This window comes from Accipiter gentilis, chromosome 16 (genome assembly GCF_929443795.1).
Source record: "Accipiter gentilis chromosome 16, bAccGen1.1, whole genome shotgun sequence".
Lineage (NCBI taxonomy): Eukaryota > Metazoa > Chordata > Aves > Accipitriformes > Accipitridae > Astur > Astur gentilis.
The window spans coordinates 4,580,270-4,848,747 of NC_064895.1; the positions used below are offsets into that span (position 1 = coordinate 4,580,270).

General features: G+C 43.3%; 9 protein-coding genes and 1 long non-coding RNA gene across 34 annotated transcripts; 8 read left to right on the forward strand and 2 right to left on the reverse strand.

Annotated features, from left to right (window-relative positions):
* Window positions 1-16,155: 16,155 nt before the first annotated feature.
* Window positions 16,156-54,946, forward strand: ELOVL5 (ELOVL fatty acid elongase 5). Of its 3 annotated transcripts, none has more exons than XM_049819410.1 (8): window positions 16,156-16,216; window positions 37,654-37,722; window positions 39,653-39,840; window positions 46,904-46,981; window positions 47,625-47,796; window positions 49,381-49,505; window positions 51,415-51,549; window positions 53,026-54,946. In XM_049819410.1, exons 2-8 carry the CDS (start codon window positions 37,665-37,667, stop codon window positions 53,155-53,157), a joined length of 888 nt encoding a protein of 295 aa, XP_049675367.1. In that variant the 5' UTR covers window positions 16,156-16,216; window positions 37,654-37,664; the 3' UTR covers window positions 53,158-54,946. The 3 variants fall into 3 exon arrangements, with proteins under 3 accessions (XP_049675367.1, XP_049675368.1, XP_049675369.1); XM_049819411.1 differs by having other exon boundaries at window positions 16,194-16,216; window positions 37,657-37,722; XM_049819412.1 differs by lacking the exon at window positions 16,156-16,216 and adding an exon at window positions 19,423-19,519.
* Window positions 54,947-55,888: 942 nt separating this feature from the next.
* LOC126046686 (glutathione S-transferase 3-like) lies at window positions 55,889-166,083 on the forward strand. Of its 7 annotated transcripts, none has more exons than XM_049819418.1 (7): window positions 55,889-55,894; window positions 157,715-157,821; window positions 159,652-159,703; window positions 160,452-160,584; window positions 162,339-162,480; window positions 164,605-164,736; window positions 165,291-166,083. In XM_049819418.1, exons 2-7 carry the CDS (start codon window positions 157,735-157,737, stop codon window positions 165,432-165,434), a joined length of 690 nt encoding a protein of 229 aa, XP_049675375.1. In that variant the 5' UTR covers window positions 55,889-55,894; window positions 157,715-157,734; the 3' UTR covers window positions 165,435-166,083. The 7 variants fall into 7 exon arrangements, with proteins under 7 accessions (XP_049675375.1, XP_049675371.1, XP_049675376.1 ...); XM_049819414.1 differs by lacking the exon at window positions 55,889-55,894 and adding an exon at window positions 155,107-155,120; XM_049819419.1 differs by lacking the exon at window positions 55,889-55,894 and adding an exon at window positions 155,154-155,279 and having other exon boundaries at window positions 157,722-157,821.
* On the forward strand, window positions 76,176-84,766 carry GCM1 (glial cells missing transcription factor 1). Its single transcript, XM_049819436.1, has 5 exons — window positions 76,176-76,277; window positions 78,103-78,355; window positions 79,271-79,383; window positions 80,390-80,518; window positions 84,167-84,766. Exons 1-5 carry the CDS (start codon window positions 76,176-76,178, stop codon window positions 84,764-84,766), a joined length of 1,197 nt encoding a protein of 398 aa, XP_049675393.1.
* Window positions 100,750-126,167, reverse strand: FBXO9 (F-box protein 9). Of its 2 annotated transcripts, XM_049819406.1 has the most exons (14): window positions 125,887-126,167; window positions 121,267-121,344; window positions 120,144-120,302; window positions 119,647-119,704; window positions 113,445-113,544; window positions 110,484-110,614; window positions 107,523-107,637; window positions 106,719-106,837; window positions 106,341-106,431; window positions 105,232-105,327; window positions 104,375-104,468; window positions 103,474-103,628; window positions 101,999-102,147; window positions 100,750-101,552 (listed from the first exon to the last, which is right to left on the reverse strand). In XM_049819406.1, exons 1-13 carry the CDS (start codon window positions 125,887-125,889, stop codon window positions 102,039-102,041), a joined length of 1,308 nt encoding a protein of 435 aa, XP_049675363.1. In that variant the 5' UTR covers window positions 125,890-126,167; the 3' UTR covers window positions 100,750-101,552; window positions 101,999-102,038. The 2 variants fall into 2 exon arrangements, with proteins under 2 accessions (XP_049675363.1, XP_049675362.1); XM_049819405.1 differs by having other exon boundaries at window positions 100,750-102,147.
* On the forward strand, window positions 126,361-153,736 carry CILK1 (ciliogenesis associated kinase 1). 10 transcript variants are annotated; one of them, XR_007508388.1, is made up of 15 exons: window positions 126,361-127,006; window positions 132,046-132,294; window positions 134,174-134,228; window positions 135,770-135,891; window positions 137,873-137,952; window positions 140,373-140,505; window positions 140,958-141,129; window positions 141,690-141,857; window positions 144,137-144,433; window positions 145,524-145,714; window positions 146,344-146,495; window positions 147,915-148,043; window positions 148,603-148,627; window positions 149,812-149,925; window positions 150,062-150,177. XR_007508388.1 is itself a non-coding variant. In XM_049819391.1 (15 exons), the coding sequence occupies exons 3-15, from the start codon at window positions 132,194-132,196 to the stop codon at window positions 150,214-150,216; spliced, it is 1,869 nt and encodes a 622-aa protein (XP_049675348.1). In that variant the 5' UTR covers window positions 126,363-126,649; window positions 126,893-127,006; window positions 132,046-132,193; the 3' UTR covers window positions 150,217-153,736. The 10 variants fall into 10 exon arrangements, 9 of the variants coding, with proteins under 9 accessions (XP_049675348.1, XP_049675349.1, XP_049675346.1 ...); XM_049819391.1 differs by lacking the exon at window positions 148,603-148,627 and having other exon boundaries at window positions 126,363-126,649; window positions 126,893-127,006; window positions 150,062-153,736; XM_049819392.1 differs by lacking the exon at window positions 148,603-148,627 and having other exon boundaries at window positions 126,363-126,646; window positions 126,893-127,006; window positions 150,062-153,736.
* Window positions 166,084-167,944: 1,861 nt separating the features above from the next.
* On the forward strand, window positions 167,945-175,581 carry LOC126046693 (uncharacterized). 2 transcript variants are annotated; one of them, XR_007508391.1, is made up of 4 exons: window positions 167,945-168,106; window positions 169,787-169,905; window positions 171,939-172,076; window positions 175,292-175,581. It is a non-coding gene; the product is annotated as an uncharacterized LOC126046693 (long non-coding RNA). The 2 variants fall into 2 exon arrangements; XR_007508390.1 differs by lacking the exon at window positions 175,292-175,581 and adding an exon at window positions 172,949-174,211.
* A 3,609-nt stretch (window positions 175,582-179,190) lies between these two features.
* On the forward strand, window positions 179,191-192,193 carry LOC126046691 (glutathione S-transferase 3-like). Its single transcript, XM_049819429.1, has 7 exons — window positions 179,191-179,258; window positions 183,293-183,399; window positions 184,106-184,157; window positions 187,841-187,973; window positions 188,324-188,465; window positions 189,517-189,648; window positions 191,891-192,193. Exons 2-7 carry the CDS (start codon window positions 183,313-183,315, stop codon window positions 192,011-192,013), a joined length of 669 nt encoding a protein of 222 aa, XP_049675386.1. The 5' UTR covers window positions 179,191-179,258; window positions 183,293-183,312; the 3' UTR covers window positions 192,014-192,193.
* A 6,061-nt stretch (window positions 192,194-198,254) lies between these two features.
* LOC126046689 (glutathione S-transferase-like) lies at window positions 198,255-205,176 on the forward strand. Its single transcript, XM_049819424.1, has 7 exons — window positions 198,255-198,325; window positions 199,402-199,511; window positions 200,468-200,519; window positions 202,286-202,418; window positions 203,299-203,440; window positions 204,321-204,452; window positions 204,780-205,176. Exons 2-7 carry the CDS (start codon window positions 199,425-199,427, stop codon window positions 204,897-204,899), a joined length of 666 nt encoding a protein of 221 aa, XP_049675381.1. The 5' UTR covers window positions 198,255-198,325; window positions 199,402-199,424; the 3' UTR covers window positions 204,900-205,176.
* A 2,594-nt stretch (window positions 205,177-207,770) lies between these two features.
* On the forward strand, window positions 207,771-218,002 carry LOC126046688 (glutathione S-transferase). 3 transcript variants are annotated; one of them, XM_049819422.1, is made up of 7 exons: window positions 207,771-207,794; window positions 210,961-211,067; window positions 212,181-212,232; window positions 212,477-212,609; window positions 213,717-213,858; window positions 216,396-216,527; window positions 217,363-218,002. In XM_049819422.1, the coding sequence occupies exons 2-7, from the start codon at window positions 210,981-210,983 to the stop codon at window positions 217,483-217,485; spliced, it is 669 nt and encodes a 222-aa protein (XP_049675379.1). In that variant the 5' UTR covers window positions 207,771-207,794; window positions 210,961-210,980; the 3' UTR covers window positions 217,486-218,002. The 3 variants fall into 3 exon arrangements, with proteins under 3 accessions (XP_049675379.1, XP_049675378.1, XP_049675377.1); XM_049819421.1 differs by lacking the exon at window positions 207,771-207,794 and adding an exon at window positions 208,193-208,305; XM_049819420.1 differs by lacking the exon at window positions 207,771-207,794 and adding an exon at window positions 208,565-208,684.
* Window positions 218,003-219,910: 1,908 nt separating this feature from the next.
* TMEM14A (transmembrane protein 14A) lies at window positions 219,911-229,177 on the reverse strand. 4 transcript variants are annotated; one of them, XM_049819425.1, is made up of 6 exons: window positions 228,773-228,875; window positions 227,805-227,881; window positions 227,335-227,420; window positions 225,470-225,571; window positions 221,526-221,613; window positions 219,911-220,521 (listed from the first exon to the last, which is right to left on the reverse strand). In XM_049819425.1, exons 3-6 carry the CDS (start codon window positions 227,408-227,410, stop codon window positions 220,482-220,484), a joined length of 306 nt encoding a protein of 101 aa, XP_049675382.1. In that variant the 5' UTR covers window positions 227,411-227,420; window positions 227,805-227,881; window positions 228,773-228,875; the 3' UTR covers window positions 219,911-220,481. The 4 variants fall into 4 exon arrangements, with proteins under 4 accessions (XP_049675382.1, XP_049675385.1, XP_049675383.1 ...); XM_049819428.1 differs by lacking the exon at window positions 227,805-227,881 and having other exon boundaries at window positions 228,773-229,177; XM_049819426.1 differs by lacking the exon at window positions 228,773-228,875 and having other exon boundaries at window positions 227,335-227,468.
* Window positions 229,178-268,478: the final 39,301 nt, after the last annotated feature.

The window sequence follows — 268,478 nt, forward strand, 5'->3', positions numbered from 1 at the left end:
ATAAGCAGGGGTCTCTTCTGACTGGAAGCACACAGCCCCTAATAAGGCTGGGGCCATATTTTGGACCTTGAGAGCAATTTTCAGGTGCGTGCCCTGAAACCATTGCAAAATTATTAACCGCCTTGCTCTAAGACAGGAAAGAAATGACGGAGGCAGAGGGAGCAGGGCATCACCTACGCCCCGTCAGTCGGGAGCTGCAGCCACGACATGGCACAAACACGTCTCCCGGGCGCTCCTAGCACCGAGGATGTGCAGCAAGATACTAAATTCGGTTCAAACTGCGGAAAGTAATTTCAGCAGGCAGTATGCAATCACATGGGCTGGAAAACAGCCAAGCTGCTGATTAGCACCCTACAAAAAATCACCAGGGATCAGTAACGATGAGGGCTATTTGATTAGCTGCTGCTGGGCTCTGAGTGTAGGGTGCTGCATTTTCCACCGTGCTCAGCGGCTCTCCCACCAATTTGCTCTTTGCACCATGACCAGCCGGAGAGCTGAGCAGAAGCGGTGACAGTCCTCATTATCTTTTCCTTCTGGTCTTTGCCTTTCTTTGGGAAAAGGAGGGTTTGGGTGCTTGGTGAAGCCAGGGAGACCATTTGCCTTCAGCTGGCTGGACTGCTGGTGCTAGCAAGTGTTTCCAAGAAAGCCAAGCTTACAGCTTCCATTACTGTTTTAAAATAAGAAATTTATGCTTCTGCATTTTGCTGCTGGTATTTCAAAAAGAGAATGTTAAAATAGATTTGATATGAATGGCTGTATTCTTTACGGTTTTACAGTTTAGTTAGCTTGTTCAAAATGTCACCTTCTTTTCCAGGCAGCATTTCCTTGTTAGTATCTCTTCAAACCTTATCTGATTTCTTTCTGCTTCTCAGTTTTGTCCTTAAGATAACTTTCCTTTGTTTTCTTTCCAGTGTTCTGCACCATTCCACCAGCTTTCAGTCTTACTTTCTGAGCTTTTTTGATTCTTTTACTCAGCTAATGAGAATGAACAGCCAACACCATAAATATTTGTGATTTTAGTGATTCTATATAATGTAAAAAGGAGGGAGGCACAGAAAGGAAGTACATATTTTTAGAAGAAAAAGAGGATGTCCTGAAAGTACCTGCAGAGAGAGGCCAGCGATGCTGGTAATGGTGTTGAAAAATTGTGTATGAAGTGGGTGAATGCTTTTATGATCTGGATTTATCTGAGGGATGAATCCTGGCCTGATGGAGGAACTTCAGTCCTGACCACAAGGATCAGTCTGTTCTTAATTTAAGATGACAACATGACCACACAAATTTAGTGTGAAGAAAGAGACTTCTGTGTTCCCCTGGTGAAAGAGGCCCAAACACCCCCGTGCTGGGCTGTGAGGTTGCACTCAACAGCCCTGGTTAAAGAGTACAGTCTGACAACCTGGAAGAGACATTAGTCGGTGGGACAGCCAGTGGGTGTAGAAAATCCCAAGTGGAGGTTCATGTTACTAACACAAAACCACCCTGCAAATGGGTGAGACCAACAGATCAGATACTAGACAAAGGTGGAGGCAGTGTGGGTCCCAAAATTCTGTTTAGCTCATATCCATTTAGCCCCAGCCCACTACCTTTCCTGACAGGTAAGAGCAAGTCTCCGTAACGATGCAGGCTGCGATGTTGCACCCATGTCTACCACTGGTTGCTAGAATTAAAATAATTAAATTTAATTTTTAATAAAAAATCTGGACTGTTTAAACCCAAGAAGAGCCTTGTATCTCTCTAACCAACCAAAGTTTCTGCTAATGATACCTACTGTATGAATACCGTGCTCAGCAAAGGGGAGGCTCTGAATAACACCGGCTGATTCCCTTCCTTGAGGTCCATGGTTTGCAGCCTCATCAGATACCTGCTTTCCAGTCCTTATTTTCCTTTGCAAAACCACGTTCAGGACTTCACCCTTCCGGCCTCTGCCACCCACCCCAGGGAGACACTTGCCGTGGCCTGGTGCCGCTCGCCCTGAGGCAGGGCAGGACACGGCACATTTGCACTTCAGCTAAGGCTAAAGCAATGTAAAAAGGACATGACACAAATCATTAGTCCCTACAGATCTGCTGTAACCTCCGCCCTGACGTTATCAGCAGCTCAAGCTGCCTCCTGGGCACCTCCCCAGACGCTCCCAGGAGAGGAGGGAGCTTGAACCAAGCCAAGCCCAGCTTGGCCCTGGATTTAACCAAAACCTCTTGGCCTCACAGGCAAAAAAACATGCCTTGAAGTACCTCAGGGAGTGGCCCGCAACGGCACATCCTGAGGCAAGAGGCCAAGAGGCAGCGCTGACTAAGGCCACAGAAAAACAAAACACGGAACTTCCCGGCAAGGGCTAGGCCGAAGGCCCGCACCTGAGGCCCCGCGGACCCCGCGTCGCCGGCATTTCTTGTAACCGTAATTTCAATCCTCCGCTTACGGTTTTTACAGAATGCAGAAGTGTTGTCCGGTAGAAAAAAACTGAACTGAATACAGAATTTGGTTTTTTCCCCTTCACAGGAGATGTTTTTTCAGATAAAATGGCATTTAAAGGGGGAACATGATAAATACAGGGGTTTTAATAGCTTTTACCCAAAGTGATATAATTAGTCATGATCCCAGAACGGTTTGCCACATGAAATCCAATTTTTAGTTGTTGCCTAAATCAATGCGAGGCTCATTGCTTCTGCTGTTAAAATCAATGGCAATTTACTTTTAAGAAGAAGCTGGGCCCTGGTTCTGTGAAAATGTAAACCAGACCTTTCCCTCTTGGCCCTGCTTTTTTTTTAAAAAAGAAGCCCAGCAAACCTACACCATGTTAAGGTTCCCTCTCTTCTAAATACATGTTTCTAAAGAGGTTTCAAAAATATTTCACTCATTTGACTGAAATGTTTCCTTTATATCATATTACTAAGAGAGCTGGAGCTGTGGCATTTCAGCAACCATATGTGAATTTCCCAAAGGACTGGACAGCTTTTCTGGAGGTGATGGGTTTTTGTAGCTGTGTGACTTTGGAGGCTCTAACCCTGTGCATCCTGACAAGCCTCGGGGACATTCCTGAGACCCTGGGAAGCAGAGCCATCGCTCCAGCCACCTATGGACAATTTGCAGGGACCAGTCACGGCACTAATTTGCTCTAAGGCTTCACTGACAGATAGAAAAGCAACTGAACTGAGAGAGGTTTAGTCAATACATGCTATTTATTGTAGAGCTGCTTTCTTTTAGTTCTAGTTGTACAAGATCTGACAGCGTGTTTTGATTCCTCCTTGCAAATTCATCCAAAGAAAGAGGAGCTAATGCAGGGAAATAAACTTTGGGGCAGGGGCGGGAAGAATACAAAAGAGTAAAATCAGAAAATTTATTGAGTGTCTGTTTTCAAGAGATTGCAAGCAATTAAAGCAGAAAGGAAGTCAGTATTCTCAAACATCTGCTTGAAACAAGAGGTGGAAATGAGAGGTCTAATCCTAGGTACTTTCTAGAAAAGGAGACCACCGGCAGGAGCAAATTGCAGTAAGCACATAGCACCCACACCTGTGTCTGCAGTGCCAACTGCCACTGTAGTTCCATGATCCCTTAATCCCACGCAAGTGCTCACTCAAGCGGGAAGGGGGAGTCCTGTCTCCCCCCTGCTCTCAGCTCTCATTCCCATCCTCTCCCTTGCACCCGCACCAATGCTCATGCAGTCTTCCAGAGCCTAATACTCTGAACAGGTTCTTTCTGATATCCCATATGAGCAGGGTTTAATGTTTTAACACTAAATTACTTATTTGAGGATATTTGATGTTACAGAGGACTTTGATTTAGCAGACCGATACGGCAATATACTGAAATCACAACAGGAGCATAATATAGCAATTGCAATATACACCTGAATCACAATACAAACACAAATGCCATTACCATTTGTTATACGCTCACCGTTATGACGCTGGGCATCTCCAGTCGCTGGGAAGAAAGCCAGCTCAAGGCCATTGTCCTCTTCACAGTTAATTTTGCTGGTTCTTCGATTTTTACATTCTGTGTTGGGCTGAGGCATATACACACTTCCCTCAAGCTGGTCTGGCTGGCTCAGGAAGATAGTTTCTACTGATTATTTTAGGGCAGGCCAGCTACACAACCAGTTGACACACTCGACTGATACAGTGGTCTAACTACAGCAAAGGTCACTCTCTGGTCCCCACTGAGATAAGTTCAGCTTCCTTCATGGCAGCTGTGGTCACTTCCTACGTTCTTTCCTGAGCTTCATGACCACACCATCCTTGTCTACCTCCTCTGAGCCTTTTTCCACAGCAGGGGGTTGATTGGTCACACAGCCATATGGACCATGCCTATTCATTTAATTAAGCATGCCAGGAAATGTGGCCAGATACTGGAGCTCAGGCATCCATGCATAAATAAGAAGAGCAATGCTTTCTGGCCATCTCCCAGCTGAGCTCCCGAGTTCCCGGGCATGACCCAGAGGTTAGCACAAGGAGGCATCGCTCTCCACCAAGAGGCTGTGTGTGGACACCCCGCTGTCGGTGGTCACTCTACAGTGAGCCTGGCAGCGTGGGCACAGGCATCCTCGGTGCCAGAGAACAGCCTGGGGCAAGTCTGATCCCCTCGTGTTGATGTAGCTTTCTGCAAATCTTCCTTGCTTGTGCTGGGTTAGATTCCAGCCAAGGTTCAGCCCCAAGATCAGGTGAATAGCAACGAGGGACATCTGGAACAACCGGCTGCAGAAAGCGATGGGTGAAGTAGCGGACCAGGCCTTTGACGGCAGCCAGGCTAAGCTGACTGTGGAACTACAGCCTGGAAAAAGAGGTCACAGGCACTGCTGAGGTAAGTGCAAGGCTCTCCAAAGAAAGACCCCATCTTCTTGGGGAGAAAGGGCTCAGTGGAAAGGAAAAGAGAAATGCAGAGAGATCAGATAGGCCAAGATACTGCAGGGATCTACTCCACAGCTATAAGCATACAGTTGCTTATTCCAGCCGCTCCTTAGACTTTCAGTTACCAGGACATCCATGTAAGTTGTTAGTTTTCAAGGGAAGGGACCCATCTTACTGACCTATGGTCTGCTTGATGCATTCTGGGGTTTACCAGGAATGAAAATCATGCACATACAGCCCATTAGGTGAAAACTGAGTTTAAATAGCCAAGTCTTTACCCCCTGTTTAAGCTAAAACAGGCTCTGGACAACAGGTGAACGTCTTTACTGCGCCCTACCCAGGCAGGTTGCTGGCACAGTTCTGCACGTGTGCTATCAGGTGCAGGATGCTGTACTGCGATCATGAACTAGGGATGCATATTTTATAAAGCTAATGTTATGCACATAATCCGTTTGGGGAGCGTAAGCTTCCCCTGCTGATTCATGACAAAATACACGCTACATCTTGTAGAGTATAACGGTGCAGTAAGAAACACTGATTAATGTACCTATTAAACACAGGAACTAGTCCGTGGTGCTAATATACAGAACAGAGTGGAGTTCAAAGACTGTCAGTGCCTGTGTGGCCCATCCTGCCACCCCTGGGGACAGACATCCTTTAAAGCCCAGGCGCTGGGAACGCTAAGCCTCATCGTCAGAGCGATGCTCCAGCTGAAATTAGACGACCGCGGCTTTTGAGTCGGTCTGGCAGAGGCTAGGGTTGAGGAAAGGGCAGGGGAAAGGCAAGCACCGTATCTTGAAATAAAATGCAGGATCCAAGCGTAACAAAGCTATCTGCTGGAAGCAGGAGGGGCAGTTAATAATCCTGCCCTGGGTCACAGCCCATGGGAGCTCCTCGCCGATGGGGCAGGACCTCGCTGCAGCAGGCACGGCGCAAACGCGGCTGAGGAAGAGACGCGCCGCGTCAGCCCGCCTTAGCGTTCAGGCACTCGCAGGGCCAACGCACATTCCTGCTTCAGTGTCAGAAACCAGCCAGCTATTATTAACTGAAACCCACTTTCCCGCTTTCCTTTAAAGAAGACAACTCCCCACGATCAAAAGGGGCAGTTAGGCTCCGTTAGTCTGCAGTTCTGATCTTAATGGGCTTCACGCTGTTGCCGTTACTAGACAAGCCTTTACCATGTGGGTGGAAGCAGAAAGCCTGCCAAGAACTAGGAGACAAATAAGAAACTATGTGAAGAATGGAGGTTTCTGATGAGAGCCTCCGACGATGAATCCCCTGCTACTATGCTCATGAGAATGGGGCCAGAAGTCTCAGCTCTGAGCTGCCTTTCCTCTGCCATCAGCGCTGTCGCTGCAGGGTTGGAGCGAAAATGTGATGGTGATAAAAAGCGACATGGTCAATGATCCATACAAGGGATGTAACAAGGCAACTACCTTGTCAAAATGATATGAGGAGGAGCAGTTATAGCAAAAAGCAAATAGGCCTCGGTGATGCTTTTTTATTTCCTCATTAAAGTAGGTTGAAGAAACCAAGATACATCGAAGATGACAGTTTATTGAATTTGGCAGCAGTTCCAAGCCAGAACCTCATGTCCATGCTGTGCAAAGCTCGCACCTGCTATCTGCAAGAGGTAAGGGATGAGGAGCACAGACACCTCACACAGAATAAAGGAGTGAACTGATCATTCTTCCTGAGTTTCAGAGGATGTTCTATGCAGCCCCCAACACAGAAAATAAACATATTCAGTGAAAAACTGCTGTAAAAAAATAACAAAACCTTGACACTTAAGGCTGGCAGGTGGCATAAAGGTATTATTTTTATTGAGCCTCTACTGCTTCTCCTGGTATGTAATAAAAAGACAAGAAGAGCTGTTTACAAAGACCATCCATGTATGTTCAGTCCACACAAACAGCTCCGTTCAAGCGAAAGGTGAGGAGGGTGTGAGGATACCGCCTATGCTGAGGCTAAAAGCTTCAAAGCACTTCTCAGCAACAACTGCATCCGGAATTTAGCACATTTCAGCAATAAGTAGGAGCTCAGACAATTTTAACTTGTCTAATTATAGCAAGTTGGTAGCTATACTATAATTATGAGAACACACGCACTCTCATACATATGCCTAGAAGAGCTTCTGGTGCCAAGGAGAGCTGTTAGCAACCTAAGCGTCCCCGCTATACACTGAGCTAATTTAGTTCTTGTTGTAAACATATGGGGCTCAGACACCTAAGCAGTCCCTGCAGCTGAACAAGTCCCTGTGCAGAAGCAGCAGCTAAAAGCCCTCAGTCCCCAGCAAAAAGCAAAGCGTGCTAGCTTTGGTCTGCAATGATTTAGGCTGATGTGCTTCATTTCTCATTTTGAACAGGAAGTAAGAGCACAAACAACTTATTTCTGCGGTTGAAGTGATGTGGTAACTCGTTAAACAGCAGTAACTTGGCATTTCTGAGTTCCAGCTGTTTTGTCCTGTCACAGAGAAGCCATCCCAGAGATGAAAGGGTCCAGGGACATCCCACAGCAGCCATTCCCACACGGAGGCTGGAGGCAGCAGTGAATGAGCCCCAGCGACTGCTCAGAAGTTTTTGGTCCTTACCGAGTTTTAATGAAATACGTGATGACGAGGGGGCCTTAAGGAAGCAACTTTACAAGGCTGACATGAGCTGAAGGTTCAGAAAGTCTGGGATCATCCAGCTGAAGTGAAGTAGACCTTAAGATACTTAATATCCTTCTTATTTTAATAGACAACCCGAAACGGGAGAGAAAGAAACTCCTGTGAGTCTTCACCTTTGTCACATTGCAGGGGATAATGACACTAAATACAAGCTATTTGCCCTGCACTACTGCAAAATTCAAATAAATTGCCAATTTTGATATATTTGGGGTTCTTTAGTCAATTTTTCGGAGCACAAAAAACCCACTTCTGGTTTCTGTTTGAAAACACAAGAAAAACCTCAGGGTGGATAGATGTTGCTACTGCTTTCAATTTTAGAAAAATTCAGTGCATAAAATCAATCCAACAGTAAAATAAAACCAGCTACTAGTCCAACCAAACTAAATCTCTTCCTTTTAAATGAGAAAAAGACAATTACAAGAATACAGAATTCCTTTAAATTTGATTACATAAAAACTTGGTATTTAAGGTTATCAAATAATAATGGTACAGCTATTAGACATGGAAACAGCCAAACCAGAAGATGAGATCAAGTTCAGAAACAGAATCTTTTACCACAGAAATCACTGAAGAGATAAACCTTAAATGCAAGAGACAAAACTGTAACAGGACTCAGAAAGAGGAAACCTGCCTCATTTAAAATGGAGTTGTGTGGGAGAAATAAGGACAGACAAAAAAACAAGGACTGGGTCTCATAATTCCAATATTTTCATAAAAGCGGCTGCTCACAGGTGTAGATGTACTAGATGCCTACTCAGGCAAGCAGTCAACACAACCCACATCACGTCATCAGCACGCTGCAGCAAAGTAGGATGGATATTGGTGTGAGAGGCTAGCACATAGTTTCTGATTATAGTGTAATCATGCCATCCTCCTATAGCTTTTCAAATAAACCAATAAATGCCAGAAACCCTAATAATTGTTAGTGGGACTGTTCAAGTACTAAAGTGAAAGTTTGTGTCAAAAGACTGGAACCAAAGATTGCGGCAGACAAATGAACAGGTTTAGCAGACTACAGCTTGGAAATGTTATAAATGCAAAAAAATTAAGAAAGCAGGAAGTTGGAATTAAGATTATAAATCAAATTCTGTACCAGAGGCACAGGAGAAATGGTAGGTGTCATCAAAATAAGTGTAAGGCTTAATGAAAAACCATAAAACTAAAAAGGACTGAAATCTCAAATGCATTTGTTCATAAAAGAAGTCTTTGGAGAAATGTCACCTCAGCAGTATGAAGAAAAATACTTTTGGAAGCAAACCCAAGTATATTAAAGTACTGCTTTCATGCTGAAGTCATAAGTAGTCACTAGTTATTTTTAATTGTTATTATTGGTATTTCTTTGGTTAAAAGACTTCTGAGGAAGGCAGTGGGTTCAAGAAGAAATTATTGAGGCTGACCAGGGCATTGTTTTTAATACAATTTATTTTCAAAAGTGTACATGAGGCTTGTTTCGTTGAACAACAGCAGTACTGTGCTCCCAGAGACAGCAGCCTCCTCTTGAAGCGAGAACTCTTCTTCTTTCCCAGGACCCCACCACGACCTCCTGTGGACTTGAACACAACGCCTTGGTTGGCAGTCGCAATCTCAACCGATACACTTGGGACATGGTGATCTGTGTGGCTGGGGATGTTCGGTTTGGCTGCTTAACCTTGCACAGCAGGAATAGTTTAGTATCTTTGGCTATGCTCAGCAAAATCTCACTGTGCCTAAAGGTGAGGGACTGGATTCGATCACCTCTAAGACCTTTGCTTACTTACAACCTCATGATGAGCCTGTGAGGCCTCTCTGGAGGGCTACCAAGACTGTACCGTCTTCCCTTAGAGCTCCTTGGGTCATTATCAAAATGACTCCAGAGGGTGCAGCATTTCTATGCCCTTCTCCCATCTCCTAAATATTTGAGGTCTACTCTGCACGCACATAGTGGGAAAGAGTCCCTGCCCTGAGTTTACAGTGTAAGTAGTCAAAACAAGCAAAGAGTGAGGGAGGAAGAGATGAAAATCCACCTTTATTTATCTCAGTGTCTACCTATATCCTGTATTGTTCACAGCTGGGAAAAAAATGCATTTCTAGGAGAATAAAAGCCAAATCACCCCTCCTTCCCAGGGAAAACCAAACTACTTCTCATCTAACAAGAAGCAAGCTTATGCTAAAATACCCCCTACACAAAAACTGACCCAGATTGGTGGCTATATGACTTGCCAGAGATTATTCCCAATAGCTGGCAGGGTGCTGCTGGTAGTTTGCAGCTGGGGAAGCCACCCAGGGTCCCCCCCCAATTCTCCTGAGGTTAGCAGCAGGGCTGGAAACATCAACAGCAGCCATAGGTTTGGGCATCTCAATTTTCAGCTGCACATCTTCAGAAGGCCCCCTGAAGATGGTCAGTGAGAAGGTAAAAAACCCTCAAACAATGGTTATTTTGAATGCTTAACTTGGCTTTTTTTTTCCAATTGCCCGTAAAATACATTCCCAGCCTTCTTTCTTCCCAGGCCGTGCACGCAGAAGTCCCAAGAAGGCAGCAGAGACCGCAGGGCAAAGGCAGGTTCTGCCCTCCCAGCTGAGAGCTGGAACAATCCTTAGAAGTGAGAAAGGATATATCTGAACACTTCATATCAGGCAGAAAGATTACTCTTGCCTTGGGACACGGGCTGAGCAAGCAACAGAGAGAGCCCACTGGATTTGCAGTTAACTGATCTCCTGGGAAGATAGGCAGGAGACAGCTCAGGGTTGTGTACTGAGGCTTTAGGATCCTGCAGCCAGGAAGGGAGGCTTTGGGCTGGTCTGCATACAATAAAAGAGACTATTAAAATCATATGCAATAGTTTTAACGCAGGACAAATGCCCGGCTATAATGGTTTTCTCAAAATGCAGAAAAGAGCTTCTGTGAACACTTAAGACTGAAAGAGAAAAGGAGCTATAGCAGGGTCTGAGTGCTCTGTAGGGAAACAGCCTCCTCAAAACCACGACTGCAGTAATGACTTAATAACTATCCTGACTACCAGGTCAGAGCTGGCGCTGCAAAGTTCGGCAACAAGGCATTTTGAACGGACTTAATAATTGAAAAATTCCAATGCAGAATGACAACCATTCAGATTAGTGGATGTGTTTTCAGATAGATCGGAGCATTTACAAAAATACTTTCCCTCATCTCTTCTTTTGCATTAAGACAGCACGATTTACTGTTTGCTCTAAGCAGTGAGACAATGTTTTCTCTCAACAACAGGATTATCTCAGTTTACACTGGCTGTGATTAAAGAGAAAGGGATAGGGAACATGGCACGTGAAAAGGGAACGCAAATGCTGCCCTTAACTGCTCCTCCAAACCAGAACATCTAATGCTCTTAATGGAAATACAGTGTTGTACTCCTCCCAGCTCCATTATACTGAGTAACAGGTCCAAATCCCAGTCCCACTACTTTTGAGATAAAGCAGAAAAATTGGTGACAGGCTGCAGTGGACAATGATGGGTTTATGATGTTGTTTTGGAAGAACGAACATTGCTTTGAAGGATTAGATGTTGTAATCCATACGCTAAGTCAACAAAAAGGCACCATAACAGGAACAGGCAAGGAGCAGGCATCCAATTACTAATGCAAAATAATGCAGTTTATCCTTTATTCACCTTACCGTGATTACCATTAGCTCTTATAAAATCACTCTACAGCAGCAGAGGCTGCTCGCTAGATGAAGTGACAACTCACTTTCCCCCTTGAAGAGCTTCTACTCTCAGCTGCAGATGTGCCCGAATCGTGAGGGGAATACCGAAAAGCAGTCAGGGAAAGAGAGCGCAGGGCTGGGGTCCCGGCGCTGGCTGGGGTCACAGCAGAGCCAGGGGGACAGAGGAGTACCAGGGCGATCCTTTCATCCCGCTCCCTCCCTCGCACACTGCAACCATCAGCAAAAGCCCCGTATGGGCTAAGGTGGGTCGTGCCGTACCAGAGACTGGGTTTGCCCCAGAGGGAGAGGCACGGTTTGAGTACAGGGCCGTAAACGAGACGCTCCCGATTGCTACTTCTACTGTAGACACTGACAGAGAAGAGACAGAGTGGGGAGGACCTGTGGGCATTACCCACGTGGGTTAGCTGAGTACCCGTGCCTCTGGGTTAAGCGACCGCTTTCTTCATGCCCATTTTTAAACTACCTGCTCCTTTACTACTACTTTTAATTCTCCACGTGTCTCCTATTAGCAGCCCCAGCAGCTGCCAAGTGACAGCTGTCTAGCAGTGCCATAGGTGCAAACCAGCTAGTATATAGCGGCAAGATTCCCGGGGCTTGCTATTTTCTCAGCTCGGGGCAATTAAATCTTTAGTAGCCAATTGACGACACCAAATAAAAATGCACATATCCCAACTAAGGTAAGCAGCATTGACAAGGGTGGACTTTAATCAAATTTTCTCTCTGAGATGATGAGCAGCATGGTGAGAAAGAAAAACATACTAACACCAATGGCAGAGAAGACTTCCTAATTATTTGACCTATTTGGCAAGAAATAAAATAGTTTGCTCTTGTGGGACACTATTTGGGGTAAACCTGGCTCTTAAAACACACTGCAAGTTTGGTGAGTCGGTGCAGGTCTTCAGTCCTATTTAATCATTTGCCTACAGCACTGCATACTGCAGGGAGATATAAGAAGAGGAAGAGAAAATGCAGAAAAGTAACTGCTGTTAATGTAAAATGCGTGAAATTGGATTAGGAACACAGTTAGGGCCAAAAACCTGCCGCCACTCTAGCTTGTGAGAATTTTGCCCTCGATGGCAGAGCGCAAAAAGCACCCTCAAAAGTTAATGCCAGTTTGTAACACAATCATACCTCAGAACAGAGTGTTAGTGTGTTCACACCAGTTTTGTGTTGGAATCTCAAAATAGCAGCTTCATCCAGCCACTTGCTTACGAGACCTGCCAAGTACAAAATTGTGAAGAAAACCTCGATTGGAAGCTTTTTCGATTGGAAGCTTTTTCTATGAAGATCAAGTACTTAAAAGTTAGACAAAGTTGTACAAACAGCATGAAGCATTTGTGGTTTGCACAATAGAAGAAAATGCCGTATTCAGGAGAGAGAGATGCTGAAATTTCAAGCCTGATACTTTAGTCCAGTGCCTGATTTAAAGACAACAGTAATCGCATCCCACTTATCTCACTGATAAAGAATATGGAGCTGCCACAGTCAGCCTGGAGGGAAGCCAAGGCAAACCCAGGAAGAACTGAAAATTCCCATTAAGATGACTGAGTGGCAAAAAATGGTTATTTATTCTAATCAGTTTGTTAATTTATTTCTGGAAAAAATGTATTAATTTGTTTCTAATCAAAACAAGGACCTATTCATTACAGTGTGTATGATGAACTAAATAGGCATAGCCAGGATTTGTAATAGATTTTTTTAAGACGACGACAGATTTGGTAGCTCAGCCCTCCAAAAAGAAGACCATTCAGGCTCGTTTCCCTGCAACGCACACTTTATCCAGGGTAATTTCAAACACCACGTTGATGGACCCTCTACTCCAAACTCTTTCATCTCCCCAGTGCTGCAGCCCTCGCTGACTCTTCGCTCTGCTTTCCGTTGTTCCAGCTGTTCTCCTCCTACCCGTACTCTCAAACGCTAGCATCTATTTAACCTCTTCCTTTTGCTCACCATCGATTTAGTGAGGATAAGCAGATCTGCGGAGGCCTCTTCACACCTCTGCTGCTGCAACCTAGGCTGCGTCACTTAGGACTTGGCTTTCCGCAGTGCTTAGATTCTGCCTCTTCTCTCCCCAAAAGCAGCATTACAAGAGTCATGAGACACAGGTAAAAAGTAAATGCAAGGTATAACTTATTTTAAATCTGCCCTGACAATCTTTCTGTCTAAATCCCTAATAATATTTAATTGGCCCTTCTCTGAACTCCAGCCTCATTGATCCCACTCTGATAATGAGGTCTTTGAAGCCCATCCTGAGCAAACAGATGAGCAGTAATTTCATCAGTGCTTGGTGGAGAGGCCAACGGCAATGTCTTCACTCCTGACAAACTTGCAGCTGCTCTAAGAGGACAGGTACAACGCCGAGACTCAGTACATCTGCAGCCCAGAACGACACTGGCCAGCCCCTACCCCTCGTTAAATGCCAAACTTTTAGTGCCGAAACATTTGGCATTGTTTGCTTCGTTCTCTCAAATGGGTAATTCCGAAATCGCATTTCCCATGCCGTGACCTTGCTCTTGTTCTCTGACTGATAATGGCACGAGCGCTTTGGAGAGGCCAGGAGAGGGAAGAACCGGCAGCTCCGTGGGTGAGCAGGGAGTCTCACGCTGGAGCCAGGCTGGCAAACCCAAAGTCCGTCCGTCTGTCCCCCAGCTTCATCCTTTCCCCCATCAGCAGCTGCGTCCCCCCTCTCCAGTGCCAGCTTCTCGACTCCCTGGGGCATACAGAGCCCCATTAAAACCCCACCATCAAGCGAGAAGAGCAAGCTCCGTGGCGGAGGGAGTCGAAGCAGGTGCGTGCCAGCCTTTGGCAGAATCGGGCGAAACACGGCGCGGGGACCGGGCAGCGGCACGTCCCTCCCCTGGCCGGGGTGCCGCTCGCTTCCCGGCCACCACCCACCTCTCTGCCTACATCCCTACGCCCCGCTCCGTCCCTTTTTGCATCTAAAGTTGCAAATGGTTCTTATTTTTAAACCACCAGATTGAATCTTAATTATTTAAGCACCTTCCAGATTTAGAAAGCTGTTTTGGCTGTGAAAGGAACAGTTGGTGCAATCATCTCTCATCAATAAACCATGGAAACAAATGTGTACGCCCGTTGGGAAGCAACTTTATTTAAAGCACATTGAAAAGTCAAGTTCAGATTTACAGATGTGAAAAGACCTAATGCTGGTCACGTTTCAATGAGCTCAGGACATTTTAGCTCAAGTGAGAAAAAATGGGACTTGTGCCTTCTTCCATTAATTTTGCTAAAAATTGCTTGACTCCCCTCAAACAAGAAGGGATGCCTTGGAAACATCCAAAACACAAAGTCGGGCAAAGGGCCTTCAGAAAGGCGTACTCGCACGAGAGTTGTGCTGGCTTTCGTTTGTTTTTCCAAAGTGTTAAAACACGTAGGCGAGGACAGTTGTGAGTGCTCACACCTTACTGAAAACTGCTACAAAGCCTCAAATCACACACACAAGAATCATACAGGGTTTTGGTCCTTCAAAGAGAAAGGGAAATGGAGACTTGGGCTTTAAAACAAAAAGGAAAAAAACCCCTCAACCCAACCCAAAAAGCGTCCCTATTAACACCTTACTCTAGCAAGCAATAAATAAGATTAAACAAAAACCTATGGCACAGCCTCGATGTCTACTTTGGAGAGAGATTTTTTTTCTTGTCCCAGTAAGAGCTTAGGGAAGATCATTTCTGATCCCACCGGGCAAACACGCTGCATTACTGCGCTGCCTGTTTGCAGCCCGGCATCACCTCTGGGAGCTGTTTGCACGCCGAGCTTCAGCCACGGTAGGTGAGGTTGCAACACACGTTTACCTTCAGCTAAATGACCGTGGACACGGGACCGGCGCGTTACTGCCCAGGAGAAGGCGCTAGACGTTGGGTTGGCATGAACCTTGATGGCTTCACCTGTACGGCCGCCTTCTACAGCCGCAGAGGAAGCTCCAGGAAACCCTTTTTCCTCCAGCTTTCTCAAATTGCTGACTGCTTCATGGAAGGGCAGATACTTGATCTTGAATAAAACCCATGCAAATTGCTGCTCGACACCTCTCCTTTGCAAAGCAAAGCTGCTCTTTATTTATGTAACATTTTCATTTAATTAGCAAAGAGATGGAACAAACTCTCGGGGGGGGGGGGGGGGAGGGAAGAAATTCAAAGGTTGTCTTCCAGCACGAGGGAGTACGTGAGAGACGGAAAGAAACAAACCGCTTTCTTCCCGTTGGCCATACTAAAGCCAAGGCTGCCTCGCTACGGCCCCGTTAGGACCTCGTGGAGGTAACGAAGCGTCTGGAGCAGGTAGCGGGGACTTTTCACCCTCCGTTAAGCGTCCCGGCCGTTGGAGAGGAGCCGAAGAGGATGCTTCAAGATTCCTTCCGCCGACATCCGACACGGTGGGGACGGGCTTGGTATGTGCATCCAAATCACCCGACAAAACCAGGGTGTTTATCGTACGGCCGGGTTAAAATCCTGCATATTAATTGCACCCCGAGCTTCTCTTTAAGACCGCTATAATGTCGCAAAGCCCGCTACTCAAAACACAGGGGAACAGATCACCGATGTTTGCTCCGACCTTTAATCTAGGCGTGCGGCTCATCTCATCGTGACAGTCTTTAATGACGTGACCCCGTACTGGTTTTCACTGGGGCCTCCTGCTCCCACCGCCCGGCCCCCGGGAAAACCCCGACTTCACCGAGACCCGCTCAACATTTCCTTTAATCCTCACGAGTGGGCGCCGGGCCCAGCGCCAGCCCCGCGCGGACCCAGCCCCATTCCCCCGCCTCGCTCCCGAACCTTCCGCGGCCGTGACGTCATAGCCCCCCCCCCCCGCCGCCGCCGCCGCCGCCGCCGCCGCCCGTTAGCCCCCCGCACCACTCTTACGTCACGGTCAGCCCACGGCCGGCTGGGGGGAGGGGGCGGGGCTTCCCTCATCCCGCGCCCGCCCCCGGCCCCGCCCCCGCGGCGCCGCAGCGTGACAGAACCGGCCGGTGCCCGCCCGCCGCCCCCAGCGCCGCCGCCGCCGCCGCCGCCGCCGTGAGGTAGGGCCGCGTCCCCCGGGCGGGGGTGAGGGAGGGCGGGCAGGCAGCGCCGGGGCTCCTCGCCCGGCGGCGGGATGCGGCGCGGCCGCCCGGGCCCGGAGGAGGAGGAGGAGGAGGAGGAGGGGTGCGGGTACGGGATGGGATGGGGGCCGCGGGGGGCGCCGCTCCGCGGGGAGCGCAACAAGTGCGGCGGGCGAAGGCGGGCTGAGCGCCGGGGGCCGCGGCCGGGGCCCGGGCCGGGGCCGGCGGCGGCGGAGCGGGCGGGCCGGGGGAGGGAGGGAGGGAAGGGACGGGGCGGCGGAAGGGCCGGGGTTTTTGGCCGGGAGCGTCTTTCCCCGGTGCAGTTAGTCAAGAGCATGATGCAATCTCGCATTGCCATGGCTACTGCATCCCCGGGCGGCGGCGGCGGAGGGGCCTTCCGCCGTGGCGGGGCACAGAGTCGAGAGAAATAATACGGGCGGAAAGGGGGGAAACACGCTCCCCCCCCCCCCCCCCGGCTGCCTTGGACGGCGAGGAAACGGCCCTCGGCCGTACGCTGCCTGCCCGGGGAGCTGGGGAGGAGCTGAGCGCTGCTACGGCTCCAAACAAAAAACCCTGACCCGTCTTTTCCCCTGGGGTGTGCGTGTGCATCCTCTTCTTCATCCTCTTCTTCATCCTCTTCTTCATCCTCTTCTTCATCCTCTTCTTCATCCTCTTCTTCATCCTCTTCTTCTCACCTGAGCCCACCGTCTTGCTTACCGCCCCCGACCACGTTACTGGTTTAGAAATGGAGCCGCTGTACAGTCATTCCCGGGTTTGTCTGTGGGACAGGGCAAATGCCACATTAAACTAGCGCCATGGAGATGTGCAGTGCTTCTAAAGGGTGCCTACCCGTTTTAAAACCTATATCATTAAAGAGTACAAGCATTAGGAAGTAAGTAGAAAAGTGCATGCGATGGAAATGTGTCAGTATGTCAGCTGCGTCTGCAGGGACTTTCTTAAAAACTTTATGACTTTGCTTTTATCTCTTCCTTCACCTGGAAACCCTCGGGCATCAGCAGCATTGGAAGTTGGCAATGCTCAGGTTATGCGGAGGTCTTGGGCAATTTAAGTGTTTCTCCTTCCCTGCCTGCGCTGGCTGCTTTTCTGCCTTCCTCCTCCTCCCGCCTCCCAGGGACGCAGCAGCTGAGGATCCGATCCGGAGAGCTTTCCGGCACTGATCCATCCTCTGAATCTGCAGACAAAAGGCCAGTTTTGCAGACCCGGGCAGGAATAGTAACATCTTGGCTTTCTCAGCAGTGGCAAGAGGTGTTTCTCCCTCCGCAGCTGGGTGTGCTGCCTACTCAGCGTCCCAGCCACGGTTGAACGGCAGTGCCCCGTATGCCTAATTTGTATTCTCAATGCTTTGGGTGATCGCTGGTGCTGGGGATTCGGTACCGCAGCAGAGTACTCGGGGCTGCAGCGAAAAATGCAAGCAAAGAGCTCGGCCGGCTGCTAGCGATGACGAGGGAAAACAAGGCAGGGGCACAGCTGCAGTTAGGATGCTTCCGATCAGGAAGTCTCCAAAACTGCTCTGTGTAAATGGAAACACACCCTGCAGCTGAAACCAGAGGAGGGCAAGCGGGCAGGCAGGCAGGCGTCTCCAGCGGCGCAGCACAGCTTTTTGCCCAAGGTTTGGGCCAGGTTGCTTCCAGCCTGAGGTTATCTCTGCAGGAGCAGCTCTCCCCCAGGACCTGGCAGCTGTGGGCCTGCCATAAGTGGTCGGCGTAAGTTGTCGCTGTGGCCCTGGCTGGCTGGAGGGTTTTGCAGCTGTGAAGTTTTTGTAGATGTGGGCTAACGGTGTTGCTGCATCAGTTTTTAGCTGCTAGCATAGAGGGAGGGGGGGTTATTTATTTTTAATATGAACTTGTGAATAACGCTGAAGAGTTTTGCAATATAACTCTGATATTTCACTCTAAGCCTTCCTCGTTCCTTCAGTGCAGTCGCAGCCTGAGGTTTTCCTCTGCTCTTAGAAAACTCCATGGCTAGAGATAAATACTGGTGTATCCTCACCACTGCTAACAGAAGTTGAAGCTGCGTCACGGAGAGTAAGCCTGTGGCACGCATGGTCATCTGATGCTGTTTGGCAATGAAAGCTGGAGTTTCTTATAGAAGTATTCATGTATTTGGGGTGCACTAGACATAATCTGTTTTGAGAGCAACGAGTAGCCAAGGCATGTACTCTGCCTGGGGGTAACCTGTCCTTGCACGCATAGAGTGAGGATTTCCCTTGAAAACCTGTGGTGCCTGGAGGTGGCTGGGGTCAGCTGGGTGGAGATCCCATTCCAGCTTCACATGAACTGAGGAGCAGATGAAAGGGACCACTGTGCTGAGTTTGCTGAAGTTAAGAGTGGGTTTGCCCTCGAAGATGCTGTTGCCAACTGACATGGGTCAAGGACACTAAAAGACGTGCCAGAATTTTGCTGGATTTTACTGAATTTCTTACGAGATACACTTTACACCTGTAATGCACGCTGGAAGCCCTTAGGAACTTTGTGTTTTTATCCATAGGTGGCTAAGTGAATTTATCCTAAGTGATCTAAGTTAAGTCTCCTGTATTTTAATGCAGGAGAGAGCAGTGCAACCAGAGAGAGCAGCAGTGAAATTAATATGCCATGGAGCTTTATCTTGCAAGCTGGGGAAGAGTCTGGCTGCTGGTCTGTTTGCCTCACTGTGCTTTTTAAAAAGCAATTGCACTGTGTGTAGTTTAGAATCTTTTACATACCAGCAGCTGATCACATGAAGTGTCTTTGACTAAAACTGGTGCATATTTGGTACATAAATATAGCATCATTGAGGATACTTAGTCTGACCAGTCTCTGGGTATATTTACTGCAGTATTTTTAGTAAGTTGATGTTGTCTTTACATTTCTCAGTAAGAATTCCTCTTGTTGCATTCCTTGCCTTTAGTACAGCCAGAGTTGAAATAAAATATTTTGAATTCTCTGGTCTAATCTCTTCTTTCCCTGCTCACCTTCATTTTGTGTTGTTTACAAGAGGAATTAACTTAGAGAAGATACGATTAATGGGGAAAAAAAAGTAAATTGGAAATAATACCGTAAATACATCAGGCCTCTGGGCAGCACCTTTGATTGCTCGTTCTTTTGTGACTTGCTAGGAGCAGATTTTTGGAAATATGTTTGAAGATTCAGATTTTTGGAACGATGGTGGAACTGACCATATTCTAGGATTTCAGGTTGACCTGGTGCTCAAGTCCGGCAGCTGCAGGTGGAAAGCCTGGCACTGAGAGCAATCCAGAGCTGTCCTTTGGGGAGCATATTCCTTGTAAGTGACATTCAGTTGGTAATTGGTTAAACGCTCTCAAGTACTGGGCTGACCTCGTTCCTTTACCTTCCTCATTTCTGGGGCAGCAAACATTGCAACATCAAACGCTTCTGTTTCTGCTGAGCTCAGAAAAAAACCCACCTGTACAGATCAAGGTGGTGCTGCTTTCAAGGTTAAAATGCTCATCTTCTGCCTGTCTTCTAGTGGTCTCCGCAGTCCTCGCTCTTTGGTGGATGAAGCGAGTTTCCCAGTTAACACTGTCTGCATCCCACCCGAGACAAATCTTTGAGAGAAACAGCAATTGCATACAGTCCCATGTTAAAACAGCCTTGTGCCTCTGTGTCCCATTGTCCCCTCTGTCCCTCTTGGATCTAGCACTAGAAGGGTGTCACTAATGAGTGTTCATCCTTGCTCCTGCCTGCTTCTGCCCACTGGGCTGGGCAGGAGCGGTATGGGGGGCAGCCATCAGGCAGGAGGGTGGGCTCGGCGGAATTTGGGTGTCACCTTGCTGCCAGCACAGGAGATGGCTTAGGCACTGCTCTGCTTGCTGCCTGGCTGGGGGTTTCTGCTGCGGTGGCAAGAAGCCAGAGCTCCCGTGCCGGGCACAGGGTTGACTCCTGGGATGGGTCGTGCTGGAGAGGCTTCTTTGGACTGGGAAAGCCTTGCGGAGCAAATGGGCTCTTGGTGGTGTGGGGTGTTTTTTTTTATTCCAGACATTGAGGGTTTGCTCTCTGTCTGCTCACAAACGGAGGCAGGGATGCTCTTTCATTGTTGAGGAGCAGAGCCACAAATACTTCCACTTATTATTTCTTGGGGTTTTGTTTTTTATCTCTCATGGGTGGTATGCTGTCTTGAGGGGGGTCACAATCAAATTCTGTGGCCTGTTCAAAGCTACTAAAGCTCCACATAGATTTGGCAGCTCTATGTATAGGTCGTGGAGGCATGTATAGGTGATGGTGCTGTTTGCTATAACCTCCCCTGCATAACTGAAAAACATGCTTATTTTGTCCTCTTAATCTCAGTCCACTTTTGCTACCTTTTTTCATTGCTGTGTCCGAAATTAGTCTTATGGGGTGAGATCTATAAAGCTGTTTAAGCACAGGAATACTTTTAGGGATGTTGGCCTAAGCTATTTAGAGGAATGCTCTTGTTTTCCTCTCTTTACAGTGTACAAAATGATGTTCTTCCAGGTTGCAACACATGCTTTTGAAGGCTGTTTGACTACGTAATAGACTTAAGAAATTGATGCTTACTGCATGCCAGTCAGAGCACGCTTCCCTGTGTGCATCTAAATGCTTCACAAAACTGACAATAATCCTTGTAATCTGTAGCTGTTTTGTCATACGCAATATAGTTGCTAATTTGTTTTGTGATTTTTAAATGTGTTAAAAATGCAGAAGATTCCCACAATCCAAGTGGCTTATGCATGCTAGCATCAGAAACACTTTTCCCTTAGATGGAAGATCACACACAAGGACAAATGAAAAGGATAATCAATTAATTACACAGAAGTTAGTCTGTTTAAAAACTCAGTGTTCAAATTGCTTTACTATGGCCTTTCCTAAGGCTGCTTAAATTCAGTATTGCAGCAATACAGTTAAGAGGGCATTGCTTTGGCTGACATCTCTGGAGTTCCTAAGTGCTGATGGGTAAAGTCGTTCGTATCTGGGTTCCCGAGGGTGCTGAAGCTTGTTCCCTGTGTCCAGCAGCAGTTATATCTCTGTTTGATAAAGGTATTGCAAACAGTGACCTGGATAGATTTTTTTTTTTTTTTGATTGACAGGTCAAATAAGTGCTCCCTCCAGTCTTCCTGTGGAGGTAACTTGTAGAGTTGCTGTGGACTGTGTACTCAGTGGCTCTCCCTAGATCTGTTTAATGAAATTAATCTCCTAAATTTATTGCCTTGGTTTCTCTATTTGTGTTTTTGCATTTAGGACACATAACATCTTACAGGGTAAACAAGAGCACAAGAGCAAACTTGTCCAAAGTATGTGGTCGGTAAATACTTTCCTGGTGTGTTTGATGCGTTGGAGGATTATTTAGTTTCCTTGATGAAATGGTTGATTCGTATGAAAAACAAAGTGTCAAGCATTTAGAAAGCACAATGGCAGTGTAATAAATCCCTTTGCCAGGTGTAGAGATTTTAGATGCATGCTGCTAAGTGTAATTGTCACTTCTCCAAGAACAAATGAATCATGCTACTTCTGCTGAACTCAGTGCTGTGAATTAAGAGTTGGTCTTAGCATCCCTTTGCATCTGGGTATTTTGCATGCTCTTATTTAAGCATTATTAGCTGTAGAGGTTATGCTTTGTTAATGATAGCTTTGTTGATGACCAACAGCATATTGAGCAGATAGAAATATAAAAACCTTCCATGAACTTGTGTTTATGCTAAAGTTGTCTGGATTTAATTGACCTCCGTGTCAAAGCTTCATACCAAGCATTTGCCTGCCAAGTGAGATGCTTTGGGTGATGACTAAATGCACTGAGTTGCTCTAACATTTACAGGAGACAAAACTTGCTTTTGCAAAGCTACAACAAATGTGGAGGAAACTTGTTTTTTTCCCTGCATTTTCAAATTCTGCCCTACTCTTTGATCCCTAGGTAATCCTACCTTTTGAGACACCAGGTCAGTGATTTGAACAAAGTGACTATTCCTCTTCTGTTATCGCTTAGGAAGCACTCCTCTCTCTCCTGCTTGTGACCTTGAGAAAACTGTTTGTCTTCTTGCTAGCTGGCTTTGCTGTGACTGGAGGGCAATTGCTTTCTTCCAATGCACAGGTTCAGGCTCTCTGCTCTAAAACAAAGGACATAGACTTGACGTCGAATAACACTCCAGTTTTTAAGGTATATGCATGCTGATGGACACTTCTATTGGTGTCACGGTTCTTAAGGATGTTACCAGTGTTAGACGAAAACTAACAGGTAGTAAGTTGCAGAATAATGTGTTTTAGCTTATTAAACATAATATACCTCTCAGTGTCTTAAGGTTTAGGCCATGTATTTAGCTAATTTATTCATAAGCATGCAAGTTTGCATTGGTGCCTATTTTGTTCTTTTTTCTTTCTTCCCCCCCCCCCCCCCCCCCAACCCCCCCCAATGCTGTTACAAACTTGCTGGGAAGCATTAGCAAGTGCTAGTTATGGGAAGATGTCTTCTTCCCTTAGATGCTGTATGGTTGTGTTTTTGGAGCAGACCACAGCTTGGTGGAGGAGCTTCTCTGCATCTACTGAGTTAAAACCATGGTATCCGTATTCAGATAGAGGTCTTGAAGATCAAATCAGGTCTTGAAGCTCTTAGAAATGAGCAAAAGAAATCTGCTGGTACGTTTGCCACTACTTTATCAATTGTCAGCACAGGGATCTGAACATAGGGGTCTAGTTCTTGAGCTGGTCCTGTGTCCACAGGTTTGGTTTCACTCGAGTTGATGAAGTCTTGGGGAACTATAGACCTTTATGCCTTAATCTTTATAGGCTTCCCCTTAGACATGCTGTTTCTGTGCATGTAATTTAATCAGAAAGCTTCTGTTAACCTTTTCCTAAAGGATTATCTCCTGCTCCTGGGTGCCTTTTAGAAATGCTGATGTTTTGAATCATCGTTTTGAGAATCATCTCCTAGCCAAACAGTAGGGAGAACCTTTGACTTAAATAACAATAATTAAAACTTTAACTGGTTAGGAGGATGACATTCTCTGATGTTTAACATTGCCCTGCCCTTTAGAAAAAGAAACTGGAGAAACCTTTTTGCATGCTGAAGTTCAAAGGGCATGCTAGTTTGGGTGCATGGCACGTGTGCTTACCAGAAAGCATCTACATGTTCAGTTCACTCATGTGGCTGCTCGCATGCTTTTGAGCAAGACCTCACGTGGTGGCTGCGGGACAATGTTGGTAGAGGCACAGGAATCTGGATTTGTTTTTGAAGGACACAATGATAGTTAGTTGTGCTTGCATTTTTATGTATACAGTTAATGTGGATTGCAGGGTAGCAGATGCTTATGGTGAATGTCTGATTCCGGTTTGGTGGTTCATTTATCTTTTCCAGTACTGGCATGGAGAAGTTGCTCTTAGCTGATCACAGACCCTGTGAACTGGTGCAACCTCTCAGCTGTTTGTCCTAAATTAGGCTCATGCATTTATCCCTTGCATCATGTATTTCTCCCTCAGTTCACTCACGTACAGTGGCCTTTTGGAGTGTTGTTAAGCTTTACGTTAGTCTTGTGAGCTTGACTTATTGCACACGTGAAGCCTCATTAATGGGGAAAATACCTGCACTTGTAATGTGGTTCAGAATCTTCTGGGTTTTATTAACGTATGTGAGATAGTGACAGAAAATAAGCTGCTAGTCCAGCAGGCCTGGTTACTTACAGATTTTTCTCTGCTTCCTTAACAGGCCTAAGCAGAAAAGCCTCTTGCAAAAGATTTGAGCCAGTTTTTTCATATTTTATTGAATTCTGACTTGTGTGCCACCCAGAAGGTGCAGCTTACACCACAGTCGCCTCTGCAGCCTCTCGTTTGCTCCAGCTAGAGCAGAGGTGGCTGGGCTTGCGTGGCCCCAGCCGGTGGACTCGACCATGGGCTGGGAAATTTTGGGTGGGTGTCCCCATCACCTTCTGCAAGAGGTTAAAATGCAGTGTGAGAGCTAGAGGGAAAACACAAGTGCGAGGGACACCAGCAATATATAGGGTGGCAGACCCATTACATAGAGATGGAGAGAGATAGCACTAAGCAAGTCAGTAAGGAGTACTGCATTTGGCAAGCCTTGCCTGTTCAGTTAAAAATGAGGAGAAAAAAATATAATACAGGTAGTCACAGGAGGGCCACTGTGTTTCAGTGTAGATCATTGCCCTGCTAATGCATGAGCTGCTGCTGCTGCCTCTACTTGCTTATAGATAAAAATTGTGCATGGGCATAAGCCATTTTTAGAGCCAATGATGATGTCGGACCACTTGTCATGAGAGTTTAAATGGTTGTAGTCTTGTCCTCTGGTTTTGCAGCCTTCATCATGTTCCCGAGTAGTTCTTCAGAGGCCATACTTGGTCCTTCATTTTACTTGACAGGTTCCTGGAACCTCTAACTTCACTACCCTTTCTTCTGCCCTTTCAAAACCATAGTCATCTCCCTTTGAAGCAAGAAAAAACAGGCTGCAAGTCTGGTTATGCCTTGCAGAACAAAAATAACATCCATTGGTACTTCTTTATATTGATTTTTTGTTCTATCACCACTGCTAAGTGGTTGCATTAAGGTACAGGAAGGGACCACTAATGTTGTTTTCAAAGGTTTTTCTCTCATTTTTTTAAGTTCCTCTAATTGGCTCATTCCTTCTACATTCAGTGCAAAGCTCCTTTAGATAAGATACTTGACTCTAAACTCCAGTTGAGCAATTGCCAAGCTATCCTGAATTTCCACCAACACGGGTATCAGTTGCATATAGCACAGTTTAGTTTTCTAAGCATTTGTGGGGATTGACTTTGTGTCTTAAAATACACATTTAGGAAGCTGCTAAAATACAGATTTGAGTCCTGTAGGACACACTTGGTGAGAACACAGGGATGTCGCCAGATTTTAACCATTTACAGTGTGTGAAAAACGATCGTCTTGGAGTGAGTGCTTTACATCCTTTAGTGCTGTGTTGCCTCTGAAGGAGAGATGTGTGTCCTTGGGAGGAGATGACCATCTGCACCTACAGTGGCGGGGACTGTAAGTGAGTTGCCAATTGCACGCTGTGAAGGAGCTTAGCGATGAAGTTAAGGGCTTTTCCAGCCCTCTTCCCCCTTCGTTTTTCCTTGCTGCTCCTCTTCTCACTTTCATGTTTCTCTCTGTATCTGTTTTTCAGGCTTTGCCTTTTAAAAGCTTATTCACCCAACGCCCTGGGAACTTGTTTTGCGGAACAGAGGAGCAGGGCTGGGTTTTGGGCTGAACCAATGAAGGAACATCAGCCATTGGCAGCTCTGACATGTCCCTCCTTACAGCAGCATCACTTTGCCGAGACCCCTACCAAATTCCCACCTAAGCTGTCGGTCATTAATGTGAGAACAGAATGTTAACCAAATCTGGTTGGTTGGTTTTTGGTTTTTTTCCTTTCTCTGTCCTCGACCATGTACCAGTTCCTGCATGAGGCCATGAACTTGAGCATTTAGTTTCCCAGGTTCAGACTAACAGGTCTATTTAAATGAAGAGTCCCTCTGTTGCTGTTTATTTTAGAGATGACACATCTGTGTGGAGGACTTGTATTCCAGAGAGATAAAAACTTTGTGGAAAAATAACCTCCAACCACTGGAACTGTCTTTTGATATTTGAAAAATTGGTTCATGAGGTTTTTTGCACAAAAGCATTTTTTGCTTTTAGCATGCAGTAAAAATAGAGTCATGGTGGTGGTGAGATGCCAGAGGGGGAAACTTCAGAGAGCTGCCAACATGAATAAGCGATTTCATTGCCTGAAGCATTGTTCTGTATCCTACACAGTCTGTACAAACCATATATGAAATAGACACACTCACAATGTAAAAGTTTGGTTTTGCCTGCTAAGCAATTTTTAATATATTGCCATTCGTATCGTAGATGCGCACAGAGTTTTACTGTAGAGACTAAAAAACTTGTCTTTTGCCCAGAATTTAAAGAGTTGCTTTGCAAGTGTGGCAAATGAAACACAAATTAATTCTTTCCTACCTTTCACTCCCAGCAAAATATAAGCGCTTATAAAATACACAGTAAGTTAGGTTTTCACTTTGCTGCAAGCAGTGTAGTAAAGCAGAAAGATTTTATTTTCAGCATGTAAATCATTTTCTAATTATCTGGTAGTTAGTTTTTCTCATATAATTAGTTTTAAGCTCTGGGTGTAAAAAATGTTTGGTATTATCAGAAAATCAAAATTCTCATTGAAATTTAGTCTTGGGCTACTGCACTCGACTTGCGTCTCATATCACTGGTAAGGTTGTTGATCATCGTTTCTTATTGCATAACATTCTTTAAGGCTGAGAATTAAAGGAGGTACTTCCCCTCTGTCTTCAGGGTCCTCAGCTTCAGGCTGAGCAGTGTGTAGTAAGAGTTTTCAGTCATATTCACTATCTGCTTAGCTTTTTATTTCAATCTTTTTCTGTGTATTTCTTTTTATAAGCTGTGTTTCTATTGGAATACTTTTGCTGTGTTTAGATTGAATAAAGGATTCAAGGTGCCTTTTTTGGGGAGAAATCTGGTTTTGGTCTCCATCTGTTGGGTCTCTCAGTGGTTACCGTTCTCCCCCTTCCCCTTGAGTCTTGCCCTCTCACATCTGACCGGCCTTGAGACCATCCTTAGTCCTGCAGGTTTTCAAGACAGAAGCATAGTAATGCATCTTAAAACCTGTCTCCTCTGTATTCTGAACATTTCAGGGTTGGACCTGGCTGAAAGCTGTTCTTCTTGCTTGGCTGTTTTTTTGGGGCTACTTCAATTTTTCCCTGCCTCCCTCCACCCAGGCAGGGTGGAGGATGGGGAAGGAATGAAAGCTCGCCTTGCAGCAGCGTCAAATCTGTTCTTGGTTGCTTCTGGTTATGCCACACGCCCTGGATATGGTTTTATAGCTATGGACTTGGCTGAATGGAGAAGTTAGAGCAAGGCTGAGGTGATGCGATGGCTGTCAGCCTGAGGGTTACCCGTGGGCATGAGCCGTTACAGGCGTGAGCAGGAAAAAATGCCTGTATGGAGGGGAGCTTCTCATCTTTAGGAGCAAGCAAGTTGCCGAAGACATTGTTGGAGAGACTTTCTGCAAGCGGTGAGGCAGAGGCGGCATATCTGGTAACCCCTTGCCTTCCTGGTACTTGTCTGGTACCCTTCTTGTCTGCTGCTTGTGGGGGTATTGGTTTGTCCTGTATTTAAAGCAGATATGTTATAGCAAATTACAGTACTGACCCTGCCTTTGCTCAGGTGCTTTTGAAAGTATGAAGCAAATGTAGTAAAACATTCTGCACGCTGGCACCAAAGCGGGGGTTCAGTCTAGCTGGGTCCTTCGTTGGAACAGGTGTTAATGGCAGTGATGTTTCCACTGCATCAGGAATTTGTTGCCTCTTAATGAAAGAAGAGAGTGGCTAAATTTTGGAGGAAACAGACTTGTTTTGCTGGAATTCCCTGCCTGACTTCTGCAGGTGCCTGTATTTTTTGTGTTATGAAACAGCTTGGCAGTTGCCAGATGTGTGGACAGTGTGGTTTTTTTTCCTCCAGTAGTCTTTTTAAAGCTCATAGAAAGAGTCAGTGATAAGATCACACCGAACTTTACCACTACAGTATTTGCTTTTAATTGGTTGGTTGGTCTTTCTCCCCTTAAAACAAAGAATAAAATACAAGAAACTGCAGTAGTTAGATCCTGGAGCAGGGTCTTCTGATGAAGTAACATTTAGGAAAACGCTGCCAACGTCAAACCAAGGAAATGTACAGGTAGAAATGCTTTCTTTTCTAACCACTCTAGGAGTCAGTCATTGTTTTCAGGGACCCTTGTTGCAGCGATGATTTGGTACCCCAAAACTTGCTGATCCTCAGCAGCTGTGGGTTTGGCATGGGTCTGGCACAGGTAAGGACATTCAGCTGCTCAGGACCCACCAGGCTTTTCAGCCCTGAGCTTCTGTAACATAAATGCCATCAGCTGGCTGTGTGGGTTTTTGCAACACTTTGTTTACAGATGTGCTAGGGGCCTGTGTTGTACAAGAAGGGAAAGGGGAGAAATGATCTGACTGATGCATCTGTAAGAAATCTTCTGTCTCCTCTTCTGCTCTTTTATGAGGACGTGTAGGCTTCATTCTCAGTACTGCTTGTCAGTCCTGGGCAGGAAGAAAAAAAGGATCAAAATCTTGCCTTACATAGTGTTAACTCCTTTATCCTTTGGAAAGGAGATTAGATCTTCAAAGGCAGTTGCGTTTCTGAATGATGAACATATTATTTTTGTACTGTTTTGAAGGCAGAGGGTTTAACAGAGCACCTAGCAGCAGGGTTTTGTCCTGAGCAGCACAATGCCATGGCATAACAGTTGTACCTGGAGTCATTTTTCTTCATTTCTCTCAGTTTTCTGAATGGTGGGAAAAGTAACGTTTTTGGTACTTTCTTCTATTTAAAGCTAGCTGTCATTTGTACTTGCCTGACTTTTTTTTTTTTTTTTTGTTAGTACAACTGTACACAGTGAACAGTACTGTCTGGCATGATGTCTAGCATCTTAAAATGAAGGCACCAAGTATTGATGCAGCTGCAGCTGTACATGATTAACTTGCGTCTCATGGGGGTACAGCAGGAAAATAGAAAAGTTTTAAGACTGACTTCTTGTAGGGTGGCTGGCTGTATGAAGAAACAGCAGAAAGGCAAGCTCTGGTGTGCATTTACAGTGTCAGTATGCATCTTTTCTTCCTTTAGGTAGAAGGGTAAAAATTCACTTTTATTGAGGAATGTAACTAATTCAGTGTATTACATGTTGAGGTTTTTTGTGTGTTATGGCCCACCAGGGAATCTCACTTTTCCCATAGCATTCCAGGTACTACCCCATGCTCACTGGAAATTAAAGTAAACATGCAAATAAATACTTAACATACTGTAACTTGCCTAAGGGTAGCTTGTGTGTGTGCTTTTTCAGTGTGATCTGTTTCCCAAACTCAAGTGATCCTCCAAAAGGTATCGTTTACCCGTCTGAAAACAGGGGTTGTAGCTACACATTGCAGCAGCGCATCTCAATCCAGGTTTTGTATGTGCTGTTATCCCTGTACTAGTCAGATTTGCACGGTGTAGCATAACCTTCATGACTGTCACCCTCAGCTTTCATGATCTTCCTTTAGTTTCTCAGCTTTTTATTGGGTTGCTGTATCTAGTCAGCATGTGAACCCCAGATAACACTATTATAGCTAAACCTTGTTTACTGGATAACTGCACACATCCATTTCTTGCTTTGTATGGTGTTTCACATGTGCAGGAGATTTGCAGGTGCTTTTATGGGTCGGATAGCAAGCTTTTGTACGTCAAGCTAATAAATGCAAAGAAGATAACCAAGAATCATAGATGTGTCCTATACTTTCAGTTTTATTCTTGAGATGTCCCCTGGGCTCAGACCTTGGCACAGCAACGTTTTGGCAGGGGGAAGGGACAGGCTGGTGGCGGATGCTCACTCGGTGCCACTGCTGTGGGGTTTTGGAGGAAATGAGGGTTCACGTGGGAGGATGGCCCCACTTGTAACTCTTTTTTTTTTTTTTTTTTACCTACTTCTTGCTTCTTAAATTTTAATATGAAATTATGAGATGTGGATGTTTAAAAAAATAATAAATTGAAGCTTACTGTCTTGAAGCTATACAGTATTCTTGAACTCTGCTGTTAGGAACGGTCATGCAAGACGGGGCTTCTCTCTCCTTTGGCTGTGGTCTCATCAGCTCTGTTGTTGGAGAACGCAGCCTTTTGACCAAGAAGACTCATTAAAATAGGCTTTGGGGACTGTACCTTTATCTTTCTCTTGTGGAAATGAAAAGGTGGTTTGAGTGAAGTGCACAAACAGAGATTGAAGGGGAGAGGAGGAGTTTTTCGGACCCTCTTGCAGGTGGCACTTGGATAAGAGAAAGGAGACCCAAAATGAAAGCTGCAGTTCTTATGGCATTCTGGCCTTAGCTTTTGACTCCTTTATCTTCTCAGGTCTCTCTCTTTAGCGTCTCAGGCTTCCTCTGGCTAATTTGCCATTGTGAGCTACAGCTGGCAACGTTTTCCCAATTGCATGATCAGCACAGCCTTTGAAAAAAGGCAGAGCTTCAGATTAAAACAGTAGCTGCTAATAAAAACTCATACATTGCGTGGGGAGGAGGGCTTTGGAGCAAAGCTATATAACAAATGCTGTGCTTTGGCTTTCCTTCCAAAAAAGTCAACTTGTAGCTCTTGTGCCATGTACATATTCTCCCTGTTTCCATCTAACCTAGTTTGCTACAGATCCTCTCTTCTGTTTCCCGTTAAGAAACAAAAAACAACCCAAAAACCCAAACCAGTTCTTTAAGCTCCAGCCAGGAGTTGTCTGTGCAGTGTCCTTGCACATTTTATAATTGCCTGCTATTCTAAACACTGCAGTTGAATAAACCTGCGTGCTTTGCCTTTTCTTCCTCCCTGTTTTATTTCTGTAAATACTTTTGCAATCTGCACTTTATTACTCTAACAGCACCGTGCTGTAAGCTGGCAGCAGTGAGGAAGTTTCCAGTATTGCGGTGCTGGGGTATCAGCGTGGTGGCTGGGCACAGGGTACCCCCTCAAATGTTTTATTCCAGGAAAATGCATGCTGTTGCAAAAAGTATTTTACCATAGCGCTGAGGGATGCCAGATCTACTGCTGCTAAGGGGGGCTTTGTAGCTCAAGAGATCCTTATTTGTAGCTCAGTGCATCTTTCTGGGATGGAGAGGCGGTGGTGTAGCATTTTCCTCCGATTCCTAGTACTTCCGTGGGTGCATTTGTGTGGTTGCTTCCAACTAGCTCTTCCTGCTTGGCCTTCTCCCTCTGTGTTTTCCCTCTGGCTAAAGTTATCCTGTGGTGCAGCCAGAGCTGTTGACTACGAGGGGATGAAATGCATGTGAATGTCCTAATCCTAGGATGCTCAGATCCTAATTTGAGCTAGGTTAGAGCTGCTCAAAATGTGCATGAAACTGCAAGGACCTATGATTCGTCTTAACTTGCCTATCTAAAGATTATTAGATTCTGGTTTAATGAGGTATTGGGTATTGAGCACAATTGGTTACTCCATTTTGCAGTATCCTTTCTTGTATTTGTTTCTGTTCTGTAAAATACTTTAATTACCACAACCGTATTTAGGTATGAAGGTAGTCATTACTGAAGGATTTGGAGAAGGTGGAATGACAGGAAAAAGTAATGGCATGAAATCATCCCCCTAGTTAACTGGCCAAAGTCTTCCTTTACCCCCTGCATTTTCGAACATTTTGAAGTGCTGTTGAGGTTAAACTGTTTGAGACTAGCTTCTCCTTTGTCCTGCATTTTTTATGCTTCCCTGAGTTTTATACAAATCATTTATTTCTAAACTTCCTTACGCTGGTGCTGCTGGTAAGCGTGAAAGCTCAGCACTGTAGGTCCCGATGAGTCAGCAGCAGGCTGGAGGGTTTGCCACTGATGCAAGGTGGGCCAAAGATCTCCATTGCTTTGCTAGACATACAGTTGCAAAATAAAGTTTAAAAATAGTTTCTTGCATTTTAACAAAACTAAAGTGCAGAATCTGCAGCACTCATTCTTCACCTGTTTTCCCATAAAATAGATGTACTTGCACTTTCAGATCAGTATGGTCTATGATTTATTCTAAACTTTTTAATGCTATCGTTAAGCATGCTTGGGACCTAAGAAGGTATTCAAAAAGGGCAAAAAAAGGGAATCTGGGGTTGGCAGCAAGTTGAAAGGCAAAGGAAATACATGCAAGGAGCAGTTAAGACCTTGGGAATAGAAAGGAGAAACTGGGCAGCTTTGGAAAGTGGACAGAAAATGGTTGACAGCTTTGATTATCGGTGCTGTCTTCCAGTTCTCAAGCAGCTGAGCATTTTCAATTCCAGTACATTTACAAAAGCAAACAGCAGCTTGATCATTGTGTTTTTGGAGGAGGGATAGTTTGTACTTTTGGAGGAGGGAAAAGAGGAGTCACCTCTGCAGTGGCAGGGACTGGGAAACATCATTTTAACGAGAAAAGACAATTAGAGATTTCCAAAATCAAGTGTCTAAAATTAGGCTTCGAAGCCCTAATTTAAGAACAGAGGAAGTGGCTCTTTTCCAAGAAGGCTGAGCAGCCAGGCCTGACGGCGTGTTGCTCTCAGAGAAGCCACCATGATTATTTAGATGCCTATTTTGGGGATTTTTTTGGGGACTCAAATTCAGGCACTTAAATGTGGAAACTGGGATCTGTTGTTTCAGGGAGTTCTTGAGCAGCAGGGTGAGAGCTGGAGGATCCTGCTGAAAGGGAGCAGGCTCCTAATGCTTTGAGCTTTCAGCCCAAAATGTTTTGTTGCTGCTGTTCAGTTTGCGTAAAGAGGGTGGCATTGGACGGGGGCCAAACCTTTATATTTTCGTGCTTTATCTTTGCACTTGGAAACTGAAGTTACTCCAAGAAGAAACTCAAGAAACAACGTTTAAGAATTCTTGGTCACATTTTAATCACTTTTTGGCATAAACGCCCCAGAACATGTTTTCTGTGGAAAGCGTGGGAGAGAATTTCCTTTGAAGGACAGGAGCTGGTGAAATACTTCAGTATTTAGTAGCCCTTTCCTCAGAGAGTAGTGATGTACATTAGAAGAGCAGGTTATCGCTGCTGGTAGCCTGTATGAAAAATTAATAGAAATTAATTTTAAAAAAATACATACTGCAAGAAAAGCACATTTCTGTGTAGCTTTTGGCCTGTCTTTTCAGTTGCCCTGCACCAGGGCCATCCATGCCTGGACTGAGTGGCCAAGCAGAGCTCACCTCTTCTGCCCAAACACATGGGTGGCCACTGGAGCATAGTGCATGTCCCAGCTTATAGCACCAGAAGTGGACCAAGGATGCAAAATATTCTGTGGATGTCCAAAAAAACCCTGTCTATCTAAATCCAGAGGATTTTTGAAAAAGTAATAGTTTAATGGTGGGGCTCAATCTTGTTGGGGCAAGGTGCGCCTCTAGCCTTAATTATGTTTGTGTTGCAGAATTGGAAGTCCGGTGATTTTGTTTTGTTTAAAACATCAGATATGCTTTTCCCTGGATTAAATATTTGGACTTGAAGGAGTAAAGTGTCTTTCAGGTTGTAAGCCTGAGTGCTTCTAGACTCTGATCCAGCTTGCCCTGGTGTTCAGGGACTTTACTGCACTGGTAAAATTTGGTGGCAGAGAGGATGATTTCTTTACTGTCCATTGTAGAAAGGCAGGTTAGGAAAAAATAACTAGTGTATATAGAGGTGCAGTGTGTGGCATAATTGTGTCTTTTTTTTTTTGTCTTTTTTTTTTTTTCCTGACCATAGGTAATGAATAAGGCTACGGATGTTGTCTGTCTGGACTTCTGTAAGGCCTTTGACATGGTCCCCCACAACATCCTTCTCTCTAAATTGGAGAGATATGGATTAGGTGGGTGGAGTGTTCAGTGGATGAGAAACTGGTTGGATGATCGTATCCAGAGTGTAGTGGTAAACAGCTCAATGTCCAGGTGGAGATCAATGATGAGTCCCTCAGGGGTCTGTACTGGGACCAGTACTGTTTAATATCTTCATCAGTTACATAGACAGTGGGATTGAGTGCAACCTCAGCAAGTTTGCAGATGACTCCAAGCTGAGTGGTGAGGTTGACATGCCTGAGGGAAGGGATGCCATCCAGAGGGACCTGGACAAGCTCGGGAAGTGGGCCCATGTGAACCTCATAACATACAACAAGGCCAAGTGCAAGGTCCTGCACATGGGTTGGAGCAACCCCCAGTACCAATACAGGCTGGGGGTGAAGGGATTGAGAGCAGCCCTGAGGAGGACTTGGGGGCACTGGTGGGTGAAAAGCTGGACACAAGCCAGCAACGTGCGCTCGCAGCCCAGAAAGCCAACCGTGTCCTGGGCTGCATCCAAAGCAGCATGGCCAGCGGGTCGGGGGAGGGGATTCTGCCCCACTACCCCGCTCTGGTGAGAGCCCACCTGGGGTCCTGCGTCCAGCTCTGGAGCCCTCAGCCCAGGAAAGACATGGACCTACTGGAGCGGGTCCAGAGAAGGCCACAAAAATGATCAGAGGGCTGGAAAACCTCTCCTGTTAAGACAGGCCAAGAGAGTTGGGGTTGTTCGGCCTGGAGAAGAGAAGGCTCTGGGGAGACCTTATTGCAGACTTTCAGTACTTAAAGGAGGTTTATAAGAAAGATAGGGACAAACACTTTAGTAGTGCCTGTTGTGATAGGACGAGGGGTAATGGTTTTAAACCAAAAGAGGGTAGATTTAGACTAGACATAAGGAAGAAATCTTTTACAATGAGGGTGGTGAAACCCTGGCATAGGTTGCCCAGAGAGGTGGTAGATGCCCCATCCTTGGAAACGTTCAAGGTCAGGCTGGACGGGGCTCTGAGCAACCTGATCTAGTTGAAGATGTCCCTGCTCATGGCAGAGGGGTTGGACTAGATGACCTGTAAAGGTCCCTGCCAACCCGAACTATTCCATGACTCTATGAATAGCGTGCCTTGCTGTGGGATGGCTTCCAGGTAAGGGAGCATTGCTAGCGATCTGCTCATGTATGTGGTCAGCCACAGAATTTGCTTACTTTCAGTATTAGGAAACATGCCGATTACAGTGTTTCGAATGGCCACTGGTTTAATTTTTCTGGGAGTCGATGTTCCTCTGAATTGGGAAACTATTCTAATTAAAAAAGAACCCTTGTAGTTGCTGCTGTTGAAGCAGTGTTTAATGTTGTGTGGCTGTTGGCAGGCGACTTGATGCATTTTCACATGACCCCCTCTGGAACAAAAGCAGATTGTTTCCCTCTGTTTTTCTGTTACACAAATGAGTTCCTTTTGAAACAATTTCTTTTTCTGCAAATTCTGGAAATCGACACCAGGAGTAGTTCTTCCTTCGCTATGCCTTTTACAATCTGCTGTCTGATAATGCTGGCACAAAAAGCTGCTTGGGAGTAGCAACCCAAAAGAGCGGAGACCTCTGCAGAAAGCCTTCTCCTCTTGGGGAATGAGTTTTTCTTCCAATTTTATGGAAGGGTTGAACATTGAGTATCATTTCTTGCTGTCTTTGCTATAGTTAGGTGGAGTTTGTTTCTGCTTTCTTAGCTGTTTCATTTACATATCTGCATTTTCAGTGACCAGCAAACAACAGTATAGAGCAAGTCAGTTCTGAATTGAGCTTTTTTGTATATTTTCGTACAACGAACCTTTGTTTTTGAAAAAAAACCTCTCCGATCTGAAGTCTTCCTCTGCAAAAAGGGGAGTTGAAGTCAGGTGCAGATGCTGGGTTATTGGATGATGCAGTGCTGCTTAACTAAATGAATTGGTACTGGATCAAAGGAGCAACAGACAAATTGAGTAAATGGGGATTTCAAGCAACAAAAGGAATTATCCGCTGGGGAGTGCTTTTCCTGGTGATACTTAATAGCTGACAGATTTAAAAAAAAAAAAGAAAAAAAAAAAGTGGGGGGCGAAGAAGAGCTTGCTCTGAATAACTTTCTAGTCCTTGGAAATTATGTACTCATTTCTCGCAGTATTCCTGATGTTCATACTTCTGGTAGCATAGCATAGCCTTCCCAGTTAAATTTCTTTATTCCTAGGACACCAGCATGCCAGTGCTGTGGCCGTTCATGCAAGTGCTTGCAGATTGTGTGTCGTAGCTGGTTAGATGACGTAATCCCCAAAATGCACCTTCTTGTGAAGTGTGGCCTTATTTGGGCCAGGCTTCTTCAGTCAGAAAATAAAACCGGTCTGAATCGGGACTGCAAAAGACTTTTAACGTTCCCGGTTGTTTTAATCGAGCTCTTCTGTTTGTGCCTGCTGACCAGATTCCCGGGACATTTCTGTGCCCTGGCGTAGTCCAGCGCGGTACAAAGACTTCATGCATGCGGAGGGGAGAGTCCTCTTCTGCGCGTGTCCCCGAGAGCCCTGCGGGAAACAATGGGTTGGGGCTGCAGCCAGAAATCCTCGGTGAGCGCGTCAGCCTCCTGCCTGGATCCCTGCGGTGGAAGGGATGTGGGCTTACACAGATGACCGCGCGATGGAAATGCATGGATCCAAACCCGTTGTATTTGCTTGGTCCCGTGGGAAGTCGCAGCCCCTGCGGGGGCCAGGCGGCAGGACTGGGGAGGGGATGTCATTTGCATCCTGCCTGGCTTTTCTTGCTGGACTCAAAAGAAATGGAGGTGTCAGTCCCAGCTGACTAAAACCAGAAGACCTACTGTTCATTTTACTTGCATAAGTCAGAAATCCCCTAGAGGCAGGGTTTTCACAGGTGGAAAGGACATGTTTCTTTAGCTACAACCAAAAAAATAGAGATGAACTTTTTTGTTGTTAGCAACTATGTGTAAACTTGCGTAGTCATTTCAGTTTGTGCTGTGGATATGTTGACAGCTTATGTGTTACTTACATTATTTCCCTGTAACTAAAAATTGCCGTTAATCTTAGTACTTCGGGGGGGGGGAGAAACATGAAGAAGTGAAAACTATCCTATTAAAAAAGGATAAAATAATTTTAGTGAAGGTTCAGTACAGTTCTGGATAGAAAAGAAGAAATTGGGAGGGTGTTGGGTTTGGGTTTTTTGGTTGGGTTTTTTTGTTGGTGGTGGTTTTTTAATCAGGAAGAAAATGACCCGCCTCTCTTGAGAATGTCTTCATGTGCAATTGTCCCTGCTTGTGGAAAGTGTCGCTCCTTCTTTCCTGCTTTAGCCTTAGGGAGGTACAGCGGCTTATGTACCTCGCAGTATATACCAGGTGCTACTAATAAGTACTGGCCATGCGAGGAGCTGACAGATAACATTTGAATCATTCTACTGTACTGATGTTGGATGAGTTTTATCTGGTAATGCCTTGCCAGTAAGCAGTTTCTGGAACTGGAGATGTTCATGTCACGAACTGCAATGTTTTCTCCCTTGCCTCTGCAGCTCTCTCTGTCATTTCGTGACTGTTGATCTCTTGGTTTTATGGGCTGTTAATCAGAGGTGTAATCAGTCACCTGGCCGCAAAAGTGATAGCAGAGCCAGTTTTCCCTTTTTTTATCCTTCCCTCCTCCTTCCCAGCTAGCGTTGCCAGCTATTCAAGGCTCTTTGTTAAAAGAGCTTCATAGTATTTATTTGAGAATTTCAATGTTGCTGGCTTTCTCAAGGTCCAATTCTTTTCCTCCTCCTCTTACTCCTTGCAGAGGGATCTTGCAAGATGTTATCCCGTATTTGCACTTAAAAATACAGAATTAAAAAGAACTTCGGGTTAATCTGAACTCATTATTTTAAGCTTCTCTGTATCTAGATTCATGATTAAATACTAAAGTGGGAAACAGTGCTCTTACGCCAGTGGCTGTCTGAGACTAAAATAAACTTTACGAACTTTATATATGCTGGTAATGTCTAGTGTATCTGCTGCAATTTTTGCACATTAGTATTTTCATTGTTAACCCTAACAGATGGTATTCAGATGATTAAACTATTTCTGTGAGCTGAAGAACTAACTTTCTCCTCTTCTTTCCATTTCAGTAGGTTGTAGAATGGAACTTCTGGATAAAACAATCAATAGCTACCTTGATGTTTGGCTTGGACCCAGAGGTAAGATCTTTCAAAAATTAAATACATAAATAAAACTGATATTTAAATGCAGATACTAGAGCATAAGAAACAGCTTCCCTCTAACATCCTGACTTTGACAGGTGAGTGCTTTCTTTAGTGTCTGCAAAGCATCAAAATGTGTGATTCTGTAATAAATAAAAAAGTCTACTCAATGCTTCTGATCTTTTCACTTGAAGAGCTATTTATTTTTCACCTATGACAATCATAGGTGCTATTCTTACTATCAGTTAAGCTCGTGTTGTTAGTCTTAGTGAATGACATCTCACTCAGATCTTTGCCGTCTTTTTTTTTTTTTTTAGAATTTAATAATAGCTTTGATTTAAAAAAAAATCTTTTTTTAATTTCCATTTGATGAAATAAAAATACTCTTGCCTTCATACCTAGAGCTGCTAAGAAATCTTTCACTGAAAAAATCTGTAGTTTTTGGAAACAATTGCTTCTTTGAAACCATTCTTTTTAAAGAAACAATGGTTTTGGTAGGTTTTTCACTGGGAAAAAGACTACAGGTGTAGAACAGCAATCCTGGTCAGCGTGAGGAAGGGAGAGGCAGTGGGACTGGGACAGGTAGTGGCCTCATGGTGAGGGTTTCCAGCTAGGGTAGGGATGGCCCTGTTCTACCTGCTCCTGACCAGGAGCGATTAAATGTAATCATCCCGTACGTAGTGTGCTTAGCAGAGCTGCTCAGTGGCACCTGCTTTTTTCCTCCGATTACTTCAGTAGCATCTTTTCTACCTCTTTCTTTGTCCCAGTGAAACACAGGTGGTGGTGCTGCTTCCTTGCAGGACAGAGTCCACAGGAGGTGAAACAAGCCTCTGATCCTTCAAAGTGTGTTTTCTGTTTGCTTTTAGTAGGTTGGTGCCCTTGTTGCCCCGCTATTCATACTAAGCCCATTTAAATTGGTCTAGATGTTCTGAGATAACATATTGCATGTGCTGGTATATAGTCCATATTTGCCATGTCTTCAAAATAATGAGCCAAAAAGGTAGCAAATCCAAATGATTTCCCGGCTTTCTTAGCTACTTCCCAACTTATATTTTAATGCCTCAATACTCACATTCACGATCCGCATATGACTACTTTAAAATTACGTCAGGGCTGTGAATTCCAGCAATACTCAAATTGTTCATATATTGTTTGGTAAACTTGGTTTCAATCTTTTGGGTCGACTTTAGTGAGAGGAGTGAAATACCGTGCTGTTGCTGGGTATGGATAACCCAGTTGTGGTTCAAAAGGATCACACGCTTGTCCCAAATGTTCCCCTGAGATCCTCTTATTCGGGGTGGTTTATGTGCTTTACGACATGTTGCCAACCAGACTGGTTAGTCAGACTGGACTGACTGCTCTGTGTTTCATTGCTCATACAAGGACTCCAAAATTTAATCCTTTTGAGTAGCACATACGTAAGTCTAATTGGGTTAGTATTGATTAGAAAATAATCATCAGGATCATCCACCAAAAACCACGAAGGTATCTGCTTCACTCTTAGCTTTGCTGGCTTTGTGAGGAAATAAGGTGCGTACTATTGGGAAAGGCTGGTTTCAGAGAATAAGGGGGAGATAGTTGTTGAAGCTTTTCTTTAGAACTTAAGCTCATCTGTGGTATTCAAGATGGACAACGATTCTGAATGGTAATGAGTATTTAAAAATAATAGCGGTAACAATTTAAGAATATTTTTGCCTCAGGAAGGTAATTATTTCTGCTTTCTTTAACAACCGTGTAACTAAAATCTTGGTGTTTGCAAAGATTGTTTGTAATTAGCAATGTGGCCCTTAATAAAAGGGCTTGCTGCTCTTCCTTCATCTTTCTCCAGTATTCTGGTGCTAGAAGCATTTTGGGTACAGCTTTTTCTGGATGCATTGAACTCTTCCCTTACAAAATCTAAGTGTTTGTATGTTTTTGTTTGTTTCAGACCCCAGAGTAAAAGGATGGCTTCTTCTGGAGAACTATACACCTACCTTTATCTTCTCAGTCTTGTACTTACTAATCGTATGGCTAGGACCAAAGTACATGCGGAATAAGCAACCATTCTCATGCAGGGGTATTCTAGTGGTCTACAACCTTGGACTTACACTGCTTTCTCTGTATATGTTTTATGAGGTAGGAGAAAAGGGGTTGGGTCGGGGTTATTTTGCAGTATCTGTTTTACTTATATTGGCTTATGTTGAAAATGATCTCCAAGGACAGTCCTCCTAAACCTGGGGAAACATCTGCAGAAGTGTTGCACCCATTCTTCAATGTCACTTCTCAGGGGAGAAAACCATAGCTGTAATGTTACCACTAAGGATGGTATGAAACAAATCTTGCCTTAAACGTCTATGCTGACCTTGGTTAGCAATGTTTCAAATGCCCTTCTTTTGCTCAGTGCAAGTGAAGGACTGATCTTTCAGCATGAACCTGGCTACTCCTTCAGTAACTCCTCCTTGCGTAGAAGTCACGCTCAACGTGATTGTGCTGGTGTATTGTACAAAGTACTTTGTAGCAAAACTATGGCTTGATTTGGAGTGCAAAATGTGTTTTATTTAAATGTCTTTAATCATGCATGCACTTTTCACATCTGTTTCTGTAAGCTTGCAATAGCTTCTTTTATGTCCTCTTAGTTTTGCTGAAACAATTGCACTGATGCTGTTGTGATTCATCTGTTTCTTGGAAGTTAAAATCTGAACATACAAATATATTTCAAACTGAATTGGACTTTCTGGGAACTTATTTTCTTTCCTAACAAAACAAAGATTTAGGCAGTATCAAGTTTTCCACTTCCCAGAGAGCAATTTAGTTGCTTTTACGCATAATTGTATGGCTTTTATTAAAGTGAAAATGAAGAAGTATGGCAGTGTAAATAAGAATGTGGTCAGAAAATGATTGAGTGTGTGGCTTTAATGTACAGAATACTCTGGCTTGCTTTTAACCAAAAGTGTTTCTCCTTTCTGTAAGGAGAGATTTCATTTTCAACATGTGATTACAAGCTAGAGCTAAAACTACTAATTTCTTTTCTTTTGGGTTATTTTTTTCTTTCTTTTTTTTCCTTTTGGCATTTGCTTAGAAGTATATGCAAGCTGTAATCCTCCTTTAAGTTTGTAGTTAATTCCATAGTGTTTTACAAGGTGAGTGTTTAGATAGGAAGTGATTTAAAATTTAAAGTTATTTCTCTTGCATAGTGAATTGTCTAGTCAAAGGTTACTGAGTTGGGTTATTAAGAACTTTGATACTTAATTCTTCAGGGGGAGCAGTTTTGCATTCAGTAGGTACTCGGAACAATTCGTAATCTTGATGGGTTTACATTTCTAACCTCCCTGTCAGGATGTTATAATCCAGAAAAAATTGTGTGTTGATCTGTTTAATTTGTCTAAAAGTAGTGTTGCTGTGGACTTCATGTACAACATGTGCATTATTTTATGCAGCTATTATTTATAATTATATAATAATCTATTGTTTTAACCTCCAATTATGTTATTGAGGGTTTACAAGTGCAGACTTTTCTTCACTTGTACTAAGTGTGGATAAAACTCTCAGGATAGCCAGTCTTTTTTCCCTGAATACTTGGAATAATACTCATAGTTTCCAAATGAAAATTACTGTAACATTCTGCATGTTGCAGAACCTGCTGATAAATTTAAACAATAGAAAAGATCTGAACTGTTGATCTTATAAATGCCTTTTTCTTGCTAACAATGACCTGGTTACCAAGAAAGGACTATTTATTGTATGATGAAGAAGTCCTCATACTTGTAACCAGCTGAATAGCTTTTATATTGTGAAGGAATGAGACAACTAAAATACAGTGAATATTAAGGTTCTTCCTTCCTATGTAGTCAAACACTTGACATCAAAGTGAATATTGCTCTTAACGTAACATTATCTATATGGAAGTGTTCATTGGTATTGTTGTAAATATACCTTCTCTTTATAAATGGGAATACACAATACTACAGTGCTATGAAGACTATTAAACTCATGGTGGTTGCAATAGAATGCGTTTGACAGCACTTACAAGCTAGACATGAGGGCAAGCGATGTTCTGCAACAAAGGACTGATCCCATAGAAGTGCTGCCAAGTAGAGAACTGTGCTGACATAATGCCGTGCTGCTTGATGTTTGCAGGGAGAGAGCTGAAGGGCCAGGTGATAGGGAAAAAAAAAAATCAGCTTCCTGCACCTCCAGGTACGATCTCTAGCTGTAGTACCTCCGCAATTACCTGTGTCAGTGCAAAGCAGGCGAGACTCTCACTTGGATCACGTCAGTCGTGGAAATTTGGCTTTGAAGGGTTAGCCATACATCAGTAGCACTTTATAGTACACATACTCACTTTTAAAATAGAATGGTGAAGAGCAGCATTCAAAAAATAAATGTAACTCCCTGTGCTCTTCCTTGTTGTCACTTCAAGTTTCAGCTGGATTAAACTTCCTTCAGTCCTGGTTTGAGGAAAGTCATAAAACATCACCACTTATGAACTTGTTTAGTAGCCTGTCTGAAAATAAGCTGCTTTAATAGCTTGCATATGATATACCTGAAACACTGCTTTGGAGTTTTTCCTGAGTTACGGCTGTGGTGGTTCAGGTCATGATTCATAGCATCACAGCTCAATTTAAATATTATGCGACCAAACCAGGATGTTAAGGTGAGGCATCCTCCCAACTAGGATGAGAAAGATGACCTACTTGGTTTTCTGGCCTTTACATCTGCATGTTTGTATGCAATAATGTGGGGGGAAAAGATGTTGCATTGTAGGGTTTCTATAATTCTAGTTATTATGTACTTGCACCATTTGGTCTACTAATGTAATATAATATAACCTTATCTTAAAATCACTAGAAATCTTATACTTCTTATTTGGAATTCCTAAGATAGTAGTTTCTGTGTGTACTTCCTCTAAATTATTTATTTAGACATTTAGTGACCGGGCTGCGTTCTGGTACTAGCAGAACAGAGTAGTGGCCCGTGCTTGTCCCAGACGATATAAAAGGCAAGGCAGATCTAGGGGAGCAGGACAGGTTTCTCCAGGCTGACCTGTCACTCCCCTACTTCACGAACAGGGGATGCTCATTAGGGGCAAATAATGTTTTATTCTGTATAAATCTACGGGGCTTGGACTTTGAGGGGAAATCACACTCCTGCCTTGGGCAAGGGCAGGAAGGGGTGGCCTCCTGCGTGGTGGAGAAGGTGCGTAGCGGGACGGCTGGCAGAGGGCGATAGGACAGGGGTTAATGGCCCGCTGGCTGGCACGGCTGTGTCTGAAAGAGCCGCAGAGGCAGCACTGCTTCCACCCGTCTCACGGCTCTACGCGGGCATCACAAGCCGAGCTGTCTCGCAACGCTGCGAGGAGGTTCCGTGACTCTCTGCTCGAGTCTCGGCTGGGTAATTTGGCGAAGTAGGGAGAGTGCCAGGTACCCAGTCGTATGACCCGCAGACCTATTTTATTTCGGGAGTGTTTGTTAGCAAAACTATCCAAGTGATCTGGACCACCCAGACTTACATTCGAGAAAACTGGTCAGTGATGAAGGCTCACTTTAAGTCACCTCTTTACTGTCTTTTTTCTTCATCTAAAAAACGAATTCCCTACTGAACCTGCCCGAGAAAAGCCTCAGATTTTCCTGAGGAGGGGTGTTGCGTATGCTGAAGGAAGGGCATCCTAAGAGCCGCACCCTGTTTTAGGAAGGAGGGGACTTGGTGAAGGGGAGCCGTGGCACCTGAGCCGCGGGTGGTAGCTCGCTGCCAGGCTGCTCTTTCCTCTCCCTTTTCTTTGTCTACAGGTCCCGAAGCCCTTATCTCTGTCCTGAGGTGACTGCATTCATGTAAAGACAAAATTTCCTATCTCTGCAGGCATTTGCTTTCTTTGCTTGGACACATGAACTTCGGTTTCTTTTCACTCTCATCTAGCTGTATTTTGAAGCTCTTAAACCCATCACGCCTTGACAGTGTGATGCAGTGCTGGGTCCCTTATCTGCCCCTCTCCAGTGAGTCTCAGACTTTGGTTTTATCACGAGAAGACAAAATCCTCCCCAGTAACACTTCTCCTACAGCCCAGTCAGACTGGTGTTAGTGTGCTGCTTTATTTTGGTAGCAGAGTTGATTAAAAAAGCACATGCCACAGCATTTTAAAGAACTCAGCAATGGAATTACAAAATGAAAGCAATATAAAAAAGAAGATTTCAGTGCAGGGGAAGGAAGTATGAGTTGCTTGAGCACAACAGCAGCTTTGAGCTGCAGGGTTTTTCCCTGAGCTGAGGGACTTAACATTGACTTTGAGTACCGTTTTAATCAGCCTATGAAGGAGCTGTCTCTTTTTGTGTCGTTTAAAAAATCATGTACTCTGGTGAAAATTATTGTAGTCAGACCTTTCTGGACAGGTTAATTTCTCAAGAGAAGATGTGCCTGTGGTTGTGCATCAGCAGTGCCATTAGCAAGCCTGGGCTCCTGCCAACCTGAAGATGAAGGACTTTCTTGGGACAGCGGGCAGGGAAAGGTTGTCTCAAGCCTGGGGTGGCCGAGGAGCCACCAGCCTGTTGCTGGGCAAGTTGACGTCTGCTGTACAGTAGCTGTAGGGAGAGGTTAGAAACTCTGGCCGTCCTGGAAGCCTTTTATGACACCTCTGTTTATTGCCTTCCAGGTGGCACGTAAGCAGCTCCCCGGTGCCGTACAGCCAGCCCCGTGCATAAGAGAGCCATTTGGGAACCACTCGTGGTCAGGTCTCGGAGTGGCCCATTGGTTTTGTTTTCTGAAGCCTTCCAGCATGTGCTGAAAGTATTGTGGGTGCAAGAAATAGTGGTGTCAGGCAAAGAAGCAGCTGGCTAACTCAGGAAAAGGATTATCTATGAGCTGTACGTTGCACCGAGCAAGGTTTGTGGGCAGCAGCGGCAGTTTGCGTGCAGTGGTAGCAGCTTTTCACCATTTAGTTCCTTCTGTGAAGGGAGGGATTAAATTATTTAATAATGATTAACTTATTAATTGTTATTTATAATAATAACTATAGTAACTGTTTATATTATAAAAGATGTTACCCTTTCCTACAAACATTGCTTTGTTTCTATCATTTAAACCCCTGTGGCTGTGAGAGTATTGCAGCTCCTAGCATATTATTACATGCTCTTCTGGAAACAAGGGAGCACTCGAGTTTAGCTGAAGCTACCTATAGCTACACTGATGCCTTTGCCCTTCAGAGAGCTGAGATCCATCCAGACACCTTTGGTTGCGTTACGCGTTAGGTAGTGAACCTGTATTGTTTGCAGGGAAAGCTCTTTGGGTTTCACTATGCTAGCCTTTCCTTGGAAGAAGTTTATGGGCTGCAGCGTTAGTGATGGATGCTATTTGGATTAATTACAATATAAACATTGTGATTATCCCTCTATTCCTAACACTTCCTTGAACTATGAGAACTGTATGAAAACATCTGTAAGCTCTTAACAACATGATCACAGCACAATGTGGTCTTCTGTCTGAGGGACTGGCGGGCACTCGCAAAGCCGCACAGGCTTTCCCTCGGTGCCCAAAGAGCGGTTTGGTGCAAGGCTTGCTCCAGTCCTTTAGTGGGGTACCACTTTTAAACTGGTGTGCTTTGCACAGCCGTGCCCGCCTTATGGGCGGGAGAAGAGTTCTCCCAAGGCTGTGTTCCCTTTGCTGCTTGGATAGAGAAATTGCTTGGGTCTGCAATTGATGTGCACGGCTGCCCTGCTCTCACTCTGGCAGGGTGGTATTGATTTATCTCTAATACATGAGATAATTCCAGGTCTATATGTTATGATGTAACTAGATGTCTTTTTTTTTTTTCCTAAATAGTGGCAATAATTCTGTCTCAGAAGGTCAAAAATAATGACCTAGGCTGACTGGGTATTTTAAAAGCTAATTTAGGGGGAAAATGAGGCATGAAAGAAATAATATTAGGAAGAGGTAGATCATTTAAGCGATAATCTGTATTGTACCTTTCAGAATTAGCTTTCCATTCACGGTTCTGAGCAACATTTAATCGTACTAGTTACTGTAGTCCTTCAATCAAGTGATGATTTTAAATGACTTATGGTACAAAGAGTGTTCCACCGTGGCTTTGCAAAACTCTTTTTTATCCTGCATGAGCATAGTTAAGGCCAAAAAGGGACAACTTGCTTGTGCAGGACTCTGTCTGTCCCTTTAAAATGTTTTTTTGGGGATAGCTGAGAATTCTTTTTTTCACTTGGGAATTGTCTAAATTTGTTACTCGTCTCCTCACGCTATTCCCAAGAGGAAAAACACCTTTATAAACAACATCCAGTGATCCCTTCTATTGCGATATTAAAGGGGAGCTCGCTCCTGTCCTTGCACCCGCTCCCTCCTCCCATCCCACCCTCGTCCTGCCCCTCCATCTCCCCTGTCCCTCAGCCTCCTCCAGAGCCCGTTTCAGCCTCTCCCTCTGCTCTGGAGGAAGAGGTGGGACGTGGACATCCAGTTGGCCTCCTGCTTCTTCGGAGGTTTCAGCCAGCCCCTCAGCAATGGGCTCCCCGACATCCTCTCGTGACTAATAGCAGGTTGTTACTCTTAAAAGTAATTCCGTCATGTTTGGGGTGTTATTTTTTATGCCAGGAAGTCAGGCAAGCAACGGTGTATCCTGCCGAGGAAGTCACTTGTACTGGGAAGAATGTAATGTACTCAGGATGAGTGAATTATTTAAAAAGATCTTGAAGAATTTCAATAGGTAAACCATCAGTTGTTAGCTGGTAAGGATAGCAAAGCTGACGATTTGCTCGGTTACACAGTTGAAAAAATTGTAGTCAGATCTCTGTGTATAAAATTTCTTTAAAATTCTTTAAAATGTAACTTTTTCTTTCCAAAAATAATCAGAAGAAAAATATATTTACTTTACTTTGGTTGTTCACTTTCTCCAACAATGAGATCATCAGCCAAAAAGGAAGGATATTTCTTGATTATCTGTCTGGAATATAACTGTGCAAAACACACACACCCTATGTGGGATAAGATGCTACCTCCTATTTTTATTCTGGTATACCCCAACTGGAAGAATTTGTTAATTCACCCTCCACTATGATTCGATCACTGCTTGGAGCTTGAACTCAACCTAATGCCACACTTGGGTGCCCATGAGTCCCTTGACACCAGATGTCTCGGCAGACCTGCTGTGGAGGTTTGCATGTGCAGCCTTCTCCCCAAATAACACTTTATTCTTTGATCTTCTCAGCTGGTGACAGGAGTATGGGAAGGAGGATACAATTTCTTCTGTCAGGATACACACAGTGGAGGAGAAGCTGATATGAAGGTAACGTACAATGAGACTTGTAGCTAATAACATTTCAGATTGTCTGCTTGTGTGTAAGTGGAGAGCAGAACACTTGATTATGGGGATTTTGTTCAAACTATATGCTTTTTTTTTCCTCCTTTTACAATACAATGGGCAATGTATTGTCAAACATAATAGTTAATCTACAATATATTCGTAGTTGGTATTTTGGTGAGTAATTATCTGTAAATTTTCAAGTGTTCCCAGGTCAAAAAAACAAGGGCTTGGTCTTCAGGCTGTATCCAACCACTGTGTTGTGACTCCCCTTCTCCATCTGGGATGTGGTGATGATTTCTTCTGGTCACTGTTTGGACCTCTCCTTTACAGAGAGCACTGCAGGACCAACTCTGGTTAAATATTTTCTTGTCTCTCCCAGGACACCTCAGGTGCACAGCAATAGATTCATAAAACAGTCTTTGTTATCCTGTTTTCAGCTGTAGCTATGGGTTTGTACCTAGATGTCCTATGGAGAGGCCTGAGGCAGAAGCATTACAGAAGATCTCAACAGTGTCTTCAATCCAAGTAGTGCAGGACAGAATCTGGATTTTAATTACTTAGATAGCAAAAGGCTTGAAAGCCCCCCAATGTGCAATGCTTCTAAAACTTGTTTCCTCCTTTCTAGATCATACGTGTCCTCTGGTGGTACTATTTCTCCAAACTCATTGAGTTCATGGATACCTTCTTTTTCATTTTGCGGAAAAATAATCATCAGATCACTGTTCTGCATGTCTACCACCATGCAACGATGCTGAACATTTGGTGGTTTGTTATGAACTGGGTGCCTTGTGGTCACTGTAAGTACGGGGTTACAGTGGGGAACACTTGCAACAAGGCCTTGTTTTGGTTTTCTTTTGGTCAAACCAAACATCTCCGGTACCTTCAGCTGCTGGTTTTGTTCTGTCCCATATTAAGCTGCTTTGCTGAATTGCAACTATTGCAGATAGTTGCAGGAACTAAGCTGCCTGCAGAGCCTCTAGAAAAGGCACGCCTACGCAGTTTGAAGAATTTTTGTGGCAGCGTGACATTTGTCAGCTGCCGTAGTCCAGGTCTGATACCTGTCAACCTTGCTTTCTCTTTTTTGCAGTGGTTGCGGACCCTCTAATGAAACAATACTCTTTTCCAGGTCAGGACTAGAAGCTTGTTTCAGCTGCAAGATGGCTAATAGTGACTCTTGTCCTTGTATCTGTCAAGTTCACTTGAGATGTTACTTTCTTAATTTAATCTCATTATACCACTAGCCATAACAAATGATTTCAATTAAAGTCTTGTCCCGTGAGCACTAATGAACTTGACTAAATGCATCTTAAGTGGAAGATTTCCATGTCTCTCTTGTCTAAATCCTGCTAACGTCTGGCAATCTCACTTTGATTCTTTAATTTCATTGCTTTTAGCTGGCATCTAGTTTCCTAACTGCATTAGCATGGCTTAGTTGTGGTTCAGATGTGCAGCTTACAGATAACTGGCTTTGTTGAACACTCATCCAAGAGAAACCATTTCAAATCCAGTGGATGTGAACTACAGGCAGCGCAGACCAAGAGGCTGCGTTGCTCAGGAAGGCTGGGTTGCTCAGGAGTCTGCTTTCTGAGCCAAACAACATAGAAACTCGTATTTGTTTCATGTTGTTGGCACAACAGTGAGTAACACTGAACTTATAAAAAGTGTGCATCTGGAACCACATTCTTCTCCAGGGAAGTCAATCCCTGTTTATACAACAGTCAAAAGCGCAGATACTTAGAGTCTATCTTGTGTTTGTGTGGTCTTCAAAATACTTTTGTGCTATTTCTTGTGATGTGTTTTTCTTCTTCCGTTCCAAGCTTTATGTTCTGCTTGGTCATCACAGTTCTGTGCAGTTTGGTGTTAAGCTAAAAGTTCCTTTAATGACTAAAGGTGCTGTAAACAAGGACAAATAAAATGGCTAACTGGCAGTTTCTGAAGATACCTGTTGCTTTTGGTTATAAATGACAAAATAGGCTCTTGCCTGGAAGGAAGTGAAATAAGCCTAGAATGAGATGGGTAAAGCTATTGATTGTTGGGCATGTTTACGTGCCTCCTTTTTATCAGCTTCCTCAGTTTCCCTGAGAAGCTGTAATGTAGATGTGAAAAAGAAGAAATTGAGGAAACAAACCCAAAAGGTTGGTATAAAGTGCACAGCTGCAAAGCAGCTCAGCCACTCTGTTGGGTGAGCAGAAATAAAATCCGGGGGCGGGGGGGGGGGGAGGAGGGGGCAATCTCTTGCCTTTCTTCTAAGAGAAATCATATTTTAAATAGTAACATATTTTAAATAGTAACATTTTGAACTTGTTATTTTTGTAGGTTCCATGTAACAGCGTGTTCCTGGTAATGCAGTGTAGTTTTTTTTTCCTTTGCCCTTTTTTTAGCTTACTTTGGTGCCACACTGAACAGCTTTATCCATGTCCTCATGTACTCCTACTATGGATTGTCTGCTGTTCCAGCAATGCGTCCTTATCTGTGGTGGAAGAAGTACATCACTCAGGGGCAGCTGGTGAGTGATTAGCTCTTCAGTGCTTCAGCAGGCTCTTGTATTTGTGATGAGGTCCTCTTGTGTTTACTGAGTTAGAAAATTTTGGCAGGGGGTAGAAGAAGGAAGAATGAAGGCTAGTACCTTCTACATCTTCAAGTGCCTAAACCACCTTAGAAATCCAGCTTCTGCACCTCCGTTTGCTCTGTTTTCAGGACAATGGGGAGCTGGGGATTGATGGTGAACACAAATCAGTGCTGAGATCAGTGGGAGCTTTCTCCACCCCCCCATGTTGTATGGCTAGATGCATTTGGGAGTCGCAGTGCTGGGTTTCCTGGGACTCGCTAGCCAGGGAGGAGGGAGAAGCTTTTCTTCCAAGCCTGCTTGAGCTAGCACACTCTTCTCTGTCCTTGATTGCTCAGGCTGATGTTGAGATGACAGACCAGAAACCACTGCAACACAATCCACAGCTAACAAGGCTCTTCATTCTAGTCCTGCGGGACAATGGCTTTTCTGTCTCACTTTTGCATGCAGTTGTAAATGGTTTATTAAAAACTGTTCAATATTTCTGGTCTCCTGCACTTTAAATGGGCAGATTTTTTTCTCTTGTAATTCTGTGTTGGACTCCTTGTGTCCATTTGCATTGTTTCCTGTGTGTACAGTGATAAAGCCCGAATGCTGTGTGCTGGAGGTGAAAAGAGCAATGAAATTAAGCATTATGGCAGATGCTGTAGTGATACTGCACAAGAACCAAGTTTCAATGTGTATAACAAGCCAGAATACCACAAGGAAACGTGCATGGGTGTTCTCTCTTCCCCATTTTGTGGGTGGGGAAGCTGAAGCCTAGAGATAGACTTTTTTGTTATCTTTCCCCCACCTGCCCCCGTTAGCACCCTCTCAGAGCTCTCAGTAGGTTTATTAACATTTGCTGGTGATGATTAATAACGTTTGCTGCCAGCAATTTAGTGTGTTGATTCTCAAAATGTTTTGGTTTGGTTGGTTTGTTTGTTTTTTAGCACCCTTCCTTCCTGAAGGATAGCAAAGTATTGTAGCAGTGGGCATCATTGTTTGGGGTAGGGGGAGGTTGCTTTGTGAGTTTGGGTTTTTTGTTTTGTTTTTTTTCCTTCCAGATTTAGGCTCTATTCTTCATCCTGGTTGTTTGAGTGCTACAGTGTGCAAGTGTCTTGGTGCTTCGGTTGTTCCCCTGGTGATTGTCATAGCTGCTTTCACTTCCCTGCCTGCTCTGCATGCATAGCTGTTAGGGCAGCAAAATAGAAAAGCAGAACACAACAGTCTTTCCCTTTTAAAATAAACATTCCCTAATCTGGTAGCCTTCGTGTAAGGATGAATTTTGCCTAAGGCCCTCTGCAGCACTTAAGCCCAAACTCTGTTTTTCCAAAAGAGTTAATTGAAAGTAATTAAAGCCTGGTCCTCCTCCCTGCCTCCCCAGCTTCCCTGCAGCCTTTACCCCGAAAATTCTTCCCCTGGAGCCATATGTCAGGCAGTCCCTGTCTGTGGGAGGGAATCGTAGGATCTGCGTGTAGACCCAGTGACCTCAAATCTTTTGTTGCAACTGAAGCAGTGAGATGTACATCTACTCTGTTAGGATGGTAGAGTCAAACCCCAATGAGCTCTCACTAGGGAGAAGGTGGTCTTTGTTCCTTAGTATATTTATAAATCAATTCTACATAAGATGCTCTAAAATGGAACAATATTAATCAAATAAAAACACTTAAACAACAGACTACCACAACCTGAATGTCTGCTAACTTAGGTTTACACTGTTAGTAAGACAGAGAAGACAAACTTTTCAAACACAAAGTATTACATATTTTGTAATTGTTTCGGAAATAACTAATGAGATTTTGGTCACTAATGGCTTTTTTCCTTCTTGCATTAATGTGCTTCATTTTTCTTTTTTCTCTCTCCCCAGACTCAGTTTGTCCTGACAATCTTCCAGACCAGCTGTGGTGTTGTTTGGCCATGTGCATTTCCTCAGGGGTGGCTGTATTTCCAGATTTCTTATATGATTTCTTTGATTATCCTCTTCACAAATTTCTATATTCAGGTAAAAGTAATATTCATTGACTCTGTAGCATTCTGCTAGCTGTATCTCGTTGGAAAGCTGTTTACAGAAATATATGCTTGAAATAACCTTTTGCTATTTTCCAGTAACGTGCATACGTTCTTAAAGTACTATACTTGTTGGTCTGCCCTCCAGTGTCGAATCTTCTTATGTTTTGTATCCGTTCTGTAATGAAAACGATTAGTAATTTCAGCAAGTGGAGTGGCACAGAAAGGCATTTTACTAATGCAGATAAGGGAGAGGAAAAGCTTTATGTAAGAAACAGCTTTCCAGTCTGAAAAAAACCAGCAGCCTGTGAACCTGTGAGGCACCTGAAGGAATTGTTCATTACTGCTCTTACAAGGGCAAATGCTGCTTTTATATCCAGGGAAACTTCCCAAACTCCCAACGTACAGAAAACTGGTTTTGGCTCACCTTTACAGGCATTTGTTTGTATTTCCATATGGAAAGTTAGCATTTTGAGTTGTGTTTCTACAGAATTCATTTCATGTCTGAACAGATCCAGACTTGGTATATGTTCTGAGGTGTTCATAATCAGGCTCGGTGCAAAGATATACCCATCTTCAGGAAATCAAACCAACACAGCCTACTGCCCCCAAACAAGCAAACTCTGTTTTATTATTTTAAATGTCTCTTGAAAGATTTGAGCATTGCAGGTCTGGTAAGAGTGATTCATGGGGGGAAACATAGCAGGCTTCCCTATCTGATCTTCCAGTACTACTTAAAATCAGTTCTGTGGTTCATATCACTTGCTGCATATGGACGTGCTAATTAAACATGATAGTATAATCCAAAAATTACTTGACTTTCTTCATCAATTTTACTCATATTTTAACTTTTAACCATTTAACTTTCTTTCACGCACACATTTTGGGAAACACACTCTTGTCAGGCGACTGAGCCCCTTTGACAAACACTAATCCGTGTATATTTTTTCAGTCTGTAATTTATTTTTTTTTGGTGTCCTGCGCCTCCCTGATCCTGTTAGTTTTTGCTTCCCATGTTGGCCAGTGCAAATTCCTTTGACATTTCTGTCTCTGAACTTCGCTCACTGTTCTCATTTACCCACTTCTTGTTCTGGCTTTGTTTGAGATAGTCACCTGCAGTGAATCAAACCTCCTTCCTCACTTGTCATTTTGAGTATATTCTTCTGCCATAGTCTGTTCATAAAATTGCTTCCCTGGTTTCTAATTTACTGTTAACTTAACACTACCAATGCTACCATCATACTACCAAGCCCTATTCTTTTCTGGTGAACTATTTCTCTTGCTGTGATGAATGAAGGGCATAGTATAGCCTCATATACAAAAAATGCTCGAGCTTGTTAGACTTTGCCACTGGCACGAGGTCTTTAAAAGTGATGGATGCAAGTTTACTTTTGGATTTCTTGAGTTATTGTGAGTAAGTGGTTATTTATATCTATTTAATCAAAACCATGTGTCTTTCCATATATTCTAGACTTACAACAAGAAGGCATCCTCGAGGAGGAAAGAGTATCAGAATGGCTCTACGGCCACTGTGAACGGGTACACAAACAGCTTTTCTTCCCTTGAGAACAATGTGAAACAAAGGAAACAAAGGAAGGATTGAAGACCAAACTGAAAAACCATTTTGATAACCCCAACAACAAAATCATCTGATTGTAAGCACAATGAGTTGTGCACTAATACTAACGGCTACTGTAACTATTCCTGCCTAGAATAGTGTGATTTATGTAGGACTTAACCAGTGCAAACACCCTAGAAACTGTATACAGAACATAAAAGTAGGTTAAAGTTTAAAAATAATTCTGGGCTGTCACTGACCCCGCTATAGACTGTGGAAGGGAGTATTATCATAGTATCCGACACTGCTGTTGCCTTACTAGTCAATATGATAGGTGCTGAATTATGATTCACAATTTGAGAACACTGTAATCTAAACCTCCATTTTTTTTACTGTAGATCATGCATGTGATTGTAGAGGTAATTTGTACGATGCTGGTTTCAGTAGATAAACACACATGCCTTAAATTAAAAAGCAGGGCCCAAAGCTTATTACTGGTTTAAAAATTAGGGTATGTTTCAACTTTTCAGTTGACTGACTTTTTATTAAAAGGTCATTTAGAAGAATCCATTGATCATTTTACTGTTCTGTATGTGATACATGATGTTATGTATCTCTTACGTGATACAGTGAAATTGGAAATCGCGCATTTACTTTTGTGTATTTGGCTTTAACTGACTAAACAGTCACAAACCAGATGGAAAAGTTATTTTACCTTTTTAATAGATCTTATTTTTTTATTTGAAGTATGTCACTAATGTAAAATTAATTGGCGCTTACACAGTCCAGTAAGACTTAAATATTGTCTCTAAGGTTTAGAGTATATACAGGGTGGACCCATCTTTTTTTTCTCTTTGTTTTTTTTTTCTTTTCTTATTTCTGAGAATTCTTAAATGCTAAATGAAGAGTGGTTTTTAATATGGAAACTGGCAGAATTTCAAGTGTTATTACCATAGCCATATCCACATATTAGGAGCTACTGTTTTAAGTCTGTGACATATCTGAAAGCGTATTTAAATATGAAGATGGAAAGATGCTTTTCTGATGGAATTGTCTGCATTTGAGTTGGTATTTGTAATTTTCTTCATGTAGCATATGTTCATTTTTAAAATGTGCCTAACACAAACGTGTTTTTTCCCCAAACAAGCAAAATTAAACAGTCTGTCATACCTGATGTTTTTTAAACGTTACTGAAATGTGCTGGAAATGTGTGTTTCTGTAATGTGAGTTGTGTATATCACCGGTAATGTCTTGGCTTGTTATCTGAGGATTTGGTTTGAGTGCGTGTTAAAGTTACTCCTTCTTGTAAAATCTTGCCTTGCACGTATGAGGAGTCAGTTGCAAAGCCAATATCTATTGCTGGTATTCTGGTATCTGCTGTGGTGGAGTTTGGCTTATGAATATTTTATTCATTAAGATCTGAAAAATTGAACTGTGCAAGACATTCTGCTGGTTGTTGCTCACGTTTAACTATTTGTTTTTTGATATTTATATAAATGCCAGTTTTAACATGTTTAATTTTTTTTTTTAAATTAAATCTTTTTAAAAAATTTTGCACATCTCTTAGGGAATTAATACGTTCTCTTACTAGCCTTGTGGGTTTTCATTCCTTGTTTTGAAGGAGACAGTGTCTGTTATGTTTACATTATCAAAGCTTGTGCGTGTGTCTTCATTTCTAGGTACTGGTTTGCAGAGTCTTTACATAGCTCAGTACAGCAGCTATAATGTTCAGAATAGGCTGTCTAAATGTGCTAGAAATAAACCCTTGGCTCATCTGAATATACCTACATTGTTAATGTTTGACATGGTTTAATCATTAAAACACTTTTGATGATCTCTGCCTGAATTCTGGTGGGTTTGTACAGGTACAATGCATTGCCCCATCCTGTGTCAGGCCAAGGAGGAGCCGTTGTGATGGAAGGACAGCTGCAGATATTTGGAGAAGTTAGCGTACCAGAGATTTGGTAACAAATTCTTTACAAAAACCTTTAGCTGTTACTAAACACTGTTCCCTTGCCTGGCTGTAGAAATACTTGTCCGTGTGATGGATTAAACCTCCCGCTGGGATTTCTGACTCACTGGATGCAGAACAGCCCGAATGGCTCCAAGACGATGAGCGTCAGCAGCAAAGCTTAACGTGGCCGAGAGGGACTTTCCACCTCAGATATCCTGTCTATAAAATGGGACTAATACCTCTCTCCAGAATGGGAGCATTTTTGCAATTTCCTTGTAGCTCCCCTTGCTGTTAAGTGATTGTTTCTGAGCCCTCTCCAATTTGAGTGTTTAATCAATGTGTTGCAACAAGCCCAGATAGCCTGGTGATGGCCTTGGTAAAAACAGAACTACTTACATAGCCGTCTTCTCACTTGCAGGGTTTTAAGATATGGAATGTAGATGAGGGAAATGGGTTTTGCACTTTGTGTGAAAGGCTCAGTGGCTTCATGCTGTGCTGGTCTCCTCTGGGAGGGAGCTCCAAATACCTGAGATGGTTGCTAAGACAGTTTTGTCTCCTGCACATTCAAAATCAGCTTTGAAATTGAGTGTTTTTCTAAGCTGGGCTTAGTAAGGTGCAGCAGTTTGATAAGCCAAATCTACAGGCAGTACCTAGAAGGCAGAAGCCACAGCAGCAACCTGGCCTTCCCCAGTGAGCCTGCAGAGACCGGGCTGCTGCGCTCCAAACCCAGCCTTCAAGGTCAGTAGCATACGGTGACAAAATGTGGTGGCTTTATCATTGTTTGGCACCATGTAGATCCAGTGACTTTGTCCAAAACTGGCAGGAGATGTGGTCTTGGGAAGAGGTATAGCATCAGTAGCGTTCATACCTGCAGGTAGAAGACTGTGGCTCCTGGGTACTCATACAGTCTCAGCAGCAACTCAAAAATGTCTGAGAGTTGTAGGGGTTAGATCAGACATCGCTTTACCATAACTGACAACCAGACTGATGGACCGAGGCAGGAGCCTTGGGTCTGCCTACCTGGGTCGGCTTCCAACGTGCTACCTGGCCTGGGGCAAGTAACAGCCTTTGGATTGCCTCAATTCCCCAAGCACCTGCAGTTTTCCTCATAGACAGAACTGTGATTGGTGCTTGGGATTATAAAAGAGTCCTCCAAAAGGACTTTTTGAGTTGTAAAGGCTGGAGAGATGGAAAAAAGACCAATTGCTGCCAAGGGGATGGAGAGGTTTCATGTAAAGTCGGCTGAGGAAAACGAAACACTTCAGTACCTACTTGCAGAGTGAATGACCTTCAAAGCTTCAAACTGTTAAGATCTTGCACAGCTCGTGAGTTGACCAAGTCCCTTCCTGTACTCGGGGCCCTACAGCCTGAGTGATGGAGAGGGAGGTGAATACTTCTGTTAAGCTGTGAAGGCGATAGGTAAGCTCAAGTGCCCAGAACGTAGCTTTTCTTATAGCGGTCCTGGTGTGAAGACCCTGAGTGCTGTGTCATGGATGTGCAAAGCCACCCCTGGGGCTGGGGTCACTCGGGTGCTGGGATTCCTGAGTTGGCAGAGGGTAGTGGAAAAGCAGAGAACAGTTCTGGACATCCAGGAAATCTTTGTGGTTGATTGTGTATTTTACTTAATGCAAGGCAGGTATTAAGTAAGTGCTGGAGCTTCTGATAGGACTTCTGCCACCAAAACTGGGGCAAAGAAACCCCCAAAGCCCCAAACCTAATGGAGAACTCTTCTGGGGGTTGATTCTACCTTTGATTATTTGGTAGCTGTCTTGAGGTGTAATTTGATAGAAATGTATGAGACTGGAATATATGTTGTTAAAAGGTACACATTATTCAAAAAAGAGATGTAAAAGTAAGCTAGATGCAGAAGAAAAGTATAAATAAAATCAGAGGCCAAATTACTTTAACAGTGTGGGTACTGCTGGGAATCCCCTTGAAGTGATGCAGGGGGTGATTAAAATATGGATAGAGATCTCGCGTTAGAGAAATGTTGCTGAGAGTTACGTTGGTACAAAAGATTAACCTTACATTGTCACTGTTATCTTCGTGCCAAGAATTACTGAACCAACAAAGGTGATTGTTGTAATCATCAGGATGTTGCAAGAACTGGTTTAAGAAGCAAACCTGGATTCAATTTTCAACTTTCAATCCATTTAATTTAAATAGATGGATATACAAAACAAGATCTGTATGTTTCTCAACTTTGGTAGAGCAAATTGGGATGAGAGTCCCTGGGGGCTCCAGTGACATGACTGAAGCAGAGGTGTTATATTTTAAGTCAAATGTGCTAAAATCATCTCAAACAGAAAGGGGGAAAATGAGTAACAAAGGTCCAGGTAAAAAAAAAAAAAAAAGTGTGTTTTGTTTAAGTCAGTCAAGCTGGGATGTGGAGAAGGAGGAAAAAGAATTATGCATCTTGTGTTTCAAGGATATATAATGTAGATACTATATTTTCTATAGGAAAAATGTAAAAAGTAGTCCCTGGTAGGCTTGATAGTCTGATTTCATTATGATGAAAGGTTTCAGAATAAATTAGAAGAATGGCTGAGTACAAAGTAGCAAACAGAAAATGGAAGAAAATGTAACAGCTTTTCTGGAAGTGATCATACCTGACTTACCCAAATTGTTGTTTAATAAAAAAATACTGTGTAGACGAAGGAAGTACATCTTCCATCCATCTGGAATAGGTACTAATTTTCATCTTGGAAATTATTATCTAAACTAGAGGGTGTGGTGACCAGCAACAGGTTCTATGGACAAGCAAGGGTCAAACTGATGAGAAGATGGTTTGTCTCAATGCTTTCAGCCTGAACAGAGCCCATTAATAATGTTACTTGATATAAAAAGTAGAAATATTTGCAGTGATGTTTGCAGATGACAGCATTAGGAAGCACTGTCAGTGCCAAGAAAGATTATATATCCTACAGCAACAACCAGATGACCTTGATGGCTGGAGTGAGAGAGATGGGATTAGTGTAAATCCCCCTTAGGGGCCAGTAACAGAATTTCAGCTCTTTCCATGGGTATTTTAGTTGAAATGACTGAAGAGGAGAGAAGAAAAGATATTTGAGAATCATCTGTTCAAGAGCTTGGAGTCGCTACTATGAGAAAAGAGGGGGAAACCCCTCTATTTTTGACTAGTTTGCTAATCAATCTGGTTTTAGTAGCAAGAGGAATGTGCAGGAGGGTGAGGCTGAGGTGCTGGTGGGACTTCCTTTTGATGAATACGTGTTTTTCCCCCACTGTGGTCACCAGCTCTCAAGAGAACTGATTTGAGAAGATCAGCCATACAGAAGTTACTGGGATGGTCAGAGAAATGGAGAAATCTTGCAAAATGGGAGTGGAGCAAGACCAAGGTTGAGAAGCAATGTAATCGCAGCCTACACAGATATCATGACAGTAGACAGCATGAAGGAAAACAAGCTATTTTAATTGTGTTGACACAAAACAGATGAGTATAAGCTAGCCAAGAGTAAACTTCGGCTAGAAATTGGAAGCGGGCCTTCGTTAGCGGAATATGGCTCTGGAGCAGTTTTCCTGTAAGAGCAGCGTGAAGGTCAGAGGGATTGCTTGAAGACGGGGCACTGGCTACTTCTACAGTTTGTAGGACCAGGGGATGGGACTCCCTGGTGTCCCGCTCTGTGTTCTGGCAAAAAAAAAAAAAGCAGCTGGTGGTGCCTCTGTGAAAGTATATTTAAGATGGGGCAAAACACTGCCCAGCAGAGAGAGGGGTGAGGATGAAGCATGAGAAATGACCCTGCAGACGCCAAGGCGAGAGGAGGAGGAGGAGGAGGAGGAGGAGGAGGAGAAGGTGTTCCACATGCCAGAGCGTGTGGAGAGGACCACAGTGGAGCAGAAATCCACCCTGCAGCCTGTGGAGGACCACATGGTGGAGCAAGTGGCCCTGAAGGAACTGCAGCTTGTGGAGAGCCCACGCTGGAGCAGGTTTATCCTGAGGGACCGCAGCCCATGGGAAGGACCCACGCTGGAGCGGCAGAGAGGAGCTGCTATGGACTGACCACAACCCCCCCACCGCTTGGGGCAGGGAGGAGGTAGAGGGATCAGGAATGATGGAGGGAAGCTGAGCCTTGGAAGAAGGGGGTAGGGGAAAGGTGGTTTACTTTTTGTCCTTGTTTCTCACCATTCAGCTTTATTTTAGTTGGTAATAAATTCTTTTTTCCCCAAATCTGTTTTCCTGTGACAATTATTGGCGAGTGACCTCCTTGTCTTTATCTCAGCCCACAAGCTTTTCATCTTATTCACACCCCCCCCACACCATCCCAATCCTGTTGAGGAGGGGGAGAGTAGCTGGGTGGGCGTCTGGCAGCTGGTCAAGGTCACCCCACCCCACCTGGGCACTTTTTCTTCTTACAAATCCAACCGTTTGGGCAGAAGGCAGCTTCCTCCATTGTAAGGAAGATCTATCAAAGGCCAGGAGGTAGCAGAAAGCACAGCCTAAAGGGAATCGGCCGTTGTGGTACAGCTGGAGCTCTTGGAGTCTGGGAAAACGTGTTCCCTGGAGTGAAGCACTTGCTTTTTTTTCTTTTACCTTGTGTCTTCCAAGTATAATTCATGTTAAAGCAAGACCTTTTGCAGGAATCTGGCCCATAATTCTTGGAAAGTTTTTAAAGGCAGAGGAGGAATATCCTGTTCGCTGAGGGAAGGTGCCGCAGTGGCACCGTGTGTGGAGGAAGCCCGTGGTCAGCAGAAAGGTCCTAAATTTCCTCACGAGAGGAATTGCCTCACATCCTTCAGAGGCAGCTGGAGCTCCAGCTTTTCAAACAGGGATGGTCTGGCTGTGTGACAGCAAGAAATGCAAAATCGTTCATTTTCACTTGGGAATCGTGCATTTCACTTGGGAACAGGTAAAACTTCAAGGGAACTGAATCTGTTGACATAAAAATGTCATCCTATATGAGTTGTCTCCACCTGCGCATCTGCTGCTCCTGAGCTGGTGTAATGGAGGAAGCACAACCCCTATGGCACAACTGCACTATTACTGCCTTAGACTTGTTGAAGTGGATATTCACAGCGTTCCCTCTAGGATTAGCCAGCACCAAAGATAATGCTACGTGGTGATAAATTACCTGGTAAAAGTATTTAAAGTGAAACCAAGTGGAATTTCTTCCATGCGTACTGAAGCAAGGTATTGTGGTATTTCTGTAGCTGATTAGACATATGCTGTCTCATCCCATCTAGCAAGTGGGAAACATGCCTTCATGAACTGTTCTGTCAGCCACTAGATGCCAAATGTTTACTAAATGCTACTAATTGACTTTTACCAGCTGTTACAGGAAATCAGAATCTCAGCTCACATCATAGCAGAAATAGGAGCTTTTTGAAAAGAAAAAAATCTGTAGCCTATGCAGTTACCCAAGTACCTTGCTTCCTTTAAAATCAGTAGGATCTCGGTGCTTCGGGGTCTTTCTAGGTCTAAGTTCCTAACGTGTTTCTGTACCTTTAGAAAAGATTGCCTTTCTGAAAAATCTTCTGTTGATTTATCAGTTTGCTTTGCTTTCCACAGTGCTCGGGGTTGGGAGAGAGAGTGAGAGCAGCTCTCAGTGTGCTGAGCTGTTAGGGACTTGAGACATCTTGGATGCAAACGCACTTTTGCTCAGTAGAATAGTGATGAGTTTGCAGAAAAGACCAGGAAATACCTCCCCTGCATACAGATGGCATAACTATTATCGGCTAACTATTATCAGCTTTGTTTTCTTTTTAAATTTTTTGCACAGATTTTTGCAAATCATCATGAAGAAGACCCCTCTGTCCTCAGAGGTTTAAATAAAGAGCTAAGAAGTCATCGTTACATCTGACTCTTGTTTCAATGCGAAGTAAATGGGAAGAATCGCTGCCCGTTGCTGCTGTTACAGAGCTGTACAGGAAGATTTTGAAATGATGGGAGCTCTTGAAACCAGACCAGACAATTTGGTGATGGATGCTCTGCGTGGTTTGTCATCATTTTTCCAATATGCAATATTTACCTAAAGTTCCTTTGCAACACAGGAAAATCAGAATAATTAACAACCAACTCTCGTTTGGTCAGAAAGGAGTGAGATGCAAGGTTTTCAGAAATCTCCAGTAGCGTGGGGCCAACTACCTGGCTCCAGCTGGCCAGAGCACTTCGAAAAAACGATAGTCAATGTGAGATTTTACTTTATGAAGTAGAAGTAAAAACTAGGCCCAAACCCAACCAAAAACTACGCCCCCCCACCCTCTCACAACCAAACCCCATCCATCCCACCCTCCCCAAACAAACGAACAAAAATCCCCCGAACACAACTATGTTAAATTTTGCCTTCTGGCCTCAAATGTGGAGCGAGCAGCTCTAAGCAGCATCTGTAGAGGTGTTTTGTCTGTCACGCAGACGATTTTAAGGAGGTTAAGGGGGGGTACCCGAGGGGATGTGCTATGGACCGATGTCTTCTCCTGGCAGCACCTCTGAGGTGACACCTGGGGACAGGCTGGTGCCTGCCTGCACGGTGGGAGCAGAAGGATTTCATGAAAAGCTGGACCTGACACCAGTGACAAATATGCCAGCATTTAGTACCGGCAAGGATGGCGTATAAATATTTACATTGTGATACAAGTTTCACAGCCAGCGACTTTTTCCTCGCAGTTGCATGGTAGTATGTTCTTCAAAGACCACGTTTAGCCCCTTTTAAAAAGAGGAGGACCGGACAAAAAGGTAAGTATTAGGTAAGCAGAGCTCCTGTCCTATATTGGAAACATCTGCACAGTAGTTCCTAGGAGTACGGATGATCAGAGTATAATTAATTTTGCATAACGGAGACAAAAATAAAATAGCATGTTGCCCTTTATTTCACCGCTGCAAAGACTTTGTAATCAAGAGCATTTCCTAGTGTGGAAACAGGGGTCGTAAAGGAAGAGGAGATTAAAAGCAAGCGTATCCTATGTAATGGCTTTCAAAATGCATCTGACCTTGATTACACAAATAACCTTGGAAGCACTGGCTTTCGGGGAAAAACAGGAGCTGTTTTGATTAAAATGATCAGAATGCAGATCTGTGTGTCCTGATACACAGGACTATTTCAGAGCATTTTATAGGTAGAGGTGAATGAATGCGTTTAAGCAGGGAAGAAAAAAAGAACGCACTCATTAAACTCAGCCCAAATCTCAAATCGAGTGTATTTTTACATTAAAGCTTAACCTGTGATGGTTATTAACATCATACATCACCAGCTGTCCAGCAGAGACAAATGGCTGGTAATTATTTAATAGCATTCAGTATTTATCATGCTTTATACTAGATGAAGTTGGGTGAGCAAAACTGAAAATGCCTGGCCTTGGAAGAGGCCCAGGAAGGATGGTGTAAGGGCAGCAGCTCCTCTCTATTCTAGAAAAAAGCATCCTCCCAGCTCTGACACCTCAGAGTTGTGTGGATCAGACTGACTCACCTGTGAGCAAACATGAAAATGTACAGAATTATGGGAGTATGGCAAGAGTGCGCTTCTAAAACAGCATGGTGAGCGACGGGTGGAGCGATTTGGTTATGTTAATTCAAATTAACGATAATCAAGGTCCTGCACTTGTCCAGAGATCACAGCTGGAGCACTGGGGAAAGACACTGCTGGCTCCTTCTGTTGAGCAAAGCAGGAGGCTATTTAGGAAGGAATGGGGGGAACACGGTTCCATGCAAAACGCTTAGAGAAAGCAGAAGACAGATAAACTGCCAGAAGAAAAAGCTAATGAGGGGAGAGGCACCAGCAGACAAGAAAGAAGGATGCCCTGGTGGCAGTTTTGAGAAGAGGGACAGGAAGAGAAACTGGAGACTATGAACTGAATTGCTCTCATTTTCAGCAAGGTGAAAAAGATTCTGCATAGATGTGAACGCGACACCAGATCAGTATTCTGATCAGCTGCATTTACTGTCTCTCTCAGCAGTAGGTGCTTAATGAACACCCAAAACCGTCCCTGCCGAGCAGCTGCCGCTTAGGCTTGATGCAGGAGGAGGTTTCCTTCGAGCAGCACTAAGACACGTGCTCTCTGCCTTTACTCCTTTCTTCCTTTGACCTTATGTCAACCCTCTAGGCATGGTTTTGCTTCTCGGGGTGTTAGGCAGGGTCAAATGATTACCAGGTCAGCTGGCAATCATGCTGCCTCTCTTCTTCTTCTGTACAGAAACCTGGTGCTGGGCTTCAGCTGCGTATACTGATGTTGCTCTTTGCTGGTAGCACCTTCTGGAGTAGGCTACCTGGCAATGGTTTGCTTACTGAAAGCTCTTCTGCATCTTGTAACTCTTGGCTCCAGTCTTGATGGCTCTTGCTGAGTAGAATGATTTAAAATATTTATAAGCTGACATTCAGAGTAGCATGAATAGCATCCCAGTACTGATGTCGAAACAACTGCCACAACTCTTGGTGGTCAAGGGTTTCTTGACACCTTTCAGACAGAGCAGTTTGGCGAGCTGGGGGCTGGGGGGGAACACCTCTCTCCTGGGCAATGGGAGCTCAGCATGAGCTGAGACCCATCCTGGGGGAAAACTGAAATACAGTGCAATATGGGGCAATGGGAGAGGAAGGAAAATGGTTGCTGGTCTTTCTCCTCTCCCCGGGCCCATCCTCAGCACCATGCTTTACTGGAGCAGCCCCAGCGGCTGGGAGCGAGTTTTCCTTCTCTCCTCCCCGTGATGCTCCTGCATCAAAATACTGTCCCTTCAGATGCACTCGCTGCCGTGGTCCGGCAAGTGCCTGGGAACCCTCCCCTGGGGAATACTGTGTCCACTACCTGAACACTAGGTGCCAGTGAGGTCCTTTGACAACATTTCCTTGCTATTTATTTCAGCTGATATTTTTCAGTTATTTTGTTGAAAATATCATGGGGGTTTTCCCTATGGAAAAAAACCCGCATGTCTCCATTTCTGTTGAAGTGATCTATGGAGAAACACAACACAAAAATACACTCTTATAAGCAGTACTAAAACATAAACTGAAAGAGGACATACTGTGTTAGGTGCCCAGGAGCCTGCTTGATGTTTACCATACCAAAGCAGCCACCTGTAAAGCAAGCTTTGTCCCATCAGCTGCTGAAAGATCAATTTGCTTCAGTGCAGCAACTTTCTCTCAAAATAATAATAACAAACATATTTGGTGATTGGACCAGAAGTGTGCTTGAGTTGCAGAACTGTAATAACTTCGCTGGCTGTTGAGATGCGAGCTCCTCCTGACGGAAAGGTTATACGTTAATCACTCATCGTATAATGTGAAGAAACCACGTTATAAGGAGACTGAACACCTTGTAAAAATAATGTAATCATCTGGTGGGGAAATGAAGAGGTCTGCAAGATGCAAACTTAGAGGACACTCTGGCTTGACTCTTTTGTCCTTTGAAACTGAAGATCCCAGATCAAATCCTACCTGGGCCTTTAGCAGCATAAGAACTGAACAAGTAGAGGCAGCATCCCATGTTTAACTCCTAATTGAGTGAGGTTGGATACCCAGCCCACTAATGTTCACTTTTCCCCTGACTACACTGGGCTTTTAGGCAACTTGAGATATTTTGAAGTGGTTTGTCTGTACTTAAGATGGCTGATTGTCCTCACTTTTCGAGGATGCCTATTGGCAAAGCATCTGTGTTTCCAGGTCCTCTGTCTACCAGAGAGCACTGACGTTCAGGGAGCTGCAGAGTAAAGGGGGGGACACCTCACCGCTGTCCTCAGCTGCCTGGAGGGTGATACAGAGGAGGAAGAGTGGGCTCTTCTTTGAGGGGCACAGCAGAAGATCAAGAGGTACAATGAAAGGACAAAGGCGTAAGTTGCAGCAAGGGAGAGTCATATTAAGCATAAGGAAAAGTCCTTCATGGCGAGAGAGGTCGAAGACTGGCACGGGCTTCCCCGAGAGGCTGTGGGATCTCCATCCTTGGAGATGTTCAGATTTCAACCGGGCCCTGAGCAGCCTGCTGCACCTCTGAAGTTATCCTTGCTTTGAGGTGGGTGATCTCCAGAGGGCCCCTCTAAACCCAAATTATTCTGTGATTGTGGCAGTGCAGACAGCAAGAGGAGACAGACAGTTGAGATCTTGTTTACAGGGGGAAGCAACTGCGATAGCTTCGCTCCTCCGAAAAAGCGGAGCGAAGTACCTTGGGCTCAGCCCAAGCCAAGGATGCCTGCACAGGAGTTGCTGCAGTGGAAAACCGGTGACAAGTTTGTTTCATAGATGAACTCTAAGAGTGATTAAGAGATGGATGTAAATGTCAGCCTAAAGCAAACAGTTTGAAACCTGAACTTTTAAAAAAGAGCTTTGCAATAATAGGACAAATTGCACAACCTTGTCCTCGTCCTCCCCCCCCACCCCAACTGAGCAGCACTGAAACACAAAGGTTGGCACCAGAAGGTTCCTGCTTTTCTTTTCTCTGGAGTTAATGCTCCGTGGGCTGTCCTGCTCCAGGACCACCAACTCTTCTCCAGAACTAGGCCTTCTCTTCCCGAATGTTTCAGCGGACTACAGTCCAGGAGGGCTAAATCACAATTTTCAAAATAGCTGAAGCTTACCTTGATTTTTACTAGCCTAAGTGGGTGTTCTGTAGTTTTGGGGGTTTCTACCCTGGGTCTTCCCCACTGGACACAGCATAACTTTCACCTTTTCTCTGGAACTCAGGAAAGATGCTATCAGGAAAATATGATGGTCATAGCTCATGCTTTGCATTCATCTGTTTTGAGTGGTTTGTTTATGTCAGGCTCCGCCACTCACACTTCCACATTTCTTGCACAGGCATTGCTAAATTAACTTGGTTTTCATCTGTCTTATTAAACAGCAAGTAAACAAATAATTAAAACTCAACTTCCTGGACAAGCAGACCATATTCATTTTGAGATGTTATATGTTCCATATTTTTTAATATCTATTGTTAGAAAAATTCACCCCCAATTCCTAAGTCCTTTCCTCTTTGTCCTGTCTCTGTTCAGCTACCTTAACATTTTACCAAAGTTTCAGGTCTTTAGTCTGTTTGCTCCTTTGTTCCTTTTTTTCTGCACTCTGCTTCCTACAAGTAAGGAAACACTTCCCCATTCAAAGCCACTTTGCCTCCCAAGGACCACATCAAGCTCATCTATGCTATAATGCATAGAAGAAAAAAAGTGACAGTGGCCTGGTTTGTAACCAGTGCTACTGAACTACCCTATTAGTAGCAGTGGGCTGCTTCCTTGTACCTGACTTCTGCAAGGATTCGGTCAAATAGGGAACTGCGCTTTAAAGAGAAGATGAAACGGAAAACAAAGCTGGAGGAGAAACGTCTTGCACACTTGGGGATAAGGAGACAAACTATTACTGAGCTCTCGCAGGTGATGTTTTTGGAATTTGTTTCACCAAGGGAACAGCCTGTTACCTCCTCTCAAGGGAAATAAGGGCATTTGTCAAGGATAACTTGGTTTGCTTCATCCACACTCTGCTGGATCACAGCGTGGAGATGCCGCCGCCCTCGGTGCCAGAGTCGTGGCTGATGGGACCTGCTACTCCTTCTGTTACTGATTACACGGTGTGCCAAACCATGCGTGTCACCTACTCTTAAACAGGCACGCCTTTCAAGGTCCTGACTGTCAATACTTGCGACGGTCTCCCAGCTTCAAGCGGTGCGGAAGGCAGCTTTGTTCCTGCCCCAGGACACTTTGTCCTCCTGCTCTGTCAGGGCCCCGCGGGAACATCGCTGACTCTTTCCTCTAATTGCCGACAAGTGGCAAAGCCGAAGACTCCCAAGAGCAGGGAGGCTGAATCATGCTTGGTGGGGTTTTGCCTTTTTTTTTTTTTTTTTTTTTTTTAATCTCTATTCTCATTCTGTCCACAGACTGTAAACACTACAAATCTCTATTGGTTTAATGCTGTTAGGAAAGTAAAAGAACACGAAGGACGACAAAGAAAACAACACGGAGGGGGCAGTGGGCAGGTTGGGTGCGGTGCATTCTCACCCATGAGCGCAGGGATTAAAGTGACTCAACACCGAGGCACGGGAGCCTCTCCAACATTTCCAGCTAGCGAGTTCATTTGTTGTAGTGAAATGATTCAGTGACCTTAAGAAGCAGCCAGAGGCGCTCTCTGGAGACTGCTAGAGAGGCAAAGTACTCTAATAGATGGGAAACTGCGCTGAGTACATCTTTTCTTGGTCTTGTTAATGATCTCAGCACGCACAGCTCATTTCAGCTCTCTGAAAATAGTTGGCAAGTTGTTCTTGAGATTTTCAAATCGTTTTAGGGTTGGCACTCAGTTACCACTGAAAAGTATAAAGCATGTTTTAGCTGCGTAGTGTTTACTTTCCAATGTAATTTTTGAGATCTTTCATAATATAGGTGTCCATTTCTTATTTATTAAGATCATGACAGAGCACTTCCCCCTAAAAAAAATTAACCCTAAGGCACAATTGGAAAAACGTTGAGCTTTAGGCACAAACTGCACACAGCTTGGGGCAGAAAGAAGCAATTCAGCCAAGCAGTGGGTTTAGGTGACTGTCAAATTTTGTTACTCCCAGTTTTTACAATTCTGGAACATTTTTTAAATTTCATGTAGCTGCACTAAATTTGAAGGCACGGAAATGGGAGCTATTACTACCCAGAACAAGCAGATAATGTCTGCCCCCAGAACAGCTTGAGCACCTTATAAATGTCCCTTTCAAACTTGTACTTGGAAATTGCTGCTTCCAGTTCCCACCCGAGTGAAATGGGAATTTGCGCATTGCACAGGTGACATGGTGATTCCTGAAGTCATGCTGGAGCACCTGCAGCACTGTTGGGGCCCTCCGTGCCATCTCTGTGGTTACTGCTGATTTCTCAAGATCCTGAAAGTCAGGCCAGGTCTTCTCTTGCCTGTAGACGATGGCAAAGCTCTGGTTTGCATACTAACAAAGAGCTGGTATCAAGGAAGAAAGGGAAGCAGAACTGAAGCCGGCAGCTGACTGCGCCACAGCATTTTAACCGGAGGTACTTACCGGGCCTGTTTAGCCAAGGAAGGGTTTGAAGGTGGTTGGAAGTCATTTTACCTTGTGAACTTTCTCCATACATTGTCAAAGGCAGTGACAGAAAATGGACCAGAGCAATGTGTAGTGGCATATTGTGCATCCTGTAACCTGCACAAAGCCCTTTCCCATCATGTCCTCTGTTTTCCCTCCATGCTGCATAACATGGTGGGTACAATCTTAACTGTAGATGTTTATCCCAAATCCAGCCATTGATTTGATTATTTTCCCTGAGATGTTTGTTCTGAATGACTGATTCAACATTTTTTTTTCCTTTTGAAGAATTTGCTGAATGTGAGTGAAAGAGACAGCTTTCCCTGAATGAGTAACCACTTAAACTTTGTATTGCAAGTAGTTTAATGTCTCTGCTTTTTTTTTTTTTCACTGTCATGTGACTAATAGATTTTGTAGTGGTTGCTATAGTCATGGCTGAAAATTCCCCTTGCACAAGTCCTTTATATACAAATACGTGAGTTTTATGGCTTAAAAAAAAAGCCCTGGTGAGCTCAGCTGTTGCCTGACAGCAGCAATCTCCACCTTTGGGGTTGTTACTCATTAAAGTCCTGATAACCCAACCCCAATCATCACTTTCCACGTGCCCCTCTGAAAAGCTGCAGGAGTAGGTCTTCATGCCAGTAGACAGTATTGCCCCTTTTCTTGATGTTGCTTTTCTCTTTTTCCGTACAAAAACTTCTAGGGATTCATTTCAGTGATTCGACTGCCTTAAGGGACAATACATATTAGAAATCTTGGGTGCTCCAAATATGCACAGTTACAGCAAGATTAGACGTCATCTTTATATGCAAGGTAATTTATAAGAGCATCTCTTGCTTACACCTATTTAAAACTTAGATATTTAAAGGATTTTACATTTTAAATGAGGAGGAGGAGGAGGATCAGCAAAATGAAGTGGGCGAACAACAGCTAAGAACGGATTCATCACTTGCAAAGCCATAGGACTTAGTGATGGCCAGTCCACGTGGAAAGGGGAGAGGGCTCCTGTGGTGGGAATTTGTGTCTGACCAGGGTGCAGGCAGCATGCTTTCAAAGAAGGTAGGAAAACTGCTGCCAGCTAGAAGCGCTAGGACACCACTATCTTAGCAGCCCTCCTGAAGATGTAATTCCTCATATGGAGCTTTCCAGATCAATTTGCTGCCTTTGCCAAGGTGAACTGGAGTCATGCACATACTGTGGAAGGAATAGACGAGAACATCCTGACTTTCTCTGTCTTTCTCATTTTGCAAGAACTTCTGCTTAGCAGCCTTGAAGTTATTCAGGAAGGGGTGGTGGTGCTAAAAGCAATTTTCACTGGTTTATCAGCAACAATCAAAAAGGCATTTTTGCCACAAAATTAGACTATCATCTCCAAAGAAGCAACTAGCTAAAATGCAGCTAGAAGAAAGGTAATTGAGAAACAGGCAGTAAAATTATTTTGGTCTCAGTGCTTTGGAGCGAGCTGTACGGCACTGCAGGTACAGTTTCCGTAAGGTGAAGATGTATAAATAACACCACGCAGTCAGCTGGAGTTCCTGCCGTCCGCAGGCTGGGGGTGTCCCTGCAGGCTCCTGCCCAAACAAACACGCAGGTTCCCTGTCCGCTGCCGCTCCTCATTCATCATCCCCGCTCCTGGTGGCCCCACAGAGGGAAACTGGTGTCATGGTCTGAGGTTTCAGGACAGTCAGTGCTCTGCTTTCCCGTGTCAATGCCGACAGCAAGGTCCCCAGATGTGTGGGGCCAGGACTGTGCTGCACGGTGCCCTCCCTCGCTGCTGTCACAGCTACAAGTCTGGAGGCTTTAGTTCGGTAACAGCCTGTGCGGGAAAAGCTGTTGGGATTCGTCTTTGTGAAGGACAAACGGACAAGTGAAATGCAGAGAAAACAAAAAGACAGGCTTGTCCTTCTGTGCTGATAGGAGCACCAGGTGTAAGGCAAGCCGGTGATACTGAACTCCCACTGCCGTTCGTGCTGCAGCGTGAGCGCGGAGAGGTAGGCAGTCACTGGAGTGTCATCAGATTACCAGAAAATTGCTGCACCATGTTATTAGATATGCTGAAGAGTGTACTGTATTTGGTTTCAGACGCAGGGCCCATCTTCTGAAAGGGCAGTGGTTTGTTCGGAGCAGACTCGGAACAACCTGCAGTACCATGCCACTCGTGGACGGACTTCTATAGCCAGGCTGGTCTGACATCCATTGAACTGAGCAGAAAGGCAGAAGGAAATTCTCCATGTCATGATGTAGTGCAAGACAGAAAAAGTACAGCCAGCAGAGCTAAGTAAGCTTGGCAGAGCAACCTGGTAATCCAGGTGTACAACTTCCAGTACCTAACCAACTACATTGCTTTATAGAGACGTACCCAGCTTTCAGTGAACTTGGGGTTCAGGTTGCATGAGTGCTTGACAAGGTATTCAATCATTCTGCAAACATGACTCAATCAAGGCAAAATAGAGGAGGTCAGCCTGAGAGCTAAAGAACAAACCAGGCATGCTGGGCTACTAGTTTTGCTGCCTATTATTCTATAAGGAAAAACAATCTGGAAAAGCTGTAGGTATTGTAGACACCGTATTGTGCACTCTTCAGTTAGCTGGGGGATAGGTGAGTGTGCGTGGAGAAAGCAAGCAGGGCAAGGGACGTGACATGGGGAGCAATGCTGCTGTCATCACTTTGGGGAAATTCATCTGTTAGCATGTGAGGAGTTTAGCTGCAGTAGAGTCCATTGGATTTTTAGAGTACACGGGACCTCCCGAGCGGACTGACACGGCCACCCTGAGAGTCTGTCCTGAGCAGTCACCTAACCCCATGAGGGCAAAAGGAATGCAAACTACATATTTGTAGCCTGACAAAAAAAAAAGAGTCCAAGACATTCATCAGTGTTGGAGCTCTGAGGTGAATTCCAGGCTAATCTGCCTGGTTTATAATCTATGATGTAGCCGTGTCTGTCTTATATGATGTGACCATCAGAGAACCTTGCAGAATATCTCATTTCAGGCAGCACTTCTAGAAAGAGGATGTCTGGACAAGGGTAGGAAATCAAACTTTTAAATTTAAAAAAAAATTAAGTGTTCAATGAATGTGACTGAAGCAGCAAAGCTAGAACTACACTACCAACAATTGACTTCTTATCCAGAGTGGTCCAGAATTCAGAAATACGGTAACTGAACAAAAATATAAGATCATCAGCTGGTTCTAATATCGAGGGCATTAACAAGATCAGTTTCAAGACAAGTATTGAAGAGAAACAAAGGACAAAAAAATCAACCAAGGATTTAAAAATATTTCCATCTCAAAATGCATCCATCTTTCTTTCAAAGAGCTGGACCACAGGGGAGAAGCTTTCACTTTTGGATACTGGGCAGTGAAGATAGTGTAAGCATTTCAAGTGACATTGAATATAAAGGCAGCCAACTTGAGGATATGTCAGGGCCATCTGGGAACAAATAGTTGTCTCCAGAAAATGAGCAGCATCCCCAGTGCACTTTTGAAACAGTCTTCTCATTACAAATGACATGTCTATTTGTAGTGAGTTTATGCTCTGCCTCTGGGAGTTAATCATAGAATAGAATCATAGAATCATTTAGGTTGGAAAAGACCTTCAAGATCATCAAGTCCAACCATCAAGCATGCCCACTAAACCATGTCCTGAAGCACCTTGTCTAATCATATTACTTCATCCTGCTGCCACAGTGGATCAAATAGCAAGGCTGAACTGGAAGATAAAATTGTTATTTTTAAGTCTATAGAATGTATCTGGTAAAAAAACTTGTCGGGCCAATCCAGAGAAATATTCCACAAGGAGTACCAGAAGCACCTTGGTGTAACAGAGCTGTCATCCAAACATGCGTGTTCCTTGGTTCCTGCGGTGCAGCGCCATGAACCTCTGCAGTAATAAAAGGGGACCGAAGAAGGACAAGAGGCATGCAAAGGCCAATGCCGGCAGTAGAGGAGAGGCAGGAGAGGTCCCATCAGCAGGGAGAACCTTTCGGTGCCGGGGGAAATCAGGCGCTTGAAGGCAAGGCACAAGGGCAGCCACGGAGGACGGTGAAACACAGGCTGCTGGCAGGACGGGTAACTCAGCCGATGCAAAGGGCCACTGACCGCACCTGGGATCAGTTCAAGGTTGTCGTTGCTGAAAGGTGACACCAAACAGAGAAAATGTAAGACTGATGGGAGAACTGACAAAAGCACCTTCTTCGTGTGGGGTAAAACAAGGCAAGAAACGAGCCTGATGGGGTGACCACTATGTGATCCCCAACCTGATGGGGTGACCGCTGTGTGATCCCCCCAACCTGATGGGATGACCACTCTGTGATCCCCCCAACCTGATGGGGTGACCACTGTGATCCCCAACCTGATGGGGTGACCACTGTGTGATCCCCCCAACCTGATGGGGTGACCGCCTACACCCATGCGTTCCTGCCACCAGCTACCGTCCTTCAGCAGAGCCTGGCAGGCATAGACAGCGGTGGGCAACCTCTGCAGCGACGGCTGCTTTCCCCAGGCGCCGCTCTGCAGGGTTGCACAGCCCTCTGAGCCTGAAAGCAAGAAGTTTTTTAGGGCTCCAGGGCTTTTTCCAGTCCTTGATCTCTTGTAGTAGGTGACTGCTGAAGAACTGACATCTGTCTGCGGTTATGGTCCGCGAGGCTGTCCTTCCAAATCAGAGCTGGCAGATTATATTGAATTAATTTAACCTGTAGGCTCATGTAAATTGGGAATATCCATAATCCTCTTAAAAAATTCATAATACTTTTCCTAAGTGGTCAGCACCAAGTACTTCTAAGCAAAACAGAAGAAACCTTTCTAATCCTTGCTAGCTAAAAATTTCCATAAGTCATAAAATATGAGGCTTAATATCTCTTTCTAAATGTACTATATTTCAGATGTTACACAGCTGTAAGTATTAAATAGCAGATCTTCAAATATTATTTCTTTCCTATGTTTTTGATCTCTTTTTCAGTCTTGCCTAGTGATCAATCTTCATGACATACTACACCAATACTAGTAGTAATGCTGTAGCACAAGAGTCTAAAGAAATAAGTGGGGCAAGGCTTGTAGGGAGAGGAAATAGCTTTCATTAGACAAACTCATACTAATTATATAGTGAATGAAAAATGCATTTCTTTGCCTCACTTTTGAATTTGCCAGTTGTTTTCACTCTGTGTCCCTGGGCTCTTGGGCACTTAAATGAGAAGCACCCCCTGCTTCCCCTACACACTTCTGTATTTTAGGTCATTTTTATAGTGCCTTTGCTTATATGTCTTTTTTCTAGAGTGAACAATCCCAGATTTTACGGATTTCCGATGCCCTGAGCCTTTTCTTTTTCTGGGAAGGACTGGTCTTTTTGCACAGAATCGTAAGTGAAAAATCAGTGATGGTCTGTGAATTGGCAATACCACAGTTTATTGTATGGCTCTTCACTAGAGTGTTTTTCTATTCCAACAGCCTGGTCATTTTTTGTCTGACACCTTGTGTTTGTGGAACTGCCCATATGGATCCCTCAGTCACTTCCATGAGTTGATTGAGAGCAGTTCTGTAAGATAAATAAATACTTCAAATATTACCCTTCTAAACACGGATTCTTTTGTCAGGGTGAAATATAAGTAAATTCTTCTAAAGGATTAATTCAGATACATTTTCATAATCTGTGCATTTTTTTTCTCCCTTTCTGTTTTCTTCACTTCCAGATCATCAACAGACACATTAAACATTGGACTAAAACCAGAACCTTGATACACCCTGCTGTTTACCTTCTGTATTGATGAGCATTTACGAGAAATAAGTAAACAAAAATAAACCAAAGGGCAGGAGAACTTCACTACTTTCAGTGTTTCTCGAGCACAATGAATCGCACCACATTCCAGTGCCAAACAGAGGTGCTACTTACATCGTTCCTTCTTAATAAAAGAATACCCATTTTTCTTACATGTATTTTTCCAAATCAAAATAATTCAGTGTCGACATCTAAATTTTCACTTTTTTTTTCTAAGAGGAGCAAAACAGTTTGTTCTGGGGAAGGGAAGGGAAGGGAAGGGAAGGGAAGGGAAGGGAAGGGAAGGGAAGGGAAGGGAAGGGAAAGAGAGGAGAGGAGAGGAGAGGAGAGGAGAGGAGAGGAGAGGAGAGGAGAGGAGAGGAGAGGAGAGGAGAGGAGAGGAGAGGAGAGGAGAGAGAAAAGAAAGAAAAAATATTTCAGAACTTACAATTTATAAAGCTGCTACACTTTAGTAATAATTAAAGCTATACAAACAACAATCAGAAATATGCCACATCATCCTGTAATTATCGCTCAAAGTTTTTGCTACTATTGCAGCCTTTGCCTGCAAGTAGCTAAATATGTATGATTCTCTGTAACTTCATTTTTTTGTGTGTATTATCATGAAATTGCCTGTGTCTTTCATTAAACTTGAAGGTAATATTTAATTATTGGTTTATCTCTATCAGTGTAACATAAAAGAAGAAATATTCCACTTTCTGTAAGAAGAAGGAAATTAAAAATCGATTTCTAAGCCATGCCATTTTGAAAAGTAATTTTAAAAGCAATGAGACAAATATTTTGAATTATATAACAAAACATTTCATGTTTTAGAGCACACAATAGTCAAAGGTCATGTGTTTAGTAAATTCCACTTAGTTTTCCAACGCAGCTCATATTTTGTTTGTCCTGCCTTTACTACCTCCACCTTCAGGGTAGTGCAATATGAATATATATGAAGATCTGACGTTTCTTACAGCTGCTTGTATTTCTGAGCAGTGACGTTCCCTTCTTCTCTGGTCTAATATCTTATTTGAACCTGTGATGGGTTAGTTGCCCTCCAAGAACCAGCCTCTGTTCAAATTCCTGAGCACACTGGTGCTGACTACCAGGCGTCCTTCCGTGGGGTCTTTGTCCACAGGGGATGCTCCGCCGTAGCCTTCTTTCTCCTTCCCCCCTCCCCGAGCCTGAGCCACAGAGTGGGGCAGTGGGGCTCCGACTACACTGCCAGAGCACCATACCGCCAAACGTCTCAAGTGCTCTGCAAATATCCACAAACTCTTGCTTTAGAGGTGATAATATAACGTGAGAAATTAAGATCACAGGTATTTTATAAATGGGTAAACTAAGGACATGAAGGCTAAGTCACTTTCCAAGGGCTGTGCATATGCAGGGCCAAAAATAACAATAAAATCAATTATGCTTAATGACGTCTATGAAATAGAATCTCATCAAGTAGATTTTACTTCTCCCACTACTCAGTAGTCTTTAACAAATCCTTAATTGGCATAAATTACAGTGACTTTCCTGAAACCATTGAAGCTTTTCCACTTCCCAGAAAGAGAAAACTGGCCTGTCAGTTTTCTGAATTGCCTTTTCTCTCCTTGCTGGAGGAAACAAACCCCAAAACTTTTTCATCCCTGGGATCCCTGAGGATATGGTATTAAGCTTGGCTGGAACTGAAATTTGGAGTAGGGCAACCACCTGCTTTACAAGATTTCAGGCAAAACCTGTTGGTTTTAACAACCATACCTTGGTGGGATTTTTTACTTCAGTCTGCTGTTGAGATAGGAAAATGCAAGTAGCCCAACATCTTTTTCTACACTTCCCTCATGCAGTTGGTGAGCTCTCAGAGATGCCAACGATATTTGAAATGGTTGAGAGCCATTTCATCTGAAATGATGTAGCAGTCCCCTCTCGCCTTGCTCGCCTTCGTCATGTGCAGCATGTGAAATATCTACTGGGTAAGCAGCGATTCAAAGACCCCTTAGCAGCCGCTGAGTTGCTCATTTGGTTTGGCTCTGGAAATATTGAGCCAGAGTCAGATCAGATGTACAAAGAGCCTGTGAGCAGAGTTACGTGACTATAAACTTGTTACGAGAGGAGACCGAGCAAAACAAAACAGATGACAAAGGCACGATTTGCTTGCTGTTAACGATGCCTCTGTAACATCACAGGCTATCTTTAAGCTATATTTTCCACTGCATTGCCGGCTTGCAAAACTTTTAATGGAACAAGTTTTTCTGGCAGAAGAACACTGATTTTTATCTTTAATGAGCAGCCTCTCTATCATTTAGCTTCAGGAAACAGCTTCCTGGTTGTAAACTGCTTGAGAGTACTGACAGTCAACTTCAAAAGCAGCCAGGAGAAACTTCTTTCTCGCTAACTTTGGGAGGGAATTAAAAAATGCTGAAAGGTGCAGATGATGTTGTGTTGGAGCAGGAGGACTCTGCTTTCCGACATGGAGAAATGACAAGTTGGGATATCAATGACATCAAACTTCCCCAGGTATGTGTCTATGTCTTAGAAATTTATCCAGTTCTGACCAGTCGTCACCATTTCACCGCTGATCTCACACTTTCTCAGTCGTCTATGCCTCATTGCCTTTATTCTCTTTGCACCTCGGGGTATGGGACAGTGTTTTACTGAAAAGCTAGAAAATATTAAGCAAATTCTGAAGTTTCCAAGTATTTTTCCTTAATCGTATTTTTGAAAGACCTGCTGATACATGAAAAATAGCAATGCTGCAGATGCGTTGCCTTTGTAGTCTACTGGTGGATGAGGTGCAAAGAAAAAGAGAGAGAAAAAATTATCTCCTGCTGTGGGTGCTCAATTAGAGATGTCCAGGACCTGCTTTTTGCCCCGAGTAGTGTTTTATGAGGAGTGAGCACAGCATCCATGACTGCCTTGCAACTCTGGCTGCTCAGCCTAGTTGCAGATCAGGCTCCAGGCAAGTGGGCTGGCTTTCCACACAGAGGCAACACTCCTTTCAGGAGCAGCTAGGAAAAGCTTGCTTCGCGTTTGCGGAGATTTGCTGAGAAGCAGAATAATGATCTTTCCCTCCCGCGGTCCTTTTCGAGTCCTCTTACCTAAAAATTTCCACCGTGCTCTCCACTGAAAGCCCACAGCACCCCGTACGCCAGTGTCATCTCCCTGTCCCTCACCTCAGCATATTTGTGCCAGGTTCCTCCTGCTGCAGTCCTTCAGCATCCAGCTCTGCCTTTCACCTCCCAACCCTGTCTTCTTACCGGATCCCAGTCTCTTCCCTACTATGCCACTGCTCTTCGCCCAAAGCCTCCATGTCCCAGGCTGCCTCCTTTCCTACCCTCCACCCCAAGGTCACCTTCACCTGCATTTCAGCCCCGAGGCTTCCTGCACACCCTTCCCTACGCTATCCGACGGCTCTGGGGGAGCGCAGGACTCTTCCTCGACTCAGCTGATGTTCTTGCTGCTGTAATGGCTCTCAGTGTCTGGGATCAGCAGTTTCAAGGCAATTCCTACTAAGTTTTTGTAGCCCTACAAGACATTTTCCCTCAAAACCTTCAGCGGGTATGCTAGATGCTTTACGCTCACTGCAATTTACTCTGTTGACTGTACCCACTGAGGTGATGGGTGTTTGGTCCTTTGTTGTTTTTTTTTTCATTGAGTTTTATTTTTATTGTTCCTTACAGTGTTGGCCTGTTTTGTTTTGGGGTGTTTTTTTTGCTTAGTCCGTAGCAGTGAAAAAAAAAAACCTGATGAGGATGTCAGGTTTCTTTGTTTTGGACTTCAGAAAAATCACTGTGGAAGTATTTCACGGTGGTTAGACCAAAACGAACTAAAGCCCAGAACTAAAGGTCTACAAACATGGGCATAGTCTCAGTGTGATGCAGTATTTGCCCTTTTTCCAGTAAGTTGAGCCAAATCGAGCTAAATGATTCAGTGTAACGCTGCTGTGAATAGCCTGAAAGGCAAAGCAGGATCTCTGCCATGAAAGCTAACAGAAGTTAGTCAGGCGGTGACTGCTGCCTGCAAGGAAAATATCTGCTATTTTATGTCAGGCGCCCTATCTTCCTCTCCTGGGAGGTCCTGCACTAGAGCTGGACCCATGAGTGAGTGAGAAGAACCTCCTGGCCAGGCTTTCCTGATGCTTTGGGGCTTGTAGGGACCCACTGGGAGCTGCGGGTTTGCTGCCTTCTCTCCACTGGTCCCTCCTGCCAACCAGCATCACCGGCCAGGGTGCTGGAGTCACCCAGGCTAGAGAACACCCAGCAGAGAACCAGGTCTTCTGGGCTCTTGCACAAGCTTTTCTCTTCCCCAGCCTAAAACATGGCTTGCTTTGGTCTCTCCACAGGACGTAAGACAGATAGACTGGTTTCAAGAATGGCCAGATTCCTATGTAAAACATATCTATAGCTCAGAGGATAAAAATGCACAGAGGCATCACAGCAGCTGGGCCATGAGAAACACCAACAACCACAACTCTCGCATCTTAAAAAAGTCCTGCCTCGGGGTGGTGGTCTGCGGCAACGACTGCTCGACTTTGGATGGGAAGAAGATCTACCTAAGGCCAGCCATATGTGATAAAGCTAGGCAGAAACAACAGCGTGAGTATGAACATGGCTGTTTATTAAATGGCAATTCAGGAGTGAACACAACATAAAAGAAATCAAAGTAGAGGATACCCTCTGGATTATCCAACCTTCCTGCTGCCATTCCTTATATTCAAATGCAAGTCGATTTTGCAACAATGCGTTTTCTTACTGTTTGGGGAGGAGTTGTTTGTTTTGTTTTGTTTTGTTCTTTTTTAATCCCTATTTCTCATGGTTAGAGATTGATTCCCAGCCTTCTCGGGCCCATGAGTGAGGCTACTGAGAAAGCTGTGCAGTGCTGTGCCTGCTGACCTGAGTGTTGGCTTCATTATTACATGGGCCCAAGAGTAACTTGGGAGGCAAGCCCTGAAGGAAAGAAGTTGCTCATAAACTATGATGACTGGAAAATAGGCCTCATAGTCATGTCACCGGAGCAAAACAATGCAAATAGAGAATGCACGCACATTTTTTACGAGACCATTCCGAACAACTGTTCATTGCTCAGGAGAGCTAGCACATGCTGATTTCTGGATCTGATGAACATTTTGGCTAAAGAAAGGTATTACTCAAGCACTCAGTGAAGACAGAATGATGTCCTCCAGAAAAATTGGACAGGAACATGTATGATATTCCAGACACTGCCAAGTTAAAAACAACTAAAACTGATGATGATAATAAATGATAAAATAATAAAACTATAATAGAAATAATTTTTGTCAGTTATATTTAATAATTTAATAATGGGACAGAATAAAGGCAATTATAGTTTTATTTTTGCTTACATTTGAAAGTTTTTTGCATAGTTTTTCTCAGTGTAGTTTCTGGGCCCCAAACAAGAAGTGGCAATCCACCACCAGTGAACCATTGTATCACATGGGATTCATCTGCTTACTGTTGTACAGAAAATATTTCTCACCGTCTTTGCTCCAGGGAAATGCTGTCCAAACTGCAGTGGACCCCTGCGGCTCCTTTCCTGCCGAGGCCATGGTGGTTACCCAGTTACCAACTTCTGGAGGCACGAAGGCCAATTCATATTTTTTCAGGTTGGTATAAAATTACCTTACATTATGCAAGGTAATTTTAAAGACTGTTTTTTAAGATTGTTTAAGGACACTTTTGGTTCCAATAAATAAGGGTCATTAAATATGAAAAGGTCAAATGACTGTAAGGAGAAAAGTTTTCACAATGAGTGGGCAAGGCCCTACGCAACCTGATCTAGCTCTGAAGTTAGTCTTGCCTGAGCAGGAGGTTGAGCTAGACACCCAGAGGTCCCTTCCAACCTAAATTAGCCTATGTTACTATGATTTTGTATTTTTCATATTGTATTTTTCATTTAGAATCCCATGAAAACCTGTTGATTTTGAAGCCGTTTGCCTCAGATACATAGGAACCAATGAATCTTCAAAAAGTCAGAAATGTTACGTTATCTCAGCCTCTTCTCCAAGGCATCACGCGTAAGCATGAGGCTATCTTAGAGCAGAAAATGGTTGTACCCAAGGGACTGTCTATGGAAAATGCCGTGCTGTGCATCATATGTAACTTATATCTGGAAAATAGTGTGTGCAAGTGTTTAAATAATGGGCAGTAGTTCTGGAAGCTGTAGACCTAGTTTAGTACCATAACCACTGGCCTGTCTCCTATTTTCCGGTCTTTCACTTATATGCAGGTTAAAATTAATTCTCTGTGAAAGTTAATGGAAATTAATGTTCTGATACACATGTCTAAAGTGTGAGAAGAATGGAAATAACTGCAGGGACACTGTAGCCAGGCTGCAGAAGACCTTGTTGCTTCAACTGGGACTCTAGTGTAGGGAGGCTCTTCTGCACATAAATGTGGTGCACTGGTTTCATGATTTCAGAGAATTTCTACCCTGTCACACTTCATCTGAGATATGTTTGTTACTTGAGCTCACATTAAATAAGCCTTATTAAATACAAAGCATTAAATCAGGCCATATGTGTGGTTTTGGCCTGTGCTATAAATTCTGGTCCCTTAAGATTAATAACAAGGTTGTTTCTAACTTTAACATATCATAATTCCTTTCTAAAGTCCAAAGGAGCTCATGACCATCCACGTCCAGAAACAAAACTAGAAGCAGAAGCAAGAAGATCAATCCAAAAAGCACAGATGGCTTTTTCTCCATCTTCTCCAAGATTAAAAAGAATCCGGGAGATTGAGGTAACTCTTATCATCAATCAATGAAATGGTGGGCTCAGTGATCCATGGTTCAAGGCACAGTGGAAGCTATCTGGGCTTTGGGTCTGGGTGGGAGCAGGCTTTACATCTCCACATTCTGCCTTCCCGTGATCAGGCCAAGAAGAAGCAGGGCTGTCCTGAGCATCCTGCTCTGCTCAGCACTGTCATCCACTGCCAGCACCCCCCATCTGGAGCCTCTCAGGGCCTGGTGGCAGCAGGGGATTACATCTATACGGGTAAACAAAGCAGGGCTGGACGGCAGGCTCAGTTATGTCACTATTCACATGGTCCCTGCCATGGATTTGACCAGTGCTAGCTCGTGCTCAAAGACAAAATACCCTGGCACGGGTCAGGGGGACAGCACGTGCCAGGGACCGTTCCCTAGCAGGATTTTGGGCAAGGTTGCATCACATTTGGGTCCCCTTCACTGTACACAGCTGCCTTTGAACCTACCTGTGCCCCTATGTGCCACCATGCTACAAGCCATAGGCAATAAGAATCTTAAGCTGATGCTGCCAAAATTAGCCCTTGGTGGGCTGCAACACAGCCCTTGCATCATTTCACTTCAGGTCCAGAGGTTGTCCAAGGCCAGGATGCAGTGCGGACACCGCCAGGCCATGCCTTTTGGTCCCTGTTACCAACGACGGTCTTTGGCCTCATTTTATTTAGCAGCATGGACGTAGCTTTAGAGCCCCAGTACTCTCCTTTTTTAAATGCAGCAAGTGTCTTTAGAAAAAATTCCTGCAAGTTCTTTGCGAGCGCTTCTCCAGAAATTAAATTATTTACAAAGAAATCTGGGAATAAAGTAATTAGATATTTAGTCTAATCAGTATTGACATTGAAAGAGAATATTAGAAGGTTTAAATTGGATTTAACTTATAGTATTGATTGCACCACCCCATGAGAAAATTGTGACAAATGAACACTTGAAAACTGGGAAATACTTTTGGCAATAACTGAACTCAGGAGGAAGATTCGTGTATGTGTGTACACGTACACACACACACTGTATACTATTTTACTATAGAATACAATATATTACATTACCTCTATGATATGTCTATTATATATTGTGTATGGTATCTTGACAAAACAAACTTGTCATTAACAAGGCAAATCCAGAAATCCTTACTCCTTTTTCCTCCAGTCCCCCAACCTTTACTTAAGAAAACCCAGTTACTTCAGTAGCAGGCCTGGATTGCTTTATTCACAGACTTAATGCCCACCAGGGAGAGAGATGCTCTCCTGCAGGGCAGCTGCCCCTGAGCAGGATTTGGCCACCTGCAGACCCTCAAGGGCTGTACGGGCACCTTCACATGCAGGAGGCACTGCCTCGCCTTTGGAAAGACAGGGGCAGGTCATGTTTTTCTCCACATTGACGTGTGTCTGGAGGTCCTCCCCTGACATGGAGGAGGTGCCACAGAAAAACGAAGGCACCCTCCACCTCTGCTTGTCCCTCCTGGGTTTTGCCAGGGTTGATAAGGGGAAGGTGCCTCACCTCTGCCTGGCATGCCCTGCTTGCTCTCCAGATCTCCAGGAGGGCTTTGAAGGTAGAAGAATGCTTTGAAGGACTTACAGAAGCACTGGCATTAACACATCAGCTGTGCTGGGTGCGCAAACAGTTGTGAAAACATTTGCAGAGATGCCATGGACTGCCACGTGCTTGATGGAGGGAACCAGGCAGAGCAGTGAGGCTGTCTCCAGTGGCCTTCCTTGCGAAGGCTGTGTTATACACGACTGTACACCACCCGTCTTCTCATGCAGTTTGTCTTTTGAAGTGCTAGAGGTAGTGCATCCTCCCCAGCCTGGTGTTGGGGATAGCAACCAGTGCCCCTTCAGCTACAGACAAGAGGGATAATTGGTCTGGCTGGGGACAGACTTCTTAAATGGATGACGTGGGGAAGCAGAGGCATCCAGGAGGCCAAGAAGTAGATTGAAAGAGTGAACAGAGGAAGTTAAACCCATTTCAGTGGAATATGAATTTAGGAGCTGCAGCTATTTGTACTGGAAATACTCAGGAGGATACTAAAAACCAGAGATCAGGAGTGGCTCTCATGGAGACACACGGACTTGGGATGGGACAGTCAGAGAGTACAGGACAAACTGGTGGTGGCCTCTTGACACAAGCGCCTGGGAACATGAGCATAAGAAAAAGCAGCTGAGCCACTGTGTAAATCTCTAACAAATACAGAAACAACAATTTTCATATCACTGGTTTAACTCTGTCCCTGTGAGCGCTAAAATAGTCCTCACCTAGGAAATGTTACTGAGCCACGTGGCTTTTTTTCTTTTATACCTGAGCCTACTGGTCTTACTGAGGTCAAGTTCCCTCTAGACATGTCTTCGTCTTTCCCTTCCTACAACATCTTCCTGGTGTTTTCACTTTGAATTGTGTGGGAGTAGGAACAGACCAAAAATGTCATAAATATCTAATTGTAGATCCAGCTCTTCAGCTGGTCTGACTCTGTGCCGTCGCAGTGATACCATTTACCCTCATCAGGCTTTCCAGTTCATGGCTTTCCAGCAGGTTTTTCTTGGGAATAACCCATCATATTTGTGTTCCGCCAAGACTGGCTGCGATACAACTAACTCAGGAGTCTGATCTGACACACAGAACCTGTGCCACTGAATCTGCAAAAAGTCTTCTGAAAAGATTCAATTTAATATGCTTACAAGAGACCAGGGAGGAGAACTTGAGAAAAATGTATGAGCCCAAAATAGAACAAGGGATAGATAGGATGTTTTCTCTACGGTGTCAGCGGGTCTTTAGTTGAAGGTGGGCTGGGTTCTGCATCAGGTTGTTGGAGTTTCTTCTCACAGTGAGTGGAAAACAGCTGAAAGGAGCTTTGCTACTCTGGCAGTCGGCAAAATCACTATAATTAAATGGATGCAAAAGCAGAATTTCAAAGAAGACAGACCTGTAAGTAGTCATCAGAAATGATAGCACAAAATTAGTATCCTGAAAGGAATTCTGAAAGTTTGCAAAATTATAATCCAATAATGAGGGCAATTGAAGAAGTTGTGAAATATCCAGAACAAAAGACCCAGAAGAATAATTCTTGTGTGCAACTCCCTCCCTGAATTAAATTTCTGTTTGTGGGGTAAAAAAAAATATGCAAAGATAGGAAAATCTATGAGCCAGAAATAGAAGTAGAGTCTTGAAAAGCTGAAGCACTTTATTACTGTAGTGAACAGATCACTTCAAAACAATCAGTTTTAAAAAATCGTACTTAGCTTTTCCAAATGCCATAGAAAAAAACCCAACAGCTGGTGTGTTAAATGTATTAGCATAATTTCATTTTCAGGTGCTTCTTCAGGGGCAGTGAGGTCAAGGCAGTGGACCTCAAGGGCTGTGAATGTGAGGTTTAACAATTCTTTCAGTGCAAGACTGAAAGAATTGTTAAATTTGGGCAAAATCCAGTGAAACAAACCCGGACCCATGATCTGGGAGCCCTGTTTGGTTTGCCCCTAAAGCCCACTGGCACTACCCTGCAAGGAGGCTCTGCTACAGCATCTGCTTCTTTACCTGTATTGATCGAATGCATTGGTGAGGGTCTCATACGGGACAGCTTTTACTTCGTGCTGCTGGACTACACCTTGTTTTACTAAACCACCCCTTGCTTTCCCAAGTCTCTGACAGGTGCAATGCCGACGCGGGAGGCTTTGCCTTCGCTTCTTTCCGAGCCGGATGCTTCCATACCGCCTGCTCATTTCGGGAGACATTTAAGCAAAAACTCCCAGGAGCTGACACTGGGCAGCCGCTCTGGGCAGCCGCCGTACCCAAGAGCATGTGGGGAGGACGGGGGCTGCGGAGAGGCGCCCACCTGGAGCAGGATCCCAGCCCTCAGGAGGACCCCCGGCCCCAGGAGGCCTGGCGGTGGCCCTGCCGTCCCCACGGCCCACCCGCCTTGCGCAGCCCCTTCCCGCACCGGCACCCAGCACGTCCTGCCCGTGACAGAGGGCGGCCATGATGACGGCTTCAGGCCTAACGCTGGCCCTTTGGGGGATGACTCCTGTGAGGAGAAACCCCCGCTGGCCTACAGCGGCCGCTGCCTCCCTCCGCCACCCTACCCTGCACCTCAGGGCGGGCCCTGCCCCACAGCGAGCGGGGCACACCACCTCCGCCAGCTTTGGGCTCCTCCGGAGGGGAGCGAAGGAGACGGAGGGCGCCATATGGGTCTCGGCTGCTGCAGTGACGACATGGTTTTTAACCCGTACCCCTTACGGTGACCAGGTTTAAATGTCCTCTCTCCCCACTCCTCTGGCAATGGGCTGAATGCTCCGTCTCTGTTGCGATGCAGATGTGGAAGTGCTACCACGCCAATTCCTCTTTAGCTCCTCTTGCAGGCCTCAGGAGGGGCTTTCATACCTAAAGACTTGTCTTTGTTCTTTTTTTTTTTTTAACTGTTATATTTTCCCCCACTATTTCATTGATGTAATAAAAGGTATCAGCTCTCCTTACAGACTACCTCGCTGCCATTCTGGTTTGGTTGCAATCCCTCTTGAAACACAGTTTGTTCAAGCCTGTGGGACTTGTGGAAGGTGCAGATGGATGACCTCAAGGACCACAACTCTCCTGTGCGACCCTCTGCGCTCTTCCAACTTCTGGCAAGAATCTGGGATCTAAGTCCCTCCACTGCACCAGCCCTATGAACACATTGTATAGAATCATCACAGAACAGTTTGGGTTGGAGAGGACTGTCAAAAATCATCTAGTCCAACCCCCCTGCCATGGGCAGGGACATCCTTCACCAGATCGGGTTGCTCAAAGACCTATCCAACCTGACCTTGAACATTTCCAGGGATGGAGCATCCACAACTTCTCTGGGCAACCTATTCCAGTACCTCACTACCCGTGTAAAAAAATTTCCTCCGTAAGTCCGATCTAAACTTACCCTCATTCAGTTTAAAACCATTGCACCATTGTCACTACAGGCCTTGGTAAAAAGTCTTTCTCTGACTTTCTTATAATCCTCTTTCATATATTGAAAGGCCGCAATATGGTCTCCCCAGAGCCTTGTCTTCTCCAGGCTGAAAAAGCCCAACTCTCTCAGCCTTTCTTCACCAGAGAGGTCCTCCAGCCCCCTGATCATCTTCATGTCCCTCCGCTGGACCTGCTCGAGCAGGTCCATGCCTTTCTTGTGCTGGGGGCCCCAGAGCTGGATGCGGTACTCCAGGTGGGGTCTCACCAAGCGGAGCAGAATCCCTTCCTTTGTCCTACTGGCCATGCTTCTTTTCATGCAGCCCAGGATTCAATGGACTTTCTGGGCTGCAGGTGCACACTGTTGGATCATGTCCAGTTTTTCATCCACCAGTATCCCTAAGTCCTTCTCTGCAGGGCTTAACCCAGCTTCATACATGTATATATTCAAGGTGCCTTGCTGCTTTTTCCAGCCATGTTTCATTTCTTTCATTGCAGACTGTAACAAATCCTTCAGCACCCTTTCCATACATCACCCCCCTTTCTGACCACTACTGTAAGCTCTGTTTCAGCGGGAGCTACCAGTTCCTGACATTTGTTAAAAAAGTAGGGTGCCAAATATGAATTTTCTTGCCTGAACTTAGCGGCCAGCTCAGAGACCTTTGGCAAAGATTCCTTTCTCTTTTCCCACAATTCACATCCGCATGATTTTCCTGCGTGACTAGCCTCTGCTGCTCTCTGGACAGGGTTTCAGGGGCCGCTGGCCCTCACCCTGCAGAGGGAGGCACTGACACACGTCCCCGCTGCCACCTCTGCAAGGAAGAGCTGAGGGGTGTCATGTCTGGAGCCACATTTCATGGCTGGTTCCTTTAACCACCAAGAAGGTAGAAAGCCTCGGCTCCACGGGCTGTCCAGCTGGCGGTCCTAATCCTAAGCCTGCCCTGCCTGCGGAGCAAGCTGTGCCCCGGCGATCTGAGGCAAAATAAACCTTTTATTGGGATGAGTCTGAGAGAACAGTATTACGAAACAAGTAGCAATAAAAACTTCACACTACCTCAGACTGTGGTGTATCTTGTGTCCATCAAACAGGTTCAGTCTTATCATTTGTCTTTTTTTTTGTTTGTTTTCATCTTTTTAGATTCCCTCTTTTTTTAAAAAAGACTTTGGAATGTATTAGTTGCTAAGGAAACCACTTTCATTGCAAAGGGTGGAGTTCAGAGACATTTACAAGACAAGAACAAATTATATTTATAGAGTGCTTCAAAATGTTTATTGCCATTTGTAAAAGAGGGGACGCGGAGTGATTTGTTTTATGTGGAAAAAATCTAAATGTAGATCACAAAATGACAGTCTGCTGTTGTATGTAAAGGTCAGTTCATCAAACTTTTATTTTAGTCTGTGAGTTACTCCCACATTAATACCAAACTTTGTGTGTTTTATGACGATTCTTCAGATCAGTAACTTGGAGAAGGAAACTTTGATCACGGATAATAACAAGCTCCACCTCTAAGACAGAAAAAGGGAAATCAATAGGACCCGTAAACACCTGTGCTTCAGGAGGTGAGCTGCAGGACGAGGGACAGACAAGGTCCCCCAGGACTGCATGTCCCATAGCCAAGATTCCTTTGCGACTGCCAAACCAGTCGCACCAGCGAGGGACAGCGCAGGGCATGGACCCTGCCCGCTGCCATGCTGCTCTGCCTCGTCTCGCCTCTCCCCTGAATTCCTTACCTCTCTGCTGCACCGCTGCCAGCACCACCTTTCATACAGACGTGTGGCTGGAAGGCTCCTCAGACATTGTTCCTGCACTGCTGTACCCTCAGTTCCCTTTACACACACCACCCCCTTCCTCTGTTTTTAAAAACTTTCAGCAAAGGGGATTTGATAACCCATCCCGTAACCTGTTCCATGGCTTCACTGTCCCAGTCCCTACTGTTAGTATTTTTTTTCTTCATGTCCGATATTCTTTCCTGCAGATCAACCATTTCTTCAAGTCTTTGAAGATGGACAGTGTCCAGTTACTGAGTTTCTCAGGTTTCCTACAGGACTATTACTACCAAACCTCTCTAAAAGACATTTAGTACCAAACCTGTCTTCCTGCCTGAGAAGCAGGAAGCTTTTTGTTGGTTTGCCTTTAAGTCTGAACCAAAAGGTTTCCAGAACGAAACCTATTCCCGTGAGCACAGCTCCACTCAGCAGCTACCTGCCACAGCAGGGCCGTGCCTTCTTGCAGCTCCCATGCTCGTAATTCTGTGCACCCAGGACTATCCCACGGTTTGGGGGGACCCCCAGTCCCCGTTCATGCAGTGTTCATCACACTCAGTACGTTTCCGAGTGGAACACATTTCGTGCTCAAGGAGAACAGGTTATTCCTTTTTAAAAAGGAAGAAACTGAGACTTCATGATTTTTCTAAGGTTAAATGCAGAAAGGCTTTCTAGATTTACAAGCTGCCAGGGTCAGTTTGACCTTTCCACGTTCTTGCAGTGACTTCTGTGCTGGCAGCAACTCCCTCCATTTTTGGTACAATCAGCACAGTGGGTCAATATAGCACCAAATTTATATCCGTTTGGCTCAAAAGTTGAAGATACCAATGCCAGCTCTGACCTTCACAAAAATGATTTTTTGCAACATATTTGGGATATGTGAAAAGAAACATATATATGTTGCTGCTTTAAGCCTCTTTTAACCAGCTCTAAGGTATTGTGCCCAATTGGGTGGTGATAAGAATCAGAGGTCAAAGATGGCACTAGATGCATTATCCTCTGCAATTTTAAGAAAATATACTGAACACTGAGGTTATTCAGGGTAGCTTCATGAAGAAACACTAATTGATATGTGAGAATCCACCCATAGGTAACTCTGTAACCTTACTTTCTGCTGCAGAAAATGATTTTCTGTAAGGCACAGCTGCGGTAAAATGTTAGGAAGGCAGCAGAATGCAAGGAGGTCAGGATGTGGATGATTACACAGGCAAAATGTTTTGTTCTGGCTTATCGGTGTTTCAGATGGCTGTAGCTACTGCCAAAGCTTATGCAAATATCCCTGCATGGCATACATGGTCTACACTTGCTGCTTTCCCTAGGTCTTAGCTCTGAAAGCACTGGCCTCAATATTTAAGGGGTAATTCTTTGGGAGTAATCCGTGCACTTGCTCCGAAGCAAATATTTTTATATATAAGGGCTCTTCTGAGGCCATCAGAGAACCACAGCAATGTTGCTCAGAATGATACATTAGCCAGACTGTATCTTACAGAAACTCTGCTCTTTTTTTTTTTGGGGGGGGTGGGGGGGGAGGGAGGGCGACTCATACAACATTTAAAGATGAAATCTAGACATATAATCAGAAGGAGTTATCTTAATAATACAAGGCAGCAGCTGGACACCTCGATTTTTTAGTGTATTTATCCTCAGAATATCTTCGTGAGAAAGGGAAATGCCTCTGTATCAGTCATACCAATGGGGAGATGAGAAGGCAGAAAAGGGATTTGACTCGCATCTCTCCAGCCTGGGCATGTACCCTGCTTTTCTTCTGGCCTCCCTCTCCCCGGGGCCTCTACCTTTGCAAGTGAAAAGAATTGCAGGTCAGACTGAGCACAGCCAGGTGTTTTCATTTTCAACCCTTTGTACGAAGCCCCTGCCCTTTGGCAGATTGAGGCTACAAACCGTTTTATATAAACTGCAAGGTTATGGACTATTTTCTAAAATATGGTTCTAAATGCATTCTCTATATTTTTAAATGAAACAAGTGTGTCAAACTGCTGGTGGTAGAAAGGACTCCAGCTGAGGAAGCTTTAGTGGATACACTCCAGGTAATTGTATAAAGCTTTTCTTTCCTCATGGCCTTTAGGAGGTTTACTAATCCATGTGTCTGGTACTCCTGGAAATTTTGCTCTGCTTCCCCTCAATGTAGTCATTTGGGGCTTTTTAAGTAATTATGGTCAAAGAGTTAGAATGTGACCATCTAATGTGTTTTGCTTTATTGCAAGCAAAATGTAGAAGTGATCCCTGTGGTGGATCTCAGCAGGGATATGGCCTGTGTGTGCCAGGAACGGGATTTACGTGGCAGGGCAGCGACTGGCGTGGGGACCCAAGGGGGGCAGAGGAGGATGGGAAGGTGGCGTAGTTTATTTAAGAAGAAAAAATGAAGGAAGTCTGCTGGTGTCAGAGTAAAAATAGATGCAATCACTAATCAAAGCAGAGCGTGAATAGGGTATTAACATTGCGCATCTGAACACCCTAAGCAGTTTGGACCTGGCTCTTGTGCAAGCTCTGCAGGCTGGCCCTGATTCAATACAGTGCGCCTTTCTCCCTGAGCTGCTGCAGTTCCCAGGCACTATGGGGTTTTTGACTTTCACAAGGTAAACTTCACCAACACTGCTCACCTCCTGGAGCAAGGAGGATTCAACATCCATGCAGGAGAACCAGGTTAGGGAGCACTTAAACAAACTTGACACAGGTAAGTTCATGGGCTGTTGAAAGGTCATGGTGGTATGGAGAATTTCCTGAAGACTGGAAGAAAGCAATGTCACTCCTGTCTTCAAGGAGAACAAGAAGGAAGACCTGGGGAACTACAGCCCGGCCAGCCCCACCTCAAAAATCTGCGAAGGTGATGGAGAAAATCCTCCTGGAAACTGTTTGCAAACACATGAAAGGCTAAAAAGTGATCGGGAGCAGTCAGCATGGATTTATGAAGGGGAAATTGTGCTTAGCCAACCCGATAGCCTTCTACAACGAAATGAATGGCGTCGTGGATGAGGGGAGAGCAGTGGGTGTTTTTTTTTATCTTGACTTTAGCCAGGCTTTCAGCACTGTCTTCTATAACATCCTCACAGACAGGCTGATGAAGTATGGGCTTGCTAAGTGGACAAGGCTGAAATCTCAGCTATTCCGTGATTCTGGGAACATTTTGGATCAGCCATAGCTGTTCTCATACCAGACAGTTGCAGTCTCCAGATGCTTCTGCTTGAATTAGCTGTGTACTGTGTGGCACATCCAGAAAGTCATCCGGAGGCCTGACATACTGGGAACACCCTGGGGCAGCAGGACATGGCTTTTGTGGCCCTGCAGACAGCAGCATCAGCAATCTGAATGCCACAAGCATCCTTTGCTCTCCTTGTTGGATTATTTGATTTGTGAGCAATGCGAGATGATCTCCTGTACGGCAAGTAGTTCCTGAGGCACAGATAGCCTCTTCAGAGGACAGGGCAAGTCAGGAAGGTCTTTGGCCAGCTTTTCACTCTGAGCTCATTCCTTCTGTTTCCAGTTAGTAACTGAGGAAGTAAAACCGCCTTGGAGGGCTTGTCTCAGATGAGTGTTTTTCATTTCTCAAAACCAGTTATGCCAAGATTCAAACTTCACATCATTTGGCAATTGTATCATCAGTATGTGGTTTAAGTCTTCTGTTACCAAGGGTTGCCCAATCTATTTGCTCTTCTAAAGACAGATAGTCATGAGTAATACAAACCACAGCACGAGAGTGTCCTTTTTGCTCATTGCTTTCTGTGCCTAGTGGAAGCTGTTGAGCAAAGGACAAAGCCATACAGCAACTGGGCATCCATCTCCTTTTTGCTTCCAGAGGAGACAGCAAATGCCTGTGGCAGGATCAGGTCTCTCGCCCCTTTGCCCCCAGCAGAATGTCCCCACCAGGGCACAGTGGGGACCGGCTGGTGAGGCCTTCTCCTGCCCCAAACACCAGGTGAGGAGTGGGGGGGGGCAACGACATGCTGCTCTCCCCATGTCTGCAGCCTCTCCCCTGGCACCTGAGGGTGGCAAAAAGAGCTGGTGGCAGCCCAAACTTACACTGGACTCGGGCACCTAAAGCAGCGAGTAACGGCTGCCACGTGAACAGCTGTGGCCAACCTAATGTCTGTGGATAGTGTAAACATTGGGTGTTGTGAAAAGCTGTTTGCCAAACATCTGGATTTCCTCTGCTCAAGTCACAGCAAAGACGGGAGGAAACCATCATCTTCAGCCCAGCCAGCAATGGTCCTGAGCAGAGCAGGATCCCTGGAAGCAAGGCCCTCCAAGCTGACAGCAAAAGCAGCAATACGTTTCGGGGGGAGAAGGCATAGTTTGCGTTCATTGCCTCTGGACTTCCCTGATTCCCCACAAAGAGCAATGGGATTCCCTGTCTGAGAGGCTGGGGATGGTAGGACAAGGTGGAACTTGTGTAAATGGCATGACTGGAGACCCACTCACCCCTGCACTCAGAGGACAGTCTGGGGGCAGGAGGAGGGCAGGAGAAAAAAGAACAAGTGTCCAGCCTTGGGGTGGGTGAAATACAGGATGAACAAACAGACCTTGGCCAAAGTGAGTTAAAATAAAAAACAAATTGCTGTTGTCTTGTGGGTTTGCTCCACTGGAGTCAGTGATCCTTACTGGTCTTTATGTGTGCTTAGGAGAAAACTTCAGGCCAGACTGTAATGCCGCCCCGACCTTACCGCACTTTCATGCACTAAATCACCCCACCAAGAAGGACTGAACTTCCCAGAGGCCCCACTTAAGAGCCACCCCTGGAGAAATGAAAACCCAAAGCTGTTCCTCTTCATACAGATGGGTTAGGGAACGCACCAGCCCCGTCCAGGCAGGGGGATGCTGTCTGCATCGGGGGCTGCTGCTCACTTTCCTTTGTGAAACACACAAAGCTCACCTGAAGAGCATCACCCAGCAGGCTACCGAGCTGCCGGGAACCTGCTCTCCTCCCCTCCTCTTGGCCAACAGGACAATCCACCACTGGGAATGGGCAGAGGGAGGGGTCTTCCCTCCAGTTCAAGTGAGGTATGTTCTGGTTTTATTTCTATTTTATAGCTCATTAGTTAAGAACAGTTGTACAGCTAATTTAACAGGGGGTTCTGGCGTGACTTGACAAGCTCTAACTTAACTGAAGCACTCGGACAAGGCACTCACCGAGTACTTCATAGCAATGATACTAAAACTCTTGCCATGCACCAGCCTCCTATCACAAACTTCCAGAAAAATGCTCCTTCAAAGATACTATCTCATGTACAGCTTAACACTGCTCCCTCCCAGTGCCTTGTGGAGCCCTTCTTTTGGGAGCAGAGGAGGTTTGCCTGACTTTGTTAAATTACCACGTTCACTGTTAACTCCTTTATACACAGCAGTACTGCCGAATGTAAGGAAGAAAGGCTTATCTTCAGCCAGATCAAACTAACGTCCATAACCATGATTTGCATGAGGAGCCCGCTCAAAAACGTGTCTGTGGCCCTCCTGCAGTGTGGTTGTGAGCTCCAGCGCTCAGGGTGCCCGGTCCCAGAGCTGGGCTGCTCCGTGGCACGCAGCGACTGGGCTGCGGTGGCTTCAGCTGCTGGGTGAAGCTGCAGACTCTCCGTACAGCGGAGATGAGGCATCTTGCTGTCAATAGACAGCACTCAGCCTCCCCACTGGGTTGTCCTTCTGTGTTCCCTGATCTCGCCCAACCCCGTGATAAAGCGTGGGACTTGCTCTTTGCTTTCTCAAACGGTCCCTCACAGGCACCAAGGGAGTGCTTCAGTATTTTTAAATGGTTGGGCTCTCGGAAGCCCTATTCCAGTAAATGAAGAAAACCTCATTAGGCAGCAAGAAGCTTAAAGTTTTTCTGAGTAGATCCTTTTAACACTGTCAATGGGTTTTTCTTGGCCACCCCCCCCACCCCTCCCAGGCAGCATATGGCTACTCTCCTCCAAGCCTGATCACCCCTTCATCCTGGGAATATGGTGTCCCAAACTCCAGCCAGCCTCCTCCCTCCCTCCTGTCATTGCAGACTGGATTTACATTTTTCCACACTTACTCTTGGAGGTTAATTTCACTTAAAGAACTCATTCAGAACTTCTACCTACTTGATTAAAACCATGGTCTTACAAGGCAGAAATTGTGAAGCTGGGGCTTGGCTGTCTCTGCCACTCTCCCTCACGAATTCTTTGAGGTCTAATAAAGGAACAGTATAAAAAAACTATTAAAGTAGTATAAAGATCATGTGTGATGATATAAAAACAGAAAATAGACATCATATGGCAGGCTTTCTCTCCATGGAGATACTAGCAGTGTCTCTTCCCACCCATCGCCTACTTTCACCAAACCCGTCGGAACTTGGTGTAATTGAATCTTTGGTCCCTCTATCGAATTTATTTGGAAACTGGTCAGTGAGTTCAAAAGTTATTGGTGGAAACTGTTAGGCTGACAAGATGACTGCTTAATACTTCATTTCGTTAGGGAACTGGCTGAAAATCAACCTGCAGCAGTCATAAGACTTGGAATCCAGGCAGGCGTTGATGACAGTTCACTGGAGGGTGAGGGCAGCACAGGCGTATTTGCTGCTGCAGGTAACTGTTATTATCCAGGTAAGCCATATAATGTGGACTTTTTTTCATCAAAATAGTCTCTTCGTCTTCATGATGACTGTAACTTTACCAGCTGTTACCCATCCTAGTCCTGGTGATAAATGCAGATTTATAGCAAGGGAGTAAAAGTCCTGTTTTACCTTATCCTAACCATGCAGGCTGGCTGTGCGTATCTAGTAGATGCAGACTTGTGGGAACTTGGAACTACCTCCACGAAGCTCAGTTCCTACACGTGATCGGCTCTACCTGTGTAACCACAACACAACTCTTCCTCCAATTCGGGAACAAAAGTCTTTCTCTCTGTCTGGTTCTTCCCGTTCAAGGAATCAAGCCGCCAGGCCTGGGCTTCAGGAAAGCTTCAGAGCAAAATGAGGGAAAGCTTAAGCTCATACACAGTTTCGTGCAGGCCAAGATCACTCCTATGTGAAATGTAGGTGGTTTGGGCATAGCTACAGTTAGGATTGTCTGGCCAGGTTCTCCATCATTAACCCCAAATGCCTCATGATGAAGGCATACCGCCAGTGTCCTCCCAAGAACGGCCCAGACTCTTGCACAGCAAGAGTGAGCCCCACCATTTGGGCTGTCCTCACAACTGCACAGCCCCTCTGTCCCCAGGGCAAGCGACGGAGAAAGATGGAGTTTGCGTCACCACGCTTCAGCCCACCCTGCATTTAGCCATACAGATGCTGTCAAACCAGTTGGCATGCTCTGCACTTTTCTGAAACACAAGCGTCCTGAAAAACTTGCAGACTCCCACTTTTATCCACATTTTCTCTAATACATCTGTATTTTAGTAGTCCTGAAGTACTACAGCAGGGCAAAAAGCACAAAACTGAAGGACAGCACAGCGACTAGTTCTCTTAGATCTTTTGGAAAACTTTAACTCAGGCTTGACCGTAAAACTGGGGTAACTGATCTTTTCTCTGTTCATATGCCACAAGTTTAAACTTTGTTTAGGTTACAATTATTCTACAGCAAACCATCTTCCAGGACTGATGAGAAGCAGAAATGCAACTTTAGCATAAGATGATCAGGTACACTGCTGTGCTGAAGCTCAGTGATCACCAGCTGATAAACAGTGCGCCCCATCGTTATTTTTTTTTATTCCTGTGAACAACAGTAACCACATGCTGATGATACACCGTATGATTTTGGTCTCATAAAAGACTCTAAATTAGTGTCCTTCAAGAGGAAAGAAGAAAAACTTGATTCACTGCGTTGCACATACCCGGACAATTATTTTTCTTATCATCAGATTACTTTTTGTGGTAGTTTTTCAGGTTCTACAGACTTTGGTGGGTTTTTATGTGAAATGTTTAAAAAGACACACTTCTTAAAGAGGGAACAGTTTCCAAACAAAACTGCTGGCAACTGTATTGTCGGCTGCTATGAAAGTTAACTGCCCCCAATCTTCCCACTTTATTACCACTGGGAAATGCAGCTGACTTTAATATCTGTAAGTGTATTTTTCCCAGACTTTACTTTCCAGATCACCATCTGTCTAGACACTGTCAATTACTAATATGTGTACTCAAGGTGAGTTTAAGGGTACTCAATATTTTCTTCTCCATGTGATTAAACTCCCAGGCAGCACTGAACCAACCCACTATATTCACGTTTGTCATTTAAGGCAGATGCCACATTATCCAAAACAAATTAAAGACCTTTTCACTGATTTTTACTGAAACCAAAGTACAGAAGTTGTGGAACATACCCTAATTTCAGAGCTCTTCTTGAAAGTTTTGTAATAGGAACAATCTTTTCCTTGTGTATCCCCCACATACCCCAAAAAAACCAGCAAGGTGTGGGAAGGATTCAGCTGAAATAAGTTCTGAGTTAACATTGCTGTGCTGCTTTTAGCTGGGATAGAGTTAATTTTCTTCATGGTAGCTAGTATGGGGCTATATTTTGGATTTGTGACCAAACCAGTGTTGATAACACAGGGATGTTTTAGTTACCCCTGAGCAGCGCTTACCCAGAGCCAAGACCTTTTCTGCTCCTCACCCCACCCCACCAGCGAGGAGGCTGGGGGGGCACAAGGAGTTGGGAGGGGACACAGCCGGGACAGCTGACCCCGACTGACCCAAGGGATATTCCAGACCATAGGGCAGCATGCCTAGCATGTAAAGCTGCGAGGAGGAGGAAGGGGGGGCCGTTCAGAGTGATAGCATTTCTCCTCCCAAGTCCCTGTTAGGCGTGATGGAGCCCTGCTTTCCCGGAGATGGCTGAACACCTGCCTGCCCGTGGGAAGTGGTGAATGAATTCCTTGTTTTGCTTTGCTTGCGTGCGCAGCTTCTGCTTTACCTATTAAACTGTCTTTATCTCAGCCCACGAGCTTTCTCATTTTTACTCTTCCAATTCTCTCCTCCATCCCACCAGAGGGGAGTGAGCGAGCGGCTGCGTGGGGCTTAATTGCCAGCTGTGGTTAAACCACAACACACTGCTTACTAGAAAGAGAAAATGGGAAAGCTTTTGAGTAGCAATCAGATTGATGACACCCATGCCTGTATTAATCTGTACAGAGAATGATTTGGCTGTGCCTGCAAAAGAACAATTACATTTAGCTTAAATACAGTTTCCCCTAAGTAGCTTTCAGTGCAGCTGGCCCTTTCTGTACATGCCAGTTACAGAGCACAGGTCAGCAATTGCCAGCAGGTGCAGAGCCAGCTCTGCGTGCGTTGGTGCAGACGTCAGGTAGCCCAGGACTGAGCATTTTCGTTCTGCACATTGTGACAGGCACGGTGGCCAAAAGATTAAGCTCTGTCGATGTTTTGATCTTCAGCACTGCTGCCCTTGGAGAAGATGCCAGAGCCATTGGGATAGATCAGCTAGAAAAACAAACCCTAAAACCCCTGATACATATACCCTTAATGAAAACTGATTGTAACTGATTATTACTTTCATACATGTTTAACAAATTTCCTTTACAATATGAAGAGATATGTGCCTTTTCCTCTACTGAATCCCATTCTCCACCAGCCCCAAGGTGTCTGCTCCCCCAGTTGCCTTAAAAACAAAGTCAGCTGTTTGTGTGACCACAGTTCAAGTCAGGAGACGAGGACAGTGGGCTTTAGGGGGAAAGAGGAGAAAAAGGACCAGTATTTTGTACTTTTATATCTTCTTCAAATGTGCAACTGTGAGCTGATAAAAATTAATGTCCCTATAAACATATCTGAGTTGGCCAACCCAGGTTAATAAACACTGAAGTGTGAAGTACTAGACCTGAAACCAATTTCTTAGCAGTGTAGGAAGGAGCTTCCTGAACTCCCCTTGCAGTGAGACACCTTCATGCAGTATCTTCTTAAAAACATGAGAAAGGATTGCTTCTTTTTGCTTCCCAAAGATAGCAGGTGATGCAAGATCAAAGTTTGGGGGAGATCCTCATAGAAGGTAAACACACTTTCAGCTCATGGGTTCACCTTTCTCCTCTTGCTGAGGTACTCCATTCACATCTATGTTTACCAGTTCTATAGGGTTTCTGGGGAGACTTTGTCTTCCTTATTAAAGCTGTTCTACAACAAATAGATTCACTGTACATACTGCAGGATAGGATGACCAAAACCTCCCAAAAGATGTCTGCCTGGCCCTGGCTAGGGCCAACAACCTTGCCCTAGCAAACCCGGACTCTGAACAGAAACATTCAGAGCAGGGCAGGGACTGCAACGATGACCACTGCTTTGGGAGCATATGCTCTCCAAGTGGCAGTGGTTAAGACACACTTCTTTTCAGCACACCATCCTTTGTCATATAAGGATGCTCCTGCTTCGCATATTGGCTGCTTCAGATCCCATTTGGAGGTCGGCCTCCGGACTCTGGGAAGCAAACTCAGGACTGAAGCCTCCACTCCGAGATTCAGATACTTAAAATCCCTTTGAAGAACTGGCCTTTTGGTCTATTGCCATTCAGTTGTGTTATCATGGACGTCTTAACTAGTGCAGAAACCTTAAGGAGCTGAATGCTTGGCAGGCTAAATGTAATGATAAACTACTGCATGTTGCATTTTCTCTATTTTTCCTGTAATGGTCTCAAATTTTAAATAAGCTGTAGGGAAAAATAAATATACTTGGTTTATTAAGTACAAAAGAAAACTTCAAACTGTGGCATGCCACCTAACGGCAGAACAGCAACATTGTGCACTGGTACCAGTAAACACATCAGGAAGCTCCATCCCAAAGCTCTTGTTTATTACTAAGCTGCAACAACCTGCAGGGGTAGTGCTACTTTGGGGGGCGGGGGGGGGGATCGAGCAAGCAAATTCCTTTGCACAAAAAAGTTTGCAAACTCAACCAGGCAGAACTTCCATTTTAGCAACTTTAGCAATTTCTTACCATTATGAAGTAGAATTAATGAAAAGAAATTTACTTCAGTTGTAAATTTAGCATGGAAACATGTAGGGGTCACAGTGTTTATACATATCTTCTCAGGGGAAAATGCATTCATTTGGAAATAAAATGTGTGGAATAACTGTCTACTCATCTTGGCTTTCCACATTAAAGAGTAATTTAATTTGGCAGGATTTACTAGTCTTACTTTTCTTAGCTTTGCATTATATCCAGCTATTTCTCATAGAGCATTCTGAGGTTAAACTAATAAATGTGCTACAGACAACTTCAGAAGATGTCAGAATACCTGCAGTTGCCCAGGTACGAAGGATGACAATCCTAAAAGATGCAGGAATATTGTCTTCACAGGCAGTCATGTTTCATGTTTTTTTTTTCTATTCATACTCTGAATATGTGTTCCATAAAAATCACACTATACTGTAATTTTAACACCTGTCTCTTACTGCCTTGAATGATAGGTACACGTCAGCGTGGTGCATCTGGACTCTTTTAGATGGGCTATGCTACCAGAGCTGAAAGCAGTTTTAGCTAAAAGAGAATGCCACTTTTATACATCCCAAGAAGTTCCATTCAGTAACAGACTCTAGTTTCTCTTCCAAATCCCTTGATTCAGCCAACATTATCTAGGAATTGTGGTTTTAAGAATTATTTTAAGGACTCAGGAACTATACTCTGGACAAGACAGAGGTAAGGCAAAGCACTAACTGTTCCCTTTAAGCAAAAAATTATGCAAGTCATTTTACTAAGAAAGCTGCTAGTCTTAGCATAAAGAACAAAGCTTGAATCCAGACTGACTATCAAATGGAAGGCTTTGATTTCTTTACAGGTGCTATTGAAACTAAATAACATATTAACATTAATTTCTGAAATCCAAACTGTTTCGCAAATGTATATCAGCTTTTATATTTTTCTCATCTTGGACAGTAGAAAAGACAAAATGGAGAAGCACCTCAATAGTTCAGCCATTTTAACGTCAACAGAAGTTTCCAAATACACTGGGATGCATTCCAGGAGAATTTTCTTGGATTAAAAAATCAAAACGGACTCTATTGTTTTCTTTCTTTAAACAAAAAACCTTGTATAAACACCACGTGTTTTTGAAATTCTGACCAGCTTGGCTCACGATTACTGAGTGAATCAGCAGCTGAACTTAGCAGTTGGAAAGTGTCTACTGCTGGTCCTTTGCTCAGAGCACTGAATCACACCATCTCTATTTCCTCCCCTCATCTACAGCCCAGCATTACACACAAAGATTTAACTGGTGCTTATCTCCAATCAGACTGAGTCAAATCGGGATAACATTTGATGATCTGAGCATCTTCTCTCCACAAAACTGTCCACTCTCCTGTCTTTAATCCAATGCATAAGAGATCTACAGCTTCAAGAACCATGCTACCTCTTGTAGCCCTCTTCCCATTTTTCTGAAAGAACTTGTCTCAACTCATACAATAAAATCTTGGGAAAAAGGAGTGCATAGGTGTATACCTTATTTTTTAATTCAAGTTACTTATATAATTAGTAAAGGATAATTTCCCAGCAGTAAACTAGTTATACCAACTAATGTCTTTATATGGTAATTAAAAGGGCTATAAAACTAAATTATAAGAACACAGACCCTCTAGCAATTAAAGCCTTCGACTATTGAAAATCACCAGATAGAATGAAGGAAAAGCAACTAGTCACCCATTTCTTTGCTGAAACAAGTACTATTTTAATAGATGCACGTTAAGACAAAACCATTTCAATAGACAAAACTAGCTCAACTTTCTTATACCACTAAATTCAGAGGAACAAGCATATTAATCACAGCTTAGTCTGAGAGAAGGCTCACATCATTTTCTTGGTGAAGGAATATTTCATACAATCTTAAAATAATCATTGCCTGAGACTTCTGTTGAATCAACATCTCAATTTATAACAGGACTTTAACTAGCTTTTCCTTTACATTCAGAGTGTATTTCAAACAGGTGGCCAAGACAAGAAAAAACAAAAGCTCAGAAGCAGGTGAGTCTTGGTATGAAAAGAGCTTTGAATTGAAAGGCTCTTCTATTACATCCAACTTGGTTACTGGACAAAACTATACCTAAACAAATCATCTTCTGATTCTTGTGACAAAAACTTTTGACATTTCTCAGCAGGCAGAATCAGATATTTATCCTTCACCCTCAACAAAAGCGTAGGTAACTGACATCCTTCCCTGTTTACAAACTTGGCAATATTGCAAAACATGGAGCTGATATTCTAAGCAATCATTTTTCCCTTCAGCAATGAGAACACAATACACTCCTTATTAAACGTTCTGTTGGATGAAGTAATAGTGCAACTCCAGCCTAAGGACATAGGCCAACGAAAGGCTGCAGGCAGGGTCTCATTAGACAAGCTAGAAAAAGCACAAAGTTTCCAATATACCCATCCTTATTCAGAACTCATGTACCTGAAAACTTCTCTACTTTTCTCAGACAACCTGTAAGTAGTATAATAAAAAGTCATTAAGATGTTAATTCTACCTGTCAATCTTGCCTAGCATGTAGTTTATGCGTGGTAACTCCTAACTAATAATCTTTAGCTGTATGAAAATAATGATTTCTTGGCAAAATAAGAAATTGCAAGGGATTGCATGTTCAAAATCATGATTTATTGATGTATTTTTAATCATGTAGCTCCTTGCAAAGATACACTTTATAAATTATGGAACAGGTATAGTACTTTCCACAGCTTTCACATTTTAGTCCTCAAGTCCAGGTCAGTATTTTGAAACAAGATGTTAAAAGGTAAAATACGCAAAATGGCTTTAAAAAAACTACACTAAAAAGCTTCAGTTCTTTCAGAATCCAAGATACATATATAACAAGCGGCAATACAGTGTCTGCACTACACCCCCAAGCGATATATGCAGGAGAAGCAGCGTACAGTACCTGCACCAAACCTCAAGGTACACTTGATGATTAGCAGTACACAGCACCTGAACATCTACAGCAGCCTCAAAATTTATCTTAGTACAACAAATGCTCAAAGAGTTTACAGCATCTGTAGCAAGGTTAGATGAAGGGTTATAACACATTACAATCATGTCCAAGTGAGCCCTGCTTACCTGTGCATTCAGCCCTGGCCAATGCACAAGCAGTACACACCAGCATTTCACCATTGCACTGTGACACTTGCCAAGCAGAGCCACGTACCCCGCAAACTCATCCTATGGTACAGGAGAACAACTCGCTGCCCATATCCCTCTCCCCTTCATGCCCATCCTGTCGAGAAGGAAGGCTCTACTGAACGTCTATCAAGATCAAATTACATTTATGATCAACTGACATCACTGCATTGGTGGGGATGTACCTCTGCGGTTAAATTTTATATTCATGCTTGCTTGCCCTCGATTGTTTTCTCTTAAGGTTGATGTTGACAAAATGCCAGATCTTAAAGGCAAACAAAGTAAGTTTAATTTAAAGAAAACATTTATTTGAAGTTCTTTTAAGTCACACAGTTTAACAGATAAAAGACAACTTTCTCCCCTTCACATTTCAAGCCTTCACCAGAGACCACACACACTGTCCCATGGACAGTGAGACTTTCCTATAACAATTCCTTTTGGACAAACCAGTGTCCAGGCAGATGAAGACTCACATTTTAAGCAGACTGATTTATAAAATCTATTTAAAAAAACCAACCAAACAAAACAAACAACAAAACTTTGTTATCAAATTCTTGTCACAAAAGTGTTTAATACTCATAAGCTTGATCTCAAAACAAAACCCCAGCCATTCATAATCAAATAAACATACTGCCTTCAAAAAATTCCCCAGAATTTTAAGATGTTCCAAATATGTACACATTTATAACTTAAGTGCTCATTAGCTACAACCTTTTATTCATGCAAGAGTTGTGGGAGGAAAAGGTGTTTCTTAGAGCGGCTTTTCTGAAAATGCAGTGAAACTCTTCACTCGTGCAAAGAACAAAGGGGTGTACATTTTGTCAATGTCGAAAGTAGTAACAGCTGTCTCACCAGTTGATCTGCAGAGAGTATCGTAAAAGTTAAATTAGACATGAGTTGCTGTTTAAGTCCCTCAATAATGCAGTCACATCCCACAGTACAGTGTGTGCACCAAACTACAGCCGGAATATAAGCATCTTTCATACTGCCTCGTTCTGAAGGCATCTGAATGTTGGCTGAGTCATACTACATAGAATACAATTCTGTTTTAATATCAAAGAAACCACTTTCCCCTTTCATTCTTATTAGCTCCAAGACTTGTAATAGCACAGGATGTCACTCAAGTCACCGTACCAATATTGAAGTAAAAAAATCCCCTTTCGTTTCACTTAGAAACCTGAATTCAGAACACAGAATGACAGCAAAAACTTGTTTGTTTACAAAATGTTAAAAAGAAGAAACCCAAATATTTCTGAACATCAGTAACAAAATGCATATGTTCTCCTAGCTGTGTTTTATACTCATTTTTATTCTAGTTTCAAAAGGACACCACCATACTGAGAGGTAGAGCAGAACCTGAGCAGTACCGAAACTTCATGCTGAAAAGAATGTCTGCGATACTGCCACTTCTTCATAAATTAGGTATGAAAATAGTTTTTATAAAAGCAATTTTTCTGTTTATGGAAGTTACCTATACTCCCAACCACCAGTAGTTTACTTCCTATTTTATATACTTACAGGTCAATAGCTGAGCTATGTCCCTATAAAAACAGTGAATATAGAGATTAAGATGACTGGAAGACAAGGCCTAAATCCAGCCTGTATACCAACACCAAACATCTGGACAGCCAACTTGCCAGTAATTTAGAGTGTCAAGTGCAAGAACAGTGGCCATGGCTCTTGCTTAGTTAGTGGTCAGAACAGCTGGTTGCATGCCTGTATTTTGCACTGCTGGATTATATAGTTTGTAAGCATTACATTTCTCACATGATGGGTGCAGACATTTCTAGCTTGCACATCCACAGCGGAAAAGAAATATACCTTAATGAATATATGTTTTCCACACCTCTTTACTAGCACCACACAAAGTCATTCAACTCCGATTCAGTTCTGAAATCATTCAAACACCGTGCATAAATCCTTTAAATGGCTAAAATACTGCAGTTCTACTACTTAGGAAACCTCCCATACCATTATAAATAGTTACTAAAATCTTGGGATTTCTTTAAGTAAAAGTTCATTAAAATGTATCAAATCAGGACCAGTTACTGTTTTCAGAACATTCTGTTAAGGCCTGATAAGTCTCACAGTCTTCACATCTTCTGTACTTAGTACTGGACAAATTAACGTCACCCGTGTTTGTACAGTTAAGTATCCTTCTTTGATCTTATTCTCCATTTACTTACTTGTAAGTTATGTGACAAGAATGATGTATCCAGACAAGTTTGTTGAACCTCTGGCGCCCACTGGAGCACAACTGTAGTCCTACATGAAAACTGTGATCTGTTTCTTGTGCAGGAACACGGAGGAAATACCTGTACTTGTGGTAGTCCATTGGTTTCTGTACAAAGAGAAAATAAGTTTCATGATCTACAAAGAACACATTGTGTAACTATTTATCCTGAGGCCTAGGTAACTGTGATGACAGATTATTAAACTCTCATACTTAAAAGCAACTACTGGTATTCCTTGAAAATACATCAATTTAGATGTTAATTATGGAAGAAGTTTTCACAGAAAGTAAGATAAGCATGGAGGACACCACCCAAACTATGCAAACTCACTGTAAAATAATGTAATACTTCTAACTCTTCACAAGTTTTGCTTGACAGACACTTTGTTAATCAGAAAATTTTGTGATGTAAGTTGACCAAATCTTTCAGAGTTCAATTAATGAATACTGCTTATTTTGTTTTATTTAATGCTGTGGAACGTAACTGCACACAGTCAAAACTAATCTCAGAAAATTACCTCTTCGTCCTTCCCTTCTGTTTGTTAACAAGGTTAACAAACTACCTAATAGCAACACACATGGCAATTAAGCTTAAGGGGCAGAACTGTTGCTCAAATGTGAACCAGATATTTATCTGTCTTAAAAAGATTATTACAGATTTGGGGGAAAAAAGGTAAGATAAATCATCATGCCTATTTATATTGTATTTTTAAACCAGTTAAAAAATGAAATTAATTTTTTAATCCTCTGGTGTAATGCAAATCTTCAGGTGCCTTAAAATACTCAGTCTGAGGAAAAACATTAAAAAGCCCACTCTTTACACTGTTTTTCCTCTATTCAATTTTGCTACCTACCTCTTCCTTTTTCTTCATTATTACAGCAAATACTTTGGTTTGATTGTCTGTTTCCTGGGAAAGGCGATAATGGCCAAGCAAGATTGCATCCGTTCTGGAAGGTTAAGAGAAGGACGGTGTCAAGGACATAAAAATATTCTCTGTCTCAAAAGACTGATGTACTTATCAGCAATGAAAAGAAGACTGACTGCTTATCATAATCAAGGAAACGATTTATTTATTTCCATTTAGTAAAGTACCAGGCTCACTGATGATACAAAATGATAAAAACATTTTGGAAGGCTGCTTTTAATTTTCCCAGACAGGACAGTAAACAAGTTACTCAGTCCTACCTAGCCTACTGCTAAATATTTTCAGACTTCTGGTGAACAGCTTACACCTTTTCTGAAGTCACAAATCATCTTCTATGTTTTTAACAAGTCTGTACAAACACCAAGAAGAAATCAAGCAATAATTCAGTCACATCCCACCAAAATCTTCACTTTCCTTCAAACAGTCAAGGAAGTGTGAGAAGGCAGGCAGTAACAAAATAGTATCTTTAAAAGGATTCTAAACCCACCAAGCTAATAGCATGTATTCTTCCATCTACTTCCTTTAGAAGTTTAAAATCACATAACCCGCAAAGGAGATCTAATTACAATATCAGGACCTTAAAATGAAAGATATCTTTGCATAAAGACCAAAATTTTTTTAAGTTCTCAGAAGAGAACTATAAACATCTATAACACAATATAAATAACATTGTAATTTTACTCATTTTGCTAAGCCAGGATATAGAATACGAGACAAAAGTAAATAGAAATTGCCAGGTAAAACCAAGATGAAAACTGTAAAGCCAAATATTTCATTTCAATAACCTTGTATTTTTAGTCCGTAAGCGAGGAACTATAGATTGAGGATCTTCAGGAGTTGTTAGCATCATAACTTGACCATCTGGAAAGAATCTCAAATACCTGCAAAAATATAATTACACAATACAAACCAAGAAAACATAACCTTTTTCTGTTGTGTGGTTTTTGTTGGTGTTTTTTTTAAATCACAGGATGTTTCCCAGAAGGATATAGCACTTGATAGGTAATAGGATTTGAAAACACATTTCTTCACACATGATATAACAGAAAAAAGAGATTAGAAATCAAAAGTTTTGAAGATTAAAAGATCAAGTTATGAAGAGTTATGAGAGCAGGAGTTTCGCCACCTCTAAGCAAAGCAAGAAGGCTACCGTGGAATCAAAACTGACCTCAGGTAAGTTTCTCCATTCCCAGCATCGATTGAGACAAATGCAACAAAAATCTTAATTATGGTATCAGTACAGAATGGACAATGTCATATGGATGTGTTCAGGTTCTGGGATCTGATCAATTTTTACAGTACTCGGATACTGTGCTGATGTTTGTGAGACTACAGAAAGAGCTATGAGATTCAAATGATTTCTGGTAACAGTTTCCAGCCTCAGAAGGGACAACAGAATAGAACAATAAATGCTGTGAACAGCAAGACAAGGAACAGCAGAAAAACGGGCTGAGGAAACAAATGGCAAGGTATTTAGAGCAAGTTGAGAAAGCCCAGCCTCTTTATTATTTACAATTGGGTACAAATAAGCTAAAAGACAATTCTTGTATAATCACTTGTTTTCCTTTTGCTGAAAGCAATTATTCTATCAGAAATGTAAAGCAGAAGTGATTTGGGAAAAGAAATCTGTGGACAAGTATTACTGTTGTTACTGTTTAAGTTTCATCCACATGAAATGGTGTAACTGAGGATGAAATGTGTTCTAAGCCCACCTGTAATTATCATAATAAATCCTATTTCTTAAGACCTATTCTCAAAAAATATACATAGCTTTACACACTGTAGTAGTTCCACTGAGTTTTATAGAATGATTAATGTTTGTGATATCAAGGGCTGGATTTAAAGAATTTAGGAGAGAGAAACATTTCACTCACTCATTGTACTACAGTTCTACCTGTAATATTCCACTTGGTGCCATGCTCTATAGAAACCATCAAGAGATTGTTCTCCTTGACGTATGTATTTTGTCTTGCTGATATATACACCTACAGGAAAGGAATATATGAACAAAAAATTAAATACATAAAATATTTAAGATTAAAAAAACAGTAATCTAAAACTTTTGAGTTTACTTTTGTTACTTAAAGACATTAAAGTTTTTATTTTCACCCCTTGCACCCTTCCCTTCTCTTTACAGATACCCTACAGATTAAAAGCCCAAACAAATTCAGATTGTTATAAACACCGTTATAAACATCAAACCCACCTGATGGCTTCTGTCATGGTTACATGCAGTATAAAAACCCAAAACTATTTCCAAAATACACTTTACCATCAAATCGAACGCGAGGCCTTTCCAAAAACATTTCCCTCCAAGAAGCATATGGAACAAGTTTATTGCAGCTCCTGCCCCATATTTTCAAACAGACTTGATGCCAGATTTCAGGATCTCTAGTGAAAATGAGAAAAAACCAAATCCCATAACTTTCCTGCAAACCTTGTTTAGCTTTTACGTATCAAAATAACAAACTCCGTTATTGAGTTTGGATGCAACTGAAAGAAACTTTCTTGAACAACAGCTCATAATTTAAAATCATTGACTAATTTACTTAAGCCTGGAGCATTTGAAAGCCACTTCCTCCTCCCAGTGAAATTCAAGAACACAATGCCATTTTCAGCCAAGTACAGACCAACAACATTGCAGCAGCCTGGTACTTCTCTGTGTGGCCATATGAGGATGACAACACAACAGACATTATTTTGGAGATCTTGAAACTTGTGACTTTCAAAGAAGGGAGGGCAAGTAAGACTTTCAGCAACATTTTTTATTACAGAGAAGTCATCTACCTAACATACCATTTAGTGGTGTATTCAAAAGCTGATTAGCACTGCGAGGAGCATAACATGAAAATTGCTGTGGGAAAAAAAAGCAGGACATAGTCCTACATGTACGATTTAGCAGCCTAAAAGCAAAAAAAAAACGAAACCAAACCCACCTTTCCAACACAGGCAATTTTGCTCTATGGATTTATTTTCCACCTCTACATACTGTTTAAAAAAGCCTGAGCATAAAAAAGCTCTTTTTGATTCTTTAGAGCAGAGAGAAGCTTCACTCTAAATAACTTATCTAAAATACCTGGCGCAGATGTAAAATCCTCGACAAACAAGAGATAATTGCTCTAATGATCTTAGGTCCAAGTCACTCGAAACCACCCATCGGAAAATGTACATTAGTACTTCCATAGGCAACACTGCAAAGAGGAAAGAAATCTTTGTTAGATGGTAACCTGTAAATCAATAGGTTACCTGTAATTCCAGGTTTGACCATTAGTAAAGTTCTGACTTTCCATAAAAAATCCTACTTTTTCACATTGCAGCCAGACGTCAGGTAACAAAAAAATTATCTTTAATTAAAAAAGTCATATAACAAAAGAACAAAAATCAAGAGCTGAAAGTGCATTATGATGATAGGATAAAACCTAGTTTTAGACTACAAATATCCACAACTGTAAGGTGTTACACCAAAAATTTCACATGCACATTGCGTATCCACAGTGCCTATGAAGCAGTATTTTCTTGAAACTGACCTAGTGTGTAACATTACCTCAAAGCATACTGCTTTTGCATGACAAGCTAAATAAGCTCAGGTCAGGGTCAGTATTGGATAGGAGGTGCTAAGAACAACCTATCCACTATGAAATTGATATGATTTCACTCTATATTTTGTGGTGCAGGTCCAATGATTGAAAATGGTATCACACACCATTGTTGTGTTGAAAGACTTTTTCTAATGTAATACAAGACTATGACAGAATCCTCATCAAAGCACCACAAGATTGTATGATAATTTTCCTAGCATTAAAAATCAGTGATAAAGCCCTGCGAAATTAAGTCAGAATTCTTTCTAGTAACCTTCTGCCTCCCTAAGTTTTCTCTGTTGTTTCAGTTGGGTATAATCTTGTATACTAATCTTATACCATCAGGAATTACAGTTCATTTATTTTCAACTACTGCTGCTTTCCAGAGCCTATGGCTCAAACCATATCACTGCATACAACGAAGACTTGATGGTTTTAAGCAGTGTAACTGCTTTGAGCTCAAATGGAGGAAACAGCTGAGCAGTGCAAAGGTACATTAAACAGTAACTAGCTCTAAATACTGTGGTAGAGACCGCATTTTAACAGAACTCTGATTTTTAGTGAAAAAAACTTGCTTCTCAAAAAACCTGCATTGCTGCACTCCACAAATCCAACGAGACTGTTTTTGCTATAAAATATGATGAAACTTAAGTTTCACCTTTCAGAACACTAGCATGATAAAAAGTACATACACCTCACTGGGCACCAGTCTCTGTATTCATTAAACACACATCCTGTTTCATGAATCTGACTTAATTCTATGTTTTATTGTTGAGAAGTCATAAATTTGCTATATTGCCTGTATTTGCAACCATTAATGTTCCAGTATAAACAAAAGTTGTGCATATTATTGCTACAAGGTACAAAACAGTCTCTGGCAAATTATGAGCTCTTCAGCATGTGAACTCTTAGTGCCTTGGAGAATGGGAGATACAAAGGCTTAAAAATCTCTTACTAGTGCTAACAGGTATATATCTTCCATTCTGATAGTCACCAGTCAGCCAAAGCCTTTGATTATCTATCTTGCCAACCATGTTTCTAAGTTTCTAGTAAACTAGGGATTGTTAAAACACTGCTTCAGATACTGGGCACACCTGGTAGGAAAAATATTATAGTATTTCTGGTGGAGATTGCTATCTTGGTCTTAAGCTTTACTTGTGTAAAAGAACAAAAAAAACCTACTGTGAAATTGCTCATATACTAGGGAGGGGAAGTAAATATATTCAGTATGTCAGTTACACAGCATAGGTCTGATCCTATCCTGTACTAAGTGTTAACCAGTATTCTAAAATTATGAATGTCAATAAATGGAACACAGGAAATCAGTTCAGCCAAATCCATTGCTTCACATTATTTGAGTTCTCCTTCAGCTGCTGAGGTCTGCGACTACTGTACTACTGTGATGACCAAGAGGGATCCTTTCCAGCCTACTAACTTCTGAAGCAGACATGATTTTAACAGTTTTCATTCTGCTATAGAACAGTTGGTATACAAGATACTGTAACACAGGACTAGCCAGAAGACAGAAAATAAAACCAGAAAGAGACTAAGATTGCTGCTCAAAAGAGACATCTCCTGAGATCACTTTATAGTAATGTCTACAACACCTTGACTTTACTGGCAAAAAAAGAAAAGATGTGTACAATGCCACAGTTGTTTAAAAAAAAATTAACAAAAATATCCTGTTTTCTTTATGTTCTGACTTGAACAGCTTGCTACATTTACTTTATTTTCCTTCCTTGAGTAGAACAGAGGCAATCAGGCCAAGATTTCCAAGAGCAACTAATAATTTGGGATGCAAAACATACATGTTTTAGAGGCATCTAATTTTAAGGGAGTTCATAGCTTATATACACTCTCTACAATTCAGTTCTCATAAGGAAGTCTCAGGATAACTGTCCTAGAACTGTATCACTGAAAATCATTAACCTTCAAAAGCCTTTCTAGCTATGTTATATAGTCTTGCTGAACCTGAAGACATATTTGTTGTAAAAATCTGATGCAGAATCAGATAAAAACAGGACATGCAAAGATGCATATTCTTCACAGAATAATTGTCTCTTATTCACACTTAAGAATTGTAACAAATATTTGCAAACCAAAACAAAAAAAATGCACGTTTCACTTTTTCAAACATTAACTGGAAGGAAAACTGGAATACACTTACTTCAGCAAGTCTGCTCCTGGAAGTTCCTACTTCTAAGTATGACTTTGATCCTGGAAAATTCTACTTAGTAGTACAACTACATGGAAAAGCTTGTGCGATAAAGGCAAACTCATGTATGAGAAAAAGTTCTGTTTAGCTAGCTGATGATCTTTTTTCCTTCACATCTAACTAAATAAAGAGATACTGTGTACATTTCTTTAAAAGTGGCTTTAGAATGAAGGTGACAATTAATAGAGTGAAACATCTTTATGAATTCTGTCTCTGAACTCTTACAGTGTATCTTAATTCATACCTGAGATATGGGTCTGGCTGACATCAACCTCAGGCTGACAAAGTTTGACTGAAGATTCCTGAAGAGTTAACTGCTGCTGGAAATCGGACAGGAGATCAGCCATTTTGTCATCCTCTTTGTTGTCCTCAACACTACAAAAGGGGGAATGCCAACACTGTGATATTGGACAAAACTTACCAACAGATGTCCTTATCTTGGCATCAATCCACTGTCTTACCCTCATTCAATATAGTTGTTTCCTGTATGTTTTTAAAGCAATCTCATTGCATCATACGATAAAACAACTACTGCAATCTTATCAAGTTCATTTAGATTTTGCTGGAATCCATCTGACAGTAGTAACTTTTTCTTTTTTTTTTTCATTTAATGCCAATTCCATTTTCTTTTTGGATTTGAGAGTTCACTGTTCACCGTTTTCAGTGAAGTCACCGAAGAACTGCCTGACCCCGTGAAAAGACAAATCTCATCTTTTACTTTACCTAAGATAAGCCATATGCAGGAAATAAATTATCACTGACAGAAAGTTATATTTTCTAATCCTTGTCACAATGTAAGCTTCTGAAAACAACTACGGATATTTTATTTTTTTTTTACTCTTGTGTTATTCAGTGAAGAGTGATCCTCAGTGGGTTTATTCATGAATAATGAAGGAAAACTTTCCTTTAGGAAAACTACTTTTCACCAATTCCGTAAATAAACAGACATAAAAAATTTCAGGAGCAAGAACAAGATAGCAGAACAGAAACAATATGCTTGCTACTTGTCAGTAAACTTGAAGGATTACCAAGTGATAAACAAACATTACCACATTAAAAAAAAATCTAAATTTAAGTTGTATGTCATAATATGATCCTTTAATAGGTGCCTATTTCCTTGCACCAAGTAACCACAATCTACAGAACTCTTCCTGATTTCATCACAAAACACTTTCTTTCCCCTGACTTGGTATACAAGCTAGCTAAGAGATCTTCTTTTAATATTATTCAATTTTACTCTAAACAACCTTAACAGAATGAGCTGAGAATATAAACAAGCAACTAGTAGACCTACCAATGGGTTTTAAAGTATTATAGAGAAGACAATTATGTTTGGGCCAGTCATAACTAAGACTATAGTAAGATGTTGCACTGAACATACCTTCCTTTATTTTGATTAATATCGTGGCCAGTCCCAGTACCTACAGGCCACACTGTAAATTGTTTTTTCAAATGTAATTGTGTAATTTGTTTTTTTTTCACCAAGATTGTATGAAACACAACAGTAATTCAGAAAGCAAAAATACCACAACTACAATCTATTGAAAGAACATACCTCTACAAATACTGCTTTTAAATAACAATTAAGAGTACTGCCTGTTTTCCCCTCACTGTCATGTAATGCTGGGGACAGTACAGCAACATTTACAAAACTGAATGAAAATTCATAGAATGAAAGAATCATTTAGGTTGGAAAAGACCTTTAAGATCATTGAGTCCAACCATAAACCTAACACTGCCAAGTCCACCACTAAACCGTGTTCTTAAATCCCACATCTACACATCTTTTAAATACCCCCAGGGATGGTGACTTGACCACTTCCCTGGGTAGCCTGTTCCAATGCTTGACAACCCTTTTGATTAAGTAATTTTTCATAATATCCAATCTGAAATTCCCCTGGCACAACCTGAGGCACCCCCAGGTCTTTTTCTGCCAGGCAGCTTTCCAGCCACTCTTCCCCAAGCCTGTAGCGTTCCATGGGGTTGTTGTGACCCAAGTGCAGGACCCAGCACTTGGCCTTGTTGAACCCCATACAACTGGCCTCGGCGCATTGATCCAGCCTGTCCAGATCCCTCTATAGAGCCTTCCTACCCTCAAGCAGATCAAGACTCCCATCCAACTTGGTGTCAGTGAGACTTACGAAGGGAGTAGAGAAAATGATGCTAAAATAAGAAAATAATCCTAAGAAAACCAAGATTTTTACATGACTGTATTTGATCACCCAGTATTTTTCCTAGGGCACAAATACACAGCGAAGATTTCATGCTAGCAATGAGTTCAGAAACTGAAGTAATGGATGTAAATAAAGCACTTATCTCATCTTACTCTCTTTTACATTGAGTCAACTACTGCACTGAAGCTATACTGCCCTAGGGCAAAAAGACTCAGCTAGTAATACTACGGGGACATGGCTGTACTTTCCTCTTTTATTCTGTTTTAGAACTCTTGATTTCTTGTAACTATCAGCAGCATCTATAGCTGCTACTAGTAAGCAGTGAATTGGGAAGCTCCATTTCATAAGCTTGTCTTCACTATGCTATCTGAGCTATGACAGAGGTTTTGGCCCTAACCTGAATCCTGTCCTCAAACATAAATCTTGGCCTCAAATTAGGCCATCTTAACCCACTACATACCTAGTGTGTTGAGGCTAGGGGTATTCTGATGCTTGTAATGATGGAATACTAGACTACTCAGTCTACAATCTATGAGCTTCTAAATGTATTGCTCTACTTACTGAAATGCTCCCATTTGGCTGTGTTAGTCAGCATAAGAACAGCAGTATATTCCCTTGCTTAATTAAGAAGCATATTCCATGGTACAAAGCTTTTAATAATTGATCTTTTTGCCATCTACAATTTTGTAGATGATCCTAAATGTATAACTTATAAATCTGAAAATCAGAAATCAAAAGTAATAAAGTGACTGATGTTTTTTTCTTTTTTCAAGTAACATCCTTCCACTTGAATTTAATTAGCTCCAAACAAGCCTGCTACCTTCTTTGAACTACGGTATAGAAAAGTCCTCCTTGGACTAATGCATCTGTAAAGTTTCTATGAAGCTGTCTATTCAGATGAAAGTAGACAAGTTTTCCAAATGTTAAAAGACTTACAACTGCATATCACAGTAGACCATTCATATGCTTTAGAAACAAAATTTCAGGTTTCAGTACTCCTATACACTTAATTAGTAAATTTTCACACTTACCACCTCTTTCCAACGCCATCACCATCTGGGGACCGTGTATAGGTGATCTTAAACTCTATGTCAGGTACAAGCTGCATGGCTAGGCGATAAAACTTGATGGCTGAAAATAAAGGTTTAATGTTTAAATATGTCTGATGCTTATACCAGCTTATCAAAGCAAACCTTTTTTTCAGAGAGATGGCTTCAGCTAAAGCACTAAAAAGGTGTAAAATACCTTTGTCTAATAAATCTTATTTAGTCTAAACTGATGTTGTGGTTTAACCCCAGCCAGCAACTAAGCACCATGCAGCCCCTCTATCAATCCCCCTCCTCAGCTGGACAGGTGAGAGAAAATATAACAAAAGGCTCGTGGGTCGAGATCAGGACAGGGAGAGACTGCTCAACCAATTACTGTCACGGGCAAACCAGACTTGACTAGGTGAAAACTAACTTAATTTATTGCCAATCAAACCAGAGTTGGGTAATGAGAAATAAAACCAAATCTTAAAAACACCCTCCCCCTACCCTCCCTCCTTCCTGGGCTCAGCTCCACTCCCGACGGGGTCAGTTCATCACATGTTATCTCTGCTGCTCCTTCCTCCTCAGGGGGAGGACTCCTCACTTGTCCCCTGCTCCACCGTGGGGTCCCTCCCACAGGAGACAGTCCTCCACAAACTTCTCCAGCACGAGTCCTTCCCATGGGCTGCAGTTCTTCATGAACTGCTGCAGCGCGGGTCCCTTCCACGGTGTGCAGTTGTATTGGTTTTGTTTGGCAAGGTTTTGGTAGCGGGGGGGGTTACAGGGGTGGCTTCTGTAAGAAGCTGCTGGAAGCTTCCCCTGTCTTCGAGAGCAAGCGAGCCCATACCAGCCGGCTCTAAGACGGACCCGCCGCTGGCCAAGGCCGAGCCAATCAGTGATAGTGGTAACGCCTCTGTGATAACATTTTTAAGAAGGAAAAAATAAAGTTGGGACGGGGAGAAACTGCCGCCGGAGTGAGGAGTGAGAACATGTAAGAGAAACAAGCCTGCGGACACCAAGGTCAGTGCAGAAGGAGGGGGAGGAGATGCTCCAGGCGCCGGAGCAAAGATTCCCCTGCAGCCCATGGTGAAGACCCTGGTGAGGCAGGCTGTTCCCCTGCAGTCCAGGGAGGTCCACGGGGGAGCAGATCTCCACCTGCAGCCCGTGGAGGACCCCACGCCGGAGCAGGTGGGTTCCCGAAGGAGGCTGTGACCCCGTGGGAACCCCGCGCTGGAGCAGGCTCCTGGCAGGACCTGCGGATCTGTGGAGAGAGGAGCCCACGCAGCAGGTTTTCTGGCAGGACTTGTGACCCCGTGGGGGACCCGCGCTGGAGCAGTGCGCTCCTGAAGGACTGCATACCGTGGAATGGACCCATGTTGGAGCAGTTCGTGAAGAACTGCAGCCCGTGGGAATGGCCCACGTTGGAGGAGTTCGTGGAGGACTGTCTCCCGTGGGTGGGACCCCACGCTGGAGCAGGGGAAGAGTGTGATCAGCCCTCGTCCTGAGGAGGTGAAGCGGCAGAAAATAACGTGTGATGACCATAAACCCCATCCCTGCCCCCTGTGCCGCTGGGGGGGCTTGGTGGTGAAATCCGGGAGTGTAGTTGTGCCCGGGAAGAAGGGAAGGGTGGTGGGAAGGTGTTCTGAGATTTCGTTTTATTTCTCATTACCTTGCTCTGGTTGATTTGTAATAAATTGAGTTAATTTTCCCAAACTGAGTCTGTTTTGCCTGTGACGGTAATAGTGAATGATCTCTCCTGTCCTTATCTCGACCCGCGAGCCTTTTGTTATATTTTCTCTCCCCTATCCAGCTGAGGATGGGGGAGTGATAGAACGGCTTTGGTGGGCACCTGGTGTTCAGCCAGGGTCAACCCATCACAGCAGTCCTTCAGGCACACACTGCTCCAGCGTGGGTCCCCCACGAGGTCACAAGTCCTGCCAGCAAACCTGCTCCAGCGTGGGCTCCTCTCTCCATGGGGCCACAGGTCCTGCCAGGAGCCTGCTCCAGCACAGGCTTCCCACGGGGTCATAATCTCCTTTGGGCATCCCCCTGCTCTGGCATGGGGTCCTCCCCGGGCTGCAGGTGGAGATCTGCTCCCCCGTGGACCTCCCTGGGCTGCAGGGGAACAGCCTGCCTCACCAGGGTCTTCCCCACAGGCTGCAGGGGAATCTCTGCTCTGGCGCCTGGAGCATCTCCTCCCCCTCCTTCTTCACCAACCTTGGTGTCTGCAGGGTTGTTTCTCTTACATGTTCTCACTTCTCTCTCCAGATGCAGTTTCTGTGCCCCAGCAACTTTTTTTTTCCTTTCTTCTATCTGTTCTCCCAGAGGTGCTACCACCATCACTGATGGGCTTGGACAGCGGCAGGTCCGTCATGGAGCTGGCTGGTATTGGCTCTATTGGACACGGGGGAAGCTTCTAGCAGCTTCTCACAAAAGCCAGCCCTGTAGGCCCCCTGCTACCAAAACCTTGCCATGAAAACCCAATACAACTGATTAGGTTTAAGTTCAATTCTTAAAGAAGAGAGGCAAATTAAGCACCTGTTTTCAAACTAAAAACTTCATGTACTCTTTCAGAATAAAGAGTTCTCTCAGATGTGTTTCAGCTTTTATAGATTTACCTTAACTGCTACAAATTCAATTATGGAGTACAAAATTTTACATTCAAACATTTCAAAGTCCTGATTTCATTTGTTGCCCTTACATTTGTTTGCACTTACAAAGCTTTCTCAACAAGCTGTAAAGATTTTAGGCATTATATTCATAAGTAACCCTGAGGATCATGCAAAAGAATTTGAAAGATAATGCAGGTACCTTAAATCCTCCATATAGCATAGTCATTCAGACATAAACAACATTATAAAGGTGAGAAAGATCAACAAAATATATTGTTGTAGTTTTAAAACTTCAACAACAGACACAAAACAAGTAAATTTTATGGTGGCAAAACCCTGGAAACTACAGAAGGCACAGAAATAAGCCACTCAAAACACTGAGGGTGAGGAACCTGTCTAGAGGAAAAGCAGCCTTTTCAAAAAGCTATGTAGCAAGCACAAGACTATGGGGCATAAAGGAAAAACTGACAGATCGGGTTTCTTCTAGCACACAAAGTACTTCTGCCTTTAAACAGTCCAAAGTGTTAAACAAGCACTAAGCAGAGAAATAGGTCCAGGAAAATCACCCTGTGCGAACAAACTGTTATTTAAGCCGCAGAATGTCCTTCTTCTGAGTTAACTCTGCAGATCCTTCTTAATTTAAGTGGATTCATTGTATGTACATTCAGTCTGTTTTAATACTGATATTAAGATCATGTATGTATTTATATGTCTCTCTGTATTCCCACATGGTGATATCAAGATCAGAGGGCAACTCTCCCTCAGTTTGGACCGTTAAAAACAAAACCCAAAATAAAAGAAACATCGGTGAGCATGGAGCTCAGAATTTGACACACTAATGAGTCTGAGAAGCCTAAGTTTGGGGCAAGTAAGTGTTCCTATTTCCTTGAGTTCATGTCAGGGCCGGTGACTTACAAGTAGTATCCTTTAGCTGGTGAGGAAGAGGAAGACCAGCAGCCAGCTAAACAGAGATCGGTCTCAACTTTAGCATTTGATCTTGCAGCAAGGTCTGTACTGTACTTAAACATGAACAAGCTGCTGCACATAACTGTCTCACAATGTCAGGTATCAGCAAATTTCAGCAGCAGGCTGAAATGCCACTTGGATTCTGGTGACCTGGACCAGGTCAGCAGATAAAAGTGTGGCCTGAAAAGAGATGTCCCAACATGTGGTCAGTAATATATCTGTGTCTGGTGTAGGACCTTGTCTCTAAGGTCTCATACAGATGTATGTGTAGAAACACTTTCGTTTCTTTACGTCTCAAATCAAATTCAACCGAGAAATAATGGATGCATATTGATGCAATCCAGATGCCTAAAACACCTTTATGAATGCACCTCTGTTAGATGTAACTACTTCTCTGCTGCTATGTTTAACATACAAGGCGTACACTCAAGCAGATGAAGCTATAGCTTTCATTTTATATACACAATGTTTAAGTAGACTGCTTTCCTCGCATGTTTTTTTTTTTTAATTTACTTGGAAACCGTTGGTATGAAAGAACCTTTGCAATCTACTGCATGATTTCCTAAATGGTAGATGTGAGACTGAAAGAGTTTATGTCTCAAGCATTGTGCTGAGGCAAGTTCTGCATAACGACGAGCTCTACATAACAACGAACCCTGCATAGCAAGGAACCACAGGTGAAAAGAAGCCGATCAGCACAGATCAGCACAGATCAGCACAGGACATCAGCAACAGGACAGGGAGGCCAAGCAGTTCCCTGTTCTGATAACGCTGAGCAGCGCAGCTCACCATGCACGGCCAAATATCAAACAATGGTCACGTCTGCAGGGAAGGGGCAGTTACTCCCCAAACGGCCCCAAGCCCACCGATCCATTTCCCGAAGGTTCTGAAAACACAAACTGTGCATGACACCTAATTAGCCTAATGAGTTCGAGTACCAGCCCAAAGGAGGGGCAAGGAGATCATAAAAGGACACAACCTGAAGGCCCATGTGTGCCTGCCCTCTGTGACTGAACCCTTAGGCTGGTGGGACCAACGCTGAACCCAGGGCCACTGAAATCTTTCTCTTTTCCTCTTTCTCTCTCTGTCTCACTTTCTTTCTCCCTCCTTTTCCATAATCCCTACACCTCACACCTTTAAGACATAAACTGCTGACCACGTTTGGGACTAGCAGTGGATCCAGCTGCCCCTAGTGTCCTCTCTGAGAAGGAGTCTAGAAAGCAAGGGGGTGCTCTGAACCTCCTGACCCAACAGGAGGGCTCTCCTTATTTTCTTCCCTGCATTGATATATATGTCATTATGGTTTATGGAAATAGTCTCATGCCAATTCCTGTTGAGAGAACCCCCACCACCTACTGTTACACCTTCCAAGTTCAGGCTGCTTCTGCCATAAATAAAATGTTTAACTGATCATTTGGTGTCACTTCACCTTAATTTAGCCCATGGGAATTCTGAACTGAACAGGACTCCCTGGTCTGTCCAGCCTGGGTCATGACAGTAGATTACATATCAGATTTAGTTTTGACATCTTTTTTTACTGTGTATTTAACTCTACACCAAATACACAAAATACATTAGCCTAAAGTTAATTTTGCCCCATACAAACATGTAATAAATAAGAAATCTAACCAACTAATTTTATTACCTACTGGGGACGCATATTTCTCTCAGTTCATTTGAGATCTGGAACAACAACCAGAAATCCCTTGCAAGGGAAGGAAATCTCCCATGGTGGAGAGGAAATTTTGTATTCAACAGGCGGCCGAGTTCAGGAGGTTCCAGAGTACTCTCAGTTTTGCCTATCTTGACATTATTTTGCACCTGCACTTTAACCAAGGTGGCCAAAACCTCTAGTGGATGAGCAGGATGGCACATACGTTCTGTGTTCCTTTTTTTTTTTTCATAAAAGAAATAGAACACTGGTATCTTCACTACTGACGTACAGGACTTGAAGTCAGGAAGGGCTTCTTACTCTATATATTCTCATAACTAAATATGAGGAAGAAAACTTTGAATTTCCATTTTTACTAGTGCTGATAGCAAGAGGCCAAGCAAGCTAAGCATCTTAAATATTTTGGCAAACCTCATAAAATAAGACTACCAGATTTAAACATTCCTTTCAGGAATTCTTAAACAAGCTATCTTAGTATGCTGTGTAAATTAAAAAACAAAACCAAACAAACCAAAAAAAAACCCCAAACCCAAAACATTCCATGGGTTAAGTAGTTTTGTTCAAAGTGGAATGAAGAAAACTGTGACCACAGGAAATACAGTATATTGCCTTGATTAATTACTATGCTTACTTCATGTTACAAAAGCCATATAAAGAAGCATGCTCTATGAAGATGCAATCCAGTGCTTCATTAAATTGCTAGATTTCAAAATACTGTCGTTTTGTCTGAGAGGTAGAAATTCCTTCCTCGATCTCACCTTAGCTTCACATCAACCTTACAACTGTGATACGATGGTTCCTTTTATAGAAAGTTTGTTTGCTTATCCGAATAACCGAGCTCTCAAATTACTATTAGCCTGCAGTTTAAGTTCACTGGCATCATGCAATTTTGTACACAAATCAGAGTGTTGGAGTCCTCTGCAATAAAGGTGTTCATTCTAGACTCCCATATTACCTTCGTAAAGGGCCCCATTTTGTTCTTCTTCCACTGCCTTCAGGAAAAGTTCTTTTGCCTGCATGATAAATTACAGAGACACTTCTTAAATTCCTTACAAATACAAGCACATTGTTACTTGACTTAGAATTATTTTTCATCTTGCCTACTGTACCCTATGAAGGAGATGAATAAAATAATTCCATAAATAGAGTGAGAAGACATATTCGTGTGCTGCAAACCATAACTGAAATTCCCAATCAACAAACTATCCAGGTTCCTGCTGCTCGCCCCTTACCTACAGTCTTTCAGAAAGCAGACTAGGAAGGTGACACAAAGCCAAGCATTCAAACTAGAAAAATCAGTGTAGGATTATAGAAAGACATCAGCATGGAGACAACGGGTTAATCACCTCTGTTGTTTCTCTAGATTTAATTCAGCATTAGCTTTTAGGATAGTTATACTGCAATACCAACATACACAAAAAAATCCCCAAAATATACATCTATTTTTTGTACCTTTTCCTCTTTTGCTATCTCCTGTTTTCCTCTGGCATCTACAGACTTTATTGCAGGTCCTCTTGAAGATGCTCTGCATGGCAGAGGTTCCAACCCACTAGAACTCATACCCGGGGCAAGCTCGAACATCCACTGAGCTCTGAACATCTGGAGCTCTGCCTAAAAAATCCGATTAATTCTGATTTAGTATCACATATTCAGACAGTATATCTTCTGAGGAGAAATTATAAAGTACAAACACAAAACAGAATTTCAAAATTATGCTTTACACTTCCAAGTCTTAAATGGTTTCAGTGAGTTTAGACACAGACTTAGCTATTGTTTTACAGTAAATTTTTTTTAAAAAGTGCGGAAGTACTTGTTCAATCTCATTCAATAACGTAAGTGCTTTTACCTGAACTGTTCACCTCAGAAGAAAAACTGATGTTTCAAGAAGTGGTTGTTAGTACTATGGTTATGATCTAAGACTCTGTAGAAAATTATTATTTCTGGACATGGTGTTTGTTCTTGTTTATGCAGAGTTACTTTAAGCAAGAAGTCAATTAGCTCTTGAAATTAAAATTTAGAAAACCTATTTTTTTGTAAACAAGCATACTAAGCTTTATGACAATCACAGCTGTCATTTATATAATATACAAATAAGACCTTACACTCCTTTCTGTGAAACAAGACAAGTCATAATTCTTGCCATGCAATTTTTTTCAGTATCTTTGAAGTTACATTTTACATGTCTCTTGCAATCATCATGACTTCTGGGGAGCAACCTCATAGAAATCTAGTGTTGTAAGAGAACAAACACACTTTTCTATTAGACTGCTTTTATCAACTTTCTGCTCCATATGAGAGTGACAACTTAAAACTGGAATTTGATCCATACAGAAACTGCTGTCCGATTCCTACAGTTCTTTAAAGGAATTCCAAATCTTTCTTTTCATCTACACAGATAACTGCAGACTGAATTTGACACCTGAACACATTGCAAAATCCATCTATTTCACATTTGGAGGGGCAGACAGATTAAGCATTTGTCAGATCAACAAATGTGTGGTAATTAAATGAGCATAAAAGTAATAAGTGCAGCAGTACTATGTTTGTAAAAAAACCACTAGCATGAGAGACATACCTGAAGATTTGCTTCACCGGCTCTTTCATTGTCATCGGTTCTTACCAAATCAGAGTGACAATCTTCTTCAGCTTCTGCCTAGTAGAGAGCAGTCAGACATGATTAGAATCTGCATAAGTCCCTACAGCACATTCACAAAGCACAATTGTCTTGGATATGTATTAAAAAAAATTTAAGCATACTCCTTTTTTCCCCATCCTACCCACCTACCCCACAGATCAATCTTAATTGATGATAAAAATTAATCTTAAAATTACTGGTATTGTTTGAACTTTCCTATTAACCCAATGAAGTTGGGTTTTCAATCCAACACAGATTAGATATGTATCACTTGAAGGCTTACATGCATCAGTACACTACTATAATACCTGAATAAATACACTCAGTGTCTCAGTCAAAGCATAGAACCGAAGCTTCAGTATTAAACAGTAGTGTGCTTCATATAAGAAATGAAAATTTAATCACTATCTTCTCACTGTAAAGATAACCATAGTTCTGGGGTTTTTAATAGATACAAAAGCACAAAAAGACTAGTGCTTTGAGTAACAATAGATACCTTATGAAAATTATGGGACAATATGGGCAATCTCAAAAACTACATGTGAAACTAAAGAAGAAAAGTATTGTAAAAGAAAATAAAAAGCTAGCACGAGAGCTTGACAGTTGGTTTAATTTACAGCACTGCTGTGAGACAACTTGAACAAGTAAGACCTTAAAAAAGACCTTTAACTAAACTTAACAGGGCTCTACATGGGAGTTAGACAGATAGTTTAAGAACAAAATTTAAAGACACAAAAAAATTCTCATTGTGAAATATACTGAGATTTACAGAATCTATACTAAAACAAAGGAAAACTAATTCTGAGCATCGGTGACAAGCCACTACAATGACAACAGCAGCAAGATGCCAGTAAGGAAGAAAAACCCCAAAGACTAAAACATTTGTTTGAAGTTCTTCCTGCAGCTGAAGCATCCCAGTTTTTCTACCATTCTGTGCTGAAATTCACATCTGTAGTTCTGCAAGCACATAATGCAAACAGAGAGTCTAAGAAGGTAAACTTGGCATTAAGATTACCACAACTACTTATAGGAGTTTTGTTTCCCACTCCTTCCTATTGTAGATAGTGCTCAAAGACTTCAAGTGACATTGTCAGTGACATTCTTCCAAGTTCTCATAAAGAAATCTCTATCTCCTGCACAATCGAAGTGCAGAAATCAAAGCATTCTTGTATTCAGAAAATTTGTAAAATTTTTAGAGCATCTGGAAGTTCAAGATCAAACTACAGAATACTGGCAAACCTCATGGGAAGGCAATGTTTAATCTCTTTGTCTTGGGGACAAGCACCTCCTAGCACCCATCTCCAGTTCCCCACAGGTCCCCCAAAGGACCACAAACTTGCTGGCTTGTCATGTGTAAATGTGTTTTCACTGATGACTCAGTCAATTTATCTTTTACAATTGATGGTGTAGACAGTGTTAGTTGGTTAAAGTAAACAGATACTGCATCTGTTTCTACACTCTGATTTTAAGGCTGTACATTTTTAATTTCTCAGTGCAGAAAACAGGAAAGCCAGAACACTCCAAAGCACTAGCAGCATTAAATCTGAGCAAGGAGTAAATAACTTAGAAATGTCATGGGTTTTGATTCCAAAATTTGACTGCAGACAGTTAATATCCTATGAGTTACAGCAGTCCTATCACATTATTTTAGCATCTGGGGATTACGTCTATGCTGGCCAAATGGAGATAGCCTCGGAATGAGCTAGCACTGAAATGGATGTCTGTAAGTGCATTATTATGGCACTGGGCTGACACAAATAAGGCCTACCTCTGCCTGCGCAGAGCACAGGACTTCTGGTTTGCAGCTGAATTATGTCCAGTCAGCGCTCGGTCTGGGCAGAATAAGCCTGTTTTTATCTGCAAAATGCAGAAACCAGTAATTTCTAAACTAAATCAACACACTATCTTCTTGTGCATAAAGGCACGCCCATTAAAACCTTTAACTCCTGAAGTCTGTAGATAAACTAATTTAAGAGTTAAAATTGTTTAGAAGGTCATGAAGCTGGCTGAAGTTTACCTCATGTTCAAAAACAAATTTTTGTTTCAGTAATCTGTTCAAGAGTCTTGATTTTCCTCCTCTTGTCTCTGTTCAACTGCCCTACTTCTCCTTCATTTCTTAATCACAGTCAGTCACGGTTCTGGACCAACTGCTTCCAAAATGTCATTCAATGCTCTTTATAACTTAAATGTGCTCTCAATCCAAACAAAAAATAAACCATACCATGAAGACCTAGGCCACAGCCTAAAAGCTGTCAAAAAACATCATGAAGTTGACTACAGCCGTCCTGGCTTCAGCTGGGATAGAGTTAATTTTCTTTCTAGTATAGTGTTATGTCTTGGATTCAGTATGAGAAGACTGTTGATAACACACTGATGTTTTCAGTTGCTCCTAAGTAGTGTTTAGACCGAGTCAAGGATTTTTCAGCTTCTCATACCCAGCCAGCAAGAAGGCTGGAGGGGCACAAGGAGTTGGGAGGGGACACAGCCAGGGCAGCTGACCCAAACTGGCCAGAGGGGTATTCCATACCATGTGATGTCATGCCCAGTATATAAACTGGGGGGAGTTGGCCTAGGGGCGATCGCTGCTTGGGAACAAACTCACCATCAGTCAGCAAGTGGTGAGCAATTGCACTGTGCATCACTTGTTTTGTGTATTCCAATTCTTTCATTACTATTATTATTGTCATTTTATTACTGTTACTATTATCATTATTATTTTCTTCCATTAATACTTTTCTTCCTGATTCTCTCCCCCATCCCCCTGGGTGGGGGGGGAAGTGAGTGAGCAGCTGTGTGGTGCTTAGCTGCTGGCTGGGGTCAAACCACAACAAAACCGAAGTTTTGACTTCCATCATTACCTCCTCTATCCTGAGTGCATGTGTGATCTCAAGTCTCTCATATCAAAGGTTTATATTCCGGCAGCAGTGGCATCATAAGTGACCATCCCTCTGAATTTACCCGTAAAGCAATTCATTCACATTGTTACTGCATAGTGGACTGGACTGGAAAACCAATCTCTATTAACAGCATTTCCGCTATTTCTTTGATCTGCTGAAACCCTACGGTTTTGCTAGAACAAATGAGGATCTTCACCAGCGGACAGCTCATGAGACCACGCCTAAAGCAGGTTGTAACTTGTAAAATTGGGTCCTTGCCCCCACTCTGACAATACTTAAATTGTAGTTATAGTTTCTGAAGCTCACAGAACATTGTACTTTAATCGCTACTTAGTGGATAAATCTAGCCTGTTCACCTTCACGCTGCTGGCCTTCCTCCTGCTACAAGCCACCTGTCATATGGAACAGTGACTTTATCCTGCTTGAACATGAGACATCCTTAGTGTGTACCGATCAGCTCAAATAATTTTGCATGAGAAAAGTGCTAGCCAGTCAAGCCACTAAAAGGTCAGCACGTCAACAGTAAACATCTGAATTAGACTACGACCTGTAAAATGAAGTCAGCTGAGTAGATTTCTGATTTGTTTGCAAAGCTTTAGAAATGATTTGCCAAATGCAAAACTAGTTTATTTGCACAGCTTAGTTTTAATTGTTTTGCAATCCATAATTGCATGTGGATTTCCTCAGAGCACAACAATCACTTACTAAACTAACTGCAATGTCAAGTCCTTTAATAGTTCAGATCTTTGTTTCAGCAAAATAAAACCAAGATCAGAAACAGTTCAAAGTTGACTGTCACCAGCGGAACAGGGCTATGTGTGAACTGTACAGAACTAAAGGAGAAGCAAGCACGACATAGCGACCCAGTGACCGACAGCTAATGTTCATCTTGGTTTTCTAAGCAAACGAGGAAGTCGCACCATTTTCCTGTCAATGTGGTAGAAGCAACACTGTGTTCAAAAATAAAGAGTTTCAATCACGGTGGTAAGGCACCTTAAGAGCTCCTGAATGACAACAAATGGCTTAACTTTGAAGGATCAGGATCTCATCATGGCTACTTGAATCCATGTTGAGATGCAGTCAGAAAAGCAATACCGAACCAAACAGTAGTTCTGATACCTTAAATCACAAACTGAAATAAGCAGAGTGCCCGGCCCACGGAGCCGTTTCAATTACCAACTGACTTTATGCCATCTGTTTTTTGAGCGAAGAAGGAGAAAGGTACGGACATCTGTAAGGACACAGCGATTTGTCCAGGTGGCTCTACGGAGAGCTAGATCGGTCCTGAATCAAGCAGCCCCCTCCTCAGCCCAAAACCCTCTGCGGAAGGCGGGGCCGTGCCTCCTTGCGGCGCAGGGACCCGGGTGGGATCGCGGCCAGGATCACGGCACACCTCCCTCGCTGCCCGGCCACGGGCACACAGGGCAGGGCTGCCGGGCAGCGGCACGGCTCGGGGGGGTCCGCTCCTCCCGCCCCCGGGCACACGCACCCCTTGCCGCTACCACCGCCCGGTCCCGTCCCGTCCCGTCCCCCTCCGCCCGCACCTGCCGCGGCGGCCGAACCGCCACCACCCCGGTGCCTCCCCCCCCCCACCCCCCCCCTCCCCCGGCCCAGGCCGCGCTGCAAGCGGGGAGCAGGGCACGGCCGGCCCGGGGCCGCTCACCATGCTGCCAACGCTCGGGCGGCGCTGTCCCGTCCCGGGGGTCTCTGCCCCCCCCCCGCTCGGTCCGTGTGTCCTCCCCGCGGGGGGAAATTAGCAGAGTTCTCGGTCGGAGAAGCGCACCACGCAGCGGGAGTAACTGCGGGCCCTGCGTACGGCAGCCATCTTCCCGGCGAGTGAGGGGCAGGCGGACCGGGAGCAGCGGAGACACGCGACCAGACAAACCCGCAAGGTCAGAGCGCCGCCTGACGCGCGGGCCGCTCTGAGGCGCGGGCGCCGGCCCCGCGGACTACCCGTCCCAGCGCGCACCGCAGCCCCGCCGCGGCTCTCCCGCCTGGACCCACGCGGCGCGCTGCCTGCTGGGAGATGTAGTCCCCAGACGACGCCCCCGTGGGCCGCGGCCGCGCCGGCTGGGAAGCGGCGCTTTCCCAGGCCGGTCCCGCCTGGCGGCGGAGCAGAGGATGCCGGGAAATGTAGTCTTCCCCCTCCCCCCCCGGGCAGACGGCCCCGGCGCTCCGGGGGTCGCTGCTCCGCCCGGCCCCCGCCGCTGCGCTTGAGGCCCGGCCCAGCCCTCCCACGGTGCGGGAGCCAGGGAAAGCGGCGATGTCCTGGCCGCCGGGGCGACCTCCTGACCCTCTCGGTGCAGCCCCTCAGCCCGGTGTCGGCAAGGCGCGGGGCTCAGTGCGGGAGCCGCCATTTCCGCGGTGACTGCGGTCAGGCCGGGGCCTTGTTCCGGAGAGATTAAAACCCGGGTGGCAAAGGAGTGGTTAGTACTGCGGCTGTAGAGATAATAATGTTGCCGAGGTCATCTGAATGTCATGGCCCCTGCCCTTTGCCCATCCAGTTCCCTGAACAGTTGTTCCGTGCTCTCCGTACACCTCACCCCAGTTCCCTCAACAGTTGTTCCGTGCTCTCTCTACACCTCACCGGGTTTTACAAAACTAAACCCATTCTTCTAATCTGTATTACCGTCTCTTTTTCTTTTTTTTTTTTTTTTTTTTTTCTGGAGGAGAACCACGTGTGTGGGCCTTCACGTGTGACCTGTGAACCCTTCCCCATAGCTACAGCCCTGAACTGTTTTTAGGAGCAAAAGGAGGCGTGGGTCCATTCTGGAGACGGGCAGGTGAGAGCTCACGGGTGGGCAGCAGGAGCAGGCAGCGGGGAAGGTGGCTGCGGCCAGGGGGGATGCCAGGTGTGTGGGAGCCGGCACCAGCAGCGGGTTTCACATCCAGGTGGGTGCAGAGCCCCTCTGCGGGGAGGAGAGCGCGGGAGGGCGGTGAGGGTGCTGCCTGACAGACTGGGTGCCGATCCCTGGCTGGGCGGTTGGACGTGGTGGGGGGGGCTGGTGGAACCTGTGTGAACAGTTGAGATGACAGCAGCGCAGCTGAGGTGTTGAGATGGGTGATGGTGAATACAGCTGGTTATCTTGCTTCTCGATTGGGGTTGGAGTCAAAGCTGTCAGGCTTTTCTCCTGCCTGGGTGTGTGTCTCTCCTTTTGGGAACGAAGCAGCCCTGCCTCTAACAACAGAAAACCAGGGTACTACGGCTGTCACTGGGCTGTATGTGTTTATGCATGTGAGATGTAACAGGGAGGATTTAAAGCAGCAGTCTCTTCTGAGTAAGTGTGCACTGCTCCTGCTGGCTTCACTGAGAAGCGTGCATGTCCGTAGGAGGGAATTTAACTCTTTTTTTGTGTTGGTTTTTTTTTTTTTTAATTTAAGAAATATAAGTGTTCCAAAGACTGGCCTCTATTTAGATGTGGGGGCCTGGGGCATCCAGAGCTTTCTGGAGTTCCCTCATACCTTTTTTAACAAATGCATGTCTTGTTAAATAAGTGTATTTCACTGTAGGATTGACTGATGTAAAATGCTCCCCGAGGGGAGGAGCTGGGTGCGCCATGCTCCTAAATTACACCGCCAGCTCACCGTGTCTTACAAAACGCTGGGAAGTAACTCTGTGCTTTACTTTTAAAACCTAAATGTAGTAGTGTGAAAAGAAGCTAAGACTTACTGAATCATTCTTACAGTCGGATCTGATGATCAGTGATCAGTTAATTGCTCGAGGCCAGTTTTTTTGTTCCTCGTTTCCTTTTTTCTGCCTCTCCCCCCTCCATTTCCTAGCTGGACCCTGCTAGAGCCGGGGAGAGCTGCTGGTGCCCAGGTGAGGAAGGCTTCGGCCCCCTGGGCAGCGCTTAAAATGTCGGCATTCTTGCCGCGTGTTCCCAATTTGGCCTTTCTGCGTTCAGTTCTGTTATTTAAACTCCTCCGGGGGGATGCGAGAGAGGCCAGTCGTCGGGGGGATTTCTATTATTTATTTTTCATGACGTTAAAGCCCAGCTCAGCCGTAATCCCCTCTGGCAGCGGTGATCAGGCCGAGCTGCTCCGCCGTCTCTCGCCTCTCCCCCGACAGCCGCCCGCTTTTGGGGGGACCCCAAACCCCTCCCCGCCGCTGAGGCTCCCCCGCGGGCCCTCGCTGCCCGCCGCTGCTCTCCCTCCTGCCGGGGGGACCGGCCGGGCGGCGCCGTGAGGGAGGGGAGCCCCCCTCTGTCGTGGGGCGTTATCCCCCCGCGGGGTGCCCCGCTACCGCCGCCGGGTGGGGAGGGCCGGGGCCGGGGGGGGGGGGGGGGGGGCGCGGCGGGCCGCGCCATGGGCTCGGCGGCCGGCGGCGCCCTGAGGGAGGCCGGCGGCCGCCGTGGGCCGCAGCTCGTCCGGGGCGGCGCAGGCTGCGGGAAGGAGCCGCGGTGGCAGCCGCCGGGGGCGGCGGAGCCGCAGCGCCGCCATTAGCGGCCTCTGGCGCGGCTTCCCGCAGGCCGGGGCTCGGCCGGAGGAGGGAGGACGCGTCCGCCGTGAGTACCGCTGGGCACGCTGGCGGCCGCGGGGGGAGACCCGCGCCGGGGAGCGTGGGGGGGAGAGCGGTGTTTCGGGACGACAGAGGGCTGGAGCGGGGTTACTCGCCTGTCCCGGGGCCCAGCCCGGGAAGCGGACGCCGCCTCAGCGTGAAGGGCCGGGCGGGAGCCGCGAAGCGGGCTGTCGCGGGGGCCCGCGGCTCGCCTCCCCGCCCCGCCGTCGGCCAGGCGCCGCGGGTGGGTCGTCCTGCTGCCCGGGGGCGATGCCTCCCCCCTGCTCCCGCCTTGGCGTGCAGCTGCCGGGGCACCCCCGCGGCCTTCACGGACAAACCTGAGCAGCAGCGTCGGCTGAAGCCCGCGGCCTGAAGCCACGCCTTGCCCTGTGCATCCCGCTAGTTACACCTTCGGGTTACGGCCACAGCACGGACCGAACGGGAAAAGGCGCTCGCTGGTTGTTTACTGTTGGCGTTTCTCAGTTTGGGCAGTTTCGCTTTCAGTTCTCGGCGCCGCAGCCCTTCGGACGGGAGCGGGTACTCGTTTGACGCGTACATAAGCGAATTAGCATGTTTGAGTTATGCTTAAGAGTCAGGAAGCAGTCTCGATGCATTAAGTTGGGTTTGCTCTTGAAGGGGCTTTGCTGGTTAATTTCTGTGGGGAAAAAACCGTTTGTGGGAGAGGTAGAGCCTGAACACGGTGTTGAGCCTGAACACGGTGAAAAGAAGGCTTTTACTTTTTTCTATTTAGCGTCAACACACTCTTTTACTCCAAGGCAGTTTTGCAGTTTGTATTTACATCCTCTAACGATGTCGGTTTGCCTAGATTGTAGCTGTAGACTAGAATCTAGACTAGATTATACATGTTGTGGCTCTGCAAACTGCTTGTCAGAGGCTTGTGCTTTTTTTCAGTGATTTCAGTGGGACTCTACCGAGGTGAGACAGCCTGCAGACTAAGGTTTAGTTTACTCCCATAGTTGAAGGTGAGAGAGGGCAGAAGGTGGTAAAGGCAGAACATAAATCTTGCAAAGTAAAACAGATGTTTAAAAACAACTTCGCTGTTAAGCTCAACAAGAAATGGCACAGATTTAATTAACCAAAGAAGGCTTTATGTAGGTTTTGTTCAGTGGATTTGCATACGGGTGGATTTGTGCTTCCATAGGAATTGTGTTAACTTATGTGCATTCTGGCATGTTTTTTAACATGCCTTCCTCACTGAAATCTGTATTTTCTGACTGCTTTTTCCTCTCTAGGTTCTTTGCCTTCCCTTTATGCCTCAAAATATTTTTCAATTCATTTGTCTGTTTTGGTCACATTCGACAGCCGAGCTGGAATCGCAAAGATAATTTCATATAAGTTTTGTGAAGATCAGTGGCTGTGGAAAGGAGAAGGCCTGAAATTAGTATCCCCAGTAAGGAACAGGCAGATATGTTTGCCACATCGTCTATTTTAAGAGACATCAGACAAACGATCTATCCATGATAGCCATTGGTGATTATTGCTAGCAATGCCATGTGCTGGCAGCGTTATGCATCTTTTGGTTTGCTGTGGTTATCGAACAGGAGGCAAAGATGCTCCTCCATTCTGCAGTCACAGTCTCCTGGAAAGGGATATGTGAATGGTAAGCCAGGGGTGGCATGATGGTCCATGAATTGTAAGCCATCGCATCTGCTACAATTGCAATTTCAGAACTCTGTCATTAGGGGAGTCCACAAGTCCCATCTGTTTCCATTTGAAGTTAGTGTATAAAATTATTTGTTGGGATGCTAATAAATATTACATTTTCAGACTAGGAGACCATGCAGGGCTTTGTCGTTGTTTGATATTTTCACCAAGGATCTGAATAAAGGCCTGGGAGCCAAGGCTTCTGAGTTGCCATCTAGTCATTGACCAGCTGGAGCAACCAAAGCTTTTTAACCTGGATGCAGAACATTGCCTAAACATAGCTTTATGCTATGCAGGTGCACAGCCTGAAAACCAGCCAAAAAGAAACTGGTACTCCAAAGTGCCATTCTTACGGACAGGCTCTGTGTTTCTTGGCAAGTATTACAAAATGTGGGATTAGGTCTCTAATTTAAGGTGCTCAGTCGTGGTTCTCTGTAATAGTGTGCGGAGAGAAATGAATACTGCCAGAGGGCAGTTCCTCCTGCCTGAGACACTATCTAGTGTCTAAGATAGTGTTAGAGATGTGCTGTTTCTTTTTCATACACGATGTGTAAAATTGTCAAAAGGTGTATTAACATCATATTTCCTATTTTTTGTTTGTTCCTGTATCAGTATTAGTGGGGCTAATAGGCTTAGAAGACTGAAAACAAAGGATCTTTATAACATCTTGAATTTACAGGATTGTGGCTCTGCATTGATTTCAGTTCAGTGTTCAAGCAACATAATCCCATTACTTTTAAAATCATAATTTGGCTTTCTGAAATAAGGCAAGATGGAGGAGAGATTTAAGGCTGCTACAAAAGAAAATTGTGGAAGTGTAGTTTAAATGCAGGCTACAGAAGGCAAAAGTCGCCAGCCATGAATATTGCTGTCCTCTTAGAGTTGGACGAAAAGAGAATGCAGAGACCGAACGCTCATTGCAGGGGAATTCTGTTTTATTCCAAATGTATGGTTAAATTACATAGAATACATCACGTTTGTTTTAAAGTAGGATATACTAGCAACAATTAGATTAAATGAGGGCATAAGAACTTTTTTGCCTTATCAGCTGGCATTCTGTTGTTCATGCAGTGTCAGGGCAAAAGATTGGATAGATAATCTAGAGGCTACTAATTCTAGAGGCTGATTCACACTTAGGGCTACTGTAGTGAAGTGCTTTTGGTCTTACCTGACATGAGTATAATGTTCTTCCTCTGAAGACTTTGTTTAAGGGAATACATATGGCTGTATCTCTAGCATAGGACCTTATGGAAAGTCAGGAAATTAGTTTAACTGACAGCAGTACGACTTGTGAGATGGTGAATTACATGTCTGATAATTTGGCTAGAACAGATTCCCTCCTATTTTACTGTAATGCATGATTTTTTTGATGGCAAACTATTTTCTCCAAGCTATGAGACTTTATCCTCTGCTTTGAGTAATAGTTTCTCCCATTAGGGCTGCCTGCAAGGTTGCTGTAAAGTACCTCTATCTTTTAAGAGTGGATTTGGGGAACATACCCAGCTGCATCCAGATACAGGGTGGCCCTTTCTGGTGAGAGACCAAGACAAGTGTTTGTGTATAGCTTACAAGGAATATCTCTTGGAGGACAATGGAGTCTGCAAACAAACAATCTTGGAAGGGTACAGAAATCAAACGGATTATGTTCTGTGCTTTCAGACCAAAGGCTAAGTCTTGAAAACATGATTCCTGCAACTGTTCACACTGTCCTGAGTGCTCTATATTTATGCTGCCACAGAAAGAACTGGTTACACTCGGAGGAGAAACACTAAGGATGAAATGCGCTTGCAGCTAAAGTATCCTCATCATGAATAGGTACACAACTATCAGACAGCTTGGTGATGGGACCTACGGCTCTGTCCTCCTAGGGAGAAGCATTGAATCTGGAGAACTAATAGCCATTAAAAAGTAAGTATTTTCTTTTGTTACTTAATAGTGGATGGTCCAGGTTTTTCCATTCTATGGTCCACATCACTTGGTCCTGCTGGTTTGAGTACTTAACATTCCATGCAACATTTATATTTGAAGTTGTGTTGGGGCAGCCTGCAAAGCTCAAGTTCCCTGTATCCTCCAAAGCCCCAGCAGAAGATAAAGAGGGTAAGATCTATAGGCTTATAGTGCCAGTGCTCTGCTGCTTTGTGCAGTCAAACATGTATTATGTATATTATTTAGAGTATTCTGCTATTGGAATCTGGAGTCCCTACCCTGCTGCTTACATGGAATGTAACATTTCATGGTCTAATTTCCAGTGTAATGTTAATACTGCAGTGATAATTAACACAATGGATCTCATTGTCCATTGTCTGTATCTTTATATGTTATTACATCTTGGTCTTTTCAGCTTAAGATTTTCTTAAAATTCCTTGAGAAATCCACTTGATTTTCTCTGCTGCTTCAGCAGTGACCTCAGTTTGTAAATGGCCTGTTTGTCCTAGTCATGGTAAGAGACAGCTGTAAAGCATTGCAGGCACCTTCCTGAAATGCCGACCATGACCCAGGGACAGGCTTGTCAAAAGAGCTTTCAGTACAATGCTGTTTTGTATGAACCATCAATAGCTGGCTTTAGGAACTTTCTAAATCCTCTATGCTGAGAGTATTTTTCCTTTATCAAACCTTGCCAGAGGCACCTTTGATTTGAATTTTGCAACGTGGTAGAAACTCAAAAATTTCTGAACAAACCAGAAGATGGTACTCTCTTAGCTTATACGTTAATGCCAGTCCATTATTAAGAAAAGAGATGGCCTGGTGGCTGAAGGCACGAGACAGTAACTGCAAAAACATTGCTTAAACAAAAAAAAATAATCCAGACCCCTTCACGAAATGAAGGGCTTGTAGTTCTTAAACTATTCTAAGAGCTGATTTCAAACTGGAAAGTTCTACAGTAATAAATAATACTGAATTATTACTAAAAGTCTGACAGACTCAGATCTTCAAAGGGTCCCTAACTCCCTGTGAAATCCAGACTCTAAGCAGTTGGGTATTTTTGTAAGTTTAATATGTGCTCTTCGTGTGTGTCTGGGCGTGTACGTATGAGCCTTTGTCCTGTTTGTCCTAAAGCAGAGAGTTATGCGTGAAAGAACTGAGTCATAATCAAAATGCATATGAACAAATAGGACCATACGTTACACACAAATATTATGTTCAGAACTGTGTTCTGCCTTAGGAGAAAACAGATCTGCCATGCAGTTTGCTTCTGTTAGAGCAGAGCTGCTTATAAGGTTGAAAGGAAAGGCAGAATTTGAAAAGCAGTTGGCATGATAGATGCAACTTGCAAGGAGAAACATGAGGAGCAGTGAAAAATGAAGAAATACAACTTAGAGGGGAAAGGTATTGAAATTACAGAGAGACCAAAATATAGAGAAGAGGAGCAAGAGTATGATAAAACTGGAGACCCAGTGAAGTGATTTAGTTTGGTCTTCATTAGATTGGTTTCAAAACCTAGTCTGAGTTGTTCATAACTGTCATAACCTTTATTCTTTTTACAATTAGACTTAACTCCACCACATCGTGTACTGGAAGGAAAAATAGCATGCCCTGACTTGGTGAAGGCTCTGAAATTTTTGCAGCAAGATACATACAGGAAAAAAGGCAATCCTGTGTAATAGCAATGCTTTTAAGTTCTATTAGAGTGTACCTTATCTAGAGATATAAAGTTTTTTGACAAAGGAGATTACACCTTATATTTTGATGGAAGAACTGAATTGTTAAGATGTAATGAGACTTATGGGTTTAAGACCAGCTGATGTTAACCATGTATTAATAATTTTTTTCCCCTCTACTATTGCAGAATGAAGAGAAAGTTTTATTCCTGGGAGGAATGCATGAACCTTCGAGAGGTTAAGGTACTTGTCTAATTCAGTGGTTGACTTTAAATTAGACAATCCCTGTTGCATTTTGAGGTAGCATCAAATTCTTTCCACCCCTTTTATCAAAAACTCCCCCTAACATGAGCTGTGTCATATGGCATTACAGTTCTCTTTCCTGGCTCTGCATTTGAATGGGGTGTCTGTAGTCTTACTGAAATTCTGTAGTCTTACAAAAAATCATTTGGTTGTAGAGAGCTGTTTCCTGTTTGCTGTGAGTGGTGTGTAAGTGAGAGAGCTTTCTTATCACAAAACCTGGAGTTGATTGGTGTTTGTTTTTCGGAGCTTGAGAACACATGCCCTTTGCACAGCAGTAACCTTTGTGCATGCAGTTGTTTCTGGGTAGTTGGTTTGGGGGCAGACATTTAGCATGAAATTCTGACACCAGCAAAGCTTTAGGGCTGTGTTCTAAGGACTCCCTTAATTTCTAGTCCTTGCTATCACTGTTGCAAACATGCAGAAAACCTAGGTCACTTTTCTTACAGTGCCACATATTGGTACTATGTTGCTACAGCAAGAATGGACGTAGAATACACTGAAAATCTAAAAAGAAGGGAGAACGAAGACCCAAGTGTGCTGATTTTGGCTGGGATAGAGTTAATTTTCTTCCTAGCAGCTTGTATGGGTCTATTTTGGATTTGTGACCAAAACAGTATAGGTAACAGGGGGATGTTTTAATTATGCTGAGCAGTTCTTGCACAACCTCAAGCCTTCTCTGTTTTTCACACTTCCCTGCCAGCGAGTAGGCTGAGGCTGGGCAAGAGGCTGGGAGGGGACACAGCCAGGACAGCTGACCCCAGCTGACCAAAGGGAAATCCCATACAACATCGTCCTCGGCAATTAAAGCTAGGGGAAGGAGGAGGAGGGGGGGACACATTTGGAGTGATGGCGTTTGTCTTCCCAAGTCACCGTTACACATGACAAAGCCCTGCTTTCCTGGAGATGGCTGAACACCTGCCTGCCGATGGGAGGCAGTGAATGAATTCCTTATTTTGCTTTGCTTGCAAGCGCAGCCTTTGCTTTGCCTATTAAACTGTCTTTATCTCAACCCACAAGTTTTCTCACTTTCTGCCCTTGCAATTCTCTCCCCCATTGCACTGGGGGGAGGGGGGGGCAAGGGGGCGCAGGGGGCAGGGATGAGTGAGCTCAGCTGCCCACCAGGGTTAATCCACAACACTAAGGAAGAATTTGCAGGGTTATATTTAATCATAAGGCTAACCTGACTATTGCCAGTGCAAGTACAAGGAGAGCTTGAATTCTGCTAGTTGGAAGTTACTTATAGAGAAAATGCAATTGTTTTGGTGCCTACTGTGATGCCAGATAGCTGGCTTTTGAATCACCAATACTGTACATGTAACTGGTAATACTTGGAGATCTGGTCTTTGTTCTCAGAGCTGCCTGATTATTTAAAATACTGAAGAGTTTTGGAAGCCGAGTGTTCTGCATTAGCGAAATAGGTTTTTTTCTTTTTCATTAGAATAAGACCCTTGAGAAATCCTGTTTGTATTTTCTGTTTCTAGTCTTTGAAGAAATTAAACCATGCCAACGTAGTGAAGCTGAAAGAAGTTATCAGGGAAAATGATCATCTGTATTTTGTGTTTGAATACATGAAGGAAAATCTTTATCAGTTAATGAAAGAAAGGTATGTAACGGCATCACCCATTCCTGAGATAAAATAATTACTTGCGTAATGTGCTTTTAACACCCTTGTAACTTTTCAAAGAACTTTGGATCGTTTGTTTAGGCTTAGATCACTATGGCTTAAAGCTGTGTGCTGCAGTAGGAGCTGTGGCTGTCACCTTTGACCATATCCCAAACAGTTTAGTGAGACTTTCCAGTGCCTCTTCCCAGATTAGCCTGGCAGATAAGTAGGGTACTATTTTGAGAGTTAGGAACTGTGGGCTTTTAACAGCCCTCACCCTGAAGAGGCATTGATTTCTAGGTAAGTACTCCAACTAGCAATGCTTTTTCTGTTAGAAGGTGGTGTCACCACCTCTTCTGTTTTGGCTTCCTCAAATAAACGATTAAATAAAAAGTGGTTGAAATGATTATCATGAGGGATCAAATTCTGTATTGGTTCTAGGAATTTTTTTTCCTTGCAATTTGAACTGACATGCCCAAAGACTGCTTATTTTATTTGTCAGCATTCTCAATAAAATCTAGCATTTTATATTTGCTGTAGCATTCATAAAGTCTTAATTTTAGCCTTTGGGCTATGATAGCATCTTCCAGAGGATAATTTGGGGCAAAATAGCTCCCTGCTTTGAATTGTTCTCTGAGGAGGCCATTTCCTCTCTATGGACTATAGAATCAGCCTGGGAGATGTCAGTAATTTTACTTGATTTAACAAAATAAAGTTACTGTTATAACATATCTGTGTGAATACTACATAAAATACCTTTTTAAGCATGAAAATACTTATTATGCATGCACAGGTATAGAACAGTGACTAAATTGGGCACATATATGTGGATGCTGATATTTAATTATATAGAGTGATGAACCTTGAGAAAATGGTTCAAGTACATAACATACACACCAATTATCTTTAGGAATTTCTTAGAAATGCTTGATATATTACACCTCCTTATGAAAACAAAAAGGGCAGATGTCTGTAAAAGTGTGCTCCACATCCTGTTCTCTACAGTTTAGCCAGGCCTTGGACTGGTTAGACATTGTATAAATCGAACCTTTAAGGATGTGATTTATTTGCTTAAGTCTTAGTTAAAATTGCCAGTCTTGCTGGAAGGGACTGTAGAGGAAATATGATCCTTTTTCTGTTGTAATTAAAAAAATAAGCAAGCAAATATGTAAAGCTGACTCTAGTAGCTGAGCTTACTTCTGAAATATGTGATGGTCAGTTTTTTTGAGAGGAATCGAGCTCAGGAAATTGAGTAAGGCCCAGGCCATCTTCTTCATTCACTGTTAGGCTTTTTCTGAATAAAATTGTCACTGATTGCCACCCCAGCCCATCTCTACTGTGGTTTGGCATGTGCAGAGGCAGCTGGTACAGAGCTGTATGATCAGAATCCTCTCATGGTAAGAGGGGGTATCATTAAACCGGCTGCCATGGCTGATCTTCTTGCCTGAATATTATGAGAAGAGCTTCTTGTTTTCAGTGGTAGCAGATGAGACTGTTCTTTCAGATAACAGAAGAGAAAGAAGTAGCACATCAGCTGTTAGGTAATAACAAGGGAAAGTCAAAAGTATGGCTTGTATATGCTGTAGAAGAGAGGCCAAAAGAAACTGTGCATGAAAAGCACTAAATTAACATGAACCCTTGCTATCTTGAGGAGTGTGCCTCATGACCTGAACATGTTAAGATTTGTTCAGTTTGGCCAATTTTATTTTTCCCCTCCCCCCCCCCCCCTTCTTCCCCCCCTTCCCTCCCTCTCCCATGTCTTAACTTGATGGCATATATTCTTAATGTAATGTAATATGGCAGTTCTGCAAATACTGTGTAAATTTTATTGGAGAAATAAACTACATGAGAGCGCTTAAAATATATCTAGCAGTTTTATTGTCATTGTTACCTTTTATCTTTTGTTCATTAGATAGTAGCATAAACTAATGTGTGAACTTAATCATGAATATTTATTTCTTCGCCTTTCTTTTATCCACAGAAACAAACTATTTCCTGAGTCTACAGTTAGGAATATTATGTATCAGATTCTGCAAGGGCTTGCATTTATCCATAAGCATGGTAGGTTATGTTTTAGCTGTAAACATTTTGAATTAGAGTAAGATAGTGTCTGTGTAATTTTTTTAATGAGTACACTAACAATTACATTACTAACAGGGGTGATCAAAAGAATGGCACTATATGAGAGATTCAGATTACTGAAAATATCCATATTTTATAGTTGCCTGATATTTTAGTCTGGAGGTTTGCTCAGTTCCTTTTCTGTAGATTTCTACTGTCTCAGACCGGCAGCTGGCCACTTTCTAAAACTCATCTGATGTTAATGGGCACATTTCTGGATAGATTTAGAGGTCCCCTGAGATTGAGAATAAAAGAAAAATTACTCTTTTTTTTCAAGGTACACACAGGTACCTGAATAAAACACACACTGTCTGTAAGATACACTTAAAGTCATAAAGTGTGAGTGACAAACGGCTTTCACTGCAGGGCCTTCCAACTGATTTTTACATGATAAAATGATAAAAGCCAAAGCTGGTGTACCAGCCAGTAGTAACAAGACCCACTTAACTAATTAAAAAAATTATTTATTTTAATGATAACTTCCTCACCATGTTTTGCTGCTCCCTGCAATTCTGCCTGCTATACACACTAGCGTATGTTGCTGGTCAGCTCTCGGGGTTATCAGAAGAGAACTAACATCAGTGGCCAAAGTCCTGGAAGTGAAAGGCTTGTAGCACCAGCATTTCAGTTCACTTGAAGAACATATTTAACTTTGTGTTGCAAAACATTTTCAAGCTAATGACTTTACTCTCTATTCTAAGGGGGCTTGGATACTCTTTTTGAAACCAAACTAGAAATCCCAGTCTGTTCCAGTGAGATTCAAAATACTCAAGAACAGAAAAATAATATGGTTTATTTGCAAAAATCTAAGCTGCCTTTTTTTTTTTTAATAAATTGTCAAATAGATCACAATCTTTCAAAATACTTTTTCCTGCTGTTGAACTTCGTATAGCTATAAAGAATGAACAATTTTGTGTCAAAACTGTCTTGTTCACTGACCTGCTGCACGCTAGACTGATATTTGTCTCAAGATGTTGCAAATCTGTAGTTAAAAAGATCTGGAAGTTCATGGCAAGCCTGACAAGATGGTCTTGACGGTCTTGTGGCTCACAGTGTAAGGCTGGGTGTCCCAAGATTCTCTCTGCAAGAGTTTTGGAAAAATCACGTGAACTTTTTTTCCATCTCTTTATTTCTCTATTCTGCATCTGTATGGTGTAGAAATGCTTGTCAAGTAAACTTCTTATGTTCTTTGTCCATCCAGACTCTGAGTATCTTTTCGTATTTGAATACACAACCGATTGCTCTTTTTACAAGTTAGCCAAGAAATAAATTGCCTCAAAAGCATTCTGTTTGTACATTGCATGTCTGTGCAGCAAAATACAGAAGTGATTCTACTAAATGCTAAAAACAACCTTGATTGCTCTGTCTGGTACCTTCCATGAAGAGGCAGTAGTTCAAGCTGGCACCAGAACATGCACTTAATACCCCTAAGAAGGACATAATCTGCTGGTTGGTAGAGATCTACAGCACTGTGTCTTCAATGTGGTCATGCATTAGTCTAACAAACTAAAGTTAACAGGATATACTGGGCAATGTAGACACATGCTATCTGAATGTTTATTCTGTTCTCTGTGGGAGCATATTCAAGGCCATGCAAAAAACAAAGCATGTTGGAAAGTCTCTGAAAAGGAGGTCATAGAGCTCTAGTAAGGTACTACAAAGGGAGCTGTATATAGGAAACAGTGGTCTCAGATGCCTGCAAGAAAGAAGCATAAGGACAAATTTTCCAGACTAAGGTTGGAAGCAAATTTCAGATACAGTAATCAGTAATATTCTAGCCCTCTTCTCTCATTTGTATTGAAAGAGCTCTTGCCCAATGCTCATTTGTGATCAAGTTTTGCTGAATGCAGAGACCACTAAAAAAATACACCGAGATCCTCTGTCTGATAGGGCAATGAGTAACTGAGTGCTTGCAGATTATTATGATCTCAGATTTTAAAAGTTTCAAGGTGCAAAAAAGTTAGCTCATGTTTTAATTTGTATTCTGCTTAAAAGAACTTCTGAAGTAATTTTTTTGATGTCTTCATTGCACAGTTTCCAACACTGTTAGAATGAGACTAACATTAAAATGGTGTAAATTTTTTTATGTAAACTTTTTTCAAGTTTCACTTGAAAGGGAGCTGTCTGACTGAATGCTCTGAATTGTTATAAGGTAGTCAACTTGTGCATACTGTTCTTCACAGTCTGACTGAACAATCACTATACTGACTAGCTCTGTTGATCACTTAAGACTTTGAACTCTGTGTTGTGCTGTTCAAGCTTCAGCAATAAGAACTAAAGCAAAACAATCCAGGTGGAAAATAAAGGCTATAGCTGGGGGTGGCATTGCAATGCACATCAATATTTCATTTGAATTTTAGGGTTCTTTCACAGAGACTTGAAACCTGAAAACCTCCTTTGCATGGGACCAGAACTTGTGAAAATAGCAGACTTTGGCTTAGCCCGAGAAATCCGATCTAGACCTCCTTACACTGATTATGTATCCACAAGATGGTAAGTGCTAGTATTCGCGTACATTGTGTGAAACTTACAGTCAAGCCTTTGAAGAAGTATTAAATTTGTGCTGCATGTAATACCACTTTTGATGCCTCCTATTTATGAAACTTTTATTTAAGCTTGGCATAATTTGAAAAGCTACAGTTAGTGCAAGACACTTTACAGATGGCAGCAGCACAAGAACAAAGAGGGAGCTTGATAAGGCAGGTGGAACATGCTGGGGTTGCTGCATGTCAGAAAGGCATAAGAGAGCTTACAAGAGCTTATGTAGGTTTTAATTCTTCATTCTAGAAAAAAAATGAAGTCTTATGTATAGGATGGGAGAGGATAGGAGCTTTTTAAGGGATGTTTGCTCTTAACAGCAAAGAATGAATAGCTGAGTGGTTTCATGTATGCCTATTTGAATCGTGTTGATTGTTGTTTTTTCTTTTTTCCCTCTCTTTTCACAGGTACAGGGCTCCTGAAGTCCTTCTGAGATCCACCAGCTATAGTTCTCCGATAGATATTTGGGCTGTTGGTTGTATAATGGCAGAAGTTTACACACTGAGGCCTCTCTTCCCAGGCGCCAGTGAAATTGATACTATATTCAAAATTTGCCAAGTGTTGGGGACGCCAAAGAAGGTAGCTAAAGTGATGTTCCACACTGCAGTAATACTAGAGGTGTTCTACAATACAGAATGGTACAATAGCAGTAAGCATAAAAATAATCAATTTTCACTCTTACTGCTATTGTATGGTATTGATCTCTGATACAGTAAACTAAATTAAAACTTATTTTCTGTGAAATAAGCATTATGTAATTATGCTATAAAACCTGACATTTAGAGCAGGAGAAATAGACCCCTGAACGGCAAAGAAAGTCATTAGGTTGTGATTTCATTAGGCAGATATTTCGTTTTCTCTTGCATATTGTGTATAAATCTATGGTTTAAGGGGCTAGAATTTAGAATCATGGCAAGACTCCTATCTCCTGATTCAATTTGTGCCTTTGACTTGGATGTAAAGCAAGACTTACCTCTCACCAGAGGCTTGAGGTGAAAATTTCTAGTGAAATTTTTACTATAGCCTAGAGTAAGCTGGAGACAGTCTATTACTGATAGAAGAATATATGCTAGTGTACTTAGGCACTATGATGTTTTACAGCTGAACTTTTTTTGTGATTGGAAATCTCATTCTTCCAGAACGACTGGCCTGAAGGCTACCAACTTTCAGCCTCCATGAACTTTCGCTGGCCTCAGTGTGTACCTAACAACCTAAAAACCCTCGTACCTAATGCTAGCAGTGAAGCGGTGCAGCTCATGAGAGACATGCTGCAGTGGGACCCCAAAAAGCGGCCAACAGCTAGTCAGGTTTGGGTTTGTCTTCTTTTTCTCACACCTGCATATGATGCTTCCTTTCACTGCAAGACATCTTTTATAGACAGTCTTTTAACAGTTGCTCAGGGGTACAGTTCTAACAAGGGAGAAGAGCAGAAGCCAAGAACGATTTGCAGGACAAAGGGGAGTAATTAAAAGAGAGTAATCAATCTTGTGCATGCAACATGAACTGCATGGGGTGTGTGCTCAATGATCAAATGTGTGACTGCATTGTGTATATGTACACCTGAATTACGTGTAGTCCAGTGACTGTAAATAGCAGCAGAGTGAAAGTAAGATGTACAGCTGAAGGCTGTAACGCTGCTCTTTCATTGCAATTGATATGTGCCACAGAATCATTGAGGTTGAGAGTGGCCTCTGGAGGTCATCTGGTGCAACCCCCCTGCCCTAGGCAACGTGTGCCAGTGTTCTGTCACCCTCACAGTAAAAAAGCATTTCCTGATGTTCAGAGTGAATCTCCTGTGTTTTGGTTTGTGCCCATTGCCTGTTTTCCTGTCACTGGGCCCACTGAAAAGAGCCTGGCTCCATCCTTTTTGCACCTTCCCTTTGGGTGTTTGCGTACTTTGATAAGAACCTTAGCTTCTCCAGGCTGAGCAGTCCCAGCTCTCTTAGTGTTTCCTCATAAGGAGAAATGCTCCGGTCCCTTAATCATCTTCGCGGCCCTTCACTGGACTCTCACAATTATGTCCATCTCTCTCTTCTGCTGGGGAGCCCAAAACTGGACATAGCACTCCAGGTGTGGCCTCACCAGTGCTAAGCAGAGGGGAAGGGTCACTGCTCTCGACGTGCTGGCAGCACTCCTGCTCATGCAGCCCAGGATACCATTAGCCTTATTTACAGCAAGGGCATATTGGTAGCTCATGTTTAGCTTGGCGTCTACCAAGTCCTTATCTGCAAAGCTGCTTTCCAGGTGGTTGACCCCAGCATGTACTGGTGCATGGGGTTGTTCCTTCCCGTGTGCAGGACTTGGTATTTCCCTTTGCTAAACTTGAGGTTCCTGTCAGCCTGTTTCTCCAGCCTGTCCAGGTCCCTCTGAATGGCAGCATGACCCTCTGGTGTATCAGCCACTCCTTTCAGTTTTGTGTGGAGGTGTTGAACAGTATTTGTCCCAATATTGACCTCTGGGGTACACCGATACCTACTGGCCTCCAGCCAGACTTTGTTCCACTGATCACCACCCTCTGGGCCTGGCCATTCAGCCAGCTTTCAGTCCACCTCACTGTCTGCTCATCCAGCCCAGTGTTGCCTGGATAAAGCTAGCTTATGCAAGGCAATTTGCAAGCCAGTTTCAGCTCAGTTGCATTGTAGATACGTCCCAACATCCTGTACATAAGCATAGCCCAAGTCATCAGTATTACACGTATAATGGTCCAGCCGATGTTGATGATAGCCACTGATTTCAGAGATCAGTACTGTAGTGGTTCAAATCTGACTTTATATCAATAGGACCATAGCTGAACCTTTGTGATTATATCAGACCTTCAGTACAAATTGTAATAAAAAGCTTTAAAGCAGTTAAAAAGTAAAATAGGTGAAGAACACTCAAAGGTAATGAAAAGCAGAAAATACTAACTATAACTTGGTGTTAAGAGCCATTAAAAAACGTTTTACAGTAAGGTACAAATATGGTGAGGAATCTGAGCAGTGAGAGGTCTTTGGGAAGGGAAGATGAGTATACCTGAAACAGCAAGATGGGCAGAGATGAATCACATTTACTGACAACTCCTTAATTACTTGTAAGACAGGATAAAGATACTTCTACCAACATGTCTTCCAAAAAAGAGAGGCTAATTTTCATAAGGGTTATATTTCACTTGATTCAGTCTTGGAACTGGAGAATGGAAAGGCTGGGATGTCTCTGGGGTCATTCAAGTCTTGACGGCTGAATCTGTGATGACAGGTGTGCATGTGTTTGCACATGCACATGTATACACACACATGAAGAGACGGCACATAAGGAAATGTGCTAAATGCCATATACCTGGCTAAGTATCTTTACTTCTGCAGAACCTTTTCCTTTTGTGCAAGTCCACAGAGAATTTGATAACTTGGTATCTGTTCGAACTTTTCTACTATTGTGGCATTATTCTGAAGTGGATTGTGCTCACTAGAATCTAGTGTTGAGAGATGGGTCTTCTGCTGTTTCCCACCCCAGGTAAAAGGAAATTAAATTTGTACTGTCACATAGGGCTAGAGTAAGTTAAAAACTTTGGTGCCTTAAGTTGGATCCTAACATCTTCATTATGTTTTAGGCACTTCGATATCCCTACTTCCAGGTTGGGCATGCCCTGGGCGTTCAGGAACTGGGGAAACAAAAGGAACTGCATAATAAATCGTCTCTGCATATTAAGCCTGTCCCTCCAGCACAACCACCTCCGAAACCTCACACCCGCATTTCATCAAGGCCTTTTCAACAAAGCCAGTCTTCTCAGCACTTGGTGTACCCGTATAAGACAGACAACTCTGGGGCTGAGCATAATAACTACTTACAGGAGGACAAGTCTAACCAGGTTCTTCTGCCTGCAATTCACAATAAGGTTCCTCAGCAGGTAAAGGTCCATCTAGCATAAGATACACTTTGTGGTATACTACTGCCTGATTTTCCCTTAATTGTGTTTGTTTTTCTTGTTCTTTTTCAAGGTTCTTGTACTTTACTGAAAGGACAGGAATTGGGAATAAAGAATAGCTACAACTTTTGCTAGAAACTGGAAGTTACTCTATTGAAATCTAAATCCAATTGCTATAAAACAAGCAAGTCAATTTCTCATTTGAAAGCCATTTTATGCTTCCCTTTGTTGAAAGCACCACTTAAAGGATGACACTGTGAATTCATACGAGTAAAAAAGATGTATAGTGGTCAGAATATTAATGGAATTGATGCCAGAGATAAAAGTATTAAGCTAAATAGTATTGAAATGAGGGGGATGGGGCTATTGCCTTCATCCATTTTAAGGCATCCAGTTTATGTGACTGAGAATAATACTGCCTTTGGGTTTTTATACTGGCCATGGAAAACAAGAGAGTCTTCTTTCAACATAAGAACCTACCATTTCTGTTGATTATACAAGGAGACTGGATTCATAAGATAGATGATGAGAGCAGACAGTGCGAATTCTGCTGCTAAGAGATCAGTCTTAAGTAGGTTCTGTACTGGCCATATACAGAGTAGCACAAGGTTGAAATGTACTGATGAGCTTAAATGGCTGAAGAGACACAAATTTGTACCAGTGCTGTCCTGCAAGAAAAACAGATTGTATAAATGTCTGGGCACAGGCTTGTGGAAACGTGAATGTGCCTGCAGTTTGTACTCCCAGGATGGGTCAAGAAATAAAAACTGAGTGTGAGGTAATTGTTTGGGAGGTGTATAGTGAAATGTAAATAGAATTGGACTTGAGACCTAAGAAATCTATTCTTCTGTCAGGGCAAGATACTTTATTACAGGATGAAATGCAGCGGATACGTAATAATGTCTACAGGCTACAGATTGTGTTAGCATGTTTAATGAAAGATTAGGATTCTGTTATTACAGCTCTGCTACCACCATTACTCTTTGAGACAGGAAAAAGAAGTCCTCTTTGTTCTGTCACCTGGTTTATGGTGTAAGTGCATGGTTTTGTTTCTTTCCAATCTTTATAACAGAAAACATCTACTGGGACTGAGCATATAAATGGTGAACTTAAGCAAAAAACTAGGCGAAGATGGGGACATCTTGCTAGAACAGTGAAGAGTTCTGAAGACTGGGATGACTTGGAAGACCTTGATTTCAGCTCTTCTGTCACAAGGATGGACTTGAAAAACAAGAAAAGGCAGGGTGATGAAACTCTTTGTAGGTAAGTTGGTTTCTTTTATGTCCATGTGCTATTTGGTCTTACTTCCTTAGGCTTTGCCTCTTTTTTCATAATGTTGCTCTTTACGCTTTCTGTGGATCTAGAAACATATATCCAGGCGGGTAAAGGACAATGCAGCTTGTCTCTCTCCTGCTTTGCCTTGGCTGCTTGTTGAATGCTGACCTCCGAATTGCAACACTTTTTTTGATGCACAGTGCATACAATTCCGTGTTCATTTTTCCCCACTGAAAATGATGCTTAAGTCTTCCCAAGTTAATCATTGAATATGTACTTTCTATTTCACAAATGAACCATTTTGACATATTCCACACATATAAACTGTTTTGGGTGACTCTAAGCTGCAGTTTCCATGGTTCATACACAGTAGAGAAAAACTTACTGATTTATAAAAACTTTAAAAGCAATATATAAGGGACCTAGAAGCGCAGATCTGATTTTTAGGGGCACTACGGCTTCAGGCTGAAAATATTCACTGTTGTCTGTGTGTTTATGCTGTAGCAAATGCAGCATGAGGAAATGATTCCTGGAGATGGGATGGAGATGAGAAGGCCAACTGTGGATAAACATACACTGTAAGAATTGGAGTAAGTGTGACAATTTTTGGTTTATAGATTTGAAAGCATTTTGGACCTGAAGCCTTCGGATGCTGTAGGCTCTGGCAGCAGTGCACCTTCCCATGCGACCTTTCCCCGGCAGGACACTCCCACATTGCGAGTTTCTGCAGCAAAGCAACACTACTTGAGACATTCTAGGTATCTGCCTGGTTAGTAAAAAATACTTCCTTGTTTTTCTTCCTGTAATTCCAACAGTAGTATGAAATAGCCATTGGTACATTAGGCTTTATCCTTTGAGCTTGTGGAGTGGGGCTACTGCTTAAAGAAAATGAGGAGAACAAGAGCTTTGCTAATGTAGATGGCCATGATACAAACTACATTCTAGCAGTCTAGCAACTGAGATGAACCCTGCTTACAAGAAAGGGACAGGATTGTTGGTGGTACTTCCTCCTGCTGGGTACTCTCTTATACCTTAAAGCGTGTTAGAAAATGTCTGTTGATGTGCCAAGCTATTCACTGTTTTCCTGAGAAGGGTAAGACTGGTCTTCTAGACTGGAAAAGAAAGTGTCCTATGTTTACCTCATGAGTATATAATAATACCATGAACAACAGAAGCTAACTAATAGTGGGAATTTACTTTGCTGTAGCTTGGAGTTAAATAGAATGCAAATCCATGTCTCTGTAGAGGAATTGCATGCCTGTCTTCATGTTAACCTCTGCTATACTGAGACCAGCACTGGGGCAGGATGAAGTACAGGAAGCGGACAGCATGTCTGCCTGTATTTAAAATGAGCTGAGTGTAAATGTATCCCGTTTCATAATTTGTGTTTACAAAGGCAGTGTTAGATGTTCATTCACTTGTAGTACTAATACTTCAAAATTAAATAAGTAAACTAGAAGGTATTGTGATGGTAAACTCAGTCTTTTTTCCTGAAACAATTAATTGCAATGATTTTCAAATTGGATCACTTAAGTAGAGTTTTGGTAGCTAAAAGTTGTGTTACTTAGAGGAGGTTGTAAAACACATTGATCCCAAGCCTGCTTTTGCTTTACTGTAAATTGTGAGCACATCCTTGCATATTAGGTATCCTGCTTAAATATGTGATGTTTATTAAATACAAATAATATGTGACATAGAATGAACTTTACTGCAAACTGTTTGCACAATCTGTGGTTTCAGTAGATACACCAAAGAAGGGTACAGTACTATGAGAAATGTAATCTACCATTATTTACTCTCAGGTTATCTTGTCACTGTTAGGCTAAAGGCTGTAAAATGCCATGTTTGATATGAAGCATAGATTTCATTTACGTTGCAAGGTTCACCTTCTGTGACTTGAGAATATTTGCAGCCCTGATGTCAGGATCCTGTTCCTTGTACATAAGCAGCCACTGATGCTAGTGGAACTACTTACACTATTATCTTTGAGGATTAGGGCCTATGACTAGTCATAGCATTGCCATATGAGAGGATGGGAAGTAATGCAGAGGCAGCTTAAATGCAAAAAGGTTTTGGTTTAGTTCACTGAACTGGACATCTGCTCTAAGATTGTGCATCACATGGAATGAATGCAAGCCTGTGTAACAACAGAGATTTCAGGGCGGTAATTTTTGCATTTTTGCAATAGGAATAAGCACAAGGAATAGCACAGTCTCCACTTCCAACAAAGAGTCTGTTCCGTCTAATCCCTGGCCCAGTTCTGGTTTGCCTGGAAAAGCTTCTGCTTTGGGAGGAAGTATTAACAGGATGAATTCAGGTAAGAAGCTGTGCTTAACACTCTGAGAAAAGATAATTAGGTGATGTCTCTGCAATTCTAGACAGCTGTATTTGGGGATCACCCATTTCTAATACATTGTCAGCTCCAAAGATATTTGCTACCATGTCTGTTCTGTCTGTCAAAATCAGTTATAAGCACTGTTCCTTGGATTTGGAGACTCCCTTAAACTGAAACCTAGTAATTTCTTCTAATGAATCCCCAAAAGTCTGGTTTGAAGTACCATGTGCATAGAAGGTTGGACAGCTTAGGTCTGTTCAACCTGAAATACTTCATCTTGCCTTCAGTTTCCCTCATCAGTTTTTCTAAGTCATATTTTCAGGTTTACAAATTATTTTAGCCCAGCTGGTGCATAAATGACTGTCTGGAAGCTGGTCTAAATTGCACTACCTGTACACACCACTCTTCTCTCTCGTTATGTGAATAAAGCAAATAATATCTATCATCATGTCTTTTAAGTGATGCTGTTTAAAATAGTGAAATAATTGTAGCTTTAAAAAAATCAGACAAAAAGCAAAACTCTTCAATTTTTCTTCTTCAGGTTTTTGGGGCATTTGGTATTTCAGGTATTTAATCCCTATTATTTGATTTGAAGTAATTAATTTGTAGATTTTTACATTAGATTTTACCAGATATACTTAAACATGTTGATGTTTCTAGATTGTATCTATGTATTTCCTCTCTAAATCTTTCTTGGCTTCAGGTTTTCATGTGTTGTTACAGTTTTGCAGTGCGGTACTTGTTTTGCATATGTTGTTATGAAAACATTTGATTGAGAAAATTTCTGTTGAATCTTGGCCCAAAGAAACATTTTTGGCCTTTAGAAATTCTGGTTTAAAAAATAAAAAACTTAAAATTTTGGATGTAATTTCATCAGAAAATTGTTTTTTAAAGATTCAAGGTGGGAGGATGTTGTAAGTGGCTAAACTACATGAGAACCTTTATGTATGTAGCATATGTCTCCTTCCTGGCTCTTCTACAAGTTTTTGCTTCTTTTGTAGCTGCATAGGATATCATTAGATTTTTCCCTTTTTTACTTACTATCATCATTTCCCACAGTATGCTTTGCCACTGCTCTGCTGCTCTAGTACATTACAGCATATGCGCGATGGATCTTATCTGTGCATGTTAATTTGTTTAGAGTCCATCTGTGCTATGACTCTAGACTGTTTTATTTATAACTATTTTTGTTCCAATTTCTACGGCTGATCCAGGTCAGTCAGATCTGTTCCTGCTCATCTTAGGGACAAGTTTTGTAGGTGACTTTCCAAATTTGGAACATGAATCTGTCCCAATTTATGAAGTTGTACTCTTAACTGGCTTCAGTAGGAGCTTTGTGTAGCACCAGAGTCCCAGTCTCACTGCACAGAAATCAAGAGTGAGTATATTCATAGGACCCAGCTGCTGAAAGTTAAACAAAATAATTCCAACTGAAATGCTAAGTTTTGAAAGCTTTGAGAAACCTTGAAAAAGCTGAGATGTCAGAAGGGCAATTTCTGCTTCTTCCTAAGAGTACAATTTGTACCTGTTTTCTATTCATCTTTAATGCAGTCTGATGCTGGCAGTCTCCTGAATGTAGGTATGTGTAGGACCTGTGGATTTCTAGTGTCTTCAGTGAAGTTCTTGTTTTCATCAGTCCGTGATCAGGCTTGATCTTGAATATGACCCATCAGTGCACACCTCTGTCATCTGTTGATAATGTGGGAGATCCATTGTGTTAAGCTCAAGTGTTGCTTGCCATTTCTTTCAGGGCCCGTAGGATCAAGTGGTCTAACTAGTGGTTATATCCCTTCATTTCTGAAGAAGGAAGTAGGCTCTGCTGGGCAGAGGGTTCAGTTAGCACCAGTTGTGGATCCATCTTCTAGTAAGTATTGAATTCTATTAAAAAAGGAGGCTTATTTCCTGAGGAAATAAGGATCTGGACCTGCATCCAGTTGCTGTTCTATGTGGACAGCTACTCACTGAACCTTTATCTCATGGCATTTTCTTTTGTCCCTTAGATTATGCTTCTCTGAAGTCAGTAAGACCCCATCTTGGACGGCCATCGTTCAATTCACCTACAAAAAGCACACCAAGGTTAATGCCTCTCCCACCACCAGCTCAGCCGATCCACGGGCGTGTTGACTGGTCTGCAAAGTATGGTGCTCACCGGTGACGTGTGGAAATACTCTCTGAACCAGTGCGTGTTTCCCATGAAATGGTGGCTCACATGAGACAATTTCATACTGCTTTATATACCTGTAAATTTAAAAGAAACAGATCTTCTATGAACGAGACGTTTTGAAGGGGTTTTTTACTTTCATTTGTATTACTTTGAATGCAATCCTGTACCTTTTTGTATAAAATTGTTTTGTTATATAATTGGGTCCAGTTATTTTCATAAATCAGATACATTTTGTATATATGGCTTTTAGGGGGTTTGGCATTTTTATACGATAAATTTTTATAACTTTTGTAAAATTTAACTTTTCCTTTATTAGATTCAACTTTTTATAAAAAGTGGATAAAAAAAGCAAAGTGGTGCAATATTGCAGTGGAAGAGAAATACTGAGGAAGGGGCATTCATTAGACATTTTCTGAAGTTTATGTGCTAAATGAGGCTTTATAATTTCAGTGATGCCATGTCTTGATGCCACGCTTCTGTTGTCCTATACTCATTTGCTTTGTAATGACATCAAAGGAATGAGTGACTAACAGTCTAAACTCTCCTTTGCAGTCGCTGAGAGACTGCTGAAAGTCAGTGGGAGGCTTTTTTTTTTTTTTTTAATTTATTTTTGCCTTTAAAAGGGTTTTGTTGGACTGCTGTCCAGCTTTCCAGCTTTTTTTTTTTCTTTTCCTTCTACCAAATTTGGGGAATCTTCTTGTTTGATGAAGGGTGAATACCCTTCTGTAGATCTGTTTTCTGACACAGCGCTCTTTTGTCCTGCTTCAAAGTTGCTTCTTGGCATTGTTCAGTATGAAACAGAATGTGGATCTACCTCCATTAAATTCATTTAAATGTTCTAATGATTTCTAAGGAAAAAAATCAGATTCAGTTTCTTCTTGTTGTTGTTTGGAATATAAGATCTGAAGACATATTTAAGACAGTATTAACGTTATAAAGCTGGTTTCAGAGTGACAAAGTATTAGTGACACACCAGCAGCAGAGTTTAAGGAAACAGTATCTATGCAGCTGACTTCTTAATTTTCACAACTGTTTTAAATCACTTCTGGGAAAAAAAAAATCCAGAGGAAATGAGTAAGTTTAAGCTTACTTCAGTTCTTTGTCACTTACTTCATTACATCTTCACTTACAATGTGAAGAATATGTCAGCTTCTGTAAATAAGGCCCCCAGGCTTTACTGGATAAAATGGGACCTTACCTGGTCCTGCTAAAAAATGTTCTAAAATTGTGGCTGGTTTCACAGAAACCGATACAGCTCTTTGAAGAGCAGTTTAACTCAGTTTGTAAGAGAAAATGAGTTATCAGGTTATAGAGAAAAGAAAATAGCCACACAATCTGGTTTAATTCTGCACTGGAAAGGAGTGCCAGAGTCCAGCCATCAGCAAAAGATTAATTTAGATCACAGCCAGCATTTGGCTGTTCCTTTACCTCCTTCCACAGAAGGAAGATAAAACAGTACAGTGCTGTGGGAGAACATATTTTATAGCTGCGCTTTGGAACAGCACCACCAAAGCTCAAGTGTGCTGTGAAAATGCATCTTCCTGCAGAAGCGTACAGAAATACTCACCTTTCTGAGCTCATTTGATGAACAGATCGGACAAATCGTATATTTATGAGACTTAAATCCAGTCTAAAGGGATCAGAGCAGTTCTCAGTATCTGGCCATTTTGAAGGAGCTGAATGGCTGGTGTGTCAGTGAGATCCTGTCTGGGGGATCTGCTGGCACCCACAAGGGGCAGCCACCGTGGACTGGAGGCTGACAACGCATGCCGGCCTCTTCAGTACTTCCCATGGAGAATGTGCGGGACTTTGAGGAAACTGTACCCTAGAGTAGGCTGCCGGCTCAGTGCTACCAGGGGGGGCCGTGAGGAGCACTGGTCAGTGTTTGCTTTTACAGACTCAGTCCACTGTGAGACAGTACAAGACAAAAAGGGAGCAAAAGGGTCTATGCATTAAAAAAAAGTATGCGTGTAAGACTTACACATGCCAAGGACATGTTCTGTGTCCAGCTACTCTGGTTTTTGTTCATAGCAAGTACTAACTCCAAACCATATCTAACTGCTTCCAAAGCAGTAATGCTGACGCCTAGCAGTAAAATAAAGCAGCCATTTGATTTCTAAAGCACACACTGATGGTGTCTTTGGCTAAGTGGAAAGGGAGATATGTATATTTGTGTTAGAACTGGAAAGATAGTTGTTTCTCTTGGTGGAAATAAATATCTGTATTTATGTCTAGATATCATTTAATTTATTTTATCAGTGAATAATTGGTCTCAAGAGGGAACACCCTGAACCTCTCCTAAGTATCCCTAGACCTAAGTAGGCAATTTAACTAGTCTGTGCCATACGCTTAATTCCTACTAGTGGAAGCAGGAGACGAACAAGTCATGACAACGGGCTGCTGAGGCTTGGATTCATCCTACCTAACTGCAGGCACCTAAGTGTGAGCTCCTTTGTTGCGAGCCAACTCTTTAAACCGGTGGTGAGTGAGAATCATCTCAAGAGAAATTCAGCTCACCCAAGAACTTAGTAGCCCTCTGGAGACGCCTGGGTCCTTCCACTAAGGATGGGGACTACTCCACATGTTTAAACTAACGCAGAATGAATCTGAACCTGGCCTGTAATCTCTGAGCCTTTATCAGCCCTGCAGTGATTTTCTTGACTATGGCATTCAGGTTTTGGTCAGTCCAGCAAAAAGATCGGAAAAAGAAGTAGTACTTTTTTTTGGCATATCTCCTCTTTCCAAAAGTAAAGCCTTTATTTTGGAAAAAAGCTAATAATCTTGATATTCAGAATCACTTCTGCTAGTTTTAACTCAGTGGGACAGAAAATCAGCAAAGTATAATGGCAGCACTTGTAGCTTTTACTCAAGCAAATTCTTACTGAAGTTGGAAAAAAGTTCTTTTTGAGTAAGGACTGAGTTGAGTGAGCTATGTATTTTACTGTGCTGTTTCAGTACACAATACAGAGACGGAAAAGATGTAGGTCTTTTTTACACTGAAATATGGACAAGCAGCATTATCTTGAGAATTTATCATACATAACCTACTACTATGTGTTTTAATATGTACCAGCATCTTCATGCAAAATGTTTTTAGAATTCTACTGTTTACATTTTCTCAGGCTTATGCATAACATGTTATAATGACTGTTGGAAATAAAGGAGCCTGACAGTGGACTCGTTCACCTCTGTAATCCAGATTTTCGTAAAAGTATTGTGTAAGTAAGTGCCATGATGTTAGCAAAAAAACCCCAAGCCAGAAAACCTACTTCCATGGAATTTCTGTATCTAATGAGGCTGTTGATATGAGTAGGATGTTCCGTAATGTGAGGAGAAAAACATATCTTGAAAGAACATTTTTGAACTTATGTGGAAGGAGAAGGTGGAATTGTCAGAGTGAGTAAAGACATATCGGTTCTTGTTTATTCAGTGTTTTTGTTCAAAAACGTTACAAATGTTTGTTTCACTCCTGTGTCTCCTGCCCAGAATAAAGTTACTCTTGAAATACTGACTGACTAGAGTCTTGATATTCTATTCATTTTTTAATAAAAGCACTTTTGTTTGTTTAGTCATGAGGGTTCTTTTTAAGTAAGTGTTACATTTGGTGCCTTCTCAGAGGGGTACTGCCTCCTGGTAGCTGTGCTTTTATACACAGGTTCATTGGCCACGCGATTTGAGTCTTAAGCATGAAATTTCTGTGGTATACCATGAGCTTCGTGTAAAGCTAATAGCTTAGACCTTGGATGTCAACTCCTCTGAAACTAACTGCAATGCTGAATTAAACCAGAAGATGTATAACACCTTGGAAGGACAGGCAGTTGGACTGGATAATCACTGGGTCCCTTCCAACTGAAATACTGTTTTGGTTTGTTCTATAATTGTTCTGAGTGTCTTGTGTCACCTCAGCCTTCTCCCGCCGCTTTCAAGGCAGTAGAAGCTGAAGACAGTTGATAACTTAAAAGCCAGCCCTTTTGCTGACTGTTCGCGTGGGCTTCAAATGAATTGTACAGGTGATGAACTAGGTGAAGAATACATTTACAAGTTCAAGGATGGTAGATTGTAACTGGTGTGTGTGTAAGGTGGGGAGCTCGAGGATTCGTAGGTGGGTAGGGGGTGGATGTGGGAGGAGTGATAAATGGAGCATGGCCTCAGGGATGGAAATAAAAGTTAATTGGAATTCCTCATTGCACACGTACACACCCCCACGTAGTGTGAATAAGGTATACACGGTAGACTGTTTCTGGTGCGGCACAAAACAATGGCAGACTGCCCCATGCAGTGCCTCACTTGGATGTGTCTGCAGTCTTGGAAGCTTGACTACCCTACGTTCTCCTACAAATGGACCTTGAGCTTGTTTGGAGGTTCTAGCAGGGGAGCGCAGCTACCGTATACCCTTGACCGATGAACGGTACGTCTCTATCGGGGAAGGTCGTCCTCTTCGACCGAGCGCGCAGCTTCGGGAGGGACGCACATGGAGCGGTGAGGGAGGAAGGGGACACCCGCCTAGCCAGCCAGATCAGCCGAATCAACCCTGGCGATCAATGGGGTGACAGATGTCGCAGCCAGATCGCCCTCACATCCAAAGCAACGCTGCGACCGCGAGGTTATATAAGGGCCAAGAAACCTAAGCCTCTTGGGTCACGGCGACACCGCCGACACGCAAGGCCCAGCGACACACACCGCGGAAACACCCCTCCCTAACACCGGACGCCCCGGGCTACGGAGTTCGAAACTCTTTAACCGTTCAAATTCTTTGGTTTTTTCGATTACATTTTCCACCGAGAAGCCTTTGAGAAATATGTAGATTACCGGCTTCCTATTGGCGGTTGCCCTCCGGTCGCCTCTACGCAGCGCTGAGGCTGGGGGCGGGGCGGCGGCGCCTGCTGGCAGGAGGGGTGGATGTGCGCCGTCCTTCGGCTCGGCTCGGCTGGGCTCGGCAGGGCTCGGGTTTTCCTCACGGGGTGGCCGCGCGCTGCGGGCGGGCTGGCGGCCTGTGGGGCTCTGCGGCGGGAAGCGCCGCTGCCTCGCTCGTTAAAAGCTGTGTATGTTCCCTTGTTTTCATTTTTTTTTTAATTCTCTGTGTGAATAGCGTGGGTTTCTGTGATTTCTCTTTTCCCATCGCCACCCTGGTATCCTCTGGCTCGCTTGCCGCTGGTGGTGTGGGGTTGGGGGGGCCAGCTTGCTCCGTTCTGCTCTTTGCCTCCAAGGCCTCCCACCACCACCAGCTGTCAGCGCGATGGACCCCCATTTTGTAACGCGAACCACTCTTCGTCTCGCGTCTGCGAAGAACTTGTCACGAACAGGAAGGGGTTGGAGTTGATGGCCGGGGAGGCTGCGGCCTGTCATCGCCTGAGTAGGGGACTTTACCCCACAGGTTGGCGTTACGTGACGCAGGGTGGAAAAGAGCGTCTGCCGTTGGGCGGAGGGCTGCGGTGAAAATCGGGTCCTGGAGTCTTGGATCTGCAGGACATGCCAGGAGGAGCTGGTCATCTGGGCCTTTCCACCAGTGTTCTTCTGGCCTGTGTGGCTAGGATGCGAGCGATGACTTCTTGTGCAGATATTTATGTTCCCTCTTTCCCCCTGTTAGCCCAGGTGGCCTTCATAAATCACGACAAGGGAGTAAATTCAGATCCTTTTTTTTCCCTCAAAGTCCCCTTTGTTGTTGAGATACCAGGCTGAGAGGAATAGCCAGCAACCTACCTGCGATTGCGGCTCTGGGCTGCAAATTGCCATTTTTCCTCCTCTACGTCTGGTGAGAAGAACGGGGAAGGGAGAAGGTCTTTGCCCATCCACAGGGTGCTGTCTTCCCATCAGATTTCAGTTGACAAATTGGACTTTCTCTTCCAATATTGCATGGCAGGCTCAGTCTTAGGAACCAGAATGCTACAGCTTGCTTCAAAGCTTGTTGATCCCCCTGTATTTACAAGACGAGCATCCGTCATGTCTTTACCTTCCGTTTGCCATTGCTGCATTGATGTGTGCTTGGTGACAGTGACTTGCTTATCTCCTGTGACATGTCAGTTGGCCTGCTAGCAGCATGTCATAGGAAGGTGCACTGAAGAAAAGTGACTCTTCTGTTTCCTTAATTTTTTAAACTTCAAGTTAAAAAACACCTTTTTTTTTCTTCTTTTTTCTTCTTCTGTGAATTTAGCTGTATTACAATAAACTCCTGTTTCATTCTGTTCTTGCATGTAGTTCACACTGGTAGTTTTCTTTAGTCTTTTTTGCTGTTTCTCATGCACTGTTATATTTATTAGCAGTATAGATACTACTCAGCAATGTTTTAGTTCCCAGTGACTTACCTGGGAAGAAATGGAGGCCCCTAAGCAGGCATGAAAGGCAGAATAGCCTGACTCATTTGAATTCCCATGGTAAGATGCAGTCTTGTATTTTGTGTTCTGTTGTCATGCCTGTTGGCTAACAAGTGGATTGCTTGCCTCGCATGTGCTCAAGGTCTTTCAGAGGTCACTTTTCCCCTCCGCTTATGAAGGAGCTCTTGCAACATCGGGAACTGGAGGTTATTCACATGCCAACAGCCTCTTTTGCAAGATTACTTGAATTGTGGATTGGAGTGAGAAGAAATCTCCCTACAGAGGGAAAACAGCTCTCAGTTGCAGCGGGGAGTTGCTGTTACGGAGTTCTGCATACAAAATGCCAGTATGATGAAATTTGATGCTCCTTTGGCTTACAGCTCTACAGTAGAATCCAATTCCTGCTGAGACCTAAACACTAGTCTGTTCAAAAAATAACAATTAATAGCCTCGTTTATAAAGCCATTCAAGAACTAAAATGCTGCTTGCAAAGCATGGTGTATTTGGTCAACTGAAAAGTCTGTTAAGTTTTGCTTAGCAACAGGGTTTATTAATAGAAAAAGTGCCACCAGTAGAAGTGGTGCAAAAGTCTGAATCTTTGTATTTTAATCTAGATTATTACAGAAGAAACTGGTCATTCTTTTAAAAGTTTCTACTGATTCCAGATCACATACCCTGGATCACCACAGCTAGAAAGAAAAGTGAGAAGCTTTGAAAATACATTTGCATACTTAATCTAAGTATCCATAGAATTAATGTTTATGTACTTCAGCATTCTTTGATACAAGAACTGTCAGATTTGAAAAACCTGTCTACTGCCTCTTCTCCCCTTTGATCAAAACTTGGCTTTCAGTGGTGATTGAGTAACTCCAGTGCTAAAACTTACATTTTCTAAAAGTTTTAAGGATTTCCTTAGTGGTGACTTTATTTTTTTCTGTTATCTCCTACTTCCTTGATGCTTACTTTTCCTGAATTTCAGGGAAATGAAAAGACTATGAAATACTGTGACTTGACTGTGCAGCAGTAAAACCAAATCAGTTTAGACTGAAACTTTACTGAAATGTTTTTTCAGATATTAACTTAAATTTTTGTCATGTGAGTGACCTGTTAACCATTACTCCAGCTGCCATCAGATTTTTGTATCATTATTAACTTGTTATCTTTTATTACTATTTTAGGTAACAGGAAGTTTGAAGTCATGGCCGGAAAACCAAAACTTTACTACTTTGATGGAAGAGGCAAGATGGAGTCAATTCGCTGGTTGTTAGCTGCAGCGGGGGTCGAGGTTTGTTTTAGTGTTTTTAACTTTAAGCTGAACATTGGTAAGCTCGTCTTTGAGGCAGATCACAGGTTATTAACCAAAAAAGAAAAGGCATCCCAAGACACAATAGTAAATGAGCATTGGCTATTCAGTATAATTAAACACTCTTACTTTAGGCACACAAAAGTATGGCATCAAGTTACATGTCTTCTGAGCAATGACACTGTAAACCAGTTTCTTGCTTAATGCAAGAATGCGTAATGCTTAATTAAGCATTCGATTACTGACCCAGAGCTGTTGAGCTGAATGATAGATGTGTTCCTGGCATAACAAGTATTATCTGTGCCAAGTAAAACAGCAACAATTTACTTTCTCTAGTCTTTCTGTTTTCAGTTGGATGCTCGCACAGATTTTTATTTTATTTTTCACTCCACTGGCTGCATCCTCCACAGTAAGCTATAGCACAAAATAGATTTTGTTTTACTTGCGTCATTTAGATGAGGCTTAACAGGGTGAAGTGAGCAAACTGACCCACAGATGTAGGGAAAGTAGAAGTCTCAGAGCAGGAAGAAAAATATTTGGGTAAACCAGAGAAGCAAGACACCACTTTAAAATTGTTCTTTTTAATGGGATATAATTTACTTACTCATTTGCTATCTTGGTGATAAACTGATAATTCAGTTTGAGGACAGAAATGACTAGTAGTTGCTCCAAGCGTCCTCTTTAGGACTGCAGGCTGTTACACTTCATGTGGTTACCCCTGTACTGAGCCAAGGAATATGAGTGTTTCAAAAAGACTGCCAGTCTTTATCTGAAGGCCTTACAGAAGACACAACTGGCTGCTTCCTGCATAATTTGTTCCTGTGTTTTAATTCTCTCTCTCTTTTATTTATTTTTTTTAATAAAAAAAAAATACTGACAGGTATCAATTATTACATTTTTCCTTGAGATATTCTTTTCCCAGCTTTTCATCAGCAGAAACCTGGGTTCTGAATTTTTGACTCAGTGATCACACTTGGTATGCTTGAACATTGGCACTGTTTTAGTATGCCTAATCTTCTGGGGTTTCCCTAGTATAGCAAGTCTTAATTATTAACATAAGTTGCACAGACTTTCTGAGAGAAGTTGACTGAGGAAGGATCCTTGCGAGTCCATAGCTAGGCATCTAGGGGTTGGTAAGCTCAATCATCTGCATGGTATGGCACGTGCAAACATGTACATGTAGACATCTAACTTTGGTGTTTTAATCTTGAACTGAATTCCTCTGTAAGTAGCACTGATTGGACCAGCCATCCTCAACCATGTTGAATATAACTACATCATTCTGATCACGGGCAATTCTGTATCTTTTTGTTTCTCATCTAGTGGATAATTCATCTTTAGGTATCCTAAACATGCTTCTGTACTAAACTTCCTCCTGCACGTACTGCTTTTACATTGTTTTGTAAAAGCTTCGTTTTAACTTTCTAAGTCCTGTCTAGCTCCCAAATCAAAATATCCCACAGCAGAGCTTTTTTCCCCACATACTAGAAAGAATTTTAAGGACAGCCTAGTCTGTATTGTTGACTGTCTCATGTTAAATTGCTTGTTCAATACCAAACAAACCATCCTCACTCCAGTTCTTATTGCCTGTTTTTCTGTTAGGGTTGCCTTTAGCAGCGTTTGTCAAAGATGACAGTCCAAGAGGTTTTGACAGTGCTTCTGCCCTTAGTATTTTCTTCCTTAGAGCCATATCTGGAATGGAAGGAACCATGATGTGTATATTGTTTTCCTTTTATGATGCTTAAAAAGTGTATCTGTTCTAGAAATGTGAAAAGGTGCTAATTTCCTTTTCTTCCTCATTCTATTTGTCAGTTTGAAGAAGAGTTTTTGGAAACTCGAGAGCAGTATGAGAAGCTCCTGCAAGGTGAGTCAACGTGAAACTTCAAGAAAAGTGTGGCCAGACTTTACTTAGTCTCAGAGAAGACTTTGAAGACACTGTGGGACTTTCTTTCCACACAGCAGAGAGGGGAGTAAAACTGAGAGCTGTGAACAGCTGCAGAGGCTGATTTTTTCCCCATATGTGGACAGATGCAATTGAAAATTGAAATTTCTTTCCAACCTGTAGAAATCCCCAGGCTGGCCTCTGGGTTCTTCTGTTCTCTGTTTGTCTACATGTCCTACCTGGTCCCACAAACTTACCCTGGGCTTCAGTACCTTGAAAAAACGTATCCTAAAAGTTCATTGAATGTCCTGATTTAGCTTAAGATACTGGTTTTAAGAGAGAAATTTTGGAATCTGACATTTGCTTCAACTGTGTTTTAAATAAGGGAACAGAATTTTTTAACTGTATTTAGAATTAGACACTTTTTACTCAGCTGATATGTTCAGTGTGATTGTCTCCACTGTATTTCAATTTCAGCATAAAAGCTGCTGTACACAGTCCTGACTGCAACTTCAGTGAAATTTTTTAAAAGCAAGCGTGTTAATCCACAATAATTATGTTCCACAGTTTAATTTGTCTTCACCACTGTAACTTATTGTTTGCGTGGAAGAACTCCAGTTTAATATAATGACAGCAAGCTCACCATAAAAGTAATTATATGCTGATGACAGCAAGAAATCTGATGTGGAGTTACTAGATCCAGTAGAATAATGTGTGGCTTTCCCTTTAGGTGGATCCCTGCTGTTTCAGCAAGTGCCCATGGTGGAGATGGATGGGATGAAGATGGTGCAGACTAGAGCCATCCTCAGCTACATAGCAGCAAAGTACAACCTCTACGGGAAGGACCTGATGGAGAGAGCCCTGTACTGTAACAGTACTACTCTTGTTGAATTTATTATAGTAGCTTAGATACATCTAGAATTAATTGCATACTTGCACACCCAGAGAAGCACCTGTGTGCCTCAGTGACACACAACTTGCAGTAAGCCTGACAGGCTACAGTTAGATGCAGGCCAACTGATCTGTTCTAATTTGATTATTTTTACATAAAAAATTTTTGAGGCAGGGGTTTATTGTGCTTTAGTACAGCTTGACACAGGTATTTGAGAGGTGACTAGCAGGTAAATGTTGAACTACTTTTGTAAACAGATAACTTTTTGGAAAGCAGTGGTTAGATCTGTCATTGATGCTATCTGCGATTGTGTGATGTTCCACAGCACTGTGAAAAGTGCATGGTTTAGGTCTTTGAATGTTGGGGAAAGAACAGCTAATTTTGAAAAACTTCTGGTTTCATGTGAAATTAAATCCAGGTCTTGATGTGTCTGTGTGAAGGGAAAAAAAGTATGATTGGGCTGTCTCAATATGTAGCCTTTAAATGTCTATTTGCTATTGTTTTTCAAAAGAAGGAAAACTAAAGGTCAACTAGTAAAGCATCTAACTTTAATAGATACTTTAAAATAAACTTCCATTAAACAATGCAAATGGTTGGAAGAATTGGCTGAAGCAGGTTCAGGGAAGTAACCAAAAGAATGAATATTCAGACAGGAGCCTCAGTTATAGTTTATCAGCTTCTTTATGTTGTTAATAAGCCATCATTTCCTGTAGCTTGCATTCCTTGCATACCTTTTGCTTCAAACAGAATTCTTTTACATCAAGTTTTAGATTTAGCCTGGAAGCTATTCCTGCTGTTTTACCAGTAAATATAAATGAAGTGTATTTGTTGATTTGTTCTTGGGCAGGGGGAAGGAAGCATCAGTGTTTCGAGGAAGGCTTGCTCTTATTAGCTCCAGGCTTAAGTACTTTGGATAGCTGGTCTTGTATAGTGTGGAAGTGCAGTTTTGGAAGACTGGATTAGATATCTGCAGGTGAGAAGCTGGTGTACATTAAGGCTTGCAGGAATATCTGAGATAGTTTCTTATTGCACGTAACTTGTTTAATCCTTACAGAGGCTTTTTTGAGAAGCTGTTGCCTGACAACAAAAACTGCAGTTAGTCTTATTACACAGCAGGAACTCAAATCTCTTACCACATAGGATGGTTAGAAGACTTTGTTAGACTATTTTACCAGACACTTTATTCATATTCGTGAGGACTTAATTTAAATTTGAGTCTTGTCTATGGTACAAAACCTACTGTCAGAGCTATGGAAAAATGGATAAAAGGAATGATCTGAAGAACTGCTGTACTAATAATTAAGTTAGATGCGGAACCTGGTACAGTTCAGGTTTCCAACCCCATAATTAATCTATTTGGTGCCACTTGGACTTTGGATGAAACCCTGAAGGCAGGATACATCCAGACAACTAAACCAGTTGGGGATGACTTCTTGTGGTATTGTGTGTTTCTTTGGTGATTCTAAAGTGATCTATAACACCAAAGTTAAACTTTTCTAACCTCTGTACAATCCTGTTTAATCCTGCACAATAAGGCAAGTAAAGTGCTGACAACACTACAATTATGAGTGAGAGTCAGACTGTGACATATTTTCTTTTAACTCCAAAAATAATTTTCATGAGGAGGGTGGGAAGTTCAACTTCTATTATCACAATGAAAATCTAAGAAACTCTGCTTATGAAGGTGCCCTCTTATTTAAGGTTTTTGTTTGCTTTTGTTTTAAGGATTGATATGTATGTTGGAGGAACTGATGACCTTATGGGCTTCATTTTAATATTCCCATTCTTGTCGGCTGAGGATAAAGAGAAACAACATGCTGTTATAGTCCAAAAGGCAACAAGCAGGTATTTCCCAGCATATGAAAAGGTATGTAGAAGGATCATTTCCTTCCGTTGTTCTGGAAGGATAACAATGGGAACACCGGGTATTGTACCAAAAGCAGAAAAACCAGAAAAGTATCAGTGCAGTATTTTAAACCAGGACATCACACTGTCTGCAGGCTGGAGAGATGAGAGGGAGGACAGAGCAGGTTAAATGCAGAAATTCCTAAATGAGATTTCATGGCCTGAGCAGCATCAACATTCAGACTGAACGGTCCAAGTATCCCCTTTGGCTCAAAACTGTTATGATCCAATGAATGTGTAAACCTAGCTATATACAGTTAAAAAAGCAACTTCCTGGTTTTAGGAAAAATGAAAATGTGTAACTATTTGGTTTGTGTGGCAAGGTTTCGGTAGCAGGGGGGCTGCAGGAGTGGCTTCTCTGAGAAGCTGCTAGAGGCTTCCCCCACGTCTGATAGAGCCCATGCCAGCTGGCTCCAAGTCGGACCCACCACTGGCCAAGGCCAAGCCCATCAGTGATAGTGGTAGTGCCTCTGGGAGAACAGATTGAAAACGGGGAAAAACCTATGCAACAGGCTGCAGCTGGAGGGAGCAGTGAGAATATATGAGACAAACAACCCTGCAGACCCCCAGGTCAGTGAAAAAGGAGGAGGTGCTCCAGGTGCCAGAGCAGAGATTCCCCTGCAGCCCATGGGGAAGACCCTGGTGAGGCAGGCTGTCCTCCCCAGCCCAGGGAGGTCCACAGTGAAGCAGATCTCCACCTGCAGCCTGGGGAGGACCCCACGCCGGAGCAGGGGGATGCCCGAAGGAGGCTGTGACCCCGTGGGAAGCCCGTGCTGGAGCAGGCTCCTGTAGGACCTGTGGCCCTGTGGAGAGAGGAGCCCACGCTGGAGCAGTCTATTCCTGAAGGACTGCAGCCTGTGGGAAGGACTCACATTGGAGAAGTTTGTGAAGGACTGTCTCCCGTGGGAGGGACCCCACGGTGGAGCAGAGGAGGAGTGAGGAGTCCCCCCCCTGAGGAGGAAGGAGCAGCAGAGACAAGGTGTGAGGAACTGACCCCAACCCCTATACCCCGTCTGCCTCTGCCATTCAGGGGGAGGAGGTAGAGAATTAGGGAGTGAAGCTGAGCCCAGGAAGGAGGGAGGGGTGGGGGGAAGGTGTTCTTAAGATTTGGTTTTATTTCTCATTATCCTACTCTGATTTGATTGGTAACAAATTAAACTAATTTGCCCACATCAAGTATGTTTTGCCTGTGACAGCAGTTGATGAGTATCCCTCCCTGTGCTTATCTTGACTCATGAGCCTTTCATTATATTTTCTCTCCCCTGTCCAGCTGAGAAGGGGTGTGATAGAGCAGCTTTGGTGGGCACCTGGCGTCCAGCCAGGGTCAAAGGCAATGCCATTTTAGAATAGCAAACTGTCAGCTTTATTTAAATTTCAAATACATCTACATTTTTTTTTAACTACAGTAATAGACAGCTATCACTGCTGCCTTCCAGTCTGAGTGGTCTGCTGCTGAAGCCATACTGGAATCTTGGCCTTTCTGTAACTGATCTTAGAGAGGACCTAAGAGGTGCTCTCAATGGAAATTAACATACACAGGCAGGATGATCTGGCAGAAATAGCTGTTTTTCTGTTTTAAAGACTAAAGGGAAGACAGTTTCCTACCTAAATACCAGCTCTCCTATAGGTGGCTGCCAGAGTTCATTCTACCCTAGATTCCATTTGTTGCATCCTAGCCCCAATGCTTTAGGATGATCACCTCTCTTTTACATTCTCTATTTTCGCACTGAAGCTGTAACTACGTACAGAAAAATTCAAGATTGATTACGCTGGAAAGGAGTGAATACCATGGACGTGTCTAACCCTGTAGTCCAGTCTGTGGGGTTACCTAGGGCTATAAGAGAAACCCTGGGATTCTAGACTGCCGCTGTGAAGACTGCTCATAGATATCCCATAAAATGGTCAGTGATCACAGGCACTGGGCCCACATTCCCCACACTATTACTATCCCTAGTTGCATAGGAGAAAAAGGTGAAAAGAAGAGGAGGCAGTAAGTATTGTCAAAGAAGGTGTGCTTGTGCATTTTGAAAACATCAACCCCAGCTGGCTATCCACATCTGAACATTTTTATTTATGACACTTCTAGGTTTTGAAAGACCATGGGCAGGACTTTCTTGTTGGCAACAGTTTTAGCTGGGCAGATGTTCATCTTCTTGAAGCCATTTTAATGGTAGAAGAGAAGAAGTCAGATGTGCTCTTAGGTTTTCCTCAGTTACAGGTACCTTACACTAATAATACACTCATGGCTGGAAATGTGATAAATGATATTTCAAAATCTGTTGTGTGTAGATAATTCCACAAAACAAGAGCATTTGTCACTCCTCTTTCCTTGTAGTCTTGTTCTTGCTTTAGGAAGAACCTCATAATATGTTTCATCTAGAGAACCTGTTATTTTTCTGGAGTAATTCCTGTATAGATCTGAAGAAATCCACCCTCCTTTTTATTTCCATCCCCTCACCAGTTCTGTGATACCTTTAAGCAGAAGATATTTTCTGGATCACAAGAAGTGATCTGCGTAAAGTACACGTCTGAAACCACAGATAACTGTTTCCACTTCATCCCATATCAATACAAGACAGAGGGCTGTTTTATTACTCTTTAACAAGGTTGGAGGGGAGCGGGGGGGAGTAAAATTCATCCATGGCTAAAACTGTATTTCCTGTCTTGCCTTATACAACTTTTTGAAGGATGTTACACAAATCAGTAAAATTGTTTTTCCTTGTGTTACTTCCTGTTCTTTAAATACCATGTACTTACTGTTTACCTTTTTAGGCATTTAAAGCAAGGATAAGCAGCATCCCCACAATCAAGAAATTTCTAGAGCCAGGAAGCCAGAGAAAACCTGTTCCTGATGATAAATACGTGGAGACGGTGAGGAGAGTTCTCCACATGTATCATGACAAGAACGCAAATTAGTGTGCCTAGCTAAAACAGCAGTTGTGCTCAGTTTAAGAGAACTATCAGATTGCACATGTACAATTATACTGCAGAGAGAAGGTAAAGGGCTGTTTGAAAGGAGTTTCAATGGGCAGTATCTTATGTTCTTTCATACAAAATGCAGTAGGCAGGTATCTTTTATAACACTTTACTACTAGCCTATTTTTCTCCTTCATTCTTCTTGAGATTTTTTTTGGTAACTTTAAGCAAGTGAAGTGGCAGCAAGCGTGCTGTCTTCCTGGAGACTTTGGAAGAGCAAAAAAGAAGGAAATGTGAGTTGCTGACTGGCAGCTTCAGCATATTCTGCTAGTTCTGAGAACTTTCTTCTGAGATCCAGATCAGATTTTTGTATGATGATTGCTCCCAATTCAGGCCTTTATTGTTTTTAATATCACTGTAGGCAAATGAAACAAGTGGTTTTTAAAGAAAGTATGAGGAAGGTGTTTCTCTTGCCAGTCCTATTGGACATCAGTGACTTGTCTGAAATATCAGCATTGTGCCTTTATAACTAAGCTGCACTTTTCTCTCATTGCTGAATTAGGAAACAAATTGACTGCCAAATGGCATTTTTTTGTGTAACTGCTGTATCTAGAGGATCTGTTCTAATCAAATAAACTTTTTACTTTTATGTGGTCGTGTTGTCATATTGTGTCATGAATGAAAGTTGGGGCATACAAACTCCATTTTTACTTTTCTTGGAGGATAAATTCTTTATACTTCATATGAAGAGGATCCTTGTTAATCCATATGCCTCATGCAAAGGCATTTAATTTGCATTTATAAACCAGAGAAGGGATATGTGAAGGAGAGGTAGTAAACCAGTAAACCGTCACACAAACCTGGTGTAGTTCCTAAGGTTTAATACCTTCCAAACTTAAAATGTTATTTCTTTTCCTCCCCCTTTTTTTTTTTCCTTAAATCTATGGTTTCAGCTGATGACTTGACAAAAGAATTTCAAATGCTTTTAATCACTTCAATAAATTGCACTGATGCTTTGAAAAGCTGCTCTATAGGATGTTGTCTTGGGGTTTCACATCTGTTATTTTTAGTTCTATATTAATGATACAGTTTACAAGAAAAGACTTGCGTGCAATCCCTAATGGCATTGTTTAATTCCTGTGTTAGCTATGGGTTGAGAAATAAGATGCTGCTTGACCTTGGAATGCTGTGAGTACACTTGTCTGATATTTGATGAATGAGTTGCCCACTTGAGAGCTCATCAATCTTCCCAGCTTCAGTGTGACTGAAGTTCTCAGCACTATAAATACTTTTCCTTCATTGCCAGGAATTACAGGGTTTATATTGACCTACGGTGTCTTATCTGTCACCTGCCTTCCTAATGTCAATTGCAATTACAGTTTAGTCCTTGGTTTAATCCCAGATTAGTTTTATATGAAAGTTTGGAAAACCCTGTGGTTGATCTCAATTCCTTTGCTAAGTGAACTTTTTCACCAGAATATGAGGAAAGTTGTGGTGTAATGCTGTTCAAACAAATGTTCCACGAGCAAAGATGCAGAAGACATAGGAGGTGACTGTCTGCCAGTACTGGTCGGTGATAAGCCTAATAGCTGATGATCATGTATGATGGGTTGATCCTGGCTGGATGCCAGGTGCCCACCAAAGCTGCTCTATCACACCCCTTCTCAGCTGGACAGGGGAGAGAAAATATAGCAAAAGGCTCACGGGTCAAGCTAAGGACTGGCAGAGATCACTCCCCAATTACTGTCATGGGCAAAACATACTTGATGTGGGCAAATTAGTTTAATTTGTTACCAATCAAATCAGAGTAGGATAATGAGAAATAAAACCAAACCTTAAAACACCTTCCTCTCACCCCTCCCTCCTTCCTGGCTCAACCCCACTCCCAGTTTTCTCCACCTCCTCCCCCCCAGTGGCGCAGGGGGACGGGGAATGGGGGTTGGGGTCAGTTCCTCACACCTTGTCTCTGCTGCTCCTTCCTCCTCAGGGGAGGACTCCTCACTCGTCCCCTGCTCCACTGGGGGGTCCCTCCCACGGGAGACAGTCCTCCACGAACTTCTCTGGCATGGGTCCCTTCCATGGGCTGCAGTCCTTCAGGCATTGACTGCTCCAAATGGGTCCCACATGGGGTCACAAGTCCTGCCAGCAAACCTGCTCCAGCGTGGGCTTCTCTCTCCATGGGGCCACAGGTCCTGCCAGGAGCCTGCTCCAGCGCGGGCTTCCCACGGGGTCACAGCCTCCTTTGGGCGTCCCCCTGTTCCGGCGTGGGGTCCTCCCCGGGCTGCAGGTGGAGATCTGCTCCACCATGGACCTCCCTGGGCTGCAGGGGGACAGCCTGCCTCACCAGGGTCTTCCCCATGGGCTGCAGGGGAATCTCTGCTCTGGCAACCCTGTACTGCTCCAGGTCTGGCCCAACTGGTGGGTCATTTCCTGATATTTCAGTAAATAGTTGATGAGAACTATTATTCTGTTTGTTTATTTTTTATTTATCTTGATTTGGTTTGAGGTGAAGACACCTAAACTTGTTTATATATGACCTAGTGTGTACTTCTTCTAACATGTACAGCCATTTTTGCTTATGCTATCATTGCAGGCCTACATGGTGTGGCACAGTCCTGTGGGTTAACCCTGTCTAAGGATGCAGCATTTCTTATGTGGATATTCCCACACAGGTTTGTCAGTTTAGTTTCTAACCTGTACGGAGTGTGGTCTTTCAAATTTTGGGCAAACGAGGGAGGAAATCAGCTTATATCTAAGTCTTTTGTAAAAGATCCCCATACCGAGTATCTTTGAGTCCTGGTACAGCTCTCTAGCAGTAATTATTACACTCTTTAGCTGACTTTGGTAATGCTTTTAAGACACATCAGAGCACGTGAGTTCTGTTACCAGCCTTCAGGACAGTAGTGAGCAAAGAAGATATACAGACGTTTGTTGCCGTTTCTCCTATGTCTTCGATGTTGCTGGCCCAATAATTCCTGGCTCAAAAATAGTTAAGAATGCATGATAACCTCATGAATTCACTCTTAACTGTGAGGTTCACTCTTAACCGTCCAAAGCATTTAGGTGTTAGACAGGCAGTTTTGATGCATTTTCCAAGAAGGACTTGGGTTTGTCTTCAACCCTTACTCTGGTAAGACCTATTTATTTACAAATCAGCCTGCAGCATTATTCCAATAGCCAGGCAAAAGTTATGCTTAGTGGGAGTAAGGGTTGTGGTCCTACACAACCTGTTTTCATTGAAAACATTCGCTGTCAATGAAATTGCAAGTTCATTCCCATTGAAAGCACTGGGAGAATTCTTATTGATTTAACAGTGAGTCCAGAATATAGGCTTTAGTACAAGTTAGGGTTTCTGGTGACAGTATGGGATCTTTATAGATTACTCTGCATTGTGTTTGCATGTATTTTGGTAGGTTGCAGTTAATTCCAATGGATCTTTAGTATTTGGGTGAGCACTTCTGAAGGGGCAAAAGAAGTGCCAGCTATTCACAGGGATTTTGCAGATCTCCTGCATGCTTCTTGTGGCAGTTCTTCATACCTGAGTATAGCAACACTAACCAAAAAAAAGCAAGATGCCAAATTCAGGCAAAACTAGTCGGACAAACTGACTGGAGGGTTCCTAATGCTTACAGCAGGCATTTGACAGATTTTTCTATGCTTAGTAGAGAGATACAAAATCCCCTGCAAGAGCTATACTTTATTTCTGATGTCTTTACTGTGTACCCTATTCATAGTGAATAGTTCAGGCTGTGGTTTTACAGCCAACTCTCTCACCAAAAAAGACGGGCCTTCCTTGTCTATACCATCTCCTTCCCTGCTTTTCTTGTCTTCCAACATAAGCTGAACCAGTTGAAAACTCTAGACTATTTATTTTAAGGGTGATTTTTTTACTGGATCAGACATTTAATCGCACAGTCAGCTAGATTGCTGGTGCCAGCACAAGTTAGGCATTAAGAACAAGTGTCTGCGAGCCACAGAGGGGCTATGACCACTCCCTTAATTGCACTCTTTTCAGTTGTGTAGATCAGCTTAAGCATTTATAAAACTACTGCCAAAACATACTGGATACATCAGTACAGCAGTCAACATACTCCTACAAAATAATTTTTGTAAGTCATTTTCACTTAGTGAATCGCTTTCCTGATCCCTGAGAGGATCATCACTATGCTTCCTATACAATGCAGTTACCACTATCGCTGTACTTAGGCACAGAAATGCATATTTTTAAAAAGATGTATTTTATGGTAAGAATTTTTTGGTTTTACCTCAGTAACAATCACCTTTCAACACTAAAATGTGTTTGTTCCTGGCCCATATTTAACAGCATGCTGTGTCTTTATCCCGCTGTTTAGGGCCATAGGAAAGCGGCTGCAGCCTGAGGTCATCTTTCCTAACACACTTACCTTGTTACCTTTCCAGTTTAAAGGAGAATTTCTGGAAAGCAGAGACCAGTCTAGGAAGTTATTGCAAGGTAGGATGTTTGACAGTCTTGAATGACTTCTACCAGATTTTGTTACCTTGCGTACTACCATGAAACCAGTCTCCAGCTTTCCCAGCCTGAGTCTATATTAGCTCAAAATTATCAAAGGAGTGTGCGTTTAGTGCTTAGGCTCAGGCTGCTACCTGCCATCTTTTTCCTTCTGTCAGTACTTGTGATGGGGTGACATTGGTGGGCTGCCAGATGCCCACCCAGATGCTCTCTCACTGCCCCTCCTCAACAGGATGGGAAGAGAAAATAAGATAAAAAAGCTTGTGGGCTGAGATAAAAACAGGGAGATCACTTACCAATTACTATCATAGGCAAAACAGACTTGATTTGGGGAAAATTAGTTTTCATTTATTGCCAATTAATATAGAGTTGGATGGTAAAAAACTAAGACAAAAGCTTAAACACCTTCTTCCCACTCTTCTTCCCAGGCTCTTCTTCCCTCTTTTGTTCCCTACTCCTCTACCTCCTCCCCTCCTTCTCCTCTCGTGTTCACAGGGCTGTTTCTCACAGCTCTTCCCTCACACACTACCGTGCAGTGTTTTGCCTCTTCTTAAATATATTTACGCCAAGGCACCCCCACCTTGTCTGCGGGGCTGAGCGGTGCCCTGGGGTGGGTGGGTTGGAACTGGCTGGAGCCGGCTGGAACCGGCTGTGTCCGGCTCAGAGCAGCCCCAGCCGCTCCTCACAGAGGCTGCCCTGCAGCCCCCCACTGCCAGTAGCTGGGTGCCTACACCCCATACATAAGTATCTGTTTTTATGTGGTACAAATAAGCTTGCCCCTTGGCTGGTGTTTTGGGTTTGTGTGGCGGGGTTTTGGTAGCGGGGCAGGGGCTGCAGGGCCGGCTCCTGTGAGAAGCTGCCAGAAGCTTCCCCGGCTCCAAGTCGGACCCGCCGCTGGCCCAGGCCGAGCCCGTCAGTGACGGCGGTAGCGCCTCTGGGAGAACCGAGTTCAGAAGGGGAACAAACCTGCAGGGAGTGAGGGGATCGGAACGGGAGAGGAACCCCTGTGCAGATCCCGAGGGGAGTGAGGAAGGAGGGGAGGAGGAGCGGGGCAGAGAGGAGCCCACGCCGGAGCAGGGGGATGGATGCCCCCCAAGATGGCCGCCGCTCCCTGGGAGAGCCCGCGCTGGAGCAGGCTGTGCCTGGAGGACTGCAGCCCGCGGAAAGGACCCACGGTGGAGAAGTTCGTGGAGGACTGTCTCCCGTGGGAGGGACCCCCCGGTGGAGCAGGGGCCGAGTGCGGAGTCCTCCCCCTGAGGAGGAAGGAGCGGCAGAGACAAGGGGTGAGGAACTGACCCCAACCCCCATTCCCCGTCCCCCTGCGCCGCCGGGGGGAGGAGGGAGAGAAAACCGGGAGTGGGGTTGAGCTGGGAAGGAGGGAGGGGTGGGGGGAAGGTGTCCTGAGGTTTGGTCATACTTCTCATTATCCTTGTTTTGATTTGATTGGTAGTAAATTAAATTGATTTTGTTTCTTCCCCAAGTTGAGCCCGTGACCATAAGTGGGGAGTGATCCCTCCCTGTGCTTGTCTCGACCCACGAGCTTTTCTTTGTGTTTTCTCCTCCTCATCCCACCGGGGCCAGGGGGGAGGAGTGAGCGAGCAGCTTCTTGGTGCTTTGTTCTGGCTGGGCTTAAACCACGACAGCTGCTTTCCAAACAGGCCGTGGGGATTACTGAAACCTGCTGGTGGTCTTGGAGCTAGTACTTATGTGCGTTGACCACTGCTTTGAGGTTCAAGAGAGGGAAGTTCGCATTTCAGAGAAGATGCATAGGAGCTGGACATCGGGTCCCTGCCTCTGTGCTGCTAGTGCAGAGTAGTCCTCGCCACCCAAAATTCAGAGTTGCATTAAACCCCGGTCTTGCTCCTAGGAAAGGCTTTTCTATATCATTTTTACTGTGGGGGGAAATGTCAGCTGCAGGTAACTACTAGGCATGTTTCATTTCATTCAGCTCCATTTCAACAATGCAGGAGCTGTGAGCACTGAATTACATTGATGTTACTTTTTTCTGTCCCCAGATGGGGCCCTGCTCTTTCAGAAGTGCCCATGGTGGGGACTGGTGGGATGAAGACAGTGCAGCCCAGAACAATCCTCAGCCGTACAACCTGAAAAGTACAACCTCTATGGGAAGGACCTGAAGGACAGAGCCTGCTACAGTAACTTTAAACTTCTAAGCACTAGATATCAGCTTTTGAACTGTGACTGCTTTTGTAGTCAATGAGAAGAAATAAATATCACCAGATGGCAATTTATCTGGTTAGGTTAAGGCATCGTTAACCTCTTAGTGTATAACTGGAAGCATGTCTGCCAGCCACCTAGGAGTGCAGGGCAGAGATCAGGCATATATATACACATCTCCAGCACCCCCTTCCAGGCTTTGACCTGTAAAACTTTCTTTGTTGGTGTCTGTTGGAATTTCTCATGCTGCAGCCTGTGCCTGTTGTCTCTCCTCCTTTCACTATGCTCCTCTGAGCAGTCTGGACCTGGCCCCTCTGTAACTACATATTAGGTAGGCGAAGACAGCAATGAGATCTTTGGCACTTTCCTATTTAACATTTTTATCAAGGGGCTAAAAGAAAAATTAGCACAGTTCACATAAGATAAAAAAATAAAGTGACAATAGGGAGGAAGGGTGAAATTCAGTGATCTGAATCAGTATGCATACTAGGAATGAATAAACAAGATGCATCTAGTGTAGCTAAATTCAGTTTATATGAATTCCCACTGATGTGAGAAGCAGGAACTCAGAGGAGAGAAGCTGAAGGACATGGTGGATAATCAGCCATATATGAGCTCCCACCGTGGCACTGTCATCCAAAAAACCTAACATGACCTTGGCGTATCATGGAAACGTTCAAATAGCATGGTTGTATAACTCCGTGTCCAACTCTGACATTGACCCATGAAGTACCTAGCTATAGACATCAGTTCTTAATCCTAATGCAGAACTGGGGACAATTTTCTGGTTATGCTTCAGGTTCCAACTCATTTATGTTGCTTGCCCTACAACTGCTACTTTCCATTTCAGACCAATTCCTACACTGCAGCAGAACCTCTCATTTCTCACATTTGGAAACATCATCCAAGAGAAGATGGAATGGAAATGTTATCCTTTCTGGCAAGAGAAAACCAGCTTCACCTCATCCTTCAGCCTTAGAAGCCATAGCTTAGCACATATGACCCCAGCTGTGCCAGCCCACTCGGATACACTTTAGTTCAAGCATAGATCATGCCTCCACTAGCTTTCTCAAGGAAGTAGCTACCTTACTTAACTCTTGCCATTATTCAGCAGACAGTTTTACTGTAGGAGAACTTTACTCAAGGGATGATCTGGGAGAGAACTCTTTGTTCTGGATTCCTTTGAAAACCTGCTCCGAACAAGTATTTCTCTAAGAAGGGGTTGCACAGAGACAGCTTTGGAATAAACAGTGTAACTCTCACTTTGCAGAGTATCTCACTGCTTACGTTCTCGCAAAGTATGCCCACACAACAAAACAAAGGTATAATAGGAGCATGTGTATCTTAACCTTAATTAAACAAGCACACTGTTTATTTTTCTAGTGCCATGGTACCTTCTTGCTAATAGTAACAGGCGCTAATATGAAGCGGTGCAGGGTTGAGGCTGGAGAACATTCATCTCCGGGATCCAGGGATCATTTTTGCCCTACAAAAGGGACAGGGTAAGACTTCACTAGTTGGAGAGTGTTCTTCACCTCTTCAAGCCTGAATACTGAAAACAAGCGTATGGGTTTGGGCCCCAAAGATTGGTCTCTTTTCTGCTCATTCCTGTGAAGAAGACTAGGAATCTCCACATTCAGCAGTGAATCATGGCCCCATCAACACTTTCCTAACATGAGTTTATTTACTTTTCACAACTTTATTATCTTTTACATAAAGACCATACACAGTTTCAGCGTGGTTCTCAAGCGCACCAAAGCTGCCTTTCAATATTCCTGCTATGGCAAGGGCAGTTCAGTTCTATGTATACATACATTCAGTTTAACCTCCCACTGTGCAGTCTAATGAAGAGAAGCTTATGTATGTGTAAGTGAGATATTGCCTTTGTGAAGTGAGCACTGAGGTCTATAGCACTGCTAACTAGCTGGGAAAGAAGAGCCAGATTCCTATTCCCTTACCAAAATTGCACTGAAAACCTCTCCTTGAGGGCAAAGGAAAAGCAAGTGGAGGTTTGTATCTATCTGACCCAATGCACAGATGACTAACCATGTATCTTTCCCTCCAGTTTTAATATATCTTATACCATACCTACAGTTTCTTCTGATCATTTTTTATTCATAGATTTTATGGAAATGTAGCAACTCTTGTTGTTGCACACATGTGCAATTTATAAAACTGTCCACGGATGCAGAAATAAACCTGAAATGTAGGTTTAGGTCATGAATATCTCCATCAACTCTGTACTGGAGCAAAACTGAGAAAAGTAATTAGGTTTTTAATTCCTGTAAACATTTTTCCTCTTGAATCAAGCTAATTACAATCTTTCATGTCTGTCAAACTTCTGTGGGTAGAAGTCCAGCAACTGATTGAAGCTATCCTAATGGTAGAAGAGAAAGTGCCCTCCATTCTTTCCCAGTTTCATTTTCTGCAGGTAATTAAATCAAATGGTATTCATTCAAAGTTTTGAGGAAGACAAGTTAAAATGCTTGGCAGTTCCTTGCACTATCACAGAATGCAGAAGCAATCAAGTGAGGACCAGGAAATACAGCTAACAAAGTAAAATACAAAGAATAGAAAATGAAAAAGCAGAGCTGAGAAATGCACATAAAAAGTGAATTACAGTCCAATTTGTTTAAAAAATTATTAGATAAATTATTTTTTATGCATGTGGTCCCAGTAAGAGAGACAGAGAAGGGCTTTCATCTCCCCTATCTTATAACAGAAGTGGAATAAGACACTCAATGAAATTAAAAGCAGCAAAATACAAGCAATGAAGGCAACATTTTCACACCAAGATGGTGGAAATCATTGTTAGAGTATATCATTGAGGCCAGGAATTTAAAAGGATGGAACTGCTATCAAGGGTATAATAATAAATGCTGTGAAATCTTGAAAGATATTGAACATTCAGGGGTTAAGCAGCTCTCTAGTGCTCAAAGATTAAATTATGAAAGGCAGATTATCCCACTACTGATCATTGCATAGTTTTATACCTGGCCTTGTAGACTTGTACCATCTGACTTGCACCTACTTTTCTCTGAGATTGTACTGGCTACTCCTAGGAAACTGCCTCCTCCCTCATCATGAGCCCTGAGCCACCATCTGATGAAGCTGATTTCACAGGCTTGTGTTGGCTTGTCATTAGAACTTTTCCCACCCCTATTCTTAGAAGTTGCATTGTTTTCAATTTTAGGCTTTTAAAGCAAGAGTAAGCAACATTGCTAGAAATAAGAAGTTCCTCCAGCCTGGCACCCAACAAAAGCCACCGCCAGATGAAGAAGCTGTAGCATTAACAAACAGATTCTTTACCAGGAAATTAAGCCAGGTTCCACCTGCTGTCATTTTTCAACCCTTTTTCCTACTTAAACCTTGATTTTTGTTCTTCTAGATTTGTACAATCTTGCACATGCAACATTAACAAATGAATCTCGTGCTGAAAACATTGTTAGAGAGCAAGCCGAGTTACATTTCACAAACTGTTATGTTACCTGCAAGAAAAGTAAATGCAGAGTTAGAATGTTACTCATAAATGTCAGTAAAATCCATACATTTTACAATTTTGACCATGATACCAAACAGTGAATAAAGAGTATCTTAAAAGTGGGATAGTTCTAGATTGTATAAATAATGTGTTACTAATTTTGTTTCATTGAATCTTTTTATGCTGACAGATCTGTGTAAGAGGTTTTAAGGGAAGTAGAGAATATTTGCCTTTTGAAGATAAATTAATGCTGAAATCTGTATTAGGGTTCTGGGGTCTTATGAAAATTCTGATGAACTCCAGGGAAACACGAACTTCAGTGAAAACAAAAGTGTTTTATGAGAGAAGTGGGCTTATGGTCAATAAAACTTATTTCTCCTTGTCTGAGAAGTATACATAAATCTGGTTTTATTTAAAAAAGGACCAAAATAAAAAAAAAAAAAATGTTTTACAGGATGAGAGCTGGATTTAGATTTTTTCAGGTGATCAATTTTTATCTTTCTTTTATTGCAACCCCTCCCGTTTTATTGGGAAAAAACCCCCAAATTGTTGTTCAGCTTTATAATTAGTCAACATCAGATAAAAATAGGATTGAAATTTCTGCTCTACTTCTTTACACCCTCTTCTGAAAATAAAAAGATTCTTTAAACCTAATCTTAGTTTATTATTAGTTTTAGTTGTAACAATGCACATAAACTGAAAGTCTTAGAAAGTTTCACAGCAGACACCAGAGACTAAACGGAGGAAACATATACTTACACAAGTTTCTATCAAAATAGGAAATAATTGTAATACATGAGTTACTTAAGGTAAATATTTCGAATGAAATTTGTACTGCTAAGGTTATTTTTCAGATGCCTTTGAAGCCTTGATCTTGCCTATCTTGTGCCTATATAAATCAGCCTTTTGACCGTGTTAGGATACTTAGATCAATAAAGACTAACTGATCCGAATAACATTCTGTAAACTGGCTCTCCATTTAAGCTCTCTTTGCCAGCAGCACAATGAGTGTAAATCAGAATTAGGATTACTGTGCTGGTGGTCCGGCAAAGTGGCAAACAGTTTACAGAAATATGTGTAAGGGTGAATACAGGCTTGGTTAACCTTGCTCTCAGGCAGTCAGTAAAGCTTCCAGGACAGAACCCGAGCAGTCGCTGAAGGTTTGCAGCAAGTCTAGGCTTGAGTGATGCATGACTTGTTCTGACTATTCATGTGGACTCTTTTTATCACAGTGGTGGTGTGCTTCAGTTTAGGAGCTCGATAAGCAGCATGGGGAGAATCCTCCTACCCCCCTGTTTAATTCTCTGGTGGCAGTTAGTTGCATACCCTGTCCCCACCTCTAAGAGGATGCTGCTGGAAGCTGCAATTGGGCACGGTCCCCCAAGCCAGCTGCTTAGTGGTTTGTGAGGATTGCAGGCAGGTACATTTCAAGAAGACTTTGGAGTTGTCTAACCTACAGCATAATAAAGGGTGTCCACAGAGCACAGTGGGAACTCAACAGGCCAGACCATGGTATATGCACTATTTAAAATCCACCTGTGCCCAAGGTCACTTAAGTGGTACCTGGGCTCCATGCCAACTGCCTGAATACTCACGGGCATGGCTTAACAAATTATTTGTAAAAGAAACTTATTTTATTTTCTACTCTAGAGGTTTACAGAACAGCTATTCAAGTCATAGATAACGGTAACCTCATTGATACAATACCTTTAGATGTCAAGGGAGCTTTATAATTACATTATGAAAGGCTGTGCTGGAAGCAAAATAAAAAGAGAACAAGGGGGAAAGTCTTTCTGGCAAACAGGAATGTGTGGAAGTGGAAAAACAGTCAACGTTGGTTGTGGCCATGTTCAGCAAATCCAAAAAGCATCAGAATGCTTTGCTTGCCCCCTCATCCCTGAGCCTCAAATCAGAGACCTCTTCCTCCCCTTTGCCATCAAGCCTATTGCTGCCATTGGCAGCATTTAAGATTGCAGAAAGGACAAGGAGACAATAGTTACTTGCATGCTCTTCTGGGGTCACTGTTCCTGAACCAACTCTTGCACTCGGTTACATGCTGATATCAAAGACCTCAAAAAGCAGGAACAGATTAACCTTGATTCAATGCTGCCATCATGGACAGGTATGAAAAACCAGTCCTTTCTTACTCAGCTATCCCTTCCTGCTTGTGCCGCACTGCTATTGTAGCCACATCTACATTAGTGGTTTAGGCATATGGGGACCATTGGCTGGCACTGCTGCCAGCTAGCATGGTAAAGCATGCATTTAGACCACGCTCCTAGCTTCCAAAATAGGGTGTCATACTCACACAGCCCGCTGGGAACAGTTCTGGACCGATGCTGGACTTCCGACCCATACTTGGGAATTTTCTGGGGGATGGAAACTGGGTTTGACATAGAAACAATACAGAAGTTTGTATTTAATGCTGTGCTTTATTCACTAAATGATGAACCCAAGGAGAGTTAGAATTAGGCAAAGTGTAAAGAAGCACCATACAGTTGTTTTTTGCTGACACCATCAACCTTTGAAGCACCTAAATTACAAATTTGCAAGAAGCCTCTAGTGGAAGTGCATTCTCTAGAAGAGACTGCCAGCAATTGCCAGGCAGAGAAACCATAACGAAACTCCAACTGTGAGGAAAAAAGAAAGTAGCAGCCTTGGGGGGATTTCCTCGATAGTTACCTAGAGATTTTTGTCCTGAGATTCCCCACCTTGAGGTGCTGTGTTAGTACAGCCACAGCTTTAGTCTGATAAATACAATTTTGATAACAGTGTGGGTTCTGTGAACAGATCTTCAGATCAGCTGTATTGACATCTGCTGCAGGGATGGAAAGTGATGCCCAACATCACATGTGGGTCTATGAGATGAGAATCTGACAGAGAGGTGAGAATCTGATCTTTGGCACCCAAAATCCCATTTTCCGTCTGCTATGCCATCCTTGTGTCTGTTCACATCCAGTTTCAGTTTTGGTATTTTTACCTGAAATGTAGATAGCAAAGCTGAAGCAGTTACTTTTCATGGAAACAGGGTAGGGAAATCATGAGTATTGGCCACATACACTCAATTTCCAAAATTAATGCTATTGCCTTAAGACATGGGGTGAGTTGTGACATAAACTGTTCAGCTATTTTTTATACCAAGTTATCACTAAGTAAGTTTGATACTTGCAAACTGTATTTCAAAGTAATTGAGCATTGTTATCCCATACTTTGGGTATCTTTTCTGTGCCAGCCATACAGCACTGAAAATAAAAACCTGGGTTACTGTTAAATGGTGAAATAAGCCTAGAAACTTCAGTGTTTAGTCTTTAAATGGTTACTATTACTCTAAATATGACCTAGAAAAATCTGTTATTTTCTCAGCGTTTTAAAGTGTCTCACCCTTGTGTTTGGGTAAAATGCCCCAATAATTCCAAAAGAACTGTTTGAATAGATGGCTATGAAAGAAATTATGAGGCTACCCACATGGTATAGTCAAATCAGCAAACTGAAAGACAGTGTCTGCCTTGGGTGGCAATTTTCAGAGATGTACGTCTTTAAACTGGGTTAGTGACAGCTTAATAGCAATGGGAGATTTTCTCTCTAATTGGGTATGCCTGGAAACTCCCCCAAGCTCCAAAGTTTAAACACCCTGGGGGAACCTCACTGTGCTGGGTGGAGGCTGAGTTAAGGTCAGAAGGTAAGTGCTAACTTATGATTTCCTTTTGCTTAAAGCATTTGAGAGACTATTTATAGTGAAGCTACTTACAAATTTATTAGGGTGTCTGCTGGGGTAATGTAAATTCTCTGCTCTCTTAAGTTCATGTGCCAGGTAGACTAGGTATGGCTCGATAGTTACTCACCAGCTGGAAGCTGCAGGAGAGAGAAAGCAAAAGAAAGGTGTATTTTAACAAGGAAATGAATCCTGCGGTGCAGTTCAGAGCTGAACAAGGCAGCCATGAAACTGCTGAGGGGACAATGTGGGGGAAGGCAAAGGTGGGTGGGAGAACACAGTGCAAGCCTCTAGCACCGCGGCTGTTTCTTCTGGGTTTGAGCAGGAAAGCTGGCCCGTTTGGTACACTGGACTCTGCTCCCAGCTCCAGGGCTAAAGGGCACTTCACACTGAAGGCAGGTAATGCTGTTTCTGAAAGACCATGCCCTCTTAAAGGGTTCTTACATTGCTGGGAAGCATCCTCAGAAATTCAGGACAGGCGTGTCATTAAGGCTCACTAGGAACTAGGATGGGAATATGGAGTTTAGACAAAAGCAGTAAAAACATTTGTATATAGACAAATTTTGTGTTGAGGTCTTTCCTAAACATTAATTAAGGTGAAAGGTAGTGCATGCAAGATGCAGTTACTTATTTGGCTGCAGCAGAAATTCCTGGCATGAACCAATTCTTCAGCAGTGTCTGGACTAGTGCAGCAGTCCCAAAATGCCCCAGATGGTGATGCATTTTTGCTGTGGGAATCAGGTATCGCTTAGGTAAAATGGGAAGGTTTTCCATATCTGCTGTCCATATTCCCTGGGAGTCTTTGGTCGCTTGTACCTTTTGCAAGAGTCGATTTCTTCAGCAGGAACAGTCAAACATATCTTTTCAGGAGCGAGCAACACCAGCTCAGACCGCTGACTGCTTGTAAGTCCCGTTGTTTGTACGGCTGTTGTGTTGTGGCTTTGGCGGCAATATCTGTTAGACTATTTCTTATCTCGTCTTTTGTCCTTCTGCTGGTATTGGCTGGCTGATGAGTGATATAGCAAGTTTCTCTGGCAATTGTATAGCTTTTAACAGTTCAGTAATTTGTGGGGCACTTGATATTTACTTCCACTAGAAGTTATAAACCCATGCAGCTTCCATAACTGCCCAGTAGCTTGGCATACTCCAAATGCATATTGAGAATCAGCATAAATATTTGCAGTCTTTACTTTGGCCAGCTGATAGACCTTTGTTAATGCAATTAATTTGGCTCCCTGTGCACTCAGCTTCGGACTGAGTGGTGAAGCCTCCACTACTTCATTCACAGTAGCTACTGAAGAACCTGTTAACATGGTTGCTGGTCAGATAATATGAGGACCTGCCAACAGATAGTTCCAGATTGGGATTTAGAAACAGCACGTGTGTTAAATCTTCTTGAGTCTTTTTGGCTTCACAGGTGGTTACTACATAGTTGTGATGCAGAGTTCCTTCCCCAGGTGAAGGGAGTAGAGCAGGGGGCTCAGTGTGTTAGTTACCATCCCAGAGGCTCTTCCTTGCCCCTCGTGTACAAACAAGGTAAATGGTTTACTGTAGTCTGGCAGTCCCAGGGCAAGTGCAGCTTGCTTCAAAAGCTTGAATGTCTTTACCTTGTCTGTTGTCCAGTGAATGTGTTCTCCAGCATCTTGAGCAATAATCAGTTAAAAAAAAAAAAAAAAGCAGCTGATGACAGGTTTTTATTCTCCATTTGTCATTGTTCTTCTCACATAATTTAATACCATATAGAATTTCTTGTTCATGTAAAATGATAAAATGATACCTAAGGCTTTTCACTCCCTCTGCTTTTGTTCTAACAGTAGATAAATTTTCCAAGAGGATTAAGTTTCATATTCTTGGTATTGCAGTCTGTCGTGGTTTAACCCAGCAGGCACCTAAACACCACCCAGCCACTCGCTCATCCCTGCGGTGGGATGTGGGAGACAATGGGAAAAAAGGTAAAACTCGTGGGCGGAAAAGAAAGTGAAAATAATAATAATGATAAAAGAATACACAAAACAAGTGATGCGCAAAGGAATTGCTCACCACCCACTGACCCATGCCCGGCCAGCCCCTGAGCAGCGGGCTACCACCCCCAGGCAAACTCCCCCCAGTTTTTTGTTCAGCATGACATCATATGGTCTGGAATATCCCTTTGGCCAGTTTGGGTCAGATCTCCTGGCTGTGTCCTCTCCCAACTCCTTGTGCCCCTCCAGCCTTCCTGCTGGCTGGGCATGAGAAGCTGAAAAATCCTTGACTTAGTATAAACACGACTTAGCAACAACTGAAAACATCAGTGTGTTATCAACATTCTTCTCATACTAAATCCAAAACACAGCACTATACCAGCTACTAGAAATAAAATTAACTTTATTGTAGCCGAAACCAGGACACAGTCTTTGAATTTTTTAGTTAAAGGAAAAGTCTTATTTACTGTTTCTGCACGATACAAGTTGGGGCAATGTGTGATGAAGTGATAGACTGCAATCTATCTGAGAAGTATAATGAAAGAGGCACTAGTTAGCTGTTGTGAACTACATAGATAAACTGCACTGCCATATAGTGAAAGCTAGTCACACAACATGCAGAAACTAAAAAATCCACTGTCTTAGAGGCAAAACATTGTAATTAGCAACAGCTGTTCACACTTTAAAACTGGAGTTGATATTTTTTTCTTTTATGTGTTTTTTACCCCAAATATTCCTATTTATTGTAGTAACATGACTTGGTTCTCACCAGAATTGCTCAAGGGAGAACTCTGAATCTGATTGTTCTTTGAAATCAAGTTTTGGCAAAATATGTTCCAAATATAATTTAAGTACACTTACAAAACACTTTGATTTGAAGAAAACACATCACTAGAGCAAACTGAACCTGACTTGAATGGGAAATGTCATGTGGATGCAAAGTGTGACACACGTAATGTTGCAGCTTCAGCTTTTAGCTCTGAGAAAATGGGGGTCATCTGTAAAATTATTTTTTTAAATCAGGCACTCTACTCTGGTTTCTGAGCCATTAGGACATGATTAGGATACCTATTTCTAAGCTTTTCTTCTCCCACTCATTAGTGCATGATACTAACATCTTTGTGAAGGTGGAATGCTAGTCCCATTTTTTTTAGTAATTAGGGCAATGAAGCACAGAGAAATTCAGGCCTGGATTTGCAAACCCTTATACTCAAGTATTAGCACAAATAGTCCAGCTGGTTGTCCCTACGTATGACACAGCTTAATACAGATGTGCTTTCCGCCACACGCTCTATTGCTCATGGTGCAGAGAGAGGTGCTTCAGATGGCCTCCAATGTGCTGGTCCCCTGGGCATGCAGGTCCCCGGTGCCCTGGGGGATACTTTTGGGGACACCTGAAGCCAACGCAGCTAGGTTCCAGAGCTAACTTTGAGGGACACCTCAAGGCTGCCACAAGCAGCAAGGAAATAGGCTGTAGCCGTTCAATAGGACCCCAAGGAACCTCAGCCTGTTTCATAGAATGAAGGGAAGATTAACAACTCATTTGCCCCTGCTTGAGGAAAGAAGTGGATGGCAGTTGAAGCTGCAAAATGCCTTCCACCAGACAAATTTCAGCCTACCAGTAAAACATGTTTTCCTTCTTTTCATCTTTTCGGTGAGGATGATGGCAATGAGGGTAAGTGAGTAACTTCCCTGAGGACGTGGTAGGATTTTCAGTGACTTTGTATAATTGTCTTAAAATGCAGCAAGGTTCCCCTTGTTGCGCAGGACACATACAACTTGTTGAAACATGTCTGTGTTTGCTTATAATCAAAACAAACCTCCCTAGTAGCACTGGGGAAAGCTTTACAGATCTGCACATCTTTTCTTTCCTAGCACAGGCTGTGTGGTGTCACTGGTCCATCTCTCATTTTATGTTTTAAACCAGATAACGTTGAAACTTCAACAGGCATAGTGAGAATAAAACTCTCTCTCTCTCCTCAGAATAATGATACTTAAACCAGTTTTATAAGATACTGTTTTCTGCTTAATATTTTTCAGGGCACCAGAAGCTCAGAAGCATGTCGGGGAAGCCCAGGCTTACCTACTGTAATGGAAGGGGGCGAATGGAGCCCGTACGGTGGCTGTTAGCCGCAGCCGGCGTGGAGGTTAGTTGATACTCAGTGCAGTGTTCCAGACTGGTGTTTTCAACTGTCTTAAGTAAGGAACAATTTAACATGCACTTGAAGCATAAACTGCTGCAACAGGGTGGCTAAATTCATTTGGCCAGTGGCACTGCATGTCTGTAACTACCTTGTTTGGTGGTTAATATTTGGGATGGAAACTCAGCGGAGCTTGGAGTTTGTTAGAGCTAGCGTCAATGCCCTGAAGTAACTAATCATAATAGGTCAAAATGGGGATTTATTTAAAGGCTCTTAATTAATCTGAGTTTTCCAGCTGTGCAAAACCACCTTAAATCAGTCTTAGTTTGCAGTTACAATGTGTGCGGAACAAAAGAGCGTCACTGACTCACATGCCCTGGGGTGGGGTTAGAAATAGTTGATTTACCTTGTGCTTCCCTTGGCACTTGGCTGCAACCTGTCATTCCCCTGCAGATGCCTGTACTCTGTTTCTACCTGCACTTAGGTTATTTCTGCATTGGTGCCCTGAGGCAGAAGTGGCCAGGCCCTTCTGCTCCTCCCCAGTTGTAAGGATGTGTGTGGGATCTTCAGGACATCTTTGACCAAACAGCACAGTTGAAGATCCAGCCCATTATCTTTTGCTCAGTTCAGTTGTTCTGCACATGGTTATGTGCAGTCACTTACAGAAGAAAAAGGTTCAAATACAGCAATGTAACACTATTGTCTCTTCCAGTTTGAAGAAATTTTTTTGGAGACAAGAGAGCAGTATGAAAAGTTAATCAAAGGTAAGAATCCTGAAGCCTGACGCTTAGTCCCTCAAAAAAATTGCTCCAATTTAGCTAATTTTGTTGTTTAAAATTAGTTTATTGCAAACTGAAGCTGATTTGAATGGGAAATGTCATGTGGATGCAAAATGTGACACACATAATGTTGCAGCTTCGGCTTTTAGCTCTGAGAAAATGGGGGTCACCTGTAAAATTATTTTTTTAAGCAGGCACTCTACTCTGGTTTCTGAGCCATTAGGACATGATTAGGATACCTATTTTTAAGCTTTTCTTCTTATTGCAAACTTCTATGTGCACACCTAGAATACTGGAATACTAGTTTTGAGTAACCTGTTCTTTCTGTGCCAAACAACTCCTATAAGCGAAAAGCCATAGCTTCTGCGACTGTGTTTATTGTAGTACATTAAACAGGGGTAGCAAACATTCCTATTTAATGCAACTTCATTATCTATGTTATTGAATGTTTAGCATGGTTCCTGGCACATTTTTGGTCCAGGGCAAATAGCGCTCCCTGAAGAAATTCCTAGGCATCATTTGGGAGTTGTCCCAGGCCAAGGGCCATTTCCAAGATGTCAATTAGATGCCACCACCATGCTCTATAGGCAGAGAGAACTGAATAGAGTGAATTTGGCCAGTCTGTGCCAGCTGGCCTGACCTGTTGTTGAGTTGACTAGTATTGATGTACCCCTATGTTGGTTCTGAACCGCAGTGAGATAAGCCAGTGAGATAAGCGTCTAAATGAAAGGCTGGCATGGCACCAAAATCCCCAGGAAAGCCAGTTTTCCTTTGTGTTAGGTTCTGTGTGAACCCCCTAGTGACAGTCCTAAGCAGGATAAACCTGAGCCATGAAGCTTGCCCCAGTTAAAAAACAGGGAGCCAGCAGGGAGACCTGCAGAAAGTCTGACATGGTCAAAGCAGCAAGCCCCAAAGGCTTCATGTCAACCTTGGGGAGTGAGACCAGTTCCCAAACACCAGTGCATACCCCCAGCCACTGCCCCTGATATTTGCCCAGATGAAATCCAGCAGTGAACCCCTCCACAGCCACCCTGGAAGGAGAAGACCTTGCTGCCAGGGTAGGGAAGGAGTTGGGACTGTGAGGAGCACTACAGAGTGCACCCACCCTGCAGTTTACCTGCTGCCCAAGACACGTAAGAGAAACCTCGCAGCAGGCTGAGCTTGCTGAGACTTGCTAGGAGACTTGGAAGAGGACTTGGCTGCATTCTGGCCACTTACTCAGAAAGGAAAAGCTGTGTTTAAAGAAATTCTGACAAGAAAACGAAAATGAACAAAAATAAAAAACGAAGTGGTAACAAGAAGATCAGAATTGAATTTGCATGTCCAGCTGGCTGTGAATCTGACAACATGGGAGGGCAGTGCAGTGTGAAGACACCAGTTATAGCTCTAAATATGATAGCTCAGGTACTGAAAGCCTAAATCTGAATTTGCTTCACAGGATTAATTAATCCAGACAGAGTGGTACAATCCTGGATACAGTGTCCAAGCTTATCTATATCCAGAGAGAAGAATTAAATGGTGATGAAAAGGATAGGGAAGTTTTATAAAGAAGATCAAGGGGTTTTATGTATATATACTGAGCCGAAGAGGGTTAGAACACAAATTAAAAGGTGGGGGTTAATACAAGGGGTTGAAGAAAGACAAGTTAGTCATCCTCATAGAGGGACCTCTGGAATGCTGCCAGTCATGCAGGGCAGGACTGAACACAAATAACCCCACATTACCTCTTCCTCTAATGTTTTTTCCTCTCCCTACCAACATGCTTTTTGCCAGAGTATCCTGTGTTTAGACACCACCACATTGTTAGAATGGTCCAGGCATGACTTTGGCCCATGCCACCTGATGATCTTCTAAGCAATGCCTCAGCAGTGCCCAGGATGAAGACTGTTTTGGAGGCTGAAGGAGTTAAATAGCATCGGCCTGGCCAGACCTGTACCCGCTGGCCTGAGAGACACTAGCTCGGCTCTATCTGCAGCCACAGGTTGCCCAAGTTGCTACCTGGATATCAACAAGCTCTGCTGGTCAGTGACAAATAGTAGGTCTAGATGATTGTTTTTTAATGTGTGCTCCACAGACCACCTTCCAGCAGCACAATCCAATCTGCAGAATGACTGGGAAACTGCTTTTAATCCTGCATATATATTCTATGCAGTGGTTGTGTGAAGTATTTCTCACTGCAAAGCAAGGAGAAGCAGTGAGGTACTGGTCATAAGAGAGAAATCCCTCTTTTCTGTAGATAAGAAACAAACAGTGCATTCAGTTCACTCACATTTGCCGCATCACTTTTTGTCAAGAGCCAGAAGTCAGATTTTATTTTTCGCTTCACATCTTTCTGCTGAAAAGTATCCTTGCAGAGTTGTTAGTTTTCCCATTCTACTGTGGTTTTGCTAGGTAGATACCAAGTAATATTTCCTCCTTGAGCTGCAGAGCTGTATTCTGGAAAGACATGAAGACACACTATCTTTCTGTGAACGTTTACAAGAAACAAACACAGGCTATTTGTTGCTGTGGAGAGAACTACTCTTTGAATTTAAATTATAAATTAATAATATAGAATGAGTGAAGACTGTTTATTAATTCTAGATTAGCAAAGTATTTTAATAGCTCTGTGGAGAAAAAAGCAAACAGATGTGCCTGTTAAAATGAACTCTTACACCTGAAAGAAGGATGCACTGAATGGATTAAAATTGAGCAATTAAAATAAATGATTAATTTTGAGCAATGCAAAGTGGCAGCTGCCTGGTTGGATTTGGAGTTTTGCTGTGATTTTAACAGGGCGGGATTGTTCTCTGGATGCCCTTAATGTGTAAATAGAGGAGGGAGCGTCTCCAAATACAGTAATTAGTCCAGCAGAAAACGGGTCTAGAAAAGAGTGACTGCTGTGCTGAGTCTCTATGTCAGCTTCGCTTTCAGAGCTGCCTCACTGAAGGCTCAGACAAATGCTCCTACCAGCACCAGGAGAAAATGGACCTACGAAGATGTACCTAAATAGGCTTAAATTGTGGAACAACACTGAGGATAGGTCTGTAATGCAAATCTATGGGGACTCTGAAACTCTTGTCCCTGGAGTGACTGTGTAAAACTTACTTAAACAGCAACTGCTGCCACAGTCCCTGCCTCTTACTCTGCAGCTTCACAATGTTTAAAGTGGCCTGACCTCTTCCTTTATCCCAGTAGCTCAGTCCTGCTGCGGTACTTCTCCGCTCATTCTTTCTCCTCCTATGTATATGCCCCTGAGAGGAAACTGATATGCATCCAAAATAATTGGAATTTTTTTTTTTTAAAGTTCACACTTAACACGGATCTTTATTCTCCTCCAATCCCTTGGGTTGAAATTGCTCTTTCAGGCTTTTTCTGTCAGCATGACGTAGGGTCCAGAAGTGCAAAGGAGCCGGCAGTGCCAGCCCCCACCAGCCAGTGAAGCCCTGGCGATGTTGTAAAGCAAAGGGCCCAGCTGCACTGTGATGACCCAGCTACAAAAGGGCGATGCAGGCTAGTTGATATTTGATCTTTCCCACAATGTTAGTTTACTGCATGGAGTTTTACAGTTAGGGCAAGACATCAATGATCTCCTACACTGCAAAAGAAACGTGCTCAGTCTCTCGCTCTCCTGTAAAGCTAGCAGTCTAGAAGGAATTAACAATCTTTCCCTCAACTTTCCACCCTAGATGGAGTCCTGATGTTCCAGCAAGTGCCCCTGGTTGAGATCGATGGGATGAAGATGGTGCAGACCAGAGCCATCCTCAGCTACATAGCAGGGAAATACAATCTCTATGGGAAAGACTTGAAGGAGAGAGCCCTGTACCGTAACACCTCTTTTCACTTAATGAGCAATCTGTTATTTGATAGCTGCATTATATATAACAAATTCAATCCTATAAATCCAGTAGAAAGGCATGAGAAAGGCTAACACCATAAAAAGCAAGGACTCTAGCTTTGCTTAGGTTTTAACCACTGCTGCTGAAATGCTGCTGAACAGAAACAGGCTTTTAGTCCTTTTAAAAAATACTTGGCTTTAGTTCACGTTTAGTGTCGGCTGTGAAAATTGGCAGTGTGGTAGTGATATAGAATTCCTGTAAGTTGCCTTAGTTAATTGGAAAACAGATGAAATAACTTCTGTGCTCTTTTCTACCGTCTCCCCCCACTAATAGGATTGACATGTATGTGGAAGGAATAACAGATCTGATGCAAATGATTTTGATGTTTCCTTTCTCTCCACCTGAGGCAAAGGAGAAAAATCTTGACTCAATTAAGGAGAGGGCAACTAACAGGTACTTCCCAGTCTTTGAAAAGGTAAGTGACAGTGAGGATGTGCCTATAAAACTTGTATTTACAATTACCAGAAAGTTTCCCCCAAATAAGAACATGTTTGTAGTGCAGGTCAGTTCCAAATCCTCAGCTTTCTTGGCTCTCACAAAGAAAGGGAAATACAGCAGCACATTTTCTCTATTTGTTGGCTTGTGTTGTCAGGGCTGTGGTACCCGAACATCTACAAAGCAAATAAAGCAATATGTTCCCAGCTATACAGCAAAACTTTTCACTAAAGTAAAAGCAAGCACATAGGTTTTCTTTTTTCCTTGAGGGGATAATTCCACACTTACATTTATTTAGAGCACATCTCTCTGCTATACTTAATTTCAGTTGGAACATTTTCATCAGAAGAATGCAAAAATCTCTTGCAAATAAATCAGGTAGAGAGATTAGAAATACTTTAGTAAAACAACAGCCATAGATTTCTGCACATCCCACTTTCGAAAACAACAAACCAAACCCATATGACTCAAGCATCTGGCAACATTTCTCACTTTCGTTAATGTTCATCTAGGTTTGATGGAAAACAGTAATAAAGGCTGAACATCCTAGAAGTCCTTATGACTATAACAACTTATTCACAAAGGCAGGGATTTTCTTTGGTTAGCTATTGTAATTCTGCATTTCTAAGTTTGCTTCCTGGTATCAACATTGGTCATAACTTTAAATGAAATATCTAAATGGCAATTTTATAAATTCTCCAAGTTACTCTTTAGTTGCTCCATTATCCCTATTTCTAATTCTGTGACTGTTACTAGTCTACTTAAGCGCGTGGTTTTGTCACTGTTCCCAGTGCGTATCATCATTCATCATTACTGAGTGACCAAAGTTTATAGTCTGTGTACTACAAGAGTTCAGATTTTTTTCCCAACAGTAATGAAGTGATTTAGGCTCACAGCTTCCAGCTGAAAATTCCACCCTGACATTTCAGATATAATTGCTGTTCAGCTCTACAGCTGTGCTGTGGGGCTTAGCTGCCAGGCATCATGTGTCCCAGTCTCATCTGCAGCTCGCATTCTCTTGTATTCTACAGGTTTTGAAACAGCATGGCCAAGACTTTCTTGTGGGCAACAAATTCAGCTGGGCAGATGTTCAGCTAATTGAAGCCATTTTAGCAGTGGAGGAGAAAATACCTGCTGTGCTGTCGGGGTTCCCTCAGTTGCAGGTAATTTTGGTCCTGAGAATGCCTGTGTTCAGGAGCTAGAGGGCAATCCTGAAGGTGATCATCTCTCCATGCTGTGTAAATCAGGAGTGTGGGCTCTTCAAGGAACTGCCGCTATCGTATGGTTGCTCAAAATCAAGCACAAGAAGGAACTGATTTAGTTGGTTTGTTGTAAGACACTGTGCTCCTGACTAACCCAGTTCAAGTATGCCTATCCCTCTTTGAGTGGTATATGCCTCCTCAATAGAAATAAATTAATGTCATCCCAAGGGAATCACTTACCTAAGCCACCCTCTTTTGATTTTCCTGCTGCCTGCCAGTAGATGCTATCTAATACCAGCTAACAAATTAAGTCTGTGATCCAGGTTGACCTGTTACAATAAGGTGCAGTGTGCCATTTTCTGTACTGGCTGGTATTACAGTTTTGGGATCCCAGTAATCTCACTTCCCTTTGGCCTTCTACAGTATGACTAGAAACTCAAACCTTAGCATTAAGCCACAGTTTTCTTTCAATAATCAACTCAATAAAATTGAGGATCAATACTCTGCCTTTGTACCATGTACACAGTCTGAAACCAAGCAGAAGTGAGGCACTTTTCCTGTGAGACTTGACCAGAAATCAGAAGCCTCTAGGCTTGCAGCATGCTATAGAGCACAGAGTATGGGCAAGCCTGGGGCATGACCTGCAGGAGTCATTAAGAGTTGAGATACAGTGGACCCAAGTAGACTGCGATTGGAAAAAAGCAGGTCGTGGTCAGTAGTCCTCCCATGTGCCTGTAATAAAGCAGTGTAGCAAGTTTGGGTTGAGGATGCAAGACTTGAGGTCATGCTTCTTTGTGCTTACAAACTGTTAATTTGAGGGGTGCACTCAAAGACTTTGGCTTTATTCCCATTAACAAAAGAAACAGTTCAGCATCAGACTACCATAGTTAGGTTTCCTGCTTGGAACTGATGAGGAAAAGGGCTTTGATTTTTTGTTTCTTTGTTTGTTTTCCTTAAGTGTTTTTTTAAAATTTTTAAATCTCAACCCCAACAGTTTAAGTCTTAATTTAGTGTGACAGAATGAGCCACTTCAGCCACAAAGTGGACAGTAACATGTGTCAGATTTTATCCCACATGATGTTTTGCAGCCTCGGGTGATTCTTGCCTCTAGCTCCCATCTTCTAGCAAGATATCTTAGCCACTAGGCATGGGCACAGTTCTGTTGAAGCCATGCCTTGAATTATGGATGGATTCCTTTACTGCCAGAAGGGAAAAAGTTTCTAAAATTGGTGGTTACTTATATCACAGCTTTTACTTTTCTTGCTCCTTCTTGTATTTCGCCCTTATCCTTCCAGTGCCTGTAAGGAAGAGGAAATTATGTTGATACCTCTGCCAGCAAGAGCTGGCTGTTGCCCTGTGAAGCTCCTATCCATTAGCCCCATTGTTAGAAGAGGTTCTTGCTCAGGTAACTGTGGGGTCTCCAGCTGCTTGCAACCTGCATCAGTGAGTCCTCTCTGACTGTCTGCACAATGAGATGTCTCAGGATCCTTGAGTCAGTTGCCTTAACACAGGCACTTCTTACCACCTGAGATGCCCTAATCCTAGTCCTGGCCTCCAGCCGCTGCTCCAGGAGGGAATAGGTCTCCCCGAGGGACTATGTTATATCTGCCAGCCCTATGTAGATATTTTGGCTACCCTAGTCTACAACACAGTACAAGAAGCCTCTACTGGACAACTGAGTTGAGCCAAGGATGCTTCCAGTCATTTCACCTTCACCAACGCAGTCCTAGAAATGCTGGGACAGTGGGACAACAGTGGCCATGCTAGATGCAAGCAGAGCTCAGATACTTACATAATATAGTAAAAATGGAAATCATGTTAACGTATATCGTGGTTCGGCCACACAGTAGTTTGCACCATCAGAACTAGTAATGAAAAAAAAAAGGTCATGAGCTATGTTAGTGTATTTGTACCTTCAAAACTACACCCTGGTGCTCCCAGATATTGGGTTTTTGCCTTCAGTTTCTTTCAGGCAGCAGAGATTTAGATATAGTCTGCTCCACTACTGCCTTCATTGGTAAGAACAGGCTTTTTGCAGCAGCTGGGTCCTCCTCCTGTGGGACAGGAGACTGTGTAGGTGGCGTGAGATCTGAATGAACGTTAGGATCTCTTCTAGCAGCAGGGGGAAGCAGTTCTGTGCAAGAAGCACTGTTTGCTACTGGAGTAGCTGGAACTTCTCTCTTACTCTGTTTTTATTTTTTAGGCTTTTAAAATAAGAATGAGCAATATGCCTACAATTAAGAAGTTCCTGCAGCCTGGCAGCCCAAGGAAACCCCCACCAGATGAAAGTTATAGAGAAACTGTGTTGAAGATTTTTAGGAAATGAATGCCTTGCTACCTTAAGTGAGACCCAAAATACTGGACACCCCCCCCCCTCCCCCTCCAAACCCCAAACCAAAGGAAGTAGGAAGCAGGAAGCTCAGTAAATTGGTATCATTGTAGTTAAAACCAATGGTAAAAAAAAAAAAAAAAATAAAAAAATAAAGCATTCTGATTACTCTGGCAATGTGACAGCAGACTCGTCTTTATTGATATCAAATGCTTGGCAAACCATGAAAACAAAGGAGTATGGAAACAAAGAACTATTTGTAGGGTAGGGAATTCATTGATTTGGAAAAAGACTGATGCAGTGTTAGCATCGTCAGAATGTAACTTGTTGAAGAAATTTTCTGCATGAAAACAGGCTTCAGAATAAGAGTTACAGAAGAGAAGAAAGAGAAGAAGGGTCACTGAATCACTTGTCCTTTAAAGAAGTAGGCTTGTTTCAAGAGCAATTTTGGTGAGTAAGTACTTATATTGCATTATTTTTACAGTATTGTGTGAGTGAAACTTCTAATTTAGTATTAGTTTCATCTGTTGTTACCAAAGCCAAAACTCTTTGGTTTCTCACACTTCCTAGGTCTTGCCTAGGAATCAGCTTTTATAACATTCCATTATTTCCTTCCTCTGCTTTTTAAATGTGATTCTTCCAGGCATCTTAGTTCATTGTTCCCAGTGCATTGGAGTCTATGCACTTATTCACGTGATGAACCTCTTCAAAGGATGGGGAGGGCAGAGCCACATCCTCAAACAGACAATCACTCAGGTTCAATATTTGTTCATGCTTCTTTCTGTGCATTTGTCTGCCATTTGGGGGGACTCTCAGCTGCTTCCTAGCCCCAGTTCTGGACACCAACGGCCAGCTATACCTCTTTGTCTTGGTAAAACAAGAAGCACCAGGCTCCGTTCCCTGGCTCTGAGGCCACACATACACTATTAAACTCTCTTGTTACCTGTTGCGGAGGATCCACAGGGGAAATCATGCACAGACCAATGTGATCAAGTGAAGTCCATTTACTACAACTTTTAGCACAGTTATATACCTTACGTGCTTGTGCACGCGCCTTATACAATACTCTAATTGGTACAATACCCCGGTTCACGCGACACTATCTTATCCTCTATTGGCTGTGCAAGCTTCTTCACGAGGTGTCCAGCAGTTACTTGTCTCATTCTTCGGCATCCAGGAGTTGCTTGTCAGGCTCTTCTTATCTTCCTTTTCCCCAGCGTACAAGGACACAGCGTCCTTGTCTGCTCCAGCACTTTGTAAACTTATGCTTCGTTCCCACCTAACGGGCCGGATTGCTCACATGCCCTCGCCCAGCCAAGAAATCCTCAACAGTTACCCAAAGCTGTGTAACCCATCTGAACAGCCTGCTGCGGCTGGGCCCTGGCATGGACTGACTGTGGCTGGGGGCCATCTGGGTGAGAGCAGGGGGCACAGACCAGTAACCTCCGAGGGAGCCGCTGATGATTCCGTAACACAGACGACGTCTTCTAGCGCCTGTGCCCTGGCACTGCCTCGTGTTTGATGTCATCTTCAGAGCACTCCGGAGGGACAAACTTGAGCCTGAGCTGCCACTTTGCATGGAGTGAAATGCGGGCACCCTAGGGCTGCTGCTGCTTCGGCGGCACCGTGGGGCATCACCCGCCCTCGTGGCAATGTGGTGGGACCAGTGGCACCGAGGTGGTCGCGGGTCCTCCCAGCGAGGGCTGTCTGCAGCGGTGGAGGTGATTCACACAGTGCCAACGGGGAAGGGAGGAGTGGGGTCGCAGAGCAGCGCAGGCTTCATGGCTAGGACAGCTCAGGTGCATTAAAGACATAGTACAGTTGCCTAAATTTCTCTTGGCAATCTCTCCTCATACAGGTAAGTTCACGAATCATTTAGTGAGTTGTGCTCATTTCCTCTATCCTGAAAAACCTTAAGGTTTCTTGGAAAGTGACTTTGGTCCAATGTGAGCAATGAAGAACGTCCTACCCAAAAGACTCCCCGGTGTGATGTCAGGGTCAGCTCGGGCTGAAGGGAGGAATGGACCTGCATTGCTTTCACCCCGGATCTCTGCTTCAAATACTGAGCCACTGGGCACACCAGTGGCAGCCGTCGTGGCTGGCATCGGCACCTTGCTCTACAAGGCTGTCAGTCCTATTTGGTGGTGACTGCCTAACCCTCTGGGAGTCACAGGAGGTGAAGATGGAAAGATCTCCTCTGGAGATGGCTCCTCACTTAGCCGGCGTGCCAGCACGTGGGCTCTGTGCTGGCCTGCCTCACCCTCACCAGGCGCTCTGAGCTGTGATTCCCCAGGCCAGCCAAGTGCTCAGCTTTGTGATAGCAGCCTCCCTGTGTCACCCTCACCGTCGGTCCTTTGTCTCCTCCTGGTTCCCTAGTAAGTGAAAGCAGCAGATATCAAGCGGTTGCTGGAAGAAGTTGCTTTTCCAGCATTCTGGACTTTACAGGAAAAGTACCTGAACTTACTTGTTAACAGTTGGCAATGCCATAGGCGAACTGCCTGCGTGGCTGCATCCTGCCACCTTGGGTCACCAGGCACCTCTGTGCTGTCCCAAGACGAAAGCCACTGCACACCTGCCCGTGCAGGGACACCACCTCCCTAGCAGATGCCACCGCAGCGGTGTACATCTCCATGCAATCCGTGTCGCTGCTACTTCTCCATGCTGAGCAACAGGATGGGCTTTGAACGTGAACGTGGAATTACTGTGAGCTGGTTGGTACATCACTTGCTTACACACCTGTAAAAGGCCAAAATGTAGTCAACGTTACCATCTTTAAATTAAGGCGTGTGGGTGGGTTGGACTTTTTAAGACCTCCCTGCAATGTTTTCCTTGCAAAACTGATCATTTTTCTTCATAAATCAATTATTTCAAACCTTGTGTATGATCTCTACCAGCATTTCACATGCAGGTTACAAATATATTATCTCTTGAGAACGAAGTGTTGTGGAAGAAACACGCTATCTGTTTTGCAGATTCAGGTAAGGCAGAGGTGGATTATTTCTACAGCTGTAGGACAGAACACAGAGCAACAGACGTTCAGCTTCTAGGTAACCCACTTGCTCTTCAAAATGTTTGGGAAAACACCTAATGCTTTTGACATACCTGAGGCCAAGTATTAAGTCAGCATGAGGATCACTGAAGAAAAGGACATTTTCTGTCTTTTGATTTCTCTCTTCCCTCTGCAAAGCTATTTTTTGTAAACATATTCCTGGGTTTATAAGACGGTTACATTGCACACTTACCCTGCCGGGTTTGGAGGGTGTAATTCAGTGTGGAGAAATGTTTCATGGGACATAATGTGTGACCTGCACTTTTCAAGTGTGCTGAATGCAGGCAGCACCAGTTTGGAAAAACAATAACAAATGGGACCTTTGCTTTAAATAACATGAAAGACCAAAGCTGCACTTTATTTCTGCAGCAAGGCAGGACTGGGTATATCCCAACAGGTCTCATTAGCCACAGATGAGGCTCCCTTCTCTACAGTCCCTATTTCCCCTGCTAATACAATAAGGCACAACAGTTTTTGTGTGTGCACTGATTTCCCTTGCAAGTACATTTTAAATATTGCCTCATAATTTTGAACACAGCTCCAACCCAAATTAACATAATTCTGGTATGTTTTATATAGAAAGTTCACAAAGCCTGATGGCACAAAACATTTTCCAACGCTTTGTCAAGAAATTAGTATCATGCCTGAAAAAAAACAATCTAAAAAAAAATATTAAAATATTTATACGTTATAGTTTTGAAGGAAGAGGCTAAATGGAAACAAGTTGGTGGGCAACAGCAGCAGCTGGGGAGAATATTCACTCCTAAGTTATTAGGGTATCTTTGACATTTCCCCTAGTTTTAACTCCTGGATTGTCAATCTGAATCTAGACATTCTTAAGAGATCAGATGCCTTCAGGCATGCAAGATACAAATGACACTTCTATAGCATTTTCCAAAATACTTTACAAGCTTAGTGAAGTGACATTTCCAAAAGCCCCGTTAAGTTAGGAGACAGACTGTATTGTATTTTTCACTTTTATTTAGGCTAGTAACCGTGTTGAAGGGGACTTGCCTGAAATCTTGGTGGATACCTCTGATAGGGTAAGAAATGTCAGTGTTGGAATAAATCACCCTCTGAAGACTTCTAATCCTCTCCCCTACCCCTAAGGGAAGGTTGAAGGGACTGGCTTCATCTAAACTTTTAACTGCCTCAGTTGAGACAGCATCCTTTCGAGTAGTTTGGATATCAGATGTAGCCCAAGTGCATGGTGAGGGATTCCTCCTGAATTTAGACCAGAATTTAGATCTATTTAAAGGAGACTAGACAGCTAGACTAGATGTAGGTGTCTACGAAGTTAGGTGAGATGAGTTTTCCTAAGTTGTCTACACTGTGATTAACTTTCATGCTTGAACTCATGTTTTCTTACCTTGCAGTCCTCTGACACAGTGGATGTGAAGTCCTTGTAGGAGTAGTCACTAGACCTGGAATATCTCCTAGAGGTTATCGTGGCCAGGCCTATAAATGATTAATCCATGCAAGCTACCTAAGAGTGAATTTGGATTTGTGAAACACTACCAGACACAGCTTGGTGCATATGTCTATGTGGGGAGAGCTTCAATCTCCCACATTATCCTAGATTCTGAGTCATAAGTCATGTCCGTCCAACAATGCTGGAAACACTCTTTCCAGCAGTGTAGTTTGACCTTTTATTCTTGAAAAAAACCTGTGCTAACAGCAAAAGTCAGCACTCCCAGAAGCCTAGAGGGGAAAGCAGTCACTTCTCAAGCAAGCAAATAAAACACTCTTATGCAGAGTTCTGTTTCATTATAAACCACAAATTATTTCAGGCTGGATGTTAACAGAACACAAAACGTGGGCAGCCTGTGCTTCTACAGCGATACCAAGAGTGGGCTTCTGCTGCACCGAGGACAGACACCCGGGGCTCTCCGTGACACCTCTGCATGGCTCACCATCCCACCATGGCACATGCCGCTGACCTGGGCTCTCTGGAGCAGCAGCTGGAGGCCAGCAGATGTCCTGGAATATGCACCATGGCATGGACACCTCTGTGTAGGTCACTGAGCCCCGCTGCAGGCCTTCCGAGGCTGGAGAGAAGAACCTCTCAAGATGTAAGAAGGGGACAGAGGGAAATAAGAAAGAAAAGAGCCTGAACCAGAAGACTAGGTGCCTCCTAAAAGACAAGACGTTGCCGTGCTGACTGTTTTGACACCTTGTCCTTCAATGGTTCTAGCTCTAAATAAATAATCAAGCTTATTTTATTGTCAAGCATGGAACACATTGGTCTAACGGGCACCAGTGGTGGAGAATGATGGAATGAGGATCATTTTCGGCTCCATAGCAGCAAAGCACGTCTACAGGAAGGACCTGAAGGAGAGAGCCCTCTGTACTGTAACAACTCATTTTTTTGTTTGGTAGACTACAAATCATACCACTTCCCTGTGTAATACAGGAAGAATACCCCAGCTCAGTTAAGTTCAGGGTGATTCAGCAGATTTTTATATAGTACACTGACCTTGCCTGCAGGTGATGTCTGCAAGAGTATTAACCAGCTAGATTGGACAGGCAGGATGGTGCATGGGAGTTCATGCTGTATCGACTCTTTGAAGTCAACAGAGTTATCAGAAGAAAGCAGTCAGGAGTGCAGAGGGCAGTTTGTCTTCTGATGCCGCTCTTCATTCACTGTCTCCTACAGTTGTCTTTGGTGCACATTTTCAACAGGTCAAATTCAGGGAAACATTTTTGACAGAAACAGAAGAAAACTTTCTATGTCTAGGAATGAAATTCAGCAGAGAAAACATCCTGAAGGAATATCCCCCATCACTAAGGAAGGGAAGGGAGCTTATGAAGGATTCAAGCTGAATTAGTTGATGTGACGTATGTAAAGCAGCAATCTGTTAAAAGTAAAAAAAAACACAGAAAATTAAAATAAAATTTTGATTGCTATCATAGTATTTTTTAAAAACATGGGAGCTTTTCAGCTGTTCTGATTATTTTTAACTATCAGGTTGCCAAACAATGAAAATAGGAAGCATACAATTTTCTGCTGGCACAGATGTTCCCAATGATCATGACCTCTCATAAATCTCACATTTGTACATAGTCAGCATTAGTCAGGAATTTATTTTGTGTAGGTGAGAAGTGAGTAAACAGACCTAATTGGTTTTACTTGTTTAAGAAATAGGAGTTTCCCGTTGGCAGAGAACTGTTTGCAATTCTCTTTGTAGGAGGGGCTACAGAACTATAACCTCAAGGCAAAGCTACTGACTGAGCTTAGAGTGAGTTATACTGTGTACAAGGTAAGCTTTTTGGATTTTGGACTTTGGACATGCATAGGGAATTAGTATACTTGAAACTAAGTCAGTGAATGGGTTTTATGGGTTGTATACTTGTATGTACTTTCTTTACTAACATGGTTATGTGCATCAAATTTTAAATCATTAATCAACTTTCTAGGTGTACAGATTTAAGCAAAAGAAACGTAGATCTCAGAAGTGTGGAGTGCTTCCTCTCACACCCTTCTTATTGCAGAGAAGATGACATGTTATTTACAAAGGGAATATGCTTTTTTTTTAAGACATTTTCTTTTGCTGCTGTTAATGCTTCAGTTTTATTGTTGACACGGTGTTAATAACTGTGAAGCTGGTATAAACTAGGCACTGTCTACAAGTTTGCTGCTGATGTGCACGCAAAGGTTCTGAATGGGGTGGATGACAGTCTGTCTAGAAACCGTTGTTGGTTTAAATTCCAGCAGAGTTGGGACTGGACCAAGCAGGTATTGCACTTTGGCTCTGCCTGTGGTAAAATCTGCTGTTACCAGAGACAAAATTAAATTCCATGTCCTCGGGTGCTTGCCTAAAGAAATGAGAAGAACGGGGAGTGTTGCAAATGAGATTGAACGCTTACAATGGGCGGGGGGGGGGGGGGGGGGAATCCCTCCTGTCACTTTTATAATGGAGCATAATGGCTGCTGGAGAAAGCACAGCAGTTGCTGAGTTTGTATTGTGTATCTGATTAAACAGTAAACCATATCCTGAAATAATGCCAAAATAAACAGAGCAGTGTCTCTTGCACACCCTGCTTTTTGGTCAGAGCAGAACACTTTGGGATGCAAATGGGTTTTGATTTGCTTTTTCTCTGACATGGGCCAATTGCTCGCAGTACAGAATTCTGCTTAACTAACCTGACATATAAAAGACATTTTAAGGCAAAATGATACAATGCAGTCTCTCAATATAGTCTTCTACCTCCTCTGCTAATCTGATGAGAGTCTTGGACCATAAATTGTTCAAACAAGACAACTTTGATCAATGCTTGAGAAACAGTTAGAAGCTCAAAACCAGCATTCTGAATCTTTATTTTGCAAAACTTACAGTAGGAAATCAGGCACGTGGAAACATGTCTGGGAAACCCAAGCTCCACTACTTCAACGGACGAGGCCGAATGGAATCAATACGTTGGCTTCTAGCAGCAGCTGGGGTTGAGGTTTGCCTCTGTTTTTTATACTAACATCATGTGACAAATATGTATTTTTACTCTTCCTTATAAAAAATGTGACTGACCAGCAGTTGCAAGCTCTGCATCTAGTGCATTGTTGACCAAGCCGACTATGACCACTAGTTTACCCTACGCAGGGGGCAAGTTCCTGTTTCACTTCCAAGCATCATGTGCCAAGCCTGCTGGTAGCACCACAAATGCCTCTCCCCTGTAGCTAGTGAAAGAAAAAATTTAAAACCACAGCAGCAGACCCTGGCTTTTTATCTTCTGATCACAGGGGTCGAGCACTTTCAATTCTGAAGACCTTCAGTTAAATCCCAATGTCCAAAACAGAAAAAAAAAATAATATTATGCCTACTACAATGTAGCTTACCCCTGAAGGTACTGTATGTTATAAAACACACACAGTAATTGTTTTTACCTCTAACGGGTTTTGATATTAAACTGGAGAGGGAGTGTGGGGATCTGTGTGTTTTAAGTGCCGTGATTTTTTTTGTCATGGTGATGGGCAATGTGCCAAAAAGCTGCACCGGGCACGTGATCGCTTCTCTTTGTCCCTCCTTTTGCCAGCTTGTGGCAAAGGAGCTATACCACTGTTCTGCTGCTGCAGTGTGAATTTACCTATCTTCCTCTCTCCTGAACCACCTATTGCCAGCACTGACAACTGCCAGCATGGTCATTGTTTGCTCAGCAGACAGGGTTTTGTGCCTTTCGGTCACTTCAGCTTTACCCAAAATCTTACCTGCACAAAAACATGTGAAAGGGAAGAGGAGAGGATGTGACAGAGGCAAAATACATTTTTAAAGATATCACTTTCAAATCTGATGTCTTTTTTATAAAATAAAATTCCCCAAAACACAGCTCTTGGTGCTGTCATTGTTTCATGCAAAGCAGAAGCTAAAATTTGCAGTGACCACACAACTTTTCTTCTGTATTTCCTGCAGTTTGAAGAATGTTTTCTGGAAACAAAGGATGATCTGACAAAGTTACAGAAGGGTAAGTTTCCTTCACTTTTTAATGATTAGATAATAATAATAAGAATAGTTTCTCTTAGAACACCTAATAAGTCTTATGTCTCCTAAAAAGAAAATCTAGACTGGATTGTACATGAGGTATCACAGATGCACGCTGCAGTGTGCTAGGCAGTATCATCCACCCTGTTGCTTCAGTCTTCACTGAATCACAGAATGGCTGAGGTCAGAAGGGACCTCTCGAGATCGTCTGCTCCACCTCCCCTCTTCAAGCAAGGCCACCTAGAGACAGTTGCCCAGGACAGTGTCTAGTTGGGGTTTGAGTATCTCCAAGGATGGACACTCCACAGCCTCTCTGGGCAACCCGTGCCAGTGTTCAGACACTCCCACGGTAAAAAAGCCTTTCCTTAAGTTCAGATGATTGACTCTCCTTTGTTTCAGTTTGTGCTCATTGCCTCCTATCCTATGACAGGCTTTTGTAATTAGATCATCTTGAAATTCATTAGCATTTTAGGTTGACTACAAAGTTGGTTTATAATCCATATGAAATCAGAGCTCCAGATTTCTGAGTTTGACCTGTACTTCTGATGCATTCCTGTTTCCCAAGGCAACTACTCACCTTGCTATCTTTAGCTTCCATCTTTGTCAACATGATATTTGCATTTCCTCCAAACCGAATTACATGTCTGTGCTCTTATTTGGCTTTTCAAAGAACTCTGAGCTAGGTTTGGCATTTGCAGTCCTGGTCTGCTTTAGGAACAATGACTTGATCCCCCTGCCACCTGCCAGCTTTCAAAAATTATTTTGAGACATGAGCATGAATGAAAATATGCCCTTAATAGCAGACAGTTTCTCTGCATGATTGCCTTACAGTGGATACGAAGACGGATGTAGCTGAACAGTTATCTGAGTCAAGAAATATGAATCCATAAAGCAAATACTCTGACTCACTTTTCTGATCGGTTCCTGGAGGTATTTTGACTTCTTCCTTGCTAGAATAAGGCTTCTGCAGGCTATTAAGGGATTTACATAGCTACAGTCTCACACCAAGTGATATTTGGGTCTTGCAGGAATCTCATGAAACCCGCTCATTACTCCCTGCTTCACAACCGTACAGATGTATTCCATTCTATAAAGCCAATACAGTAGTCACAAAGATATTATATGCATTTATAGTCACATTATATTTTGACAAGCCTTTAAATAGTCCAGATTTCCATAATACTTACCAAAGCATGACAGGAACTGGCTGGGTCATATCCTTCAGTCCTTCTCATCTTTATTAACCTCCATAAAAATCATCTGGGTCAGGGCCATGCAGCACAGGACATGTCTTTTTCAGTATATGACTGCTAGAAGTTCTGCATTTGGGTGCTTCCTCAGACCGGAAGAAACTTCAAGAAGCTGATTGCTATAATACTATTAACATGTTACTAAGAAATGGTTCTTGGTTTCATGGTAAGCATTTCCATACTTTGTTGTGAGAATGAGGAAGGCTGCCACTGAAAGGGCTATCAAAGGTTGGAACAGGCTGCCCAGGGAAGTGGTTGAGTCACCATCCCTGGGGGTATTTAAAAGATGTGTAGACGTGGCACTTAGGGACATGGTTTAGCCATGGACTTGGCAGTGTTAGGTTAATGGCTGGACTCAATGATCTTAAGGGTCTTTTCCAACCTAAATGATTCTATGATTCTAAACAAAAAATAATACATGTGGTTACTTTGCCACCCAGCTACTAATGGTTCTCATTCAGAGACTGAATGTCTTCTTGTCTTGTCCCCTTTTCCCTAGATGGATCCCTGCTGTTTCAGCAAGTGCCCATGGTGGAGATGGATGGGATGAAGATGGTGCAGACTAGAGCCATCCTCAGCTACATAGCAGCAAAGTACAACCTCTACGGGAAGGACCTGAAGGAGAGAGCCCTGTACTGTAACAGTACCACCTTTGTTTCTTAGACTACAGTTCATACTACCTGTGTAACACAAGAGTATCCCAGCTCATGGTTAGATTCAGGGTGATACAGCAGCTTTTCATGTAGCACGTGTTGACTGAGACTGCGGGTGATGTCTACAACAGTAATAATCAGCTAGATTAGATAGGCAGTGTGGTGCAAGGGAGTTCATTACGATCAAAGGTCAATAGTTATCAGAAGAAAGTAGTCAGGAGTGCAGAGGGTGGGATCTTTTACGGATGCTGCTTTTCATTTTCTGCAGTTGTCAGCAGTAGGCATTTCCACATCAAATTGAGGGAAATGTCTCTGATGGAAAAAAAAAAATTGTCTCTCTAATAAGCAGGAATTAGAATTAATAACTGGTTATTAAAGGACAGGGCTATTAGGGCACATGGTTTGACCTGAAGTATTTTTAAATGCTTCCAGTTAATTGCCACCAGTAAACACATGTCAAGATATTTCTTAGGAATTGTACAGACCCACTGTTCAACTTAGCATGTCTGATTGGATTTTTAACAGAAGTTTGGATAACACACATGCCAATTTTGTATTCAGGTTCAAAAAAACTTAATACAGAGAAGTATCAGCCCTAGTGAAAAATGGAAAGGGTACAGTCTTTTAGTTTTTGGTTAGGCACTTTGCACTTGTCTTTCATCCATGCTTGCCCTTCACCTGTGTCCTGAAGCTACTGTTCTCCAGTGGGGGGTGTGTGTGTGTGGGAACTGCTCCAAGCTCTGTGAGCTGGATAGAAGAGGTGGCAAGTTCCCAACATCTCAATGGGGTTATGCCAGTAGCTATGGTGCTATTCAGACCTACTGTGTTTGGCTTAACCAACTGGATCTATTCCTTTCAGAATTGATATGTATGTGGAAGCAGTAATAGATCTTAACGAGTTACTCATGACCCATACTTTCCAACCAGCGGATAAAAAGGAACAACATTTTGCTACTATTGTGGACAAGGCCACAAACAGATACTTCCCAGTCTATGAGAAGGTAAGTGGCAAAGAGGTAGTAGGTTAATTAATATTGTTTCCCTGAAACTCCATCCTGGACCTACACAAACAATTTTTATTGAGGAAAAGAGAGCAGAAGACTTACCACTTAAATATAAATGCTACGGTTTTGGTGGGGCTGGAATGAGGATGGAGACAGGACACTACAGAGGGGACAGAAGGCACTACAAATCTGGGAGAGATGCAGAGCTGCAAAAACCCAGGACACACTGATCTCCCCAGATGTCCATGTTTCAGTCTGTATATTGTTTCAGACAAAAGACACTACAGCATCAGCTTTTACATAAAGTTTCCTCCTGAAGTGCAGAACCCCCTCTACCATACACGCTATGCAAAAGCATTACAGCTCCTTCTGTAACAAAAGGGAGGATGGATTAGCGGGGTTTCAAGACCATGAGGCACAGAGAGCTCCCAATGCAATATTCCCAAAATTGAAGAGGAAACAAGTGAGAAGTAAGGGAGCTGCCCATAATTTGAAAGAATTCAAGATATTCTTACTACGCCATCCGCTGAACTTAAGCCTTTTGTAAATTTTGTATAGGCATTTGCAGTGGTGGTTGTATCCCATAAATCTTAGCCTCCAACTCAGCAGTGCTAATTACATGAGCTACAGAAGTGAAGGCAAGAGGGGTACAACTCTTGTTGTACCAGAAAGAAATGCTGAAGAGAAAGGACTGACAAGTTATGCCTAGGATGACAGTGTGGTCAGATCATTCGTTTGTACTACAGATGTTCTTACTGCATCTCCTTCTTTCAAGGATAACTCCATGCAGCTTATGACCTTGCTTTGAATATATCATATTAAGTCATAGAGAGGGAAAAAAAAAAAAAGACATCTAATTCTGGTTCTCTGTTTTTAGGTTTTGAAAGACCATGGGCAAGACTTTCTTGTTGGCAACCGGCTTAGCAGGGCAGATGTACAATTACTTGAAACCCTTTTAATGGCAGAAGAGTGCAAGCCTGATATACTTGTCAAATTTCCCCTCTTGCAGGTAATTGAATGGACATTGAATGGCCAATGAATCAAAGCAGGACCACTAATCTAAACTGGCTGAGAAATACGAGAGAGTGGGAAGGGGAGGAAAGAAGTGAAAGACAAAATCAAAATCAAGTATCCTAAGTACTTTTAGCTGGCCTCAAGTACTGATGATTATTGCCACCTTCTGTCACTATAGCCACAAAAGCATAATAGGACGAAGCATATAGATTCTTCTGCAGGGTCAACCCATAATGTTACTTTTAGAGCATGGATAACATCTAAATGTCTTGACAGTTACCATGGTTCTTAAGCACAGTGATGTTTTGGTTTTGTTTTGTAGAGTTTTAAAGCCAGAATAAGCAATATCCCCACAATAAAGAAATTCCTGCAGCCTGGCAGCCAGAGGAAACCACCACTACAAGAAAAAGATGTACCAAAACTGATGAAAATTTTCCACTGAGCAGCAACCAAAACCCACAGAAACTCTGCTTCATTGTCTTTGTGTTTGCTGATACTGGCAAAATGAAATTAATGAAAGTAGCAAAAAAGTTTTTGATCTCTCTTTTGTTAGCTGCGGGACTGGTTTTAGCCTTCTGCAAACACTTCCAAGGTAAATCTACATGAGTGTACCAGCAAATTAAATAGTTCACTGCATTAGGGGGTGCACTGGACAACACAGGATGTCTTAAATTACTTGAGAGAATACCTGAAATAAAGTCTTACTACTGAAACTCAAACCCGGTTTGTTCAATGACTTCTTGCTGCTACTTATATACCTAAGGACTCTGGTTCTGCCTTTCTGGCATTCCCAAGAGTTGCTGGAAAGTGAAGAGAGCTTAGTCCAAACAGTGGGCGATGTATCTGTTCTGAGAAATGTCAGGAAAAGCCTGCAGGTTCTGGTTTGATGGGGATGACAGGTTTGGATTCAGCTTTCCTCTGACCTTAACTTGGAGGTCCTACTGCACCTGTGTGTTGTCACTAGACATTTAAACTCTTGTGCTGTAGCTTCACCAATATTTCCATTAACATAAGGTCTACTGTAGCAGCTAAAAGCACTTTGCAGACTCAACTGAGAAACTAATGCTTGTTGCCAACAGTAAAGTTGAAGACTTATTGTTTGAGGAAGGAGGAGTCAGACTGGTGTCAGGTGCTAGTGAGACCTTGAAACGTAGGACTTCATTGTTGACCTATGTCACTTTATATTAAACTCAGTTAAATGTAAGTTGTACGTAAGTTGTACATTATAATCACTTAAATGAAGCTCTACTACCGAGAGGCTAGCAAGACAGTCGAACACATAAATATGTGTATTATTTCAACACCAAATCAACGAAGTATGTAAATGCAACAGCCAGTGCCCTAAAAACAACTAATGATCTAGTACTGGCAGTTTTAAGCTGGGCAAACTCAGGGCGCTAAAACTCTTGCTAGCACCCACAGTTTCCTTGTAAGAAATGTCATGTGGCTGGAACCAGTTTTTAGCATCAAGAAAGGAAAAAACCCAATGTTTTTCTGCACTAGAGCATGTATTTAATTAGAGTTGTTGCAAGAGCTGTTTCCTCCCGCCTCACTGAAGCATTTGGGCAGCACTTGCAGCTGCTGAGCCCTGTCAGAAATTTGAGCCAGAAACTTTGGCTGTGGCTGCCAACTCTCTGCTGTGCAAGTTCCTCTACATAGCCAGGTGGTTTCAGGAGCATGTGCTCATGTTGTCCCACAAGCAGGGCTTGATACATGGTGCGCAATAAGCCAACCTTACACATAGAGCCAAGATATTTATTTATTTCCTATTTGTGCAAAGATGGATGCTAGGTGATAATTCCACAAAGCTAGCACCCCACACACCAAGGAACTATAATGTATTTATTCTGTCACATGATTAGTAAAACCCCACCTAAATTTACATTCATGGATTGGTAGTCACCATCTCATCTACTATTGGTTAGTTACATCTAAATTAGCCTCGCTTGGTGTGCAAATTACCAAGCATACTCCTTGGCGGGAGGGGGGGCAGCCTTTCCAGTCTTGAATGGAGTCGGAGGTGGTGATCTCCCCCTGATGCCTTCACATTTCCCCTAGTTCATGCTTCTTTAGCAATCATCTGGCCTTCGGTCCCTTCTGGAGCAGGGTGTGTCCTCTTTATCAGTCTTTAGTTCCTTCTTCAAGGACATAGTCCATAGCAAACCCTGCATTGTTTACACAAAGTAACCAGGCCTACGTAGCGCAACCATTGAGTAATGGTCCCCCTTAATGGACGAGGCATAGTGTTTAACCCTAACCTGAGAGGCGTCACCACGGTGACGTGCGGAAAACAGACTCCACAATCAGTGAGATTGTAAAGTAGGTATGTTCATTCAGCGCTGGGCAGCACAGGGGTAGTCCCACCAAAGTTGTGCGCACCTGACTTGGCAGTTCGCTTTAAGTTTATACAGTCAAGTGTTACACATACATAGAGTTTTGCAATATGCCTATACATAGGCATTATCTATCCCTGCTTCATATTAAAATTAGCTCCAGGAAGTCATTTCCATAGTCTCCTCTCAACTGCGCTTGCGCAGTGCCTCCTTATGGTGGTCGTCTGGGGGTCGTGAAGATGAAGGTGGTATGTCTTCTTCACGGTGAACTCTTAACCTTCTGTCCCTGCGCAGACTCGGTCGCTCCTTGGCATTTATCCAAATCCCAAGGCCGGCCTTGGCCGGTTCTTGGGGTTGACTCCTGCTTCTTATCAGGGACCATCTCCTGTCCCAGCCAGCCTCAACAGTGCAAACGTTAAACATCACTTCTCATCCCCTTGGGCCATGTCTACCTCTACTGAAATTTCTTTAACTTCATTATAAGCTAGATAATTATTAAACAATTCCTATCCACATCCATATATCTACTATATCTACTCAGGTTCCTTTGGTTCCCCGTCTCAACGGTTAGGCCGTAACCCAAACACACGAGGAACGCACAGAGACCCGGCCTTCGCCTGCCCAGAGCCCGAGCCCCTGCCACACCGACGCCGCTCCTTCAGCCACGCCATCGCTGCGACCCCGCTGCCGCCTCAGGGGCCTCAAAGCCCCTTCTCCCGCCACCTCCCTCTGAGGCGCAGCTGCGGCACCCCGCCGGCCTCGAAGCCGGCCTAGTGGAAGAAGTCACTCCACAAGGCCTCAGGGACAAGGCCGAGGGGCCTCTTCCCCTCAGCGACTCTCGGAGGCCTCAGCGATGCGGTTTAACCGCCGCAAGCCTCCCCTCGGTGCCCCAGGGCGGCCTGAGGGAAGGCGGGCGGGGGCGGGCCGTGGGCAGGCCGGCCGGCGGGGCCGCCTCTCGGCGGGCCGGACGGTGAGGGCAGTCCGGGCGGCGGCGGCGGGGGCAGGTGCGGCCGGCTCGGGGGGCGCTGGCGGGAGGAGGGGGGGGGGGACGGCCGGGCCCGGCGGAGGGTGTAAATTTTGCCCGCCGAGCACAGCGTGCGGCGGGGGGGGAGCCGGCGAGTCTCTCTGGGGCTCCCCGCCCCCCTCGCCTGCGGGGGCTGGGGGTGGGCAGCCGGGGGCCGGGAGGGAGAAAGGCGACGGTGCGTGGCGGAGCGGTGTTTACTTCGGGAACACGCTGAGGCGTGTTTGTTTGTCCGGGGTCGCTCCCCACAGGGACCCGCGCCGGGCGGGCTGGGCCTGCGGAGAGGGAGTGGGAGTTCGCGCCTGGCTGTGGGGAGGGTCAGCAGGGAACCCGAAGAGGAATTGCTGTTTGGAGTTCGGGGTTTTAAAATCTTCGGGGGGTGGGGGGGTGTATTTGCCTTTCACCTCGTTCAAAAGCTCCTCCTGGCTCAGGGGGTGGAAGGAGCGCTTTTTGAATCCAGACCTGGCCCGAGTCCCAGTGGAAACCGCACGCTGGTGAGTAGTTACAGTCTTAAGACTGTCTGGAGACTGAGCCGGGCTCGATGGAGCACAGGGCCTGGGCCGTAAGGTCATTCTGCTTGAGCAGCCCTGTGCGAGCTGTGCTCGAGGAACAAAGCGTTGGAGAGAACCATCCTGGGGTCCACATCCAATTAGGAAGAAAGTTTAAGATCTTGCAGTGTATTACGAGCTTGCTGTTAAATTCACTTACTTGTTTCTCGCTGGAAGGCTGGTGCCTGAATTGTTTTGGACAAAACAGTGTAATTTTTTAATACAGCAGTCACAGTGGCAGCCGTCACTCTGACAACTGCTTGGCTGAGGTCCAAAGCAGGTCCGATGTACTAGAACATCAAGAAAGTTCGTGATTTCTTTTCAGGTCCGTTATTGCTATTAAAGAAAGATAATTTGCCAACTTTGCTACTCTTTCATATCTCACTGCTTTACAAAGGATATTCATTGCAGAACAGTAACGGAGTCACCAGACTACTTAGCAGCCCTCTGTAAGCGTTCAGCCTAACCCCCAAAGTCAGTCCTTAAGCAGTGCAGCTCCAGGAAAGCGTGAGCATTTTCTTAACTGCACAAAAAGCCTCAACCTTTGGCCAATCCCCACAAGGAACTGTGATGAACAAGTACAGGTTATATTGATACCTGGACTTTTTTCTACTGACACTTGCTCCACTCCTCAGCTTTCCCAGTTGTTTGGAGTGGAGCACTGAGCTGGCACTGGCAAGCAGGGCTCTGGCTGGGCTGGTTTTTATCAACTCTACCTCTGCTTCAGGGAGAAGTCAGGGAAGTTTGCTCTTTCTGCTTATGCTAGCCTCTTTTTGCAGTGTGTTTCCCAGCCTTGGTCCCACGTGCTGGAGGTTAGAGTACTTGTCCAGTCTGTGAGGGCCCAAGTGCAGTTCTCCACTCTGATGGAGTGGAGTCGAGACTGTCACCTGCTTCCTGAGTGCCAAGGAATGAGGTGGTTTTGAAGTGTGGAAGGTTGAGAGCTCTTTTGCTTGGTGTAGTGTAACTCACACACTTAAGGGAACTAGAAATGGAGCGTAGGTCATGGTCTTCTGTGTGTAGAGCCTGGTAAGGTAGCTGTGATGAGGCACTTCTCTAAATGCCTTGTTTATGCGCCCTGTTGCTGTTCAGGTATTAGGAATCTAGCTAGGCATCCAGCAGCTCTAGACTAGATGCCAACTCTAAACTGTCAAGACATAATCAAGCCTTTATTAACAAGTACATGTTTATATATCAGGAGAACTTTGTTGCAAGAGACGGAGGTGTCTGGGGATATAGGCATTGCCAGCGCTAGGTGGAAGCTAAGCAGCGGTTTCGAAGACCTGTATTTTGGACTGCAGCACCAGGTTTCTCCTGTGACTCCAGCCCTTAGTAGAGTAATGGCTGTTTGCTACAGAGCCTATTGAAGATACCGCCCAATACAAAGGACTTCAGTGAAGAAGGCCAGGGATGTGGTCTCCTCTCTCACTGTTGTACTGTTTGTGCCTCTTCATTGATGCTTTTGGGATTATGGCCAAAGTTTCTACTTTGTGACTCAATTATGTACTGTGAAGTCTGTGCAAGAATAAATAAGTCTGCCTGTTAACAGATAAAACCTTGGCTTAATGATGAAACACTCTCTTGGCTTAATGATGAAAGACTGTCTTCTTGTTAGATCTGCTTCATTCTTCTGGGACCTATTAGTGATAAGAGTACAGTGTTAGCTTTGTTTCCAGCACCAGGCAAGCTCACATCAGCTGCTGAGTTCATACTACGGCATGTGACTGCACTTGTTAGTGAGATTTGAAGAACAAAGTGTTTCATCCCAGTGCCATCATCTGATGGGCTGTCTTCAGCCCCCTGCTGCTGGGGGCATTGACCAGGCCTTACCTGCCCAACAGGTTACGGTCTCATTTGTTTGGTTTTGATTTTAAAGTTAAGTTTTCAGAGCCAGTAAGATATAAATCCCTGTTACAGTTTAACTGTTGTTTGTAAAATTGGAATGGGTCTTGAAGTCGGTCTGCATTCTCTATAATGGATATATTGTGATTTGGCTAATGGTCAAAACAGAAGTAGCTAAATATGGAAGTCAGCAGGCCTCATGAAATATATGCAGGGATATATATTGCTGTTATAAGCTCGTATTTGTAAGGGCACAGCAGCATGGGGCTCTGAAATGTCATAGTAAGAGAGGTGAAGATAATGCTGGTCTCTCTGGGTTGGTGGTCTTCAGAAGGAACTCACTTGACATAGTACATTTTCAAGTCTGGTATGACATGGATGCTGTCACAAAACCCGACACCTACTGAAGAGATTGCATCACTACTAGGTTGAAAATGTATTTATTCAGGAATACTCTACAATTCTGTTTTGGTTATAAAACTCATGGGCTCTAATATTTTTAAAGATATGTACTTGATTTAGTAGATGCTTATTACATTCTGTCATGATTCTTTTTTTGAATTGCTGCATATCCTCCTGGTAGTCTGTACTTTTTTTTCACTAATCCACAGGAAATCTGGTTGCATCAAGGCCAAGTATCTAGGTCTTGATTGCCCTTCTACTTTCACATTCATCCGACTGTTTTTAGTAGTTTGGAGTGGAACATTTTAAATGCTAAGTTAAAACATGCTTCCTGTAAGATCATCTTCTTGAATTTATCAGGAAACAAGAACTCTGAAATCATGTCAGGGAAACCCAAGCTGCACTATACCAATGGAAGGGGGAAGATGGAGTCGATCCGATGGCTGTTAGCAGCAGCTGGGGTTGAGGTTTGTATCTTTTTTTTTTAATAAGGTGATCAGATTAATCTGTGATTAAAAATAAGTATTCTTGGGAAAGGTTTCCCAATTACATCTGTGCTTAGACATATGCACAACATAAAATGTTGTGATGCAGAATACTTAGATTCAGGGATGCACTCTCTTATGTTGTATTTATTTGTATTCCTTGAGCAACAGTTGCCCAGTAAAATGATTTTAACATACAAAGAGAATTGTTAAGTGTCGTTTTTGAAACTTACTTTAAGCTGAGGAGATCTTAAATTGTTGCTACAGACCAAAACTATGTATCTCTGGCTTTTTCTGAATGCTCATTACTTCTCTGTGTCTCATGATTGTTCTCCACTGAAAGACCATGTGTACCACATGAAAAACTTAGAACGTTATCTCCAAATAAAGTGCTTTTCATTCTTTTGGTCAGGACCCGAGTAGGATAAATCAGTAGAGTTGCCCTGAAGGCAGTGAGGGAGCTATCTATCTATATTCACATCAAGTGAAAACCATCCTAAGGCATCTTAATTTCTACATGCAGTTTTTGCTTGAATACGGTACTTTGAAACTGTTTTCTCAGAAACTGTTTATATTGCACTGGAAATAAAAGGCTTTTTTAATGGTGCTCACTTGTGAATGTTGCTGACGGAGAAGCTGCAGTGCACGAGTGCTGAGGAAACAAAGATCTTGCCCTCTTTCAAATGTCCTTCTCATTTAACAAAAAAAAAAAAAGCCCGCAGGGGGAAAGAGGGAGATAAATGCTGCATAACAGAGGCATAACGTACTAAAAGTTTCTTAATATTTCACGTGGCATCAGCTGCTTTTAAGTGAACAATTTGGTGTCTGGTAATTGTGCAGGCAAGTAGACTGGTCTTTATAATAAAGGAAGCTGGTTTTGAAGTGTAAAGCATTGTACATTATTGTGGGGCTGGGGACAATATAGTCCTGGGTTATTTGCTGGAGCAGAGATGAAGAATAGGGGGTAGGGGGTCAACACAATCATAAGAAGTATGGGGATTAGTGTGGAGAGGTGGAGTCTAACTTCCAGACTCCCTTCCACTTCCTCATTGCCTTTGCAGTGACACAGCATTGTTTTCTATCTTTGCTTTTCAGTTTGAGGAAGAATTCATAGAAACGAAGGAAGACCTAGAAAAATTACGCAATGGTGAGTCTGTAAACTGTATCCTAAACATAAATTTACACCAGTATGACAATGGGACAACAGGTGAGAGTTTTGTAAGACCTCCAGTATGACGTGACCTGTAAAGAGAAGATTTGAGAGACCTTCTTGCTTGCGAATGCTTTCGTCCCTCAGAATTGGAAATGTCTTGATGTGTTACCAGGTCTCTTTCTCAGATTCAGTGTAGTACTGCAGCAGTCTGAGTAGTTTGCTGCTTTTTCTTCCTTAGATGGAGTCCTCATGTTCCAGCAAGTACCCATGGTGGAGATCGATGGGATGAAGATGGTGCAGACTAGAGCCATCCTCAGCTACATAGCAGCAAAGTACAACCTCTATGGAAAAGACCTGAAGGAGAGAGCCTGGTACAGTAACAGTGCATACTGTCCTTACTAATTCTCTTCCATCATTTTTAATATTTATGAGAAGAATATTGCTGTGCAATATCTGCATGTAAAGGTGCATATACATCTGCCAGTGCTTTGTCTCCTTAGATCCAGGGATTGGGTGAATGGACTTCGTGATTGATAAATGATTGTTAATTGTCAACATAGCGAGAATGTTATGGCCCCCTTCAGGCTCATTTGATTTCACAGAGGCCGGAAGTGCACTAAGTTTCTGGGCAACTGCAGGACCTTAATACAATAATAAAGGCTAAGTATGCCTTTTTTTTGGTCCTCTTTAAACAGGAAAACAGTAGGAAAAACTACAGCTGCCTGAAAAAAAGAAGTGTCTTTAAGTGTTCTAATTTCCTTTTTTCAAACTGTAAAGAATCTTCCATAGCTGATTTAAAAAAATACATGTTCAGTGGCTTAACGCAACTGGAAGTTAAACCAATATTTTCCTAATATTACTTTACTGTGTAAGCTGTGAATACTTTCCATTGTCATAATTAAAGGGCTAATGCAAAAGCAAAGACCCTTGTTTATTCTTTCTTAAAAAAAAAAAAAAGTCATGCAAAAGTTCAGTTAAGTCCTTAACCTAACTGACTACCACTTACTGTAAAGGGTTTATTCTGTGATAATGGAGGGGCAACTCTGGAGATTTTGGGGATTATTATGGACTGGTGTGTCTGAACTGGTAATTGGCAGCCACTTGTCGTCGGGATCCTTTCATGATTAGACCTCAAAACTTTTGTTTTTCTCTAGCATGGTTTGTATATGTGGTCTTTTGTCCCACAGCATAGGTTAATAGGTTATCAGTGGAAAACAGTGTGAACTCCACTTTAAATACATTAGTTGCAGATTGTTATATACCTTCCTTGTTGCAGACACTGTGAGCCTGTTTATAACCTGTGCTTTGAAAAAAACTGACCTGGAATCAAAGTGGAAGAACAAGAAAACAAACTAGTGTCTTATGTTACATTCACTAATAAGGATTTTACTCAGTGATCACTTCAGCATTGTATTTCAGGAAAATAACCAAAATGGAATGTTCAAATGATAATTGTGGAATAAAAACGTTTGTTTCAGGATTGATATGTACGTGGAGGGAACAACAGACCTGATGGGAATGATCATGTATCTGCCTTTTCAGCCAGCTGACACAAAAGAAAAGAATCTTGCCTTAATCATTGAACGAGCTACAACCAGGTACTTTCCTGTTTATGAAAAGGTAAGTGATGAATCAAGAGTAGTCCACAATGACAGTAAAGTGGGTACAGGTTCCCCCCTACTCCATTCCACTGGCCCCACGCACCACTTTCCAGAAGGCAAGTTACAGTACAACTCTGGAACTGTGTGATGGAGCCAGCATTCAGCAAAGAGAAAAGGGCCACAAAATAATATTCAGCTGGTTTCAGTACTGAGTATCTTTGCTGTTTTCTTTAAAAGGACTCCTCAAAGAGCAGATCCTACTTTTTAAACCTAGCTTAGTGGCTGATAGCTCCTAGCATTTTGCATAAATGCACCATTTAAATACCTGTGCCAGCCTTCAGAACTTATTGCCTATAAGTCTATATACTCTTGCTGTTCAAAGTTAAATATAATTGTGCTTTATAATTAAGAACCTAATTCTGTGATCTTTCTCAAACCCACTGCTTAAATACACTCTACTTACAGACTATTACTGTCTTTTAATGAATCACTATTTGGGCATCCTTAGGTGTGCACAAAGACGTATCTAGCTTAAAAGCATAAAGCAGTCATTTACTGGCTAGCATGCACTAAAGAGTTAGCCTCTAATGAGCTACAAGGTAAAGCATTGGTGTGCTTGCCACCCCCATAGAGCACATGAAGAGTCTTTCTTGGCTAGGCAAGAGTTGGTTAAGAGGGGACAAGTTGTTCTTTGCTTCTCCCTGGAACATAGCCTGAATGTTACTGAGTTGCCATTTTCTACGAACTTGCTGTTTGTTCTGTTGTTCTGTTTTGGTTTTCCCTTTAGGATTTTTTTTTTTGGTGTTAACATTTTCCTGTTTGAATTGAGCCAGCCGTGATCCTCATCTCACTATCCTACTTCTGTTTGTAACTTTACCTTTTGTACCTTGTATGATTGTACTATACAGACTTTCTCACAGTGCTTTTTCAGAGCGCAGCAGTCTCCTCGGAAGTCTGTGCCAAGGGTACAAAGCTGTGTTGTTTCAGAGCTGAGCTGGGTTTCTAGCTTGAATCCTTGGTTCACAGGCAGCTAAGTCCATTCAAAAAATACAGGACTTGATGCAATTTCATGTCCCTCTTTGCGAGAGCCTCAAATTGCAGAAGCAAAACCCACAGAGGATGCCCTGTGAAAAAAAAATTGCACATAAACAACATAAGACAGCACTCCTTTAATCAGAGTTCATATAGATCCACTGCCATACCAATGGAAGGCTGTGCTGAGATTGATTAATTGCACACATTAATCTTTCAAAGATTTGAAGTCTGATAACAAGTGTTTCAGTTATAATAATAAAAAAGCAAACTCAGACACTAATATTCTCTGAACTTGTGTCTAGGTGGCATAAACTACTGTTATGATATGTTTTAGTGTGTATGCTCACTGGAGAAGTCTTTAAAATAATCCTTGTTCACTTATGGTAAAGACACAGGTAAACTTTTCCATGATTTTTAGCCTAGTTAATTTTGTTAGAATGATTACTAATTTTCCTTCTGTAGCAGCTGTTTAAGTTGTCCATTGGTTCAGCTTAGCAGGCTTTGCAGTCCATGTGTTATGCAATCCTGACAGAAAATATCCCAAGCTACAAGTGTTCACTTTAAACACATGAGTATTCACTTTAAACACTCAGGAACCAGATAGAGTGGCAAAAGGTAATATAAAGCACTGCAGGCAATCTGGTTCTCATGCTCTGTTGGGGAGTTTCCATATGGCTGTGATAGACAAGCTGTGGTAGACTTCGCTAGAGCAGTATAGGAAGTAACTACATGATGGTGTTCAGCTTTGCCTCTCTCAGGGGTTACTGCCTCTTCTGTAGTAAAATAGATGGGACTGGAGAAGGAATCACCTTCCAAAGTTACAGACTGATGTCCTGGTTTCAGTGCACATTTGTTAGTTGTTTAAGTGTAGCATTAGAGTAGATTAGGCAGAGACATGTTTCCTTCTTTTGTTCCTTCTATGAGAGTGATAGTCTTCAGGAAGAAGGCAGGCTGGAGAGCTGGTAACTACTCTGAACCTGTGCTGCAACATTCACCACAACTTGTCTATTACAGCTACTATTAGCTTTGGCAGGCTATGATTCTTCCATCAGCTGTTTGCCATGAAAGAATCCTTCTGTACAGGATGAAGGGTGGAAAGGTGATGTTCCTTCATACCTGACCTATTTCAAACTATAATCAGTAATCTCAAATTTTGCTGAAAGATCTGGGAATTCACTTGACTTTTTTTAAAAAAAAACAAAGTATGCTACAGGTAAACTGTCCTGACTACCTGTTCCAATGACTTTAGTCCTATTTATTTTGTATGATTTAAGTCTTTCTTGTGGTACTGGACTTGCTACAGCAACCTGGTGCAGTAGGGCAGGGTGAGTGATAGGTCATGCATACTGAAACATGAGTTCCGATTTAATTTTTTGTCATGAGAATATCACTTTCTAACTTTATGGGTTCTTGCATGGATTTTCTCTGCTGTGTGTTTTTGTAGAAATCTGTCTGTAATGAAATATCTAGTTAAAATTGTTACATCCTATGTGACTTTTTTTATTTGTTTGTGTTTTGTAGGCCTTAAAAGACCATGGGCATGATTATCTTGTTGGCAACAAATTAAGCTGGGCAGATATCCATCTGTTGGAAGCCATTTTAATGGCAGAAGAATGTAAGCCTGATATATTGTCTGCCTTCCCTCTGCTACAGGTTAGTAATCATCTGATCTCAATGTGGAATGTAACATAAGAATTTCACTGCCCAGTTTTAAAACCTAATTGATGTTTAAATCTTTTGAGCCATTGTACTACATTACTGACAGTTCTCTGGTCTACTTCTGTTGATTATAACCACCTGAACACAGGCGTATGCCTTGCCCTCAGAGCTGCTGGGTGCTTACTTTTCTCCAGCCTTACTTTTCCCAGCTGTTCTCAGCTGGCAGGAATTCACCAGTTTGGTCCTGTAACTGCTACTTCTATGTCTTCAAACACCACAGTGAGCATCAGGAGGGGAAGTCTCTGCAGCCTGTTGTGGCTGCAGTTCCTGCCCTTCTCTTTTTGCTAGCAAACTTATATTTTGAAGTTTCTGATGTCTTGTCTTCCGTGGTGCTTTGCACTGAGGTGTTCCTGTCCTTGCCTCTTTTTTTGCCAAAATACATCTGCATGATTTGGATTGAGGCTGTGGTTTTTGCTTTTTTCTTTCCTTTTTTCTTCCACCTTTACTAGATGAATCTGAACTCTTTAATTTCTCCCATCCCCATCTGGGAAACTAAGGTAAACTTAATAGCACCAGCATTGCAGATCAGAATATTCACACCTGGATTTTCCAAGAAGACTAGGTGTTGTAGGTGTATTATTTTTGCCTTTTTTTTTTTTTTTTTAAATTGGAAAATGCCAAGTGCTGAGCTGGCTATAAGGAGCTACGACCTCTCTCTGTTTAATAAGTATGTCTGAGAAGTAAAAATCCAAGTCACCTGATTTTTAAGCTGTAACAGATGGAATTATAATTTCCTTATTTTCATTGGCTTTACTGCTGCTTCTTACAGGCTTTTAAAGGAAGAACAAGCAACATTCCAACAATCAAAAAATTCTTGCAGCCTGGCAGCCAGAGGAAGCCACCAACAGATGAGAAGTTTGTTGCCATTGTGAGGAAAATATTCAATATCTAGTTATGAGGCTGCTGAAGATAACACAACTGTAGTATATTACCAGAGCTGTGCCTTATAAGTGTAAACTGCATAGATATATTCTGTAGCTTGCATCCTATAGCCAGTCAACGATGGTAATTGTTGAAACAGAATACACTTTTACATTAGAGTAAAAGGCTAATTTGGACCTGTTAAATCCAGAAAGTGGTATTTCATGGAGCAGTTGTTACATGAAATAAAATATGCTGATACTTTTGTGTTTGTTTAATTACAGTGCATGCCTGGTAGGGTAAAGTGTTTCAGCTGTAGCTTCCAGAGTACTGTAGAAAGCCTCCCCAATCCCCCCCTTATAAACTGCAGGAGAGAAGAGCCACTCCATAAAAATGGGGAAGTCATTTAAATTCAGGCCTAGAATCTTTGAGTTTGTGCTCTCGGTGGTCTTCTAGATCAAAGTTCACTGTTCCCCTGCTCTGTTTCACTGCTGTGTCTGTACTTTCAGAGCTGCAGTTTAATAAATAAATAAAAATATTAAAACTCATGATCCTCGTAAGTTTATGGGCAAAAGTAAGAAACTTGGTTAATCCCCACATGGAGCTCTTAGAAGCAATTTTGTTCACTGAAGATCAAAGTACTTGTGTTTAATTAGCCTGATGTGGTTTTCATCCACTGAAAGAACCTATTCCCTTGCTCTTTTTGCTGCTTGGCTAGATGGCCACAGTGAGGAAAATGCCACTTGACTGTTTTTTTGTAAGGTTTTACCTTCTCCAGTCACTTCCCAAGTAGTTGTAAAGAGAACTGCACTGGCTGCTAACCTTTTCAGTAAAAGAGTTAAGTTTTATCTCAACAGTACTTAAAGCATTTACTACTATTTCAGATTCTTTACCCTAATTTCATGGGAACCATCACTGTTCCCTTTAAGAACAGTGCCATAAACTATTCTTCTTCCTTGCAGTTAGTTGTTTGTTTCAGTAGGACTCGAACTGATTAGGCAGAGAAGATGGTCAAGCCAGTGTATATACAGAATTGCTGCCCAGCGAAGTTAACTCCTTTTCTGACTTGTGCATAAGAGACACATGATGCATCTCAGAGGTACAAACTAGAAATGCCCCAATCACCTAGGCACTGCCCACATGAGGTCCTAAGACGTTTACATTAAAATTACCTAGGTAGCTGGAAGCAGTAGTTTGCCAAGTTCCATTGAGCTATACCTCTGTTCCAAATAAGTGCTACCATTGCTGAGCCATCACAGAGACTGGCACAGGACATCACCTTTGCATTTTGTGAGTCCTCAGTCCCATAGGGCTATGTTGGACTTGCTGAGAACACTGCTTCTTTGGCCTGCTAAGGAACTTCTGCCAAAGCTGCTGGATTACAGTTGGGCTTGGAGGTCACCCCACGGGTAATTCAGAGAATGCACAGAAGGCTCAACTCTGGACATGCTCAAAAATACAACATCTTACTGCATTTAGGATCTGGGGTAGCAGCAACTGCAGGATGGCTTCTGCACTTCAGCATGAGGTTGCGTAAACTTTTCATTGGAGCTTAATCTAAGGCAGGATGCACCTCGTCTACAGTACAAATATACAAATCAGCGCTGGGCACCCAAGCCTGTTATGGTACATGGCAGTTCCAATTCCTCTGATATGCCCTGAAGTTCTACTTCAGGATGAAAGGAACCACGTGTCCAGCTGTCATCCCAATCTGAAATCTGTAACATACCAGCTCAATCACCTGTAAGCCTGGCAACACCTGGAGGTGACTGATGCCAACATTTGTTAGCAAAAGATTCCAGAGCTGGAGGCTGTGGTTTAGTGGATGGGGTGGGGTTTTTTTGTTTTTTGGTGTTTTTTTTTTTTTGGTCAGTTGTGCCTTAGACATCTGAACTGCTCACAACACCTTGTCACCACCTAAGCCCCTGCCAAGAATAATAAGCTTGGTATTCCAGTGACAGATTTGCACAGCACTGAGATCTGATATATGATAGCCTTTATAAGCAAGCTCTGTATGAAAAAAATTGAAGAAAAATTTCTCTTTGTCTTCAACAGTGCACTCACCCATACTCAGTTTCCTAATGATTTGGCTACACAGTCTTGTGCATGAGAAGAGTCTTAGCCAAGCTTTGAGACCGAGGGAGTATTTATTTTCTCTGCAAACCAAAGCAACTTCAACCCCTGAATAGTTTATGCCTGAATAGTCTCCTTTGCTTATGAGGAGGACTTCAGCAAGATAATCTGTGTGAGACCACAGCACAAAACCTGTTAAAAGAGTATTGAGACTGAGTTTAGAACCTATTTGTGCAAGACAGTGAACCTTCCTCAGCGGTGGTTCATGGCAGTGGGAATTTACAGCATGGCACATGTTTTAAACCGGTACTAAGTACAAAGCAGAGGACCAGACTGTTCCATTGACAAAATGGCTCACTAGTCTGCATAAAAAAACTGAGCAGTTTTGAAAATTTTACATTTTATTTGAACACTGATACCAGTTTTTGCATTTAGAATCAGTGAAACAAGAACATATGTTTAAAAGGAAGGTGGGTTTTCTAGTGCAACAGAGTACAGGCCCGCACCTTTAATGGTTAGTAATTGACAATATGATTAGAATCAATTACTTAATCTCAGAAGCTACAAAATTATAATTCAATATAATCCACCTTTTAGCATAAACATGTATTAATATATATTCTCTCAGAGATACAGTGCAAGACTAACTCAATTTCTTGGGGCGCTCAGCACCCCTCAAACAGATCAAACTTACAGAGAAAGATCCCTTAACGGACTGCTTAAACAAAGTAGATCAAAATATATCATCCACAAAATGCTTTAGTTTAGTTTAAAAAGAAAAAGCTTGCAAAACATCAGCATATCTCAATAATCAAATAACAGGTACAGATCTTTTACAGGAGAGATAAATGCAATGTAAGATGTGTTCAAACTTGTCTTTCAAGTATGGAGAGCTTGCCTGTTTGTTCGGTGGGCACGGCAGTCATACTTTGGTTCTTAAGTTGCTAAATTCTCCTACAGCAGCATAAAAACAAGCCTCAAAATCATCAGAAGGCTGCAAAAAAACCCAGAACAAAACCCATAAATACGGTTGTGCATGAACAAAACCAGTGAAAGTCATCATTAAATAACAGCGCATTCATAAATACCTGATACTAGAGCCTCTAGTAAGCAATCTTAAAATGTCTAAATCTACAGCCTCAGTGTCTGTTAAGCCACACAGTCCACCTAGGCTTGAAAAGTGATCCAGAATGGAAAATAACATTTTCCAGCTTAAGTCCCGATTCTTAAATTTTGCATCTTGACAATTTGCGTCTGATTTTTTTCTTCCCTATGTGTAACTGGAATGAAACAGTTAATGGTGTTATATTAAATCTGGTAACAACAAAGCAACAGTTATTCCTTCAGAAGATGTGAGATTTTCACTTACAGTTGAAAAATGTTTTGAGTTACACACTCACTGGGGAAAAAAAAAATTCAATTTACTCCATAATTTAATTCCAAAATATAAAGTACAGAAAATTATGTTTTCTAGAATGACAAAACAAGTAGCAGCAATAAAGCAGTCAGAATGGTTAGAAACATCATAATCTGCAGTAATACTGACCAAAGTTTTTAGGTCAGGTCAAAAATGTCCTAGTTTTCTAAGATGCTGTGCTTCCAGTAGTTTTGAATGCAGCACTTCTAAACCAAAGTGTTGGTGTTTTTTAAGATGACTGTGTTGTATGAAATTAGATGACTAATTTTATGCATGTGTTTGCAAACACTGAGGCTTACCTCAGGTTCTTCCAAGAGCCTTATCAATATGCATTAATATTTAATTGCAGATCTCTCCCTTCTGTGCTGAGAAAGTCAGTCCATTATCAGATGTATCCGCCTAGTGAGACGAAAAAGCTGTTCACTGGAAACAGGACTGTGACTTCCAAACTAATTTCACTTAAACCATACAGTTGCTGGATGATAGTAACTTCCACTGATACTGGCTTGAATCAGATGTCAAATGGCAACTATTTGAAAATCAGTGAAATCTTTACATTAACATCCTCAATATATGTTTACCTCAGGCATGCTACTAGTCCGGCTGGCATTAATTTCTTGGACCTCTTGAACCTCATTCCCATTATAATGGTCAAAAGAAAAGCTGAAACTGTAAAAGACAATTCAATATATTTATGTTCTCACGTCTCCCAGTGGACCATTCAGGAACATGGAGAGTTATCAAAGGTCATTGCTATTTTTGCTATGACTTGAAATTTAATAAAACATTACATCAGAGATAGGGTCTATAAAAACACTCTTGCTCTTCCAAAATACACTGCTATGATTTCTTTCAGCTATAAGCAAGGTTTCCACATGCATCAGAGTACTAAATCCTATTCCACAGATACTAAGTAAGTTTGTCAGACAGTGAATTCTACTCCCCCATATCTACATTTATGGTGATACAAATAAAGTAGGAAGAATCTTCACTGTAACAGTAACATATATTCTGAATTACAGGAATAGTCTCATAAATCCCACTGCCCGGATGTTTTCTAACTATTCAAGGGGCTAGAGCACTCAACTTTATCTGTTTTCTTTTGAGAACACTAGGTCTTTATTTGCTGAGCCTTAAAAACCAGATTGGAAGGTTTGCCACTTGCTTTTGCTACAGAATATGGCTATCAACATCTCCTTCATCATAACCCCAAGTTCCCTTGTTTCCTTTTGCTACAAAGGAACCATCCTTGTCTGTGACAAGAGGCGGGCAGCCCAAGAGGGCAACAAATGCAGAGCAAGCAGCAGAGAATAAACATCATGAAAGGAACTGCATTTTCTCCTGGAGCAGTTTTACCTAAAAATGGAGGTAGCAATGAACTCATCAGGCATGGGGATTTCATATCGAACTATGGCTGCAGAGGGCTACATAAATGAGAAGACTGATGAGAATACATAAAACTGCAAAGATAGCTAGCTTTGTTAAAAAACTGTCCCCTGAAACGCTTCCTAGAAGTGGGCAGAGAGGCAGGACTTCTCATGGGCAGCTGGGCTTTATCAGTCTTGCAGCCAGAGTAATGGCAGTTACACAAATCTCTTCCCTTTTTTATGGAGCAGTTAAACCATCTGGCTAATTCTCTTCAAACTCCACTGTCTACTCCTGTGGATAGTCCTGTGCTCACAGGTGTCAAGAATTAGTTTTAAACTCACTCCAGCATTACAAAACAAGCTCTGACAGTTATAAGCATCTTACAAAACTCTACCAGCTATGCATGTGCAATCATTAAAGATACCCTGCAAAAAAAATAAAAAAAAAAAAAAAAAAAAGCTCCATTATCCATTGCTCTTATTTTCTAGTCTCATAGACTTGATCCTCTCAAGAATGTCTGAAGAGTGGGCTATCCCACAGTATGTGTCTTGCCAGAGCCCTGAGTGTATTTACAATTAAGTACAAGCGACAAAGCATGTTCACTCTATAATGTTGTTCTTTCCATTTACTAGTATCTGGCTTTTCACATGTGCCAGTGAGTTTTTAAGATGTTCAACTTTTAGACCCGATTTTCAAAAGTGCTAGATATTCACAGTTTCACCTTAAATCAGCCAAAGAAATTCAATAAATTAAGCCAAATTTAATTCAGTAAATCAGATTCAGATCAGAAATTCAATAAATCAGGTGCATTGACTTGCACTTTGAATAACACAAACTGTTGCATACTGAAGTCTGAATTCCTACGCCTACTCCAAACACATAAAATTTTATTAAAGTGTTCAAGAAAGCACAGAGTTAATTTCAGGGGGAGTGGGAAAATGCCTGAAAGAATAATTTATTAAACAACTAAGAAAATTTGCCTGGAGTATCTGTATGCTACGTACTCTTTGCATGTAGGACAAGTTACAAGAACCCTACTATCAAGGTCTTGTACTAAAACATTACCTACATTATTGTAGGAGACTCATTCACAGGTGACAAATACTATAGATAATTATGGGTTTGGAGGGGGATTTTTTTACTTTTTATGTAATCTTCTAGCCTTTTAAAGGTTTGGGTACTTGCTTCATTTTACATTGCAATTTACTCTGCTGGTTTCTAAGTTCAGAGTGGTCACTTTCTTCCATGCCCTTAATTTCCTTCTTTCATTTGTGCTCTAGTTGCTTTTGGCACTCCAGGAGGTTAGGCCTAAGTGAAAACATTCTGATTTTCTACAAAAGCAATACACCTTTATTTCAGAAAGCCCTTATTATTCTGAAAATAGCAGATACAGTAGCCACCAACAGTTTTTAAGGTGTGGACCTGTAGATGTTTCCAAGTGTCTAATTCTCCCTTCCTCTGAAGTCTTTGTACTGAGTTCTTTATTCATTTGAGATACCTACGTATATAGAAGCCAGAAGACACCCTTTTCCAGAATGAGATACATCAGCCTGGAAGAGATTAAAACCAGTCTGAATGGTTGGCCCTGGCAGAGTACTTTGTTTCAATACTTCCTAACTCACTTCAGGCAAGAATTATCACAGTTCAGACCACCTTCTTTGTTTCATTCAGTGCAGGTGGACCTTGAAGAGGCCACCCATTCATAGCCAAGGTTAAATATAGGTTTATGTTTTAAGCAATCAAAACATTACTTTGTAAACATTCTAAACTAAGACTTCTTTAAAAAGTCTTTGTTCCTTTTACTTCACGTAATAAGAACTTTCCAAGGAAGGTGTAGCGAACTCTCTCTCATCTCTATCGCTATAATTTCTGTTAAATCAGTAATATACGTTTCTCCAGTTGAGAGAAAGTCCTCACCTGCCTATAGCTACATGAAATGCACAACACTGACAATATTTTAGTGTATCTGACATTCACAAGCAGATTAGCAGAAATTTTGTATTAGTCCTTTCAAACCCAGGGAACTGGGAAACAGGCAACATTTAGTAAGTTTTAATTAGTCTTCTCTTCCACAAATTCTGTATCCAAATCAGTGATTTAATTGACCCATAGAAGTACAATACCATATGCTACTTACCTAAAAGCACCTCATGCTGAATGATTACAAATTTACATATATGTAAGGCTATGTCTTCATTCCCAAAAAAGGTTTGGTTTTGTTTTTAACAGTGGGATAACTTAATCTGAGCAAGGTCATGGTGGCAAAAAAGAAAGATCCCATTTCAGGCCATCTAGGGGCAGATCAGGTATGCCATTACCACCTTTACTAAAGAACTCAGTTGGTGGGAACATACTTTGCTAACAATGCTATTCAACATTTTTCTGAAATGAAAATTTTTACAGCTGTGGCTCGCGTAAAACACAAAGCCAGCATGAACAGTATACCATAAATTCTAAGTTCAGAAAAAGTGATTGTGTACTCACATTATCTGGAAAAAATGTATTTTAAATGCATTTCTGCATGTGAAACCACTGCCTAAGACACCTTTGCTAAAACCATGAGTGAGACAAGCTCTCAATAGCTCTTACCGCAAACCAGTTGTGTGATGTCCCCCTTAAGAGACTGTAGTCCCTTGCCTCCCTGAGGGTTTCATGGCAAACTAGCTAACGGGACAATTTTTGCGTAGTTTGTATCCTGTCTCTTAGCAGCAAAGGAAAAACACCAAGTCAAACTATTTTTTTCATTGGGAGCCGAGGATATATTACATTATGCAAGACTGGATCCCACACCTACTTTACTTCTCAAATTACATTCTAATCTGTAGCGCTAATGATTTTATTCCAGTACTCTTCCATGTTTCTCAGCTGGATTTCACAATATTTGCAATGTTAGGTAACCATCTAACAAAAGGAGGCACTGCCGGGTCGTAACACACACCTGCTGGCTTTGCGTGAAAGATCTTACCTTGCAAATGGTTCCACAGTTAAGCTTTTTTATTTTGCAAGCTAAGTTGAAGCGTCAAACTCTAAAAACTAACATTTAAACCAAAGCAATACTCAAAATTTAATAGAAGAGAGAATTTTTAAAAAGCGGTTTCCTGAACTGCATGTGGTTTGGGTTTTTTTGTTCCTTTGACTACTGTAGTAAAACACTTACACAACGATATCTTCACATTTCTTGGATCACGTGTTACGCAGTAAGCTCCATAACCAGCCACAGAACCAAAGGTTAGACCAGCAGCTAAAGAGATTTTACTACCTGCAAGAAATGATTCAAGTGTTATTTCTCAATATAATGTCTTTAAGCTCAAACTTTACACAGTAGTTCTCTCTACACATTATCCAAATATTTTAGAAATAGAACCAATTTTGCCACAGTGCACCTCGCTTAACCAGCATGAACAGAGAGGTAATACTTCTGTAACTGGGTCATTCTCCTGCATGGCATTAGGGGCAAAGCTGACTGAATTAGAGGGAGGTGATCAGGATCTAGTAATACTTGCAATTTGGGAAAAACAATCTTTGAAGCACAAACCCAAATTTGGCTATTTTCTCTAACATACATACCTTTAGAAGCATTTTTTTAATTTATCTGGACTGTCTGTTCATTTTAACTATATCTTACAGCACTTGGGAATCTCCAAAAATGGTAGAAATGTGTCTATATATATATAAAGGGTAAACTGGACAACACATGTAGTCATAAGCCCTTCAGTCTGATATCAGTCCTGGACAAAGAAATGGTATCACCAACATTACATTTAATTAATAAAGAATTAAAAAACAATTAGATGGCAATGAGGATGAAAATACGGCTTTTAAAAGTAACTCAACATCTTCTTTCAGTGCCATTACAAACCTGGTTTGTAAAGTCCACAGTTTCAGTAATGTACTTAGGTTTCTGAATAGGCATTTGACTCAGTAATGTATGTTAAAAGCAAATCATCACAGCAGGCACTATCTGTATTAAGCTCATCCCAAAACATTTATAATTAAAGAATTCAGACCCCCAGACGTAGTTTAGCTCCCAGGCCTGTTATATTGAGTATTTTTAATCAAGAATTTGCAAGAAAACAGAAATCATTACCAATTAAAAAAAAAAAAATATCTAGATTTGCCACAAGGACTGACCAACTACTAAAGAGCGAAGAGAACAAGTGAATGGGACGGTCAGCAAGTGCAGCTGGGTGCAAACAAAAAATACAGGAAGCATTTTCAGAAAGTCAGATATAAAGCCATGTGTTTAAGCGCAAAGCATGTGCACGCTACGCAGGGCAACAGTGACCCTGAATCACAAGAATCAGGAAGGATAATGGCCACAGCGAAGAAGATTGATGCGCTGCTGGGACATGCACTTTGTGGGAGAGAAAGGGGGAGCAGCCCAGAGATCCCTCCTGCCCGTCCTTGGTACCACTGCGACCTCTGCTGGGATGCTGTTCTTGGCTCAGGCAGGGCTCTGCCGGCTGGAAAGGACTACAAAAATGACTGAAATATGGAAAATGCGCTTTTTAGTACACGATAACCTGAAACCTGGCTGATTATCTTAGGGTGAAAATGCACAATTCTAACAGGATGAGATAATTAACCACCCAATCAGAATACACAGGTAAAGTGTTTTCTTTCCAGTGTGCACCTGGAAATCTCAGAATCAAGCCTGGATGCCTCTGTAAAAAATAAGCTTTAATCAAAGATCATCTACTGTGGTCAACACAGGAATGATTAATGGAAATGAGAAGGCCCAAAATATACTTAAGGCCAAAGATAACATGACAGCCCCTTTTGCCCTGAAAAAAACCTCATCAGTTAGATTAACAGAAAAAAGTGACCCCTGAAATGCTTCAATTGACCCAAGTAAATCTCATGAGACCCAGCTCCTTTATAGCAGTGCACGATAGATTTAAGATGCAGTCGTGTTCATTATAGCAAAGTTTTCATGTCTCGCATCAATTTTCTTTTTCACAAAGCATAGCGGACAGGAAACTTAAGTGCTTCATTTCCATATCCTGCTGTCCCACTATTCACCTTTACGAGTGTATCCTACAACACCTCCAACAGCCAGCAATGCAGCATATGCAAAACCAATCCAGTCAATAGCCATGGTCCCAACTCTGGAGAAGAAAACATATTGCAACTGAAGACAAGTAAGTTCCTTCCTCCTGGTAAAAAAAAAAATCATTACTGAAAGTGTTCTAAATAACACCAGACTCTCCTACGTCGTGTTTGACTGCTGTGCCAAAATATTCAAAGGGTGGAGGTCTGTCTGTTGGCTATTGTATCATCTTTTCACTACCTGCTGCCCTTCCTTAGACCTCCATATCTTGGTATACTGTATTTCCATTAGGGGAAATTGGTATTTTTGGGATGTATGTGGCATGCATTTTTCCCAGTCAAAAATACATGTGTGCAAGCAAAAAGCTTGACACCACCCAAAGCACCAGTTTTGTTGCACTTGTGCCATATAGCTGATCTGGGCATACGCTATGGATACCTACAGGTCTTCTGAGCGCACAGCTTAGTGCTCTTTCAACCAGACCGTGCTCGGTGTACTTCAACCGGAATGTCCCAGGCCCTGCAACACCAGGCAAAAATACAAATTTTCAGAGTCCACCCAAAGTTTCCAAACACAAACCTAGGCCATCTTCAGGAAGCTGTGCATACAGAAGCTTTATCCTACCTCTGCCTACACCCCTTTTGTTTCACCTTTAGATTTCGACGCATTGCCCGAAGTCAGGCTTCTGGCCTCCAAACCCCATTTAAGTTACTGTTGCAGTACTGATCCCCACTTCCCCAGCTGTGCTTTCTTACGGCGTGAGTGGCGGTGGTGTGCAGCCGCACAGCCCCAGCAGCACTATGGCCTCTCTCCCACCAGCTGGCGGGATATGCCTTTTCCCTCCTTATCCCAAAGTCTGTAGTTAATTAAGTGCATCCTCCTTTTCACCCGGGCGGCTGTGTCCTCGACCACCGTGTTAGAGGGGTGCCAGGAACGGGCACACACCATTTCACGTCAAGCCTTTAACATCAAAGCGAGCAACTCGGTGCGAGCCCCCCCCCCCGGCTGTAAGCTCCTCAGAACACAGGGGGGTTTAGGGGCCCACGAACACGAGGCCTGCAGAGGCAGGGGCACGGCTCAAAGCCCGGCCTTGGATCCACCCAGCCTTCGTGGCCTAGGCAGGCAGGCCGAGGCCGAGGCCGAGGCCGGCCGCTCTCCCTCGGGTGGGGCCTTCCACCTCCCTCCCCGGGCCGCCGGCCCCATCCCCTCTCGCCACGCCTCCCCCGCCTCCGCTCCGCGCAGCCCCGCGATCGCTTCCCCCGGCCCGCCGCGGCGGAGCCCGGCCCAGACGGCAGGTGGGCGCGGAGGGCAGCCCCACCGCCCGTCCCCGCGGCCCACTCATCCCTCAGCCGCCCCCCGCCCCGGCTCGGCCCCACGGGACTCGGCGCCCCTCACGCCGCCCCGCCGTACCTCGTCCCCCCTCCGCCAGACCTCGTCCCCGTCCCGCCGCGCCCGCCCCGCCGCCCTCCGACCTCCCCCGGCTCCGCCTCCCGCGCCCGGCGGGCACCGGTGAGGCGTCGCGGAGCCGGCGCCGCGGTCCCGCCGAGGCGGCCGCCTCCCCGCCGCCTTCCCCGGCTTACTGCCCCTCGGCGGGCCTGCGCCCCGGAGAAGGGGAAGGAGGAGGGCGCCTGCCGCCATGATGGCGGAGCGGGGAGCGGCGTTTTGCGGCGCTTGGCTGAGGCGGGGAGACGTGCCCCTGGTGGCGCAGGGCGGCGGGGGCTTCGCGCCGCGTTTGTCGGGGCCCCTCGGCGGCAGGGCCCAGCTCCGGGGTTGGCGCCTGCCGCCTCTTGAGACTCCTTGTCCCGCCCTCGGTCTGACAGGGCTCCACGGGCAGCGGAAAGATCCCGTGGCTTATTTTAGCCTTTTAAGCCTAAAAATCCTGCCCTGCCGCGTTGGGGATGGAAGACCTCGTGAACGAGAGTCATGTCTGCAGAGCCCTGTCCCCGTCCCCGAAGGGCTCGCGTCCTGTGGAGACCCGGGCAGGGTCTGGGGCAGGGGCGAGGGTCTCCTCTCAGAGACGCCCTGCCACAGGCGCTCATTGCTGTGCCACATGCGGGGCCCTTCCTCTCTCCTTCTTTCTCTTCACCTGCATCTTTGAAACCTCGAGGGTTGCCTGCATGGAGTCAGGTGAGCAGGCACATAGACCGAACGCTGGTGTTACCTGTTTGTTGGGAGAAACCAACAGGCAAGATACCACACCCGTAGCTAATTTATGAAACTGCTTGGAGTGGTTATTTTAACGCCTTGACTTATTGTCTGCTAGCCCCGTTTGCTGGAGCTGTTCCACTACAAGCTATTTGTGTCCGTATTTTGTCACCCTCTGCAGTATTTCTTTAGCTTTCTCTCAAGTGAGCCATTCTCGACCAGCGCAGGATGTATCCTTCAGCGGTAATTCGGGGGTGCCTGCTTGTGACATTCCCTACGCTTCTCATTCCCATGAACAGGCTGAGCATAAACATGGCCACAACAGGGAGAGATGCACAATGCCGTGTGATGGGACTTGGATACCTGCCTTCTTCAGGGGTCATTTGAAAAATCCCTGCCAAAATCTTGTGTTTCCTTTAGATTTCTTTGCTTAAAGGTGTGGGAGTTTTCCGCTCCAAAGAGCTTGCTGGAAAGCGAATCAGTATTCTCATTAGGGTTAACGTATTTAATTTCCACTCCTAACGTTCTATTTGTTCTTGCTGTTAGTGTTTAACTGCTGTGACACAAGCCCACTCCATGTGAGCTGTCCAAGTCTGTCTACTCGGTGGAAAACACCACTCTCCTTATCTCTCCAGTGTCTGTGGGAAGGAAGACTAAGGTACAGGAACTTTCGAAAACAAACATACGACACTTGAGGGCAGGACAGCTCCAAAATGCAAACCAAAAGCAGATTCATAAGCTGAAATCCAGAAATCTTGGATTTCTTTATGGAGTATTCTGAGACTTGCGGCTCTTGAAAAGCACAGTAAAATAAACAGTGGATTAAACAGAGCAAAACTATGCAATTCTGTTTGACGAGGCTCCAAAGCACAACAAATACAGTGTCTTTTGGCACCTCTAGGATAATGACCAGTTGTGGTTACTGATTCAATGATACTCCTCACTAAAGTAGACTGGATAACCCTGAAGTCTGGGCTAAATTTGAATTCACGTAATTATATGCTGCTTGTTATGTTCCCTTCCATTTTCAATTACAAAAAGCATTTGGTATTGTTTTCCCTAAGCTGTTACTTACACTATTGTCCGATGTGAAATGGTTGTTGTATTTTACAGCACAGGTAGTCTCCCGTGGGAGGTTTCTAATGGGAGGAGAACTCACTAAATTAGTGTTGGTAGCATGATAAATCAAACCCCTCAGTCCTAACAGTGAGGTATAACAGAGCCAGCAGCAAAGCTAGTGTTAATGTTGCTAAGCGCTTTCTTTTCTAGTTTTCAGAACTATTCAGAACTATTTTCTAGTTTCTGTTCATAACTGCCAGTCTGAGCTGAAATTTCCCCTGTTGGGAAAATTGGATGTCTGCTTCCAGCTGTTTTATTTTAGCTTGTTTTGGTTGTTTTGTTTTGTATTATGATTTGTTTGATTTGGTTTTGGAAAGTTTCATTTACAACAATTGAGCCAACTAGGAGGATGAATTTAGGGGAGAATACATCGTTTTGTCCATTATAAACATAACCATTTCACTGAACAGCCTCTAGCATCTCTCTGGTTTGGAAAAACAGCTTTCAAATTTGGCAAGTAAATTGCTTTAGTTTCAGGGATATATTTTTCCATCTTCATGAAAATGTGACCTGAAGAGAAAAAGGGTTAAAAATGTTGAGTGGAGGCTTCTTAAAATTGTACAGCCCAGTCCCGAGAAAATTCCACCAATGTTGATCACGTGTGACCTTTTGTTAGGCCCACCTGCATTCACATCTGAATGTATGCACTCTCCAGGAAAAGGCTGAGCTTGTGTCTTGTTTTGCTAGTGTTCTGTATAAAACAAGAAGCCTCTAAGGGGCTTGTGTAGTGCAGCCCAGCTCCCTCCCCTTGAACATTTCTGCCCAGGATACCTGTTGTTAGAGAGGGTGTTGGCAGGATGAATCGCATAAAAGACCTGTCTCCTGCCGTAAGCTGTTTGTGGTTTTTGTTGGTCTTCCTGTTTTAACACTAAAGGCTACTCACAGTTGTAAGTTTCAAGTATGATTTAATGCTAACTGCTATCCCAGAACACAATGTGATACCAGAAAGGATCTGTAGAATGGAAGAGTGCCTCTGAAATACCGGAGACAGAAGAAGAAGTCCTGAGTGGGGGGAAAAAAGGGCAGCTAAGTACCTTGAGACAGCTGTAATTCTGGAAGATTTTTGTGCAAAAGATGTTCTTTTCATCAGGTGAGACTATGGAAAAGGAAGAGGAGCAAAATACAGTTTTTAAGGTGCCAATTCAGAGGTCTCTGGTTTAATACTCTGTAGTTAAATAAGGAAAACGTCAGTTATCATGTTCCGGTACAAAAAGGGAACTTAGAAATAAATTCTGTAAGCTTTCATATGTACACACATAGGTATATAAGCAATGAGAAGGGCAGTGGTGTTGAAGTAATAGAAGGTTGTTTTAAAAGGCTGAGGAGCCTGATCTACAGCCTCATTGGGCTGTTTTTATGTGTCAATACCCTTCAGTCCTGAGGTGTCACTTCCTTGAAAATTTAGTATGAAACTTAGATCCAGAATCATCTCTGGCAATTCAATGAAATAGTAAAAAGCAGGGATACTGCTCTTTAGAATAACCACGAAGTAATCTGGCAGAACATGTACGTTAATAAACAGCCACAGGAACTAAGGCCTTTTTTGTGAACTAAACATATATGAACATGGACTGAAGCCTGCAAAGGAAAAAGAGATAGGTTCTTGGGCAGTGATTTCACAGGAGATGGTCTCAAATTTAACAGCTCACTGCTGCCAAAATGGCCTCTTTGTTTCCAATTCTTCTTTCCAGTCCCTTATTTTGTGCAGTAATTGATGAGTTTTCTCCTTCTCTATAGTCCTCGATGGCTGAGTCAACTCAGTAGCCCAGCAGAAAGATAACCAGGCAGAAAAATACGTAGCTTTCTGCTGGATTAGTTCCATCAGTCATTTGTTTCAATTAGTTAAGTCAGGAGGGTCTAGCAAGCATCAGGGCACAAAGGAAGAGCTGGGACTGCATGGCTGGGAGGGAGGCTGGGGAAGGCTGCTGCAGGCATCAGCAAGAAGGAGTGAGATAACCTGAAGCTGTGCATTTCCTCTGACTTTTCAGGCAACTTTGCCTGTGAGAAAGCATTATGGTATGGCACTGACTGAAATTCTTGGTAAATTCAGTGAAATGCAACTCAGAATTATGGTTGGTTGGTGGTATCTCAGGAATCTTCCCAGATGCTGAATCCAACAAACTAGCATTTCAGCAAGCTAGCAAACACTGAAATAAGGTACATGCCCACAGAAACCTACCTGTGAGCCCTGGAATCTGACAATACCCAATTTTACTGTGAGCTGACAATATCCATGATTTTAGTGTGAGGTCTCCAGTGAAATTAGGTTCTAGCTACATTTAATATTGGAGAGATTAATGGGAATGAAATGGAAGAATGTGATTGTGATATGCAGTGATTTGGGAGAGCATAGGTAAAACTGTTTCTGCCCACCAGGCATGATCAAAGGGTTGTAGCAGATGTTAAGAGCGAGTGATTAAACTGCCTGGGGTTCTGATCAGTGTAGCAATTTGGTTTTCCTAGCTGAGCTCTCAAAAGCTGAGACTCCATCTCCTGAAGAAATGGAGGTTTTTCTCTTCAGTATCTCAGGAATCCTTGGTCTAAACAAATCCAGATTAGGACCACTAGCTGTGCTCTGCGTCTGAGTTATCCCAAATTTCCCATCTTTCTTAATAAGTATGTGGATTTTAAAGCGGTTCAGGAAGTCAGAGTGAAATCCCAAAGGATTTCAGAGACATTTGAAGTGGCTTGTTCATCATTGTGTGATGTTTTCAGCTGATTGAAAACAACTCATGAAGATGAAAGTTTCTTGGGATGGAGGAGGCATTTTTGTTTGTGTGTGTATTTTCAGACCCTTGCCCTAATATTTGGCATCCTGTGATAGACATCAGATCTCTGATACCTCTCACTACTATGTGCTTGGTATAGAGGGGTCTGTTTTCAGCTGCACACACTGAAGACACAAGAGTTTTCTAGACAACAGCTCACTGAAGGACAGAGGCACAGGATCCCTTCCCCTTTCCAAATTCTAGCAGACACACCGAGGCATACCTAAAACCTGTATATGCCCCAAGGCAGCTTCCTGGGCTGAAAAATAATTTGAAGCTAGGAAAGTTTTAGGATGAAAGTTCATATATGCATGCCCTGTCCTTAATCTTTCCTAGACATCACTTTGTGCCCACTGTTCTTGCTGTTTCTCTCCTACCAGCAGCCACTGAGACAGGAGCATGAGCTAGTTGGACCTTTGTTCAGGTCCAGTATGGGCAAGCTTATGGACAGGAGTATCCAAATCATAAGCATCCTTCAGATCATTCTCACACCAAAAAAGAAAGGAAAGTAAAATACAACATCCCTCCTCAAAGGAAGAGGTCTGCGAGATCCTAGCTTTTATGGGGTACATAGAGAGTGTCTCAAGCTGTGATTTTGCAATAACATTTCAATTGCTGGCTTCCCCATTTCAGTCCCTTCCTTGAACCACCTCTGGCATTCAGTGAACTCTGTGCTGAGCCATGATGATAAATAATCAGATAATTTAGCTCACTGTTGGCATTCCTGTTCTGGAACTGCAGTCTTAGAGAGCTGATCCTTGCTCATGTGTTCAAGAGGGGAGTGAAAGGCAGAGGGACAGTCCTGCTCAAAGCCACATGCCTTACTGTCAGGCGGCAAATAGAAGGGAGTGAGGCTATCCACATCATGAGCTTCAATTTAGAGAGAGTGGTTATGATCAGGATTTATAAAATCAAGGCAGTGGGTAGAATGAATGCAGATTTTTGTCCTGCAAATCCAGCAGTACTAGAACTAAGGGGCGCTCATTGAAACCAATAGGAGATTGGTTTAGAAAAGATAAAAGGGAATACTTTTTAATGTAGCAGGTACGGTGAACTTGTGGAATTTGCTGCTAGCAGAGGTTTTGGAAGCAGATAGGTCAGCAGACTGGAAAGGAGACTAAACGATTAAATGGACTACAGGTTCATAAAGAGATACTACACGGAATGAGTAGGGATGTGCTCCCTAACATCCCTAACACAATAACTGTGGATGCTGGAGGAGAACAAAGGAAATGTATATGCCCTGCTTGCATGTTCTCTTTAAATAGCATCTCTTGTTACTGGAGAAAGGATACTGGGGATAGCTGGATGTTGGTCTGACCCACCAGGGCATCCCTCGTGTTCTTTTCAGGGCCCTGGTTTTCTGTCCACAGGTGTGTGAAGACAAATGTGGTGTTGGTAGGAGTTTGTATTTTATGTTTTGAAGGTGATATCTCAGGGTTTTCTTTCCTCAGTGAAACCTGATGCTTAGATCACTAGCACTGTGTTGTACCCTATTGAGGAAACATGCTGGTTTAGGACAATTCACATAGTATTAGCTATTAGAAAGGGACCCTTAGACTAAACTATAGCCCTCTTGATGTTGCACTTTTACACTGGGGTCTTTCTGCTCTGTCTGCACAGAACTTGATGAATACTCATGTCCCAGGAAAGATTTCATAAGCTATGATAGATTTTTCCCCCAGGATATCGGTGTATTTTGGATATAATATTTGAGAGTCTTCTGCTGGAAAACATCTAGTACAGCTGAAGGAGAGAGAGTGCCAGATTAGACAGATTACTAGGCATGAATCCCAACTCTTATTTGTATGAGTATTCCTTCTGCCTTTGGATAATCACATTAACATCAGAAGTATTGCTTACACAAGTACTACTGAGAAAAAGTGACAGGCTTGGGCTCTCAAAGCAATGTTCTTGTTCCAGCACTTTCCCGGTGAGATTCTGATCTTGTTTCCTCTTCAGAACTCATTAGAATTGGGACATCTAATAAGGAGGACTACCCACTACTCAGCAGCCTCCAGTAATTACTAACCCACCTTCTAGACCTATCAGAAGTAACATTTTTAGCAGTTCAGACATTGTTTTCCTTCCCCTTCCAAAGCTCATCCCACACTTAGATACATGAGGGTATATTAGACAGCACTATATTTCATGCTTGGTTGATTATGGAGCCAGATCTTTGGTCTCTCCTGAGGGTTTTTTTGCTGCTACTCCAGTGCAGACGAGCCAGAAACTTTCCACAACCATGTGGTAAAGCAGGCCCCAGTGGGTGTAAGACTGGTATCTCATGGTGGTTGTCATCAGGCAGCGTGGGTTATGGTATGTCTCCTGCCAAGCCAGCCTGGAGGACCACAGCTCAGTGAGACCTCAGGGATCTCGCCTAATAACAGCAGTGACCTAATCTGAAATAAAAGAAGAAAGCTATCTTCATTTTTTGTGGCTGATAATACACAAAGGAGTATCACTGTGGGTGCAAAGGGAGGATTATAAACATCAAATGATAGAAAGTGTTTACATGTCTGCTTTTACGTGCAATTAATCAAGCTTGGAAAGAATGAAGTAATTTTCATTTGTACACCTACAAGGAGAAGCCAAGTTAAAGCAATTATATAGATCAGCCCCCAAAAATGAAAATGTGAGAAAAATAATGCCAGCAACTCTGCAACTTATACTCCAGATTTCAAGCCAAGCACCTATGAAGGAAGAAGTATTCCATGGAAAAATATCATATTCTTGCCATCTTTCTGACCACAGAGTTATGCTCGTTATGGTAAGGCTATAATTACAGCATTGTGAATACAATGCCGCAGGCAATGGCCTGCCAGTGTTTTTCCACTATAAACCCTCATGTGAGGTTTGCGATTTTGTGAAATACAATTATCTTTGGCTGGGATATCCAGCTACAATCTCAGCCCAGAAATAGATTTTTTTGTTTGTTTGTTTCCTTTACCAAGTTGTTCAAAGTTCATTGTTTGATAAGTGTTAGAGCCTTCCTGATTGATTCCCTGCTTATGCCCAATCCGTACTGTGAAGATGTGCGGAGAGTTTGCTGTCAGTGGTAGTGCATCAATGTTGGGCAATATTCAGGGCTGTGAGGCTATCACAAAGTCCACGCTTCGGACCAAGCTGCCTACATTTGTATCAGTGCAGTCTGGGAAAGTCAGGACAGCAGGGTTATAGCAAATTAGCACTGGCTGCATATCCAGGCATGCACAGCAAAACATGCTTTAGGGAATACTAGAGTATGTTATTACAGCTATGGAAGGAGGGAGAATTGGCCAGGCCGATTAAATGGGTAAAATTGAAAAGATTTGTCTGTCTTACAGAAAAAGGAAATTCTGAGTTGACGTTACCAAAAAAACCCCAAAACCTATATGATTAGTGAAACTCTGCAACATGCAAAAAACCACTGGTAGAGTTACAATTTTTACTCTCTAGTGGGGCTTATCTAAGGCTCTTCTCTGTCAGGTTGTGGTAATTGAAATCCAAATCCAGCCCAGTTTATTCTTTCCACAGACAAGTCAAAGGGAAAATATGGTGCAAACAGTGAGTGCTGATCCCCAAATTGAAGCATAACAGCATGTTTAATTATGAATGCTAACCATGTAAAATCTGTGTATAAACTCCTTGGAAATAGGTCTGAAATAACCATATGTGTAATGTCTGTCTTCAAAATAATTATTTTGAGAAAAATAACTGCATGCGCTTAAGGGATCTCACCTGTATTTAGATGTGATTCACTAAACATGAATTTATTCTTTACATGAATTTATTCAGTGTCAGTGCTCTGGAAGAAAACATAAAATCCTTGTGCTACAGAGATCAGTGGTTGCTTCAGCAGCTTGTGAGACATTGTGGGGAAAAACTGCTGAGTTCACATAGTTTAAAATAAATATGGATCAAAGCAGTTTATTGCTTTATTGTTGGTATGTAATTAACCAGTAATCAGTGAACTATGCATACAAGAGCAGTAATACAATAGGCAATCCATACTAGAAATTTCTAAACAGTCTCCTGTAACTAATCCCAAAGCCTTCTTGGTGTACATGTACACACACACAGAAACACATGCACACACGCGCACAGAGTTGTACGCACCCCCTCACTCGTGGGCAGTATGGGTTACAAAAACAAGCCCCCTTCCCAAAGATTGCAGGTCTCCCTGTTTACACACGCCTCCTGCGGGAGGTGGGGGTCCTCTACCTTTATGCAGACTCCTGCAGCTCCCTACAAGTTGTTGGCTGAACCCCACACCTTTGAGAAAGCTGTTTCCCCTCCAAGGTCTCTCCCTCCTGTTAAGAGTCTTCCTGCATCTTTTATACTTCTTTTCAGTCTGACTCCTGCTTTGTGTCAAGTTTCTTTGTAATTCTGCAGTAACTGTTTAATCTGGCTGATGGTCATCTTCTGTAACATAATAATTTTGAGTAAATGCTGACCAGGCAGTTTGGTGTATTTGATCCACAGACACACACACACACACACACTTTGGACACATCTTTATCTTCACAGGTGACATTATCTATGCCATTTGTCAAGGTGGGTGGGCTGTGCATCCCCATCAGGTCCATAGGGAGAGCCATCCTTGGGAGGCACGTGGGCCACAGGAGCAGGGAGAGCAAGGGGCACGGCCAAGCAGCTGCTTGGAGCCACGTGGCTGACACTGCTCAAACCAGAGCGAGTTGTGATGTTCTGGATGCATCCCACACGGTTGAAGGTAATGATAAGTGGGCAAGCAAACCTATTTCCAGACTCTCTTCAGGCTCCAAAATCCAAAAATAAAATTATCAGTTGCTTTACTAAATGTCTTTTGAACACCTATTATGATTCTCAATAAAAGGATCATAAATGGGACGGAAGCAGCAAATTGGATCATTGGAAAAAATCTGCAGAGAGACCATCTGGGTCTGGTGCTTTACTGGATGGTGAAGAATTTACATTTCACACTCCCACAGTTTACATTTTCTGAGGTGATAAAGACATTTGGATCGTTTTATTTTTTGGATGTTTTACATAAAATGAAGAGCCGTGATTGAAACTGGAATTGGAGTCAGGAAATAACCAGACTGTGTACAATGTGGTAAAGTGCTAACAAATGCCACGTGTTACATGATTAATTTAGTATAAATGCCAGTTATGGATTTGGTTTGTCAGCAGTTGGCTCAGGTTTTGTGATTACTGGCCAATAGTTTAACTGATGAGTTGATCTATAACAGAATCCTCAACTTTGGGAATGGAAGAGAGTTGCATTGATAATTTAATGCATTAAGTGTATGAAGAGCTGTTAGCTTCTAGAAAGGACACAGATAAGTTCTGGGGTCTTAATGTAACCAATGAATAGCCTTTTGTTTCAATACAGCATGATTTATGGTGGTAAATCAGGGTGAGGAGATAGAGCTATGTGACTGCTGTTGTTTCAATATGTCTTCAGGCGGCGTTTTTGAATTGCGGATAGACATGCAAGGAAAACTCTGGGTCTGACTAGAAATACAGCTGCAAAGTATGGCACCGCTCTTGCTTCTGAGTCAATCTCTAATCGCTGTTCTTGGCGTATCAGTGCTGGGCCATAGGGAAGGGCCATCTGTCAGAGGTAATTGAAAATGGAGGCACTGACCATCTGTAGGTATTTAAGGTCTCCTGACATTTTTTACAAGCTGAAGGATAATTTATAGCGTGTCTACCTATTATCCTCTACATTTTTCAAGGGAATACAGTATTCTTGGTCTTTTGTCTTTCACTTCTGTGGCTTGTCGTTATGTCACAAACTTAGTTCCCCCATCTCTGCAGTTCACTGTTGGCTGTAAATCCTTGTAAGTTTGAGATTTTTTCAAAATACGTGCTATGTAAATTACAAGTCACTGTTATTGCTGGAGCTAAAATGCAAGCAGAAGCTTTCCCTAAAGCCTTAGGATTTTGAGTGGGCTAAAATGGAATACAGATCTAGTTTCTACTTTGCAAAAGTCAATGAATGCTATATTCCCTTGCTTTCTCATATCCATATGGTGTAAATCATTTGACAAATGCAAATGCCAGCTCTATTATAGAGAAAAGATGTATAGACGTGTAAAGGTACTGTGCCTGCAGACTTCCTGTATGCGCACAGCTATAGCTAGTTAACAGTAAATAATAGTGTATACTCTGTGTAGGATCAAACTCTTGGTTCCATTAAGAAATTAAGAAAAATTTTTAATGGTTACTTTACATGTTGAACGGTTGAATTTTACATACAAATTTCTATTTAAACATATATTGGGTGTGTCAGTGTGAAGGAAACCAACTCTGTCACATGCATGAGCACACACACATATGGAGTAAGTTCAGTTTCTTCCAGAAAAAAAAAAAAAAGAGGTTGTTTGAATATTTTTGTTAATTATCTTTCTAATCCAGGCATTCAAATACTGTACGTGTGCCGAGCTCACATGGAGAGAAGGGGAAGATACAGAGAATTTTTAATAAAAATGCAGTCCCAGCAGGATTTGAAGTACACTGCTTTGAAATACAAAGCCAGAACTTTATTATCCAAGCTAAGCAAATTTTCTGAACATATTCAAGGTGTCGTTATGGTAAGTGAGGGAAGCCTGTGAACTTGCTTGGAGTTGTTTGAAACTGAGAATAAAAAGTAAAACACATTTTCATTTCAGCGGATGGTTGGCAGAAATCGGAACAAAGTCCATTTTTCTAGGCCGGATCTGCATACATGCAGACTACACAGGGATGAGACTTAATTTGCTCATTTGCTGCGCAGCCTTGTGCTCTTTATAGGCAAACACCACATCAGCGTTAGGGAATGGGGAGATGAGTATGGGACGCAATATGGGCCGCAGAGCAGCTGAGCATGAAAGCTATGCATTTGTGTCCCAGAGGGGCAAGGCAGGGAATATGCAAGTGTATTCCACCCCTTCCACATAGCATCCTCCTCTCACATTTTCTCTTAATATAGAAGTACCAGGAAGAGAGTGGAGGATATGCAAGTTGCTAAGTAGAGAAGGTGGAGACTGCCTATGGCATGCTCAGCCCTGGCACCTTAAAGTAACGGTGGTTTTGTCAGCCCTGGGTCCCGCAGCGTGCTGGGGCTGCAATGCTCTGCCCACCTGCATGAAGCAGTGTCTTTTGGACCAGGAGAGCTGTGACCATCTGCCTGTTCATTTTCAGAGCTGGAAGCTGGCAGCTGGCTATAGTGCTGGGAGGAAGGTGACTTTCATAGAAACAGAATGGTTTGGGTTGGAAGGGACTTAAAGATCACCTAGTTCCAACCCCCTGCCATGGGCAGGGACCCCTTCCGCTAGACCAGGTTGCTCAAAGCCCCATCCAGCCTGGGCTTGAACACTGCCAGGGATGGGGCAGCCACAGCCTTTCTGGGCAACCTGTTCCAGTGCCTCACTACCATCATAGTGAAGAATTTCTTCCTTATATCTAATCTCAATCTACCCTCTTTCAGTTTAAAGCCATTACCCCTTGTCCTGTCGCTACATGTCCTTGTGAAAATGCCATCTCCGGCTTTCTTGTAGGCCCCCTTTAGGTACTGGAAGGCTGCTGTAGGGTGCTGGTCATGCTTCTATTGATGCAGCCCAGGATACAGTTGACTTCTCTGGGCTGCAAGTGCACATTGCCAGGTTGTGTCGAGCTTCTTGTCAAGCAACACCCCAAGTCCTTCTCTGCAGGCCTGCTCTCAATCTGTTCTCTGTCCACCCTGTACTTGTGCATGGGATTGCCCTGACCCGTGTGCAGGACCTCGCACTTGGCCTTGTTGAACTTCATGGCATTCGCACAGGCCCACCTCTCAGGCGTGTCGAGGTCCCTCTGGATGGCATCCCTTCCCTCCAGTGTGTCAACCACGCCACACAGCAGGGAATCGTCACAAACTTGCTGAGGGTGCACTCCATCCCACTCTCCTTGTCGCCAGCTAAGATATTCAACAGCGCTGGTCCCAATACTGACCTCTGAGGAACGCCACTCATCACTGGTCTCCACTTGGACATCAAGCAACTCTTTGAGTGCAACCAGCTGGCCATTTCCTTACCCACTGAGTGGTCCATCTGTCAAATACATGTCAACTCCCTGTTCCTGCCATCCCAAAAGCCTGCCTCTAAAGGCCTGAAATGACCTGCCATAAAACTTCTATGAAAGACTTACTTTCTTAGGGTGAAATTGTTCTTCAAGGCAACACCACAGGATTTAGACAAACTGGTTTTGCTTTCCAACAGAAAAAAAAGATCTATCTGGATTTTAGGGATACTTTTCCTCTCTAAGGAGCGTTTTATGATGGAAATGACTGTGTGGATCCAGTGTTAGAATAATTAGTCTGACAGCAATTAGCTGTCAAACTCATCACTAGAGTATCTGAGCAATTCTTGGGTACAATATTGCCTCACAGAAGCTACCATTGTCTGTCACATTCCTACTGCTTTTCACTGGCTCCAAGGGAAGGAGTTTGCACTTTTCTTTTGTAGGGTTGATTCAGAAGCTTTATAGAGGAAGGACATAAAATTGGTTCAGAGCCTTCAACCACAGACTATACAAAGTGTTTGTATTTCCATTATGGACATGGTGTTCCTGATCAGATTCACACTTCTAATACTACAGCTATGCTATCTCCAAGTCACTATCATTTTTTGGAACTATAAGTGTCTAACCTCAGCCCAGTCTATTAAAAGCTCAGGTGATCTGAATTCCCTTTTTATAGCTTTGCACAGAGCAATATTTTAGCTGCTTCTGATAACAGTGGTTTTGTGAGGAGAAAAATAAGGAAGCAAATTCTCACTCTTGTTTATGGTTTCAGCCTCTTTTTGAGAAAAGGTTCAGTGCACCCACATTTAAATGTAACTCAAGGTTCTTCTTCCTTCCTATTTTTGAAGCTTACTTTTCATGTATTTTATGGAAGACGGATGTTACTAGCACAGAACAGTGTGGTTGTTATCTATTATACCATGATATATTTACTGAGAAAATTTTAATAAATAAACCACAGGCTTGAACCTCTGAACCCTTCTAAACCAGCCGATTCCCATGGGGGGTTCAGGAGTTTTTATGGACGGATACTGCGTTCTCATGAGAATTTTATTAGAGCTCATAGGCTCGAGACGGACTAGCAAGAGAATTTATGAGGTTACATGGGAAATATCACATCTTTCATTCCAACACCCTATGAGTTTATAAAATGAACCCTTCCTTAAACTGTGTTATTAAATAGAAGAGTTTTAATGCAACTTTAATAAAGTATCTAATGTTATCAATGATTTCTCATCAGTCAGCACAGCTGGTTAATTTTACTAGCTTTTCAGTTTTCAATTATCCTGGGTTAGAGAGCTGTGTAAAGGGTTTTTGCTAAAAATTGAAATAAAGGCAAGGGAGGGAGGTCATAAGTTGCTAAATGCATCAAAGAACGCTTGTCAAGATGGATAATAGGAAGGGCGAATAGTGTCCACTATGTATTTGCTTAGCCTCCATTCTGTTTACTCTCTTGAATACTCTCTAAAATTCCGCCTGCTATTTTGTTTAAATTTAGAACAATGTTGAAGTTCTGTAGCTCCTCATTATCCCACTTGAAATTTAACTTAAAATGTTATTTTGCATCATGTTGTTCAGCTGGAAAGCTGCCCAAGCCAAGAATTGAGGTCTGTGGTAGTGAACTACAGAGGAAGTGGTCTAAGCAAGACTCCCTTCTGGGGATATTCCAACATTTCATTACATTGTGTGTACTAATGAGTAGAGCAAAGGACTGAGAGCCAGGAAGGGCAGAGTTTTAATCAAATGACTCATGATATCGCCTTCAGCAAAATACGTGACCTTGTAATTCAGCCATCTTAGCTATAACAGTGGGTAAAAATAGGGGCTCAGTGTAGTGTTCGGGCAGAGATACAGATGTGCCTGTTTCAGCTGCATTTGTGGTCTGCAGTTTTTTTCCTCAACTTTGGAATAGACACCATGGGAAGACAGAAGATCTCCTTTCAGCTACTCCAGAGAAGCTCAAATCAATGTTGACATGTATTTTTTCTCAAACAAGAGCTTTTAAAACTGTCAGATGGAGGTCAGTCCCTTGCTCAGTCTGATTCACCTGTGAGTGATCAAATTTTTTGGTCGTGGTGGTGATCAGGTGTCCGGGAGATGAGACACAAGGAAGATGAAGACATGTTTTGAATGGTGGGTTCAAATCGGACGTGCTCCTAGTGCAGTTTGCCCAACCAGCTAGAGCTAAGAGACCGTCAGGGCTGCACAGTTTGGGACACTGGAGCACAAAGAATGTTCTTTAATTGGTACATGAAGCAAATCAGATTTCCAAGTGGCACTGGAAACGCTGGCTTGGCCCTCATCCCGACAAACTGTGGTTGTTTAAGACATCACAGGCCTTGTTTTAAATCAAGAGTAGATCTTTGGTACTTAGCTAGCTCTGATCTAGGTGAGAGTAGCCTCTGCTTCTGCTGCCGCTCCCTGCAGCTTCAGCTACGTATGTTAGTCCTTACAGCTGTCTCAGATCACAGCCCCAGAACTCCACCTGGGGAGCTTCAGAAGTGTGTGAAAGCATTCACCTGTCCCTGAGATACTTTTGGATGGGAGGTGCCGTACAAAAGTATCAAGAAGAGCTACCTATCCTATTTCTTTATAGTTCAGGCCCTAAAAAAGGAACAGGAATGTCTCACTTTGCAAAATTTGGAGCCATCCCTTTTATTTCAGTCCCACGTTACACATCTACCTGCCTGCCCTTCAGAAATGGGAGGAAGAAAACCCAGTGGGATTTGACTGCTTACCTGATCAGCTTTCGTACCTTAAAGCCCTGTTGTGATGGCAAAGCACAGGGAGTCAAAGTCTCCTTGGATGTTAGTCTACGGACTTAGTAGAACTGCATTTTTATGACGATTGTTGAAACGTAGGGAAAACAATGAATGCATCTCGTGTCTCTAATCTTTACTGTCTCAGGACAGGAAGGAATGGACAAGTTAGATGCTGTACTGCCTTTGGTAAATCAATTGATCTGTGTATTTTCAGATGTTTATGCAGAACAGGTTGGCTAAGCTTCTTGTGCTTCAGAGAGAAAGTATCCCTGAGCTAGCATTTCACTGATCCTGTGAAGATTAAAATAGGAGGAAATAGCGTACAAACAGGACTACAAATCACTGGAGTTACTTAATAAGAGAAAAGCACTAGGTTGGCTCAAAACCAGTCTGGAAGGGCTCTTTGTTGAAGTTACCAAGGTGACCACATAGCCAGATAAAATTTCTAGCCTCATTTTTTATATCTTATGTATTTGTATGACTTTGTTTCTCTTCTGTTTGACATTTCACATTCACTGGATTTTTTCTTTTTCTGTTTTGGTTCATGTGAGCACAGCAGTTTGGAGTTGGATCCTTATTCCTCAAGTTCTGCAGCAGTTAAAAAGAAAATGTAGAAACAATTTCAATTTCCATGACACTAGAAGAGAAAAAGCTTTCAAGGTACAGGGAACTTATGAACTCAACTCCTGGCATTTTTAGTGGAAGTTGCATGCTTTTGAACATCTCCATAATAAATAATTACCATATGGATGATTTTCCATCTCCTTAAAGATTTGCATCCTACCCTGCTTGGTTCTCTGTGCAGTGCCTAGCCATTCCTATTATATAAAATTAAACAAGGACCAATCAATGTAAGTCCAGATATTTTTCTCACCAAAACATGTTCTATAAAACAAATACAAATTTAGTCAGTGGTCCTTGGTACAATGTCAGGCCTCTGATGTGTGAATGAAAACATTCTGGTTTCTTGTATTCTTTAACAAGAACTTTATGTTTGTCTCTTTTTATCAGTCCATAGCATAACAGGAACAAACACAGAGGCTCGTTTTGTAGCTCTGAATGACCATCAGGTTCTCATTGGAATACATTGCAAACAATGCTGTAAACTGTTAGGAATGGGTGAACAACAGTTTTCATGGTGATATTTGCTGGCAAATGAAAAGTTGTTCCCCTCATAACAGATAGTCATACCACTGGTTATCTGTATCCTCTTCCTGCCAGCCAGTGCCCTAGCAGAGGTGGTGGCTACTGAGCCCGTAATCTCTACTAGAACTGCCCTACTTTGTGCTCTGAACAATTATTTCAGGCTCCAGCGAATGTGTGTTTCCACAAACATCTGGCCTGTGAAGCGTGCCTGCTGACACAGAGGCACACTTTTGTTACCCTGTGCAGATTATCATCCTGCCTTGCTGCCCGTTTGCCAGCCCTGACTCTGCCAGCTTCTTAGGCTTCTTCAACCAGTGCTACAAAACACAAAGCTTACTAATAACTAGTATTTTAGAGTTAGTTTTAAATGTTGGAAAATAAATTTTATTGCTGTGACCTGGCCAGGAATTTTGGTTGCAAGTTGTGCTTCCAAATGTGCTTCACTGTTTTAGATATTTTCTAGGAAGAAATTATTTGACCTTTGTCCTATCCGTCCTGATCTAAGATTCTGGTACCCTGTTCATCTACCCTGTTTTTCTGCTAGCAAGAAAAGCACTGTTTTTTCCCTACCCATCCACAGAGAAGAAAAAAAGTCTGAGGACCTTCTCATTAGCAAAGTTCAAACTGAGAGAAGGGATCATCTGTGTATCCTTTCAATGTGGAAAACTTCAAATGAAAACAGAAGAATTGAGGAACCTCTAAAAGAATGTTTTCTAATGATGTGTTTTTCAGTTGGAGTTGGGATTGAAAGAATGGGAGAAGGAACCTCCTTTTGTTGAGCTAATTGATGTCGTGGAATAGCACAGAAATGTTTTGGAAATACTAACCAGCCATTTTCCTTCACAGCCAAAGAAGGAAAACCCAAGGGAACTGTTGCTTTCCTAATTGTGGAAAAGTGCAGGAGTACAACTCAAACATGCTTTTTCCATCTTCATTTTAATTGCGCATTATAGTTTAAACTTACTTCCATAGTGTGCAAAACAGTAGAGAAATTTGAACTCTAGGTCATGAAAGAAATACACATGGATATTTGCAGAAAGTGTCCTCATTGGATGCTGCTTCAGAGTATCATTTACATTTTTAAATTCCCCATCTTTAGGACAATTACTTTGTAGAAAGTCTGTTTCATCAAATATACTTCAACTTTATAAAATGTTCATTAGATAATGTTTAAAAATAGTGTGAGAAAACCTGTTTCTATTGGCACTGCCATTTTATTCATCTGTCTTTTCAGACGTGTTTTTCTTGGCATTTTCATCTATGTTTGGCCTCATTTTTAATGAACTTTTAACTGCTAAACAGTGGTTATCTGGGACACAAGAATCAAAAGTAGTTAAAGTTCCTCAGAGCTAAGAAGAATAGACAGAAGTACTGCTCAGCATTTTACACAGTAAGCTGTGGAACAATGAGCTATAATTATCTCCTGTTAAAAACAGCAAAATAAGAAATATGGCAGTTTAGATTTGAAGTTGGCAGCAGTTCAAAAGATTGAGAGAATGAGAAATTGTGGAAATTCACTGCATTATTTTTCCCTTCATGCCTCTTCTATGTGAGTTTTTTTGGTTGTGTGCAGATGCTCAAAATTTATTTGCTCTAGAAGCTCCATCTTTCATTCCCTCATCATTAACAGTGGTAGCATGAAGCCAATAAGAGAGGCTCAAAAAGATGTCACTTGTCGTTATTCTAGACACCAGGCAGAATGCCCTTCAGCCTGACTTAGTAGTTACAGACAGTTCAAGTAGATGTGAGGAACAATGAAGCATTAGTGTCCTTGTTTTACAGATAGGCAATTAAAATAAAAAGATTGCAAGTGTGTGGCTCATCTCACTGACCTTAGCCGCATGCAAGTTAGATGTTTAATACTGAACTAGTTGCTTAAGTTCCTTCCTTAGTGGAGACAGCCCTCAGTGATTTATCCCATCTGTCTTAAAAATCTGTATGAGAGTGGGTACAATGGGTTATCCTTTGATAAGGGTCTTTCTCTCTCCACTGACTGTAAGGGAAGCCAAAGGTGAAAATTCCTTCAGCCAATTCCTCCACTGGTGGTAATGATTAAAATGAGCATAACTGAAACCCCAGATCTTCATGAACCAGTCTTGATCAGTCTCAGAAGCAGATTGGCCAAACTCTGCTTCTAAGGTTTTCCTAAACCCTCAGATGCAAATTTTAAGCATTCTTCAGTCCAGAAAGAAACTGGTTGGACGGTCGGGCTCTGCAGGTAGTGGCTGATGGTTTGTACTCTTCCTGGAGGTCTGTAACGAGTGGGGTACTGCAGAGGACCTGTACTGTTTAACATCTTTGTCAGTGATCTGGAGGAGGTGAGGGAGGGGGGGCATTCTCGTCGGGTTTGCAGACGACAACAAAGTGGGGTTAGGGGAATGACCACTTGGTACACTTGAGGGCAGGACTGCCATTCAGAAGGACTTAAGACAGGCTGGACGAATGGGCCAACAGGAACAATATGAGATCCAACAAGAACAAATGCAAAGTTGTGCACCTGGGATGGCAAACATGAGGCAGCAATGTGCCCTTGCAGCAAAGAAGGGTAATGGTATCCTGGGCTGCCTTCGGAGGAGTGTTGCCAGCAGGTCGAAGGAGGGGATCCTTCCTCTCTACTCAGCACGGGTAAGGCCACACTGGAGTGCTGTGTCCAGTTCTGGGCTCGCCATTACAAGAGAGACACAGACATACTGTAGCAAGTCCAGTGAAGGGCCACAAAGATGATTAAGGGACTGGAGCATCTCTGCCATGAGGAAAAGCTGAGAGCTGGGACTGTTCAGCCTGGAGAAGAGACGGCTCAGGGGGATCTCATCAATGTGTACAAATACTTGAAGAGGGTATGAAGAAGACGGAGCCAGGCTCTTTTCAGTGGTGCCCAGTGACAGGATAAGAGGCAAAGGTCGCAAACTGAAACACAGGAGGTTTTAGCTGAACATCAGGAAACACTTTTTCACTGTGAGGGTGGCCGATCACTGGCACAGGTTGCCAAGAGAGTTTCTGGAATCTCCATCTTTGGAGATGCTCAAAAGCTTGTCTGGACGCAGCCCTGCACAACCTGCTTTAGGTGACACTGCTTGAGCAGAGGGATTGGACCAGGTGACCTTCAGAGGTCCCTTTGAACCTCAGCCATCTAGTGACTCTGTGAAAAAAGCCTGTCAGCAATTCAGGCCATGGCCTGACTGCTTGGCAGCTCTGCTGAATAGGCCATGGGGGTCCTGGTGGGCAGAGTTGAGCCTGAGGCAGCAGTGAGCCCTGGCAACAGGGATGGCCAACAGCATCTGGGCTTGTAAGAATAGGAGCATGGCCAGTTGATTTGGGGTAATGCTTATTCCCCTTTACTTTGCACTCATTAGACCTCATCTAGATTAGGATGTCCAGTTTTTCCCCCAGTCCTCCCCTTGCAACACATAGATAAACTAGAGCAACTTCAGTGGAGGCTGCCCAGATGGTCAGGGTTGGAGCCCATGCCCTGTGAGGAGAGGTTGAGGGAGCTGGGCTTGTTTGGTCTGCAGAACAGGTGGCTTCAGAGGGACCTAACAGCAGCCCCCAGTGCCTACAGGAATGGTGTCAAGGAGATGGAGCTAGTTTCTTCACAGTGGTGCATGGTGGAGGACGAAGGACAATGTTGTAATTCCGTGGAAATGAGAGAGGTTCACACCGAGTATGAGGAGAAACCTTTTGCCCACAAGGACAGCCCAGCAGTGGAACAGATCGGCCAGAGAGGTTGTGCAGTCTCCATCCTTGGAGATTTTCAAGAACCGCCTGAGCAACCTGGTCTGACCCCATAGCTGACCCTGCTTTGAGGACAAGGTTGGGCTAGGGGCCTCCTGGGGTCCATACCAACCCGAACAAGTCTGCAACTCTCAGGTGACGATGCACTCTGACTTCTCCTTCATGCCCTTTCTTCTTGTCAAGGCCAACAAAGTCAGATGTTACGAGGAGAGGAGCTGAGAACAAAACTAAACACAGCATTGCGTCACTCTCACGATCTACGTTGTCCCTGGGTTACTGAATGCTCTGCTTAGGTCCACTCGCCACACTACAGAATAGATGTAGGAGAAGCGGGGAAGACACAGAAGAGAGCACTGTGAGGAAAGACTAAATAGGCTAGGTTCTGCAACTTGAAGAGAGATGCTGGGTCTGGAGGCACTACAGGCCTAGGAAGTGATGATTACTGAGGAGATGCTAAAAAGGGAATGATTAGTCACTGTTTCTTGGAATACAAGAAGCAGAGAGCACTCAACAAAATGACCAGGCAGCAAGTTTAAAAACAAACAAGACTTGTTCACAACATTGTGAAAGATTTTGTGGAGGCCGAAAGTACAAGTAGATTCAAGAATTGTTTAGATGAGTTCATGGAAAATATATCCGTTGGTACACAGGGATTTGGATAAAACTGTCACCTCAGGAAGTTCTTAAACGGCTGTTTGCTGCAGGTCAAGAGGACTTGTCAGGAGAAAGTTCAGCCTATGCATGGCCTTGGTTGTGCCCCTGTGCATCTGCTGCTGTCCACCATAGAGGAGAGTCCTGTGCTGGATGGACATTGGCCAGTCTGACAGTTCTTATTACTTATTACGACCTCCCCGGTAGCGACCATAGCCCGATCCTGCTCCCTGATGAGGGTGGATGAAATGGGCAGGTAGAGGAAGAGACACCACAAGTTCTGAAGGAGAAGGAAGCCATGTGAGAGAAAGGCAGGGAATTAGGAGACCATACCTGTTACTGACCTGTGGCTGCAGACTAGCAATTATTTTTTTTTTCTTTTTGTGCCACATTATCCCCATCTATAAAATTTGTCTTTTTGAATCTTCTGCGGGGGTTATTAGCATAGAAGTAGATATGAAACACAGGAGGTTCCCTCTGAACATCAGGAAACACCTTTTCGCTGTGAAGGTGACTGAGCACTGGCACAGGTTGCCCAGAGAGGCTGGGGAGTCTTCATCCTTGGAGATACTGAAAAGCCAGCTGGACATGCTCCTGGGGAACCAGCTCTAGGGCACCCTGCCTGAGCAGGCAGCCTGGATCAGAGGACCTCCAGAGGTCCCTTTGAACCTCAAGCACTCTGTGATTCTGTGAAATAGCAATATTAGTAAATATTAAATATAATTAAAATGCCAGGACTATTCATGTTAAACAATTGAACCTGCCTGGAGTTTCAACAATGTGCCTGAGAAAGAAAGGGAGCCAGTCTCTGTTTAAAGGGAGTTTTTAGCCATGTTTTTTGACATGACCAATATTGCAGTGCTCTGTGTAACCTACTCGTTTATGAGGATTGTCTTGGATTGTATTTGGATGCTTCTTTAGGTACACTTGGGTGAAATCGTAGCTGCCATCCACCGATGTCTTCTTTAAAATGTCTCAGCAGGGCAGACTACTCCTAAGCAAGTATATTAGATGACTAGAGGGCCACAGTATATTCAAAGACAAGTGCCGTGTTTATACAACCGTATCTTCCTCTCCAGCACTCTGGGCACACGGCTACTTTCACTATCTATGTATTGTCACCAACTTCCCTATTTGGAGCTTTGTCTTTGTTCAGCTTTGATGCATTTATCTGGGCAGATGCTCTTAGCTGAGCTCATAAACACAGCTGTAACCAGACAGCGTGAATTTTACCCCAGGGAGAATACAGAAGTGTTTTGTGTGTCGGTAGCAGGTCTCCAGCTGTGGACCCCTTGGTTTACACCTGTCCTGACTGCTGCTCTGTGGTTGTGCAGGGCAGGTCTGCACTGCAAACACCTTGACTAGCCACTGCAATGGTACCCAAGCCACGAACGCAGTGTTGCTATTTTATCTTTCTTATTACATGAGTTTTGCAACCTCAGTACATAGAGTTACCACACCTGGTTGCTTCTAAAACCCAGGTTCACATGGGTAACTCTTTATTACGCTGCAATCCATACATCAGATATCCCCAGGTGTACATACAGCATGCCCTTATTGTGGGCCAGAGTGGGCATTATGCAACAGTAGTGAGAGTACTTTGCAGTTGGAAGAGTATATGGCAATGCTGGCTTATCCAAAATAACTAGATAGGAAGACAAAAGATACTTTTTATTGCTACTCATTAACAGAATGAGTCTCTGAAACATTGCAGTTTTGCATTGTCCGTTGTGTCAGATTTTCCAATGCCAGTTAACCTTTTAATTTTATTCTTCCCTAAACAGCAAGGGTCAGGAGGAGGAGAGAAAAATTCACTTTTATCTCAGGCTTTACCCCAAAGCAGTGTTACCATATAAAATAAATACCTTGGATACTAAGACATAGAGATTCGGGTCCAGACAAAAAGAAGATATAAACAAGATTTAGGTATGTCTATGTGAAGCTGCAGTTCTGAAAATTACCCTTTCTCTGCCCCTAAATTTGGAAGATTCAGCAGGATTGTAGCTTTATTAAATTCAAAACATTTCTTATATACAGGCAGATAGATGTGTTTGTACCTACAAACACACATATCTAGAAAGAGATACATATGCAAAGACTTGACAAACTTGAGCAGCATCACATTTGGTTCACAAAGAGTGGGAGCGGAGAGCGAGGGCCCCTTCCACATCAGCTCCAGTGTGGAGTCTCACGGCGTTCCCTGGCATGGAGTGAGCTTCCCACAGCAAAGAGAAGTAGCTGCTTTTTCCTTAAGAAACTCCTGTATTTTACACAAACACATTAAGGTTAGTTGGAATTCATGTATTCTATGTGAAGTATATCCACCTTATTTAAAAGCAAAGTTTCATCCTTCAACCGTTTTAAGACGTAAAATATATCGGGCCTATGTGAGGTGGCAAGCTGATGACAGTCTAACAAGACAATGTATAGACAAAGAGGGAAGAAGAGAGTTAAAGATAAAAAATGCTGTTTTTCTGTGTGTTTGACCCCATGCTGAGCTGTAAGGTTTTGTTTCTTGCTCTAGTCTTTGCTTGGTATCTCACTTGTTATTGTAACTGTGCCTAATTTTTTTCTCTCTTTCCTTTCTTTATGCTATTTCTTCATATAAATACAGAAAGCACAGCAGTAAGCATTAAAAACAGCGAGATCAGAATGACTTCAGTTGGCTTACAGCGGGGATGAATTTTGTCCCTTTCCATAGGCTAAGCAAAGAATAGAGAAGATGAGAGGAATGGATTTCTTTAAAGTAATCAGATGCAGACTTCTCACATTCATGTACCTTTTAAATCATCAAGGGCACTGTGTTTATGTGTCCACTCTTTCTCATTGTCCGTTGCCCTCATGACCAATGCTTTGGTTTTCTTGAGACATACTTTATGTCATATTGAAATGACTGAGAGATGGTTTTCTTGGTGCAATTCATTGATTAGGAAATTAAGACTAAACGCACAGCTCTCTATGGCTTTACATGTTGCTTTGGAAAGCAGAAATGAAACTTCACGAAAATGGCACAGTAGCATTATAAACTTACCTGGCAGCATTAGTTTTCCAACCTGAAATGAACAACAGCAGCAAATTAGGCCCTGAAGTTTAATGACTGGAGTAGGCGAGGGAGAGCGAGCGCCCTTTGTATGCAAGCCAGGAACCGGTTGCCTTGACAGTCAGTGAAAGTCAGATCAAAAGGCTGTTTGAAAACCCTGGCTTTTGGAAGCAAAGATGGGAAACAACATCTTTCTTTTCTAGCTCTGGAGTTGGGAGATAGAGGAAACAATAGCTATTGTATAGACAGAGAGTTATTTGAATTCTCCCTGCTACCCCTATACACCTGATCAAACAGGCGGTGGTTGAAAGGCTGAGGTACCATCAGGCTTCCTGCCTGATATGAGCATGATAAAAATTGTTGCAGCTGAAACATCTAAGAGCACAACGCTTAGAAAAAACCAGATCCCAGGGAGGAAAAGTGAGGCAGCACAAAAAGAGTCATAAGCTGGGACCCTGTCATTCTGGCCTGCGCAGGCTTCAGAGGAAGACCAAGGGGAGGAGGGAGAATGGCTTTTCTCTAAATAGCCTTGGATAGGCTGTGCACAAGCACTAAAAAAGACATACTTCCAACACCACCTTTTCTTTAATACAGTCTTATCCCACTACATTAGTACATCAAGCCCTTATACCCCTCTCCTGTTAAGAACCCCCTCTCAGTCCAGGATTCGACTCTTCTACCTGCTGCCCTGGGATCCCTAACATACCCCAACCTTCCTCCCTTGCTTCAGCAGCTGACATGTCTTAGCTCACCTCCCTCCACTTCACCCTTCTTTTTCCCACATCAGTACATGTTTCCTACTTTTTCTGCCTCATACCTTCTCCTGCAGCCAGACTCAGGGTGCAGCCGCCGTGTCGATGGCCACCGTAGGGTGGAGAACAGGGGTCCATCAACTGTTGGCCTGCGTGCAGGGGCACACCAAGCAACTTGACACAGCACTTGCCACCAAAGTGGTACACTAAACCCTAGCACCCTAGGAACCCGCCTTGGAGATATTAAATACCCAACTGGATAGGGTCCTGGGAAACCTGCTGTAGGTGACCCTGCTAGGTGACCCTGGGCTTGGACTGGACAGTCTCCTGAGGTCCCTTCCCACCTCAATCTTTCTGTGAGTATAAGCACTGAGCTCCATGATGGGAGAGACAAGTGGAGGCAAATGAAACCAACTGCCCTGTTCAGAGTCATGAAGGTGGAGTTTGAACCGCATCCCCGAGTGCCGAGCCTTTCCTTTAACCCCTGGAGCACATTCGCTGTCTAGACAAAGTCTCTGTGCAAACCTTGGTATATTTTTCCTCTGAGAAAAGGCAGACAGGAGAAAATATTACCTTCCCTGAGACACTTGGCCAAGGACAGCCCCCCAGTGACCTAGGCTGCTGGGCAGCAGGAGAGAGGTGCAGGGGGACTGCTGGCTGGGGCATGACAAGTCACGCGAACTGATGGAGGGATGGGAAACGGCAAGGACACGCATGGGGACAGGTGAAAAGCCGAAAGCAAAATTCCAGTTCAGCCAGCACGTACAATCCTGACAGCTCTGGACAGCAAAATGTAAGTCAATATTGCGGCTCTGGGGCAGTGCGGGAAAGCCACACTGCTGTCTGCATTCATTAGGAAAATTAACTCTTAAACATTCCTGCTATGAAAAATATATCCATTGTAAAGTGCAAAGGAGCAATTTATTTTGGTGAAAGAGCTGGCGATTCTGTTTAAGGGGTGGTGTATTCATATCCCCATTATAATATGCTCTAGGTAAAATAGATAAAATTACTGCATTTTCACTAGGAATGTTGTCAAGACAACTTTTAGTGCAGCTATTTTGAGAAATTTGTAATACCATGCAATTTAAAAAGACATGATTTCATATACTTCTACATCGTATCCACTTCCTCAAGTCCTTTACCCAGTCACAGAGCAATTTCAATGTTGACAGCAATTCTGATTCTGTGTTAGCAGCAATGTGAAGCGCAATGTGTGATCCCCACTGGTTCCCATCACCCCTGCGGGGGGGCTATGCTCTGCTTTTGCAGTTCTCGGAGGCTGATGGAGATCCATGGCACGGCCAGCATCCACTGGGCTGAGCTGGGGCACCACAGGGCATTCAGCAGGTCGGCTTTGCAAAGTCAGCCTTACAGGGCCTGCCCAGGAGTTTATGTTGTTCTTTTGCTTCTGGTTTTCTTTTGATTTTTAAATCACTATGTTGGAAAGAGCGTTTGAACACTTGAAAATTGTTCTTCAGCTGGAGCCAAAAAAGAACAGCCATACACTGCAGAAACAGTGAGGGCATATGTTTATCCTGGTGGCCTGGGGACTTTGAAAGGGCTTTGAATGACATAAGGAGTTTTGAAGATACCTAATGGGAATTGTATAGGATGAGCATGTTTCAGATATTAAATCATTGCAACTAAATAAGGATGGATTAGACATGACTTTTTATGAATGCATACTAATAAACTGCTGTTTGGAAGCCTTACCCTGTTTGCAGTCACGCTGCAGCAGCATTACCAGCCCTGCAAGCTCAGTCATCAGGAAGGTGACTGAAATAACTGACAGCCTGGCTCAGATACTCATTGTTATTAGGTCTGGTCATTTAATTTTGCTCTCACATTTTCTTTTGCACAGTCTGGCAATTAAGCCACCATCCTGCTGACCCAAGTACAAGCCAGGGAATAAACTAAGGCAATGTAAGGTGCTGCTGTGCTGTATTACTGCCTCACACTAGGGACTGGACTGAGAGAGCTGTTTTCAGAAATAGAAATCGTCTCCCTAATCCCAGTACTTCTCTGTCTTTAACAAATGGCATCAGCAGATTCTTTGAACAAAAGGACAGATGTTCATTGTGTGTCATAGCCCAGAGACAGATAACATGGGAAAAAGAAGAGCTCTCCCTCATTGGCCATGGGGGAAAAAGGCAATATGAATGCAGGTTGTGTAACATGAGTTTCCCCAGACATCTGTAGCCTCTAATTCACTTCTAGTACCTAATGTGGGACTGTAGCTAGTGGAGGAATGCATTACTCTTCCGTGAGGAAGCTGGGAAGTCGTGCAGGTGACCTGACCCTTTATTTGCTTGGCTCTGGAAAGCTCGAGTGAGTTTACAGTGTGCCGAGCCTGCACGTCACAGTCGTGCCAGCAGGTCTCCTGCTGCTCCTGGGTCTAGCAAATCTTGGCAGAGTTTTCCCTTTGCAACACAGAAGCATTTAGCTTAAGGATTATCGTAAGCTTTTTCTTCCTCATTTTGCCACTTTGTACTATCTAAGTCCTGATCTCTTCCAAATTGGATTATCCTCTTATTCTTGCTGGTGCCCCTGAAATCAATGAAGTCAATGTAGTGTAAGTGATGGTAAGACTATACTAGAGAAGATTAAAGAAATGCAATGGGTTTTCCATGCAAAAACAACAAACCAGTCCAAGTAACAGTATGTAAGCCAGGATGCAAAAAGCACAAGGCCAAAACAGGTGGGGAAAAGAGTACCCAAAGTGAAGAGAGGTAAAAGACAGAGGGAAGGGGCAAGAAAAAGTAACAGAAGTAGCAAGGATACAAGAAAACAACACACAAAGCAATACACAGTGTGCCTGGCTAAGAGACCAGTGATCTAGAAACCACAAGGAAGAGAACAAAAAGAGGGAAGACAGCATGAAGTGAGGGGGATAGAAACCTTTAGGACAACTGAACAATAGGGAAACAAAGTTGAAAGCTGAGTGTGTGGGAGGCTTTTCCATAAAAAAAAAACAAGTACAGAAAAATGTAATGAAATCGTGTGCTGAATTCATCCTGTTAGGCTCATTTTCTCAGCAGCAGTGATTACTGCAGCAACCAGCAATGGAGGAGCTCTCAAGGTCATCTCATCTGACTGCCTGCAGAGCAGAGAGCTTCTCAGAGCCAATAGTGTCTTTCATTTGCTTCGCCCGGCTTTTAATAATGACTAAATATAAACCGAGCTGTTGGCAGTATAAGCTATGTTCGCAGTGAGCAGTAGAAGCCTGTGTTAGATCCTGAAGATAAGGGGTACAGTGTGGAGGTGAGGGAGGTTGTAGGTTGCAGTAAGCGTGTTAGCGAGGACAGAAGTTACAATGATTGCCTGTTTCTAGAGAGGCGATTCCAGTTTGTTGGTCCTTCCACAGTTCACTTGAGAAGACAGGCTCCAAGGTGCTCTACAAATAAACCCGGCTCTGTCACAGCACCCAGTCCTCTAATGCAAGACTAGAGAAATTCCTCCGGTTTCTGCTCTTCGATTTTCTTTGACCGTGGGCTGCACAGACTGAAATATGCACAGCTGCATATGGTATGTTGCTGAATACACACCAGGATGCCTTGGACATTCTGGCTCCACTGCAGGTATTTCATTATATCAGTTTGAGAAACACTATTATAATGTAATATAATACAGCCCCGCTCTCATCATGCATCACTCCGCGTGGAAAGTTAAACAACAGAAATGCTAGGAGATCATTAACACCACAGAGCAAGTGATCTTCCCTGAGAGGAGAAATAAAACTTCTAACAGTCCGGTGACTCAAAGGCTTAATGCAAGTTTGTTGAAAAGTGGATAGGAGCGATTTACCCTGAACCCAATGGGAATGATGTGCCACAGCTGAACACAGGGCAGAGTCTGTGGCCGCAGCCGGCTCACCGTGCTGAGCTTTCAGCTTGGGTGACGGTGGTAAGCTTTGGGGTTTTTTTTCTTGGTCATCCCATAAGTGCACCACTGACTGCCCTGAAATGCATTTTAGAAGTTTCCAAAGTAAGGTAGAAATAGATGTAACCATGGTTTAGATTTTTCCTGCTAAAAGTAGGCACATAATTGCACTTTCTGGGCTTCCTGTTTGCTTGGGCAATTGAAATTTCTGGATCGGAGCGTGGCATTTAGCCACGTACTTCACTAGATGCAGTACATCAAACATTGCCTAACAAGACTGATCTTTTGTATGGGAACATTGCTAAATATAACTCAGCTCCTGTCATTCTCCACAGTCTGACACGATTAGCTCCATATCAGCTGGTTATCAAGACAATAAAGAGGCAGAGAAAGCAGCCCCTACGAGAGGGCAGATGTCTCCCCAGGCCCATCCCCAAAAGGGGGGAGGGTGGGATACCCCATGTGAGGATGTCAAGACAGAGAAGCCAAACGACTCACGCGTTGCTTCGGTGCGGTACTTTGGCGGCTCGGCTATCGTTTTTAACGGCCCCCAAGAGGGTGGTATCCCCACGTCAGCCTCTGCACCCCAGGCCAGGAGCTGAGGACGGCAGGAGGTGACCCCTCTGCTCAGGGGTGGCTGCACTGCCTGCAGCCCCTTCCCCTGGACTGCGGGCACTGAGATGTCTCCTGTCCTCCAGCAGAAGCGGGGGGACAGGGGCCAGCTAGCTCATCACAGGCAACCGCCGGCATGGACGTCGGTGCCTGAGCTGCTCAGGCTGGGCTCTCCTGATAGCCAGCAGACATATAGTCAGTATAATGAATCAGGCTAGGCTCCACTTCATCTCGCCCTAGAATGGATGTCTAAAATTGTTCGGACGAAGGAAACACTGGCCATGCATTTACCTCCCAAGTGACAGTATAGAGAAGTAAAGGGGTCTGGGCTCCTCTGTCTCCTATGAGGGAGTCCAGCTCAGCTGTAGCTGTGTGCGTTGTGGACGTCTCAAGCTATCTGAGAGGAATGTGCTGCCAAATGCTTTGTCTGCTCAGCTATAGCTCACAGGCCTGCCGATCACCACCCACAAATTTAAATCAGACGCCCTCTTTCTAGCCGGAACAGCCAAGAAGTGAGCGAAGGAATGCAGGGAGCTTGGCACGGGATCCACAGGGAAAGCGGTCCACACTAGGGATCCCTCGAAAGTGGGAGGAGAAAGTCTTTTTTTTCTGGAGGAGGTGAAAGTCAGAGGACAAGGATCTCTCCTCCTCTCCCTGGTTTTGCTGCAAAGTAGGAGATGGAAGGGGAAAAAAAAATAGTTTATTCCTGTAGGCCAGCCACAGATTAGTCAATACACTGAACCTGATGTCCAGCTGACTAGGCTCTGTGTGGGTAAACCAGGTGTAAAACACTCAGCTCATGAAATGAGCATTTGTTTAGATACTTACTCTGTTTTCCGAGGGCACTCGGTGAGCATCACTGGGTTGGCATTGCCTTAGACCTCAGCCCCCTTCCGTCTGGTTCAGACTGCAGCTCACTAACCCCCACACCACACACCCCTGAGACCTTTTCTGATTTATTATCAGGCTGGGGAGAATCTCAAATGTATAAATTAGTCCACTGTGCATTAAGCGAGTTTCCTACATAAAGCATGGTGCATTAAGGCTTGTTCCTGTGTTTCTGAAAGCCACTAAAACGGAGCTCAAAACTGCCTCACATATTTTCAGTAGGAAATCATAAATTTTCCCCGTCATTTTGGCAGCCCTCTTCCTCCTCTGCCCTCCCATGAAATTCTGTTTTCTAAACTGATTTCCATAATTTCTTTCACTGTGAATGTGACTTTCTACTGTTACTGGTTTCATGTATTTTACCATCCCACAGGAAAAGGCGCAGGGAGGTTGGTTTTTTTTCCTCCCTCCAAACAGAGAGCATTTATGCCAGTGTTGGAGGAGAAGCATCATGTCCTCTTGCACCACCCCTCAGGACTGAGGGCTCCTTGGAAGGCAGGTCTCTTTTTTACTAAAGTTTTGGGAGCCTGGTGACTGTAGGCGAGCTCAGGTCTGTTGGATAGACTTTCTCGGGCCCATCCTGCGCTGGGCACGTATTGCACGTTGCCTGTGATCTCCAGGGAATGAACCCGGTGATGCTTTCCCTCGCCCTTGGGCAATCCCCTTCAGTGAGCTCCGGGCATCTTCTCTGTGCCGGGGGGGACCAGGGACAGCACTGACTCTAAAACGTGAGGATCAACTCGCTGCCCCCTTCCCCTTGCTATTAATGAAGAAGTGGAAACAGCACAGAGCTGGGATCTTCTGGTTTACCACGAGATGGTGGTAAATGCTAGCGCTGGGCCGGTGCCGGAGCATCTCCGGGCGAACTCCGGCTCCTCTTCCTTTCCCTCAGGAAAACCACACCGGAGTGACAGATTTAGGCTGGGCACCCACAAATGCTGGCTGGCAAGGCGCTCTATTTTCATTGCAGCCTAATTTTCTCTCCTTCTGACTCCTTTACCTTTTTCTGTTTCCGTCCCTACCCTGGGTGTTCAGACTTACGGTCCCTTTTCCCCCCCGTACTGCCGTTCTCCCTGCTACGAGTCGGGGGTCTGCTGCGGAGGCCCCTGCCAGCCTTGTTTCGCGCACTCGCTGTCCCGCACCGCGCAGGGAAGAAAAGATGCCAGCTCTCACCGGTGGCTACACCTGGGGTTTACTGGGGGCAAAGCAGGATTATCTGCAAAGGGCAGGCAGTGGGTCCATCTCACAGCCCGGACTCCCCAGCGCTCTGGCACAGGACTCCGGAGGGAATATTTGTCTTAGGGTAAGTGCCTTCTTAACATGCATTGACTACCTTAGAGCAGCCACTGCATTACAAAAGCTGTGCCGGCAAGACAACTCGGGTTTGAAGCTTCATTATAAACTGCACAAAAGATCCGGGGTTGACTTTTTCACTGCAACGAAAACCAGTACGCCCCTTCTGCATTTGCAGTTTAATGTGGAAAAACATTGAAGAACGGAAAGAAAAAAAGACCACCAATCCCTACGCCCGACACACGTGCGGTCCCCCATACGTCAGTGTGCTGGGGGCACGCGAGGCTGCCCGGAGTCCCCTGGGCAGACACCACCGCCGCAGTCCTGGAGCGCGCTCAGCTTTGGCACGTGCTTGCTGCCGAATAATAAAGACCCCCCTTACAACTCTAACCCCTTAGCTTATAAACTGTAATATCTCTTCCAGTCCTTCTGCGTAGCTCAACGTAGGAGCTTCACCCATGTAAGAATTCGGCGTGAAATGTTACACCCCCCCCCCAGGTAGCCCAGATCACTGCAGGGGCCCAGGGGATGGAGCGTCAGATCGGACGGGGCGTCCAGCCCCAGGCTCCTGCCTCCAGGGGAGACGGAGCGTGCAGGGACAGGGTGTCACCCACTGGTGACTGGGGGTGGCTTGCTGAGAGGCAGACGAGTTGGAGTTCCTTTGCACTGGTGGTAGCCCAGTGCTCATCGCTGCAGCCTGGTCAGTGATGGCTTCAGAGGTGACACAAAAGGCAAGTTCCCCACGGCAGAGGAAAGGAGGGAGGGGGCCCCACCGGCCCTTGCTAGCCGAGCGCCTCGGGAGTGGATATGAGCACGGGGAGGCTCGTGTCGGGCAACCTGTGAGACAGCATCCGCGCCACATGTGTCAGCTGGGCCAAAATTCTGGGGTCTAATCCAAGATGCTGGCTGAGCTGCTGCTGTTGCGAACAAATTAGGTACTAACAAGCACCAGAGAAGCCTCTCGACTCATGCGTCTTGCCTCCCGACCGAGGCCTCTGCTGTTTGCGTGAAGCTGCTCCTTGGCTGTGCTCCTGTCCAAACTCAACAGAGTCACTTAGATGGCAGGTGGTGTAAGAGGCTCGCTTTGATCTGGAAAAGAGAAGGACGTGAGACTTGGCAGAACGCTGGGGTCTTACAGCCCTGCCTTTCACAACCGACGCGCACAGCGTAAAGACGCAAACTCCAGCTGCCTTGGCAGGCTCCTTTAGGGGCTACGGAGGATGCTGAAACCCCAAAAAGAAGACCCATGAGCCTGAACATACAAGCTATGCGGCTGTTGCTGAGCACGTAGTACTGGCGTACTGTAAGGCCGAGGAACTGTGTGCTGCAGGGTCTGCTTAATGACAGAAATCTTTTTTCTTTTTAATTAAGGGCTGCATTCTTCCCCCAGCCTTAAGTCTCATGTTTCTAATGCATTTTATAATGAAACTGTCAAACTTTTTCCAGGCAGAAGTTAGTACTATCAGCCAGTTTGGTTACAGCAACACTGACCTTACCTGGGTGGCAGGACTGATTCTGAGCACTTTAGAGACACATCGGTGCTGGACGATGAAGGTATACTCAGGGACAGCTGTTAGAAATTAATACTCAGTGAACAAAGTACAGTATTTACTTACATGAGGAAGCAAAATGCTTAGATGTTCTTTACATGACAGCTACTTTCTGCTTCAGCCTGTTGGTTTAGTTAAACCTTTATAACCTCATTTGTATAGCCAAGCTGTCTTAGCACATTATTGGGTTTGGCTCAAGTAGCCAAACTTCATTACACAGAAAGCAGAATCTGAGATACGTGCAGTCATAAAATGGATTCACTGAAGACACCCAGTTAAAAACAAAGGCTGAGCCAAAACTGGTCCAAACCACAAACAGTCCCACATCGATCCTTGAGTCCAAATTTTCTCAGAGTTCAAGGTTGAGGGAGGGAAAGATACAAGTTACATACATGGCTGGTAGTGCAACCTATGGTTAGGACTGCCCAATGCATCTTGCTGTCTCGATGCTGGGTTATTTGTGTAATTTTTTTGCCCAATCAGCAAATATTTACACCAAAGCTTTCCTTGCCAGGTGTGTGTTGAAGGTTTTCTTCAAAGTTTTCAGCCAAAACAGTTCCACATTTCTGAGAGCATCCTTTTTCCTTAACCTAATCGTGGCCAGGTTTAAGGCAAACAAAAGCCCACACGCCCCTCCCAATACTCTGGCAATCTTCTTCAAAAAGCTGTGGTGCTTTTTTTAATGGAAGAGGGACTTGGAACTGGACAAGAAAGTAACCTTACTGCTGAGACGGACTTTTTCTAATCTTAGTGAAAAGTCTGTCTCAAGTTGGTTAATTCATAAGGCTTTGGAAAAAAACCAAGCCAGCTGTAGTTCACATGTGCTCACCAGAGGCCAGCTAGAGCTTGCAGGCTTCATTCTCTGGTGAGTTCATGAGCATGGGACATGCTCCAGGACTTGGAGCAGGACTTCCCTAGCAATTGCAATTCCTAACTGCTTCGGGCCAGAGCAGCTCTAAATCCAGATACTCAGAGTCGAAAGCATGGATTTTTAAATTTATTTTTTTTTTACCTGTTTCTTTCCAGGCTACCTGAAGGACGTCAGCTGAACTGCATTCAGAGGACCTAAAACATGCAACTTGAGGAGATAGTTTGGAAAAGCAGACAAAATGAACCCTAGCAGAGAGCTGGGGGGTCCCAAAGTGTGTGGAGACTGGGGGGAAATCAGAGGACAGAGAGGAGGCTGAGGCACGGCAAAGCACGGAGTCTGGCAAGGCAACTGGGAAATGGCACGCAGGGAAAGGATGTGCGGGACCTCATTTCAGCCTCTTTGCACATTATTCTGAGTTCACTTAGGAACACTTGAGCTCACCCAAAGCAGGCCTTACTGACTGTACGTTAAAAACACCCAGTTATGAAGACAGAATCATACATTTCCTCCTGATCCCGTCATGGTGAATGTTATAAAAAAATCTCCAAAACTTCACAAAACAAAGTGCTCGTTGAACATCCCCGAAATGCAAGGAAGGGCAATACCATCGTATTACAAACACAAAACCAGAGCCTGGAAGTATTTCCTGATTATTTGATCCAAGAAGTACATTTGCTCTACCGGGAGACTGCTGTATAGTTGTGTGTGGAAGTACTTGATATGTTCCTGTTGCCTTCTACAGCAGATGCGAGTCCTAAATTCTTCTGCAAACTAGCCTTAATTTAAGCCAGGCATCTAATGAATAAGGGATGCAAAACTCATAACCGCGTGTGGAAGAATTTGGCCTGAGCTGAGGAAGAAGGGAGACGTGAGTACCTGCAGCCTGGCAGACCCTTATCCAATTATTCTATGGTATCATTTGATATCAAAGTTACTCCAAACTTTGAGGGTTTGGGAGCACTCCTTCCATTCCAGGATCTCATAAAATTTGGAGAGGGTTTTTCTTCTAAAGCTTCAAATTTGTCCTACTGAAAAAAAAAAAAAAGAAAGAAATGCGAAGTCTCTATTTACTTCAGCTGAGCCTGGTCTGGCACCTGGAGATGCTGCCTGTGCCAGCGGTGCTGCCAGTGCCCACCGCTTGCTCTGAGATTCTCTGTTCAAACAGGCACTTTGTCATCTCACCGTGACCGCAGCTCCACCATTTGGTTGAGTTCCCATTCCCAGCTTCTGCAAGGCTTGTTGATGGGTAACCTAAGTTTTATCACTGTGACCAGCATTCTTGGTGATGGTACGTGTCCCTGCTCACACCTTTGCTTTTATACATGTTGCGCTGCCAAGAATAATTGTTAGTTTTAAACCGGCTCCGAAAGCAGCAGCTGGCTTTCCAAAAGGACGCAGAGGACGAGCTAGCGACAGCAGCCGCTTGGCATTTCCAACCCTGTGGTGCAAAAGGCGATGTGTTTTAAATATTGTGACTTCTTGAATCTCTTGTTATCTTGTCACAGAACAGGAATACAATTGACAGTATCAGGATATGTATACACAATCTCTTATTACTGTTTAAACACATAAAACAATACCATATCCTGTGCTGGCAGGAGTACTATTAGCTATGCAAAATTATTTGTCAGCTCTTGGAATACCTTTCCTTTTCTGGACAATAAAACCACCATTTCTTCAGCAATTTCTACTTTTCTATCTTTAAACAGCAGCGTGGATTCTGTTAGTCACCTATATTTGTTACTCTCTTGTTAGAAAAGCAGGTGGGCCTATGATTGCAATCAAGTCCTATCTACAAGTGTGTGGTTCCAGAAAGAAGTAATTCTGCATTTTAATCTGTCCTCCCTGGCTATTAAAATAACTGTGTGTGTTTTTTAAAAATCTTTTCAACCTTTGTCAATATGTGACCATACTAATGCAATCCTTTGTGGTCAACAGGAATTTATTAGAGCACCTTGATGTCAAACCAACTTTTTTGATACCTCATGCGACAAGAAGAGAAGACTTCTTAGTTTATAGAAGCCAAAAAATGCTCATAGATTATACAGATTAGAGGCAAATTTTTATAGTCTCTTTATCACACGAGACTTTAAAAGACTTGGGTGCAAACTAACATAAAGGCAATGCCATTTGCTGGACCTATAATGTTTCTGCTCAAAGTACAACGTTAGACTATAGGAGACGCAAATGCCTGCTAAGCCATCAATGAAAACCTTAACCAGGGACTGTTACGCATACGGCTTGAAAAGCAATTTAACTTAATACCTCCAGTTCAGGTTTCAGCCTTGAGAACTCTGCATATTCTTTTATTTTTGCCTAACGATATTGTACAGCATCTGATACTCTTTGGGATCATTATAGTGTTAACTCTCCCATCTTGGCCAACTGCAAATTAAATTCTCTCCAGCTCAGTTTCCCCTGTGGTCCCAACTGGATGAAATAGTTGCACAGCTGAGTAAGGCCAGGGGCTGCCTGCATCCAGGAATTCAAAACTGCTTTGGCAATTTCGGCCTTCGTGGGTGTCTCTGAAGAGGACAGGAAAGCAGGGTATTGGAGTGGAGAGTGTGGGACCACAACAGGCATAGTGGTGACAAGGGCTGGTAGAGCCCGTGATGTGCCAGGCTCACTCCTAACATGGAAAGGCACTTCAAAATGATGGCACTTTAGAGCAGAACCCTTCCTCATTTCCTCATTTTGTAACAACAACCTGGAGGCTACAGCTGCCTGCACGCTGGTGTGAGCTCCCGGGGCCATCTCTGGTTCCACCTGTCCCTAGGGCAGTTGTTGTGGTTTAAGCCCAGCCGGTAACAAAGCACCACAAAGCCGCTCGCTCACTCCTCCCCCTGGCCCCGCTGGGATGAGGAGGAGAAAATATTATAAAGAAAGGCTCGTGGGTCAAGACAAGGACAGGGAGGGATCACTCACCACTTATGGTCACGGGCAAAAGGCACGCTCAACTTGGGGAAGAAACAAAATCAAGTTAAGTTACTACCAATCAAATCAAAACAAGGAAAATGAAAAGTAGACCCAAATCTTAAAAACACCTTTCCCCCCACCCCTCCCTCGTTCCCAGATCAACCCCACTCCCGGTTTTCTCTCCCTCCTCCCCCTGGCGGTGCAGGGGGATGGGGAATGGGGGTTGGGGTCAGTTCCTCACCCCTTGTCTCTGCCACTCCTTCCTCCTCAGGGGGAGGAGGACTCCGCACTCGGCCCCTGCTCCACCGGGGGGTCCCTCCCATGGGAGACAGTCCTTCATGAACTTCTCCACCGTGGGTCCCTTCCACGGGCTGCAGTCCTCCAGGCACAGCCTGCTCCAGCGCGGGCTCTCCCAGGGAGCGGCGGCCATCTTGGGGGGCATCCATCCCCCTGCTCCGGCGTGGGCTCCTCTCTGCCCCGCTCCTCCTCCCCTCCTTCCTCACTCCCCTCGGTGTCTGCACAGGGGTTCCTCTCCCGTTCCGATCCCCTCACTCCCTGCAGGTTTGTTCCCCTTCTGAACTCGGTTCTCCCAGAGGCGCTACCGCCGTCACTGACGGGCTCGGCCTGGGCCAGCGGCGGGTCCGACTTGGAGCCGGGGAAGCTTCTGGCAGCTTCTCACAGGAGCCGGCCCTGCAGCCCCTGCCCACAAACGCAAGACAGCAGTTCAATTTTGGGTACCAAAATGCCCCAGGGCTGAAGCTGAATGCGGACATTCACGTACCCAGCCTTCGGCACCAGTTACGGTCATGCTGGCCCTACAAATCTTGAAATCTTTTCTGACCTTTGCCAGAGCATCCAAATGAGTGAAAAAGTGCACTGGCACACCTCCCTGAGGACATGGAGGGGTGGGGAAAATACTGTAGCTCTGGTCTTCCTCAGGACAAGAGATGGTGAGACCGTATCTCCTAATTCCCGTTCTGGTGACGGAGCTTTGCTGCCCTGAAGTAGGGCATCATCCTCCAACTCAATGTCCATCCATGCTTCAAAGCACCAATGAGCCCCAGCCCACCTTTCAGAGGGACTCTCTGGAGGGTCCAGGATGTATCTACCAGGTCTGGGATACTTTACAAACAACTCAAGTGGGTTTTAGGACCTATCTCTCTCTGAAACCCTTCGTTCTATGGTGATGCCTGTCTCAGTCCATGGTGGTGGGACTGGGATTTGAGGGGCTAGTTTACTGCAGAGTCTTTGTGGGGAGCCTGGCAGCTCCGACCAGCGGACTGACAGCAGCTTCTGCCCTTAAATGTCTGCATCCTCTGGAGTATCATCTCCGGGCCAAGCCGGCAAACAGGTTGAAATGGTTCTGGTTTGAATTAGTCACGCAGGGAACACAGAGGCATCAAAATGTCCTTCGAAAACTGAGTTCCCACACAAGATGAAAGGGAGACGGAATGGCTGTGAAATAGTTTGTACAAACATAACCAATGAAGTTTTGACATTACAAATAAGACCTGGGAACAAGTCATTATTTTTCAGGGTAGCGCCCAGTCTTCATGTTTACTTATGGCCATGCAAACTGTCCCTCAGTGGAAGAGCACACTCCGGCAGAGGTGGGAGGCAGATCCGTCTCGGATGTCCAATACAGGATTACCAAGAACCTCTCTCTCAACAGTAACATCTCCTTCCAGCCCACCAGTAACAGACCCCAACCTCTCCACCAGCATTTGCCCACCAAATGCCAGTCCTCAAAAGGAGAACGTAGCTTGAAGGAGGTGGGCGTCAGTGGTCCGTCAGCAGTTTATCAGGCTGAATACAAATAGGGAAATTCTTTGGGTCCAGGAGGAGAATGGAGGAAACCCAAGATTCACATCAGTCTGAAAAGTGATGAGGGACTCCTTGTTAGGAAAATAACAGACCAGTCAGTCCAGGGTAGGGCTGCAGATCTGGGACTGAAAGAGGAGAGGTGGAAGAAATACTCACCATGCCGACAGGGAAATTGGTCCCCGCACGGAAATGAAATCTTCCCTGGAATCTATCAGATGTGGTCATGCCTGACTGGAGCTGATGTTTCTAATGTTTTTTTTTTTTTTTTTTTTTTTGTATTAGATTATCGCTGCTTTTCCTTCTCTGGACTTGTTCTGTATTTTGTTTTACTTGTGTGACTTTTGCCATTATGCAAACTTCTTTTTTTTTTTTTTTTTTTGTCTTGTGCTTAGCAAATTGTGCAACACGCTTCGTTGGGACCAGAGACCTCCAAACTGATGAGACAGGCTAGAACATGAAAATGAGGACAAGAGAAGGCCCACCTTGTTCACTTCAAGCCCTGTCATCAGAGCCACTCTGCTAAAAAGTTTCCTAGAACTGCAGGTTAGGACCAAACTGGTTTCCATATTTATAAAGGAAAAGCCTTTACAGAGCAGGTGCCAAGATCTTGACCCTATTAACTGGTTTTCTATTGCCTTTCCGGGCATGGTTGAAATGTCTGCCGTTAAAAGTGCTTTTTATTTGGAGCTGGTGTGGGAAGAAGTCTCTTCTTTCATTTTTAATACTAAGCCAAAAATCCTGAACCCACTCCTCGTCCCCTTCATTATCCAAACCTGAAATAGTTACCACTCACTCCCCCAGAGTGAGTATATATATTCTATGCATGCTAAAATGCCAAAATAATCAGGGCAAAATTTTTAAGTACTAAAAAAAGTTTTACAGCTATGCTACGTTCTACTGAAAGGAAAAGAAACGAGTATTACGCCATGAAAATGCTTCAGAGGAGTTTGCAAAAGACTGCAGCAGGCTGGAGCCCCTCATACGTCCTACTCAGTCATTTCTTCACTGTAGCATCAGTCAGTGCTTTAGTTTTCTGTCCCGCTTCGCTTTTTGTGTTCTCCATTATTCAAGTTAATGCTTCCTTACTAGCCCAATTCCTTCCACAAAAGTAAACACAAGAATAACTTTGTGCAACTAGCATATAATACTGGTGTTGCCAAC

What these genes read in the sequence shown, in the direction of transcription:
- GCM1 (XM_049819436.1), top strand. Translation starts at nt 76,176, where the DNA reads ATGCTGAAAGGTGCAGATGATGTTGTGTTGGAGCAGGAGGACTCTGCT. An exon ending in AGCTAGGCAGAAACAACAGC is followed by an intron (nt 78,356 to 79,270) that starts GTGAGTATGAAC and finishes TCTTTGCTCCAG; the next exon opens with GGAAATGCTGTCCAAACTGC. An exon ending in AAAGAATCCGGGAGATTGAG is followed by an intron (nt 80,519 to 84,166) that starts GTAACTCTTATC and finishes TGCTTTCCCAAG; the next exon opens with TCTCTGACAGGTGCAATGCC.
- LOC126046686 (XM_049819418.1), top strand. Translation starts at nt 157,735, where the DNA reads ATGGCCGGAAAACCAAAACTTTACTACTTTGATGGAAGAGGCAAGATG. An exon ending in GTATGAGAAGCTCCTGCAAG is followed by an intron (nt 159,704 to 160,451) that starts GTGAGTCAACGT and finishes CTTTCCCTTTAG; the next exon opens with GTGGATCCCTGCTGTTTCAG. An exon ending in GACCTGATGGAGAGAGCCCT is followed by an intron (nt 160,585 to 162,338) that starts GTACTGTAACAG and finishes TTTTGTTTTAAG; the next exon opens with GATTGATATGTATGTTGGAG.
- FBXO9 (XM_049819406.1), bottom strand. An exon ending in GGATTTTACATCTGCGCCAG is followed by an intron (nt 106,838 to 107,522) that starts GTATTTTAGATA and finishes CATTTTCACTAG; the next exon opens with AGATCCTGAAATCTGGCATC. An exon ending in CACCAAGTGGAATATTACAG is followed by an intron (nt 105,328 to 106,340) that starts GTAGAACTGTAG and finishes ATATTTTTGCAG; the next exon opens with GTATTTGAGATTCTTTCCAG.
- TMEM14A (XM_049819428.1), bottom strand. Translation starts at nt 227,410, where the DNA reads ATGGCTATTGACTGGATTGGTTTTGCATATGCTGCATTGCTGGCTGTT. An exon ending in TGTAGGATACACTCGTAAAG is followed by an intron (nt 225,572 to 227,334) that starts GTGAATAGTGGG and finishes CATTTCTTGCAG; the next exon opens with GTAGTAAAATCTCTTTAGCT. An exon ending in AAATGTGAAGATATCGTTGT is followed by an intron (nt 221,614 to 225,469) that starts GTAAGTGTTTTA and finishes TGTCTTTTACAG; the next exon opens with TTTCAGCTTTTCTTTTGACC.
- ELOVL5 (XM_049819410.1), top strand. Translation starts at nt 37,665, where the DNA reads ATGGAACTTCTGGATAAAACAATCAATAGCTACCTTGATGTTTGGCTT. An exon ending in TGTTTGGCTTGGACCCAGAG is followed by an intron (nt 37,723 to 39,652) that starts GTAAGATCTTTC and finishes TGTTTGTTTCAG; the next exon opens with ACCCCAGAGTAAAAGGATGG. An exon ending in GAGGAGAAGCTGATATGAAG is followed by an intron (nt 46,982 to 47,624) that starts GTAACGTACAAT and finishes CCTCCTTTCTAG; the next exon opens with ATCATACGTGTCCTCTGGTG.
- LOC126046691 (XM_049819429.1), top strand. Translation starts at nt 183,313, where the DNA reads ATGTCGGGGAAGCCCAGGCTTACCTACTGTAATGGAAGGGGGCGAATG. An exon ending in GTATGAAAAGTTAATCAAAG is followed by an intron (nt 184,158 to 187,840) that starts GTAAGAATCCTG and finishes TTTCCACCCTAG; the next exon opens with ATGGAGTCCTGATGTTCCAG. An exon ending in CGGGGTTCCCTCAGTTGCAG is followed by an intron (nt 189,649 to 191,890) that starts GTAATTTTGGTC and finishes TTTATTTTTTAG; the next exon opens with GCTTTTAAAATAAGAATGAG.
- LOC126046688 (XM_049819422.1), top strand. Translation starts at nt 210,981, where the DNA reads ATGTCAGGGAAACCCAAGCTGCACTATACCAATGGAAGGGGGAAGATG. An exon ending in CCTAGAAAAATTACGCAATG is followed by an intron (nt 212,233 to 212,476) that starts GTGAGTCTGTAA and finishes TTTCTTCCTTAG; the next exon opens with ATGGAGTCCTCATGTTCCAG. An exon ending in ACTTTCCTGTTTATGAAAAG is followed by an intron (nt 213,859 to 216,395) that starts GTAAGTGATGAA and finishes TGTGTTTTGTAG; the next exon opens with GCCTTAAAAGACCATGGGCA.
- CILK1 (XM_049819389.1), top strand. Translation starts at nt 132,194, where the DNA reads ATGAATAGGTACACAACTATCAGACAGCTTGGTGATGGGACCTACGGC. An exon ending in GAACTAATAGCCATTAAAAA is followed by an intron (nt 132,295 to 134,173) that starts GTAAGTATTTTC and finishes CTACTATTGCAG; the next exon opens with AATGAAGAGAAAGTTTTATT. An exon ending in ACATTCTAGGTATCTGCCTG is followed by an intron (nt 146,496 to 147,914) that starts GTTAGTAAAAAA and finishes TTTTTGCAATAG; the next exon opens with GAATAAGCACAAGGAATAGC.
- LOC126046689 (XM_049819424.1), top strand. Translation starts at nt 199,425, where the DNA reads ATGTCTGGGAAACCCAAGCTCCACTACTTCAACGGACGAGGCCGAATG. An exon ending in GACCTGAAGGAGAGAGCCCT is followed by an intron (nt 202,419 to 203,298) that starts GTACTGTAACAG and finishes TATTCCTTTCAG; the next exon opens with AATTGATATGTATGTGGAAG. An exon ending in TCAAATTTCCCCTCTTGCAG is followed by an intron (nt 204,453 to 204,779) that starts GTAATTGAATGG and finishes TTTGTTTTGTAG; the next exon opens with AGTTTTAAAGCCAGAATAAG.